Source organism: Ctenopharyngodon idella, chromosome 22, assembly GCF_019924925.1.
Source record: "Ctenopharyngodon idella isolate HZGC_01 chromosome 22, HZGC01, whole genome shotgun sequence".
Lineage (NCBI taxonomy): Eukaryota > Metazoa > Chordata > Actinopteri > Cypriniformes > Xenocyprididae > Ctenopharyngodon > Ctenopharyngodon idella.
Genome location: NC_067241.1, coordinates 6,167,501 through 6,370,978, shown reverse-complemented (window position 1 = coordinate 6,370,978; position 203,478 = coordinate 6,167,501). Strand labels below are relative to the sequence as shown.

At 38.2% G+C, this 203,478-nt stretch overlaps 5 protein-coding genes and 2 long non-coding RNA genes across 15 annotated transcripts; 3 read left to right on the top strand and 4 right to left on the bottom strand.

The window, feature by feature from the left end:
* Positions 1-12,441: 12,441 nt before the first annotated feature.
* On the top strand, positions 12,442-88,883 carry samd11 (sterile alpha motif domain containing 11). Of its 3 annotated transcripts, XM_051880349.1 has the most exons (14): positions 12,442-12,721; positions 22,657-22,728; positions 30,172-30,263; positions 44,091-44,263; positions 56,081-56,190; positions 66,086-66,178; positions 71,159-71,314; positions 76,255-76,399; positions 82,547-82,662; positions 83,311-83,389; positions 83,500-84,224; positions 85,511-85,635; positions 86,073-86,183; positions 87,121-88,883. In XM_051880349.1, exons 3-14 carry the CDS (start codon positions 30,192-30,194, stop codon positions 87,361-87,363), a joined length of 2,148 nt encoding a protein of 715 aa, XP_051736309.1. In that variant the 5' UTR covers positions 12,442-12,721; positions 22,657-22,728; positions 30,172-30,191; the 3' UTR covers positions 87,364-88,883. The 3 variants fall into 3 exon arrangements, with proteins under 3 accessions (XP_051736309.1, XP_051736308.1, XP_051736307.1); XM_051880348.1 differs by lacking the exons at positions 12,442-12,721; positions 22,657-22,728 and adding an exon at positions 27,668-28,835 and having other exon boundaries at positions 85,511-85,587; XM_051880347.1 differs by lacking the exons at positions 12,442-12,721; positions 22,657-22,728 and adding an exon at positions 27,670-28,835.
* Positions 15,337-17,792, bottom strand: LOC127505074 (uncharacterized). Its single transcript, XR_007927555.1, has 2 exons — positions 15,690-17,792; positions 15,337-15,590 (listed from the first exon to the last, which is right to left on the bottom strand). It is a non-coding gene; the product is annotated as an uncharacterized LOC127505074 (long non-coding RNA).
* Positions 88,884-91,913: 3,030 nt separating the features above from the next.
* Positions 91,914-122,322, bottom strand: noc2l (NOC2-like nucleolar associated transcriptional repressor). Of its 2 annotated transcripts, none has more exons than XM_051880352.1 (19): positions 122,112-122,322; positions 120,528-120,656; positions 119,223-119,427; positions 118,949-119,062; positions 118,386-118,500; positions 118,206-118,299; positions 118,039-118,117; positions 117,830-117,940; positions 117,593-117,706; positions 115,736-115,924; positions 115,303-115,442; positions 114,516-114,627; positions 109,119-109,232; positions 105,670-105,771; positions 104,821-104,964; positions 98,286-98,399; positions 97,139-97,265; positions 92,335-92,433; positions 91,914-92,213 (listed from the first exon to the last, which is right to left on the bottom strand). In XM_051880352.1, exons 1-19 carry the CDS (start codon positions 122,120-122,122, stop codon positions 92,083-92,085), a joined length of 2,244 nt encoding a protein of 747 aa, XP_051736312.1. In that variant the 5' UTR covers positions 122,123-122,322; the 3' UTR covers positions 91,914-92,082. The 2 variants fall into 2 exon arrangements, with proteins under 2 accessions (XP_051736312.1, XP_051736310.1); XM_051880350.1 differs by lacking the exon at positions 122,112-122,322 and adding an exon at positions 121,646-121,786.
* Positions 122,323-122,602: 280 nt separating this feature from the next.
* Positions 122,603-142,361, top strand: klhl17 (kelch-like family member 17). Of its 4 annotated transcripts, none has more exons than XM_051880391.1 (13): positions 122,603-122,859; positions 126,993-127,254; positions 128,638-128,703; positions 129,937-130,058; positions 131,906-132,127; positions 137,611-137,727; positions 137,915-138,128; positions 138,214-138,358; positions 139,931-140,098; positions 140,456-140,544; positions 140,703-140,776; positions 140,884-141,065; positions 142,112-142,361. In XM_051880391.1, exons 1-13 carry the CDS (start codon positions 122,854-122,856, stop codon positions 142,338-142,340), a joined length of 1,896 nt encoding a protein of 631 aa, XP_051736351.1. In that variant the 5' UTR covers positions 122,603-122,853; the 3' UTR covers positions 142,341-142,361. The 4 variants fall into 4 exon arrangements, with proteins under 4 accessions (XP_051736351.1, XP_051736354.1, XP_051736353.1 ...); XM_051880393.1 differs by lacking the exon at positions 122,603-122,859 and adding an exon at positions 122,971-123,160; XM_051880392.1 differs by lacking the exon at positions 122,603-122,859 and adding an exon at positions 124,292-124,459.
* A 10,279-nt stretch (positions 142,362-152,640) lies between these two features.
* Positions 152,641-168,912, top strand: plekhn1 (pleckstrin homology domain containing, family N member 1). Its single transcript, XM_051880366.1, has 16 exons — positions 152,641-152,890; positions 154,952-155,042; positions 155,783-155,944; positions 156,914-156,994; positions 158,269-158,359; positions 159,586-159,719; positions 160,077-160,229; positions 162,056-162,136; positions 162,243-162,318; positions 162,492-162,637; positions 162,731-162,877; positions 163,756-164,004; positions 164,714-164,875; positions 165,248-165,469; positions 166,663-166,723; positions 168,011-168,912. Exons 1-16 carry the CDS (start codon positions 152,817-152,819, stop codon positions 168,190-168,192), a joined length of 2,112 nt encoding a protein of 703 aa, XP_051736326.1. The 5' UTR covers positions 152,641-152,816; the 3' UTR covers positions 168,193-168,912.
* LOC127505080 (uncharacterized) lies at positions 158,366-162,045 on the bottom strand. Its single transcript, XR_007927556.1, has 3 exons — positions 160,396-162,045; positions 160,194-160,263; positions 158,366-158,829 (listed from the first exon to the last, which is right to left on the bottom strand). It is a non-coding gene; the product is annotated as an uncharacterized LOC127505080 (long non-coding RNA).
* Positions 168,913-169,727: 815 nt separating the features above from the next.
* LOC127505078 (PPARGC1 and ESRR induced regulator, muscle 1) lies at positions 169,728-183,654 on the bottom strand. Of its 3 annotated transcripts, none has more exons than XM_051880362.1 (5): positions 183,449-183,654; positions 176,845-176,971; positions 171,506-174,911; positions 170,833-170,946; positions 169,728-170,583 (listed from the first exon to the last, which is right to left on the bottom strand). In XM_051880362.1, exons 1-5 carry the CDS (start codon positions 183,529-183,531, stop codon positions 170,477-170,479), a joined length of 3,837 nt encoding a protein of 1,278 aa, XP_051736322.1. In that variant the 5' UTR covers positions 183,532-183,654; the 3' UTR covers positions 169,728-170,476. The 3 variants fall into 3 exon arrangements, with proteins under 3 accessions (XP_051736322.1, XP_051736325.1, XP_051736323.1); XM_051880365.1 differs by lacking the exon at positions 183,449-183,654 and adding an exon at positions 179,268-179,563 and having other exon boundaries at positions 171,506-175,003; XM_051880363.1 differs by lacking the exon at positions 183,449-183,654 and adding an exon at positions 179,268-179,563.
* Between the last annotated feature and the right edge of the window lie 19,824 nt (positions 183,655-203,478).

Sequence of the window (203,478 nt, the reverse complement as noted above, 5' to 3'; positions counted from 1 at the left end):
CAAAACTGTTTTGGCTATCAACATTCTTCAAAATATCATCTTTTGTGTTCCGAAGAAAGATGGTGATGACTATGATTCTTTTGGTGAACTATTAATTTAAAACATGAAATCAAACTTAAAACATGAAATAAGCTGGTTTTTAGTGACCACTCATGGTTAAATTAAATAAAAATATAATCTCTATATCTGTCATTATTGTAGTTATTATATTTGAAGCAATGTAAAACCATGCATAAACTTAATGAGACTTTGTTTTGACTTAGTTTGTAATAAACAATAGACTAAAAAACCCAAATTCCAAGCTTTTCCTCTTCACCAGTTAGTTCTGGTCTTGGTAGCAGAATTAGAGGCCTGAATAAATACAGAAATAACACACTTTCTATTATATCAGGTGAATTGAAGGCCTCCTCCTGAAGTCAGGCACTGAATCTGTGAGGAGCCGGCAGCTCCTGGGTGGCTGTGCTGACGTGTTGGTTAATTAAAGATAGGGTAATTAGAGACAGTTCTTACAGCAGCTTTTAGGAGCTTGATAAGAGGCTAATCCTCTGAAGTAAGGCTGAGATCGAACTGGTCCCTGGTGAGGCTGTTCTCCATACGCTCAGCTGGAAGTACAATCTCTCCTCCAAAAGAGCAGGATTTAGAGAAATGGCACAGAGGCAGTCTTTACCAAACTGTGATAATATGAGAGGAGGGAGGCTGTATCCTTAAAGGTTTACTCTGTATTTTTTGTCCACATTAAAGGGTTAGTTCACCCAAAAATGAAATTTCTGTCATTATTTACTCACACTCATGTCGTTCCACACCCACGTAAGACCTTCGTTCATCTTCAGAACACAAATTAAGATATTTTTTGATAAAATCTGATGGCTCAGTGAGGCCTGCATCGCCAGCAATAACACTCCCTTTTTCAATGCCCAGAAAGCTACTAAAAACATATTTAAAACAGTTCATGTGACTACGGTGGTTTAACTTTAATATTATAAAGCGATGAGAATACTTTTTGTACGCCAAAAATAACAAAATAGTGACTTTATTCCAAAATATCTAGTGATGGGCGATTTCATGAAGCTTTGAAGCTTAACGAATCTTTTGTTTCGAATCATGGTTCGCGTATCAAACTGCCAAAGTCACGTGAACTATTGAAGTTTCAAAACACTTACGACGGAACGAAGCCTCGTTTACTGAAATCATGTGATTTTTGGCACTCTAAACCACTGTTTCGAAACAAATGATTTGTAAGCTTCGAAGCTTCATGAAGCAGTGTTTTGAAATCCCCCATCACTAGATATTGTTAAATAAAGTCGCTATTTTGTTATTTTTGGTGCACAAAAAGTATTCTCGTCGCTTTATAATATTAAATCCCTGTAGTCACATGAACTGTTTTAAATATGTTTTTAGTGGCTTTCTGGACATTGAAAAAGGGAGTGTCATTGCTGGCGATGCAGGCCTCACTGAGCCGTCAGATTTTATCAAAAATATCTTAATTTGTGTTCCGAAGATGAACGAAGGTCTTACGGGTGTGGAACGTCATGAGGGTGAGTAATTAATGACACTAAAGGGTTAGTGAACTAACCCTTTAACCGTTAACAAAAAGTTTTACACATAATGAAATGTGTAAAACTAACTATGAAAACTATAAACATAAGAATATGTTCAAAATCATGTACACTCACAACAAGAGAGGCAAACGCAGAAACCAAACAATAAAGATGGCTCCGAAGACAACAAGACGCTGTGCAGTGCCAAGTTGTGGAAAAACACAGTCTTTGCATTGCCTTCCTTCTGATCCCAACATTAGTAAAGAGTGGATGAACTTTGTTTTTAATGAAGTTCCAGACCGCGTCATTAAGAACTTGGCCGTTTGTTCACTTCATTTTACCGTGGATTCGTTTACAAACAAGGCACGATTCAACACAAGATTTTCAGAAAGACTGAAACTAAAATACGTTGCTATGCCGACTATATTGGATCCTACAGTAATGTCACACCACGTAAATGTGAGGTCACTATTGCTTTGTTTGATATGTACTGAGTATATATGTGTTTTTAAATTGTGATTAAATTATATACAGAAAGCGATCAAAGAACGCTCCCTTTATAATGGCTGAAGCTGTCGAAAATACAGCATGAGTTTATACTTGCCAAAACTCTCATTATAATCAGTGACACTTACACTGCACAATGAACAACTTGATGTATTTACATCATGTTTGCATTGTCAGTTATGGTGAAAGCATTCGTGAGAGTGCAGAAATCGCGTTGCAATGATGAGATCACTGCATTCATGCGATCAATAGACTGTCATCGGCTTCGGTGCTCATCAATGCAACCTTTCATGTGATGGGATGGGAACAGATCTACATATAATGCAATAATCAATACTTTTTTTTTTACGATTTGACAGCTGTAATAGTAATAAAGTATTATAAGTCTTTGAGAGGGTTCCACATAAAATACTTATTTCATATGCAAAGATGTTAGCTAATCACAGCAGTGAGTGTTTACACTGAAGTCTCACAGCAGACACGCCCTTTAAAATAGGCCGTTCAAATCAGAGAGCTAAAATCAGGGTAGGAAATGGCCATTTATTTCTAAATTATGACAATTTTTGATGATCATATTAACATTATAAGTGTACCTCAGGAAACATAAAATAATAAAAAAAATGCAGTTCATGACCCCTTTAATATCACACATTAACTAAATGTAATGTAACTTATTACATATTCTGATAGCCATAACCATATTTTGCCAATATTTCAGTTTCTAGAAATATCAACAAGACATGCTTGTATTAGTCAGAATTTTGGGTTATGTTTGGAATATCCACTGTAACAGAAGATTCTTTCTGTGACCATTTTCTAACCCTCATGTCATTCCAAACTTGTTCGACTGGCTTTCTTCTGTGGAACACATAAGAAGTCATTTTAAAGAATTTGTCAGTTTTTCATCTATTTATTGTAAGTCAGTGGGATTCTGTGTAGTTGACTTCTGTTGTATGCACAAAATCAACTGACATATTCTTTAAAATATATTTCTTGGTATTCTTCAAATGGAAAAGTCATTCAGGTTTGGAACAACATGACGATGAGTAAATAATGACAGAATTTTTATTTTTGAGTGAGCTAAAAGAAACATGATCTTTAATTGTAAGAATTTCATGACCTATATGTTTTAATTAATGGCACCCTTATCTTTTTCAGATTAAAGCCTTAACCAGAATATGGACCTTATTTGGAAAATATGCATGTAAACATGGTCACTGAGTTTTCAGTTAATGCCATATCAAGAAGCATTTTGTACCTCTAACACATGGGAGTCTGTGCCCATATGTTTGACTTAGGCCGATCTATAATTCAGTAGTGGCAGATGTCTCTGTTAATCATTCATACATGTATGTTATGAGCCAGTCTTTGCCACCATTTGTTGTTTTTCTGTCACCTATCTGCGGGGGCGCTCATCTGTCAATGACCCCAACCCTGACTGTACATCAAATGTAATTCGGCTGTACACCCAATAGGCTACTACAAAATTGGTACTAATAATGACTGTTAATGTGAATTTAGTAGTAATTTTACATCCTAACTGTAGCCCTAAATTTAAACTACAACTTTTCTTGCCTCTAGGACAACATTTTTTCCACAAAAAGGCTAATTTTGTTTGTAAAATCTGAGGTGAGATTGCAATGTGGACTCAAACACATAACCAGTACTCTTTATTCTTCTTCTTTTTTTTTTTTTTTCACATGAGAAGTGGAAGTACAATTTCAGGTGTGAAAATAGACCAAAGTAACACAATGTGGTGTATATACAACAATATGTCACAGGATGTTGACATAGCTTGAACATTTACGGAGTGAGAAATGAGCAGGCCCGTAATAAGTTGTAATTGCCCTAGAGGTGTGTCGCAGGTGGTTCTGCACCTCACAGGTTTTTTAAATGCTGCTGTACCTGAAGTTGCTGGGAATGGTGGGGGTCAAGACATTCCTCTGCATGCGGATAATGCCGCCACTCCTCACCACCAGTCTGCTCCGGCACCAGCTATAAAGCGGCAGCCGCAACATGACACCTTCGCTGTGAGAGGGATTTAATATAGTCTGCCACACACGCACACACGGGCGAAACCAGAGATATAAGTATATGCTGCCAGCGTCTCGCAGTAAGGGGATCTGTGCTGCTGTGCCTGTACATGTTCACCCTTACACGTATCATTTAAGACAAGAAATCATCACTACAGCATGCACAGTACCATACACTACCGTTCAAAAGTTTAGGGTCGGTACAATTTTAAAAAAAATGTTTTTGAAAGACTTTTATGCTGTCCAAGGCTGCATTTATTTGATCAAACATACAGTAAAAACAGTAATATTGTGAAATATTATAATTTAAATAAACTGTTTTCCAGTTGAATGTTTAAAAATATCGTTTATTCTTGTGATGTCAAAGCTGAATTTTCTGCAGCAGTTACTGCATCCTTCGGTGTCACATGATCATTCTAATATGCTGATTTGGTGCTCAAGAAACGTTTCTTATCGTCAATGTTGAAAATATTTGTGCTGCTTAATATGCTTGTGGAAACCGTGATACATTTCTGGATTCTTTGATGAATAGAAAGTTCAAAAGATCAGCATATATTTTAAACAGAAATCTTTTGTAGTGTTATAAATGGCTTTACTGTCACTTTTGATCAGTTTAATGCATCCTTGTTAAATAAAAGTGTAAAGCAACAACTTAGTAACCCCAAACTTTTGAACGATAGTGTATGTAACCAAATATTTATGACTGTTTTGGACCAAATGTTAAGTTTGAGAATTAATTAGTTGACTGATGATGACTACTAATCTGAATTTTGGAGGGTACATGTCTATTGTGGCTCTAGTCGCCATTCCTCACTGTGATATCAAAAACAGTGTGTGTTATTGTGCGTTCAAAGTCATGTCGGAAAGCTTGTATTTACGAGCTGAACACACATAAACGCCACCACAATGTTGTAAATACGAGTGGGAAGCTAGGGATTTTCTTTAAGCCCCAGTCTGTACGAGTTGGGGGGCGTGTCACTGAGAAACATGGCAGAATAGCACAATATTATAGGTATTTAGCAGTGACATTGTCAGGCTTTTCTATTTACAGTAAAGTAAGCTAATTGCCTGCACAAAATATGATAGCATTATGATATAACAATATAATATGTAATGAAAAAGTTTACAGTGGCTTCATAAATTAATTAAAAACATAAAAAGCAAAACGCACCGGATGCACATTCTTTGTTCTTCATTTTCTAGAAGTAGAAGTGCTGTATTTTTGTGAAATTAAGAGAAGGTACACCACTTCCCAGGAGGACTTGAACCCACCATTATACTGACATTATGTTATAGCTAATTAAGAGCTTTTCTATTCAGTTATCACAATGCTAAGCTAGTAGCCTAAACTGTTAGCTTGCTAACTGAAGGCTGATCGAAAATGTAAAAGGAAATATTTCATTTGACTATTTTTAGCTTCAATAACGTAATGTCCTTTAAAAGACATTTAATAATCATTTTCACAATTTATTTAAAAAAATTCTAATTAGGCACCAAATAGAGTACCCGTTACAAAAAGTGAAGTTTTAGGCAATGGATTAACTTTGGGGTCCAAGGGAAATAGAATATTGTGACAAGACCTTTTGAGGCAAGTCAGTTCACTCAGCGATCTCTTGAATTGGGAAAGGCCGGAAATAATTGTAAGTATTTTAATAAATAATAATAAATAAATTAATATTAATAATTATTAATAATTTCATTTCAATAACATATTACTATAACAATTCTGACAACTATTCTATCTGAACTTTTAATTTTTAGCTCAAACAACAACAAAAATATATATATATATTTTTCAGGCCTGGTCATGTTATAAGGTGAGATTTTCATTCCCATAGCTTCAGTGTTCAGCACTTATGCAAGTGTTTCTTGCATTAGTTTTTCTATGAGTGTGCTGTTTCCTCCCTACACGGTCTCTGACTCTACATAACGCCTTATCAGATCATGAAGTGGCTAAATAAACATAATTAAAAGCATTCTAATTAATATGTATTCAGAGAGTGCATTAAGCCGTGTCTCTGATACTGTGCTGAAGGTCATGTGCGTGTGGAGCAGGATCTGCAGTGCTGTCCCAGCCAGTGAGGAAGTTAACTGATCCGCTGAGGGGAGGAGAGCCGCCATGCCACATCGCACGATATTGACAGGTTAGAACCCGAGGGCTCCTGCAGGATATGAACATCGCTGGAGGGGGGTTACTACCTTGCGCCAATCCTGCGTGTGTGTGCGCGCATGTGTAAGTGTCTGAGGAAGAAGAGATAGAGAAGCAGCACAGAGGAAAGTAAGGCTTATGCTGTTAACTTGATGGCTGACACGTCATATTTAGGTTACTAGATGTTAATGTGTTGGAGCAGAATGCGTGGCAGAGAGTGGTGGTACTACAGCCGGAGATCAGACAGAGCGCCGTAAGGCTGCAGGTTGGGTGAGGATTGGCGCTACGGAGCTGCTTGCAGCGTTCTGCTTGTTGATGTTCAGATGGGGTTGACCTTTCCCTGACTCCCCCCACCAATCAATAACCGTAGCTTAAATTTTCATGGGTCCCTGTTTGGCTGTTTTCTGCCTTCTTTCTGGAGAAGGAGGAAAGCAAAAGTGCAGGGAGGCTTGATTTATTTTCATTATTGAAACTGATAACGGCAAAAACATTAACAAAAAGACAGATTATTTGTTGATGCTAAGTTGTACATGTGCTGTAACTTGTACTACAACAAAAAAACATTTTTGAAAGAGTCACTTGTTGCACTGGCACATAAAATGTATATTTTTGTGCATAACATTTTGATATATATTTATATATGTATGTATCTCATAAATCTATATCATATACATTTTCTTCCCTACTGTGACATATCTGAGTGAAATGGCTTCTCGAACAAGAAGAAATGTAGGGCGGGGCTTGACTTTGTCTATTGGGAATTGATTGGATCATTGTGGTTTGCTATCGCTGTGATCTCATGTGAGTGACAGGCTCCAGTAACCACGTCATCAGTGAAGAGAACAGATGTTGTTGCAGGAGGGAAGGGAAGTTATTTTAATTAAAGATTATGAAGGCACATGAATTTTGCCAAAAACGGTGTAAATACTCTTGTTGGCAAAGGCTATTTACACTAACTCCACCCACCGATGACTGCTTGGGCCACACAAAATTAAAAAAGACAAGCACCATTCAATGTCTGCAGTGGCGTAGGCAGGGGCGGATTAAGGTGGTCAGGGGCCCCTAGGATGCTCTTTGTGTGAGGCCCCCCCACCTTAATCATTATGCTTTCTTGAAAAAATGTATTTAATGCCATACATGGTCCACACGCAAATATCAAGGTTAACTGGCACACGCTCATCAAGACAGCCAATACTACAGTTTTTCTTCTATGTCCCTTCAACTGGTGGACCACCACAGTAAGACAATTACCACCACATTGCATAGGTAAAATGTGAAATTGAAAATCATAAATCATATAAACCAATATATAACATAGCATAGGCGGAGGGTGAACCAACTCTAGAGTAAGGCTAGATGCGATTCCTCCATGAAAACATAGAGTCTATGTCATGAAATAGTTACGTGTCGCCTATCAGCAACCTATACACATCCCAATATAAATGCAAAAAAAATGTGATCTTCAAATTCTGAATGAATTAGGCCTATTATGGAAGCCCGTTTCCACCATTAAATAAAAAATTAAAAACCGTAATTGCGACTTTTTATCTCAACATTGTGACTTTTTATCTTGCAATTCTGAATTTTTTTTTCTCACAATTGCGAGTTATAAAGTCACAATTCTGAGATATAAACTCGCAATTGCATGAAAAAAAGTCGGAATTGTTATATTGCGAGTTAATATCTAGCAATTCTGAATTTATAACTCGCAATAGTGAGAAAAAAAGTCAGAATTCTGAGATTAAGTCGCAATTACTGTTTTTTTTTAATTAAGTGGCGAAAACGAGCTTCCATACTATAAAGCCTAGAAAGAGCATAAAAGCGCTCCCTTTATAACCACTAAGCTGTCACTCATCTTAATTCATTGCGATCTCACAAAGTTTTACTAATCGATTAAGCTGACTGAACAATGAATATCTTATTTGGCCTACATAATAACTATATTTTTTTGTTAAAAGGTAAATTATAACGAGAGGATTTGAGTGTGCAGATCTCAGCACTGGACAAAAACTCATGCGTTCAAGAAATCATCAAGTAAGTTGATGATTGGCTACATTGCTCAAAAATACGTTGTAAATAGAAAACCTGTTTATTAGTTTCGACGCTCTCAAGAGCACAATCACCAAATCTGTTTATGATGAGACTGAGAGCATTAGCGAGAGTGCAGAATTCAGTTAGAATTCCGAGTTCAGCTCGCGCACTGAACAAAACTCCGGCGTTTCAGCGACTAATCTGAACACCTCTGATTGGCCATTGCAGTTGTAAGCTCAACAGAACCGTGTGTGATTGGTTATAGGGCGCAAGATCTATATTAAATGCCGCAACCAACACTTTTCATTTAATTTTTATTTTCACTTTATTACTAGATTTAGTTTAAATGTGCAGACGCATTTTTGGCTAAAGCCCCCGTTAATTTTTGACCCATTGTCAGGGGAAGGCTAAGCCTTCCCCAGCTCCGCCTATGATACATAGCCTAATCAGCATAAAACTTGCCACAGCGCACCAGTAAACGTATTTATTATGAGTGTGTAGTGAAAAAACAGCAAGCAGACTTTCTAAACATTTTAATAATTTATTGTTTCAAGCTTTCTACAGATATATTTCTCGTGTCTGTGAGGGAAGTACGGTTCATGTTTGTTACGTGCTCAAGTTCACAGAGATGACAGAACGCGCATCCTGGTTGATTTCATTTCACAAAAGCACACCGTTTTCTGTTATTGTTTACAGAAATAAAAGTAGACCCTTTACAGTTTGTATTACTCTTATCTGTATGACCAAAATGACGGAGTATTTTAAGTTATCGCACCTCCGCCTCCATGTCATGCAGGGAGCGCGCTCTACACACAAACGGATATGCACCAAATAATAGTGCACATTTATCTAGGACTACCAGGCTAACATTAGCGGACTTGTAAAGTTGCTACTGCTTACATGTTTCAAGTGATAAGCCGTATTTGAGGTCGATGAATGATAGGCGAATGTTTGTATTTCCTGCATTAACGATCTCTCCCTCACGAACTGCGTGACTTCGCCACGTCTTGATGTATCCAATGCCTTGAAGTATTATGTCAATTTAGGTATTTTTTCAGTATATCTTGTTCACGTTGTTGTTTTAACCTTTGTATTTTCCGATTTTTTGTGCTTCACTATAGTAATTTCTTTCGGACATTTTGCTGCTATGCTGCCTAGCAATAGCAGTGACGTAATGAAAATGATTGACATGATTTGATCAGCAGCTGATTGGACAGATGTGACCCAAATGTCACATCTATCCAATCACCTGATTTTTTTAATGTTTCTTATGGGCCAATGAGGGTCTTTTTTTGTTCGCGCTGTAAATTAAAAAAAAAAAAAAAAAAAAAAAATAGCCTGGCCAATCCGGGGCCCCTGCACACGTGGGGCCCCTAGGCTGCAGCCTAGGTAAGCCTGTGCGTTAATCTGCGCCTGGGTGTAGGCCTTGGGAGTATGACGCGTGGGAGTAGCTTTTGACGCGATCGACCCGAGTTCGAGCCCTCCTTTTGCCGAACTTGCTTTTCTCCCTTTTCCCATCACATCAGATCGAAAAGGCATTTATTTTCAATAATAATGAAGAAAATGTTTGAAAAGTGGAAATAAAGGGCCTAAGGAGTGTTTAATAATAAAGTGGCCTATTTATCGGGTAGGGAAGGCAGCATCCATTTAATTATTTCGATAAATATAATCATTTACACTATTATTATGTTATTATTGCATCCTGTTAATGTACAACAAATAATGTAAATAGTAGGCCTGTCTGCCACTATTTATAAGTATAAATAGCATCCAACACCTACAATTAGCATATCGCTAAGAAAATGCTATTTTCTCTTAGTGTAAATAGAATATATCGCCATTTTCACTTAGTGTAATTAGCATATCGCTAAGAAAATGCTATCGTTTCTTAGTGTAGAATATATCGCCATTTTCACTCAGTGTAATTAGCATATCGCTAAGAAAATGCTATGTCTCTTGCTATTGCTATTAAATTGCTATTAAATGCTATTGTCTCTTAGTGTAAATAGAATATATCGCCAGTTTCACTTAGTGTAATTAGCATATCGCTAAGAAAATGCTATTGTCTCTTAGTGCAAATAGAATATATTGCCATTTTCACTTAGTGTAATTAGTATATCGCTAAGAAAATGCTATCTTTTCTTAGTGTAGAATATATTGCCATTTTCACTTAATGTAATTAATATATCGCTAAGAAAATGCTATCGTCTCTTAGTGTAGAATATTTCGCCATTTCACTTAGTGTAATTAGCATATCACTAAGAAAATGCTATTGTCTCTTAGTGTAAATAGAATATATCGCCATTTTCACTTAGTGTAATTAGCATATCACTAAGAAAATGCTATTGTCTCTTAGTGTAAATAGAATATATCGCCATTTTCACTTAGTGTAATTAGCATATCACTAAGAAAATGCTATTGTCTCTTAGTGTAAATAGAATATATAGGCATTTACACTTAGTGTAATTAGCATATTGTTAAGAAAATGCTATTGTCACTTAGTGTAAATAGAATATGTCACCATTTTAACTTAGTGTAAATAGCATCTATCGCTATTTGCACTTAGTGTAAATAGCCACTGCCTTTTAAAAAAATAATCATGCGCACGGATAAATCATTTATAATAAGTACTGCAATATTAAAAATAAAAATGATCCATTTTGAATTCATGGTGACTTTAAAATAGAAAACAGTTCTTTGAAATTGTAACATTGCAATATTACTGTTTTAACTGTATTTTTGATCAAATAAATGCAGCCTTTGTGAGTATAAGAGACTTCTTTCAAAAAAAATAAAAAACCTTACCAACTTTTGAACAACTCAGCCATGCTAAAATTTAAAACTTGTCTTTAGTAAAGTCTCTTTGGCAACATCATCTTCATCTGTGGGAGTCTGTATAGGAGTTTGTATTGCTTAGCACTACTCAATTTGGATTATGATTACTCAGGATTTAAATTATGCTGGTGAGATCAATCCATTGTTGTGTGTGACTGTACATATGTGTGCTAATATTCTGTACTGTAAGCAGCATAGCAGAATCTCTACCGGTTGATTAAAATTATTACATTATACCATGCTTCTTATAAAAATGGTAAGAAGACATAATTGTGTTTTTTGCAGTTTCTATTTCTAGTATATTGATTGTGGAAATCATGTGGATCTGTGGGAGGAGGGGTCTGTGTGGCCATTGAGTCATTTCTGAGTGTTTGTTTTCTTTGTTTTGTCCTTTACGATGTAGGTGTGGGTTGCAACCTGATTTTTCCATGCACCGATGAAGATCTCTGTGTGTATGATAAAACGAGTCCTCGCTTCAGCAGCAGGCCTCAGTGAGCTGTGGGGCAGAAAACTGGCTCCTGAGCGATCAAAGCCGAGTGCAGCACATACACGGGGGCGTTTAACGTCGCCACCGACGCAGGCAAGCCCTTCTGTGGTCGGCTCGTGTTCTATATCTACACTCCTGACATTTTCACTTTTACGCTCATCGCTCCTCCTCATTCTCACTTTCGTTACCCACAAGCCCCAGTCATGGTGCATGTATGTGTGTGTGTGTGTGTGTGTATGGATGTTTTTGTGTCTGTAAACGCACCCACTGACTGTAGGGTTTCCCTCCAGAGTTTGTGTAGGTGCAGCGCACATTTTGCATTCCACGCCCCACGTTCTCGAGGGTCACACTTTTCCATTGCTTATCGCTCGGGTACCTCTTCAGCACTGAAGAGTGATTGCTCAATGACGACAACTGTAGTTGCAACATCCACAGTGCAAATGCACTTGCAAATGCATTCAGATAAGAAGAGGGATATGAAGAGTGGCTTCACATTCACTACTATTGTAATACATATAATAAAAGCCATTTTGCTTCAGTATGAAACATTTGAAATGCTCATAGTATGTAAAATGTAATTCCATAACATAATTGGAAGGAGATTTACTAACTACAGCATTTATTTATTTTTTTAAATATATATGTAAATAGTTATATTAATGTCCTATAATATGTATACATATTAGATATGTATATTTATAGAAAATATTTAAATATATAATAATACAAAAAATAAAATATAGTTAATACATTTAAGAGAATAAACAAAAAGAATCTTCACAGGTGGTTCAGGACTTCCACACACATGCAGATAATATTGGAGTAACCGTGCGTGTCTGTTTTTCTCCTCAATCTTCAGTGTGGCGTTTGACTTGTGAACCGTGGCCCAGGCAGGGCAGGAAACGCGTCATGGTGCTAACTGGAACCAGATGTCAGAGGCTGCTGGGGATTCTCACAATGGAACATGCTCGTCAAAAGGAAACTTTTCTCTCCTCCTCTCTCTCGCTCTCTATTTCTTTTCTTTTTTTCTCTCTGCAAGCATCAAAGACCCTGCTTGTTTGGGTGCTGATTGATCACTAGAAGATGACAGACACCACCACATCTAGATTCAGCAAGAAGGAGAGAGATAAAGCAAGATGGGGTAAGGGAGAACCAAACCAGGAACAGACTGTTAAAGTACCTTAACTTTGTTGCCTAGGAAACTAGGGAACTTGGGAGGGAAAAATGTGCCTGGCTCCTCATGGACCATGGGCACCAAGCACCTGACACTTGATTTTAATTATTTACTTGTATAATTTGTAGACACACCAGGCAGGAGAAGGTGAGAGGGGACATGATTTATTATTTTTTTTAAACAGGGACAGAGCAATCATTAAACTCATACCTGTATAAATTCCTCCCTTCAAATTTTTAAGCATTAATCATTACATTTAATAAGTGTTTTTGTGGGAGAGAGAAAAGTTTGAAGAAACAATGTAGTCGGCTGTGTCAAACAACATTTTTAGGGCCAAGCAAAAGCTTCTTCCAACATGTCAATAGAATTCAGTTGACAGAATTCTAAACCTTATCAACCTAGCTTATGAATATTAATTAGGGGATGTAGAGTTTATTTAATTGGCAAACAGTAATTCTAAAATGGCTACACCCACTTAACCATAAATGGATCCTAATTAATATTCAAGCCATGCACTGATAATGTTTATAGTGTGCCCCTCCCCCACTTTTGAGAGTGTTTCTGATTTTTAATGATTATTCAGTTTGCTCAACACTGCCATTTCCCTTTCCGTCATTTTTGGATGTTTCTACATATTCTTCAAGTTTTAATTTCTCTATCGCTTTCTCTCTCTGTGGGCCCGGCTAGTTGAGCAGTGAATTGGCCTCTTCTCAATGCCCCAAGGCATGGCCTGCCTCCACTCCGCCTGACTGCATACACAGCCGAGCACAGGCATGCTGCCAACTGTGTCCTTGGTTTCAGCCTCTCCATGCTGCCAACCTCCCTTAGCTTCTCTAATGTCCTGCAATGCAGTTTCTCAGAATTAAGGCCACCAGGAAGCTTTGCATTTTGGCACAGCGATGATTAAATGTTGAGGGAATATGTGAAATTCTACCTTAGACAACAGGCATCTCAGACAAGTTTTGATACAATATTACTATAAAATCTTAAATTAAGCTAATCTTACAAGAATTTACCATGGTGACCATAGTTAACAACAAGATAGTATAGTTACTACATTTGTTTAAACACTGAAAAATATGAGTCTTTCCCACTAATACCACCTTTTTAAAAATTGCATTTCAATAAACTTTTTACAGATTAGCAAGTAGCAAATCAAGCTTCATGGCTGTGATATAAATAGACTGTTTGCCACTAAAAAAGACGTTTATGTTTTGTTCCAACTTCCTATTTAGATATTGTCAACACAGGACAGAAAATGTGATTTCATGGGGATTTTAATGGTAATTTGGTGTTAGCCACCATCAAAATATTTTATTATTTAAGGAAATCCAATATTATCTTTAACAGAAACTGCAATTAACTATTTCATATTTTGTTGTAGAATATGGTAATATGTATTATATTTATTTATTTTTAAAAACTTTATTTAAAAATATTTATTTTTTCATGTGTTTTTTTTAAGGGTATTCCTATAGGATTACCTACCATCAAAAAAAGTTTTATAAGTAATTATTTAGTTTTTTAATATTTTTTCTTTTTTCTTTTTAAGGGTATTTCTAAAGACTCCTCTACTGTAAATAATTATACTGACATTTGTGCATTGTGGGCAGGTGTGTACAGCTTTACTGTATTCTAGTTAGTGTATAGTATAATTTTGGTCAGCGAGTGGCTAACCCTATAGAGTTTCTTGAGGTGTTAAAAGTTCAGTGTGTATGAACTGTGCTCGCTCTAGCCCATGACCTCTATTTCCTCTGCCCAAGGCTGATCTGTGGGCTGCCTGCCCTGTGAACAGTCCCTGTTCCCTCTAGATCGATATTCATCTGCCTACCATGAGCTATGCTTGACCTGTAAGTGACCTTACCGTGTGTTGAAGCTGTATATATTACATGGATGGCGCAGAACAGTATTTGCTGGCTGAGGTCAGTGTACAAATACATGTTTGTGTGGGTAAAAGTGCACTAATTCTGACTGGTGGAGTATGGTGAGTGTGCTTGCCCACAGAACGCTGCATGTTATGGTGCTAAACCAAACAATTGGAGGGAAAAAAATCAGCGTTTTGGCAGTTCAAGGACATTTGATAGGACCGAGCACCAATGATGTGAGCGGATGAGTGTTTTGTCATGTTTGCGTGTCTGCAGTAGGCCTCTCTAGTGTGGTGTGGTGATTTAGACTCACCCTGTTTCCTGCTACAGGCTCATGGTGCGAGCTGCTGTCACCGCTAATTGAACCCCGTAGGTGAAGTAAGGATGGAGGGAAGTAGTCGAAGGAAAGAAAAAGTGGGGGGAAAAGCTGAGGCTGTAGTGCCCCTGGGGTTTTGGTCCCTGCAAGCCTGTTTCCCTTGGTCTAAATATCTGGCTTGACGCTCCGGGGCTTCCCTCCGTCTTATCTGCTGATAATTGGGTGCTGTAGCTACACAGCACACTTATGAAATATAGATTTCTTCTATATCTGTGCAGAAAGTGCACATGAAAACCTCCCGGAACTATTAGTCTGAGGTTTACGTTAGAAACCAAGCGCCCCTGCATTATGCACTTTGCTTGCTCTTAATTCTGCTAAACAAAAGGGCAAGATTTCAAAACTGAAACAATACAGACTTTATTGTAAAGTAGCGTCAGAGTTGTAAAGTGGTACAATTAGCTCATAGCCGATCCCACATTGTGTTCAGCTGGGTGTTCTTCCTGCACGGGCCCCTCCAGCCGAGATATTCCTCTGAGCCTCTCTGTAGATCTGGGATCTGAATCGCCACTGGCTCTGTTCAAATTACAGTATGCCAATGCAATGTGCTGGTAAAGCAAACCATCCAAAAGCCAACGTAGTTTGGCTACAAAGGCTCCTGCAGGATACCAAACACTTTCATTACAGTATATTCAGTACAGTCATTGTTAAAGGGTTAGTCCACCCAAAAATGAAAATTATTCCATGATTTACTCACCCTCAAGCAATCCTTGGTGTATATGACTATCTTCTTTCATACAAACAAATAACTAGCTTCCGGCGGACGACCTTACTCATACTGCGCAAATCGACTTGCGCCAAATGAGTAACCCCCTGACGCGATGTAGGACGTAGGATGTAGTAGTATCGTGAGCTTAGACGCCTCTCACGGTTCAAACAAATGTGGCTGGGCAACAAACTCAAGCTTCTCTCCTCTTCTATCGAAATCCTCCGACATTTCTCTTTAAAAATGATCATTTTAGGCTTCTAATTCATGGCTGGTGTTTTGTTTTGCTCTATCCTCTGCACTTCCGCGTTCATCATTACGTCATGCGTCGGGTCAGAGGTTATTTCCCCCCCCTTCACAACTATTATAAAGATTGGAGGACTAAGGATATTTTTAAATATATCTCTGATTGTGTTTGTCTGAAAGAAGATAGTCATATACACCTAGAATGGCTTGAGGGTGAGTAAATCATGGGATAATTTTCATTTTTGGGTGAACTGTCCCTTTAAAGAGAGTGGTTTCATTTACAGTACGTGTGATTTTTTTTTTTTTTTTTTTTTTTTTTTTTTTCTTTCTGAAATCTTAATCTTGGCCAGTGATCATAAAAAAAGTACAAATTATACACATCAATTTAAAGCTTTTTGAAAAAAGTGCAAAGTTTTTTTTATACATATAATATAGAGGGAAAGCATAGAGAAGTTTCATTCAATTTAAAGTGCCCCTATTATGCTTGTTCGGATATTGCCTTTTATGTAGTGCGTATTGCTGTTTTTGAATGTAAAATATCTGCAAAGCTTCAAAGATAAAAATGCATGATGAATGTTATTGTCTCCCAAAAGAAAGAACCAATTCTGAACTGCTTGAAATGAGTCATTCTAGTATTACTACCTGCTCAAACCTACTAGGTTTGTAACAATTTTGTATAATGGTCGCCTATGTTCTTCATTGGCTGCCCACAACATTGTCTACTTTGAGCCGCTCTCAAACACTGTAGTTGTAGGTGAGACCTGGAAGACTGGGCCATCTGACCAATCAGAGCAGAGTAGGCTTGCAGAAAGGACGGGCTTAGAGAGACCAAACCATTTCAGACACTGTGAGAAAAGAGGTGATGTTGCGATTGTATATTATGAGAAAATTTGTTTTTGACCATGGATGCATGTAAACCTATTGTAAGAGAATTCCAAATCAAAACGAGGAACCTTAAAATGACATAATAGGGGCAGTTTAACATTTCAACATTTCAAAAATTAAGAAAAAGTATTTATGAGACTTAGTAAACAAAAAGTTTAAGGCTATATAATACTTTTTCTTATTTTTCCATTCCAAAGGGGTCAGAAAAACAGCTGAATGGTATTTTTCATTGACATCACCTTCAAGTTGATTTTAATGTGGCTCTTTTCTCATAAATCTACAACATTAGCCACCTATGAGCATACGATAGCTCAGTAGCATCCGACACGCACACCGGGCTTAGCTTTTCTCCCCCTTCTTATTGGCCCACAGTGGTTGTTTCATACAGTGATGTATAGATCTTACAGTGGATACTCTGAATACATTTTCTCAATTTCATTTTCTATGGACCACCAGGGCTTTGGTCAATATCAATTGCAATGCCTGGCTCCGGGCAGACAAATTCATTTCAATTACAATTACCATCGTCGCAACGTTGATTTATAGCGTTGTTTTCTTTCCAGCGCCTTCCCGCTCCCATTAATCACCACTTGCCGGCCCGTATGATCTGCAGTTCATCTACCTGCCAAGCGGGATTGCTCCGCCGAGCATTCCTCCGCCTCACCCCCCGCCAGAGACCACAGGGAATATTAGTGTCCTTAATTCACACTCCATCTTTCCACATTTACTCTCAACAATGCTAACTTACGGGAATGCTAACGTGACGTGGTTCTTTGCTTCTCTTGTTGCTCACTTAGTAGATCTTGTTGGACTCATTCTTATAAATGAGTTAGTGACATATAAGATGATAAAGAAAAGTAATCTTTTAAAAATATAGTTTAAAACCTGCACATAAGTTCTTAGTATGTGCTCTTTGTTTTCATGTTGGTTTCATATGGTTTTGAAAAACTTTTATACTATTTACAAAAGATTACATTTAAGACTTTAAAAATGTCATGTGGTGTGACCATCATTCACACTTCCTAATTTTTAAGTTTTGAATTTATTATAATAATAATAATATAATATAATAAATAATTCCACATGGCATTTTACAACTGGATTGTATCTTGACATAAAAAGGTTGAATTTTTTTATATTTTAAGAGACTTATTGACCTTGACACACAATCATGAGTATCTGCAAGGATACTTCCTATGATATAATTTCCAGTTTTATGAATGAATTGCATTTTTAAATATATTTTTAAATATGTTAAAAAAATAGTTATTGTTATTGACCCAAACAAAATGTATTGCTTCAAATGGTTTATGTTACATGTACATTCGCTGTTCATTTAATGAGACACACACACAAAATTCCCATTCCCAATTCAACAGCCATCCAGTAAACAACCTCATTGCATATTTATGAGGTTTGGCCATTTTCGTTGCCTCATAAATACTAAATAGATCATGTTATTTTAGAGACACAAGACTGAAAGTGGTCTGCGAAGTGCTACCCTCTCTCAATTCACCATTTGGTTACAATCAGTCTGGTAAAAGCTGTACCTATTTTGGATTTTCTGGAAATGTTGAAGACGCTGTCTCTCGTTTTGTTGGTGCTTCCTCCTCTGTATTTCAGGGTGAGTCATAGGCTCAGACGTCGTCTAAATATGTGAATGGGTGCCATTCCAGGGCAAGCGTAGCTGGGCTGCCGCTGACATGACTGTGTTTGCAGAGTTCAAATTTGTCCCCGTGGCTTGGCAGCTGCCGCCGGATCCTGCCGTGCTCTCCCGCGGTCATCCTGTCTCAAACGTCACGTGAAGAGTGGAAACTGCGTACACATTTGCCGGCGCCCCGACAGTTTCCAGAAAAGGCTGTGATTCAGGGCTCCAATAAAACGAAATGCTGTGGTTCAGCTTGGACAGATTGAAAGTCTGTTTGGACAACATTTTGATTGTCCTGTTTTGGGTGTTGTGGGAAACGGACTGGGTTTCAACCAACACTGGAAACTAAACATTAAAAGCGTAACCGGAGTAATTTATCACTGGACAGATTTACTCCGGATAAAGTTATGAAAATCCTTAAAGGTTAATTCTAGCGTGCTAATGTTTGCCTATTCGCAGGCAGGAGAAAGAGAGGCTCGTTCAATTTATGGTCACAAAGACCTTGGATCATCTTCCAAAATTAAGTTAAATGGTAAATACTCAAAAGAATTTGTTCCTGGAAGGCACTGTTAACTAACTTGCCAAACTGCCTCTTCTTTTCCGATATATTACTTCCTTGTCATCTTAAATCAACAAAATAAATTCCAGTGAACTTTTAGCTATGGACACCTGGTTTTTCTTACTTTGGCTAAAGATGATGTAAAATGTACAGTTGGATCAGGTGTCACCTGAGCGAGGGGTTTAGAAATGAATAAGATATGTCTAAATCTGAGCTGAACGTCCCTGTCTTTCTGTATGTTATAAGGTAAAGATTATCATCCAGTATTTTAGGACGTTATATGATCATGTCTCTTCATCCTTGATGATGGTCTCTCTCAGACTCCTGTGCTTTTTTAGTTTCACGTGAGAAGCTAATGCAGGTTTAAATGAAGCTTTAAATTCATGTTATGCCTGATAAACAATAAATAACCAATATTACAATTGTCTATATACACCGATCAGGCATAACATTATGACCACCTTCCTAATATTGTGTTGGTCCCACTTTTGCTGCCAGAACAGCTCTGACCCATCGAGGCATGGACTCCACTAGACCCCTGAAGGTGTGCTGTGGTATCTGGCACCAAGATGTTAGCAGAAGATCCTTTTAAGTCCTGTAAGTTGTGAGGTGGGGCCTCCATAGATCAGACTTGTTTATTCAGCACATCCCACAGATGCTCGATTGGATTGAGATCTGGGGAATTTGGAGGCCAAGTCAACACCTCAAACTCATTGTTGTGCTCCTCAAACCATTCCTGAAGCATTTTTGCTTTGTGGCAGGGCGCATTATCCTGCTGAAAGAGGCTATAGCCACCAGGGAATACCGTTGAAAGGGTGTACATGGTCTGCACCAATGCTTACATGTCAAAGTAACATCCACATGGATGGCAGGACCCAAGGTTTCCCAGAAGAACACTGCCTAAAGCATCACACTGCCTCCGCCGGCTTGCCTTTTTCCCATTGTGCATGTGTTCCCGTGGTATGCGTCGCACACGTACCCGGCCATCCACGTGATGTAAAAGAAAACGTGATTCATCAGACCAGGCCACCTTCTTCCATTGCTCCGTGGTCCAGTTCTGATGCTCACGTGCCCACTGTTGGTGATTTTGGCAGTGGACAGGGGTCAGCATGGGCACCCTGACTGGTCCCATACGCAACAAACTGCGATGCACTGTGTATTCTGACACCTTTCTATCAGAACCAGCATTAACTTCTTGAGCCATTTGAGCTACAGTAGCTCGTCTGTTGCATCGGACCAGCCTTCGCTCCCCACGTGCATCAGTGAGCCTTGGCCACCCATGACCCTGTCGCCGGTTCACCACTGTTGGACCACTTTTGATAGATACTGACCACTGCAGACCAGGAACACCCCAACAAGTGCTGCAGTTTTGGAGATATATACATATATATATATATATATATATATATATATATATATATATATATATATATATATAAGAAAATGCGCATGCACAATTAAATAGTTCATATTGATCGATACCGATAAATTCTCTAACACATGGAGCTGTGCTGTTCACATAGGCAACCCAAGTTCAAATAAGTGACATATCCTCATTTTGTGTCATTCACTACCTGCATCTATTGAAGCAGCCAAAAAAGCAGACTGCCTCTAATGAGTGAAGTCTGGCGGGCAGTCAGCCTGTCTGTGAGAGAACCGTACGCAGCTCACTCAAGGCTGGATTGGTGTTTCTTCAGGAAGTGCAGCTTCTCCACAATGCTGGTCCGATGAAAGCAGAAGAGCGCTATCGATCGGGTTCTGGGGGGAGGATGGCCTGCGGTGCAAGTGAGGCAGAGCTGCTAAAGAGTGAGAAGAGAACTGGAGGGGTTCTTAGGACCTCTAAGGGCAGATGAGGAGGGATCTGGGGTGCGTTATAGCCCCCTCTTCTCTCCCTACCACTCTAGTCTACCTCCACAGGGCTTCAGAGTGTGCAGTGTAGTGTTGCTGATGAGAACTGTTGGAGCGGAGCTTAGCGGCGGAAGGTCAGAGAAACGGCTGACTTTAGGGATGCTGTGCCCATATACTCAAAACACACACTAGAACTCAGCTTGGGTAAAAGTCTTGAAATATAACTCACTTTATTTCCTACATTCACAAGCAAGAGTAGTTAAATGGGCCAAAATATGTGACGGACCATTGAGCAGAAGCTAAAGCTATTATCCATTGGGCTAATGTTTGTTTTGAAGAATTTCACCTCTCTCCACAGGTCAATGATACTGTCCTAGAGGGTGAATTGTAATATAATGACTTAAACTTAAATCAAAAACATTATAACATATTTTGACATGTTTTACATTTTAGAAGAGTCATTAAAGTTAGTATAGGTGTTAGTTTGCATTTAAGGCTATAAAGATTGGGGCTCACAATCGTCTTGTACAACTACGTATAAAATGCCACAGGTGAATTTAGGCACTACAACATCATAGTGTACAGTATGAAAATGGATATCCATTTTGAGAGCTAAAGATTACATTAATTCAACAGTGTTATTACATGATTAGTGTTTTTAAGTTTTCAAGTAATTGAGCATTAGATAATGCCAATCTTAATGTAAAAATAAAGGAAATGAACATGTACAATTAACTGCCGATTGAGACGATAAATTTAAAAAAAAACTCTAATATTGTCCAATGACCGATATAGTACTGTTATATTGTGCATCCCTTTGTTTGTGCCGATGCTCTAACACATTGAGCATTGCATTAAAATGATAGATATGCAGTTATGAAGTCACTATGTGTGATAGACCTTATGTCCAGACTCTGCAGACCTTACGAGTCTGTGTTGTGGAGTCTGCTATTTCTCCATTAGCCTCTTCGGCAATTTAATTAAAGAGGGAGAAGTGATTGAGTTGACTAGAAACCGAATTATCTCACTGTCATCTGTGTGGCAAGACCAAAACATCTCGCACACATTCAGTTAATGCACAGATTTACCTGCATTGCCCTTTCTGATGTTTCCCAATATCACGTAACTCTATGGAACATCTCTCCTGGCGTGACCAGCCTGTGGAGCCAATGTGCCCCGGGGGACAAATCGGCCTGGGCGGCGCGCTAATTGAAACGTGTCGGCGACTCATTGACGTCTTGGCTCTTGTTTCAGGGCTATTTCAAACCACAATGCTGATTGCTGGTTTCAGATCATGGAGGGAAAAATCAATATGGCCTGAGAGATCAGGAACTACTCTTTGCAGGTTTAACTCTTGCTGTATACAGCATACAGATAGGCTGACCAGCACAATCATAGTCCTATTTGAACAATACAGAGACTTTTTAGTTCTTTATTCTTTTTTTTCCCCAGCACATGTTTCTTGTCTGATGATTTCCTCTTAGATACTTGGAAAGCAGCAGCAGACTTATCTTAAGTCTTATTTTACTGGTTATCTCAAAATAATTCCACACATTTCAGCTGTTGGTGTGGCCTAAATAAATGGCCTATAAATGCAATTTTGTGGAGGGCTAACTGTTAGCTTTCTTTGATACCCTCTATATATTGTTGGACCTTTTGTAAAATGGATTGCAGATGAGATAAGGAATAATTTATGTTCCTTTCACAGCTTGGCACAAACATAGTATGACACTGTTGTCAATAACACAGACTTTTTTTCTTTCTATTTACAGCATGTATTCAAGCTATGCAGGCGAGTTTGTGGCTGATCTACTAGCTTTGGAATCAAAGTCATGACATTATCTGTGAGTATTTCCAGTTTGAATAAGTCACAAGACCATGTGCATAACGTGATGTCAATGTCTTGGCCTACAGTAATGGTAGAATTAGTCCCAGTGTCCTTGAGAACAAAGCTGGTGTTTTGTATGTGTGTACAGTACAATACCGTTCAAAAGTCAGAAAGATATTTTATCTTTGAAAGTAATTAATACTTTCATTCAGCAAGGATGCATTACATTTATTAAAAGTGACAGTAAAGACATTTATAATGCTACAAAAGGTTTCTATTTAAAATAAATGTTTTTTTCAGGATTCTTTGATAAATAGAAAGTTCAAAGGATCAGTATTTAATCATGATTTTCAGCAGCACAACTGTTTTCAACAGTGAAGATAAGGAATTTTTCTTGAGCAGCAAATCAGCATATTAGAATGATTTCTGAAGGATCATGTGACACTGAAGACTGGAGTAATGATGCCGAAAATTCACCATCACAGGAATAAATTGCATTTTAAAATAGTTATTTTAAATTGTAATAATTGTTACTGTTTTACTGTATTTCAATCATACTGTATTTCTTCCAAAAACATTTAAAATATCTTACAGATCCCAAACTAGCCTAGCCATTAGGAATGGTAAAGTGAAGTGTTTAGGGAAGAAAAAGGGAAGAGGTTTCGTTGCTTCTGATGGTGTTGACAGCTTCAGACACTGGGCTAAAACCAGTATCCTCCCTGGCCGCCCACCTGTCCAGCAAGGAAATAAATCCCATGAGGTAGCTTGGGCTGCCGGTTGGGATCACAGACTGCCTCCACGGCCTCTAGATCTCCAGAGAGCAGTGGAGGGCGCCGACACGACAGCACAAACCTGAGGAGACGCGCAGGGTTTTATATTACACAGCATCACTTTACCGGCGCTGCATGAGCTGGCAACTGTGATCCCGAAAGTCCCTTTGGAGAGTCCATTTAAAATCCAATAGAAGTCTTCTTTTATGAGAACCTGTAGAAAATGCAGATGAAGGAAAAACATTAGGCTATATATTAGTTGACAGACTACATACTATTTTGACAGACTATGAAATAAACTTGGCATAATAATAATAATAATAAAATTATTATTATTATTATTATGTAAAATGTGTATAACTGATAAAATGTGTAATTTATTAATCATAACTTGCATTTAAGGAGTTGCAAGGACAAGCTTTCATGTTTAGCTCTTATTTGAATCAATAGTACCAGTTATTTCAGATTTTATTCTGACACCTGTTGGCCTGGATGTATGAAATGTATTTAATAACTGCTGTAGCTTCACAAAAACTTTTTTAATCCCCCCTTTTAGTTTTCTCATTTTCTCATCTAACTCTTTAGTTTTTTTTATTTATTTGTAGTAACTCAGCCAATTGCATGAAACAGCTAGTCATGTGATGCAAACATGGACACGTCCATGAGTGGGCGACCTGCTGTATGTAGAATACAGTAAGATAGCTTTTTTAAAATAATACTTCATTTTAATGATATTTCTCAAAAGCAGTTATTTCTTTATTTGTAATAATTTTTTTTTTTTTTTTTTTAAATGAGAATTACATTACTGAGTAAACTTTTAATTAATCTCACAGCATTTCTCACTGTTTTAATGTTGATAGGGGAGAGAGACGCTGTTTTTTGTTTTTTTTTTTCTCCCCAAAATGGGCAGGCCTATATATTTTTCTGCTCATGTCTGAAAGGCTGGCTCCAAGCATTAGGGGTGGGCTCTCACTCTCTGATGGCTTTCCAGTGAGTATTTGTCAGGTCAGACTGTGCACCGCCCGGCGGTCTCCGCTCCTCTCCCCGGGTTATTTATTACCTCTCTCCCCCGCCGGCAGCGCTGTGGCTCCGGGGCCGCTGCCAACAACGGCGCGGAGGCGGGGACGACTGCAAGGGGGTTCTCTACAGCCGACAGGTCTCTGGGCATCGACCACAGTCACTGAGAGAATATGGAGAAAAGTTATTGACATTTCTTACACTGAGGAATCGGTTTAATAATAGGTAGACCAACAGGAAACTTTAAAAGCAACATTTTAAGTGAAACAACTTTTAAATATTTTTAGATTTCACAAGTATATGCTTTATTGTTATTTTTTTCATGTACCAAACATCTACTTCATATACTTTAGTTTCGAACAGTGTTCAGGTCAGACCTGTGTTAAAGATAGGCCTACTGTATATATGGGTGTATGTATGTTGTCATTTATAAAATGTGAAATGCTTTGAGAAAGTATTAAAAAATAATCTGATAGCAATAATAAGGCCTCCTAAATATTACTTGGAGTTTTATGTCTGAAAAGCTTTAGATACCAAAGAATAGAAAGATGATGAACAGAAAAGTTATTAATTAGTTGGTTTCCAATATTTGTAATATCAACTAGATAAACAACTCCTTCCTGCTGTGTTATAGATATTCATAACTATAGCTATTTTTGAGCATTGTTTACATATAAAGCACTGTTTATAAATCACAATGTGCATAGGCCATAAATCAAAGCAAAATATTGTCACATATTAGATCACTCGTTGAATATGTATTAATTTTACACATTTACTTTTTTCAGCTTGTAAATTTTAAGTAGCTTTTAGTTTGGCTATGTAGTTATGAGCATGTGTGAGATTTTATTTAAACTTTATATAATAAGAAAACAGAAGTTGCTTGATGCGTGTTATGAAATGTGAAACCATTTCATGCGCTGTGAGTGGGTGGCACTTTCATTTTGATGAGCAAGAAGAGGATGCCACAGGACTTGTTCTGCTGAACTGTCGATAATGTGGGGGCTGAAAGTTCAGGGGAAGCCGTCCTGAACCTAAACTGTGGGCTGATTGCTACGTTGTCATCTGTAAATTTAGGGGAACCCCTCCTTCATAAATAGTGCACTTTGAGTCCCTCATGAGTCACCAGCGGTTATAATGTAGAAGAGTGTGGGGGTGAGGGGGCAGGGTATCCCCGTGGGGGATCCTCACACTTGGGCTTTCAGGGATCTCCTGAGGTCTCTGAGAACCTTTGACCTTTAGATTGTTTCCAGTTTTCTTGTGATATGTCTTTGTGGGGGCGATTTTGACTTCTCGATCTAAATGGTGCATAGAAAGTCTTAAGTTTCACTGGCTATAGTTAAACAACAGGTTCTATGAGACACACTTTGTGATTAGTAATCAAGCTTCTTATAATCCACAAAATTTGCTTTCACGAAGACTGAGCAGATATATCAACAATAACAATATCTTTACCTTAAATACAATTACCTTATAATATTTAGGCAGTTTAAAATATATAGAAATAATATTTTGAAATGTATTTTTATTGTAGTTTCTAACACACTGAAACCATTATCTGCTTGTGCACCTCCAGACTGGAGAGTACAGTATTCAACAACACCAAGAAAATCATTTTGTTTGAGAGGTTAGAGGATTCTTATTTTTTTTTAATTATTTTTAATATTTCTGCCAAAACATTCAGTATATATATATATATATATATGCATGTGTGTGTGTGTGTATATATATATATATATATATATATATATATATATAAGTGACTATAATTTGATTGTATAGAATACTATTAAATAATTAGGCCAAAATCAAATTATAGTGCTGATAAAACTCATTAAAGAAATAGAACTGAAAGTAAAATATGTGTTGTAATTGTGTAATAAAAGGCAATGTTGTATGTAAATAGTTAATAGCTATACGATTAGTTTATATATATATATATATATATATATAGACTAATCTTACAGTTATTAACTATTTACAGTAATCTTATTGTCATTTATCAAACTGAAACAACTAAATAATCTTTATTCACACATAATAACAAAATAAAAAAAATCTATATTTAATTTTTTATTTTGTATGGCCTCCTTTGGCCTTGATAACAGTTTGCATTCTTGCTGGCATTGTTTTTATGTACTTTTTCACAGTATCTGTTGTTACTGACTTCCAAATAGTTTCTAGTTGTTCCCAAAGACTTGCTTTTGATAAAACTTTTTTGCGATCTATCTTTGAATCCATTAAATCCCAACAACTATTATATTTTAGCATTATAAACACTACTGTGACTATAGAGCTTACACATGGTGTGGATTAACCATTACAGAAACATTAAAAATGATTTTGGTAGTCACCAGTACTGTTAGTTTAGGGCAGCTGGCACAAACCTTACAATGGGTGGTGGTCTAATAAATTTGTTAAGCACTGTACTACCTTTACATCTGAAGTTTTCTATTTTATTTGAGAGATTCAGCTTTCAGTGGCAGTTTATTTTTGTTAAATTTACATTAGAATAAAAATACACTGACTGTTCCAGCATTTTATAGCCACTCTGTTACTTTTGTAACTTTGCCAATGTATTTTTCTGTAGAGTTCTGGCAACCACTGCCTACATTATCTTGTAACATGAACTGATGACTTAGAAAGTTCAAGATTATATCAGATTAAAGACTCAAAATTGGCATTTCCAGCAATAGTCACCAATAAAACAAAATGTCACCCAGAGAAAAACAAGTTAACACACAAGACTGAAATTAAACAGTAAATAACATGCAACATGCCACAAAACACTCCACTGTAGGCTATATACTGACAACAAAAATAAGAAACGTATTAAAATGTTGTTTCTTTTAAAATATAATGTACTTTTTAAAGCGATTTTTACTGAATACTGCATGTTAGATAACTTACAGTGCTATTTTTTCCTTTGCATATTACTTTGTAGGCTATATTTATAATCCACAATTCGTCTTTTGATTAAACAAAAATTCACCGTAACTGATTAAAGGTAACTACATAACTGTGTAACAATGGAAAATAAAACATAAATCAAATGTTTTCTGTGAACTGTATGCAGTGACTGGAAATAGTGACGCAACCTCGGCCGTCGCGGACCCCCTTCAGCGCGCTCGCGCTCGCTCTGCCTCCGCTGTTTAAATGGGCCAAGTTTGAGAAGCGGCGGAGAGTGCAAATCTTGTTTGGTCTGGGTCTGTGAACTAAAGCGTGACTTCAGCGACGTATTAGGGGTTAAAAGGAAGAACGAGGGAGAGAGAAAAACAAAAAACAAAGTCCCATTAGCGCCAGGCATCATTTGCAATCGAAAAGGCTCACATAGATAGCATAATTATTTCTATCCTCGTCAGTTATGAAAAAATGCTCCGAGCCAGTCTGGCTCACTACCCACTGTGCATGTACTACTGAACTTTTACGTGATCTACACTACATACTCACGGTTTATAATGCGTTAAAACATCCTGGTTGTATGGTGTCCTCATTACATTCTGGACAAAAATAAACTTAGCACTGGAGCTGATATAGGAAATAAACACAGCGAAGTTGCCATAGTGATTATTTTAAAGGAAACGTGGGATAAACAATCATTAAGCATTGAGCACGCTCAGCGTTAATATCTGGCGGAGATGTCAGGCATTAGTCCGATTAGATGTGGTGGGCAGGAGCGCGGGGAGACCCGTCATGCGAGCAGTGCACTGAGGAGAAGAGTGAAGTGGTGAATGGCTGAACTTAAGCGCTCTGCTGTCAGCCAGCGACGCGGGAGTCGTGCGTAAACACACCGGTGCGCCTGGAACTCCGCGAAGAGGGACACAAGTTGGGACGCATGAACTGCTAATCACACGTTACCGGCGCTCCGCTTCGGGTAACATGCCTGCCATCAAAAAGGAGAGACTGGATGGAGAAGACATGGCATTAGCCGCCTTCAACCAGCCTGAATACCTGGCCCCTTTAAATGCCACCGCTATCCCCGTGGTGACCCCTCATCCGCCGCCGTACGATCACATTTTCGCCCATCATCAGCGCGCGTACTTGGGCTTTCGCGATACCGCGCTGCATCAGCAGCACCTTCACCACCACCCGGACGACTTCATGCTGGAGAGCTTCTCGTCTATCCCGGACTTTCAGCCGTTTTTCGACAACGGGGAGCCTTGTATCGAAGTGGAATGCGGGGAAAACAAAGCACTACTGTACATTAACAAACTGTGCCAGGGCAGCAAAGGGCCCTCCATCAAATACCGGGCTGAGTGGCTCACCCCAAACGAGTTCCAGTTCGTGAGTGGAAGGGAGACAGCCAAAGACTGGAAACGGAGTATTAGGCACAAAGGTAAGTCAATGGCGTGTGTAACCGAATGGATATTACTTTTGAAATAAGGGTTCATTTCGCCTCCATCGTGTTCTTGAATTGACACAACAGCTTTTTTGGGGGATAAAAATATCGGTTACTTAACGTTTACTACTTTATTGCAATGAGAAGAGCTCACTCTGTGTTTTGAGTCCAACGGCTTTGGATTCGCACTGTTGGGAAAAAAGGAGAAAAGTCGTTATTACGCACGTGGATTGTACAGGTATTGAAGGAGTCGATTTTTACTTGAATTTTACAACTTTTCAGACTGTACTGCATGTGTACATAAAGTTGTTTTGTTTTTGTAATGAAGTAGAGTGGATCAGGATTATGACACCGTGGCACATTATCAAGCAGTTATGGATTAAGCAACTTACGTTTACTAAGATTTTAACCGGTAGACTTTTCTGAGGTATAAAACACTAAACTTGACGATGTTATATATGTGGAGTACTCTGTACTGATATACATGCTCATCTAAAGTGTTTTGGTTCGTGTTTTTTCCCCATTTTATCGTAATAACATGCTTAATTCAGTTTATCACGACCATTTGTCATTTCTATTTAACTTGACGTTTGAGTGTTTCAGCTCATTTTTTCTTTATCAGTTCGTGGTCGAAAAGTGCAATGAACTTATATCTGTAGGTTATCACTGATTTTACTTTACTACTTTTAAGGCTGAAATGACACTTTTCAGTTTTAATCGGTTGCTCTATTATAGTTTTATTTTAAAATTATAGTATATATATTGTTCAGGTAGTGAAATAGGCTACATGTCTATATTGAGTTGTTTTTATAATGAAGTGCAGTACATCAGGATTACGATACAGCGGCACATTATCATATGAAGCAGCTTGTGTTTACAAAGATTTAAAGTGGAAAAACGCCATATTTTGATATGTTACAGTATGTGGAAAAACTTTGATGATGTACCAGCTCATCTGATGTATTTTATAGGGTTACTTGAGTTTATTTTCAGAGGTTTCAGGTCTCCTTTCGGACAACAGTTTATTTTGGTTTACAGACTAATTTTATACATGTACCTCTCTGGGTATCACTCTTGGTTATTTACTGTAAATAAAATGAATGTCCTTTTAAGACACTTTGGGTGCACAGCGATGGTGTCGCAGATGAGTTTGACAGATGGATGTGTGTGAAAGCTGTTAAAATAGTCACTAAAGGGGTGCATTTGATACACTTTTGAGTGATGAGATGCAGGTCCATTTCTGTATAACGATTTGAGTGAGTGAATTGTTTTGTACTCCATGCGTGCATATACAGTAATCTAATAGGTTACTGATTGTGTTTTTATTTTTTAGGGAAAAGTCTGAAGACACTTATGTCCAAAGGAATCTTACAGGTACATCCTCCAATCTGTGACTGCCCTGGCTGTAGAATTTCATCTCCTGTGGTAAGTGTGCAATTCAGTTTGGTCCAGTTTGGGTTTAATGTGTATTTTAAACATATTGATAACTTGTTATATCACTTTAAAGGTATAGTTCACTCAAAAATGAAAATTCACTCTCATGTTGTTTCAAATCTCTATGACTTTAAGGAGATGTTAGCGACTCAGTCACCATTCACTTTCATTGCTTCATTTTTCCATACAGTGAAAGTCAGTGGTAACTGAGACTATGTCTAATATCTAACAAGAAAGACTAAATTATACTAAAATTATCACTTTTTGATGAACTATCTCTTTAAAGGTTTCATTAACATTACACATTACAGTTTTGTGCATTGTATGTTATTGTATGTTGAAATTGTTCCGCATACAAAGCATACGTTATTCAGTGAAAAGTTAAGCAGTGGATGACACTGCTGCTGATGAATTACACAGTTTGATGCATTTTTCTCTGAATTACATTAGAGATGTTAAGAAAGACAGTGACTTGCTGTTAGTGCTGTCACGGTTGTTTCTCAGAAAGTAAATAAAGACCAAGTACAAGGAAATGTGAATTGGTTGGAATTGATTGTTTTGGTTTGTTGAACTCCGAGCGGCAATGTAAGGTCACAGATCGTCTGTGCAGATGTTTGAGCAAAATATGCCACACTCTCCTTATTTTCACTTTTCCAGGATGCTTCATCGATCATGTAGATGACAAAACTAGCTCAGTGTCCATGAACGTCAGAAAGAAATTGGGAGTAGTTGAAAGATTCATCTCTCCAGAAGGCATTTTTACAGATTTTTTTTTTTTTTTGCTCTGTTTCTGTGACATGGCAATGTCACGGACAGGGATCATATCCTGAAGTTAATCAGTAATATTAATAGCTGATGTATGGACTTTCATATCTCTTTATTCTCACCCTGTGATATCTCCCACCTCTGTAAGAACAATCAGCTTTGTGCATTGTGTGTGTGAGCGTGTGTGTGCATGCACCAAGCTGGCTAGTGGTTGGCTGCTTGCAGTATTTGTCCACACAGGTGCTGTGTTTTATCTGAACTGAGCGCGTCTGTTGCCGCCTCTAACGGTTAATCTGGAGGGGAAGGGCATAAGAAGCTTACTGAGCTACTGAACGTAGCTACCGGTGATTACTGAGGCAGCGGCACGCAAAGCGAAGGCGCTTCAGATAAGCTGGAGGTGTTTGAGTGATGCAGGTAAACTACTGAGGAGGGCCTGAGCCAGAGCCAGAGGAGATAAAAACTTAATGGCTTAGTTGTTTGGGGCCCTTATATTACCTCTCACTGAGGGCGTTAGAATCTCATGGAGGCTGATTTTGAAGATGAAGTCGAGTAGGCTTGTCACTGGCTCTGTCTGATTGTTGTCTTATCATTCCCCAAGTGAAAGGGTTCTGTGGTGCCGTATCATTTGATAGTGTTCGTATGAATCAAACCCTGACTGAAATTGTCTTGCTTTAATTGGTTTAACCAGCTTCCATCTGATTATTTTGAATCACACGTATACTTCTTTTGAAGTTTGAACATTTACTTTGAAACATTAAAATTTCTTTTAAGTGCTGTGACTTCATCTGCAGCTTTTCTTGATCTGACTACTTGGAAGATGATTGTTGTAATTGATTTGGTGTGCACTATTTACTAGACTTTTTTTGATACACCATCTATGTGATGATGAATTGTCACAGTTATCTTCAAATCTGGTATGTTCTGTTTGAGTAATATCCGGGTTTGCAGTTCATTCATTCATTTATGGTTGAAGCTGTTAAAATGTTTCATGTCCATTCAATTCCCCATTTTGCTCTATGCTACTGTTTTTTGAAGGTGTAGACATTCTGTGTCTTTGACCTCCCTTCTGTTTTTCACTTATAGGGTTAGTTCACCCAAAAATGAAATTTCTGTCATTAATTACTCACCCTCATGTTGTTCCAAACCTGTAAGACCTTCGTTCATCTTCAGAATACAAATTAAGATATTTTTGATGAAATCCAAGAGGTTTTTTTATCCCCCATAGAAAGCAACTTAACTACCACATTCAAGGTCAGGATAGAAAAGAAATTGTTGAATAAAGTATTTTTGTTTTTGCGCACAAAAAGTATTCTTGTCGCTTCATAACATTAAGGTTAAACCACTGTAGTCACATTGACTATTTTAACGATGTCTTTACTACTTTTCTGGACCTTGAATATGGTAATAACATTGCTTTCTATTGGGGATAAAAAAAAAAAACAGATTTCTCAGATTTCATCAAAAATATCTTAATTTGTGTTCTGAAGATGAATGAAGGTCTTACAGGTGTAGAAAGACATGAGGGTGAGTAATTAATTACAAAAATTTCATTTTTTTTGGTGAACTAATGCTTTAAAGGTGTAATGTGTAAAATTTGGGAGGATTTATTGACAGAAATGCAATATAATATACATAACTATGTTTTCAGTGGTGCATAAAGACCTTACATAATGAACCGTTATGTTTTTATTACCTTAGAATGAGCCATTTCTATCTCATACACCGTGGGTCCCCCCTCCATGTCAAGTCGCCATTATGCGCCAACATGTTTCTACAGTAACCCTAAATGGACAAACTGCTTTACAGATCGCGTTTCGTCACTATGTTTGTTGGTGTTTTTAGAGGCAGCTTACATCGTCACCACGTTGGATACGCACAAAGTAGTAGTAGTAGTAGTAGTAGTAGTAGTAGTAGTAGTAGTCTGATTTATTAGAAGCAGAGACCGTTCTTTGTTGGAAGTAAGAAGAAACCCCATTGCTTCACTAGCTAATGTACTCTCTGCTGTCTCAGACAATCTTTGTCGTGTTGGCCAGATGGCCACCGTAGCTTCTCCGAAAGGGAGAGGTGCGAGGGGTGTGCGCCGTTAGTTGCAGTTCGCAACCTCACAGCTAAATGCCGCTAAAATTTACACATTGCACCTTTAAAGGTGAAATGTGCAAGTTTAGCACCACTAGTGGCACCAAACGAAATTGCAAAATTCTGTTTAGCAGCACCAGATTCAGTTTGGTGCCATTAGTGGTGCAAAAATTACACACTTCAGCTTTAAGGAAAAAATAGTTTACTAACAGCTTTCCTAAACACTTTACTCATCTGCCATTGGTCTGCCAAATACGTAGCCATGCCCCAAACTCAGCCCATTGGTTGGAGTCAATGCTGCTGTGTTGAATCACTCAAATAAACAGAGTAACATTAAAAGAACAACAGTATTTACACTTTTCAAGGGAATCAAACTACAGATGGCATAGTAGTTGGGATATGAGAAAGTAGCCAGGGCAACTCCTTCACTCTACAACCAGTCAAACAGTGACAGTACATACACACTTATCATAAAACACTCACTTTCACACATGATATAAATCTTCACACGTTAATGCTTCCGTATGAAAGAAATACTAAATGTTGAATACAGTTATCACCTCTGTATTAATTTTGTTCACTCTCGCTTGTGCACACACTTTCCCTTTCGCTGTACACAAAATCTGTCAAGAATTCGTCATGCTTTGTAACAGCAGTTGCATTACTTCTAAAGTGCGCTCAAATGGTTGACATGTTTCTTATGTTGTTTTTTTGATTGCAACAAATTAGTACAATAGGAAATTAATTTGCAGGAAGAGCTACAGGAAGAGAGTGAACAATAAACCATACTCTTTGCTTTTTAGTGCCTCTGTATCAACATTTGATATTGATATTGATAACTATATATGCTAACATGGTGGCTTTCAGTTGACAGAAAAGAATAAGTCTTGTGAAGCTCATGCCTCATGCCGTACATGTATCAATAATCGATGACATTGCTGCTGTTGCACACATCAACCAAACTCGTCCTCAATTCGGTCACTTTGGATAGAATGCAGTCACTTTCTTAACTGAACTGTGTATGAACTGTATTTAGCACATAAGTGCTTCTGTTTGAAAGAAGCTTTTGTGAATTGGCATCCGCAGGTCACGCAAGATTAAATGTAAAGACAAGAACATGTACAAAACAACAGGTCCTGTCACGCTCTATGCAAATGAATATGGCAACATGCTCTGTGCTGGTGTTTGTAGTCTCTGAGGGGATGACAGTTTTCTTCTTACTTTTTTTTTTTTATGACCAATCTAGACTTTGAATCATGGTAAAGTCATTCTAAACAGCTCAGTTCCGTTCATTACTCCAATTACTCAGTAACCGCATCTTTAACAGTTTTTTCTACCCTCAGCGGCCATATCAGAGGCAAGACCTGCACTACGGTGAAAGTTTTCTCTTCAAGTTCACAAGTTTATCATAGCAGTTAGCTTAGGTGCTATACGTAGGTCATAGACCTTTGAGCTGTTGTGGTTTATTGTCCTCCTGCTAATAAATTATATGTAGATTCGTCCCAATGAAATGTGCTTGATGACATAGAACCATTGTTTGCATGTTTCTGTGCAGACGGATGAATGATCACGCGTTGTTGTTTCTTTAAGAGTCAGAGTCATTCAGTTGGCCTGGCTGTTGTCTCCCAGGAGAAATGTGCTTCCTTTCCCCTGTTTTTTTCAGCGGAACTAGTGGATGCTGGCAGGAAATTACACTCCGCTCCGTCTCGTAAATATCTCTTAGAATCTGGGCTTCTCCCCGCTGCGTCCCGGGTCAAAAAAAAGTTGTCACTGGGGGGTTGGGAACAATGCTGGTTAAAAAAACAAGGAGGATGGTGATGTCGCAGTTGAAACATTTCGGTGTTGGTCCTTCAAAGAGAACAATCTCAGCATTTGTTGATGTATTCATTGCATTCCTAGTACACAGCCTTCTGAGGCAAGAAGTAACTGAACGTGAAAGGAATAGTTCACCCAAAAATGAAAATTCTGTCATTAGTTAATCACCCTCATGCTGTTCCAAACTGGCATGCTGTTATTTTTTTAAGATCTTGCAGCACTAGTGACCACATTTGCCAAAAAACAAACAAACAACAAAAAAAACACCTAAAAACACCTAAAAAGCACTATAAAAGTTTTATAAATGTGGAAAACCTTCATGTTGTTCCAAATGAGTATGACGTATTTTCTTCTGTGAACCACAAAAGAAGAAGATTTGAAGAATGTTGGTAACCAAAAAGCTTTGGCTACCATTGACATCCATTGTAAAAAAGTCATGCAGGTTTAGAACAACATGAGAGTGAGTAAATAATGACTGAATTTAGTGAACTAACCCTTTATTTAAAAGGGACCTATAATACCCCTTTTACAAGATGTAATATAAGTCTCTGGTGTCCCCAGAATGTGTCTGTGAAGTTTCAGCTCAAAATACCTCACAGATCATTTTTTATAGCTTGTCAAATTTGCCCCTATTTGAGTATGAACAAAACCAAAAACACGCACATGTGTGTGTCCCTTTAAATGCAAATGAGCTGCTGCTCCCAGCCCCCTTTCCAGAAGGGGGTGGAGCTTTAACAGCTTGCGCTTCAGTTGCTCAACAACAACAACAAAGCTGGAGAATCTCAAGCTGCCAAAATGACGATTGTCAGTAACAATGTTCAGCCTTACATTGTTCAAACCACAGTCGGACACTGATAGAGAGACTCTTACTCTTAAAAAGAAATTACTTTTTTTTAACTTTTTTTTTTTAAAGTTAACTTTTAGAATGCATCTGGACATCTCTGAATGGTTAGTGGATAAATTTATGTAGTTGCTGTGGAGTTGATTCAACTCCTCGACTAGCATGTGCCGTCATGTTAATCATTTGTGCAAATCTAGCGTTGAATTGACCCTCGTTTGTGAAGCAGTCGCCGTAAAATGACAGCATGGTAACAACATTCTACTACAACAACCCTTCCTCTTCTCTAAAGCAGCCCAACATGGCCTCACCTCCTTTGTTGCGTGTTCCCGGGGGTAAGGTTTATGTAAATTTTGGGGTTTGTGATGTCACCATCCCAGGAAGAAGCTCGTTGTAGTCCCTACCAGCCGTTTGATTTCTGTAATAAAAAAAAAAAAAAATCTCCTTTTGCATTGAACTTTGAGCGTCGTAACTTTGCAGATGTTGTTTATGCTCAAACAGCAACATTACACACTAACTAAAGTTAAAAAAGTGAAATCATAATCAAGGACCCCTTTAAGTATCACTGTATTCCAGATCTTCCGCTCTACTGTTGTATGACGTGGTTAAAATGGCTTAAGTAATTCAGTTGTCGACTGTGCGATTCAAATTCACTAGAGCTGCGTTAACAGCAGCATAATTAGACAGTGATATTTTTGCTGTGAAGCTTGTGGTATTAGGTGAGGTTTGTTAGCGTAGACCAACGCTCATTTGGCAGAGCGTTGCTGGAGGGCTGGGTACAGGCAGGAATGGGGGCTGACGCCACACAGTCTCACAACAGCTCCCTCGCTGTGGGGGGTTAGACTCGATGTGTGCGCGTGTCTGTGCGTCGTACGAGGGTTTGTGTAGCGGTGTGTTTGTATCCCTCACATGGAGCCGAGGCTATGCTGCTATGGCAACGGCAGGATCCCTCCTCAGGACAGCAGCAAGCAGCCAGGCAGTCTCTGCAGTGTGTTGCATTCATGAATTAAAGCAAATTAGAGCCCACTAGTAAACCGCACCAAACTCACAACAGGCTTTTTCCGTTTATTTTTATTAGCCATTTTTGCTTCAAATCGTGATTGTGCTGCCGCAGAGATGAGTGTTGTGAAGCGCACTAACCTCTTCCCCTAGTGACAAACAGGTGAGACATTAGTTTCAACTAATTTAGTTTGTGCACATCTCAAACTGTCACATATTTTTCAGATCATTTGGAGATATTATTCAGGAAATGCTGTCACTGAAGTTGGAGGAGTCGGTTATAGGAAAACAGTGCAGGGAAGGTTTACAGGCAGGTGGGGGACGACTCACTGTGTGTACTGGTATCAGAGCTGGACGTGTCTATGTGGGTGTTGGTGGGAAAGGTACAGGGCTTATCTATCAGCTCATGCAGCTGATCATTACAAAGCCACTGCGGTTACATATGGACGCACTTGTCCAAATGTCAGTTTTTACATACGGCTGACCCAGTTCTACTCTCAACTGTTCAAATACAGTTTGATACCATCCAACATGGTTTTCACAGAAAGTGCAGTGTCATGCTATACTTCATCTAAATTCTTGTATAATTATTTTTGAATGATTATTTTATTTATTTATTGAAAATAATAGAAATAAATATATGCATTTTTTTTCATTATTATAACTTTATTTTACACAACATTTGTTTACGGTCCTGAAATCTGAATGCCAAGCAGCATTACAAGAGTTTGTCCATCAGCACAGGGGCTTTTCACTCTTTGCGTCACTGTGCTTGTTTGTATTTGCTGCATCTTGGATCAATTTTCGGTCTTTGCAGATGATCCGGCTTTGGCATCGTTTTGCATTTTAGTCAGTGCATCAGAATTTGTCTAAATGATATCTAAAATGTAAGTTACTCAATATTAACTTTGCATGCATTAAATTGCTTAAAAACCGAAGACATTTGTAATTTTACAAAATCAATGTTGTTCTTTGAACTTTCTATTCATCAAAAAACCCTGGAAAAAAAATCTATCACTGATTCCACAAAAATACTAAGCTACACGACTGTTTACAACATTGATAATAAGACATGTTTCTTGAGCACCAAATCAACATATTATAATGATTTCTGAAAGACCATGTGACATGAAGACTGGAGTAATGGCTGCTGAAAATTCAGCTTTGACATAAGTATATAAAAAATTGAAAAGAGTTATTTTAAATTCTAATAATATTTTACAATATTACTATTTTTACTGTATTTTTTATCAAATAAATGCAGCCTTTGTGAGCATAAGAGACTGCTTTCACTATTTAAGTGATTTGCCAATGTTTTTTTTTTTTTTTTTTTAATTATGACCACTTACACCACAGATGACCACAGCACCTAAAATAAATACTTTATTTACACTTATATGCATTTAAACCTAAAATCTTAATATTAAAAAAATAATAATTCATGTCCAGGTAGGGTCACCTACCTAAATATTAGAAAAGCAGTAAAGCTGGTCTGGAACAGAATATATGTTATATTGACTGTGTTGTGTTTATGTTTAGTCTATATTGTAAGCTGTGGCTTGCTTTATCTTAAATGTGGCCCATAAATTTCTCTTCTCCACATTTCACTCATATATTCTCAGTTCCAGCTTCTACATTTTGGTCTCTTGGGAGTGTGTTGGAGTCAGTACCTATCCATAAAGGTCTCCTGTGGCTGTCTTTTTTGAAGGGAGGGGGGATCCAAATGCAGGCAGAGAAATCTTGGCACGCATGGCTGGACTGCCACTGACCTCCCCGCGCTGGGGAACGCTTCACTGGGCTGACATAGCCCGCTCACCCTATGGGTCAGGGGGAGGTTGGCGGGGGGGTTGTTCTGGGTGAGGATGGGAAGCGCACTGCCCTTCAGCTCTCTCTTACTCACCATATATACTCCCATACATAAGCTACACTGACTAATATTAATAGTCAAAATGTTCAAAACAGTCAAAATTAAATGTTGACTAATATTAATAAAGGCTTTAGAAGTATTGTTCATTGCTAGTTATGTTAACTAATGTAGTTAACTAATGTTAACAAATGAAACCTTATTGTAAAGTGTTCATTTGGATTGGTAAAAGGAAGTTGTTTGGCATTGTTTTCCAACTGTGTACTTGAAAAAAGTTGATTAGATCTTGTCACGTGGCAAATTTGTGTCAAGGCTTCCACAGAAGTGTGCATGTTAAGTATATAGCATTTCTTTCTCTGTGTTATCGAATGTGCCAATAGATTTAAGTAGGCACATTAAACCCCGCCACACCGACCCACATGCCCCCACCCCCAGCTTGTGCCAAGTCTGCCCAGCGTCCCGCCTCCACACTTACGCTCAGCATGGTTGCGGCGCACACACACAAAGATACACACACACACACATACACACACACAGAGGTTAGAGCAGACAGACGCGTGACTCATTAGGCATTCGTCCCCCGGGGACAGTGCTGGGGGAGCACGCCACAGCTGCAGGAATGTCATGAGCTGCTACTGCTGTGTGCAAATGTGTGTGTGTGTACCTTAGCAGAAGGCCAGCGCACCTTTCAGAAAATACAGCGCCAAGAAAACGTCTCTCTGCTTTTCCATATCATCCTTACTGTCTGAGCCAACAATAAAAAATGTGAGGATGCCTTCAGAACTCAGAAGTAGACTGAAACACATTATACGGCAGATTATACACCGGATAGATCTGGTCCCGCCTCCTGATCAGTCACTACAGCGTTCTGGTTTAAAATGCACGATATGGTAACGGCTATGACGTGAAACACCTGTTCACTATATCACTGCCCTTCACCATAGAGACCAACTATTAAACTTAGTGTACTTGAAAGGAACTGTGTCTTCTAGCAGTTATGAAGTTGCTTAAGAAAATAATGTTTAATAAAAAATTGTGTCTTTTAATATTTTTATTATTTAGTAGCTCTCAAACCTTATTACGGCCACATTAGACTTTGGGCATGTAAAATTGGATGCAAACAGGGTGAGATGTCACACTCTTGGCTTCTGTTGTTAATAATAAAAAACAAACAATACAAATAATAATAAATTCATAATGTGAAAACATAGCATTTACTGAATTAGCCAATAACATTTGAATTCAGCCAGGAGGTCAATCTGTGATGTTTAGGCCCTAGATCCTCTATTGGTCAAGCATATTCTTGCTGTATGAATTTGCAGGTCAGAGTTCACCAAACTTTTGTACTGAACTTTTGTATGCAGCGGAACACAAAATATTTTCGCAATTAGCTTGTGTTTGTGTTTTGAAAGAAGTCTCTTATGCTCACCAAGGCTGCATATATTTGATCAAAAATACAGTAAAAAAAAAAGGAATATTGTAAAATATTATTACAATATAAAATAACTGTTTTCTATTTTAATATATTTTAAAATGAAATTAATTTTCAGCAGCTATTATTGAATTTTCAGCATCATTACTCCAGTCTTCAGTGTCACATGATCCTTCAGAAATCATTCTAATATGCTGATTTACTGCTCAAGAAACATTTCTTATTATTATTATTATCAATGTTGAAAACAGTGCTGCTAAATATTTTTTGTGGAAACCTTGATACGTTTTTTTTTTTCAGGGCTCTTTGATGAATAGAAAGTTCAAATGAGCAGAATTTGTAATCTTTTGTAACAATGTAAATGTCTTTACTGTTACTTTAATGCATATTTGCTGAATAAAAGTATTAATTTCTTTCCAAAAGAAAAAAAATCTTACCGACCCCAAACTTTTGAACAGTAGTATACATATTCATCATCTTCAACCAAAGGTCATAGTGTGTGTGTTTGTGTGTGTGTGTGTGTGTGTGTGTGTGTGTGTTTGCTTGTTACAACCCAGCTTAACTTTGAGCAAAGTTTTTGTCTTGCTTGTTATGGCTTACAACTTTACTGTGCTGTAATTCTGCTCTTTTCTTACTCCCTCTTGTGAGGTATTTTCTACAAGAACTTCCCTCACAACTAAGTTCGAAACATCTCAGCTCAAGAGTTTTATGGGGTTTAAGACCGATACACCATCCGGGCTGATTACTCACTTCGAGTTTACATGTGTGGTTTTATATTTATGTGTGTGTGTTTTGTACAAATTTATATATAGCTTGTGTCATTGAAGGGCAGACATCAAGTGTGGGAGGGCTTATTCATAGAAATGCTGCTTAGAGGAAATTCATATTCAATATTTTTTCCATGCCTGAGTGACAGAGTGTGTGTGAGGGTGTGAATGTGTATGTATGTACATGTAGGCGGGAATTGAAGCCCAGGTTTTTTATGTTTTTGTTTTGAAGCACCCTCCCTGACTCCCTCTGTGCGGAAGTGTTACCGGAAATAGTGCGCAGCCGCCCCCGGTTCTGCGTCAGTTACGCCGAATAAAGTGAGGGGGCTGGACGGGGGCTTTCCGGGAGGACGTTGAGAAGGGTGGGGGTTGGAGAGGAGGAATGGGGGCAGGGAAGTGTGTTTGTGTGTGTGTGTGTGGAGGCCTGTCTCCGCTGAGGCCATGTGGGTAACAGCCGTCTCTCAACGCTAACTTTTATCAGATAAAGCATCACTAGTGCTGGCACACTTCATACATGGCTTCCAGTGGCTGTTAACAGCTCCATAACGCACTTGCCGCACGAATCAAATGTCACCAAAAAAGCAGTGTTTGTTTATGTGTTCGCGGTTCTGTGTTGATATCATTTCACATGAGTTTATACAAGATTCATCTTAGTTTAAACAACTTGGACGGTTAAATAAATCCGTCACTTGTTGTGTTCAAACTAAATAGATCTAATTTTATATGTTAAACTGAGAATATATACAAAAATCTGCTTCCTCTGCAAAAAGGGAACAGAAAAAAAGAAAAAACAGTCGCTCTGGAAAAAAGTGTGTTCAGCTTGCCCATCCTCAGGGATGTTTTCATCTTTTTCGTCTTTTTTCCCCTCTTCTTTTTAATGTATGCCACTTGAGAGAATCCAGAGGGGCTGCACCTGTTTGCCTCTTGGCTAGTCTCTCCACCTCCTGCCCCAGCCTGCCACTCACGCCTTGGCTCCTGTGGGATGCTCTGCATATGTGTATGTGCGCGTGCGAGCTTTGGGTGTGGAGGAAGGATAGCTGCAGGGCTCTGCAAAGTTTGACAGAGCCCGAGATGCAGGCATGCTCACACACACATACACACACACACACACACACACACACACACACACACACACATACACCACCCATTCACACAAACAGACTTTTCAGTTGAAGTTTTTCAAAGCCATATTCATTTTTCTGGATCTCTGAACACTACTATAGGGGAGATTGGGGTAAGCTGTGCCAATTTTTACTTTTTTTTTGCTGTGAACTGAAATGAGAAGAAAGTGTCTATCGGATATAGCAAAATAAATACGACTTCTGATAAAATTGGGGTACAGTAGCACAAATTTAGTGGTAAGCTGTGTCATGTCAAGGAGTAAATGGAACCCTTTGGGGAATATGTAAACAATTTAAAATTTAGGCACAAATGAAAAAAATCTAATGTAATAATGCACAAAATTATGCACAAAATAACTTTCATAAACCAGACAGAAGGTTTATTATTTGTAATATCTTATTGTTGGATTTTCAACATTTTGTAGTCATGTTCATAATAGTATTATCTGCATTTGGAGCCACAGCATACCCACACTGTTAATTGAGACACTGACACAGCTTACCTCAACACATTTGGCACCCCCCATGGTATTACAAATAATTCAGACACACACACACACACACACGCATATAAACAGCATTTGTTAATAAGAATGGAATGTACATAGGCTTAGTCTTGGCGGACAAGATCTGCTACGTTGCTGCTGCATGAGTGAAGGCTACTGCTGAAACATGCACATAAATACAGTGAATAGAATGCAAGCTGCTGCAACGAAAGAAGGGAGAATCCCTTAGCAGATCTAGGCAGGTGGTGCTGGGGAGGGTGGAGGGCTAGGAACAGTCCCATGCCGTGCTGCACTGCACCGGTTCGAGATGAAATTAAATGTTCTTTTACATAAGTTTTATGTCATTTTTTAGCAATTTTCCCATGTGTACCTCTTGGTCACAAGTAGCATGATGGGTGTTGAATAAATATATGGTCACATGGCAAAAATTGTGTACTTTTACTTAGATTATTGGGCAACATATTGCACACCACTCTTCCATTCTGTTTTTGCAACCAGTTTTTTCCTCTTTCTTCTTTTTCTTCTTCTTCTCTTTCCCTTCAAATCCTCTCTCCCTTTCTGCTCACTCATGGATAGAGATAGACGCACAGAAATCTGCACTGACCCCTTCAGGTCACATTAAAGGTCGCCCAGCTTCACACACTAAACCCTGAGGGCCTCTCATCCCCTTCATCCTTCGCTGTCTTTAGATGTCTGATACGGATAGAGGGAAAAGGAAGAGAACGAATCACTATCACGTCCCGTTTACTCACCCATCCTCCATCACTGGTCTCGTGGATCAATGGTCTCTCTCTCTCTGCATGGATCTCTCTGACTGAATTTTGCTGTTATTTAGGGAGTGCATTTCCACCCTTCATTCTGTCATAACTTCATGATTTGTGACCTGTGATTCATGATTCATGACCTATTTAGGTCATATTACATCGGGAGAATTTGGAATGACTATTTGCTGGAATTTGCTGGAATAACTTTAACTGCAACTTTAGATTGTCATTGTTTACAACTATAGAATATAAGAAGGTGTTAATATCAGGAGTGATGTAGCTTAGTGGTTAGATAAATGACTAACGAACTAAAAGGTTGCATGTTTGCAAGTTCCTTGAACTATCACCATTGTGTCATTTATCCGATATTGCTTTGAATAAAAGTGTCAGCTAAATCAGGGATTTTCAAACTTTTTGGTGCCATGTGATGATCCCTATTATTGAGTTAGAATATTATGATTTAAGATTAAACATTAACAATTTGGTCCTATTTATTTATTTATATTTAGCTATTTTTTTTCATTTATTTATTTACTTTTGCGGCATCCTGGGGTTCTCCAGATTCAAAACCCCTGTGCTAAATGACAAAATAGAGTAGTGTATCTGCTTGGGAAAATTATGAATTCACATTGCTTTAAGTTTTTTATGTGTGTACCAAAAACTCTAGCCTTTGATGAATCAGTTTTAGTGAAACAAACATAACAAACACAACAGTAATACATTCAGAATGTGTTTTATCAGCCTAAAGAGAATTGAAAGTGTGACGGATCGGGAACATTAGCCATTTCTCTGTACCGCAGCTCAAGCCAGTAAAATCAGAGAAGGCTGTTCCCAGAGTCTCAGTCTGTCTGTCCCCTCTGTGCTCCTGCAGAACCGTGGGCGACTGGCAGAGAAACGCACCATCCCCTTGCCGCCAACACGGGTGCCCAAAAAGGAGCTGGCCTCCGTTTTCAGCAGTGACGACAGCGAGGGCAGCGAGCGGGCCAGTGGAGATCATGCAGACATCAAACAAGAAGAGCTGCATTACACTATCATGAGAAAGAGGTGAGAATTTGTGTGTGTGTGTGTCTATGTGTGTGAGAGTGTGGGTGGGCATAAAGTAGAGTGCCAATCCCAGTGCCAGGGATTGATACATCAACCATCATCTGCCGGAAAGGGGTTAGCCATATCAGACATCGGTATACCACCAAAGATCTTTAAAGAACCCTTAGGTCTTTACCCTCATAGTCCCCTATTTTGACACACACATACCCTCTAACACACACAAATACACTCATTTACTCTTTTGGCAGACACTACAGGCACACACAGGATGTGCCAACTCTAAATACCCATGCTTGGGAGCCCACAGGATACATACACAGAAATAAACATGGGGTCTTCTCATGAACTATATGAAAAGTGATATTGTTGATGAGGTATTTACAGCCATGTGGCAACTTTCTTGATGCCATAGATCTCAGAATGGTTTGAAAGTTTTCACCTGATGTTTCCTGGTGTGAGTTAGTTAAATTTCACACCTTTAATATTTCTGTTTGTGCCCTTAACCGCATGTTATTCTATTTTGGTCATAGCACTTGCTAAAGAATGTCGGAAGCAAGAGAGTACTTGGTCACCAACGACTAAAGGGCAGTTCACATCAAGCACAATATCTGTAACTATAAAGTTTTAATAATCATTCTAATTCTATGAGAATAATGCAGTCCATACCACAGCTATAACAATAACAACAGAGGAAAGACATCATTGGAATCACTTTCAGAATTATTTTTATAGCTGATGAACGATAAAAACATTGACAGCCAATCAAAATCCAGGGGCAGATGACATAACCCTAAAATTTGACCCTAAAGTAGTTATTGCTATAGTTATCTTCATAGTTGGCGTTCTTGGTTGACATTACCATGATGTTTAACTTAGTTTGCTGTTTACCACAGCATTTTATGTCAGTGTTTCTGCACATGTACTATGGTGGGACCTTGGTGGTATTTTTGGTTAGTACCTGAAAGTACCATATAAATGTTGTAGTGATCATTGAGTACCATGGTATACCATGATATACCATGGTATGTTTGTCATGCCATGCCATTTATGCTATAACAATCTGGCTAGAGCAGTTTAATATTGATAAACTAGATTAATTTAAAAGAAGTGAACGTCTACTACTGAGTTACTCCACTCACTCTAAGCACAAATATTGATACTTTTTAGTGTTAAGTTTGTTTTATTGAGTCCATTGCAATGCATTCTGGGATTGCGGTCTCTGTGAAGTATGTATGAAATGTTGCCTTAAAATTTGGCCCAAATGAGGGAGCATGATTAAGTTTCCCAGTTTTTAGAACAGTCATAATTTCTTCTTTCCACAAAAAGTAAAATTCATCCAGTGATGTGCTACAAGTTCCACATCTCCGTCTTCAATCAGTGCGAGGGAATTCAGTGTTCATTAAATCTTCATGAGCTGTGTTTGGCCTCCCTCCTCTCTGGCACACAAACCTGAAGAAGCTTATGAGCCTGCGGTCAGTGCAGCATTGAGCTAAGAGCAGTGGCTAAAGCAAACGGTTTTTCCGCCAGTGTTTTCGCTCTGCCTAAATGCATTACAGGTGATAACTAGCCAGCAGATGTCAGCCCTGGCAGGTGAGTCTGGGGAACCACGTTTTTGTCAGACCATCTCCGCTTGTACTAAAGAACTTGTTGAAAAACCCGGCCTTGAGGTTCTGATCTATTATTAAGTTTCCTTTAATCATTAGAGCATGCCTTTCAAAGCTAGCTGTTGCTTCGAGACTGCAGGCTTTCTGGCTTTCGAGGGTCTTTAGGTGATTTTATACTCACGTTTTTTGAATGGAAGTGTCAGCAGCAGTTTCGATGGTGTTTGCAGTGAGAGTTTGTGTTGGCGGTGTCTGTTGCGCTATGCTGGATAGTTAAATCTCCAGAAAGCTTCAGTGCTTCTAATGAGAGGAGTAAGAGAAGACAATGTTCTCCTTTTCTCATTAGCCACTCGGCTCTTGCTAAAAATGTCTTGGTTAGCCCTAGCTCCTGTCAGGTTTTCTTAAAGCAACCGCCAATGCTTATAGCGATAATTTTATTTATTTAGGGTGCACTTATAGACTTTTTTGCTGCAGTAAATGGCGAATGAATTCCTATGGTTGAGTCAGTTGAGTGTAAGAGGCTTGGGTTTATGCCCATTGGTGTTAATCGGTACATTTGGGTCATTACACAGCACTGTTAGGATATCATTCTCAAGGCAGCCTATACATATGTATGAGGACATGCCCTCTTCCAGCATAGGCAGGTCATAGCTGGATCAGTCCTTTTTGTTGAGCCCTACAAGCTAACACAGTATGCTAGCTAGCTGTCATATTCATTAAAGACATCATTGGCCAAAACTGAGTGATGTGAGGTTGCATATACTGTGCTGTGCATTGAAAACACCACGTGTTCAAGCGTAACTTGAATATGATTATGTTGTGGAATAAAGAAGGGCTCCGAGTTCTTACCTTGGAGCGGATCAGCCCTGAATGCCCAGGTACAAATATAAGCCCTCATCTGCAAGACTTTCTTGGTCACTTCTTTCACTCAACCCCGAGCCGCTGGCTCCTAGCAGCCACTTACCCTGTGACATCGAGGACGGCGCAGGAACCAGAACCGGCCAGCTAAACTCATTACAGTGATCTCCCCCCAACACTTCAGACGCCCGCGTGTGAAGATGCTAATGAATTTAAAGAACACTTATGACTAATATCTAGGGCTTTTACCCTGTTAAAGGCGGCGGACTGCGAGGAGCCACGTCTCTCCTCTGTTCCGGGGCCGCTCACCTCACCCCTACTTTACTCAGATGAGGATCTGACCGAAAGAGATAATGGGATGTTCAATCTATGAAATTCAATTTCCATTGAGCTGGACTGGGTAAGTGAGTTGTGGAGGGGTCTTAACAAATTGGATTTAGTCAATGGATGGTGAAGGATGGGGAATTCTTTTTTGCGTTTGATCGTATTTACGCCTCATCATTTGCAGTTTATATTAGTGTTGTGGTAGAGTGTGCTTAGTGTTTCTTCAGTCCAAATGTATCTGCTTATACTGTGTATATATATACATATATATATATATATATATATACATACACATTTTTTTAATTTAATGCAATGTTTTCATTGCAAACTATATTATCAGCTTAACATTTTGAATGAAAAGTAGCATTTAAATGAATTTCAGAATGTCTTCGTATTTGTTTTTCTCTTTTGCTTTAATGACAGCAGCACTTTAGCTGCATGCACTACACAAGTTTGCCAAACCTGATGATCATGTTCTCCTGCATGATTTGAAATGAACATCTTGAGCGTCAGTGGAAGAAGAACATCTGACCATCTGTATAAAGTAGTTCACATGATCAGTGCCACAAATTTACTTGGATTGGTGATGTAGAAATGGGGAGGAATCTGAAATATTTGTTATTCATTTTATGCCAATGTTTCTTTGTTTTAAATTTTTTAAATCCTAAAACTTTGTTTATTCTCAGGTTTAAATAATATTTTCTCAGATTTTCTATGTGGACTCCACATAGACTTTTGGACCCCACTGTACTTTAACATTCTGCTTAAAGGTATTTTAAACCAAAATTTGTGCAATTTCGGATGAGGCCGACGAATACTTTTCCGCAATAGTGTGCATTCAGTTTTCAAGGGATTTCCAGCCACTGCCGTGAGAAAAGCTGGTACACATTGACACCTTAAAGAAGACTCCCTATATCTTTTAACCAGATTAATGTTAATGGCCAGCAGGTTTATGGGTGATTAGTCCTCAGTCCTCCTGTATCCTGCAGGGAAACAGACCTTTCTCTCTTCGAAAACATGCTGTGCTTAGGCTGAAGTGTACCGCCTTAGCTTCGTCTTTTATATTCCTTTATTTTAGTGATTTCACATGTGGAGGTTGAGGGTCTTCGGGTCATGATGCACTAGAATATCTGCATAAATACCATACTGAATAACAGAATAACAGGCTTGGTTTTATAATCTTTGAAATGTAAGTAAAATCAACTGATAAAGACGACGGCATGCATCGACTGCCATCCTATCTAAAAAACGAACACTTTCGCGATATGCTTTATCAATAAAATTTGCAGGTGTGAGATGTTTGTCATAGTATTAGTCTTCAAGGTCATGCCAATCATTTCCTGAAGCCTACCTGTGCACAGTCAGGTGTGTCAACACCAGGGCTTTGAGAAGTGCTGACTGCTTGTCTGGGTCATTACTGAGTAACCATCATGGATTATATAAGATAGTATACTTACTCAGAGGACAACCTGCTAAGAAAAGCCTCCAAAAAAGATTGCCCATCACATATTTTCTATTATAATAATGCTAATGTAATTATAAAGCCAATTTCATCTCTTGTGTAAAACTACCTGGCATTTAACTGCTGATTAACTTAGGATACTCTCATGATTTTTGTTGATTTTTTTCTTATTTACAACCTATGGAAAAAACTAAGTGCAGAAACATAAGTGGATTAGATGAAGGAGGGGAGGAGGAGGCAGGTTGATTCCAGAATGGTGGACCCTCCCCTTGAGCACGAGGGACAGGGAAAGGAAATAAATCAGACAACTGTTGCACCTGTCTGGATAGAAATACTGTCTGTCTTCCCCCGGGTTTCTGCGGCCTCTTCAGAGAAGGGCCTGACCTGTCTGTGTTTAGCATTAGAAGCGTTTGTCCAGCAAGGCTTGCCGTCCTCTTCCCTGGTGGCTGTCTGGACCTGAATGTAAGCACTCGGCTAGCCAGAAGTGGAAATCAGCTGGTCCAAACCTCAGGACTGAAGCCAACCCAAACCGGCGTCTTTAGCGCACTGTAACTGGCCAGGCTCTTAAAATGCTGGTATGTACAGTCAAGGGCATTTTCATCTGACGCTTAAACTGTTTTTTAAATTATAGTGATATTGTTGAGTGTCTCGACACCAGTGTTTTTGGTATTTTTGGAAATTTTATTCTAATGTACAACAGACAAAACAATAGACCCACATGCTATACGTTTACAAGGGATGGCTAGTAGCCTGGTTGTGAATAATTTTCCTTTAAAGGTTTTTTTTGCACTCGCAAAGACATTCGGCTGATGATTACGTTTTCTTTTTACAAAAGGGCTGTTTTTTGGTTTGTTTGGCTTAGTAGGTTTAGTAGAATCGTTCATATTCAGTCATTTGTGTGGTCCACCGGAGGAAATGATGTGTACTCAAAAGTTTACTTTAAATGATGTGACCATGTGCTCCATTCATTCATCTGTTTTGTTAAGGCATTTCCCTGTACAGTTCTGGAGCGTTGCACGACACACTGCTGGGAAGGGGACGTGATGCTGTAGGATTCCTGGAAAGAACCTTCTTTTAAGGCAATAATTAGTGGTTGGGTTCCAGTTCTGGAACTTTTTGAATGTCCAGGGCTCTCCCTAAGAAACAGCTGTAGACTTAACGTTCTACAGTTTACTATTTACAGGAAAACTAGTGCCGTTTAAAACCCTGTTTTTAGAAATGGACAAATGCATCCCGCTACATACGGTACAACTGTTTTGTTTATTTATATCCGCAACTTCTAAATTCATAGGGCTGGAAATCCAAATTTTTAGTACAAGAACACGCATCGCAAAATGCGCCTCTGTGAACTTTTTACTTTTTTGAAGCTATAAAATTTTTTTTTAACTCATTGCTATCATTCAAGGAATCATAGAATAATTTAGACTCTTAGACTCTTTTCCCTCAGACTTTGAATACTTTTGGCGTGAAATATATTTTGTACTTTCATTTTATGTCTTTGTCAGAGTTTGGGTGAACCAAGCTTTTGTTTGTGATTCCGCTAATTCTACAAAGGTTTTCAGTCATTCAGGTCATCGTAGTTTATTAAAACAATAAAACTGCTTTGAATGTAACTGTAGACCACTTGTTGCTTTAAAATCCCTCTGCATTGTAAATCACTTTGTTATAAGCAATGCGATACATTTACGCTCCTAGGAAATGAACACACATCCCTACTCACTACGTTTCCCTTGCCTGTCAAGAGAGAGTAAGTAGTTAAACCAGTAAAGATGTTTTAATCAGGTGTTGTTTTCCTGTTAGCATCTCCTTTGATTGGTTTTGCTTCAGCCACATGAGTTAATCAATGTCATTAATGTCACATCTACTGAGAGCAGCTGTCTTTTAAAAGACGTTGCACCACATCTCACAGCTCTCAGACTTTTTCCGCTGTTCACATTTCAAATTATCCAACACCGCAACGTTCAATGTGGCGAAATAATGTTTCGTTCCACTTCTACTTTTCTGGGTTCCCGCATGCTTATCGACCTCTCATCAGCTTTTATAAGGCAGGAACAACAGGAAAGCTCAGGAGAACGCACTGCACTCTCATTTATTTATGTATCTGTTTCGATATTTATTTATTGCTCTCCTCGCTAGCTGAGGCCTGGCTACTTGGTCTGAATGTGAGCAGAATAACAACAAATGGTTTTTTTTGTTGTTTAAAAAAAATACTGAGAAATATTGATCCCCCCCTCAAAGTTTTGATTTTTCTTGCCATTCTAGCATTTTTTTTTTTTTTTTTTTTTACTGTACTGGTTTCAGTGGGCAGTATGTATGTGGACATGGAATGAGTGTTCAGCACAATTGTTTAGTAAAAGTAAAAGTAAAATTTTCAATTTTGTAGCATTTTCTGCTTTTTTTGTACAGCGCTAGTTCATAGTGCAAAACGTCTGTCACTTTCTGTAAAACGGAGGCATCCTCTCCACATGCCTTGCCACTTTCTGCTTGGCACCGCTTTGTGTGTGTGTGTGTCAGGGTGAGACTATCAACGCTGTGTTCAGTAATGGTGTAAGCCCTGGCGTCAGGATGCCCAGTCTGCCAACTCTCCGTGTGACCTCTATATCTGGCGCCAGCTCTCGTCTCATGTCACTGCAGGGGCACTTGCGCTGGCACTATTTCCCTCCCTGACGCTCCCGCTACCATGAGGAACACCATGTCTGTCCAATGGCCTTCCGTGTTGCCTTAAACTCAAGTCAGTTCTTGGATACCTGCCATTCATCAGATGCCTTTCATCCAGATGTTGCCCCTGTCATATTTGAATGCCCAGCCATTTGTGAACAAAACAAGCATTTTCTTAGAGGAACAGTTCAGTCAAAAATGAAAATTGTGTCATCTACTCACCATCATGTTTTTACCTTGGAGCAATATCAATTATTTTACTTTTCATTTGCAGTTACAATGAATGAGGACTAGAGCTTTCAAGCTTCAAGAAAAAGTGCAAAATCACCATAAAATTCTCATAAAAGTAGTCCATTTGATATTTATTAAACATCTATAGTCTGTATCACTGATTAGTGAGCAAATCATTCTTTTTGAGTTGCATCTGTTCAATGAATCTATTCAGTTCACAAAACAAATTTGAATGATTCGTTCACTGATCCGGTTCTTGAGTTATTGAATGAGTGATTCGGTTGTAGCGGGTCTTGAGCAGAGCTCACTGGAGGGGAAGATTATCAGTGAATCATTTTCATTTTTGGGTGAACTATTCCTTTAAACCCACTGAACAGGTACCTATAGCAGGACTTTATCCCTTTAGCAGCATTTGAATCACAGTTCAGAGTTAAGCAAAGCTTTGTGCAGGTGTGCAGCTGGTTTTCTCCACATTCAACCACAAACCCTACTCCTAGGCCTAGTGCTCCTATATCAGATGCACGTCAAGAACAGATGGAAGTGCTTTCAGCTCTGCATGAGAGTGCTGTGGTGAGGAAATGTGTCTGCTACCAGCAACAACACAGTTGATGCAAAAACCCATATCTTTCTGGCATCGGAAAGATGTTTTGCTGTTCGTTGTGGTGTCACGGATTTTCATTTTGTTGTAAAGCACTGACTCTGAAGCTGCATTGAATGCCTCTGATTCATTTTTTGGCACCTTCCAAATATGGTATTTTACTCAAAAAATCTCTGCCATAACATTTGCTTTCCTCATGCACCAGCCACAGGGGGTGAGCAGTGTTTCCAAAATGTTATATCATGGTAATGGTACATTTTTTTTCATAGTATATTCAATTTAGCTGGGAATTCAGCAAAAGAAATGTTATACATTAAATAAACATGTACAATAGTAATGCCAAGCTCACTACACATTAGTTAAATTCTATGTTAATGCTTATTAAATTAAGTCACAACATTCCTTGGCAACCACTGTGTGGCTGTTATGTCAAAACATGTATTAAATTGTGTCACAGACATATTGCGGTGTTATAGTATAGCATATTTTCTGCTCATTGACACATTTCTTCGCTTAGACTGTATATATCATTATAATGACCAGCCGACCATTTTTTTTTTACATGATATAGCTGCTAAATAGGTCACAACTTAATTTAAAAAGTTAAAGATGTTAGATATAAACAGGAAACGTCCTCTCACAGTGGATCATATCTGGGGCAAAGTGTCTGTGCGGTTGACGGGGAAGTGTAAGAGATATTGACCAGTTTAGGTGGAGATTATGCTGATCGTCTTCACTGCGCGATAAGCCGCAGCTCATGTCCTAAGCGGAGTTGTCAGGTCCGCCCTGTGCTCCCCTGTGTGGGATCGCTGACTCAGGCGGCCGGGTCTTAGCTCCAGCCCTGACGCAGATTATGACCTTGGCCGCCAGTCGTGGGAGGCCTCATTAGCGGCGCACACCGGGACAGCCCAGAAAAAGTGTGCTAATTAACCTGCTAACAATGTCCTTGCTTAGTGAGCTCACTGCAGAGCCTCCGTCTGAGGATAATAGCCTTCCTTAGCTGCCAGAGCGGGAGCTGGAAGATGGAGCTGTTGTTTGGACTGATGCCCTGTTAAGGGGATGGATGGTGGAACTTGGATGACCTATAGAGAACGGCAGAGTTGTTTCCTAGATAAAGGTTAAATGGATCTTTGCGTTACACAGAGTAGCATAGTTTCATGCAAGTTTTTCATATTCTGTAGCACTGTTGCCAAATTAGAATAGACAAATGTGAATTTTTGAATAATACTTAAATCTAAACGCTATTTCAAAAGTTTCTACTAGAGTTTGTTAAAGCTGTTTGGGTGTTTTCTATGGTGTAACTTGTATAAATGTAGCATATTCTGTGAAATCACTTTGCAGGGAATTTGTTTCTTCTATTGATTTATTTCAGTCTAATTTATCTTTTATTTTTCTGGGAGTTGCCAGCCTCAAATGAAATATGACATTTTCAATCATAGATTTTTATTCTTGTACTATTCTTGAAAGTGATTGTGCTTTCGCTGTATTGTCTGTATTCATTCTCTATATTAGTAAAAAAAAAAAGGTCTATATTTATGTATAATATATAATGTATAATATATATATTGTATAATTATATTTATTGTATTTAATAGTGTTTATAGTATTAATAGTATTTAAATAGTATTTAATTTAAAACAGTATTTTTATATTAGTAAAAAAGTATATATTTATGTTTATATTTGTATATATATATATATATATGTATATATTATATACAATAATATTTTGTCCCCCTTATATATATATATATATATATATATATATATATATATATATACACACACACACACACTCTCACACACACACACACACACACACACACACACACACACACACACACACACATATTGTTTTTAAATTAAATAGTATTTTTAAATGACAGTATTTTCATTATATATATATATATATAATTTTGTTTAATATTTTATGTATGTATTGTAATTGACAAGTTTTTTTGTAATAATTTTTCAAATTATTTTTAATAATTTGCATTTAAAAATGCTCGTTTAACTCCTGACATTACAATATTGTCAGAACTTAAGATAATATCATAATTTGTTTAACATAATATTGCTCAGTGAATGCTGTCATTATGTATAAGTATCGCGCATCAGATCTTGTGTCGTACAGTTGACCAATGGCATTTCTGTCAGTCTTTTGGATTCTCGGAATGACAAGTGAATTTGCAGCCCAGTTCGGTCATGGAGAATAAATTCCTGTACGTGCTGTGTTGTTTGTAGCCGAACTGAAAGCGTGGCAGGCTGACATTACTGAAACCCAGCCTGTAATCTATGGACTGTAAAACTAGCATTTGGACTGCCACACACAGCAGGGATATGCTCACGCATTTGGACTGCCCTGTGACAGCCCATAAAAATATCCCTCAGAACTCTGTTGACATTAGTGCGCCCCACAGACCGCCAGGCACTGTGAGATATGCATCTGATATTTGCTAAATGCTAATCGGGTATTTGAAATCATTATGCGTTATAATGCGATCACAGCTGTAATCAGATTGCATTAAAATACCTCAATGACACACTTCTTCTATCACTCTCTATAGAGACAACATGGCCCAAGCAGGACTAACAAGGGTTAATGAAGGATGAGTGAGGAAAGGATGAGAGGGGGAAGGAGGGAGGAAGGGAGGTTGAGGGAATGGCCTTGTCCAATCCTAATCTGTAAACCCTTCAGTTGGCCTTGAAGAGACGACCTGAGCGAGGAAGACAAGTGTGTGGCGTGTACGCCGGTACTGGCCTGGGATCAGTTTATCAGTCTGCAAAGAACTCTGTACTTTAACCCTCTTTTTTCATGTTTAATGTGTGTATATGATTCATGTGTAGAAACATTAATGTAAAAGATAATAAAATGTAGTATTATATAAAAAAAAGTCTATTTAAAGGGTGAATATGAATCATGTTTAAACAATTATAAAAGATAATAAAATATAGGTTTAAAAAGATTTAAAAATATATATTTTTTTCAAAATAACCTTATATTGTCCATTCAAATTGTTTTAATATGTTCCTCTGACCAAATTAAATCCCATTTTACAGATATTGTTGTTAAATATTAGTAAGGGGTCAATTTTACTTAACTTTGAAATATATAATAAAACCATTCCATATGACATATATGACATATATAGTGTGTATAACTGGGGTCCCTGAGACCCTAAACAAATCATATAATATTTTTCATAAAATTTGAAACATTTTATTAAGTTTAGGCTTTGGGTTCTCTCAAGCTAAGCATTCATCGGTTTCTTCACCCATCCAAAACAGCTGACAAGATCAGTTCTCTGTTTGCAGTCATACAATACAAGGCTGCGTATAAAGCCTTTTTGACACCAGGGCATAAATACTTTCTTAAATATCTTTGGAATTACATACAGATTTTATTATCCATTCTAATGTCTAAATCCACACGCACATGTTAAATGCTAAAACCAGCCCCTTTTATTCGGCACTTATCGGGTTCCTTTATGAAATGGCAGATCTCTAGAGATTACACTCATCCCCCGCGCCTCCAGAGACCCAAACGATTTCAGCAGAGCGATCATAAAAACCATAATCACCTGGTTTTAAGCTCATAAACTGCTTATGAGTTGAATGTGTTGATTAGAACATCTTAAGGTTGAAGATGAGACTGGATGAAACTCAAAATTGCTTGACACAGGAATCTGTCAGCGCTCATTATACGCTTAAAATCCAAAAGACAATGAATGCAGAAGCAAAGCAAAAGAGCCAAAGGCAGAGAGCGTTTCAGCTTCAAGGGACCAGACCGGAGTGCAGCAGGTCGGCCGTGTTTGATTCAGTCGAGATTGTTTGTGGTGGAATTACAGTACATTTCTGTATTTAATTTATGCTGTTGCATCATTCTTGTTGTGTTCAATGGGTAAGTTTGATCATTTCAGTTTAAATGGACAGAATTGGTAGTTTTTTTATTGAAAGGGTGTGTGTACGTGCGCTGTTTCTTTGAGTTTGAGATTAGGAATTCCTAGGAATATTTACTTCCTCTCACTTCTTCTTGTTATCTCTCTCTCTCCTTTTCTTTCTCCTTCTTTCTCTTTCCTTTTTCAGTCGTGACAGTGACCTCTCAACGATCATCTCCAACCTGCACCACACCCGACAGCACGGCATGCCCGAGGGCCAGCCCTGCTCTGACCTCAGCCTCGCCTCCGCACACTCAGGTAGGACACACCTAGAGACAGCACACCTGAGACACATTTACACAAAATGGGAGATGAATGTTCTGGTATGTTATTATCCATGTGTTTGTGGCCCTTATGAAGTGAAAACATACTTATGGAGCAAAAGCAGACACATGGACATGAATAGGAAGTGTTCTGGATGAACATGAGTTGAAAAACGCTTTTATGATTATGATACACACTTCTCAAATCTGTGAAATGTGCAGTATTTGACCTATAGACTTGGATTGTTGCTATACTTGTTTCTATGGCTTTCTCTGTCTCTACATTAGTCAGTTTTATTGCCGTCATATTCTGTTTTTTACAGGATTTATCCTTTGATTGATGTAGAACAATTACACTGGCTGCGTGTTAGTATTTTAATTCGGTTTAATTTGCATGATTGAGGGCTGTAAGCTCATTACTCGCTCCATTGTGGCCATCTTCATTCCATTACTTAATGCTCTTGTCTTCGCCTCTCTTAGCACACAACTTAAACCACCGTTAAAACTACTCTCAGTAAATAGCTTTATTTGTCATTAATCTCGGACCAAACAGAAGGACTACCGGACATACTGTGCGTTAATCTCGTTGGTAATCTGAACCACATGGTCACTCAAGGGTTAAGTAATTTTGATCAGTCTGGTTTTACAGCTATGCTTTAATGTATTGTTTGAGGATTTATGTTGCATTTTAATATTTTTAAAAAGTTTATTTATTAATTTTTACTATTTTAATGTAATTTATTTTAATAACAATAGCAATATATACAAAATGGTATTTAAATATATTTATACTTATTATAGTCTTAATTAGAGTTTATATACAAGTCTGAACCACATGGTCACCCACATTATATATTATATAATATATAATATATGGGTCAATGACGTGATGGGTCATTTTTTTGTCCAAAGGCCTTAATAATAATAAAAAACAAAGATATGACATCCAAAGTATGTAAGGTAGTACAACTAGATCACTTTTACATATAAAGGTATTTCAAAGATTTTGAAGTGTCAAAAGGTCATTTGGTTTAACCATCCAAAGGCTAATACAGCCATTTCATTTGTGATTAAAATATCTTAAAATTTAATAAATGTATATTTTTTTAATCTGGCATGATTTTATAACATCATATATCAACATAGTGCAAAATGGTATTAAAATTATGTGTAGAAGTCGTTGCTTTGTTATGAGAAAGAACGTCCGGAAAAATTAATTTCATTGATGTCATTTGGAGTAACCAAAATAAAGGGACCATTTTGGATCAAGTCATGCGGTCAATATCATTCAAAAACCTGCAAAGGACCACATGGTCATGAAGCAATGTTACTAACTCTCTCTTAACTATTTGAAAAATTCATGTTTTCACTTGCTCATACGCATGTCCCGAAACATCAGGTCATTCGGTATAACCGCCATAAAACATGGAAAATGTTGTAATATTTTTACAACTTGTACTAAATATAAAATGTTTAATTTTCCTTTTGCTAGCTAGCTAGATATCAGCCTGCTAGCATTGCTTGAAAATATTGTCATTCAGTATAACCAAAAATTTTGGTTAAACCGAATGAATTTTTTGGTGACAAATTTTGTCCATCTAGTAAAAAATGACCAAAACAGTGTTAATTGATTATAAAAACCACATAATCTCATTGTTAACACTTAAAACATAACACAAAAACTTAACACTTAAAACATGTTAACACATAAAACTTCAAAATTAATTTCCATTAGTTTTTTTTACACTTTTAAAAACCTTATTCATCAATGACCTATATATATATAAAAATATTGAAAAAAAAAAAAAAAAAAAAAAAAAAAATATATATATATATATATATTTTTTTTTTAAATGTTAATTAATCAATGGATTAAATTGTTTATTTATTGTTATTTATTTAATTAAATATTTAAAAAATTCTTAATTCATAACAAGTCTCAAATGACTATTACCAACGATAAGTGTTTACAGTTAGACAGCTTCTGATTTCAAATGTTAACTAAGTTTAGTCATTTTCTAGTTTGCACTATGTATTTATTTATTTATAGAATTTATTATTAAAATGATTTAGCTCTTTAGGTTGTAGTAAATACTACATAGTTAATTCATACTATGGAGGATCCTATTATTGGTTTGTGGACAAATGGCCATATGTGAATATACGTGACTAAATCCTATTACAGTGGCATTGGCCCAGAATTAAACAGTCCCAGTCCAGATCTAATGGCTCTGAAGATGGATCAAACCACCTTTACTGGACTGGAGGTTATACTAGACTAGAGATCTAAGGGTTGGGTTAAAAACATGACTAGTATAATTCTCCCATAACTTAAATGGAAGATGCTCAGTTAATCTTAATCTTAATTGAAGACGACACAAAGGAATAAGAGCGGAAGCCACCTGCAGCGTGGCTGATGACCAAAATCTGTCAGTTTGAGCATTTAAAAGAGGTTTAACGGGTGCTGTAAGCAGCTAGACTCATGTCTGTAAACAAGTCCAATCCGATCACCCAGCGCATCTAATTCTGTCTGCCAGTGAAATTAGAGAGCCTCCGTCCCTGGGCCAGGTTAATGGTCGAACGGATAGAACAGACCCATTTGGACGTGCATATTTTTTTTCTTTTTGCATGATCAGAATAATTCACATTTATTGCATTTTGCATTTTACCACAGCGTGGCAATAAGTTGCAAAGCAGAGCATGTTGGATGCATCAATATGTTAAAGGTTGACCTTATATAAGCTTAAATCAATGCAAACATAAGTGTACATTTTTCCATGTTCAGCTGTGAGACTCCCAACAGCTTTTTTTTTCTCCGTCACACAGTCTCTTTTACTTCCTTTCAAGTCTGACTTCTTCTGTGGGTATGTGGTTGAGCGAGAGAGAGAGAAGAAAAGGTTGGAAAAGTGCAGAACAAATGAATGAGCAGAGCGTCGTATGGTATCAAGGGAGGGTGGACTGCAGTGTGGAGTCGCGAGACAGGCGGAGGAAGAGGAAGCCAGCCGACTGCCGCGCTGGGGTTGCTTTGCACCGGAGAGGCCCGTTAATTAAATCTGAGGGACAGACATGAGAGCTGACCCAGGCGTCAGCCGCAGCCAGTCAGCGGCGGAGGAGAGGCGGCTCCCGCTCCCCCTCCCTCACCACCCCCCACCCCCTCCGTCCGGCCGGCCGGCCTGCTGGCCCCAGCGAGGGATGGGGGGAGGGCAGGGCGCCGGCAGCTCGTCTGGCTCTCTGTGTAGACTCCTAAACGTGGCTTTGCGGTCAGACCAGAGACTCTTAATAGGCGTATAAGGTGTTTTTGCTTTTTTTCCCCTCCCTCTCTGCCGCTCTCATGCTTTCCTAAAAGCAGACAAGAGCGTCTGCGGGAGTCTGTTGTGTATCTGGACCAGCGAATAAACGTAGATTCCCTGAATTTGTATGTTATAATCTTAATCTTCTTTCTGAAGACGCAGCATTTGCATGTTTATACTGCAATTGAAGTGTCCAGTCAATGATGTTTATGTTTTTTCCTCCCACAAATCTACTTGTCCTGTGCACGACAATTATTGTACTTAAGGATGGGCCTTAACCGAATACACTGTAAATCACTTACATAAAACAGCCTAAAAAATACATAAAAATATACATGCATATTATATAAAAATATTAAATAAAATTACTTCAGTAGTATGCTGATTTTAATATGCTGATTTGGTGTTCAACAGACATTTCTTAATATTATTAATGTTGAAAACAATCAGTGTTGCTTGTGCTGCTTAAGATTTTTGTGGAAACCATGATACACTACCATTCAAAAGTTTTTTTTAAAACACTTTAATTCAGCAAGGATGCATTAAATTGATCAAAAGTGACAGTGAAGACATTTATAATGTTACAAAAAGTTTCTGTTTCAAACAAATGCTGTTCTTTTGAACTTTCTATTCATGAAAGAATCCTGCAAAAATATATATCCTGGTTCCCACAGAAATATTAAGCAGCACAACTGTTTTCAACATTGATAATGTTTCTTGAACAGCAAATCAGAATATTAGATTTCTGAAGGATCATGTGACACTGAAGACTGCAGTAATGATGCTAAAATTTTAGCTTTGACATCACTGTAATAAATTAGGCTACATTTTAAAATATTTTAAAATAGAAAACAGTTATTTTAAATTTTAACAATATTTCACAATAGTATGTGTGTGTGTGTGTGTATATATATATATATATATATATATAAATAATATAAAATATTAAATAAAACATTATATAAAATCTATTAAAATATAATATAAAATTATAGTATATTTATTAAATAAAATATAATAAAATATAGTAAAATATTTTTTAAATAACTATATATTTTATTTGAAATTATATATAAGTGAAAAAACAGCTTGACATTATGTACCACTTAAGTTAAAAATAGTATATTCCAAACAGTAAAACAAATTTTATGAAACTGAAAGTTCCAGCTCAAAATTTTGATTGGATGAGCTACATTAGAAGCTGTGGTAATGTGCTGAATCAATAGCCACTTTTCCACAGTCAGGCCGAACGGTTTTTTAGAAATGTAAGGAACGGTTCCAGTTGTTTCCACTTGACCCTGGTACGGCACGGCACGATTACAAACCGTTTTCAGCCCAGAATTCTCGGCACGGTTGTCTAAGTCACATGTTACTCAACAACTGCAAACAAGTAAACTCTATTTCTAGAGTCTAGTGTCTAACAATCCCTTAAAAATAAGTTTTTTTTTTTATCTAGACTTGTTTGGGATACGTTCAACTCTGAATTTTCACATTTCTCCATGTTTTTTCATCATTCTGATTCTGTAAAGCAGTCTGGCCTAGTAAATGCTACTGTCATACAGTGCAGCCATAATTATACTTTTTTTAAAAAAATTTTTTTTTACTTTTTCTATATCTGTTGATTTTCTGCCGATTCTCTGCCTGCTTTTTTTGCATCTTCCTGCATTTTCCTCAAACACCTTTTGTCTCCCTGTCTTTATTTTTCCCTCAATTGCGGCATTTTTTTTTTTTTTGCCTTATTCTTGCCTTATTATATTGTTTTCTTTCCCATGATTTTGATCTCTTTCTTTTTTCTCTGCTCGTTTCCCTCCCTCATTTTCTGTCTCTCTCTCTTTCTGTCTGTCTCTCCCCTAAGGCTCTCAGTGGGGGAGCGGCAGTAGAGGGGGGCGGTTCTGAATCCTCTGGGCTGGCGGAAGCGCCGTGCTGCTCCCAGCCCCCCCCCATAGCCAATCAATGCCATCCTTTCAGTTCTGGCCGAGCCCCGCAAACAGGGGGATCAATAAGTTATTAGCACCATTCTGTCAGCTGTAATGTGGAGATTGATTGGAGGTTGGGGCTCCGCCGCGCCGCCCGCCACTTCCCCTGTCTGATAAAGATGACAGATTAAGGGAATAAGAAAAGGGAATTAAGGAGTGTGGCCTGTCCAACTTGTCAGTAGCTGGAGAGAGACGGAAGGAGCAAAGGGAGAAGGAGGAGAAAACCAAGAGCCTCCCGCTCTCCCTCTCATTTAGTCGTTTTGCTATTTCTCCATCCATCTAGCCTTCTCTTTTCTCCTCTCCTCCCTTTATTAAAGTTCTGCCCTTGTTTTGGCCCAGCTCCGCACCGCCCAGGCTGGAGTTTAAAGGAATTAGCAGCAGTGCTGGCGACAGGAGCCGTTCCGTGAGTTGGGTAACATGGCTGAGGCACGAGGCAGCTCCGAGCCTCCCTGTTTGGTGTTAAATGTGAGCATCACAGCTTTAAGAGGCAACATTTAATTGGTATTAAAGGCTTTCCGCCTTAAAATCTCTGACCCTGAGGCAGACAGGCGCTGTTGAAACCCTGCCTCTCCCTTGAGCGCACTGTGAGACAGAGAGAGCGCAGTATTCTTGCTGCTGCTGTGGATTTTTGAAGCTCTTTGAAGCTGTATTTTGCATTTATTTTTTGAATGAGCACTAAATTTCAGGGTAGAGAAGTACATAAAGTATGTATAGCTAATTTTTACTAAAAAAGTTTGTATAAAAAGACTAAGCATACTATTACTATTTCTTCCTTATGAGTAGTAGGCTGATATGCTATTCCAAATTTAGCTTAATCTTATATGTGGAAAAGCAACAGAAAATACTGTGAGAAATACTCTCACATTGTGAGTGATCTCAACTTGACGTTCCGTTTCCAGTGAAAGCAAATTACCTGTAATTCTGCGTTTTTTAATCCATTTTTGAATTGGGACTTTCAAATATATGACATTTTTCCTCAAAATTGTGTAAAAATGCAAAATTACCTTTTATTTTCTGACTTTTGCTGGATTAGAACAGTTAACATGGAGGTTTATAAGGAGAAAAGAAATTGCGAGTGAGTCAGTGTCACTTCCCGCCTCCAGCTCCTCCTTGCAGAATAACTGCTTCCTCCTCACAGTCCCAAACTCTCTTCTCTTGTTGAGTGCATTACTTCAGCTAGAGACCAAAGTGCTAAGAGCAGACAGAGAGTACGGTCCGGAGCCAGGTTTCCTCTCCGCCTGCGACGACGCCATGGGCACACTGCCCTGCTCAAAAACTTCCCCCTCTCACTTACGAAAGCATTTCGTACTGCAAATCACTCTGTCCCGCACTGTCAAATCATATCATGAGACTTTAAAGGTTCTAAAGTTTGTGTTTAATCACTTGGGGGGTTTGATTCGGGGGACAGCGCTGTGTGAGTTTGAGCTGTAGGTCTGAGTGACAGTTCAGGACCGTTGATTTCGAAGAGATGGAGATGGAGGTTGAGATGAAGAGGAACTGGACTCAGCCCAGGGCTTTGGGAGTCTTGGCAGGCAGGAGGTTGCCTGATAAGACGTGATGGAGCTTGGAGAACAGTCTGGGCTGGAGATAGCAGCACTAGGGTGGCTGAGCCCTGTGGGAAAGACACTACTAAGAGATTAGGGTCAAAGAGAGACATACAGGGAGGAAGAGAGAGCAGATCAACATAGCTGGTACAGAAACCAGAGGGTCCTGTGGTTTGTAGAAGTGTTTCCCAACCCTTTTTGTCTTGGGTACCTTCACAACCCTATTTGTAAGTTCTTCTTCATCCACACCGAATCAGAAATCTGCTCCTTTTAACTCATATTATATCATTTAACACCTTTTAAACCAAAACTTTACTGGCTTATCTGAAGTTTTTGCACATTACTTGAGAAGCAAAAGAGACAGGAGCAGCCGATTGCTATAGTTTTACACTTATGCAGTGATCGTATCAGTTCTACGTGAAGATAGAGAGCGGAAAATAATTGAATACGCCAAGGGAGATTCTTCACCTCAAAGGCCGGCGAAGGGAGAAGTGGAGTGAGAGACAGACGGAGGGAGTGTTGTTGTTGTCTTTGGGCGGAGGTTAGGAGAGGATATGGGGGCCCATTAGAGAGGCCCCTTTTTCTCTTTGGAGTGGGATAGACAGCCTTCCCCCCCTGATGAGAAGACATCAAACAGCGTCATTAGTAAAGCTCGCTCCCCACAAAGAATCCCAGACCGAGCTCTGCCACTCCAAAAGCCCTTTCAAGCGCAGGCTTGCTTTTCTTTCTCTCTATGTGTCTCTCTCCAGCACTCTTATCTGAGAGAGGGATGAACCGTACGCTTGGTGTCGAGAGGCAGGGGTGCGAGAGAGTAGTTTGTACTTTTGTGTCGGACATATACGAAGGTGCAGCCTCTCTCGGTTTTGTTGCCATGCAAGAATCTCCCCCTTCACTCTTCTTTGATGTGTAGAGCTTTATTCATGGCTTACATGTAAGGGTTATCTGTAATAATGGCTTCCTTTAAAGACCCTGTGAAATAAAAATGAGAGTTTTGTGGCTTTTTAGTTCATATCTTTTAGCTGTGAGGCTAATGCTACTATACTCCTTAAAGGGTTAGTTCATCCCAAAATGAAAATTTTGTCATTAATTACTCACCCTCATGTCGTTCCGAACTCGTAAGACTTTGGTTCATCTTCGGAACACAAATAAAGATCTTTTTGATGAAATCTGAGAGATGTCCGTTCCTCCGTTGACCACCTTTGCAACGACCACTTTGATGCTTCAAAAAGTTCATAAAGAGATCGGAAAACTAATCCATATGAATCGAGCAGTTTAGTCCAAATTAGTCAAATTTAGACCACCTCTTCCGGAAGCTCAAACGTGCTGCACAGAAGAATGAACCTAATTGGTTACGCAGCACATTTGAGCTTCCGGAAGAGGTTTGTTCTTGTGCGTCATTCAGGTTCGGTTGAGCTTCTGCTTATGTTCACTGATCAATGTTTACATTTGAGTAAAAGCCTAAATTAAATCTGTTCATCATAAAAAGCGATGGAGTCTTTGGACTAAACGGCTTGATTCATTTGGATTTGTTTTCCGATCTCTTTATGGACTTTTTGAAGCGTCAAAGTGGTCAGCCTCCACTTTTCTAGAGAGAGAGAGAGAGATAAAGAGAGATTTCAGATTTCATCAAAAAGATCTTTATTTGTGTTCCGAAGATGAACGAAAGTCTTACGAGTTTGGAACGACATGAGGGTGAGTAAATAATGACAGACTTAATGGCTTCATCAAAAGCATATACCATTGATTAATAACCTCGTAGCTCACAGTAGATCTGTCTTTAACGGTTTATAAGTTGTTAAAAATCAATTCCCCAATGGATAAAATGAATAGGATATTTCATCCGTAACCCAACTGTTGCACTTTATACCACCTGCAACTGTCTAGAAAATAACAAATCAAATTGGCTATTTAAAAAGGAAAAAGATGATATGTCAATATGTTGCATTCAAATATTATGTTTCAATAGGAAATACGTCAGCATAAGAAAGAAAACTGCGCTTGTTGAGCAATATTATGTGGTCTTTAAAATGATGCCCCCACAGGGCACCATAAATGTTTTTAAAATAACTTTTTATGATATCTATAGACAATAAAACACAATAAATACAATAAAAGTTCAAATACAAGCAACATGTATAATCCATTTTGTCTCAATTTATTGCACGATCCCATTAGATAAAGAATCAGACAGCAACAAAAGACAAAAGGAAGAGCATAACTCTGTGGCTTTGACTTTTTTACTTCATGTGGCGCATGAGGGCAGAAAGAGAGAGAGAGAGAGTGAGAGAGGGAGAGGAGAGTGCAATGACAAACGGTCTCTTCCTTCCTGCATGCATGCACCACCATGCTCTCAGCAGCACCCCTCCCAGCATGATTAGCAGGATATTGATTTGAGATGTGTTTGGGGGGAGGAGGGTGCTGTAATCGTACACTAGACACCAGCGGCTCACTAGAGCGCTGCATTAGGCTAGTGCAGACAGCCTCCACTTTTCTAGAGAGAGAGAGAGATAAAGAGAAAAGGGGGAGGGAGAGAAAGAGTGATAGAAAGGAAGGAAGAGATTAGCAAAAGGTGTGAGCTCTATATTCACTGAAAACAGAGAGTGAGAGTGAGTGAAAAAAGCAAAAAGGCATAATAGCGCGACAACAGGAGTTTGATAGAAGCCAAGACCGCTTACTTTTTTCCATTTTTTTTCTCGCTCGCCTTGTCATTTCTTGTCATTTTACTCCGTATTAGGCCGGTGTGAAGACCAAGAGCGTTTGTATGCACAGATAGAGAGATAGATAGTCAGAAGACAAGAAACAACGGTAGAGAGTGAGGGTGAGTGCAAAAGAGAGGGAGCGTGTTTGTTCGAGATAGGAGAAAGAGAGAGAGCGGGCAAAAGAATCTCTCGTTTGGCTGAGTAAGAACCAGATCTGTCATTCACGCTGGCGCAGGGCCCTCTCATCTCTTCGTATCTTTAGTCGCTCTCACAGCTCTATCATGTATGCAGGTACAGAGCCAGGCGGTGAACTGCATGCTAAGGGGTTTAGGGGCCGTCTGACCGCATCTGAACCCCCCAACCTCTTTTTTTTTTCCACAGATGACATTCTAGGCAAGAGGAGAGCCTACTCCCCCAACAGCAGCAGCGAGTGCCCATCTGACAGCAAGAAGTCCCGCAGTGTGTCACCTAAAGGTAGGGGGCCCCTCTTGTGCATGTGTGTGCATGTGCGTGTGTGCTGGAGATGAAAATGTGCTACAATCAGAGCTGTTTAACCTTAGTGCGTAAGATGGAGTAGGTGGGAATAGATGGGGTGAGATTGAGCGAGAGTGGAGAGAAGGGGTGGACAGATAGTAAGAGGAGGGAGGAGAGAACAATGCTCAGTGGACGACAGGCATCTCCTCCCCCCTCCTGTTAACTTTTGTGCACACTCTGTGTGGCGAGTTCACAAGTGCAGCGTTGCTAATTCATAGGATATATATAGAGAGAGTTTGGTTCCGAAAAGTTTAGTTTAAATTGAGAAATTAACATAAATCTAAATGTCACTTCAGTGGAAGGACTGAGTCACATGATCAGTGTCACAAATTTGATTAATTGATTAGTGACCTAGAATACCTGAAATATTGATTCAAAATTCTTAAACTTGTAATATGTATTCTCAGAAATGTACTTCCAAATTTAAATTAGATCTTGAATGCCAGGTTTTCAATGTGTTCTCAGACTTTCAGACATTTATAGCAGAATCTAGATGGATTCTCTTTTTTTTCTTTATTTCCTGCCATTCTAACTAACACACCTCCATGCTTGGGTGCCGACGCTTAGAAAGGGTGAGTTTTTGTTGTTGAGAGCGTGTTGTAGGAGTTGAAAATCAATAAAGTAAGAGTGTTGCTGAAGCTGGATTTGCTGTTTTGCATAAATGTGTGCTGGATCACTGAGGCTCTGGACACAGTCATTAACCAAACACACTCACCTTCAGACCTGCTAAAAGAGCCTCTTGTATTCATAGGGTCAAAGCAGCGGGGATCTAGATCTAGTAGAGGTGAATGGGATGAGTTCTGTATGAACTGTTTGGTCTGATTACTCTGATGGTGCTTGTAGAGACAAAAAGTTCAGAAAACAGTATTTGATTTGAAGTTGTGACACTCTTTGCTGAAAATCAGGTTATTAATGTTGCAGTCTCTATTGTAGGATGGGCAACTTCAGTCCTGGAGGGCCACTGTCCTGCAGAGTTTAGTTCCAAACCTAATCAAACACACCTGAACAAGCTAATCTATGTCTTCAGGATTACTAATGCTGCCTTCACATGCTCTCGGGATTATCGGAAATACGAGTTTCCTAGGTAAAAATTGCACATGAACGCCCTCCCATTTTGAATGCGATGAGCTCGTAATCACGACTTCAGAAGAGGGAATTATCAAATTTCAGATAGCACGTGAAGGCAGCATAAGATACAGGCAGGTGAGTTTTTATTAGGATTGGAGCTAAACTTTGCAGGACAGCGGTAATCCAGGTTGCCCATCCTTGTTCTATTGTAAAACAGGCTCTCTCAGGTTCTTCTTTGGGTTGGAACATACTGCATGCATGTCCCACATCCATACTACCATCATAACTAAACTAGGTATTAAAGAAGGCTCAAATCCAAGAAGTCCAGTTTAGGATTATTCTAATATATTTTGCAGTGGTCTGTTGGAGAGAAAAAGAGCAAGTGAGTGAGGGACACAGTAAGGAGGATTGGGTGATGTTTGACTTTCTCCTGCTAGGAAAAGAAATTGTGGTTTCTTTTTCCTTTCATGAATGTGTTTGAGTTTGTGCGATAAGCCCATGGTTTTGAGGTTACTGTGTTTTTTGGACATCATTTGTACATATAATGTTCATCTGGGTGAAGTAATCAAATCTAAAATTTAGCTCAAAATCAATATCTTCATGCTAACATTTAAATCTTAATATTTAACTAAAATGTAAATCGGTGATGCTCCTGGGTATTGTCAGCCAGCTGAGCTAATGAGGTGAAACAGCATAACAGGCAGGCAGCAGAAACATCAGGCAGACTCAGTGACACCAAGTCAAATATAATCAAACATCCAGCAGGAAGAGTTGAGCAGGCAGTGATCTGGATCTGTTCCCCAGACCAGTGAGGTGACCAGTCCTGCAAATTGTAACATATTTTTTGTTTAATTTGTTAATTAACCCCCAAGTTTTTAGCAAGGCATTTACACAGGTCCTAAAATTAACACTCGTCAAGAGCCAAATGCGAGTAAAAATCGGTGTTGGTGATTATGTAAAAGGGTGTCAATCGCCAGTTGGCCAGTAACATTTTTATGAATTCTAACAATGCAAAATTGTGAGAACATTCACGTGAACAAATGTGAACAATGCTCAGGACAGATGACAATCCAGCTGTGTGGGAAGTTTCCTGCGCGCAAACGCACGCACCCAGGAATCAGTGTGCGAATACTGAATTGAAACTCTTTTTTACGTCTTCTTCTTGCACTTGTGAAGACATATTCAAACAAAATTACGTCAAAACATTTGGCAAGTATCCTCGTAAACATAGTCAGTTATGTCTTAAGTGCACTTAAACAGTTGAGAAATAAAACGCATGTGTAACAGTATGTTGGTTCTATGCATTAACTTTTAAAGTGACAGCAGCTAATATTCATTCTGCTGTCTTTGTTTTTAATGTTAATCAAACAACAAAAGACAAAGAACAATCACTCATTGCTCTTGTAACTTTAATAAGGATTAATCTATGTTTCATTGCTGGTAAAAATATTTATGGCCGGTAAATTTTCTTAAGTCACTGGCCTTTGGCAGGTGTGGCAAAAAGTTAGTTATCTGTGGCAGTGAGATCATTAATAATTTTTCTAAATACTGTATATAAGAAATAAGCTGTCATTCTGCAAATCCAATTTGACCTTGGGTTAACCCTCTGTCCACACGGAGACGCGTTTAGCTGTATACGCAAAAATTTTGTGTTTTGTCCAGACGGATCTGGCCGGATCTGGCTTTTGTGAATCGATAATGTCATGACCCCACGTCTCGACCCTAGTCAGATACCGCTACGTCATGTAACAGCAACAACAACGACAATAGCAGACTACATGCTTGTGTTCATGCTGCAGAAGCTACGAGCCTATTAGCTTTACTAAAGTAAAGCTTTATTTCTAAGCTTTTAAGTTTGTATACAGCGCGCAAGGTTTATGCGCACGCTCCAAGTCTTCTCCATTTTTAGTGTATGTCTGTAGCAAAATTACAGCACCACATACTGGTCTGGCATGTATACTACATCAGTTTGAGTCGGTTTCAGTGGTTTCGTGTGTACGCAGATATTTCTTGAGACGAGGAAAAAAAAAAAAGATCGGATAGGGAAAGCTCTGGCTTCGTGTGGATGTGGCCAAAGTTTCATGAAATGTATCTGCCACACTAAAACTGAAAATACTATGCAAATCACAGCCAATCAGAACATATTTCATGTGATAGTATTTTGGGCCAGTGAGATTTTACTCGAAGATTTTTTTTTTTTTTTTTCACTTTGTGTTACATCTCATGTATGCTATAAAAAGTTCAATATGTTATCTAAAACAAAATATATATATATATATATAGCTCGCATAAAAGTGACATTCTGAAATACAAATAATGATGGTAATTAAATATAATTTCAGTATTCTAATAATAGAGTTTCACATAACTGCATCTAGTATGTGACATCTGTATATATGTGTCATAACACATCGACGCCCAATAATCAGTGGTCTGAGATCTCTTGTGTTTAGACAGCATTTTATTTTGAGGCATTACCTGCTCACTCGTCACCGTGTAGCCAATCAGCACGGCTGCTGCAGTGAGAATGATAAATGGGTGTTATGTGTGTTTTAGTCCTGTGAATTACAGTTGGCTTGCGTCGGTCACCCGCTGTGGATTAGCATGGCTTTGGAATGCCGCTGATCTAATGTCTTGTGTCTGTGATCCATCACCACACCCAAACAACATAGCAATGTGTATGCCTTTGTGTGCACATGTGTGTGTAGATTGAGAGCATAGCAGCTGCTGTTGTCTAAGGTCCTACCTCCCAAACACACACACACACACACACACACACACACACACACACACACACACACACACACACACACACACACACACACACACACACACAGCTGGAGGGTAGCACTGATCTCAGTGCAGCAGATAATGACTAAAGCAGACAGAAAAGCTGCAAAGGCTGGACTTAACACAAACTGTTCACTGACACAGACCACCTTTTTCACGTCAGATCCAGAACGTCATGTCTCATGTTATTCCTTTCATAAATTGAATGAACATTTTCTGAGTATATGTTATATACGTTATATATATATTATATATATATATAGTATTGAATTGATAAAAAGTGATAGTAAGAACTTTTATAATACAAAAGATTTCTAGTTCAAATAAATGCTATTCTTTTTAACTTTCTATTCATCAAAGCATCCTGAAAAAAATGTATCATGCTTCCACAAAAATATTAAGCAGCGCAACTTTTAAGTTGTAAATATATTTCATATTATTACTGTTTTTATTGTATTTTTGATCAATTTGATACTATATATATATATATATATATATATATATATATGTACACACACACACACACACGTATGTACATACAATTGCGCACATACAATTTTAATACTATATATATATCCATTTCTTTTTCTTGTCCAGAAATTCTTAAAATATCTCGCACACACACACGCACACACACACACACACACACACACACGCACACACGCACATACACCCACAGCAGAACTGTTCATACTCACAATGCCTCAAAACATCATCCACATGAGCACGCTCACACACACACCTGAAGCCTCTCGGGTGGATTATCTGGCGCTTGGCAGAACACACTCCCCCCAGTCTCCTGCGCTGGGCCACACTGCTTCTGTTCGCCTGCCCGGGGCCAAGCTCCAGTTTCAATGAGGAGGGTAAAATATCCCCCCTTCCACCTCTCTTCCTCCTCCCCATCTCTCCCCCAAGAGTCTCTCCCCATGCGCTGGCTTGAGTTACTGCCGCCCAGCGTACCGAGGAGAACCACACATCATCTCACTCAAATACTCAAACATCTCACATAAGATCGCACAGTTTGGAACAGCTGATTCAATTTTGCTTCTTCTCATCCCACAGAGAACTCTCACACGCCTGCGCTGGAGCCGGGCAGTCACATGACCCCCGAGGAGCACTACAGGCGCATGATGTCAGCTCTGAACGAGCATGGCTCTTATGAGGAGCAGCAGCAGCGCCTGTACCAGCTGGCAAACAACATGGGCATCCCGAGCCACGGTGAGTGTGCGTCACCTGTGTATATGTGTGTGAGCTTGTCTCTGTATCCGCTCTAATTACCCATGTAGTCTTATTCCTGGATACCACACAAACAGCTAGGGCTTGACTTTGGAGATTACTGACAATTCTATTTGTGGTCTCAGCCCACCCAACGGTAGGATGTCAGAGTGGGTGATCTGTGACTACTGCCACACACAGTAGTAAATAACACTGCCATTGGGCCCTGAGGTCGACTGGATCGATTTGGCCCTTTGATTGGCTGCAAGCCAACCCTCTAAATTACCAACACCATGAAAACGGCTCCTTTGCTCTTTTTTTTTCTCATGCCTTTTCAAATTTACGATCACTGACGAGGTACCAGGGTTAACGGATGCGGATTTGTAAGATTTGTAAACCGAAATTTAGTGAGCATCATTTTGTTTTATTTGTTTGGTTACATCTTAACTGCGTTTTAGAGCCTTGTTGACGTTTTTCTCTGAGAAACCGTTAATTGCCTCCAGCTTTTATGGCCTTTTTTCAGTAGCATAAATTTAATCAATCTCACATTCTTGCTAAATCTGAGAGCATACGACTTTAAATTTTATTTGATCAGTAATGATTCTTAATTACTGCTTGCAAATCCAAAGGGGGGAAACGCTATAAAGGGTTTAATTGCCTCTCTCATACATCTGTAAGAAATTAGTGCCACTGTATGTGCCGTTCGTGTCTGGGATTTTATGACAGAGGTGCTGCGCTCTCCTGTCACCTCCACCTAAATGTTCCTCTGTATTTCTACCATCACACCAAGGCACGTTGTGGACAAATTCACACACAGTTCCCTTCCCAATTCTGTCATTTCTTCTCTCCTTGCTTTCACTTTCCGAGCTGAACTTCCTTCTGCTCTCCATCTCTCATCCACCGCAACCACCTAAAAAAAGGTGTGGTTATTTGTAGAAAGGAATCTGAATCCGAGAAGAAAAGGCAGGGCGTTTACCCGTCTGTGGGTAATCCAGCGAGAGAAAGCAGCCGCGTGATTTGCGGGGTCACCGTCGGTCCCTCCCCTAGATTTCTGGAAAAATGTCAGGTGTATGGTTTCATAATGGTTGCCATTGAAAACAGACTCACCAGGCCAAGATGCTGTTCCTCCCCTTAGGAATGTGAGCGTGCTGGCTTGCCCCTGCATGCTGAGCTCATAAGCCTACGATAAGGCCGTGCCAGTCAACCACTGCCAACATGCCTGGCTGCCAAGACTTTGATGAGTGAGATACCCATTCTCACCTTTTCACCTAATGGTCTACTGTATACATCTATGATGTTTCTTCAGTTTTTTCAAGGTATTCGTTCACCCAAAATGTAAATTACGTCATCATTTACTCACCCACGCCGTTCCAGATCTGTATGACTTGTATGACACAAAATGTGAAATACCGTGTGTGTGCACTGATCGTTTTTTTCATGCAGTTACAATGAACAGGGTCTGAGGTTTCAAAGTTTCAAAAAGCCCCTTAAAACTATCATTTAAGTATCATTCAAGGCAAAAATGTAAGTCATTTGCATGGTTGCGCTTCGGGTGACCCGAGTCCCGGGTTCAACTCATTGACTCAATCTGGTCACAGCTGTTAACAGCTCACTGGAGGGAAAGTTTACCAGTAAATATAAACTTCAATTTTGGTGTTTTTCTTAGTTGTATGGCTTAAAAAATCGTTGAATATATTGAATATATAGTCATATGGGCCACTATTATCATGGTTTTGTGGTGATCATGTTTTTTTGTTTTTTTTAAGTCAGAACAACCATTTTATAGTATCTGCACTCTCCATTTATTGAAGTCCATTTTTTTGCCTGTTTTTAATACAGGTTTGAAACTTCACAAAGGTGACTCAATAATGACAATTTTTTTGTCAATTTTTTATTATTTTTATAAAATTTGAAGCTTTTATAAGTTTTCACCTTCAATATTTTTTTTTATGTTTAGATTTGCACTTTTGACAAATTTGGTTCTTCTAGCCGGCTGTCAGCCCCAAGCATTCCCTTCCCACTCCTTCATATTTTACTCGTTTTTCCCCCTTTGTCCTCAAGTCGCTTTTAATTTATGTTCTTGTTTGGGTTTTTTTGTTGTTTCTCCAGCGCCATAGCTCACACAGAGCTGCTTTTGACTTTTCGGGAGTGAGTTTTCAGAGAAACCTCTCTGGCGCAGGGAAGCGTCAACCCCAGCTGTGTTTCTGTGTGTTTTCCCCTCTCTTCTTTACCTCCACGTGCCTCCATCTCCCTGCTCTCTCCTTTGAGATGCCTTCTTTCTATCTGGCTCCTTTCCTTTCCTTCATATCTCTGCACCTTCCTTATGGCTCCGTCTTTATACCCCTCCACTCAACCCACCCCCTCGTGTGTGCCTCTGAAGTGTGTCGGGAAGTGTTGATGCAGTGTGGGGATCTATACAGTAGGCTCCAAAGAGCCCTTGACATAGGCAGAGAGTAGGGCCAGGCCCTTCTGACCATTCCCCCCAGACAAACGCACACACTCCCCAAGAACTCTCTACGCACAGCCCTGCTTTTATATTCTCTCTTTCTTTTCTCCCTCGTTCTTTCTCGCCTGGATCCCCGCAGAGCATCCTTTCATGTGTTTGAAGTGGAGGCCCTGAAATGAAAGGCCGTGAAGGAGGCACGGATAGGTTTGTGTGAGTGTTGGAGTTGGGGCGGGCGGGGTGGGGGGGATTATATGGATATGGTGTTGTGCACCTTTAGCTTTGGCTATGATGAGGTTGCTACAGGTACTCAAACGTGGCCATTCAAATTGATGGGGCCCATGTTCGAATTTTGCTGTGAATTTAAATGCAAAATATCTCTCTGATAATTAACCTTGATGATATCTATCTGTTTTTCTTTTAATATATATAATATACACTTTTTATACACACATACTACCATTTGAAAGTTTGAGGTCAGTAAGAGAAAAAGGCACGGGCTGCTCTCAGTTTTCTTTGGATCTGTCGTCCCCCTGAAAGAATTGCAGATGAGTGCTGTGTCTGTCAGCTCCTCCTGGCAATACAGAAGCTCTCAAAGGCTTGCCAGTGCTTTGCCACAGAAGCCCTGCGTGTACGTGGTGCAGAGGAAACCAGATCGCGATAGGTAAAGATTCCACAGTAACACTGACTCAGAAGATGCAAATTTGGGGTGTGACAGAGGACGCAGAGTGAATGTGGGTGGGAGATGGTTGCATGGGTATCAGGATGTCACTATTTGGATGACTGGTGTGCTTGTACATGCAGCCCCAGATGACCCTGTGCTGACTCTGTTGCAGGTTAAAGGGAATAATTCATCGCTGGGCAACCAAGGAAAAGGGCTTCAGAGCAGCTTTGAGTTTAGTGGATTTTGGGGCTGTTTTACCATACTGGAAAGCTGATAGGTGTGTATTGGAACATGGTTGCTGGTTATTAGAAGGTTTGTTACCAGTCCAAGATGGTCTAAGAGCATCAATGATGTGCTGGGAACCAGCTACCATTTTCCAAAACATATCTACAAGCTTTAGCCAGATTATTCCAGCTGTTAATAATGTGTGTGGACAGACTACTAATTATTTTGGTCATCTGGAATGTGTATGTGACCAAATGACGAGCATTGCTTCTTTTCCTTGAAAGTAGATTCTTCTGTTTTTATTTTTTTTTTCATTCTCTTTTATTCCCTCTCACGGGCTGTTAGAGGTTTGTCCGCTGTCAGTCTGGGCCCCCGCGGGGCAGTGCAATAAACAGATCAATACAGCGGGCCTGCACACATTAATATCTGTCGTGGTGCCTCCGACCCGATCACTCAGGCCCACACGCCAGCCTCGGAAATGGCCGCCAGCTCCCGAGGGAACCGTCTAATTAAAAAAGGGCCAGAGGAGAGAGGGAGCGAGAGATGAGAGCGAGGGAGAGGAAGAGAGGGAGGCAAGCAGGATGGATTTTCTATTTAACACTCTTTCATTAGAGAGTGTGCTTCCTGTTGTGACCCTGTTAGTTTGGTAATGTTGGGAGATGGGTCTGGGATGGTCTAATATCACAGATTCAGTAGGGAGACCAGCAGCTCAATTACATTTCAGTCATGTTACCTCAAACAGTTTGTCATTATTATTCATATGTAGTTTGTTTTGTTTTATTGACTTTTGTTAGTGGTGTTTGCTAAGGATTAGCTATATGAACTAACTCCTAATCTTAAGTATTACATTTCAGCATGTCCCACACTGTTTTACGTACATGGACATGAATGATACATGACTTGTCAAGGTGTGGAATTACTTTTATAAGCAAACAAGATTTAAGCACAACACCCTAGAAATTTGCCAGCAACTGTTCTGGGGGCAAACATCACAATTTTCTTCAAAAAATATTGATATTACTCTAATGTGCTTGTAAAACCAGTGACAAATTGTTTTCAGTATATAATGGATGTTTTTTTTCATATTATAATTTTTGGGGGCTCCCAGGGGTCTGCAAGACACACCAAATTTGACATTAATACTGTTTCATTCTGCTTTCTAAAGACTTGTCAGAAATCATGAGATTGATTAATCATTTATTTTATTCTATTGACAGTCCTCATTTTGTTTTTGTTAAGTTTTATTAGTTTTAACGGTGGGTAGAAAAAAAAGATGTTTTTATTAATAAACAATATGCTTCATATGCAATTACACTTATATTTGTCCCATAATGCTCATCGCTTCATTGGGAGCCCAATGTTGAACAGTGAAGTGACTCTGAAATAGATCACCTCGGTTTTTCTTTAACTGATTAAAAGGATTCATTTTTGTGGTGGAGTGTGAAGCCTTGCCTGTGTTGCAGTTAACATATCCTGCTGTGGGACTCTTGGGCTGACTGTCTTACTGTGTATCTTACTGTGTTGGTTCAGAGCTAGACTGACAGATTTGGCACTGACAGCACAGACCGGACGAGTTTCTCGATTTAAATGGTCTGTTCGTTCCATTCACAGAGCTGCTGCGTGTGCGTCAGGAAGCCATGGCTGCCGTTAGAAATCCGGGAGGAATGGAAGCCCACGTCCCCACTGCAGGCAGCTCCTCCAGCCAGCGGCGCAAACAGGGCCTTCCCCAGCACAGAGACGCACAGTTTCCTGAGCGGTAATACACATTCACAACATCGTACTCTCTGGAATATCCCTTTTGCACACTTTTTCAGCACACTCTAATCTAAAATGTTTAGATTAAATGTATGTTCAGTCTTTCACATTAGTCTCTACTCCTCTTGCTCTGTGATGGGCGTATTACAACCTGACATGGCGTCCTAACCAGACAAGATGCGACAAGTTTTAGCGACAAGCAATCTATCACTATCACAACTAATAAGAAGATATTTGATGTTCACTGTAAAATTATGTGGCAAAGGTTTTGGGCCAGCGAGATTTCACTCTGCTACCCAGCGTGATGCAGAAACAGAGACCAGATGACCGACAAAATATCTCACAGTGTCATCTCGTTTAGGAAAGTCTGATAAGGACAGTGGCTAAAACCACACATATGCTTTGTTGACTATATTGTCGTGTAAAAGTGGATGAGGTGTATATGTGCATTCCTGTGCGCGTGTGGTTGATAAATGCCCCTCTGCTGAGTGGAAACCTCTGAGGCGCACTTTAAGAACACGGATACAGGAGAAAATGCTAAGCTTTAAAATAACATGAATATTTTACATTAATAATGAAGCCAACATCCGACTCTAATGAATACTGCATGCATGTTGGAGTGGCTGACTGCCTGCTGAAGAGAAAAGAGGGAAAAATTGAATTATGCACCAAAGAAACGGAAGGAAAAAAGGGAGGGAAAAATAGAAGTTGCCGTTAAGGCCACGGAAAAAATAGAAAATCCACTTAATGGGATGTGCCAGTGGGTATGACCTCTGCGATGACCTCTTCGCAACACTGTTCGATTTGATCTTGTCAGGAGGCATTTATAGGGCTCAGGACCGAACGGGTCACTAGGACAACACACGCCGTTCTCCTCCCTGCAACGTTTCTCCCCCCGAATCGTTCTCCTCCTCCCTCTCTCCTCATCTCAGCAAGGCCACTGTGCTTGCGGCGCTTCCCTCTGCCTCCAAACAAAGCCCAGGCAGCGGGAGTAGGCAGGTAATTGCTTGTCGATTATTTATGTGGCGCGGGAAGCTGGAGGATCGATAATGGGCCGGCGAGGCGAGGCGGTAGGGAGGAAGTGAATTGGGAGGGGTCGCCCAGCGTGGGTGGGGGAACTCTGTTCGGTTCCTGGCCCAGCGCAGCATCATGTCAGGAGCTCAGCGTGCAGCTTTGACCAGCCAGCCGCCGCAGCTCCGCCAGCTCACGGTAATTAGCCACACAGGACCGCTGATGTTAACGAGGCCTGCACACTTCCTAGGTTGTGGGTGAAAGAAGGGAGGGAGGAAAGTGTTTTTTTTCTTTTCTTGCTCCTACACACTCAATTTTTTTGTTCATTGGTTATTTAACCCTTTATTTTACCGTTTAGTTTGAGCTCAGAAAATTGTGAAACTGCTAAGATGCACATTTATGGGTTAAATCACCCAAAATTCTGTCATTGTTTACGCTTACTCACCATCGTGTTGATACAAACCCATATAACTTTCTTTCTTTTGAGGAACACATAAGGGGAATTTTTTTTCCCATGCAGTTACAATGAACAGGGATTTCAAGCTTCAAAAATCATATAACGCACCATAAAAGTATTATAAAAGTGGTCTATATGTATGTCTATATGTGCTTGGCATGTTCTTAAGAATTCATGAGAATGAATCATTTGATTTGATTCACAAAATCATTCTGAATGATTCATTAACAGAGAAACACTTTTGAATACTTAATTGGTGCTTTTATGTCCTTTCTGAAGCTTTAAAGCTTCAGTCTGTATTCATTAAAATTGTATGTAAAAGAATGACAATGCAGTCTTCCAAATTTCTCCTTTTGTTCTCCATAGAAGAACAAAAGTCATATGAGAATATGACAGTGGAGAAATGATGACAGAATACTGGCCTGGACGTTTGGGTGGGCTACAAGCTTTTAGCACAGATTGTGTGACATTGCTAACCCCTCTAAAGTATCGACAGAGAGTCCGCCAGGCTAAAATGGTGTGCCGGAAACCATTCCTCAAGCTCACCTTTCTATCGACTCTCCATAATTGATTATCTGACGCCCATTAGTGGCTATTGTTAAAAACAAATCATTACCAAGATCAATAGTCCTGCAGCCATGGCTGGCCATTTGTCTGGGTTTAAATGGCAGATTGCATTTAGGGAATCTGCAAGGCAAATCCTAATGTGTTTGGCATGTGGGGCAGCACAAGCAACAGACAGTGGTCTGGGGTGGGGGGCGTTGGGTGAGCAAGAGCCTTATGCATTTTAATGTGCTTCCTGTGCAAATGTGTTCCCGCCTCGAGTCAAGGCGAGGCGGGCACGGTGTGGCGAGCGGCTAATCCCCCGCGCTCCTCTCATTAAGGGCCATCCTGTCAGCTCCGCTCCACTTTTCTCTCTCTCTCTTTTTCTCGTCTGGCCAGTTTGGTGCTCTGCCTCTGCCTTCACACACACAAACACACACACACACACATAGACAACACTCCACACTGCCGTTGCTTTCAGGCAGGGAGCGTCGCCGCTGCCACTCTGACAGGTCATCACACATGAGCGAACACAAGTGGCGTGTACTTGCCCTACCGCTAGCTAGGTTGCGAGAGAGCTAGAGAGATCGACAGATAGAGAAAAGGAGAGACGGGGCAGGGTGGAGGAATGGAGGCAGTCCTCAAAAGATGTAGAGGTAATTAAGCCAGTAAACTGAACAGCAGTCAGTGTGCTGGAAATAAATGTAACACATTTTTAAATCTGCCTTGTGCAATTTTTTAAAATGTACTTTTATCTCTACTTAAAGGGATAGTTCACCCAAAAATGAAAATAGTCATCATTGACTTTTTTTTATATATCTGTGAAACACAAAAGAAGATATTCTGAAGAATGTTTCAGATGCTTTTATCCATACAATGAAAGTCAGTGGGGGTCATTGTATGGGTTAAAAAATATATCTTCTCGTTTGAAAGAGTGTTCATATTAGGGCTGGACAACTATGGCCTAAAATCAAAACCTTGATTAATTGAACATTTTACCTCGATTACGATTAATGAATGTTTTTTTTTTTTTTTTTTTTTGCCCTCATAGTTCACTGACAAGGTTTGTACTGTAAATATGATTGACTATTAAAGGTGGGATATTTTTTCCTATTGAAAGAGTGATCTGACATAACAGCTCACTATCAGCAGTTATTTTATCTATGGTTCGTAACATTTCTTACAGATTTCTGCTCGTTGTAAATCAGATAAAGATAAATTAGTACAGTACCAGTACGAGTGATTATGTGTGTGAATTAGTCATACCGTCTCTCTATTAATTGTGAAGCTGTGGGTTGTAAATAGTTCCTTCAAAAGTAGAAAAAATATATGCTACAATAAGTTGAGTTTCTAAGCTACTTTAGTGATAAATCACAGGACAGCTCTGATAACTAGTTTCTGCATTCCTCTCTGTGCGCGCGATCTTCACGTTTTGCGCAGCTACTGGTTGTATGAGTGTTCGTGCCACAATGCAGCTGCGCGAGCACGGTAGCTCGAAATAGTATACATCCAATCGTCTAAAATCGCTTGAATGTTCAAACTGGCAAACCTTAAAACATATACAACTGACAAAGTTTAGTGAAGACGCAAGGCTCACGGCTCGCGCGCCACTATGTGTTGAACCGGCGTTTACCGCCGTGTTGCTTTTATGCCACTGACTGGACGGGGCAGAGTCATGTGGCTACACACGCGGTAGTATGTTTTTAAGGGGGAAGTATTAACAGGATTGAAAAAACGAAATAACAGACATGGGAGAATTTCGGTTTCAATTACTTTTCGATAAATCGTCCTGTCCTAGTTCATATCTCTTTAAAGCTCAGAGAAAACTAACAAGCCAACTGGAAAATGAACTGGAAATATTCATTATTTTTGCAATTTCGTCTGGTGTAGCTAATGGAACACAAATTACACACTGCAGCTTTAAAATTTGTAACGTTTTGAGTATTTTGTGAGAATGCACATTAAAGTAGAGTCATAAACCCTGCCCTCCAAACATATCACACTGTTTTTTCCTTGTTCTCTTTCAACCCCATTTTTCTTTTTCTGTCGGCCAAAGATCCAGAGTGAAATGGTTAATGCTTGCCTCATTCCAAAATTGCTTCCTATAAAAGGAGAAGCACGTCTGCCGGGCACGTCTCCCCATGATTACAGCTAATTACTATCGAGCGGACGCCTCGCGGCCCCAGTCATGCAGCTTTAATTGACCGTTATTCATCTGTGGGCCGCGCAGGGCGGCGCAGAGTTTGGCAGGCCTGGCCAGCGCCGCCCGGGCTAATTGTGAGGCCTGAGGGATTAGGCCAGGTGATTACACACTTCACAGTGTAATTACATAAGCATGGCTGGGCTGCCGGCCCGACTCCCGGCCCCAAGGTCACGCGCTGCCTTCTTCCAGATTAATTGGAGCTGCCACAGAAGTGCGAGGCACCGGCGGAAAGCGGTTATACGATTAGCATTAACATTTCAACAGCCGCCCAATCGATCGATGATTTCCCCCCTTTGTGTCTCTCCACACCTTTCTCAACCCCTCAACCAACCTGTGTTTTTTAGAATTCTTCTTTGTTTTTGCTCAAGGAAGACACGCAAGGGCTATTTAGCTTAGAAATTACATAAAACCTAAGTAGAGCACAGCAAAATATGGCTTCTCCCCTCATTTCAGATGGTTTTTTTTTGTTTTTCGTCTCTTCTGTTTGGATGTTTATGTGTTGTGGTGCGTTGCTCAGTCTCTCTCCCCCTGGAGCAAGCGTTACTCAGTCACAAGTACAAAGCAACCGCGCTGTTCTTTCCCTTGCTTTAGGTGTGTTGGGTTTCATTTATATTTATGCATGTGTGAGCGCGTGTGTTGGGGGGCTCAGTGAAGAGTTGCAGTAAATGGAGGGGCTTGCATTGGCAAAGGAGCAGTAAAAAGCTTTAAAAAGACACTGCAGGATTTGCCTGTATTTCAGCACCTTGCCACTAGTACACTTCTTCATATTTTTTCTCTCCCTCCTTTTCTCTCCTTACCCCGCCTCTCATTTTCCTTCTTCCCCGCTGGGGCTCTATAAAAGCGGCCGCTGTATTGTATATGAACAGCCTGTGTTCTCCGCCTGTACAAAAGGAGAAAAATATAATTGAGGCTACGCAACACGCCACCTTTTTATTGGCTGAATACGGCGGAGAGAGACAGGAAGAGGAGGGGGATGTGTGCGTGTGTGTTGGGGTGGAAGAGGAAGAACTGTGTTAATTAGTGGGTGCTTCAGCCTGTAGCCCGGGCGAGGCTGGGGGGCCGCCCCAGCTGTCGGAGTATGACATGCTCTTATTGTGCATTCAGGCCTCATTACCAGAGTGGCAGGGCCGCAGAGCGCGGCAGAGCAAGAGGGAGGGAGCGAGAGCGAGGAGATGATGGAGGTTGTGGTGGTGGGGTGGGGGGCAAGGATACAAACAGTGCCGCTGTCCGCAGCGTGACAGGACTGATGAGGGGCTACGGTCGCTCGCGTGCACCGGAGGGAGCGATAAAAATAACCGATGGAAGAGAACGCAGCATTTCCATAACACCACACAGCCATATTGTATTCGACTTGTATTGGTAGTATACCACCACACAGCAGTAACAGATTGTTGACAACCTGTTCATTACCATAGAACCGTACAACTGTACCAAACTCCTTAAAAAACCTTAAAATGGTAAAAATTACCATAATGCCACACAGACATGTTAGACTGTTGGAAATCTATATTGTTAGCTTTCCATAACACAGTCATACCAGACTGTTAAAAACCTACCTGTTTCAATATCATAATACCACACAGTAAGAAAGCATGTAATGTGTAAGTCAACATGACATATTTACAGACCCCAAAACAGACTCTATTTACTTCATACATAGTCTTAGTCTTATTGTGAATGATTCATGTAAGTACTTTACTCCAAAGAAGAAATCTTCACAGTCTTTGTTTATATTTCATACATTAAATTTATCTTTTTGAATATCCCGTGTATGAAAAATTTATCCTGTAATATGAAATAAAGTGGGTAATAAATGCTGTTTCGTGTTGACTTTAAGCAGTTTGTGAAAGACTTGTATACAGTAGAAATACAGTAGCAGTTTATTAATGATGGTGTGTTTTTGTGTGTGTGTGTGTGTGTGTGTGTGTACACAGAGACATATCGCACCCTCCTCCATTGCTGTCCCCGCAGAATGCTCCTCACATTGCTCTGGGGCCTCACCTGCGTCCCCCGTTCCTGGGCATGCCTTCTGCCCTCTGCCAAGCCCCAGGTGAGCATTACCTCTGCCAGATGTAACACACACTCACATTAACTCCTAACTCATTTAACCTGGGAGTTTCTTTAATATGGGTATGGGTTGTTTTCCACCCATATACACATCTAGGAATGGTCCCTGGTAAATCTACTAATATTTAAATTTGTATTAAAGTTGCCTTAAAAAAAGAATATAGCATTATTTAATAAAATATCAAATACAATAGCATTTATTTAAAATTAATATAGCACAAGTGGACTTTTAAAAACAAAAGGTTAGAAAATACAATATATGTTGATTACAACATTAAGGCAAAAGTATTTGGACACTTTCTGGTGATCAAACATAAGTGTAACATCCATAGTTAATGTGATGAACTACACCTATGTTACTCTGCTAGGACACCTGTGTGAACTTGAGAACTGACTTCGTACATCCACTAAAAATGGCCTTGAGACCAGTTGGTTAAAAGTAATTGCAAAAATGACTAATTTATTTGGTGCCACTGTATATATCTCTATGTTGAATGTGTATAATCTGTGAACACTTGATGTATATTGTATACAAATAGATGTATACTTTATTTTTAAATAGCTGTACAATGTGGGATGAATATGTTTCCCTACCCTGTAAAATTAATGTTCTCTTGCTGTTGTTCTGTAGGTTATGGTTTCCTGCAGCCTGCTCAGGCAGAGATGTTCGCCCGTCAACAAGAGATTCTTCGTAAACAGAACCTTGCTAGGTAACGTTATAGCTGCACAGAGAAATGTGTTTCAATAGTTATAAGATTTTATCAGGAAAGTTTATTTCCAAGTTGCAGTGTGCATCTCTGATTGTGGGTTGTTGCTCCAGGTTGGAAATGTCTGCTGAGTTATTGAGACAGAAGGAGTTAGAGAGCCTCCACAGGCAGCGACTGCTGGCGGACCCATTGGGCCTGCATCCCGGGCTCCCTGCAGAACACCCTGCCTTGCGCAGCCTGCAAGAAATCCCAGAGGGCCACCCACTCCGAGAAGAGCTCAATCGCCGCAACGCCATGCTGGTTTTGCGGCACAACAACACCCCATTACTCTCCCTCAACCACCAGGGGGCAGCAGCAGGCACTTCCTCTAAAGACCTCAGCAACAGGAAGAGCTTGAGGAAAGGAGGACACCTCAGAGGGGACCAACAAGGGGGTTCGTCTGAGACTAAAGAGATGCTCAGTGAGGGTTCTGGTCGGGATGGAGAAACAGAGGGACAGGATGAAGACATGAAAGACTCAGAGATTGATGCAGAGGTTGGGGAAGACAGGCCTGAGAGGCTTTCCAAAGCGGACGGACATGGTCTCGGTTCGGAGGTGTGCCAAGGCAAGGATGTGACCAAGTCTAGTGAAACAGTGAAAGAGCTGGGGGAGGGGTCAGGAAGGCTCAGTGCCCCTTGTAGCTCCATTGGCCAAGAGTCACCGACCCACCACCTCTTCACATCAGGACTGAGCAAGAGTGAGGCCAAATACCTGCCACCAGGAATCCCACCCTTACCCACTTTGCCTGGACAAACGCTGCCCTTTACCTTTCCATACACCAGCCCTTACTTTCACACCGGTGAGTTCACAGCTGTTTAAACAAAATCTAATCACATTCAATGAGACATACTGTATTTTAGAGATTTCCATATTCCAAAATTCCTCCAATTCCAGTTCAGCAACATGCACTCCTCATTTAAAACGAACATACAGAGCACTAGTGTTAGTGACACCATATGCCTGCTCCTCAACTTTAACAATCTGTAAAATCTGGAGTTCACATAGTATTCCTTGTCCTCAAAGAGACAGAAAGAGCGAGCAAGAGAGTTAGAGAGAGAAACTGAGCCCAGAGTGCAAGCAAGCCCAGAGCAAGTTTTAATGGAAAATGAGTCTCCTAATGAGGAAGTGACCAATTCAGAGAGAGGCTGAGCTAACCCACCTCAGGCATTCTAGTAAATACTGAACATGCAATATACAAAAAGATTTTGGCTCACATACCAAAATGCACCAAAATACCAACAAACAAACAAGTCTCATCTTACCAATGATATGAGACAGAGAGAGAGAGAGAGAGAGAGAGAGAGAGAGAGAGAGCAAGACAGGTATGCTCACAAACATGAAAAAATAGTTTAAAAGATAGTTTTAAAAAAAAACTAAAATTCTGTTATTGCTTACTTGCAAAATGAATTATTTAACATAATATGCTGGTTTCTCTTGTCCCTATAAGTGTAAGTGTATGGCAATCGCCGCTTTCAAGATTAAAAAAAAAAGAAAGACAATAAATACTAATACTAAAAAGTACTATAAAATACCATGATAAGTCAGGAATTTTGTGTTGTTCCTGGGACAAAGCTATAGTACTTTCACTGGTAAATTTTTGAGCTTGACAGTCACAATCATCATCCACTTTTGTTGTATGGAAAAGAGTAACCTGGACAATGTGCTTTCTTTCATGAGTTTCAATGAGTTTCTTTCATGTTCCACAAAAAAAAAAAAAAAAGGATTTTGAATAACATGAAGGTGAGAAAATGATAGAATTATGTGGTGAAATATTCTTTTAAAAGATATCAACGAAGCATACAAGGTTAAACCCCACATTAATATCTAGTTAAAGGCGAGTAGCTTAAGTGTTTGTCCCCACCTAACTTGAATGAGTGCAGAGCAACTTTGGCCATCTGAAATGCATTACCTGCTCCAGCTGAGAGACCTCCCCCAGGAAGGGGCCCTGCCGCTGACCTTTACTAAACTCTGTAATATGCAGGGTCAATAACAGAGCGGTGTGTAGGCGCAAGCGTGTGTGTAAGGGGACAGGGGGCCTTCTGTCTCTAATGATTTCTGCTTCCTCTCGGCCCGCCGGGCCCACAGGCGCCATGGGAGGTCTTTTCGTGGACGGAGAAGAGGCGGGAGCAGCCGAGGACATCAGCAAGTGGAGTGTGGAGGAGGTGTGCAGCTTCATCAACAGCCTAGCAGGCTGTGGGGAGTACACACAGGTGAGGACAAGAGCAGGAGCAGAGCGTTGGACACCTCCTCTCCTGCCCCTGCCTTTAACAGGGGCTACTGGAGACATACAGTACAGCACAGAATGAAGATCATGTGCTGCAATTTATAGACAAGAACATTAGACCAGAATAGCTTGATTTAGTTGTTTCTTCAGCGTTCTTTAAAAAGTTAGAAGGCCGCTCTGCGCTGCTCTTATCTTTCTCACTCACAGCTCTGTCTCACACATCTCACCACACTGAATGTCAATCTGTCGCATGTTCAACGCATCACCAAAACCCCACCGTTGACCGCAGCGCACCACATTTCACTGCAGATGCTGAGTATGCATGTGCTTCCCCGTGGAATGAGAGTCACGTGTATTGTGTGCATGTTGAGTGAATTGGTCAATGTTCATCAACGTCAGCTGAAGTTAGGTCATCTGTTTCAGGTCTTCAGAGAGCAGGCCATTGATGGCGAGACTCTGCCACTGCTAACTGAGGACCACTTGCTCAACAACATGGGACTGAAACTGGGTCCTGCCCTCAAGATTCGCTCTCAGGTAAAGAAAAGACCTGCTGTACCAGGGGTGTCAAATCCTGCTCCTGGAGGGCCAACATCCTGCAAGTTTAATGCAGACCTTACTCCAACTTTATTAAGAAATCCTGAGACCTTGAATAGCTTATTCAGGTGTTTAAATGGGGTTGTAACTAAACTTTGCAGGAAGATAGCTCTCCAGAACAAGAAGCTGCAATAATAGTAGATGGATATACAATAGGGAAAGGGTGGGCAACTCTGTCTCCACTGTCCTTAGCTCCAACCCTAATCAAACACACCTGAACAAGCTCATCGAGGTCTTCTGAATCACTAGAAAGTTAGTGGTGAGTTTTATCAGGGTTGGAGCTAAACTCTGCAGGCCAGTAGACTTAGAGGGCCAAAGTTGTCCACAACTGCCATAGGAAGGTGGCTCTCCAGAAGCAGGATAGTACACCCTTGCTCTGAGTTTTAATCCTCAAAAACCTACTAAAACACAGCTGAACAAACTAATACAAGGTCTTCAAGATCACTCAAAACTTCTGATCAGGTGTGTTGGCAAGGGATGGATCTAAACTGCAGGAAAGTTTCCCTTCAGGAGCAGGAGTGCATACTCCTGTCATGGGGTCTCCAAATTTGGTTTTCCCAAAATAATTGGTTTTCCATACAGTGCCTGGGGGGCCCTACAGAGATGGTCCGTAATAAATGAACATATTAGAACTAGATATTTGCAATTTTTACACCTGTGGGGCCCACATTCATGATTTTGCCCAGGGCCTCACAAACCTATAGATAGGCCCACGTTTTTGTCTTGTTTCTTCATGTGTAATCACATTTCTTCGTTCATTATTCTGAGCAGACATGAAAGCAATCGTCTTGTATCACTGTCTTATACACATCCTTATGCACTTCCTGTTGGGTGTATGGTGTGAGAAATAACGCTGGCATGTGGCTGCTTTCCTCAGGTGGCGCGACGTATTGGCAGAATATTCTACATGACCAGCTTCCCGCTGGCCCTCCCGCTGCCGCCATCTGTTCTGCGCCCCACAGACAGAGACCCCCTGCCCACCGAGACCCGTCCTCCTTCTACCGGCAGCACTTCCTCTCCATTCAGCGTGCCCCCTCCCGCCTGCCGCGCCTCCCCCAAACAGGAGAACGGAAACCCCTCCTCAGCGGGAGCCTACGACTCCACTAAACCTCCCTCGTAGAATTGGCCATTAAAACTCTTGACTGCTTCTCCATATGGCAGAGGCAGTGCTTCAGGGAGGAGGTAAAGACGGAAAGAGGGCATGAAGGGGGCCCTCTTTGAACTATTCTTTCCTTCCTCTTACCCCCTCTACCCCCCCTCCCGAAATAAAAAGCAAACTTGAGGACCTTTATGCAGAGGCACTTAATCTTTTTAGGAAAAGTGTGGAGAAATGTGCAGAAAGAAGAGAGACACTGATGAAATGACGCGGGCTGAAACAGCTCCACCCTTCGCAGCGGCTGTAAGGAAGCCAAAATCCAAAGATGTGCAAATAGGGACTTGGGGACGAGACAGGAAGGGTTAGAGTGTGCGAGAGATGAACGTGAGCAGACAGCTGCTTCTAAACAGCATGCCAGAAGGAAGAGAGAGGCATCCAGCGAGCGCACAAGGTATACATGCAACATTCTTTTGTGTCAGACGTTGTAGGAAAGCATCATTCGCTGCGATGAACTCTTGTGGTAACCAACATTCTCGGGGAGTGGTGAACTTCGAAAAAAGAAACTTTCTTTTCTTGCTTTCACGTCACCACCTCCTCCAACTTCCAGCCATTTCAAATTCTCTGGAGTTGGTTTAGCTTTGAAAGACTAAATTCTCCGAAGAGGAGTAAATATAAGAACAGGATGGAACTCATTTGCAGACTTGACCAGTGCAACTATGCATTCCACAGTCCAAAACCAAAGATGGATGGATGTGGAATTTTCAAACGAGATCTAGCGTTGATCTCTCTGGTGACGAAACAAGGTACATATACAGGGCCGTACTGAAGGAAGAGAACCTCAAAAAGAGAGATGTGTAAAGCACTTAAGACTTCCTGTGACCAAAAGCCATCAGCCAAAGCAATGGCCCAACCTCTCACCCGACAAACATCTGGGCCCGTTTTAGTTTCATGACCCCGCGAAAAAAGAGCATTAGGGAAGGATATACGTCCCACCCTATGCCAGTCCATAGATGGATTAATGCCATTGTGAGGTCACACTTACTGCTGTGGGAAAGACATGTTATCCTGAATTGTACAGAAACATGCTCAAGATGAGAATATACTGAAGATGAAATAAGTGGTACGTTTTGTTAAATGTAGTTGCACGAGTTAAAAATCTTTATTACTGAACGAAATGTGACTGGTGTTACTTTTGTTCATTTTTCTGTTTGCTGTGTATTCCAGTTGTAATAATCATGAGCCCCAATCTTAAATGCCACTTCAGCATATAAATGAGGAAAAAAATATTTATAGAAATTTGTTTGCTGTAGTTAGAGCAACGAGATATTAAATTGTCCTTAAATTGATCCCAAAGAACAATACTTTTCTCTTTGTTGCAGGGAAATGGACGGCACAAAGCTCTTTATGCAAATCTTTGAAATTTTTTCTTTTTAAATATGTAAGCAATTAATTAAAATCGTCTCTAGATTTCCCATCAATGTTTTGTCTTCATCCTATTTTTCTATTCTCCGCTGGGTGAAATAAATCCTATTGAAAACTTAAAAGATGCTTGTTTCTCTTTTGTTTCTCAGAGTAATGTTTATTTCCAAACTCCTCCACAGTAAGGCAGGGAGTGGCGGCCCCAGTGGATGGTAAATCCCCTGGTTAGGGGAGGGAGCAAGTGTGTGTGTGTGTGTAGGGTTCAGGTCAACAACAGCTGTCAGAGCGTCAGGTTCAGTCACAGGCCAGGGCCCCTGTGGTCCCCGCCTAACCCAAAGAACAAATGACTCTCAGGGACGTCCGCCATCCGCCTCTTAAAAAAATCTTTTTACTGCAACCGTGACTGTCAGCACCAGGTGCTGCGTGTGATAGACCGTGCTCCGGATGATAGATGAGTAAACCTGTTACTCAGACTCACGCAAATGAGTGCTGCAGCTCTAGTGAAAACTGAATTTTCTGTAATGAAGCCCAGCTGAAGTTTAGTCATGGTGGCCTGAATTTAACGTTGCCTGACGTTCTCAACAGCACCTTAAGCTGGGAGCGATGATGCAACAGGAAAGATGCTTCATCCATAACAGCTGTCACACATAACAGAGGATGATTTAAAGTTAAAGGAATAAAATGTTATTGTTTACTGACCCTAAATTTGTTCCAAACCTATGAGTCATGAAACACAAAAAAATTGAATTTTCAGGACACTTTTCCATGCAATTACATTGAATGTGGACTTAGTATGCAAATACACCATACAAGCTGTCAATATGACTAGCGTGCTATCAACCTTATTCCTGAAGAGGCTACTGCGTTTTGAATTATGGGTGGTACTTCTGGTTTGGGGGACTTCCATTCAAAAAGACTGAAATTAATCATTTCAAATCACAAGGTTGCCCTACAACTAAATCTTATCTGTCAGTTTGACTGAATGTCAATTTTGCTTCATGTTTTATTTTCAGACATGAGAATAACGTAATGCTTGGTATTTTAACGTGACATGTTATAACAAGAATATCTATGGCAAGAGCGCTTTTCAGTTGCTGCATTTTTTTCCTCATTGTTTTCTTTTTTCCTTTTGCATTCCGCTGTAATAGTATGAAAAAGGACAACATGATTTAATTTATAATTCACTGGAATAAACGAAGAATCTCTCATTTTTCTCAAATCCTCGTATCGTTCCAGGTTTGTTTTCAATTTATTATCTGTCAAAATGACGGAAATCACTTTGAAATAGTACCACGCAGTGCTGAAGTTAATGAACATTTTTGATTAAGGCAACCCATGTTACATAATTCAGTGGCGTGCAGTGGTGTTCTGAAATGAGGCAAACAATGTCCTCACAGTTTATCTATTTTTATTTTTTATAAATCAAATGTAAATTTATGTCCGTTACTCGACGTTGTCACATTTTCCTCGTTAAATGAACATTACATCAACAAAGAAAAAAAAGAAACCAAATACAATTCTATTTTGTATTTTTACATTTACAATGTAATTAATGTAAATTTATTAAAACCAAATGTCCTGTTTGTCATGATGACGTCTAAAGTCCCCGCCAAAGGAAGTAGCCCCTTTTAGCACTTTGTTAGCAACCGCCGTTTTTAAGACACAATAAAGGTTTAAAAAAAATCACAAGTGGGTTATAACTGGTGTGTTTTATGTCATAGAACAAAACGTGAAAATATTTAGAGGCTTTATTAACCGCAGACCTTATTTCAGGCGATTTAGCAAAAACCCATTCAAAAAACCCATTGACTTCGGGGCGATGGAACCGGAAGTCCTAAAATGCTAACTCGGTTCCGGGTTTTGCCTACAAAAACACGTCATCCCTGAGGTACTCTATTACCCCCACAAAACCCACCGCACACTTTAGGGGCTCTGTTGATGAGCTATGAGCTCAAAGGAGGCACGAGAGACACAGACTCCCACTGTAACTTTACCTGCGGGTGTCGCTATTGGACACTGTTCCTTTAAAAAAACGAGTAACTTGTACAATTTTTTCATTGTCACATTTTGTAGTATTTTATTTTTGTAATATGGATTATTTTCTAATCCTAATTTTTTGAGGAGGCACTGCCTCACTTGCCTCCTCAGAGGAAACGCTCCTAGAGATATTTAACCCGTCCGTTATTGCTGTGGAAAGAATCGCGCTTTTGTGGTTATTCACGGTTTGTTGAAAGTACGTTGTTGATGCTTTTACACTTTTAAATGTCCTTTTAATGTTCAGTGTTTGAAGGGTGAGTAGAATAATGTCATCTCATTTTGCCAAGTTTAAAAAAAAAAAAAAAAAAATTATTGCATTCATAGAGCCAGCCTTTCACTGATTGTTTACAGCTTAGCAGAAGTTACACTCATAATTCCCGCAAAGCGTCATGGGGCGTAGGAATAGGGTGGATATTCTTCTTCTATCATCACACATTGGGTTTGAGACAGACTAAAACTAGTCATCAGTGAATAATCTTCCTCTCCAGACTGAACTGTTTAAAGCTGCTACTAGATGATAGTTAACTGAACTCAAGAACCAGATCAGGCCAATTCCTAAACTCACTCACAAACTGGATAAAACAGCTCTTTGAATTGCACTTGCAAAAGAATGATTTAGCAAATAAGTTAAATAAGAATGGTTGTAATTTTTTTTGGTTGCACTATTCTAATAGTTAACTTTTTTTTAACCAATTTCCTACAGCACTACTAGAGCTGCGTAGAGTTCTGACAGCTTAAACGCTGCTTTAAAACATTTAGAAAAAGCCAAACGATTTCAGAAAGTGATGTGAAAGCACTGAAGGGGAGAGATGTTTTGGCGAGAGAACAGGCTGCTCTCTGTTTTCTTCTCTTCCTCTCTCCCCACCTGGGCAGCACAGCCTGGCAGTGGATGATACGAGCGTTTGGCAGCCTGGTGCTCAGGGCTGACCTCGTGCCTCCACCTCCGCCTCTGGTTTACCCATTCGCCACCTCTAAACACGAGCAGTGCCCTCGGCACAACAATGCAGCATCTCTAAACACAGATGTGAAAGAGACAGCTTTATGTGGTTTTAAAACAAAGTTCAGGTCATCTTTAATTTGACAACATTATAAAGCATTAGATGAAAAAGTAGAGTCCATTTGTTTTGTTTCACACTTTATAAAATACAATGGTGCAAATGTACATGGCTCTTAAAGGAACAGTTCATCCTTAAAAGTTTCATGTCTTGGTGAGCTGTTCATTTAATAACAGTATCAATCATGTTTGGATGTGAAATAGAAATGTCCCTCTGATGTAACACTGTATTTTTAGTCCTGATCAGAGAGCTCTAGGTCCTCAACCATATCTTCATCTCCCTCAGCGACCTCCTTCAGCTCTGTGCTCAACATCTTCTTTGGTGCTTTGCCTTTAGAAGACGAGGGCTTTTTCTGGTCGCCATCTGAGACAAAGGCAAAAATGGAAAACAGATAAATGGTATGGGAGTGGTCCTGAAGTGAATATATTGAATATCTAGCCCTAAACAGGGCCAACCGTAGCTCATTTCAGAAACATATAATCACCAGAATCATCCTCCTCCAAGTCATCTACATCCTCTTCATCGCTCAGGTCTGAGAGGTCCTCTAGGCCTTCATCAACCTCATCAGAGTCACCTTGTTCATCTGTAAAGAATATTAGAAAATGTCTTCAGAACAATAATCGTTTACATTTTAATCATTCAGTACAATTCCTAATTCAAATGGACTTACTGAAAAAGTAAGGTGAACAGGATGATTACATTTTCATTTTAAAGTCAACATCAAATCAAAACAGACCGCTCCTGGTTGTTCGGTGCATGTCACTTCAAAGAAATAGGTTTATCTTCATAACTTTTATCAAAAGTAGTAGTGATGCACCAAAACTTTGTAAACTGAAAATATTCAAACAAACATTTGAGGGCCAAAATCATTGACCAAAACAGTGACGTTTAATTTACATTTATCTCAAAAATGCCATTCAGTATCCATAGCTTGTTAGTCAGCTAGAAAACAATTAATATATGATATAACATATATTTTACCTGTTAGAAATGTCTTCATTATTTAATATATATTTGAATGGATCTGTCATAAAAAGTTATTACAGCCACCTCTTAAATGTATTTCAACAACGAATTGGAGTAGAAACATAATTATATAATTAAGAAGTTGATAAAAAACTGCCTTGCGTACAATTTAAATGTTTATATACAATGTATACATTTTTTATTTGACTAATTATTAAATGCATGTTATTTTTGGTTTTGGTTTGCTGCTAAATTTAAACTAACTTCAGTTTTTGGTGTTTCTGTAAAAAATTATTTTTGGTGCTTCAGACTTTATCTGCCTCTGAATTTTTTTTTTTTTTTTGACAGATTTCAAAAATGTCTTTTACTTTTTGCTCTGCAAGTGAATACTAAGTGTTATAATATAACAACATTTAACGTTTTCAAGAACTTCTGCGCACGTGGATTCCCATTAAACACTCAACTGAAAGAGATTGTATAATTATAATTTTAGTGGAAGCATTCATCTAGAGACAAGACTACACCACTGACCTACCCATGCTGCTCACGCACAAGTTAGCATTTACATGACAAAAATAGAGGCTAGCTTCTGACGGCAATTTAGCCTCGCTAATCCAGAGGTGTGTGTGGGAGTGTCTCGTGCTCTCTGAAGAGGACGGGGTTGAAATCCCTGAGCTTTGAAGTGGGATTTGATTAGATGCTGCCTGGGAGGTGAATGGCAGCACAGACACCACCCCAGCCAGGCACCCTCCACCCTAATTACCCAGAACACACTGGAGCCAGCCAGAGGGGGGAGCCGAGCTTAACACCATGTGCACACCTTGCTGCTGAGAGCGGGCTCATGCATCTTAATATAACCGGTGGACGGCTGACCGTAGAGTTCAGAGAGGGTACGGAAAGTCCACCAGGAGCACGAGGCAAAGACTTTAATGACTGCCTGTGGACTGATCAATACAGGGAAAATGTAGGAGGGGGAAACAAATCAAAGACACAATCTACATGTTGCTCTCAGCACTGAAAACAGCCTTGACACAGGAACACTGAAGATCAGGGTGTTTACTAGGGGTGCAACGGTTCTCGGTAAAAAATCGAACCGTACCGTTCTCCACACATGGTTCGGCACACTTGAATCACGGTTCATGTAATATCTGACGACACATACACATCTATAATATGGTTTGTTGAAAATAAATAAAACCGAGACAGAGAGTTAGGCTAATACATGTTTCTGTCGATGGATACGCATTCTGGCTTCCCCTAAACTTTGTTCAATGCGAGTGCCGTATGCTCTATATATGACCGGTCATTTACGCAGTCATCACCCGGGTGTTGATAGCGTGCGAGCGCAGGTGAGACCTGAACAGCACACGTTGCTATCTGTCATTTAAGCCTTGCTAATTTAAATATTCGAGCGCAAGACGCGAAAGAGAACTCTTGAGAAGATTTGTGCACTCATCCGAAGCACGCACATGGAAGCGCGTGAACAGCACGCAAATATTGAGTTCTCTTCCAAGTCTTGCGCTTGAACAGACAAATTCACACAAAAATTATGTCAACATGCCCATCTTGGCGAGTATCCTAGCAAACATAGTAGGTTATGTCTTAAGCGAACTTAAAACACTTGAGAAAGAATGCATGTGTACAGTATCAGTGTACTGTATCCGTTCATTGTCTTAAAGTAACAGCAGCCTAATATTCCTGCTGTCTGTATGTTTTTAATGTTAATCAAACAACAAAAGACAAGGAAATCACTCACTGCTCTTGACTGAATAGCTTTTGTAACTTAATTTATATAAGATTAATCTTTATTTAATTTATAATGTGAAGATTATATGCAATATTGTTTCACATTTGATTAGCTACTTCAATTTCTGTGCCTGAAAACTATTGATAGATACCTGAAAAACCTGGAAAGCACTGTTTATTTTATTTCTATCTTTGCTCTACTGTATTTATTTGTGCTGTTGCTTGTAGTTTTTCTTATTTTCTTTATTTTTATTTGATAGTAGTCCTTGTTTCCCTGAATATAGCACATACCAAACCGTACCAAAACTAATTTGACTTGTAAACAAGCTTAGTATGATTTTTTTTTTAATGACAGCCATTCAATTATTATAGGTAAAAAGAAGAGAAACAGTGTGCATTTACAGAAAGTTTCTCTCTTTTCAAGAGTGGATGAATTATTAATATGAATTATTATTATTATTACAATTTAAAAGAACTGTTTTCTTTTGTAATATATTTTAAAATGTTATTTAAATGTTAATTTTCAGCATCATTACTCCAGTCTTCAATGTCACATGATCCTTCAGAAATTATTCTAATATGCTGATTTGGTGAAACATTTCTTGTATTGAAAACAGTTTTACTTCTTAATATATTTGTGGAAAATTTTTTTTGTAGGACTCTTTGATGGAAAGAAATGTCAAAAGAACAATTTTTTTTTAATGCGTGAATTTAAATGTGCATCAGGGTTTATAAAACTAACCTGTAGGATATAAAAATATTACTAAAGGGGGATAATACTACTATAAAAAAATACCTAAAAGATAATGGACGTTCTGTTATGTTTTTAAGTAAATATTGTACACATTAAGCTATCTGTCAGTAAATTTGATTTATATGTGTATTATACTATCCATTAGCAACTGATTGACTACTAAAGTTACCTGCTTTAAAACAAGCTCCAGCAAAACCAGTCATGTACAGTCAGAAGTTGTATTATCCTAGAATCCGGGGTACGGACATGTAAATATTGGTATGCCATACGAATGTAAAATGACATTATAAATAACAGCCTCTTCCTTCCACCTCCACTCTAGTCCTTTCCTGCCATCTTCTACTTCTACAGCCGCTTATACTGAAGCTCTGCCTTGTGACTGCTATAAAACAAACTGCAGAAGTGAAAATGTCTTAATCAAAAGTGTGGAAAAGTGAAATATATTTGTTGGTTTGGTAAAAGAGTAGAACAGAACAACAAATCAACAACAAAAAAGGGCTTTTTGTTTGTCAATATGCAACCGAGACCACAAATTAATATATTAGAGGTCATGTGACTCTGTTCTCCGGGTCTAAGCGCTGGAGGTATGGGGCCGGTTAAGCCGTGTGGTGAAGGAGCGGCCACTAACATCTTTCCAAGTGAATGTTTTGAATTACAAACCCCCACTGGGATCCAAGTATGCAAAAAAAGCTTCCTGTAAGAGGGAACAGAGTAAGAGAGAGCGAGAGACAGACAGAATGAGAGAGAGATTTGTAGGGACTCCACACAATGAGCACCAGATGTAAAAAAAAGAAAGAAAAAAAAGCCCTTCCTCTTGCCTCCAACCTCCATGGGACTTTTTCTGCGGCTGTCGGCTCATGGGCGGGAGGAGTGGGAGAGTGTGGCATGTGTCCGACACATGACCCAGCACACAACTCCAGATATAGAGTTAAAGAGGAGAGGCAAGTGCACGTCTGACAGCTGACCTGCCCTCCACTGAGATCCATTCACACACAGACAGAGCGAGAGAGAGAGAGAGAGAGAGAGAGAGAGAGAGAGAGAGAGAGAGAGAGAGGGCTCATAAAACTGAAATGGAAAGGATATATTTTGTGTCCATCTTTGTGCACGTTTGTGTTGTTATATTATTGTATATTGTTTTTGAATTATTATAGATGTAATAGTTTCCTACTGGAAACATTTCTAAATATTTAATGTCAACTGTTAAGATTATTAATCAAATTTTCAAAGCCAAACCACAATTTGTACCAGGCTGTAAACATGTTTTTTTCTGGTGTAATGTTGGGCATTTTAACATGGGGGTCAATTAAATCAAAATTGAGTTTGATTTCTTAATATACATTCCTTATCTTTCTGTACATGATTCATCTGCACATATTAAAAGAATACAGAAAGAATATTTATCTTTATAATATTTCATAAAAATGTTAACTTGTACCACCTCTAAAACAACTTTCCCCTTCAGCTGACAGCTTTCCCCTCTAATCTTGACATAAAGAGACAATGAAGAAAATCAAGACCCATCTTACATTTTTTTTCTTGCTAAACATCCCATTTCACGCAGAAATGCTGCTATAGAGAAGCATAATACAATATTTAATCTGAGTCAGAGTAAAATAAAGTTCAATAGATCTGTTAGGTTCACACTTTCTGTATTTCTCTGAGATGAGAATCTTCTGACAGCGCAGTGCAATGGACTACAGCCTCCCAGTGACAAAGAAAGGCATTACAGGAAAACAAAAATCCTTCCCATTGCACATGTTAGTATGGTATATACATTAGTTGCAATGTGGGAACAGAGTAATATATTAACCTGAAGTCGTACCTTTGGATTGGAACAGGTCGTCATTATCGTCACTATCTGAATCAAAAAGACCCTTGAACTCCTTTTTGTCTTCTTTTTTCTCTTCAGCCTTCTTGCGCTTGATTTCAGGGAGATTCAAATCCTCCATCTAAATTAAAAAACGATGGAAAAGAGAAAAATATTATCTTTAAATACTGTCATTAATCAAAACTGGCAAAAACGTGAACAAAAACTGCAGATATGACATTAATGAGAATATAATGCTAATGAAATGCTTGTTTTTTTTTTTTTTTTTTAAGATTTAGTTTAAGGCCAAATCTGTTTGAGACATCTAGCCCCCCACCACCCCACCCAAAAAACACAACAAAAAAACACAACAAACAGTGGAAGTGTTTTTTTCTAGCTGTACAATGAGCTATTCTGCGAGTTTCCTTCCATCACGTTAACATCAGATGTCACAAATCAGTCACTGCTGAGAGTATTCGTTAGAAATCTAAATACTAAGGATTCAAATTATAAAATATTATAATTTAATATAATATAATAATAGTATTGGGGAAACAAAGTTTAGAATTTAGAAACCAAGAAGTTATATTCTCCCCTAAAAACATAATAGGATATAAGTATGTGTGTGTATTGATGGAGGAAGTGGCAGAGGCAGTAGAGGCAGGAGGGAGGCAGTGGTAATCAGATCTGAGCGTGGGGACTCGGTGGATCAAAGCCTGGGACGCAGCCCTGAGCGCTATAATACTCTTCCTGTAGCACTAGCCCTGCCGCCTCCTCCGCCAATCTGCCGCTTCCTAGACGCCAACACTCCGCCTGGTGTCATCTCCATTATCTCCCTATGGACACGCTCCAACTCCACACACATACAAGAACACACACAGTAGGTGCTTTCACAGAAACCAGCACTACAGTTTTCACAAAGATGATCACAACTGTGTTTCATATAAGACTAGCATTAAAATAGCACTGGGATAAACAGCCGTCTCAATACATATAAACACAATAATTTGATTCTTTCTGAAGATCAAACTAAAGCATTGTACTGCGGCTCCCACTGGTGAAAGATGAGTGTACAGCTCCAATCTATCTAAATCCAGCTTCCTCTGAAAGGTGTGGTTTGGATTATTTTGGTCTAATGGTAATAGTTGCTGTGGATTTTTACCCTTTCTTTTCCAGAGATCTCTAACTGAATCTCCTTTTCGCGAAGTTTCTTCCACTGGCTGTAATATTTAGTGATAGGGGTGCCTTCCTCTGCCACTTGCTTCTCCCAGGCCGCCTGTAAACACACCAAAATAAAAACACACAATGAATGTTATTGCATGTTCACCCATAGGAGAGCTAAACAAAAGAGATCTCAATACACATTCAAAACAAAATAAAGCCATAAAGTTACTCAAAGAGTACAATTGTAAGACATGGCTAGTGTACACAGGCCTCTTTTGTTATTGTGGATCAATAACCCCCTAAAAAACAGAGCAGGCCAGTATCATCTTAGAAAATAGAAAGTTTGTAGGGCCCATCTCTACACCCTGAAGTAATATTAATGAAGTATCAAGCCGATCATAGCAATTTTCAAAAACTGAAATGGACCAGGTAGCGACCCTAGGTGCACACCTTTTCTCTCAAACAGCAAAAATAAGTGGCTCGCAGAAGGATAAAGGTGCAGGGGAGGGTATAAGAGAGTGAATCTCTGCCAACCTTTCCTTAAAGGTCTTTGTGGATGATATTGATCAGGTAAAATGAGATTAGTTGACCTCCAAATCCAATAGGCCGTAATAAATCTCAACTTCAGTCTACAGTTAGCTAAACTTATTTATAACAATTTGCAGTGGTTTGTAGAATAGTGAAAATGATCAAAGCAATAAAAAGGCGCAATATGCTCCTTCCTTGATGCAACAGACCCAAACAAAGCTAACAGATGTGTACATGACCAGTGAGGCTAAGCTCCCTGGCAAACTGGAAGCATCTGTTCAATGACTGCTGCGCACATTCTAGAAAGAAATCCTGATGTGATCACTTTATGTTTAAGCTATTGCAATGGTTAGTATACCAACACATTGAGCCTTGCTGCTCAAGAGGGTGACAGAGTTTCAAGTTTAATAGTGTTGATATTTCATATAAGCATAATAACAATAATAATAAATAAAATAGCTGGGCATATAGTGTCTATGCTCAATATTAACTTAAGTACTGGTAAAATAATTATGTAAATATTAGTACGTATCATGATAGATGAAAAAAATGGAAATAAATATAAATGAAAACTATTTAGACAAATATTTAAAAAAAAAAAAAGACAAAAGCACATTAGAAAATCAATAAAAACAATTTAAATTAAAAATATAAAGATAAAAGCTAATTATATAAAGATAAAAGCTAATAATAAATATTAATAAAAACTAATAGCAGTATATAAATAATATTAACATAATATTATGTAGGCAGGGTGGTATGTGTGTAGGTAGGTAGATATTTAACCTCTGTGTGAAGTGTGTCATAGTGTGGTAGTACTAGCACTGTTGAAGGCACTGGTACGACCCACAGGGACAGATATTTGTTTGCTGGACTGATCCGTGGGGCATGCGGCTTTATGCAGCTGTGCTGGCGGCAGTGCCTGGGTGAGAAGTTTGCCATGCCACCCTCGTTACTAAAGGACATCTTTCCTGCTGGCCCGAGCCCGGCGACAGACGCACCCCGGCGTGGTGCCATGCTGTCTGCATGCTCTGCCCTACTGCATCTCTCCCTACGGCTCAACATTACAGAGGAGAGAGACAGACCCGTCCACCCCTCCTTCATTTCAGTCTTAAACGGCCTTAAATATTTATCAGAAGCACGAGTCGTTCCAGAGACAGCGAGGGGCGGGGAGGAGAGATGAACGGGCTGTGCGTCGGCAGGGGTGACAAATGAGAGCGGAGATGGAGATGAATGGAGCAGAGATCTCGCCCCAGAGAGGAAGCAACTTCTCACCTTCTCCCACAACCTTCACCCCTGCCGTCCCCTCATTTTTTTCTCCCCACCAACTTCATCATTATCATCCCAGTCAGCACCAGGGTTTTATTGTTAACAAACTGTTATGAAGACAAAAACTAGCAATAAAAAAAAGAAAAAGTAAAAAATGTGTACCACAATATAAAGAAAATCTAAATAGAACTACAAAGGAAAGTAATTTTATATTTTTAATTTAATTTATATTTTTAATTCTAATCAATGTCAGATGGTATGATCCAGCTTATTTCGCTAAAGAGACAGGAAGGGGGGGGCCATCTGATTGATTTATAAAAACCAAAACAGTTCACTTTCTATATGCGATGTTTAGCACAAGATGGTGCATGTGAGCTTCGGCGGTGTGAGTGTGTGCATGTTTATTTCCGCTCATAGCGACGTTCGCATTTACTGTAAGGAGAAACTTATATATAACTTGGCTAGATATAATGAATATTTTTTTTTTTTTTTTAATTAAAGAAAAGATGGTGGTCTATTAGAGACGAAAGAAAATATTCTTATATTATTGTGTAATTCATCGAGATACACTGAGATTATCTTTCATTCTTTCTCCTGTTGATTTTGCGATTCAGGCACAGTGGTTATTGAAAACCCACAGGGATCTCTTAAAGGGTTAGTTCACCCAAAAATGAAATTTCTGTCATTAATTACTCACACTCATGCCGTCCCAAACCCGTAAGACCTTTGTTTGTCTTTGAAACACAAAATTAAGATATTTTTGATGAAATCCGAGGGTATTTGATCCACACATAGGGAGAAACGTCAATGCACATTTTGAGGTCCAGAAAGGTACTAAAGACATTGTTAAAATAGTCAACATGACTCTAGTGATTCAACCTTAATATTATGAAGCGACGAGAATACTTTGTGCGTAAAAACAAAACAAAAATAACTTACTTTATTCAACAAATTCGTCTGTCCCGTCATACTGCTATGCTATTTTCATTGCAGAGCTTCCATGTTTATGTTCGAACGCGGGCTCAGTATTGACACTTTTGTTTTGTTTTTGCACACAAAAAGTATTCTCGTCGCTTCATAATATTAAGGTTGAATCACTGTAGTCACGTTGACTATTTTATCGATGTCTTTAGTACCTTTCTAGACCTCAAAAGGTGCAATGACTTTGCTGCCTATGTGTGGATCAGATACCCTCGGATTTTATCAAAAATATCTTAATTTGTGTTCCGAAGACAAACGAAGGTCTTATGTGGGTGTGGAACGACATGAGTGTGAGTAATTAATGACAGAAATTTCATTTTTGGGTGAACTAACCCTTTAATTCATACAAAACACTCCAGTGTGTAATATACATTTGCTGATTTTTTCTGACTGCTGGGGGACTAGATGGCTCAAATCCACCCTCTCTTTCTGCATGGAACATCACTACTCTCATCAAGATCTAATGTTTACTATTGTCAACAGAAATATCGATACACAGACATATTTAAGCAATAATATGATATGGACTCAGTGTATGTTTTAGTAACTTTATTTGGTAACATTATTTTTGCTGTTTGTATTATTTCATATGTAATTTAATTATTATAGGTTTGCATATAATGTTCAGTGTTTGAAAGTCTGTTCTCAGGGAAGCACAAAACATTTTTCTGACCCAGGTAGGTAACAAGTTTCCAGTATATGGGTATAACCATTTTAAGATATTTTTATACTTATTTTTCAGTTAAAATGTTACACAACAAGTGCATGTAATATTAATATTTTCGAGAAATAAATTATTTCTTGATGGGTGTGTAGCTAACTAATGTTTTTACACATTGTTTCGCTATTTTTTTTAAAAAATTTTATTTAGTTATATTTACATATTTGTATATTTACAATAGGGATAATTGGTCATGGAATAAGACATTATGCATATAGTATGCACCATGAGTCCAAGTCAGTTTAAGTCATTCACCTGACTTTTACATGCGTGCGTTTCCAAAAACCATTGGTGTAATAGTAATAGTAACTCATGTAATAGTAATACAGATCTTAGTTTTATTTTAAGTGATATGATAGATTCTATAAACTACTATAAAAGATCATTTTAACCTTTCTCTGGCTCTCTGCACTGGTGTCAGGCAAAACTGGAAGTGTCTATGCACACACTCACTAGATCGGAAATCAAATATGGCAGCCATATGCAACTAACCCATTCATATATGAAACTAAAATTACAATTTATTTCAAAAAATAAATGATAAAATAAAAAATATAGGATTTATGCACCATGAAAACTAACTAAAATTGGAAAAAAATAAATAAGAAAATTGTGACACTCTCAAAACTACAATAATCCTGGACAGCAAGCACAAAGTCTTCTTCAATATGCTACTGGATTGACGATACCAGACGCTCACAAACAAAGCACTTAATGTCTGCTCGTCCTCCTCAGAGTCTCTCGCTGAGAGAAATGGCATTAGAAAGCTTTCCGCTCCATTACTTTCATCTGCTCTCATATCCGCCACCGACCCAGCATCAGGCTACGGTCGTAATAGTATTCCGTGCCACGGTGGCCGTGTGTGTCTGTCTGAGGACCTGTGACTGCACTTCCTGACCTGCAGGTGGTGTGGTCAACTAGGCCTCAGGCCAACCGCCACATGCTGTTTTCAACTGGCCACAGCAACACACATTCAGATGTGTTCACACGTAAACACGCAGGGCTCTGAACATGCAAACACAGACGAAGACTGTGGGTGACCAGCAGTCACCTGCGAGGGGACGGAAGGCAGGGTGGTGTTTGAGGTGGGTGGAAAGAGGAGGAACTACAGGGATAAAAGTCTGCTTTTACAACTAAAATAAACATCTGACTGCCGTGTCTGGTCCCAAAGCTCACAAATGTCTGACTAGAAGTGCTGTTATGGTCACCGTGTAAATGGAAAAAACTTAGAAAGGAGAAAAAAACTTCCTTGGCTTGAAGTCGTAAGTCAAAACAAATGTATAAAGATGTTAAAACTCATTCAATGAAAGCTAAAGCAGTTAAAGGGATAGTTCAAACAAAAATGAAAAATCTGTCATCATTTACTCACCCTCGAGTTGCTCCAAACCTATTTGTTTTGCTGAACACAGAAGAAGATATTTTGAAGAATGTGGGTAGCCAAACAATTGCTATTGATTTCCATAGTATGGAAAAAAAAATACTATGGAAGTGAATGACTACTGTCAACATTCTTCAAAATATCTTCTGTGTTCAGCAGAAGAAAGAAAAACATATAGGTTTGGAACAACTTGAGGGTGATAAATGCTGAACTTTGCAGGGAGGTAGATCTCCAGAAACAGGATTGGGCACCAATGGATTAAAGTTTTAAATATGAAAATGATTTGAATCAAAACTATGAATTATATTAAATAAACTTTGAAATATAATTATATAATATACATGCTATATTATAATAATAAATATAAAAAATATTTCATTGTTATACAGTATATATAAAATTTAGGTAGAATAATCTGTCTGCAAAGGTTTAGGCTAAGACACAAAGCACTCATCTACAGTGATGTGATGAATTTTCAAGTGAATAAAAATCTGTGAAAAATAATGTAGGGCTGATCATTCAAAACTTATATTAATGGGTAATATTATTTTTTTCCCCATCTGTGCGGTCTTTCTGATACAAGGCCTACATTTCTAAAGGAATATGTGATAATTATAGATTAAATCATAGCTGTATCGAGAATAATAAGACCAGGTACATGTATTAAGAAGGCAAATGAATCCATTTTGAATTCATGTTGACTTCAACAACCATTCCTGCTATAAAAATACATACAATCCAGAGGTGTAAAGTATTTGAGTAAATGTAATTAGTTACTGTACTTAAGCATCTTTTTGGCTACTTTGTAGTAGTACTGAGTATCAAAGATATTAGCAACTTTTACTCTCTACTTGACTACATTTTTGAGCAAGTAAATGTACTTTTTACTCCAGTAGATTTGTGATGAGTTATGCAATTACACATTACATTTTGCATGGCACCTAACTTTTTCTGCAGCAGTTTGTTTCTGATATAAAGAAGTGATATCGCCATCTAAGGGCATTGACGGTACTATATCTTGTGCGTTTTGCCTTAACTCATCTAAACTTGTCAGCAAGGCTTCTTTACGTGAATACGAGTGCATTAGCAGGTAGTTTCTGAATCACAGTTGTTTGATTTAGGATATGAGGTCATGACCGCAGCCGGTAATGAGGCCGAAACCAGCACATCTAGTGCAAGTAGACATTGACTATTTAATTTTACTTAACATTATTTTATTTATCTGCTATATTGACGAGACCTTTTTGACGGATATTGGTTTACGTATGGCATTTTTGTGCACTTAAGCTTAACTGAGACTTGAGAGTTTGTAGACGTTTGAAAGGTTGTTGCGTCGACCTTGATTTATTGCAATATTGAGGTGTTCAAAATAAACATGATTTCTCATCTTACAAATCAATTGCTTCTTATTTTCACTGGCATGTCTCTCAGGTGTTGAGGACTAGTGCATCTTTGAGCCTACATTTAGTATGAGTAAAATACTTAAGTACTGTTAGAATCAGATACTTAAAAGACTTCTACTCAAGTCGTACTGGAATTGGTTACTTCTAACTTGTAATGGAGTCATTTTCGATGTAAGGTATCTGTACTTTTACTCAAGTACGGTTTTCTACACCGGGTACTCTCTATACCTCTGATACAATCTCATGTACTCACCACAGCTGTGAGATCAGCCACGCCAAACGCAGCTTTCTGCCTTCGTGCTGTGATGTAGCTGCAGTTCTCCTGTATCTTCTCCAACAGCTGCCGCATCTGCTTGCAGTAATTGGCCACTTTGCATTCCTTCAAGAATGCTTTCAGCTGAGGAGACCAACAAGAGAGAGAGACGGAGGGAGAAAGAGCAAACAAATGAAATATCATAAAAACCACGTGAATATGGAGCCACATGCAGAAAGAATTTCTAACTATAATTAAAAAAAGAGAAACATTAATACAGCTCTAATAACTCTCTGTATGGATTCATATGTCCAATTTTTAACTTAAATCTGTTATTCAAATTCTGCCAATGAAAAGTACGGAAGAACCGGGACTGGATATTATAAATAAACTCAACTGGGCCAAAAGAATAAATACTCAAAACCGGATTTTTAAACAGCTCGGTTTTGGCCAGAGCAGAGGATGTGGCCAGAGTGTGTGTGAGAGAGGGCTGAAAGAAGTAATGGTGAAAGAAGTGTGTTTGCGTGCCATGTTAGTGTTAACACTGCGGTGTATGTGTATGCTGTGTTGCTGGTGTATCAGGATGTGTATGTTGGGGTGTGAGAACTAAAGAAGCTGGACTACAGCCTGTGGGTTTGTATGTGAGATCTGGACTAATTGGGCATCCCCTCTCAATGAGAATGTGGGCCCAGTATTTGCTACAACCATATTTCAGAGAATATGAAAGCAAAAAATGGAAATGAGAACCAACCATTAAATACAACTGGTGTACATGCTCCATAACTTTCACTTATTATGACTTGAAGAAAAGTGAATGAGTAAAAGCATTTGTTCAGTGAGGAACAGTACCTGAACGATGGTGGGCAGAGCCAGCTCAGGAAAGCCAATGGCGCAGGCCTGAGTGTGGAAGTACTCCAAAATGAGGTCATACAACTGCTCCACTAGACCATCCTGGAAGAGTGAAAACACATAGACATTCAAAACTCAACACACAGGACGCATTCTCAGGCAAGAAACTAGATAGAGCTACCTTTAATGTCTACACCATAAAACATAAAACCAGACATCGTCGCTTTCGGGTGGAATTAGGTTGAATTAGTTACATGTTTGTGACGGTAGGGAACTGGGGGGTTTCAAAATGCATTTTTGAGTCTTTGGTACACTTCAGTTTTAAGAAGAAAATACTCAGCAGTGGTGCTGACTGATGAATTTGTAAACGGTTTGTCTTAAAGCATATTAAAAACACCACATAGACATATAAACAACATTAAAATTGACTTTCACCACAGGAGGTCTTTGATTATCTTGGTTGAGGGTTGATTATGATTTCACTTTTTTAACTTTAGTTAGTGTTATGTTGCTGTTAGAGTATAAACAATGTCTGCAAAGTTACAACGCTCAAAGTTCAATGCAAGAGATATTTTCTTTTAAAGAATTCTCTGGACTATAACAAACGGCTGGTAGGGACTACAATGAGCTTCTTCCTGGGTTAGTGACATCACTAACCATAAAATTTACATAAACCCCGCCCCAGAGAACATGCAACAAAGGGGTTGAGGCCATGTTGTTGTTGAGTATGTGAAGGCCAGGAGCAGCAGCTCATTTGCATTTAAAGTTTTTGCTCACATCCAAATAGGGGCAAATTTGACAAGCTATAATAAATGATCTGTGGGATATTTTGAGCTGAAACTTCACAGACACATTCTGGGGACACCAGAGACTTATAGTACATCTTGTAAAAGGGGCATTATAGGTCCCCCTTAAAAACACAGAGTTTTTTCCATTTCCTGAAAAGTAGCATTTTTGGAGATACAAGGTTACTGCCCGACAGCGACGTAACTCAGGGTTGCAATTAACATCCCGACTTTAGCTAACTTGCTTAGCAAGACTGTCTGTTAAGTATTAATTTCTTTAAAAAAAAAAAAAAAATCTTACTGTCTCCCAATTTCTAAATGTAGTGTAAATGTAACTATTTTAATGGATAACTTAAAAGTCAAAATGACAAAAAAAGACCAAAAATAAATTAAAAATGAAAACAAAGTCATAGTTGCAGTAGCCTAGTGTCCCTGAGGTGGTTACATACATGGGGAAAAAAAAAAGTTTTCCCTACACAGAAATGGCTGCCATGCCGCCCCACAAAGTATTCACACCTCTACTCAACACCTGGCATAAAAGCATTCACACTAATCCTGACCCGGTTTAGGGCAGGGATCGGACCTAAATCCTTTGCCCTACCTAAAATTCACAGCCGCAGCCTTCACAAACACATTCCTCCGCAATGGAACGGGAAAACCCTTCTCGTAACTGCCTTTACTAGTTGGGAAATATTTAAGATTTAGTAAGTCAGACAGAGATCCCAGACAGCAAGGGTGGAGCGGCGTCTCGGGGGGCCTGTGGCTGCGGTGTCTTGGCCTGGGTGTATGTACTGGAAAGCTTCCCCGTGCCAACCAGGAGAGCAGGATAATCCCTGCAGCTTGTGTGGCAATCCTCTTGGCAGCGACACGACGCGCGGCGCTTTAGCCTGTGTAGCAGCGTGTTCGGGCTTTCATCTCCTAACCTCAATCCAGTTACAGCCAGTCAGCATGAACACATGACAGGCTCCTGGCCCAAGAGGAGGGGCCATCTTTATCTGATGCATTTAAGTGATTGTTTTTAGTTTCATTTTAATGTCTCTTTGCTCATTATTTTGGATTTATGGTACCATTAGGGTTTGAGACTGATTATTTTTTTTAAGAAATTAATGTTTTAATTTAGCAAGAATGCAGTAAACTAATCAAAATAACAGTAAAGACATTTATAATGTTCAAAAAGTTTTCTATTTCAAATAAATGCTGTTCTTTTTAACTTCTATTCATCAAAGAATCCTGAAAAAATCAATCACTGTTTCCACAAAAATATTAAGTGTTTAAGAAGTGGGTACTTCACTACTGGCAAAATGAACTTTCAATAAAATTTGGCTGATTTATACAGTAGAAAGGCAAATTTATTATTGTTTTTTTTTTATATATATATATATATATATATATATATATATGTACTACCTGACTAGATGAAACAAAGAAAAGAGGCTGTTGTCTTCCCTTTTGCCAAATAGGTAGGAAAAATTTCAACACCCATAATGCACTGGGCATGTTCCCATCCAAGGCCACTCCCACCAGTCTGCTATGGTTACGCTTGACCAAAGTCAAATAGTAGGAAATGCTTTAGTAGGAAATGCTTCTTAGCAAACTTTTAGTCATAATGGTGCCAACTTGTAGTGTTCCCAGGTGCAAGAATTCAAAGAAAAGCCCAAAAGTTTTCACGAAAGCCCAGGAGCTGTCAAAAGTCCACCGGATGACTGCGTTTGAGACTTTTACTGACAAATAAATGTGAATTCTCTTTCCAGGTAACACAGAGAATGAGTAAACATTGTTCATTTACATATACTACTGACATTATAACAATACAAAGCGGGTTGAAAATCGGTGAAGTTATATTTTAAGCGTTATATTAAGTGTTATTAATGGTTTTCAACATTGATAATAATAAATGTTTATTGAGCACCAAATCAGCATACTGGAATGATTTATGAAGGATCATGTGATACTGAAGACTGAAGTAATGGCTGCTGAAAATTTAGTTTGCCATAACAGTACTAAATAACTGTGATTAAAATAATATGTATAAAAACAGAAAACAATTATTTTAAAATGTTATATTGTAATACATAATAAATAATGTAATTATTTTACTGGATTTTGATCAAATAAATGCAGCATTTGTGAGCATAGCAGGCTTCTTTCAAAAACATTAAAAAAAGGTAGTGTACCGTATTAAAAATGAGATCAACAATATATTTCCAAAACAATTTATTGGGCACTAAAAAAACCCAAGGAATCTGCATTTATTTTTAAGTTATACAGTGAACGTGTTCACTATGAATTAGGGCTGTTAATCAATTCAAATATTTAAGCTCGTTTAAATTTCGCTTTTTAAATTATTGATTAGCTGATTCATTAATTAACGAATCGTACACTACTACTTCTCATAAACTCACATGAAAGCACCAAGAAATGCAAGGATGAATGTCAAGATTTTCAGTGAAAATGACAAATCTTCAGTCTGTATCTCACATCGCTATCATAAGGCTTCAGAATACTGAAGGAATGGTCCACACATTTTAAGAAAATATACATTTTTGGACAAACTATCCCTGTAAAGAACTAGTCAAATTAAACATTTAGTATAGATAGTTATAAACTGATAGAACATGTATAATGTATGAAGTCTGAAACTCAAAGATGTACAGGATGTGTCACCTTATAAGCCTTCTCTTGGAGATTGGTCTTGCTGAGTTTGAGGATCACTGCAAAATTGATGGGCTTTACACTCATGCGGCCTGGTTTCTTATTGAAGTCTTCCTGCTGGAGGATCTGAGGGGCAGAGTGAACAAACAGATACATCAGAACACTGCATCACAGACATACGTGCACAGAAACACACAAAGAAGACTACAGCAGTAACCCAAACACAAACTAGAGAAAGACTCAAGGGCTTACAGTAACTTAAAGTATACAATCTAACTCAGGTGTACAGACGAGTGTTGGAGAAGCTACTTTGAAACAAACTGCAGCTTCCCGAACAAGTTACTCAAAGTAGTTAAACTTTGCCAACTACACTGAAGCTAACTACCACCTGATACATACAGATGACCTGCTTCTTCATTAACTGATCTATAGGAGTAGGTCAGAAGTAAAAGAAGTATTATGAGGAAATTATACAAATGACTACAAAAAAAATATTGCTAAAAGAAGAACCTGAAATACCTAGAGGAAAAATAAGTAGTGCGAGAAAAGGAAAAAAAAACTCTGTATAACTGAAGCGATTTCAGGCCTTATTTTTTTGGCAGTATTTATATGACACTACTAAAACATTAGAAAATGGTGGCTAACAAAGACATCTCTAGCGTTAATTTTGATCACGGCTTGTCTTGAAAAAATGAAGACAATTTGACGTTTGTCATAGGAGAAGTCACACTGCAGGACTGTGCGCCAAATCTTCTGACACCGCCAGAATTTCGTTGGAGGAAAAATTTGATCGCAACGGTCATTAATCGGCTGTCGGTGAACATGTCAAACTAGCAGTCAAAGACTACAGATTTTAGCCTAGGATTACAGGAATCTTTTAGGATTCTCAAAATTTGTCTCAGACGACCAAATCGTGGCCAAAATCACACATTGTGCACCCGGCTTTAGATAAGTTTACACTAAATACTGAATTTCCACTGAATAAAACTAAGTACATGGTGCGAGAACTGCAAGGACTCAAAATAATCATGAATAATTTTTAAATTTACACCACCATTCAAAGGTTTGCACTATTTTTTTTTTTTTTTTTTTTGAAAGAAATGAATACTTTATTTAGCAAGGACGCATTAAATTGATAAGAAGTCACTTTTATAATATTACAAAAGATTTTTAAAAAGATATCCTAAAATTTCACAGTTTTCACAAACACATTAAGCAGCACAACTGTTTTCAACATTGATAATAATAAGAAATGTTTCTTGAGCAGCAAATCATCATATTAGAATGATTTCTGAAGGATCACGTGACACTGAATACTGGAGTAATGATGATGAAAACTCAGCTTTGACATCACAAGAGTAAATAACTTTTTAAAAATAATAAAATAGAAAATTTCACAATATTACCTGTATTTTTGATCAAATAAATACAGCCTTGTTGAGCATCTGAGACTTATTTTAAAAACATTTACATTTGAACAATAGTGTACATGAACAGTCTGCATGAACGGATTCATTAAAATGTATCCGATTTACCAATTTTATTGTATTAATACTACTTTAACTTGCCCATAAAGCTGGAAGTGCAAAACAATGTTACCAAAATCTGCCATGTAGTAAAAGTAACTTGTTGCCTTTTAATTATTGTAAAATTATTTCCAATATTCAAACAAAAAGAAAAAAGAAAAAAAGTGAATGAACTAGAATGAATACTTTTTACCATACTTATTCCACAACCAATGACTGAAACCTGCTGTCACGCCTGCAAACAGTCAGGCCGCATACTTTGGTACATGGTTGTGACCTCTCACATGACTCTGTGCTTCTGCATTTGAGAGCAGTTGAAAGTGCTTGACGAGGTCATCTAGAATCAGCGAGGTGTGTGTATGCGCTCATGGACGGCTGGTCTGTACAAACAACGGATGTGGTGTCGCCTGCGGGACACAGGAGGAAGCGGTGGCGCATGGTCCCAACCTGATACGCTCAGGGGCTACTGCAACAGGAAGCTCAAAATCATAGAGCTCAGATAAAATGAGAGAGAGAGAGAGAGCGGGAAAAGAGAAAAATAAAGAGAGATGCCCTACTCTACATCGCTGCACGCCTACTTTTAACATGAGTGCGAAAACAGGAAGTGGACTGCATCACAAATAAACACAGGGAGCAAGAAGGGGGTCGGTGGGAGTCGCCACACTGACAGAGGATGTGGTCTGCGCAACACATTTGAGAGCTGAGTGAGAACCACAGACCTCCCTCATACACACACACACATATACGGACACACACACGTACGTTCTTCCCCCCCAGGCTTTATCGCAGTATGGTCAGGACTGGTGGGAGATCGCAGCCAAGCAGTGACCACCCCCCATCCCCCATCCCTCCCTTCCGTTGGTCTCGGCTGCTGTCGCCTCCACGCTTCTATTCTCACAACAGCTGTCACCGCAGGGGCCCACGCCAGCCACACACAAACACACACGTTTTGTCACTCGCCTCACACTGTGGAAAATGTTGACAGTTTGTGACCTCTACTTCTCCCAAAAACGAAGATGCGCAGCGTTCGCACACATTAGGACGCGCGTTCATGCAGACCGCACACTCTGATCTCTCTTGTCTTGTCGTCTTTAATTCAAAGGTTGTCGACCGTTTAGGTAGGCTGTCTTGTCTTGTCTTTTTGGTTTTCGATTTTCCAATAGTGACTAGTCGGTGGGTTTTCTTAATAATTAGTCTCCAGCCAGATGCGATATTAGGGAGAGTCCATATTGTAAAGGTTTTATAACCAGAAAATATAGAAAATGTAAATTCCATTTCCTGTTAACAACCCACCATAGTTCTGTAATCTGACAGATTTAGAAGTTTTAGGCTGGACTTGGTTTGATCCATCAGGAATTGTGAAACAAGGCCAAATGTGAGTTTGTTTATAAATAGCTACAGTAGTGTTCAAAAGTTTGGGGTTGGTAAGATTTTTATGCTCACCAAGGCTGCAATTATTTGATTAAAAATACAGTAAAAACAATATTATTGTGAAACAATACAATTTAAAATAATATTTTAATATATTTTAATATGTAATTTATTCCTATGATGGCAAAGCTGAATTTACAGCACCATTACTCCAGTTTTCAGTGTCACATGATCCTTCAGAAATCAATCTAATATGCTGATTTGCTGCTCAAGAAACATTTGAAGAGTTCAGATGCAAAAACCTCTAAGCCCATATGACATCTTTTCTTTTAAATGAGCATTTTTTTTTTACCATGCTTCTATGTTTAGGTTCAGTAATTTCACTTTAATGGCAATGAAAAGGTTATTAGTCAGTTATTGAAATGCCTTATTTTCAGTCTTTTGCTGCAAAACCAGCTAAGTCCATGTGTGCTTTTTTCTACCTCTTTGGACAACAAGACCAGTGTTGGGTGTAACACGTTACTGTAATTAAATTACTTATCCACTGAAAAAGTAAAGTAAGGGATTACTGTTCATTTTTAGGTCATTTAATTACAGTTACTTATAATGTACTTGCGTTACATACTGTAAATTAGTTCAACAGTTCTGTATAAATCAATATTGAATTTAAAATCTAAATTTGTCGAATAAAGTTAAAAGTGAACGCTGCCTCTTTAAAATCGTTAGCTGTAGTGAGTTGCGCGTGAGTTCGCAGCTTTGCACCAGTTGGCTGTGTAGTCGCTGTCTGAAGATGTTGGCAGAAGCGAGTGGCTGTTTTGCAGAATGGAAATATTCCTGTTACTTCACTTTTGACACAGGTAAGCAAGAACATTACGGTAAAATGTAAGCTATGTCCTAAAGAGAAAAAACTGTGCGCGCTCTCTGAGAGACGGTCTTCAGTCAGTGCACTCTCAACCAAAGCGCACACACGTAGCCGCCTCTCGCGAGTGTCACATTTTCGCGGTTTATTACACATAAACGTTCAAATATACACACAGTTACGTCAAAATGCCCGTCTTATCGTATATTTGCGTTGGTTATGTGAATGTGAACAGCATGTGTAACAGCATATTGTCTTTAAAACATGCTACCATCTACTATTGGCTGTCTGTATTATAAATGATAATCAAACAACAAAAGAAAAGCTTTAATAAGGATTAATATATGTTTAGTTATTTTATATTTGATTATTCAATTTCTGTGGTATTTTTACTATTAGACCTACCTGAAAAAAATATATAGCATTGTTTTATTTGTATCTTTAAATATTTTTTACCGTGGTATCGACTTTGGTATCGAGTATTGTGCACTTCTAGTGGTATTGGTACCGACTACTAGATTTTTGGTATCGTGACATCCCTATTTGTTACTAAAAATTAAGTATTATAGTATGTTTTAATAAAGCTAAAATGTTTTAAAAAGCTATAAAAGACTAAACTATTCCATGTTTGATTCATATTTAAATTATTAGAAGAATTTCCTTTCTATTGTCTATCCGGTCAAGTTTTATAGGTATTTTACTAAGTAATAAGTAATGAGTTGAGTTACTTATTGAATAATTAAATTACTTTTCAGACAGAATAATTAGAAAAGTATTTTAAATACAACATTGATGATGTAATTAGTAATTAATTACTTTTTTGAAATAACTTACCCAACACTGAACAAGACATAGTAAAACGTCAGTTTCTGTTAGTTTTACAGCAGCAAAAAGAACACTGTTGTGTTTACGTGCTACTCACAAAATCCTGTCATTGCCACTAATGACAAAACACGATAAAAACTTTTGGGGAAAAAAAAAATTTTTGAAAAAACAAGGAAAGCCGGCATATGATTTGATTTGCGTCTTCCGGTTCTGTGGACTTAGAGGCTTTTGGTGACAAAGGGAAGTGGTGTTTAGTGGTTTCTGCCAACGAACCGGTATTTCTGAATGAGCTGACGCTGGGATTTAGCGGATTTGAAGCATTCGTATACTATGTGCGGAGAGAATTCTTTGATGAATATAAAGTCCAAAAGAACAGAACTTATTTGAAATAGAAACCTTTTGTAAGATTATAAATGTCTACTCTTTACTGTGACTTTTGGTCAATTTAATGAGTCCATGCTGATTAAAAGTATTAATTCCTTTAAAAAAAATTAACTGACACAACTTATAAATGTTAGTGTATTTGGTTAATGTTCTACAATAGGCAGAACTGCCAAAGTGAACCTCAGTAATTGGCAGATTCTTCATATGAAGAATACTTGTTATGCTTCAGATGTGATGAAAGGTCAGAGTATACTGAAGTTTTATAGTTAACTGTAAAAGCTGAAAAAAAAGCGGGACAACTGTGATGACAATCGCCAAGGGTACAGTTCTCATGTCCAAACCACGTCCACCCACATGGGAACCTGTTTATTCAAGGCAGCCAGGGAGATGCTAGGAAGACATCAGAATAGTGAATGTGATGATGGTATGATATGTCAGTCTCACCTCCAGCAGATAGGGCAAGACAGGCACAAATGTCTTGGTGTTGCCAGACAACAGGATCATCGCTCTGATGCAATGCAGTCGCAGAGGGTAATACCGGGAGATGGGCACAAGCCTACAAATACACACACAAACACATCATGGAGCCATTATTGACCTGAATTTCTGTAAGTAAACAAATAATGTGGATTTTTAGCATATATTTTGAATATACGATTTTATCTTTTGTTAGATCTTCACATTTCAGAGCAAAAACGTAATGTAGTATTCAAAGCTAAAGTTCTGAGCTCAAGTTGACATACTGAAAACTGTAAACTTAAATATGGTAAATGTCGCCACCTGCTGGTAAAAACAGTCAAGTTCGACTGTTCTTCAAGTTCACCTAAAAACGTCATTTAAAGGAGGATTAGTTCAACCAAAAATTAATATGGTCATCTTTGATTCACCTTCATATCATTACAAACATTAATGAATTTCTTCCTGACATTGTCAAGCTCCACAAATGACAAAAACGCACCATAAAATCGATTCATTTACTAAAGTAATACAAAATCTTTGTGCAAGGAACAGATCAAAACTTAAGTTTCTACTAAGTGAAAATATTTATATTCAATACTCAGGGGAACTTGGACTACTTTGTCTTGTTTTTGTGTGTTATATTTGGAGCTTGGCAGAATACGTCCATATTAAATCTTTCATTTGTGGGTGAAAGAGAGAGCGTTTTATGAAAAAAAAAAAAAAAAAAAGGTAAAAAACTAACCAAACAAACAAAAAAAAAAAAACATCATACTTGATGCAGCCGGAGATGACTTGGCACAGTGGGTAGATCAATGGCTCCAAAACCTCACTGGGGTAGATGGTGCTTAACACACGACACCACAGATACAGACAGTGCACATACTGCCAGTTATACACAGATTGAAAAGTCTCCTGAAGATGCACAAAACAGAAAAATACAGACCAATATAAAGCTGACATCAGCAAATCAAGAATTTAACTGTGAAAAGTGGGTAAACAAGAGTTTGCTAGAACAATGCCTAACAAAGTTAAACAGCTATTTAAAAGTGTCAGCAGAAAAGGAAAATAAAAATCTTTGGGATAACAAGCACAGATGAATCATTCACTATAAAATCAAGATTAAGAAAGTAAATATAGTTTTAATGTTAACTTCAAATCGTCATTTTTTCCAACAAAGAAGAAATGTGGTCAAGACTTCAAACTACCTTCTTCTTCAAATTTATGGCATTCCTGAGGTGGATGGCTAGCTGACGGATGTAAATAAAGGCATGCTGGTAGGACACCTGTGTGTCCAGTGAGTACATCTCAGAGAGAGTCCGTTGCATGAAATTAATCATTGGAAGAGTGGTGGGTGACGTGAACTTGCAGTTCTGTACGTAGGCGATGTACAATTGCTGAAAACAGAAATCTCACCATTACTAATGAACCATGTCATCTTCACAAGTATTTCATCATTACTAATCATGTACAAATGTATTAGTTGATACGTTTTTCCCCCCTAATACACAATACTGTTTAAAGTTTGGGGATTTTAAAGAAACTGTTTAATATTTTATTCAACAAGGACACATTCAATTGATCAAAAGTGACATTTATGATGTTGCAAAAGATTTCTATTTCGAATTTATATAATTCTTAATACATAAATCTATATAGAAGTAATGAATTGAATATTGCACTGTTTAAATAGTGTGTTTAAACGTGAATACGTCTATGAACAATTGTATAGCTGTGTACAAAGAGAATCACAAATCTGAACCTGGTGTAAGACACTTCTTTCAAAAAAAAAAAAAAAAAGGGTCACACTTCAGATTGGGGTCCAATTCTCACTATTAAAGGATTTGTTCACTTTAAACTTAAAATTACTGCATGATTTACTCACCCTCAAGCCATCCTAGGCGTGTATGACTTTCTTCATTCAGAAGAATACAATCGGAGTTATATAATCACCCTGATGCTCCAAAGCTTTATAATGGCAGTTTGAAGCTCGAAATACGGAAGTATAAGTTGAATACGGAAGACAGTCTGATGGAAGCTAGTTATTTTACTTTATAAATATGGATCTTTTTTTTACACAAACGCATCGCTTCACTTCAGAAGGCCTTTATTAACCCCCCAGAGCCATGTGGAGTATGTTTATGATGGATGGATGCACTTTTTTGAGCGTCAAACAGATGGTTTCCGTGCACTGCCATTATAAACCTTAATATAACTCCGATTGTATTCGTCTTAAAAAAGAAAGTCATATACACCTAGGATGACTTGAGGGTGAGTAAATCATGGGGTAATTTTCATTTTAAAGTGAACTAATCCTTTAACTATGACTTTTGCCTCAATAAACTCCTAAATACTGCTTATAAATAGTTAGTAAGGTAGTTGTTAAGTTTAGGTATTGGGTAGGAATACCTAAATCAAACCAAAATTTATTCAGACATCTTGAACATTTCATTCATTATTACAGTTTATTCACTATAGTTTAAAAAACTGTGTCAGAAAAAAAAATAATCTTAATTATGTCAGATAACTTGTCTGAATAATTTTTGGTCCCAAATTTTTATCAATTTTGGTAATCAATTCTGGTAGTCCACTGTATGAAGAATTTTTGGGTATAATATGTCACAGTTTACTTTATTTTGCTATCCTCACTCAATTATATCTAGTGTCTAAATAATTTTTGGTTTGACTATATATATATATATATATATATATATATATATATATATATATATATATATATATATACACACGTGTGTGTGTGTGTGTGTTTTATATATATACAGCTGAGGCTCTATAGAGGTCAACCAATTAATCAGTTTGTCATTTAAGACATCAGTCAATAGTTCTACTGTCATAATGTAGATTACTATATTCATCTCAATTTTCATTTTATGAGCATTATTTTTGTTAACTCATATTCTCTAGCTGCTTTTATTTGTTTTTTGAGAAAAAAATATGACAGCACCACTGCAATGCACAATATGGTCATGGACATTTAATGCAAAAGAAAATCTCATAACATGCAATCAATGTGCAATAATCTTACAATGTGCTGTAAAACTTACCTTGAGAACAGTGTTTAGGTGGATTTCCTGTTTGTGCCGGCAGATTTTGTTTAGAGCTAGAAAGGCCAGGACCCTCACAGTCTCCTCTCCTGTGCTCCAATGTTTGATCAGGCTCTAGGGTCACAAATGAAAACACCACATATGCTGAGTTTTTTTGTTTAATTAAAAACTATTTATCTCAGTGCACTGAGCACCATTTTGGTCTTTAAGTTAGTGTCATCGATTTGCAGCGCTTACTTTGAGAAAGAGCCTGCACTGTTTTGGCAGACACAGGTAGTACGGCACCATCTGGATGGCATGACGGAGAACTGCAGATATGACCGTGGCCTGGGTTAAACTGGAGAGTAGCTGAGGAGGAAAAAATGACCACACATCATTTCATGTTAGCACTGAGATTGAAAATTTTTATGAAGATTTTGTGGGGGAAAACGGAAAAGTAAATCTACCTTAACAAGACCAGCAACATACATCTTAATATCAATCTGATTTTTCTGCCACCTAGGACTTGAGGATGGGAGTATTAGTCTGAAAAAACAGATGAAAACAATGTTTTATAAAGACATCTGACAGATTCAAATGTCCATCAATACAGCAGGAGGAACAGGTCTGTTACTTCTTCTGGTCTTTATCTGGAGCTTTGAGCTTCAGCATTTTGTTCAGAGCTGCATGCATGTCCTTTATGCAGAACAGAACGAGGGAATTAAACACTGTAAATGAGAAACAGAGGCTGTCAGTGAGCACATTAAACATGTTGGTTCTGTAAGCGAGTACCCTAAATAAGACGGTTAGTTACCCGAGCTGTCTGAGATAGTATATCGACACAGCTCATCAGATTCGCCCTTCGTTGTAGCCACAGCAGCCTTGAAGGCTTGTGTGATGTCCCTAATCAAATTTGCCGTGGGCTCTTTCTGAAAACAAAAACATAAAAAGAGCAATGAATCAAACCAGCTCCTAGATGAACAACAACATTACACTTTGATTTGAAGCAAAAAAGCATACACACAAACACTAAAACTTTTGAATGGAACTGATAGTGTCTCTGCTCTTGCCCTAACTTTCATTTCTGATTGGTGATTCTTCACCATAAATAACAATTGCTCCCCCTTGTGTCAGTTCCAAAATATACAGCTAGCCATGATAATGGAACATGTACATTTTAGTTTTTTTTATGTAATTATATACAGGAACTTTCATTTGCTATAAACAAAAATATTTTCCATATATCGACTTTAAGCACTGAAATAAAAGAGAAAAAACCCCACACTGTCTTTTGACAATGAATGAGAGCTCATTCTGATTCATCTAGATGCTCCTAAAAGAAAACATAGTGAATAAAGGATAAGATAAAAATGTTACCCTGAGTCCAGTTCTCCAGTTCTCAATCATTGCTTCTGTGACCCTGGTAGTTTGTTTAGATGATTTTAACTGTTTTGCATCCTTTTCTGATTCCTCCTCATCATCATCAGCTTCCTAGTGTCACATAAAAATTGTGGTTCAAATCCCAAGGAAAACACACACAGTCTTTCTATTTATACACACAATTCACAGCAAAATGTAAAAAAAAAAAAAAAATTAATTTACAACATAAAAAGTAATTAATAACTTGTTTAGGAAGAACTAAATGGCTGACCTCCAGTTGAGAAGGGAGTTTGTGGTACATCCTTTCCTCTTCATCCCCATCCTCATTCTCGTCTTCAAGGTCAGAGTCAGAATCATCAAAATTCAGGAGCTTCTGGTCATTTTGTTCTAAGAATTTATAGAATTCTGGGTCTTTGCTCTTGAGCGCTGATAGCTGGCCCTTGTGCTCAGATGCCTTGCCCTTCTTTTTGACAGACCTGTGACATAGTTGATCAGAGTTAGACCACTGAAACAACATGTTATCTAACTACACTACCAGTCAAAAGTTTGGAAACATTACTATTTTTAATGTTTTTGAACGAAGTCTCTTATGCTCATTAAGGCTGCATTTATTTCATAATAAAGAAAGAAAAAACAATAATTTTGTGAAATATTATTACAATTTAAAATGATGGTTTTCTATTTTAATATATTTTAAAATATAATTTATTTCTGTGATGCAAAGCTGAATTTTCAGCATCATTACTCCAGTCTTCAGTGTCACATGATCCTTCAGAAATCATTCTAATATGATGATTTGATACTCAGTTATTATCAATGTTGAAAACAGTTGTGTTGCTTAATATTTTTTTTGGAACCTGTGATACTTTTTTCAGGATTCATTGATGAATAAAAGGTTAAAAAGAACAGCATTTATTCAAAATATAAATCTTTTCTAACAATATAAATCTTTACTATCACTTTTTTATCAATTTAACACATCCGTGCTGAATAAAAGTATTAATTTCTTTCAAAAAAAAAAAGAAAGAAAAAAATTACTGGCTCCAAACTTTTGAACGGTAGTGTATATTGTTACAAAAGATTTCTATTTTAAATAAATGCTGATATTTTTTTAACTTTTTATTCATCAAAGAATCCTGAAAAAGTATCACAGGTTATAAAATAATATTAAGCAGCACAACTGTTTCCAACATTGATAATAAATCAGCATATTACAATGATTTCTGAAGGATCATGTGACACTGAAGACTGGCGTAATGATGCTGACAATTCAGCTTTGCATCACAGAAATAAATTAGATTTTAAAGTATATTAAAATAGAAAACCATAATTTTAAATTGTAATAATATTTCACAATATTATTGTTTTTTCTGTATTTATTATTAAATAAATGCAGCCTTAATAAGCATAAGAGACTTCATTCAAAAACATTAAAAATAGTAATGTTTCCAAACTTTTGACTGGTAGTGTAGGTTCCTCCCGTTCTGATGGGAGTATATGCTCTTCAAACATCTGAGGCATGTAACAGAGAATGGAAATAAAAACTGAGACACTGGAATTATAAGGCCACACTTACGCCTTCTGAGGTGCAGGTTTCTTATTTTTTCCTTTCTGTTGTGCTGATTCCTCATTCTCACAATCATCTTCCTCATCAGAATCAAACCCAGATAACATGAACTCATCCACACTGAGATCCTCCAACTTCCTGCACAAATTTAGATGAAACATCATTAAAGCATTCAGTACGTTTTTGTTTACAGTATGCTTAGCTAGCTGTATAGAATAATAGCCTAATAAATAAATAAATACAATTGAATTTAAATAAAAATGTGATTAAAATACCAAATAATAAATTAGATTTAAATGAATTTTATGTAATTCATTTAAATGTGATGTAAATAAATAAATAACACATCTAACATCACAGTACTAGAATACTAATTTTTCACAGTATTAATGTGGGCTTTATACATGAAAATATATAGTTGAATTTTAAATTTTAGGTTATGGGTTCCTCACACGAGTATTATGATATTTACGTCCATGAAATCTAAAAGATTGTAAACCCCTACTCTACAAGACTGACATGTCCCGAGAATTAAACTTGACTTTAATATTCAAAAAAGAGCAGTTAATTTCGTAATGCAGTTTTATTAACAATGAAGCATTAGACTACTAACGCTACTATTGCTTAAGTTAAAGCGTCAAGAAAAGTGCATTCAGAAAGTTATTGAATACTGAAGTTACACTGTATTTTTTTTTTTTTTTTTTTTTTTTTATTATTTGTAACAGTAATTCTTATGAAAAAGTTTAGTTTCACAAGATTAACAACGTCCAACCAACTCTTTAGCAAGCACATGTAGCCTTAACACACTAACACATTTTGGAGCTGATTATGGAAGGGAAAGTGTAAAAATCAGTTCAGACTTAACTATTATATAATTACTATCAGGACGACCATGTTCTCTCCATTATTTCTTAATCATATTGCTGATATACTGAGAGACCTGATGCGTTTTAGTGCATCATCTGTGGCTAAAACTAGCTAGCTGTCGTCAAATATCATCAGATAAGTGTCTTATGAAGTGAACTGAGCTCTGACAACTCCATCTACAGTTTAGTTAACTGTACTCGAACTCAAGTAATAATATGCGATTATATATACGAAGTTAAACAGCTAATAATGGGACATACCTCTTGTTTTTCCCTGCCATGCTGGATAAGAAACGTGCACACAGGGACGCAATACCCACAATGCACCGCTTGCGAGAGCTCAGCTGAGTTGATCTTTTGTTTAACGTTGCGTTAAACGCAAAACAATACCGAAAACTCACTTTTTTTTTTTAACTAAATGACAGGACACTAGTCTACGTTTTTGCTTGCTTATGTTTTTGGTCGTATTATTATAAACAGATTATTTGCCTCTTCATAATAGGTGATAGAATTAGGGTGGGATTTATTTTAGCCCAAATGCAGAATGTTTCCAGCCACGACTTTAACAGTCGCAAATACATAAAATAACCAAATATATGCAATCCACCGAGGTCTCCAACCACAGAGGCCGGTAGGCAAAGCACAATTACACACCCCCATAATCATTTAGGACCGTGTTAAAGGATTAGTCCACTTTCAAATTAAAATTTCCTGATAATTTACTCACCCCCATATCATCCAAGATGTTCATGTCTTTCTTTCTTCAGTCGAAAAGAAATTAAGGTTTTTGATGAAAACATTCCAGGATTTTTCTCCTTATAGTGGACTTCAATGGACTCCAAACGGTTGAAGGTCAAAATTACAGTTTCAGTGCAGCTTCAAAGAGCTCTATGCGATCCCAGACAGGTCTTATCTAACGAAACAATCTTATCTAAAAATTTTTTTAAATTATATACGTTTTAACCATAAACGCTTGTCTTGAACTAGCTCTCTTCTTCTTCTCTATTAGAATTCCGGCAGTATAGACACTGCTAAGTGTATTACTGCCCTCCACAGGTCTAAGTTTGAACTAATTGTTATATACTTGCACAAGCATATTGTATTTGAGAATTTAGTTCAAACTTTGACCTGTGGAGGGCAGTAATACACTTAGCAGTGTCTACACTGCCAGAATTCTAATAGAGAAGAAGAAGAAGAGAGTTAGTTCAAGACGAGCGTTTATGGTTAAAACTTATATAATTAAAAAATGTTTTTTAGAAAATGACCGATCGTTTCGCTAGATAAGATCTGTATTCCTCATCTGGGATCGCGTAGAGCTCTTTGAAGCTGCACTGAAACTGTAATTTTCACCTTCAACCGTTTGGAGTCCATTGAAGTCCACTATAAGGAGAAAAATCCTGGAATGTTTTCATCAAAAACCTTAATTTCTTTTCGACTGAAGAAAGAAAGACATAGACATCTTGGATGACATGGGGGTGAGTAAATTATCAGGGAATTTTAGTTTGAAAGTGAACTAATCCTTTAAAACAAAGCCCAGTCACATTTGTGGTGGGCGTGGCATGTTCAACAGAATATTATTTTTTGTTAGTAGTGCAGACCAGAGCTGAGAGACAGACGTCTGTTTTGATGCGACATGTGATGTAGCATGTCAACTCACCACGTACGGCTAAATAAATCAACACATGCATCAAAATTAATCATAATACACGGACAAAACTGGAGAGAGCGCTACACAGAAAGAAACGAGTCTTGTCAATCAGACACAGACGACGGCAGGTGAGCTTAGATTCTGATCTCATCCAGACCGAATTGCAACTTATCTGACAATGACAGCAACGTTTATTTATTGATGACTTTATTTTTTAGTTAATACAAAAACACACGATGTGCAAACGCATGTTCACCGTCTCAGAGCTGCAGTGTTATGAAATAGCATATCGCATTGATGTGCTCTTTGTTCAGGCAGACACGTTTGCCAATTGATTCAAGTAAAAGCTTGTGCATTGAACATTGATCATTTCTTTGTGTCTGATGCTGTCGCTTAAAGCGTTTGAAATGTGTTATGAGGGCTGAATGGTGTTTTTCGTCTGTCAGCTGTCAGTGCTACTGCCTGCACTGTAAAATCCCCTCTGAACAAAGGCAATATGAGATCAGCTACCAAGCGAGTCTAGTTGTACCGTTTAATAAGGCAACACATTATTCTGTTGTATGAGTTCATTTGTTGTTATTGTATGTACATGGACAGCAGGCAGTTATTTCCAATACATGCACACAATGAGTTTTTCCATTTCCAATTCTTGAACGAATCGTTCATTTGAGTCGGATCTTTTCAATGAATCGATTTTCAATGTATGAACTATTTGAATCCTACTGAATCGTTTCTCGCGTCAGAAACTCTGGAAACCCTCTCTTTCGGAGATGTCGGATTAGTAATAACTGCTGATTGAGCTGATAAGAGCATATGAAAGAGTCTATATTAATTATAGTGAAAGAACTGTAAAATATTTAAAATTAGTTTTTTTTTTTTAAGTAATGTATGCCTACATATGTTTTATTGAAATGTAATATGCCCCACTGGGATGTCAGGGACCACGTGGAACGTAATTACGTCATGACGCAAAATAATAGCTGAAATGTTTTGTAACGAACTGTTCGAAGGAACCGATTCGCGGGAATGAGTCGGACTTTCCATCACTAGCGAACTGTTATTAAGGAGGTGTGATTTGAGAATTGTTATGTAGCTTTTAAACAATGTAGAGGGAGTGTTATCAAATTGATAACCTCGACTATATCTTGTTCAGTATTATTTTGGATGTAAGCAGTTTAATCTGAGCCTCGATTAAGAGCCAGACAAATGGAAAAACAAACATCCGGCGCGACCTTAAAATGTGACGTCAGTGACTAGCACTCATGCGGCTTTCATTTACGTCAACAACACACAATCTCCCAAACTGAGGCTTTATGCATTTTTCATATGGACTGTGATGTTTATCCGCTGCTCTCTAGGATTCAGTCCAAAATATTCTTCATAAAGCAGGCAAACGAAACAAAAGGAAAAGGCGTCCATCAGTTCAGGTAGTGCTGGTTATGCTCAGTGTTATTCTGTTGGATGTATTGTATTGAACAGAGGAGGAGGGGTGAGAGATGCTCTGTCTGGATGGCACACAGTGTGCTGAGTCAGATTTAATGATACTGGGGATGTTTGTATGGATTGTCTTTAGCTGTATGACTGTAGTTTGCAAGAGGAAAAATGCTATTTCTATTTACTGAATAACCGGTCCTCGCATTTCTGCCAAATACCACTACAGCTATTGCTAGTACTGTACAGTCCTGAAGCTTTCAGAAACCTTCTGTCAGATTAATATTATTCATTTATTTTATTTTATTTTATTTGAGCAAGTTACAATAATATATTGTCTATAATAGGTGCCTTTCATGACACTCAAGGACACCTTACAAGCATAAAAAAAGCACATATCAACATAAAATATAAAGGCCCTCAGCGTGGCCTAAAAAAACACAACATATACAGTAAGATGGGTACATAAATACAATCACATTAAAGCCTGTCTAAAAAGATGAGTTTTAAGATGAGATTTAAAAACAAGAAAAAAACTTACTTAAAATTTTCGGATATCCTGTGGAAGTGACTTGGTGAGATGAGTAACTAAAAGCTCTCGAACCCATGGAAGTCATGTGGATAAGAGACAGAACAAGAGTGAGTGCAGAAGAAGATCTAAGAGTATATATATAAATTATTGAGTGCCTTATAGGTAAGCAGAAAAACCTTACAATCAATACTGTATTTAACTAAATGCAAGTGCAGATGTTTGAAAACATGTTAATTCGAAGGAGTTCTGGAAATGAAACATGCAGCTGGGTTCTGCACTAACTGAAGTTTGTGAAGAAGCTTACCACAGTCATTGCTTGGAAAAAAACATCATAATACAACTTTTATTCAACAGCAATGCTGGAGTTTCTCAATTTGTTACTGCTTTGAGAGGCAGGCATCTACAGTAACTCTATCCTGAGTGCCTACCAAACTACAAATAACTAGTGTCAACAGTTTCATCTGTTCTGCATGTTTAAACAGTTAGTGACCTCAGGTTTCAGACCACAGCGTTTGCTTTGTATAACTAAAGGATTTATGCATCTGAAACCCCATAGCCATTTTGTGGGCAGCCACACCACTGCTGGCTGTAATACTGAGCCTATGGCTCTTTTCATTCTCTTTCACCTGTCGTCTGTTATTTGGAGTAACATAAGTAATGCTTTAGAGTTGGAGTGGTATTGTTAGGAAAACAACAAAACATCCCATTGCTGAATGCTTTATTTGATTTAAAACTGTATACACCTCAACATCTAATAGAAGAGGTGGCATCTTGTAATCCCACCTTTGTCAACTGGATTGCTATTTATCGCCCTCCTTTAAATTGTCTCTCACAGCTCCATCCAATCTTCCCACTCAAAATGAAGTGTATGACAGATAGCAGCACGTTTCCGTGGGCACCGTGGTTTCTATAGTGATGCTTTTGATGGAGAATTGAATGTGTGCAGCTGGCTGGCCAACGCATCACGACATGTCCTGGTCCAACCTTTCCATACCATTTGTCCTTTCATCTGGAACACAGTTTCATTTTTAAAATCAACCAGCCGGTTTATTTATGCAGCTAGTGTGCCAGAGTCTTTATGTGTGCGAGAGACCAAATTTAAAAAGCTTTTGAGGCCTCGGGCCAGTGAGAGAAGGCCACCGACTATTGAGGAGCAAACCGTATGTAGCTGTAAGCTATAAAATGAGTGGGAATTTGTGAAGGGATCATTTTCATGATATTTAATGCTTGAGCGCTTCGGTCTGGCTCGCTTCTCCCATTATGATTCTGTACTCGTTGTTCAAAATGCCTTAAAGCAACCATTATGCTGTATGGGAAGGAAATGTGAACCAAGAAAGCACAAATTAAAATGGATTTACAGCCTGGTGAATAACGCAGAGATTGTTAGAGGTAATGCACAGACGTTAAACATGACATTAATTAATAATTAGCAATAGTTTTAACGAGAGTTCCTAAATTTCCTGTCTTGTCTCCTCAAACCCTATTTACCTCAATTGTTTTATATTATCTATCATTTCAATTTGATAATATCATTCACAATCCTTCATGAGATTGTAGTTCTTTCCCTCATTGAAGTCGTTAAGTACATTCTTGTACCTTTTTGTATTTTTTTCAGATTTTTAAATCCTTTTTTGCTTCAAATCTAATGTTATGTTGGTTGGTTTGGTTCAAGGCTTATAACTCTTTAACTAAGACTTTTTTTTTATAAAAATCTTATGGGACAAATGAATGGAAAAAATACTTCCAGAATCAAGACCATTGAAAAAGTGGGTGGGCACTGTTGCACTCTATTAGGGGCGGGACATTCTTATTTTAGAGAGCATTTGATTGGACAAAACTCTGTATAGTGCAGGATGAGTCATCAATATTTTTGGACTTTTTTTTCTGAAGAGGAAGAATATAGATTTTAAGTGTGTCTAACTGTTAAAGAGTATTTTGACATTTTGCCACAAAACCCAATTTTTGACTTCATAGGGTGTGTTTCTCTCTTCCTGTAGAGTCCTAGAGTGAGGCCCAGGCTCCAGCAGGCCTTGGAGAGCACCGGCATGATGGAAGGGGGTATGCAGCTGCTGAACCGGGATGGCCACAGCATCTCACACAACTCCAAGCGCCACTACCATGACTCCTTTGTGTCCATGAACCGCATGCGGCAGCGTGGCCTGCTCTGCGACATTGTGCTTCATGTGGCCAACAAGGAGATCAAGGCACACAAGGTGGTGCTGGCCTCCTGCAGTCCATACTTCCACGCCATGTTTACAAGTAGGTCTGCCATTTTACAAATGAAAATGGTGAAAGTGGTTCAATCCAATATGCCTCAAAAGCCTCGTTTTCACTTCAGGAACTTTCCCCAGGAGCTAGGGACTTTGGGGTGGTACGACCACAGGGACCAGTGTCTAAATGAAGTTCCGGGTAAAAATTTCCCCCTGCTTGCGATAGTGTTGTCAAAAGTACCAACTTTGGTACCAGGTCGGTACTGAAATTTTAAAAATGTAACGCTTTGAGCACTGTTGAGCGGATTCGTAAACATCTCTGATTGGCAATTGTGTTCACACGCTTATCAGATATGTCTGTGATTGGCTACAATGATCAACGCTTCAAAAACATGTTGTAAATAGTCATCAATGACGCTCTTCATCGAGCGCTTACTCAGATACACACGAGAGCATTTGAAAACAGGCGTCTATCAGTGGACCGATCCACTGATAGACGCCTGCTTTCAAAACGCTTTCAAATTCAAACACTTCCGTGTGCTTTCAAACGCTCCCCGTGCCTTGATCATTGTAGCCAATCACAGACATATCTGATGAGTGCGTGAACACAAAGGCCAATCAGAGGTGTTTATGAATCTGCTCAACAGCGCTCAAAGCGTCACATTCTTAAAATGTATGTACCAACTTGGTATCACGGTCGGTACTTTTGACAACATTAGCTCACGAGGTAGTACTTTTTCAAAGGTTAGGAATTTTCGGGGGTGGGACTTGGGCGCTGAACATGCTGATTGGTTGAGTTCATGCAGCATGTTGATTGCAGCATTTTATTTCAACCACCATTTTTAAAAGTCTGCTGTGCAATTTGCTATTCGAATCAACAAAAAATACGACCGATGGAACTATGATGAGGTTGAGGCTTTATTAAGCTTATATGCGGAGGATGAAATCCAGCGGGAACCGTAAAGTCGCCCGCAGTCCTACGTCACCAGACTAATTTGCCTAATTTTCACGGTACTTTAGACCACGATGGAAACGCAGACAGCAACAGGTCTGGGGGAAAAAAAGTTCCTGGGACAAATTGTTCCGGGTAATTTCGGTGGAAACTGTTTTTTTTTTTTTTTTTTTTTTTTTTGTCTGGTAATGTTATTTTATTTTTTAAAAGTTTAATTTCTGCGTATATTAACTGTATTTATTTATTTGGGAAATCAAGAGTACGCTACCATATAGATAGTTTCAAAGCTAACACACATGAACTAAAAGGCGCAAAAACACTTTTGACTTCACATGGTCTTTAAGGTGTATTGTGTATTGTGTAGTGTTTATTTCCTATGTACATTACCTCAGCTTCCGTTTCAAGCTTTTCCTTCCTTCCTGCCTTTTGTCATCATCTAATGTTTGCCATGCTTTATTCTCTTCCCTGTCCTGGTCTCAGGTCAGCAGGTGCCTGGTTTTTCCTATTGCTCGTCAGCCCCGCTGCACCTCAGACTAGAGTGTGATGGTATGAGTCAGGACAGTGTGGGCTTTTCAGAGCCATGACTATTCTGAATTTACCATACACTAGATCTACTTACAACACACTGATTTAAACTCCATTACACATATAAAAACTTACAACTAAATTGTACTAACATTGAGTGTGCTGCATTTTTCTTACAGGTAATTCTAATTCAAAATTATTTTTCATATTTTCTCTAAATGTCTGCCAACAGTATGATGAAAATAATGTCCAAATAGAAATAAGTGGTTAAGATTATAGATGTAAAAACACAAAAGAAGATATGATCTTTCCTTTCATAAAATAACACTATGCAAACAGTTTAACTACAGATAGTCAAGAGGAAATGAAAAAGTTATTTGTGTAAACAGAGTACAAAATTTGTGCAAAAAAAAAAAGTTAGAAAATTGAATTTAAATGATCCAGCAATTTATTTTAGTGTGGAATGTTAATTTAACTGTTCAGTGTTGTCATGCGTTTCAAACTTATTTTTATTTTATTTTATTTGTACTTTATTTGTTTTAGTATGTATATTTAGTATAAATACTATTATAATATTTATTAATATTTTATTTTTATATTTTTATTTTTTATATATTTTTTTTTATATTTTAAATATTTCTTTTTATCTTTAATTTATTTTTTATTTCAGTTTTAGTATTTCAGTTAGTTGCCAAGGCGGCATTTCTAATTTTGATTTATGTTTCTATTTATTATTTTTTTTATTTTATTTCAGCTTTATTTTAATTAACAAGAACTATTTTTAATAGTTCTAGTTGACAGTAACTACACTGGTCTCAAGGGTCGTTCATTCATACAGTCATTTCCGGTGTCGTGAATGTCACAGAATGTTGACAATGCAACAAAATCAAGTTTGCAAATTTTATGCAGAAGTTTTAATGCAAATATAGTACAGACAGTGAACCACTGTCTGAGACAGTTAAATACAGCAGTCAAGTAGGAACGTCTGCTAGCATCCAACAGCACAGATACTCTGTGAACTCCAAGCAGATGTTCATCCCATTTGTGATCAGATTTCAAAAGCTATTGCCAGGGGAGCAGCACCGATAACTTTCTAATGGGAACATCCACTTTGACGAACAGTACTACCACCAGAGCTCGCTGTATATGTGAACAGGACATTACGGTATCGCCAAACCCCTTGAAAGCGGCCTAATTCTACCAGCGTTCTTCAAAAGCATCTATTGCACAGCTGTGTATGTTGTGACTGTGCAGATGAGATGTCAGAGAGCCGTCAGACCCACGTGACCCTGCATGACATTGACCCTCAGGCTCTGGAGCAGCTGGTGCAGTATGCCTACACTGCCGAAATCGTAGTAGGAGAAGGAAATGTGCAGGTACGTCGCCTTTAATGTCTTTTGAAGAGCAAACTGTGTATTCATGCTCACAATTACCTTGTATTAGGATGTAATATTGTTTGCTCTGTGAGGTACTGAGCATAGTGGTATGTTCAGATGGTTTGTGCACATACATTTTGCATCTTTGTAAATGCAGGTCTTCTATTTATGCTGTTTCAAAAGAACAAATGTATATGTGGCAGCTAGGTGTGTAACAATATATCGTGTCACAATATATCACAATATAAAAATGCAACAATCTGTATTGTGTATAGTTCACCCAAAATGAAAATTACTGTGTGAGGAAAAAATTCAAGCTTACAGAGTTTTAGTGTCAGTACTACATTAAACTACTATATATAATGTTGAATATAAGTAAGCAAGTAAGATTGAGACGTGACTTATTCACGATACAGCACTAGCCTCGAGTACCTTATTGCTTTTATAAAACGGTTACCACACAATACAGATATTAAAGCCAAAAATATGTATCAATTCAACTTTCATGAAGTAAACTTTCAAAAAAAGCCTTCCTTCCGCCGGAAAAAATAGTCCCTGACAGTGAACAGCAACAGAAGTTAAATTATTACGCTGTTAGATGGTGGCAAAGACTGTCTTTATGAGTGTGTCAGTCAGTAGCGAAGACTTTTACATTGAAAAGAAAAATTGTTGTGAACACGGAACAAGACGCAACTGACAAATGCTTTGACCAGCGCTGTCAGTCACAGGAAAACCCCTTAACTGTTAAAAGGACAAGATATTGCAGCGGACATTTAAACACATTTTTTACTATGAACATAGGACTGACCTGAAGGAAAATGCTAAATCTGAGTGCAGGTAATAAACTCGCTCACTCGATTTTTTTTCTCACAATACTCTTCTACATAATACAGTAAGCTTCAATGAACAATATCAATTGAGAACATATAGTTTACGTTGCTAAGGGTGTTGTGTAGTGATACACAGAACCGTTGGGTGAAGCGGTCATAGCCTTGTTTTATTGTGAATAAAACACAGCTATTGACCAATCAGAATCAAGGACAGGAACTAACCGTTTTATAATGTATAATAATGCAATGGGGGAATATTTGTGGGTTCTGATAATGCCAAATGTCTTATGTTACTAGTAAAAAGTGGCGTACATTATTTTAAATATGTCTAGTCAGTGACAGAGAGCAAGCATATCGTCTAAAATAATTCTGTATATTCAGCTTCAAAATCATTTTTATTCGGGTGTCACCATTGTCCTGTGCATTGAGTTACCAGCACCAAGTCCAAGCCTATTCATTTCCACACCCAATGTAATACCAAATTTAGCATTTTAATTACAAGTACATTTTTTGTTAACCTTTTACCATATGTCTTGGTGTATCACAATAATATCGTATCGTGAGTTCAGTATCGTGATATGTATCGAATCGTGACATGAGGGTATCATTACACCCCTAGTGGCAGCTAATTTACAAGAATTTGGCTCATTAGACTAAAGGTGCGGTCACATTAGCGAAATTTCAGAGCATTTTCAGCAAACTTTTGTCTGAAGAAAAGGTTCATTGTCTGTTGTCAATAGTGTAGCGATGTATAAAGCACCACTTACCCGGAAGTCACTTTCAAACCAAACAGCTTTCTCTTGTTTATCGTGACAATCTTGAACACGAACGAGATCTGCATCAGGAACGTTTTTGGCCTCATGCGAAACTCGTTATTGTGTGGATTCATGTTGAAATGCCTACAACATTTTGAGAGCAAAATTCAGTAAATGTGACCGCACCTTATGATGATGTTAAAGATTAATTTCTGAAAATGATTACTTCTTCATTCTTACTTCTTCTGCTTTACTCGAGCAGACCTTGTTGCCAGCAGCTAGTCTCCTGCAGCTCAACGGAGTGAGAGATGCCTGCTGCAAATTCCTCCTCAGCCAACTGGACCCCTCAAACTGCCTGGGCATCCGTGGTTTTGCAGACACTCACTCCTGCAGCGACCTTCTCAAGTCAGCCCATAAGTACGTCCTACAGCACTTTGTAGAGGTCTCGAAGACTGAGGAGTTTATGCTTCTACCTCTCAAACAGGTGAGTGATCTGCTTTGTAGTTAATGTAGTGAAATAGTAGTAAGGTAGTTAAAGATATAGTTCACACAAACATGAAAATTATTCATTGTTTTCAGTGTTATTTTAGTATTTTGTCATTTTTATTCTATTTAAATTATATATTTTTAAGTTTTAGTAGTTTAGTGATTTAGTACTTTGCCACAGCAACATTTTTCCCTACTTTCTTCTATGAAACACAAAATTTTTTTTTTTTAGGTAAAACACAATGGTGAATGAGAACTGGGGTTGTTAAGCTCCAAAATGACAAAAAAAAACCCACCATGAAAGTACATATGATAGCTTTGTGTGAAGAACAGACTGAATTGCCCGTGGTCATAAAAAATTCAAACTGTAAGAAACTCTGATCTGAGAGGGATTTTAAGAATAGATTTATTCAGGATGTAAAAATAGGGGTGTAAAGTGTACCCGTTAAATGATGCATGGGGTGTGCTGGGGAGTTGAGCCATAACAATCCTTGAGGGGAAAAATGGTTTTGGCTACGGATGTCTAATTATATACATATGTCACTGACACCACTTCCTGTCACATTGGCCTTGAGCTTTTTAAAAACAGAATCTCTTGATCCGGCCTCTTCTCCTCTCTGTCGTCTGGGAAATCTTGATTCTTTTGACTTAGTCTGAGGAAAGAATGTACTATTTCGACCTTCTCTGCAGGAAGGCTGGTCACATCCTGGCTTTTAATTCGTCCCCTCACCCTACTCAAAGAAAAACACAACTTTCCCAAGGTCTGGACAAAGCTGTCCATTAGCATTCCCATTAAAGGCACAATATGTAAGATTTTTTCAGTAAAATATCAAGAAACAACTAGGCCAGTGTTATATATGTTGAGTACTTACAATATCCCAAATGTTTCCAACTATTTGTAAATCGTGAGAAAAATCGCGAATTCAACCAAGGATGTGGGACGTGTCCGGGAGTCGCCTGTCAATGGCGTCATATCCGCGTTACCCTCTGTTTCCGGTTTTATTTTGTAGAAACCATGTAAACACCAAAAACGCTTTAATATATTATATGTTTTATTAGACAAGGGAACAACTGTTTGGTTATGACAGAAAATGAATTATTGTTATATAGCTCAACACATTTAGTCTTATTTTTTAAATCTAGTTTTCTTGATTTTCCGAGAGTACCATGCTTTTACCATGCCTCAGAGAAAAGCACTATTTTGTCAAGTAGCTAACAGCATAATCAGATGCAGCTTTATTTTTAGTAACAGTAATACAGCATTTTCTCCATCATACAATACGTATTAAAAAAAAAAAATTGTCTCAAGTGTCTCACAGCAGCCGCCGAGCAAACGCACAGAGTAACGTTATAACATCATTTTCAACACACTCAAATGTATCTATTAAGATAAAAAGAGCTGCGTTACCTCATACACTTCCCCGGAAGAAGCGAAAGCAGCGACTGTGGCATAATAAAAGTTCCACTGCTCGCGAGGTGTGTGTCGCGTTCGTCTCTCATTAGCAATCGCTCAAGCGGCCTCGTTCAGCTCCAACATCACTCGGCCCTGCGCTGCTTCATACTACAGTAATGTTAATAATCTCATCCATGAACGTGATTTCTGGCCGAGTCCCATCCCTATTCTTTTCCACTGGCTGTGAGGTGAAGACGACATCTCCCATAAATCAGCGCTCAATCTCGGCGTCATCAAGTTACGCTTTTGTTTTGAATAGGCGACCTCTAGCGGAGAAAATCTATATATTGCAGCTTTAATCTCAATGGCAGTTCTCAGCTGGCGCAGAGTTTCTCTGAAGCATGTGGTTCAAATTCTGACATCTTTGCTCATGGGCATTATGGGAACAGAAGTATTTAATCACCAGAGCTATAAAAGCAAAGTGACTAGTAACTACCTTAAACTGTGTCAAAGGAAGCATGCATGGAAATATGCAAATTATGTTTTTAAGATCCCTCTAAAAATGTAATTTTTTAATTTTATATATATATCTTTATATTTAACATACATAATATACTACCATATAAAAGATATAGCCTATATTTTTAAAGTGCCCCTATTTTGCTATTTTAAATGTTCCTAATTTTGCTTTGGAGGTCTCCTACGATATGTATCCAAGGTCAAAAAGCACTTTAATACACATTGCACATCACCTAATTTCTCAAAGAGTCTAAAAACAGTTCAATTAATTTTATTTTATTCAGCAAGGACGCATTAGATTAATAAAAAGTGGCAAAACGGATATTTATAATGTTAGAAAAAATTTCTGTTTCAAATAATAATACAATAAAAAGATAATTATCTTGCAACTTTTGTTTATAACTTTTGTTTTAAATTTGAATAATATTTCATAATATTACTTTTGTAATATTATGTATTTTTTTATTTTTTCAAATAAATGCATTGGTGAGCACAAGAGACTTGAAAATCCTACCGACCCCAAAAATTTTGAATGGTAGTGTACATATTATATATTTTATATATTATTATTATTATTATTATTATATATCCCTAAAAAATATAATTGCAATATTTGCATATTATATATCACTTGAATGGCTGTGAATGGAAAGAGATGTTTTTTTGACCCCCGATGATATAGTTAGAGCATCTATCAGCAGGAGCTAACTGGACCATGCCAATCAGCCAAACTTTGAACTTTTCTTCGACTCACCAAAGCTAAAATGTCAGCATGCATTGCACCGCGGTGACACTGATATAAGTGCTCTCTGCATCAGCACTTCAATACACTGTCAATCATCCGCTCGAATATGTGGTGACAACGGCACGTCAGTGAGAAGCTGAGACAGCTAATCAGCAGAAAGCCCTGCTCTCATACGACACTAATTTCATCAGCTCTAATCCGCTCTCCTCATAGAAGAGCATTCTTTTGAATATTCGGAGTGCTGCTGGTATTAATGTCCCTGTGTTTTGAAAAGTTGCGTGATTCCATGAAATCCCCCTGCTGTTCAGACGCTGATTAGAGAAGACCATTAGCAAGGACTTGCTGATGATATAGACTGCTATTCCCTCTCTGTCTGTGATTCTCTCTCACTCTTAACAGCTGTTGCAGGCTAGAGGCTCCCATTGGCCCCATATTTAACCCACAAGACCTGGGAAATGCTTGTAGTCATGTTAACTGTGCCCTTTGCCCCAAATAAACAAACAATCTGTGACGGGAACACTGCAAAGGCTGTTGTAGTGCCTCTGAGTGTGTAGATTAAAAATGATGGTGTGATGGTATTACATTTGTCCTTAGCAGCTGGTCATTTGGGTTGTAATTCTTAAAACCTGTGTCCATGTATGAGCTGGTGTTTGGGCATTAGCTAAAGTCTCTATATCACGTATCACATCACACACAAACACACACAAAAATGTAATGTGTGCAGTTTCTTTATCACTAACAGCAGCTAATGGAATTGCAAAAATAATGGTTATGGTTTCCCAGACACTGTTATCACTTCTTCCACCCCCACCTCCCCATCTGCCATTGTTCAATCTGAAACTCACTCAGCACTATTGGTTGACCCAGAAGTTGAAATGTTTACATGAAGTTGGCAAACACAGCAATGTTTTGAACACAAGTCAATTGCCACTATAACTAGTCTCTTGTTTACTTTTTTTTTTTTTTTTTTTTTTTTTTTTTTTTTTTGTAAAAAAATAAAATAAAAAGATTTAGAATCTGCAGAATGGATTTAAACCAGGTAAGATGTGTTAAATGGAGTAGTATACTACACTGCCCGGCCAAAAGAAAAGTTGCTGTTTGGATTTTAATAGGCAAATACTTAAGAGTCTATGGATGGATCATTATTACAGTGATTATTATGTTTCTAGCATGTTATATGTTTGGCAACGGTACTTTTAACCCTAAAAGATGGAGTGTGTAGCTTTTCATTTCTTAAACAACCATGTATTAAAGGATTAGTTCACTTTCAAATAAAATTTTCCTGATAATTTACTCACCCCCATGTCATCCAAGATGTTCATGTCTTTCTTTCTTCAGTCGAAAAGAAATTAAGGTTTTTTATGAAAACATTCCAGGATTATTCTCCTTATAATGGACGTCAGTGGCCTCCAAACAGCTGAAGGTCACAATTATAGTTTCAGTGCAGCTTCAAAGGGCTTTAAACGATACCAGACGAGGAATAAGGGTCTTATCTAGCGAAACGATTGGTCATTTTCGAAAAAAATGTAAATGTATATGCTTTATATAAACAAATGGTCGCCTTCCAAGTGCTTCCGCCAAAACCGTACTTTCGTATTCTTCAAAAAGCTTACGCTGTATGTCCTATGCCTTCCCTATTCTACTTAAGGAACAAACGCAGCTCCAGTTACATTTTTTTCATAAGTAGAATAGGGAAGGCGTAGGTAATAAATGTTATTTCCATCAAGAGGTGCATCAATTTTTGGACAAGATCTTGTATTGACAATGCAAGAGGTGAGCACTCTGTAAAGTCTACTCCAGCACATCCCAAAGACTTTCAATGAAATTAAGGTCTGGACTCTGAGGTGACAATTCATGTGTGAAAATGATTCTTCATGCTCTCTGAACCATTCTTTCACAATTTTAACCCTGGTGAATCTTGACATTGTCATCCTGGAATATGGCCATGATGTGTCTTCCTACATGTTTGTTTAAGAAATGAAAAGCTACACACTCCATCTTTAAGGTTTAAAAGAACCGTTGCCAAACATAAAACATGCAAGAAACATAATAATCACTATAATAATGATCCATTCATAGACTCTGTTTAGTATTTGCCTATTAAAATCCAAACAGTGACTTTTTTTTTGGCCGGGCAGTGTATTGTTATTATTAAGTATTAATAATTATAATATTAAAATACAATTTTTATGTTTGTATTGCAGTTCAAATGTTTGGGGTCAGTAAGATTATTATTACTATTTTTTTTTTTAAGAAAATAATACTTTGATTCAGAAAGAATTCATCAAAGAATAATGAAAAAATGCCACGGTTTCCACAAAAATATTAAGCAGCACAACTGTTTTCTGCATTTAATATTAAGAAGAAATGTTTAATGTTGAGCACCAAATCAGTATATTAGAATGATTTTTGAAGGATCATGTAACACTGAAGACTGAAGTAATATTTAACATAATATTTCATAATATTACTGTTTTGACTGTATTTTTGATCAAATAAATGCTGCATTGGTGAGCCTAAGAAACGTTTGTATGGTAGTATATACATGTATTTATAAAATATATTTTCAATTTATTTTTTATGAATACACCAACAGAGATCTGTTTTTGACATTATAATGTGTCACAACTGAGCACATCTGTACCGTGCAATATATTACATAAGATTGTTGCACAATCTCTCAACAATTGCATTTAAATGCACTTCCTTCAGACTAAAACAAATTTGTCTTTTCAAAATGTTATGTAGACACTTTAGTCTGACTGAAACCATAATCCTTTAGTTTTAAAGATCAGTTATGAACCCTTTCTTGTGATTTCTGCAGGTGCTGGATCTGATCTCCAGTGATAACCTGAATGTCCCATCAGAGGAGGAGGTGTACAGGGCTGTGTTGAGCTGGGTCAAGCATGACATTGACGGGCGGAGGCAACACGTGCCCCGGGTGGGTGTGATTCCTCCTGTCAAACTGCGCTTTTAGCAACATCAGAGTAAATTACAGGATTAGGGTTTATAAAGGATTATGTCTCTGCAACTCGATACTTGTTTCTCTATTCCCTTCCTTTGTATTCTCTGATCCTTTTTACACACACACGTCTTACCTCTCGCTCTCCGTCCATTTCTCTCTTCAGCTGATGAAGTGTGTACGTCTGCCCCTGCTGACACGAGACTTCCTGATGAGTAATGTGGATACAGAGCTGCTGGTGCGTCACCACTCCGAGTGCAAAGACCTGCTGATCGAGGCACTGAAGTATCATCTGATGCCTGAGCAGAGGGGTGTGCTCAGTAACAGCCGCACCCGACCGCGTCGCTGCGAGGGAGCCAGTCCGGTCCTCTTCGCCGTAGGTCTGTAAATGAGGGCCAGAGCATGTAGAAACACGTGCACAAATGTCTATGTGATGTTGGATTGATTTAAATGTATGTCTTTCAGGTGGGGGCAGTCTTTTTGCTATTCATGGAGACTGCGAGGCCTATGACACCAGGACTGACCGCTGGCACATGGTTGCTTCTATGTCAACGCGGCGGGCACGAGTCGGAGTGGCTGCTATCGGAAACAAGCTCTATGCTGTGGGCGGGTATGCAGACCCTAAAGCCTCATCTTTGTCAAAGATCAGCTGCTTTTTTCTTTTATAACACCAAACTAAAGTGACCGAGACCCTTGTGTTTTAGGCACCTTTTGAAAATTCAGAGTTTTGTGGCACCAATGTGAACGTCTCAGCTGCTTTAGAATAAAAATGGTCAAACTTGAGATTTACTAGTTTTTTTTTTTTGTTTTGTTTTTTTTTTAAACCCTGGAATAATTTTGCCCAATTTTCTCAATTTTGAATTTTATTTCATAATTTTGTATTTTTATCTTATAATAATCTCATAATCATGACTTTTTATATATAATTATATCTTAATATCTTGTAATTTTGACTTTTGTCATGATTACTTTTTATCATATAATTTTGACTTTGTCATAATTTCAATGTTTTATCTCTTAAATATAACCTTGTTTGCAAAAAAAATTTGTCATAATTGCTTTCCATAGAAACTAGATTTTTTTTTTTTTTTTTTAGCTAGCCAATAAAATCAAAAACATCCTGAAAAGTTGAAAGTTGAACAGTCTTTAACTTTATACAGCATATTAAAAATGTGGTGCTCATGACGCAAGATGCTGAAAAAACAGCAAGATGTCACAGCAACCAAAGACACATAAATGTAAATATATATGATTAAAAAAATAGTAGAGGTGTAACAATACACTCACGTCATGATACTATCGTGATTCTGAACTCACGGTACAATACTATCGCGATACTTTAAGCCAAAATAAAGAAGCGTTTTTTTTAATTATTATTATTATTACTTCTAAAACAAATGGTAAAAAGTTAACAAAAATGCACTGTTGATGAAAGTGCTAAATTTGGTATTACGGGGTGGACTTAAATAGGCTTGGACACAGGGCAATGGTGACACCAGAATATGGCATTATCAGGACCCACAAATATTCCCCCATTACATTATTATACATTATATTCAACATTATATAGTAGTTTCTCACACAGTACAATTGCACTTTCAATGCACTTGCATGAAAAGAATAAACCATTTAAAATGCTTTGAATTGTCATACTACTAAAACAACAACAACAACTCAATATGGTGATTTAAATGTTTGAGCTTTCACTTTGAGGAGTGCCGCTGCAGCGCGTGCGCTTCAGATCAATGCAGTCAATCACAGTTCTAATCACAAAGCATGTCAAAATGACTATTTCCAAACTTTAAAGGGTTAGTTCATCCAAAAATTAAAAATAAGAAAAGAAATCTCTCAAGTGTCATAAAAAATATCTTCATTTGTGTTTGGAATAATATCGTTGCATTTTACATCGCAATATTTTGATATAATGACATATCGTTAAACACCTAAAAAAAAATAGCACAGATTTGATTTATTACATTACAAAGGGTACAGAATGTACAGAAAGCTATATTGTTTCCTTTAGATTACCCTACTGAGGCAATCAAGAAGTTACCTAAGATTAGTTAGGAAATGTGTCATAAATTTCTGTGAATGATGACGGTCTTGTCTTTGTATTAATTGCATCTTTATCATGCAAGTAAAGACATGCATGAAAGATCTTTTTTGTCTTTTCCCAAACCAGGTATGATGGCACCTCTGATTTGGCTACTGTAGAGTCATATGATCCAGTAACCAATGTGTGGCAACCTGAAGTGTCAATGGGAACGAGGAGGAGCTGTTTAGGTGTGGCGGTTCTGCATGGGTTGCTATATGCAGCAGGAGGATATGATGGTGCTTCCTGTCTCAACAGGTATACTGTTCGTTCAAATAAATATGAAAAGCCTAAAAAATAATGATTAAAAAAAAATATATAAAACAGCAATGATTGTTAATCTAAGATCAGTTAAAGCTCTGGAAATTTATGTGAAATTATCTATAATTTAATATTTAGAAAGTAATATAAATATATTTGTAATAATACAAAAAAAAAAAATTTAATATACACATTTTAAAATATATATATATATATAACTGCATTAATAGCATAATACTTTGGAAGTAAGTTGATGATATGCAAGAAGAATTTCTCTTTTTTTAATTTTTTTTTTATTACGTAATCGTCAAATAATCTGAAAATTCTCTCTCTCTCTTTGTTTTTTGTCTTCAGTGCAGAGAGGTATGACCCTCTGACCAGTACCTGGACCTCCATTGCTGCCATGAGCACCAGGAGGAGATATGTTAGAGTGGCCACATTAGGTAAAAAATATATAATTCTGATGTAATAATATGACTTAATGTAATGTAAATGTAAACTATTGTCCTCACATACATCTTAGCCAGTTGAAATGGTTAATGTCCTCCGTGGTTGCTCTAAACTGCAAACATGAACTTGTTTCACATATTCCTTCTATTAGATGGCAGTTTGTATGCTGTCGGTGGGTACGACAGCTCCTCACACTTAGCCACAGTAGAAAAATACGACCCTCAGGTATGTGACACATTTCTATCTGACATGTTGAAAACGTTTCCAAAGTGTGTTTTATGTTTTCTCTCCATGGATAAATAAATGACTGAAGATGTCATTATATTTTTCAGAGTAATGCCTGGACTGCCATTGCCAACATGCTGAGCAGGAGGAGCAGTGCAGGGGTGGCTGTACTGGAAGGCATGCTTTATGTTGCGGGGGGCAATGACGGTACCAGCTGCCTAAATTCAGTGGAACGGTACAATCCAAAAACCAACACCTGGGAGGGAGTGGCTCCCATGAACATCCGCAGGTTCGAAAATGAAAGTTCACCCAAAAATTTTAATTCTGCCATCATTTACTCACCATCATGTATGAATTTCTCTCTTCTGCAGATCACAAAAGGAGATATTTTGGAAGTGGGTTTTTTTTTTTTTTTTTTTGGTCCATGCAATGAAAGTCACTGGGGTCCATTGGGCTTGTTTTGGACCCCATTGACTTTCATTAGCTATGTTTCCATTCAAGTTGCAAATTTAACTTATGCAACAAAATGGGAATATCGCATAAAACATTTGCGAATAAAGCACCATTTCCATTCCATGTGTTTTAGAGAACAAAATTGCCACTTCCTGGCACAAAATATTTGTAATAAAAATGGAAGTTTCCGCAATCATGGAAGAAACTATGGCTCTTTTTTCCTCCATCATAAATGACTTGTGTCTCAGATCGCTCAGACGAAACACAGTAAACGCTGTCATGTTATCTTGCGTTTGGATGCCTGGTGTTTAGGAACGCAATCGCGCAATACTCTTCTGGGAGGGAATTAAAACAAATCATTCTGATGTCAGACTTTGGCTCATGCATTTCAGAATGATCAAACCAACATTTGAGATGCTGTGCAATAAAATTGGTCCGCTGGTTAGTCCGGTTATCCAATCACATCCACTGTTGAGGCAAAGTCACGTGAGGTTTTTGTTGCACATCGAGGGATTTATTCGGTAAATGTGTTTCCATCGTATTTTATTCGCATATCGTCTTAAAGGATTAAAAAATTATCCATCTCGATTGAGTGCACGAGTTATGTACATTTTTAGAATTCATGCGCATCTTTGTCAGTTCCATCCAGCATTTTTTTTAATACGATATCCTAAAATGCATATAAAATAGGTGGATGGAAGCATAGCCATTGTATGAACAAAAACAGCTGAAACATTATTCAAAATATTTCCTTTTGTGTTTCACAGAAGAAAGTCTCACAGGTTTGAAATGACAAAAAAAGTTATTTTTTGGTAAACTATCCAAGTCCAAAGAAATAATTCAGTTCCTAATAGACATTTTTTTTCTTCTCTTGATCTTCAGGAGCACCCATGACTTGGTCGCCATGGATGGCTGGTTATATGCGGTTGGAGGCAATGATGGCAGCTCTAGTCTCAATTCTATAGAAAAATACAACCCTCGTAGCAACAAGTGGGTGGCGGCGTCTTGCATGTTCACACGCCGTAGCAGCGTGGGAGTCGCTGTCCTGGAGCTCCTCAACTTTCCACCTCCGTCCTCTCCTACACTTTCCGTCTCCTCCACCAGTCTTTGACAAAGGGTAAAAACCCGGCTTAGCTCCAGCGGCCTGCCCTGCGTGGCAAAGAGGCGCAACTGCTCTGTTTGAGCACCAGATGAGGAGTGTTTCGTGGGCCACAGCGGCCTCCCTCTGCCTGGAGGAATACTGCAGCATTCCACAGCTCACGAGGGTAAAAAAGGATGAAAAGAAAAATCACACACTCTCATACACTCTAGGCCTCCACAACTCTCACCCTATAAATCCCAGTGCTTGAAAGTGCAAAATAATGTTGCTCTGCCATTTTGCGGTCACTTTGTGTATGATGTATATCTAAATGTATATTTAATTTATGTTTACGATTCTTTTTTCAAATATTAAGAAATAATATATTTAAAAAAAAGTATGAACAACTTTAGGAATGTAGCTCTTGACAGGTTCTGCCATGCATGTTTACAGAAATTTCGTCTTGGCAGAACATAATAATGTAGTGCTGCTGTGCCACACTAGGTGGTAGTAACGTGCAATGCTGCCCTGTCTCACCACAGATGCGCATGGACATTTAGAAGCAGAAAAATTCTCACAAAGCGGGGGCTGGACTCTACACTACATACAACTGAGTGTGGTCAGATCATGTTGATAACATAATATATGTTTTATGTATTTTCCTATTTATTTATCAAATGTAATATAAACATGACACTATTTCAGAGATGTTTGAAGGACCACCTCTGACTTAAGAGCAGAGATATAGTTTTAACATACTAATGGACATACTTATTGCATATCAGAGAAGCACTGGTGTTTGGTATGAAATGTGAGTGTAAGGGAGAACAGGTATTTAGTGTTTTATCTAACGGACATGTTCGGTTTGGTTTTTACAGTCATGTATTACAAGCTTTCGAGAGTTTGAGCTCTACATGAGTACAAACTCGACACTAATGACACGTCTATATCACTAACCAGGAGAAATGTCTTTCTAATAAGACTATAGCCATACCTAAAAACTAGCTGTGACGTTAAAGCTGCACTTTCTCATTTCTCATGTTTTCGAAAGGGTGATCGGTGCTCAGAACTAATCCTGATTAACTAACGGGTAATCAGTAATACTGACACTTCAATATCAAGCCCTTCAATGTGAGTAACTCGGCTATTATAAGCTCCTATATGTTGTATGTCACATTTATTAGTATTTTGTCGTAAGTCTTTAGTTAGTTTCCAATGTTGATAACATTGAACCATGTCATTGTATATTGCATTTTCTAAATTTTGTTTATTCGCCAGGATTGTCAGCTTTGATCGGATCTAGATAGTATGTGTTGTGCTGTGATGTCATTGGTAACAGCCACTACCAGTGCATCTTACCTCAGATGGGCGGATGAGTGAACAGTGGGTTTTGTAATTAGTTTAACTGATGAGAGCACAGATCACCCCAAAGCAGGGGATAGTTTCCACAAAAATGAACATTTATGACTTTCCAAATCTGTATGACGCTCCTTTCTATGTAGAACACACAAAAAGGAGATATTTAGAAGAATGTCTAAGCTTTTTTTCCTGTACAATGGAAGTAATGTGGAAAAGGGACAGTCGTATGGAAAAAGAGCAGCTTGGACATTCTGCTAAATATTTTCTTTTATGTTACACATAAGAAATAAATGCATACGGTTTGGAACGATATAAAGGTGAGTATATGATTAACATTTTTGTGTGAACTATCCTTTAAGTAAATCCTGCTCTCTGCCATTGTTGCACTCAATACTTGATCGGCAGGACATATTACAGCAAATGACTTGCTCCTAGCCCAAATTACTGCATCAGTGAAGTGTGGCATGGAAGTGATCAGCCTGTGGCACTGCTGAGGCACTATTGAGCCTTCAGATCATCTGTATATTGTTGGATCGACTGTTTCTCATCTTTCTCTTGAAAATATCCCATAGATTCAGGTCAGGCATGTTGGCTGGCCAATAAAGCACAGTAATATCATGGTCAGCAAACCACTTGGAAGTGGTTTTTGCACTGTGGGCAGGTGCTAAAGTCCTGCTGGAAAAGGAAATCAGCATCTCCATAAAGCTTGTCAGCAGATGGAAGCATAAAGTGCTCCAAAATCTCCTGGAAGATGGCTGCATTGACTTTGCACTTGATAAAACACAATGGACCAACACCAGCAGACGTCACGGCCCCCCCAAATCATTATTGACTTCAGAAACTTCACACTAGACTTCAAGCAGCTTGGATTCTGTGCCTCTCCAGTCTTCCTTCAGACTCTGGGACCATGATTTCAACATGAAATGCTAAATTTACTTTTATCTGAAAAGAGGACTTTCGACCACTGTTCACTGTCCAGTTCTTTTTCTCCTTAGCCCAGGTAAGATGCTTCTGACGTTGTCTCTGGTTCAGAAGTGGCTTGGTAGTCCTTTTCCTGAAGATGTCTGAGTGTGGTGACTCTTGATGCGCTGACTCCGGCTTCATTCTACTCATTGTGAAGCTCTCCCAAGTGTTTGAATTGGCTTTACTTGACAGTATTCTCAAGCTTGCGGTCATCCCTGTTGCTTGTGCACCTTTGCCTACCCAATTTCTTCCTTCCAGTCAACTTTGCATTTAATATGCTTTGATATACACTCTGTAAACAGCCACCCCATTCAGTAATGACCTTCTGTGACTTACTCTCTTTGTGGAGGGTGTCAATGATTGTCTCCTGGACCATTGCCAAGTCAGCAGTCTTCCCCATTAGTGTGGTTTCAAAGAACAAAAGATACCCAGAATTTATACAGGTTTTAAAATGTAGCGTAGTATTATATGATTTCAAAACTTCTGAGAAGTTAGAATTTTATTTCCTTTTTTTAAGGACTTTAATTCAGAGAAACGTGTTTAAGGTCAGTATAAGTTTATGTCCAGGGACATCAGAGTGCTGCGTATGTGCATTTCTGTAGAGGTGAAGCATCCTGCACTGATAATACATAACACCACAGGACCACAACCCCACAGAAAGGAATTACAGTATGTATATAACCAAATATCCTGAAACTTTGTGCAATGTCAATGTAACTGGCTGTCTTTTCTTTTGTCTTTTTTTTTTTTTTTTTTTTTATTGTAATGTTGTTGAATGTGTTATATTGTGCCGGTTATGTTTTGCTATATTTAAGAACAAACATGAATTTTTTGCACTAATGTCAAATGGAGCAATATACTGCTGTATAAAATCAAAACACTACTGTAAATGAAATAAAGCTGTTTTCAGGTGGAACGTGAGTTTAATCTCATTTGAACAAATAGATTGACACATTATTAAAGGGACGTTCACCCAAAAATTGTCATCTTCTTTCTAAACCTGTATGACTTAAAGGGTTAGTTCACCCTAAAAATAAAAATTCTGTCGTTTATTACTCCCCCCTCATGCCGTTCCACACCCGTAAGACCTTTGTAAATCTTCGGAACGCAAATTGAGATATTTTTGTTGAAATCCGATGGCTCCGTGAGGCCTGCATAGGGAGCAATGACATTTCCTCTCTCAAGATCCATAAAGGTACTAAAAACATATTTAAATCAGTTCATGTGAGTACAGTGGTTCAATATTAATATTATTAAGCGACGAGAATATTTTTGAAAAAACAAAACTTATATAGTGATGGGCGATTTCAAAACACTGCTTGAGCAAGCTTCGAAGAATAATGAATCAGCATGTTGAATCAGCGGTTCGGAGCGCCAAAGTCACGTGATTTCAGTAGTTTGGCAGTTTGACACGTGATCCTGAAGCAGTGTTTTGAAATCGGCCATCACTAAATAAGTCATTATTTTGTTTTTTTGGCGCACCAAAAATATTCTCGTCGCTTTATAATATTAATATTGAACCACTGTACTCACATGAACTGATTTAAATGTTTTTAGTACATTAATGGATCTTGAGAGAGGAAATGTCATTGCTGGCAATGGAGGCCTCACTGAGTCATCGGATTTCAACAAAAATATCTTAATTTGTGTTCCGAAGATTAACGATTAACCCATAAGAAGGTCTTATGGGTGTGGAACGGCATGAGGGTGAGTAATTAATGACAGAATTTTCATTTTTGGGTGAACTAACCCTTTAATGTCTTCTGCAGAACACAAAAGACATTTGAAGAATGTTGTAACCAAACAGTTATGGTGAACATTGACTTCCATTGTATGAAGAAAAGAAAGACATTCCTCAAAACAAGTCTTACAGTTTGGAACAATGTGAAGAGTGAGTAAAATTATAACAATTTTCATTTTTGGGTGAACTATCCTTTTAATTTGAGGATGGAACTGTTACTGTACATGTTAAAGAGTTAGTTCACCCAAAAATGAAAATTGTCATTTATTACTCACCCTCATGTCGTTCCACACCCGTAAGACCTTCGTTCATCTTCGGAACACGAATTAAGATATTTTTGATCAAATCCGAGAGCTCAGTAAGGCCTGCATCAGCAGCGATAACACTCCCTTTTGCAATGCCCAGAAACATATTTAAAACAGTTCATCTGACTACAGTGGTTCATCCTTCATATTATAAAGTGACGAGAATACTTTTTGTGTGCCAAAAATAACAAAATAGCGACTTTATTCAACAATATCTAGTGATGCGCGATTTCAAAACACTGTTTCATGAAGCTTTGAAGCTTTACGAATCATTTGTTTTGAATCAGTGCTTTGGAGCGCATATCAAACTGCCAAAGTCACGTGAACTATTGAAGTTCCAAAACACTTATGATGTAACGAAGCCTCGTTTACTGAAATCATGTGATTTTGTGTGCTCTGAACCACTGATTCGAAACAAATGATTTGTAAAGCTCCGAAGCTTCATGAAGCAGTGTTTTGAAATCATCACTAGTTATAGTGGAATAAAGTCGCTATTTTGTTATTTTTGCCGCACAAAAAGTATTCTCATCGCTTTATAATATTAAGGTTGAATCACTGTAGTCAAATGAACTGTTTTAAATGTGTTTCTGGGCATTGAAAAAGGGAGTGTTATTGCTGGTGATGCAGGCCTCACTGAGCCATCGGATTTGATCAAAAACATCTTAATTTGTGTTCTGAAGATGAACGAAGGTCTTACAGGTGTGGAACGACATGAGGGTGAGCAATTAATGACAGAATTTGCATTTTTAGGTGAACTAACCCTTTAAAATACTTCAAGTAATGGTACAAAGAGTTAAAAGAATTAAATTCTGTCATTGTCTACTCGCCCTCATGTGTTTACTTTATCTGAAGAGAACAGAAGGATTCATAGCAGAATGTCCAAGCCATTGATTCAGTGAAAGTGAATGGTGACCAAAGCTGTCAAGCATTTGATTTGAAACCTCAGTTTATTCTCACAAATGGCTTCAGAAGACAGCACATTTATTGCATTTCAGTTTAATCATGCTTTGTGTTGCTTATTGTCTTGACACCCCCTGGTCACCATCCACTTACACTGTATTGAAAACAGCAGCGTGGACATTGTACTAATTTTTTGTCCTTTTGAGCTTCAACATCATACATGTTTGGAACAACATGAGGTTGAGTAAATAATGACAGAATTAAATCTGTCCCTTTAATAAACCAAATGATTTTTGGATTAAAGGAGCGACCCTTCAAAGCTCAGCCCATTAGAGTATCATTTGATTTTTGTCCCAGCAGGTTTTGCTCTCTGACTGATGTAAGCAGACAGCTGAGCACTCTCGCTTTACCCACCATGACCTCAGCTTCACGACATGAACACCTGTGCTGTGCGCTTACGCACACATACAGACACATTTGGGCAGTACATCTGATACGAGCAGGACGTACATTAGCGTGTGCTTTAAGGAGAAGATTCATTTCAGGACTATGCAGTATTGTCCTCTGTTATTTTAGCATCGGTGTGTTTGCATATTACCCCTTGTAGCCGTCTGTCGTTAGGCAGCTCTGTTAATGAGGGTAAAGGGCTGGGGGGGGTTCTGACACATGCCACTGCGCATGTCTCAAGCCCTGCAGCGTACTGATATGAGGGCCTATGATGAGTTTACAGCCTGGAAAGGCAGCTGCAGGCATAGCTATATAGCAGAGAGGAGACATCAACACAGCCCCGTCTCTGTCCAGTGGATAACCAGTCACCATAAACAATCCTCAGCTAGCTTTATTCACCTGAGCTCTGTCTACATAAACATGAATCCAAGCTCATTTGAAGTTCTGTATTATATTAGATATAGATAGATATATAGAAAGACTGTTCACTTGTACTTCCATTCAAATGTTTTTTTTTTTTTTTTTTTTAAAGTAATGAATACTTTTATTTACCAAGGATGCATTAAATTGTTCAAAAGTGGCAGTAAAGACAATTTAAACATTTTAAATAATTGCTCAAAGAATCCTCAAAAAATAATAAATATTAGTGTGAATAATATTATTAATATTAGTTGTGCTGCTTAATGGAATGCTTTTTGATTTTTTTTTTTTTTTTTCAGTAATCTTTTGATGAATATGGTTATAAGCCATACAGCAATACATTTATTTGAAATAAAAATCTTTTGTTAAAAATGATAAATGCCTTTACTCTCACTTTTGAACAATTTAATACACCCCTGTTAAATGAAAGTATTCCTTTCCTTAAAATGGTAGTATATATAAAAGTCTTAAATTGTCTTCCTTAGAACTGATATATTGATTGCCAAAAAAAAAAAAAAAAATCCTTTAGAAATGGATTACTCAGCACCTGCGTTTATTCCAGGGAACAAGGAATGATTTTTTTCAGTTCTACTTTTTTCCAATTACACCACCTCTGACGTTTACATCTGTCAGTCATTTCTGTTGAGCAAGTTAAAAAAAAAGGATTCCACTAAGGTATTCTACAAAAAAAATCTTTCTCCTGTTTGATGTGTCCCTTCAAAGCCTGGTTTATTCCACCTCTTACACCATGTTTTTTTTGTACTGTGAGAGCTCTGACACCCATGGTTCTCTGTTGCACACGTGGTCCATTGAAAACATCCAGAGGTGTGAACTTAGCACCCCTAATGCACCCGGTAAGTCTGAAAAAACATTACAGAGGGACTTCCCAGACAGGGCCGTGCCGATAGCTTTGCTCAATGCACAGCTCTGATATGTGTGTGTGAGATTCTGACTCGATTCTGACTGAAGTATTTATGACTTTGAAAGAACACTGGGAAGTAAAATCTAATTTGTCTTGTAATTTTGTGGGATCTTTTTTCACTTTTTCTGTACACTTATTTTAAAAACATATTTGTTACAAATAGTGAATTTATGTAATAGATACTGTCATATTAAATTAGATTAAGACGCAGGTCAAAATATGGTCAAAATGACTATTAGGGATATGAATCATAAGTGAATGTTGACTGAGAATTAGATATTTTTCCTCCATTTATGTAGGAAAACAGTCCATTCAAAGGCTAAGCATTTGGCCCCACAGGATCCAAACAGAAAATCTCTTTCAGATGAGGAAGCAAGTCATTGTTTTGAGTAAGATCGGAAGAAGAGCTGCTCACATAAAATGTTGTGGGCAGTCAGATACACTGTTGTGTTTGGCTTGATTTCCCACCTCCTTCCGTATCCGTTCCTTCTCCTTTGTGACAACTTTCAAAAACATTTTCTATAGCCTACTATAAACCTTCTGTTTTCACAGAATATTTCAATTGTCAATAGAATGCTGTTGTTGTTACTAGACAACAATTATTCATACTGAACATTAATGAATTTCTACAATTTAACCTCATAACAACAGAAAAAAAAAAAAAACATTGATAAATCTTGTGTACAAAAATAAAGTGGTTTATCAAAAATGCAGTAAAAACATTAATATTTTTTACAATTTACAATTTTTACAATTTAAAATAGCATATATATATATATATATATATATATATATATGTGCTATTTTAAATTGTAAAAATATCTTACAGTATTAATGTTTGTAACATTTTACAATATAAAGTGTGGTAACATGATCCTTGAGAAATCATTCTAATATGCTGATTTAGTGCACAAGAAACATTTCTTATTATTATCAGTGTTGAAAACCATTGTGCTGCTTAATATTTTTGTGGAAACTGCATGGTAACAATGTAAAACCTCTTAAAGGGGTTTATTTTGTTAAAAGTTTGAAGTCAGTAAGATTTGTTTAATGTTATTGAAAGAAGTCTCTTTTGCTCACCAGGACTGCATCTATTTGATCAAAAATGCAGTAAAATTTCTTTTGAATACAGTAATGATAATGCGGCCATGATGCGAAGCGGAATGGCCATTACACCTCGGGTGTGCATTATTTTCTGAGAATTCAACAGCCAGGAGTCAGTTATTCTGCTTATACTACGATTACCACACCTCAAGACACTGTTCCGATGTATTTCAAGACATTTGTCAGGTTTTTGTATACATATATATATATACATATATATATATTATATATATATATATATATATATATAGCCACATGATCCTTGTGGAAACATAAAAGTCTTTTTCACTTTTGATCAATTTATTGGAAGAATAAAGAAGAAAATCTTATTTCATTAATATTTTGGGAGTCTCTAGGTTGGCCAAAGGTCAGAGTTTGTAAATATTGAAAATCCCTGATCTTATCCTTTCCTAACTGCATGTGAGGGATTATCAGACCTGTATTCCAACAAGTAATCGAAACTTTGCATCAAGAGCAGACAGAAACCCGTATGACTGGAAGTGAGATTTTCCCAGACTCTGTCAGATGTTTCCCTGATTTCTTCTAACACTGTAATTTCCTTTAGGAGCTTGATACACAGTGAGCAGCTTGTGACTCATGGTGTAGTTCTGCGCTCAGAGAGAGAACGGGGGAATAATACATCATCACTGTTTTTCCATGACAGTTATATACTGATACAATGTAAGAGCTCTTTCAAGAATATATTTATTTTATCACCAAGTGCCTTTGCCATATTATTATAAAAAAAAAAAAATAGATAGAGGACCTTTGAGAGCTAATAAAACAGGAATGCTATGCTCATATTTTGGCAATACTTCTTTTTAGTGCTTAAGCTATTATTAGTCTGAACCAAGGAGCTTCTCAATAAGCACCATCACACTTCTTGATAAGAGTATAAATGAGCTGTAGCTTATTTCAGTCAATTTAGGAATGTGAGAGTTGGAATGTGACAGTTTAGTGCCTCCGGCATGGCCTCACTTACATTTCCTGGTTTCGCTGGTTTGGATAAGCAGCCGCCCACACTAGAACAATACCTCTAAAAATTTATTTTCTGAGGGTTTGTTTTGAAAATATGCTGTGGGAATGAAACCATAAATGGTAAGAGCTGAAATGCATAGAGTTTACGTACCCATACATTTACACGTCATTAGACCCGCAGAACCATTCAGAGAATGCATTCCTCATACAATAGCTAATCATCATTAAGACACACAAAGAGGAAGGCTAGAACTTGTAATTGCATTTGTTATAATGTAATATTCTTGAGGCAATCTGCATGTCTGACAGCTGGAAGACTGGGATATCAGGGATACAAACCCTCACCAGGACGAGATTACATTCACTTGTATTTTCTTGAATGCATACAGGGAGTGTTGCTCTTTTAATTTGATTAGATCATATCTCACACCTTTGCAAACACTAGTCACAAGTGACAGGTTCACAGCAAATACAAATAAGTGTAATACTGCTCCCTGCTCAGAAATACAGATCCTTAAATGCCCTGTACATATTAATGCTCCTAAATTATATCACATTTTTGTGGAAGATTTTATATAGTTGATTTTGGAATCAACTTTTTTTCCCCCATTGTCAAACTGTTTTTACCTCACAAATCTTTAATATTCTATTATTATTACTATTATTATTATTCTAAAAAATGCTGCTGTTAAAAGTAAAATCATATTAATAACAAACAAAAATACAAGAAAATAATAAAATAAACTAATAATAAACTGTTTGTGAATGTCTTTTTTTTTTTTTTTTTTAGTGTTCTAGAACTTAATTACACAGACATTAATTTACAGACATCTTAAGTATATTAATTATTTAGGTGGCTGAATAATATAATCAGCCTGTGGTATTCAAAGCATGGCCATGTCCAGACATGTTTTGCATGACCTCTTAAGTGACACCAGCAGGCTCCATTCAGACTTTAATACTCTTTCATCAGTGTTCAAACATTCAAATCAGTGCCATTTGCCCACTATAAGGTGTGAAAAACTACACGTTCCCCTTTGTCATTTAGGGTTTATTTAGTGAGGGGATCTCACGCAGAAGGTGTGAACTTCATTCCTCCGGTCCCCCATCCTCGTCTCCCTCCCTCCCCTTTGCCCACACACACACCTCACTTTATCTCCACCCACTGACACACTCCCTCTCTCATACATTCCCCTCTCGCCTGTCTGCTGCTTCAGTATCAGTCTCGTCTCTCCGGTGAACAGACACTCACTCACTCACTCCAGGGAGGTTGGATTACAACAGGGATCACTGAATTATTAGTCTTGCAGACAGATACACCAGCTCTCTCTCTCTCATCGAGGAGATACACACACTATCCCAGGATCAACATGGGGAGTAGTATGTCATGCGTCCCCCAGCACAACTTCAGGTTCTCCAGCAAGAGTTTCATACGGAGGAACAGGTAAGAACCATGAGAAACTACCTTAAAACTATGATATTTTGAAAGTATGAAGGCAAGTCATGCAAACTAGAGGGAAGTCATGTAAATGTTCTAATGCACCGTGATTTCATGCTCAGTTTGATATCGGATTGAAATGCCAGGAGTCGCAGGAATTTGGAAAATAAATCATATTACTGCTCAAACATTGCAAAAAATAATTTCGGAAATCATTATTTTTGCCTCGTTTTGCAGTAAAAATGTCTTTAAAACAAGATAAATTCACTTGAAAAGCAAACTTTTCAGAGCATATATTTTGAATTAAGTTTATCTTATCCCATTTGCAAACATTTTTTACTTAACTATATTTTATATGATTATTATTAATACTATTATTTTTTTTATATTTATATTTAAAAGAAGGAAAAATTGCTAATAGGCTAAAAATATATTTAATTCAACTATAATCTGTGAAAAGACTTGGTATCTTTTGCCATTTTACTTCTTAAATAAAATGTTTTAAGACAAAAATACACAAAAATATTTTTGTAGTATAGACCTACTGTAGAACAATGAAGAGGTGAACACGGATTGGCAATTTGAATTTAGCGGTGTAATGATGCCGTCTGTAAATCTCATTAGCTCAATGTCTGGATCTCACTTCACACTGACTGATACACTCATCTGCTAATAGAATTCACTAGTGTAATGAAGTTAGATCTATTTCTGTTTCCAGAGTTGCCTTCAGGGCAGGGAAGAGTTCTCAGGTTTCGTGGGTTTTTGAGAGAATTGGGTTTATCCTACACAGAAAGTAATACTATTGTGCTTGGACTGCTAGTGACAGCGATCCGTATAATTTACTGCTGTCCAATTTGGACAACTCTTCTGACTGTCAGTCAGCAAAATAGGCAGTCGGTCTACTTTAAATCAGAATGTTTGTCTGTTGTGTCTGGTTTGCATGTGCTCTGAATGTAAGTTAGTGGGTTCAGTTAGGGTTCAGAGTCCTAGACCATAAAAAAGCCTTTGTATTTTTACTGCGAATATCAGATCAGAGTTCAGTGCAGCGGGACGCGGTCCCTTTAAAACCCAGGACCCCTATCAGGTTCAAAATAAGTCCAATGAATGATTGTATTTTTAATGAAAACAATAGGTGAAAAGGTTATGCACTGTAAAAAATTATTTTCATGATTTGTTACCACAACATTTTTTCTTTTGTCCAATCAACTTCAATAATTAATGTGGTTCAGATAACATAATATTTTGAGTTTCTGTTGATTAGACCAATCGCCTTCATTGTATTAACTCAAATTTTTAATTTCAATGAACTCAAAATTTTAAGGCAACCAGGTAACTTACTTTTTTAAGTTAAACCAACTTTTTTGTTGTGTCTCTTACACACAGTTGCAAACTTGTCGCTGTCAAACTTTCATCACTTTTACGAGCATGTTCTGTGTACTGCCTGCAACCTGCATTCTTCTCCCGAATGAATTCTCCGGATGCCAAACACGTCCATCACTGAGCCCTAGTAAATCAACGATACTTCCCATTATTGTCTGCATGAATGAGCCCAGTGTTGTTATGCTAATTGCATTCAAAGCAGAGACAGATTGACAAAGAGAGAAAAGAAAAACACGGGAGTCACTGAGGACATCTCTCTCACTGAGGATGACTTCCTCGCTGACACCGACTTCCTTGGCTTATCGTGGGGCAGGAAGAAGTTCATTATACAGATCTGACACTAATGATTATAAATGGGGGTCATGGGCAACAAAAGGCATTTCATGAGCGGGGCATTGTGGCTTGTAACATAAGCTTTATTGTTTTTTCCCTTTAAATGGTGCAGACAGAGATGTAAAACTGATATGTTGACTAGTGCAAGCTAAGGAAGAATAGACATGTGTAATGGTGATGTAATCTTTTGTGTGGGACACTGAGCACCAGAATCTATACAGACAGCTTGACTCAGACTCAGTGTGATTAACTGCTCATCCTGAGTCAAGATAACCCCTATGTGGGGTCGCGTCCATCTTTTCTTATCCCACAACCCCACACTTGACTAACTAGGGTCTCTTGTTTTCTGAGCAGCAGCCGTTTGTTCCGGAAAAAGTACCCACAGGAGGGACAGGAGAAGTCCAATAGCATCATCAACATTCTCTGCACCGTCACCCCAAGAAAGGTGAGGAACTTCCCAGCTAATGTTTTCCTAACATTCCGATTAAGCTGAAAACGTAATTCCAAAAGTTATTTGAACATTCAAAATGTCAATTTATGTTTTTAAAAAGTTTTTCTTTGGTCTTACTAATGTTTTAAAAATGTTAGCAGAATGTTTCCAGAAAACAAGTTTATGTTCTAAAAACATTTTCCTAACATTCGATTCAGTTATAAAAACGTTATTTCCAAACATTTTCTGAACAATTCAAACGTCCATTTTTTGGTTTTAAGAATGTTTTTCTTTGATTAGGCTAACTTTTTGAAAAACATTAGCAGAATGTTACCAGAAAACAAGTTTATGTTCTAAGAATGTTTTACATTATGTTTTGAAAACTTTATTTTTGAAAGTTCATTCAAAATGTCAGTTTTAGGAACGTTAAAGAATGTTTTTCAAAATTGGAAGCTTTGAATGTTCTTTCCAAACATTTGGAAATAACATTGTCATAACTTAGGGCAACAATCTTAGATTGTAAACATGTATAAATAATATTTTGCTAATGTTTTTTAAGCTGTTAATGTAAGAACATTCTATTAATATTACTGCAAGAATATTTTGTTTGTAACTTTAAGAAAACCTTTGCAGAATGTTAGCCAAAGTTGTTGGCATGTCCCCTATTAGCTGGGCTTTCACATGTAAAGAGTACATATTTGCATATCTGATATTATTGAGAAAAAGAACTAACTTTTATCACTGTGTTGACATAGGAAATGTCCCCCAAAGATCTCCAGACAATTGAGAACATCAAATGGGACCCTCCATTCCCCTACGACCCAGCTAGTGGATGGAAGAAGAGCAGCATTAATGTGAAGAACTATGGCAGAATGATCCACAGCTCCAAAGTCCGCTTCCGCTTCCTGCACTGCCAGGTAAGACACACCAACTCGCATCCAAAACATATTCAATCAAATTCCACGCAAACACACTGTTGTCAAGAATAATCATTCAATAAAATACTCAAAACAGACTTTCATAAGATGATTAAGGTGGTCTAAGCACCCATGACAGTCACTTACTCACTCTCTATGAGCTAACACACAACAAACAGGTGGAAGATACAAGATGTCACATTGTGGTTGTATGAAGCGCTGTGGGAATGACGTACACGCATTTGCTGATTAATTGATGCAACTCGGTTTGGGGATTTTAGTCCATGTCGGAACATGCAGGCATGTGAAGTGTTGTGAAACGCAGAGATTATCTGGGGCAGAGCGCACTGATCAAACCACTGATATATTACACATTGGCTCTGAAGCGTGGGAATCTCTTTGGTTTGATAACATGTAGTCATACTGGGAAAAAAAGTGTGAAGGTGAAAGAAGGAGAAATAACCCAACACAGGGTGAGGTCAAATGGGGAACATACTGTACAGTGGTGATATTACAGTTGAAAGGAAATGTTACCTAACAGTATTTGTGATAATGGCATATTCTGTAACATGTGGTAAAGTACAAGCCTAGATCAGATGAAAGGAAATGAGCTGTCCATGATAAATCAATGTCTTTAGTGCAAACAAACACTTCTTGGAAATTATTCACAAAGAGACTTGATTTACACAGGATTATTTATCCATTCATACCAGGGATTGCGAATACGATTGCTACATTTAGCTTAGCACATATTAATGCTCTGTCTCTGGGTGAAATTCTGCATCTCGTTTTGAGTTTGCCTTCAACGTGACCTTTGAAAATCTTGCTATTCAGGCTAAGATTTAAAAAAAAAAAATAATCATTTAATCCTCTAATGTTATTGAATTCAAGCCTATAAAACAGCATTACCCAGAATGATCCCTCTGATTGTGTTGATCCTGAGCTGATGGAATGTGTCTGTTCTTTCAGGATGTGCATGACTGCTACCTGGACCTGTTCCAAACCCACCTCCATTTTGTCTCCAACAACACAACTGGACTCACATACCAGGTAAAAGATGCACCTATTCTTTTTGTTACACACAATAAACAATGCATACCACAGGCCGAAATATAAAGCAGCTCCATAAATGGCCATGCTTGTGTCATCACCCTAGGCACGAACCATCATTTGAGTCATGTGGTAACGAAGACGGAAATGACAGAATTTCTATGCTTTATGATGAAATGAAATGTGTCACCTCTCCATGCCAAAAATGCCACACTAAGTTGTATTCAATCATAAAAGTCTCTTTTTCTATTGTCACCTGCATTAATCAGGTTTTATTATGTCTGTATTTATTGACCTGAGTCACTGGGAGGCGGCCTGGTAATAAATGTTTATCAACGAAGGAGTGTTGTGCAATACTGAATGTGTCAGTGACAGACATCTAAAATATTATAAATTTCATAATATTTCTTTGTTTTTAAATATCTTAAAACATTCAATTCATTCCCAGGTTTAGTTATAGTTACACTCTAAAAAATGCTGGGTTAAAAACAACCCAAGTTGGGTTTAAAATGGACAAATCCAGCAATTGGGTTGTTTTAACCCAGCAGTTGGGCTAAATGTTTGCCCAACGTGCTTGGCAGTTTTATTTAACCCAACTATTGTTAAAAATGACTATATGGCTAGCTTAAAATGAATGCAAAATAGGTTAGAAATTAAAAATCAGACACATAATTACTAAAGGCAACAATAATAATCAAAAGATGAATATTTATTAATAAGCAATTTAATAAATGTTTATCGTTTAATCATTATTCATTAAACATATTAATAAAATGTTAATTTCCAACATACTTTGGGTTCATTTTAAGCAAGCAATACAGTAATTTATAAACAATAGCTGAGTTAAATAAAAACTACCCAGCAAGTTGGGTGAACATTTAACCCTGGGTTAAAACAACCCAATTGCTGGGTTTGTCCATTTTCAACCCAAGGCCTTAATTGAACTAAGGCCTAATCCTGGCTTAGTCTAAGCCCTGTCTGTGAAACCAGGCTTAGATACTATAAAAATATACTATAAACAAAAAAAAACAAAAAAAATTATATAATATATATATATATATATATATATATATATATATATATATATATACATTTTATTTTCCAATTAAAAAATTAGCAAAATCTATTTATGCTGTTTAAATACATAAATACAAAAATAATTTTGAATCTCAGTTTTTCAATGTCGATTTTTTTAATGGCTCTGTATATAAAAATGTTTATTTAAATCACTATAAAGGCAGATTACTAAACTTTCATTTGTTTTTGTTAAAAAGGGAACACTTCCTCTTAAAGAGCTCACGATTTGCAAGGTGCAGAACAGGAACAGCTTTGGTGATCTGCAGGAATTTGCATTCCAGATAAACGGTGAGTGTGCTTGATAATCCAGGGTTGAACAAACAGGAAAAGGTAGACAAGAAACACAAGATAAAGCAACAGTAAAAAGACAGTTACATACATATAAAGATTTGTACTAATACAATCCTACAGGGTTTTTTTTCCCAATCCCTGTTGTTCTCAGTGTTATTTGAGGGTGGAATTTGTGACTCTCAACTAACCAGAAAACAAAAGATTGTTGAGGCGTTTGTCTTAAAGCCACACTATGTAGGTCCAAAACCACTTCCCATGTTCGGACATTCCAGAGGTTCAAAAGCACTAAGACTAACTGAACCCTCCTCCATTTGCTACTAGTCAGAAGAGAGATAAATTGTCTTTCAAGGCCCCCCTTGTTATACGACAGGTGCGCCTGAACTCGCTCAGCTGCGGAGCAACGAAGGCCCTTTTCCTCTTCACCTCTCCGTCACAGTTAAAGTACTTCACATTCCAGGGCGCTGGACCTGAACACACAAGTTTGCTTATAAAATATTTATGAGAATTTACCACATAGGAAAACATTGACTTTATTGCTTTGTCACCCTGAGCAAAATGCTTTAAACTATGCCTAATGTTCTCGGAAGATGAGTCAATGTGGCCGTGATTGAATGAAAAAGTATTAAAGCTTAACCGTTATGTGCTGTTAAGTCCCATTCTCCAAATTACTAAATAAATCTCTTTATTTGGACTCACTATTTTAGATTGGAAAAAGATGATGTCTTAGATTGCTGGGAGTGAGATTTGGGAATCTATCAGGCACATCACAGAATTTTCAGTCCTGACTAAAAGTCTATGTATTCAGGGGGAAATTTTTTCCCCCTGATGTCTTGCACACGCCTTCACACTTTACTGGAAATGACTGTACAGAGCAGGTCAGAGTTGGTGATATCTATGCTGATAAAGGCTGGAATGCAGGTCAGATAAAATGGAGAATCCAGGTTTGATGCATTCTTTCAGAATAGCTGTTGTTAAGAAGGCATGGCATGTTGTAATGACAAGAGCTCTTGAAACAGATTGTTTGCTCTCAGGGTCAGAAGTGTCAACATTGACATTTTGACATGAAGCAGAGCAACGGTATCCAGACAAATGCATCTATACTTAAAAACAAGAGATTCACCAAAATATTCAGCAACCTGTTGCGGGCTCTTAAAGAGATCCAGATGGCTGTTGGTCATAGTCATCTGACCTAACCTCTGACCCCTTGTCTTTGACCTTTGTAGGGGTCAGCCTGAACCCTATCATCGTGTACTGCTCGACAGAGGAGGAGATGAACAACTGGTTTGGGCTTATGAAAGAACAAATCGAGGCCAATGGCGGCAATGCAATCGAACCGGAGACATATACAAGAATTAAGGTATGGTATCAGAATTACTGTATTTGCTGGATGCTAAAGCAAAGTAACAACAATGAACATGTAAAAAAAAAAGAAGGTGTTAATTCAAGTCAGAGTGACTAATGTTGGCCATTATCCTCTGGGAATTCATAAAGGAGTGGTTTCTTTTGTGGTCACCTTGACTGGATTTGAAAAAGACATGTTTTATTTTCTGTTCTGACACATGCTATTGCGGCAAGTGAAGTCACTGAGCAAAACATCTGCATCCCATAATTAGCAGAGACATGTAATTGAGCAATTCCCAATACTGATGATGACACTATCTCATGCCTGTTGTTTCTTTTAAACATTGATTTAAAGCCAATATTGCCTCCAAAGGTACAGTGCTCAGAAGAAACCACAGTGGGAAAGGAGGAGTTGAGGAACTCCATCAGTAAAGAGCCTATCAATGAGTGGGAGGGCTCGCAACGAGAGAGTCTAGGGACCATCACTTACGTCACGAAAGTCAGGCTGCAACACATGCCATGTCAGGTAAGAGCTCTCCAGGATTGATTATTTATATAACCTAAAAAAGATGAAAATAAAAAATATATAAATATATTTGCATGAATATAATGGCATAAAAACAATAACATGATAACAACAACAATATTTATTAAAAAATGTATTGTCTAATGAGGGAAGAAAATAAAATTACAGTAAAATGCCAGCCCCCCTTTCTGTATTCATCCGTGCAGAGTGCCATCGCGCCACTGAGAATGACGTTGACTCAGATAAGTCTTCGAATAAATTGTTTGGTCTTAGCATAAGGAGGGTCTAAATTCACTTCCATGCTTTCTTGAGAGGAGCAAAGCAGGCTCAGTTTACACTCAGGGTATGGTCACATTCACACCACCCTCATTAGTCAAAGTCTGCCTGGTATCAGCAGGTCTTCTTGAACAGACTGCATACAAACACACGGGCACGCTAGTTCATACTACTGGACTGTAGTGTGTAACCAAATATCCGGTGTACGTGTGGCCAAATATCTAAACCTTTTCCCGGACAGCAAGGGAGGGTGAGCAACTGATAGTCCTTCTGAAGTGTACTGTGAGAGCGGAGAGGATTTGCTTGTGAAAAGGGTGTGTAAACCAGTTGCTTGCCTCACGCACTTGACTTGACTCACCCAACAGCTGTCTCTGAACACACCCCGAGGAGCCGAGCTAAGACACACACTCGTGGTTGGTGCAAGACCTAACCAGTGTTTAACCAGTGCAAAAAATGTTTACAACAGTTAGTTTCGGTCCTCGAATTCCGCGCCAACAGCACTAGGATTTTTACTGTTTGCGTCACACCGTTTGTTGTCCGTATTTACGAGCTGCACACAGAACGTGTTTCAGAGCGCGAATTAAATTGTCCAAGTCACATGATTTCAACAAACGCGGCTTCGTTAAGTCCAGAGCCAAAAAAAAAAAAAAAAAAAAAAAGTCAGAGCCGTCAAGGGCTGGTTATGTCATTGTGTATCGACGCTGGTATCCAAACTGTTTATATTTTGTTATATTACATTGGCAATATATATATATATATATATATATATATATATATATATATATATATATATATAAAAATATTCGGAAGCAAAAAAACTGAACGTTTGACCTCATTTCACGTCGCATTTACACGTTTTGACCAACAGTTGCGCGGTGTTTCAAGCGCTTCTAGACAGTGAATCGTTTTGCAAAGCAAATGGTTCAATTGATTCACAGTTTCGAAAAGCTTTGACATTGAATCATTCACTCAATCGATTCGTTCAAACACACTAGGTGCGTCCCAATTTGCGCACTATTCTATTTGAGTATAAATAGTGCAAGTAGTGTGTTCACACTGAAAATTCCAAAAAGAAAAAGTGCACTTTAAATACCCGGATGATGCACTAAATTAACAGAAAAAACGAAGCGTGGAATATTGTACACTTCATTGCCTCAACTGTCGCAGCTTTAATTAGCCTACATTACGGAGGGGGTATCAGACTCCGATGTTTAATGACAAAATAAACATATAAAATTCATACACTACATGGATGAGTACATAGTGCATAAGTAGGCTACATAGTGTATAAGTGCATAGGAATGAATCAAGTTAATGACTGAGTCAATGAATCATTCTTTCAACCGATTCGTTTAAAAACACAGATTCATTTAGGAATGAAAGAAATGTGTAGAGATGGCTATGGAAATATTTTTGTTGGTGGGGCAAAAATAGAAAAGTATTTGCAATAATGTGTCTAAAATAAGTTACTCAATATTAGATTCTTGTCTGTTGAACTGTAGTGTAAAAGTAATAATAAATGTGATTCAATTTCTCTGTTTGGCACACAGGAGCAGTATGACCGTCTGCTGGTGCTGTACCCCAACTATCTCATAATTCTGTCAGAAGAGAGTGATGGCCTCTTTTACAAGGTATCTCAAAATAATTTCATTTGCACAAATGAATACATCAGCAACTCTGCATAAATAATTTAGTGATGCACTCTGAAAATAATCTTGCATGTATTTGCAATTGCAGGGCAAACTTCCTCTCAACATGATCACAGTTACAACTCCCTGCCAGGACATCAAACCTAACACGTTTATGATCGAGGGTGAGTTATAACTCAAGTCTTCAATTGCCGGATGTTATTGTCCTTGGCACAGATCTGATATGTGCCTATCAAGATGAGTGTAATTTATGATGGTTTTCCTGTCATGCTGTGCCCTGTTTCTGCACAGAATCTGATGCATATCTGACTCTAACACTTGTGGGTTTCGTTGTTAGGGAAGTTGATAAACCCCATCATCGTGTCCTGTCTGAACAAGAGCGCGTTCCATGACTGGATCCAGTTTTTTAAAAGTGCTGACGTCCCCATCCTCAGCCCTCCTCCCCCTGTGTATGACATCATTTACACTCCAACACAGAAACAGGTGAGCGGTTGCTTCCATCTTGGACATGGTGTTGAATATCTTAGATATTGCCTGTAAATGCTGCGAGATATTCACTTTCTCTGTTATTCTCAGGCTGTAGAGTTTGACAGGTGGAGCGGCAGCAGCCACGGAGTTACTGACCCACTAAGGCAGTCTCAGGACAAACGCAGATCCCATGAGCTCCAGCTGCCTAGTGCCGATGACAACCCTGTGTCCCCTGGTTACGCTGAGCCTCTCTGCGTAAGTGTCTATCTCACCAGCCCAAACCTATTAACATCAAGCTGTGAACATGATATTTGTCCAGCTGCAATGTGTTATAGGGAACAAGTTTACCTGTGAATTGTTCTTAGTATTTTACAGTTTGATTTTATATCTAGTGTGAAATTGGGTTAGGCAGGGTTATCTACAGATTTAATATATGGGGCATTATTCATCAGATTAACTTGTCTTGCATGTTTATTTTGGAGGAGCAGCACATGTGCTTGTGAAAAAAGATCAGCAGTGTTTCAGTTGAACTGTTAATAATTAACTTGTGTGCAATCAATTTCCGTTGTGTTACAAGACTCTTGGGATTAGTACTTAACACTAATCCTCAAAAAGTATCCATATTACATTCTTTATTCTATTTATTCCAGTTTTCAACTCTTAAAGCCCCATTTTCACAGACGAGGCTTAAGCCTAGTCCCGGACTAAAATGCATGTTTGTGCTGTTTTAACTGAAAGTAACTTGCCCTGACATATCTTAAAATTTGTCAATGCCATTGTTTTGTCTCAAGATGCACACCAGTAATGTTTTTTTTCTAAAGCATGTTTATAAAAAGCTACTTAATTATCCTAATTGAACTAAGGCCTAATCCTGGCTTAATCTAAGCCCTGTTTGTAAAACCAGGCCAAAATGTTCATATTTGAGATTTAATCCTTCATGACTTGCATGTATTGATGTTCAGCCACAATATTACATGGTGTTACGGCATTTTAAACTTATTTTATTTCAGTTAGTTGCCAAGGCAACATTTCTATTTTTTATATTTTTTTGTTTGTGTAAAGTTATTGGTAGTCTGGTAAATTAATGTGAATACAGTGCAGTTAATCAGTTTTTGTGTTGTGTGTTGTTACAGTTCATTTCCAGCAGGCCGACCTCCTCAGACACACAGTACTCGGCTCACCTGGGCAGCAGGAGCAGCAGCTTCTCCTCTCGTGTCAGACCCACCACGGACCACCACCCCGTTTCTCTCCACTACTCCTCCCCGCCACAGTCATCCTATCTCGCCTCTGAAGGGCCCATGTCACCGGTTTACAACATGCCGTACAGTTCTGTGCACTGCAACGGCCCTGTTCAACGAATCGAGAAAGCACCACTAGTTAAGGTAACAGAATATGCCTTACCAGATGCCCAGCTTAATGCCTAGTTCTATTTTTTGTTCTTAAAAGATCAGTGATATTTGCATTGCAAATTACTATTTGAATGATTTGATTATAATTTCACTTCATAGTTCACTTAAAGGGTTAGTTCACCCAAAAATGAAAATTCTGTCATTAATTACTCACCCTCAAGTCATTCCACACCTGTAAGACCTTCGTTCATCTTCGGAACACAAATTAAGATATTTTTGATGAAATCCGAGAAGTTTCTGTTTCCCAAGAGAAAGCAATGTAATTACAACATTCAAGGTCCAGAAAAGTAGTAAACACATGCAAAAACAAAACAAAAAAGACAAATTTGTTGAATAAAGTCATTATTTTTATTTTGTTTTTGCGCACAAAAAGTATTCTCCTCACTTCATAATATTAAGGTTGAACCACTGCAGTGACGTGGACTATTTTAAAGATGTCTTTAGTACCTTTCTGGACCTTGAAAGTGGTGGTTAAATTGCTGTCGATGGAAGAGTCATATACCTCTTGGATTTCATCAAAAATATCTTAATTTGAGTTCCGAAGATGAACTAAGGTCTTACGGGTGTGGAACGACATGAGGGTGAGTAATTAATGAGAAAATTTTCATTTTTGGGTGAACTAACCCTTTAAAAAATTGGATGGCTAAAAACATGCATAACTTTTTCATCTGTCTTTCTTTAGTCAAACAGCTGGAGCACACCACAGACAAATGTCAAACACCAGTTCTTAGTTCCTCACCGCCACTCGGATTTGGTCTCCCACCGCAAACCTCTCTCGCCCCTTTATGATGACCCCAGCACCCCTAGTATGTACCCTCTGGAGGAGAGCTCTGCACAAGCGTCGGTAAGTGGGTCAGGATATCAGATCCGCTCTCTCACTTGACACCGCTGCCTTCGGTGACCAAACACCCAGGGGCTCTGATTTGATGAGTTAAAGCCATGGAAAGTCCCCATAGCCTACATTACTAATTGATCCATTCAGATGCATAATGGAAAAGGCTGCTGAGCGAACAAGACAAACTGTTATCCTTCGTAACATGCACATTTGAGACAATATTTCTGCATGGAATGCAGGTTTACACTTGTCTGGGTTTTTTTTTCAACATGGGTTTAGGTCTAAATCCTTTAATCAGCTGACTACATCAGGTTTAATTCACTATGCTATCATCTTGAATACAGACAAATCTCATAAAGTGCATGTTTTTCTTCTTTACAGCACTCTTCTCGGGGCTCCATAGAGCAGTCGTACCCTCCTCTCCTTCCTCCCTCCTTCCGGCTGTGCACTCCTCCTCTTGGGCGGAAAAACAGACATGGCAAGGCCCAGGAGCCCGAGGTGGTCAGCAGCCAGTGGTCTGATGAGCTGCGAGCCGAGGCCGTTTCCAGACTGAAGATACTGCCTGCTCCAAACAGACAGCCACAACACAACCACATCTCTCAGGTAATGGGACAATAGTAGTTTTTAAAACAAGTCATTTATGCTTAACAAGGCTGGATTCATTTGATCAAAAACACAGTATTACAGTATATATACACAGTATATATACAGCATTACAATTTAAAATGTTTTCTACTTAAAGGGTTAGTTCACCCAAAAATGAAATTCTGTCATTTATTACTCACCCTTATGTCGTTCCACACCCGTAAGACCTTTGTTCATCTTCGGAACACAAATTAAGATATTTTTGATAAAATCGGATGGCTCAGTGAGGCCTCCATTGACAGCAAGTTAAGATATTTTTGATGAAATCCAAAGGTATGACTCCTGCATAGATTTGTTTTTCGAATCAGTGGTTCGGAGCGTGTATCAAACTGCCAAAGTCACATGATTTCAGTAAACGAGGCTTCTTTATGTCATAAGTTTTTCGAAACGTTTTGAAATTTCAATGGTTCACTTGACTTTGGCAGTTTGATACACGCTCAATGATTCGAAATGAAAGATTCGTAAAGCTTCGAAGCTTCATAAAGCAGTGTTTTGAAATCACCCATCACTAGATATTGTGGAATAAAGTCGTTATTTTGTTTTTTTGCTGCACAAAAAGTATTCTCGTCGCTTCATAACATTAAGGTTGAACCACTGTAGTCACATGAACTGTTTTAAATATGTCCTTAGTAGCTTTCTGGGCATTTGAAAGTGTTAATTATCTTGCTGTCAATGGAGGCCCCATGTGATTTTAATGACAAAATTGTCATTTTTGGGTGAACTAACCCTTTAATATATTGAAATATAATTTATTCCTGTAACTCCAGTCTTCGATGCCACATGAAGTCACTTTAAAAATCATTCTAATATGCTGAATTGGTGCCCAAGAAACATTTCTCATTATTATCAATGTTGAAAACAGTTGGGTTGCTTAATATTTGTGTGGAAACTGTGATACAGTTTTTCAGGATTCTTTGATAATTATGGTAGAAAGTTAAAAAGAACAGCATTTATTTGAAATAGAAATCTTTTGTAACATTATAAATGTCTTTAGTATCACTTTATGTCAACTTTGTGTCCTTTCTGAATAAAATTATTAATTTCCTTCCCAAAAAATCTGACCTCAAACTTTTGAATAATAATAATAAAAAGCAGCATGAAAAAATGATTGGTATGAAAAAAATGATCTCTTATTCTTCTGTCTTTTACAGAGAGGTTTCTCAGGTCACACTGTCATGGAGGCACAGCAGATATCTTACGGTTACTCGCCAGGTAAGAATTTTTGGCATGCAAATCTTAGCAGGCAGTTACAGTATCACAAAGACGCACTGATAGTTATGTTTCACAGACGTATATACGGAACTAGATAGGCAAGATATGCACGGCAACGTGCATGACCAGTTTTGTGACCACAAGTTTTGTTTAGAGTGTGAAATGTTGACTTAGATCATAAATATATTTTATAGGCAGGTTAAAATAATCAAAATTAATTTTGATTCATTGTTTCATTGAATTGTTTCGTTGTCTAATTAGGCCACACCATATAAACTCTCACTTGTCAAGTTTAAACACAACACCATAGGGAGGAAATAATCCATGTTGACACGTGCATAAACCAGACTCTCACGGCACAGTTAGGATGGTTTTAGAATGACTTTTCCAGCACACACACACACACACTGTTTGATGGGGCGTGGTGGCCCAGGCAGGACATGTCAGTGGAAACAAGAGTGCAGATGAAGGGGTGTGTGTGTGTGTGTGTGAGTGTGTAATATGGCTCAGGTCCAGGGTATTTTAAATGACAGCACTGCAGGTGGCACATGAAGGAAAGACCAGTTAAAGGACAGAATTACCACTGAGGGTGATTTAAAGCTCACAAGTGGGAGATCCTGCAAGACATCTCAGAGCCTCTCTGCGAAAAGAACACAACAAACGACACGTTAGATCTTAAATTAGGGCATGAAGTATCTCGATGGTTCAGTTTACTGACTTCTAAACCTTGGCGCCTTTGATTTAAATACTACATTTTTACATATTGAATCCCAGTATTGTAAGACAATTGTCGAGCTCAGTGATAGAAGACCAGGAAATTTTACCATGACGCAAACTGGCGCCAACTCACATGACATGAGATCACAGCAATAGCAAACCACAATGATCCAATCAATTCCCGATAAAAAAAACCTACATTTTTTCTTGTTCAAGAAGCCATTTCACTCGGATATGCGTCACAATAGAGAAGAAAAGACTATCGTAACTTCTGTTTCATGCTAACTTTAAAGTTGTAGATATTTTTATAGTGATTTGCTGCTTTTCTAGGTATGCTGATACTCAATTCTAAATTATTTTATTGGCTAAAAATTGCAGTTTGTAAGTGCAATTTATATAAATTGAAAAAATCTATTAATTGTGAATTATTAAAAAAAAAGAGTAGAAATCCATTATTCAAAATTCTGGGGAACTCTGTAACTTAGTAGAAATAGTATTCATTAAAATATTTCAAGCTTTTGAAAAAAAAAAAAAAAAAAAAAAACTTAATTAATGTTTTTCTTCTCACAGATGACTCGTACCTTCAACCAGTGGAGCCAGATGACCAGGAAATGGACTATGATAACATATGGGAGTTTGACCCGGATAATAGGATGATTCAGGCCCTGCCTGGAACTTCACCACACCGGACACAGGCTTACTTTGGAGCTCAAGGCCTGGGCGCTATGACAACACAGCAGAGATGGTCATAAAAGAGAACAATGGGCTTATGCCCGTCCGGACTTGCACACATAGCAGACTAATCAAAGCCACACATGCACAATGGGCATGTCTTTACCAGGGGCCGGCATGCCCGAGTATCAGGATATTCACAGTTTGTTTATTCAATGGCTCTATGACACATTTTGCACATGTAATATACTTTAATTCTGTGGTGATGGTTTCACACTGCTGTATGTATTCGGTACGAACAAGTGTGCTGTATTTATGTATATATGAATATAAGGAAAAAGTACTCCATTTTTTCAAAGGTAGCATTTGGGAGTTTTTGCATTTAGTTTAGTTTGTGTCCTTTGTGAGTCCTACACACTACTGGAAATTGTTTGTATATGGATATTTTTAAATACATACCAAATGTAAATATATTCTTTTTTCTATTTAAGTGTTAAATGTAAGTTTTTTATTATTATTGATTATTATTATTGTTATAATATTTATATTTCTTTCATTATGGCTTTCTACTATCTGTTCAAAAGATCTATTTTTTTCTGTGGAGGTCAAAGGTATTCATTCAAAGAAAAAGTTTTGTACTGTTTTCACTGTTTATGACAAACAAACAGTGATAAAACATAGCTGTAACACTGCTTTAGCTGTTCACTTTAAATATGAACGTGTGGTTTATTTTTTACATTTTTGAGTGATTTAAAATGTATTTTTAAAATAAAACAAGTTCTCTGAACTCCTTTACTCTGTCATGTTGTGTAGAACGTTTAATTTAGTATGGCTAAACAGCACAAATGCTTTAAAAACGTCCTTCAACTCTGTGTTGGAAATTCAGAATTTGAATTATGAAAGTCCGTCCGCGTGGCCTATATAGGGGTTATGCGCAATCTAACTTCCGTATTCTGTAAAACAGAATGTCTGTCAGCGTGGCCTATATTAGTGTCCTCAAAGACTATGGAAAGGGACTTAGGTGACCTTTACCTCAGGGTTCTGGTGCCATCTGCTGGTAACATTTAGAAGTACTTAACTTAAATGTCTCGATAGCAAATTTTCTTAACTTTCTCCAGAAACTTTAGAACACATCTCAGTTTCTATCCGCTGGATAAGTCTTGACGTAAGGAACGCCGTTTCTGGGTCCAAGCCCCGGCTCGTTTCACTTGAGAATGCCATCTCGACGGACGTTTATGAGCGTTATTTATTCATATTAAACATTTTAACATTTAAAATACTTACAATCTACACAACAGTCTCTGTGCTCACAGCGTCACAGAAATTTGGATTTTGGTGTGGAGATAAGGTTATGATTATAATTTTTTGGTAGTATTACACCACATCATGTGTGTATATTAGCACCGTTTGTTGTTTTCTTGTGGTATGAGATTGAGCGTTTGGACCCGGAAGCACTGCCGCGTGACGTCAGACTTAACGTTAATTCCCCTCAGTTATAACAAATTTAACATTTATCAGGTTTTCTGGTAGGCTACAATCATAGTACAATTGGTTGTTCATTCCCCTCTTGTGGCCAAAATAAGTATTACTAACATAAAAGTGTACTGACAAATAAAACCATTTAACCTTTTTTAAATGCTTTCAAATAAACATAATATTTATTTTAGATACAACAGACATAAAACGAATTTCCTACATTACATTTAAAATGGGTGACATTTAAAAAAAAAAAATGTTTTCAGATCTGAAGTGACATCATCACATGGGTATATGACTTAATGTTAATATGGTCTATAAGTACACCAAAATAATTTGGCCCAGCAAAAATACCAGTATCTCAGTAGCATCACAATATATAAACTGACTATTTGTGAATAGACATTAGCTCTTCCATTGAAAACTCTCCACATGTAGACTTACTTAGACACACGTCCATCTTCATCATAACATTTCCATAAGCATCTCAATATCAAATATTAATCAACATCCCGCTGCTCTCATCACAACGCACAACAGCATTCACTGCGAACAGTGAATCCACGATATCTCTGATAAAGGGCTTTGGTCATTTCATTAACAATCTACTTTTTTTTTTTTTTAATGGATATGCAGATTACTGAAATGTTTAAACACGAAAGATACATATTATAAACACTACTGTCACTGGTCTGAAGTCACAGTCATCTATTGTGTATCAAGTTTATCAACTGAGTTTATCAGCAATAAAGGCACAGGAGAGTATTAATCATAATAATATATACTGAGAATGATGGAAAATGTCCTGCATGCACGTTTGACATTCATCATCACCCTTTTGGATTACATGGAAAAAGGGTGATGTGATTGAAATCAGATCTGGAGGAGTTATGCTGACTCTATCTGACGCAAAGAAGTTTTTCCAGAGACCTCCTCCCTCTTGTGTCTGCGCAGGTATCGTATTGCCGAGAGTGCACTGACGTTCGCAAGAAGAGCTGAACAATAAAAAAAGCAGATATGTGTCATTATGGACGCATTCCTTAATTAACTTTTTTTTCCTCAGTTTGTTGTGATGCAAAGCTTTCTACCAAGGAAAGCGGCTTAACTTTTTCATCTGTTAAGAGCAAAAAATTCTAAGTAAAAACTGTCAAAATACAACTGAACGACTGAAGTAATGGCTCACTCGAAAGACTTTAAGCAATTTATGTCATAAGTATATTCATGAAACAAATATATATATATACCAGCTTTCCAGGTGTCTGCTCCTGAACCTGTCGATTTCAGCACCCACGAGGCAAAAGCAATACACACCAAGCACATGTCTGCCTGTTTAAGAGGCAAGAATGGGGCATCCAACCCTAGAAAAGAAGCATTACAATTCAGAACAGCAGGACAGCATCACTTAATGATCTTTTTTTAACAATGTAAAAGTCCTACTTTTGTTCAATTTAATGTATCTTTGCTGAGTATAGGCAGAATTGACATTGAATAGCAATCAATGACTATATCTCAAATGACTGTATAAGTGGCCTGGTGTTCCTGGAGTTTTCTCTATTTTTACTTGCACTTCAAAGTGAAACATGTTCATAAATTCTGGCACACAGCAGATTTGAGAAGCTGCCAAGCAGGAGTGTAGAAAGATTCGCACGTACAACCATTCCACCGGCCCGGGCATGGCTCTACATGTGACTAGAAACTCTCAGTCAGCACATATTGACAGAAAAGGGATGAGAGTTGACTAACATATGACTAACATAAATTATTTCCAGAAAATGTAGAGATACCAATGTATTCTCTCATTTTAGGGTCTCTTATGGCTGATAAAGTTTAAAGGGAACAAATAAACCCTTTGAGAACAAGTACTACTGTTCAATTTCCAGTTTCAGTGTATGAATAATGTGTGGTAGAAGTTCTTACTTGGATCAGCAACAACTGTCTGCATCTCCATACACTTCTTCTGTTGCTCAGCCAGTTGCTGGAAGATGCTGTTCTCCAGGTTGAGGAGCAAGGAATCTGGGAAAGTGCTCCCATTAGGGCCCAGAGCATTAATAGGCTGAATGATTCCTTTGGGAAATGTTTTTACAGGGACGAGTTCCCCAGAACATGTATTCTCTTCAGGGATGGTAAAACCTGTGCGCCGAACTCTTCTAAGTGAAAGAGGGTTCGTCCAGAGGAAGTCACTCTGATCTTCAGAAAAGAAGTGCTCATACATGTCAACAGGATCATGGTTGGGAGACTTATGGTCATACCGTGTCACTACCTTGATAACCGTGTTCTCGTTCTCCTCATCTTCGTCAGGGGAATCTGGGAAGAAATAGTCATATGCCTCTGGGAACTGAAGGTTTCTGTTAGCTGTGCGGGAGCAGGAGAAAATGGGAACTATTTTATCTCCACTTGACTCTTCCACAATTGGATAAACAAAGCTTCCAGCATCAAACTCTGAGAAGAAATGGTCATACATCTCAGGCAGAGAAGTGCCTGTTCCATCAAGGTGCAAAGCAGCTATGTTGTCTGCACGAGACGCACAATGCTCAGGTTCATCCTCACCGAAGAGATACTGGATTATTTCAGAAAACGTGATGCCACTGGTTTCTACTTCCTCTTCATCATCAGACAAGCTCTTTGAGCCTGAAGTGTTCACATGGTAAAAAGGATCTATGAAATCATCTACCTCTGAATAGATTGAATGCATAGAGGCATTTCTGAGTATTTTCCTGATTGGTTGAGCATCTAGAGCTTGCAGGTTCTGCACACTAATGTTCTTACACATTCTTCTGAAACACTGTTGAGCATTAGCCGTGTAGAGATGTTCAGGAAGAGTGGTTTCCGAACTTATGATCACCATTTCGTCACCCGCAACTACTGGATCTGAATCATTCTCCCACATCACACCACAAGAGCTAGGGATCTCACACGACTCGTCCTCTTGCTTTGAAGAAAATGGGGTTTGAAGCTGTGCAAGGTCTTCGTCCAGATCAGATATGTAAGACATATCTCCACTTAAGCGGTCCGGCTTGGAGTCGTCAGGTTGTGTAAAGTAACCAGAGTCTCCAGCATCTGTAGTGTCCGCAATGCTACCATCCTCCAGCTGGGTCAAAACGCTGGTTTGCTGGGTGTTACCAATTTGCCGTATACGCAATATGTCATTGATGGTTAGCTTCTCCATTTCATTCCAGAAGGATGAGATGGCATACACAGGGCATGGAAGATGATCTGCAGCATCAAGAGAAACACTCTCCAGATCTTTGGCTCCACTTTTCGACTCAGCTGAGGAAGTGTACTTCATTTCAGCAAGTGTATTATGAGGCAACTCTGAAACATCTTGTGTAGGACCACTTATGTGTTCACTAGATCTGGTGGACTTGCCACAAAATAGTTGTTCACCACTGGCTGAAACAGCAACCTCATTAGCACTGATGTCTCTCTTATCGTCTGATTCATATGAATTCCCTGGCTTTATGGGTGAGGCATTCACAATTAATGCTTCACTAGTCTCATTTCTGCTTTGGATATGACTTTCATCTGTTCTATGATAAATATTATCAGACATAGGTCTCTCCGTCTTTGCATCTGTCTCGTTTATAGGTATATTCATGTTTATTTCAATGATTTGAGGGGTCGAATTGCTTTGATATTCTGAAATGTTCATTTGAATACATAATTTTTGTTTTTGAGGGGCATCCTGTGAACAAGTAAATGTTTCTGGACCATCCAAGCAAGTTTCTACTCCATCCATTTTCTCAGTTAAAGACAAGCTGCTTTCTTTGGAGTCTGAAATTTCTACGAAATTCCTTTTGCTTGTCATGGTTTGTTCATTTTTAAATACTGAACAGTCAGTCTCATTTCCTAAACAGGATATATCTTTGTCTTTAGTCAATTTAAAAGAGACTATGGAGGAAGGAGGTTCTGTTGAATCAGCAGCAATGGAAATGTTAGGAGATAATAAGGATTTCCTCTGATATCCTGCATCAGAATTATCATTTAGAGGTGCTGATAAGGTCTCTCTAATACCGGTCCAAGTCTCTAAGTGTAAAGCAGGATCAAATTTAACCATATTTAATCCACTTTCTTGTAAATTCAGAACTTTATCTATCCTGGGTAATGGGGGAATCTCTGTTTTCAATTGTCCTTTGTTTACAAGAGACATGTCATGCATGCTTTTGGACATAGTATTAAAGCTTGTGTGTACAGCTTCAGGCTTTAAAGGTATGGTGCCGAAATTACTGGTAAAAGATACTGGCAAGCTTTTTGAAGACTTCAAATCAGCGGAAGCCTCAAAGTCAAACATGTTTCTAGGCTGTAAAAGATCAGTATTTTGTGTTGTTTTACTTCTTTGAAGTGATATGTGCTCTGTCTTCCAGACATTTGAAGGAAGGTTATTCATCTCTTCCCTCTGAATGAATCTCTCTTCCTCTGATTCACTTTGATGGATGTGGATCTGAGCCTCACATCCTGGTTCTACTGGTTCGATACCAATTCTCTTCTTTTTCCTCCTCTTTCTCCTGAGATTGGAAGGTGACACTGGGATCTGACTGACTGCAGAATCTTTTGAGTCAAAACTGTTTCTGGTATCCAGTTGAGCAATATTTTGTCTTGCTGGAATTGGGTCTGCCATATCTTTCCTATTAACCGTTACCATTTTCTCTTTGTCAGGTGGCTTTGTTTCAGGTTTCAAGTCTTTGCTGATATCACCACATCTTCCCTGGTGCTTATCTTTCATTCTTACTGTAATTAGGGGAGTTGACAATGCCTTCCCTCCAATAAGTAGCTCAGTGTTAGACTTTGATGCATCTTCTTGTGCATTAGCGGATTCAGGCTTTCTAGCTTTTTCTGAGGCTATATCACCCCAGGTATTAACCACACCCTGCTTAGCAATTTTACCTATAAGACTGGCCTCATTTCTGCCAGATGGACCAGTATCTACAGACAGAATATCCTGCTTATCAATCAAACCCTCCAGATGGCCTGTCTCCTCACTTCCCCAATTGAAAACGTGGCTTTGTTCCAATTGCTGTTCGTTTTCTGTGACACTTTTTAACTGCTCAAAGAACAGATTGACAGTCTGAAGGTGCAAGTCTTCCTCACTGCCAGAGAGAACCTGCTCTGGACTACGTATTCCGTACTTGCTGAGGTAATTATACACAGGTGATCCCTCACAGTCTGGCGGGCCATCAATCTGAAGGTCTGGATCAGGCTCTGTGGATGCTGTGTCCACAGCCAGGGTCCTGTCTAGAAAGTGGCAGCCCATCTCATCAATGTCACTCATACCAGAGTCCTCTCGGCTGGCAAGCACTGGAGAGAGCAGGTCACAGTCCTCGCACTCCTGAAAAAAACAGTCCCAATCTTGGTCCGAGATGTGCACGCTGTATTCAAAGTCATCCATCGTGAATGAATGATACACAGACGGTTCTGAATCTACAATTGAAACATTAACTAATCAATCAGTGACATGAATAAATAGTCTGTCAAAGCAATTACACAAAAATATGGATATATTTGAAAATGCAAAAAGTGGATGTTTTTATCGCCATCATGGGGATGGCACAACCAGTATGAAGTGACAGGTAATTAAAGGCACACTATGTAAATTTTCACCATTAGAGGTAGCTTATTCAAAACAAAGGCATAGTTTGATGACGCCTTGATTTCGTGGAATCATGGGAGGTGTTGTCTTTACATCTACAGCCGGTGGAAAATAATCGTGACGGGACCCGGGCAGATATCATGTTCATGGATGAGATTATTAATGTACTGTAGTATTAAGCAGAGCAGGGCTAAGTGACATGCGAGCAGAAACGAGGCCGCTGGAGTGATTGCTAACGAGAGATGAGCACAACACACGTCTCGAAAGCAGCAGAACTTTTATTATGCCACAGTCGCCGCTTCCGCTTCTTCCGGTCAAGCGTATGTGGGGTAAAGCAGCGCTGTTTTATCATATTAGATACATTTGTGTGTTGAAAGTTGTAATAGTGCTACTCTGCGTTCGCTCGGCGGCTACTATGAGACACTTGTTGCACACTGCAGTAAACTAGATCGATATTAGGCATGGTAAAACATGGTACTCGCTGTAAATCAAGAAAACGAGATTTACACAATAAGAATTACTGTGTTGAGCTATATAACATGATTAGTTTTCTGTCGATTAATGTATTCATCCAAACAGTTGCTCACTGGTCTAATAAAACACATAATATATTAAAGCGTCTTTGGTGTTTCCATGGTTTCTACAAAATAAAACCGGAAACTGAGGGTAACGCGGGTATGATGTCCTTGATAGGCGACGCACGGACATAGTCCGTGTCCTGGTTAAAATTGCTCATTTCTCTGGATTTAAACATTCTTGGAAACATTTGGGATAATGTAAGTACACAAGTCAACAAAATATATAACATTGTTCTAGTGTTTTTTTATATATATATTTTAATCCAAAAATATTACATATTGTGCCTTTAATGTAAACATCTATGCTAGTCTTCTGATTAACTAGGACTATACGTGCTGCAACCACAAATTGTGATACAAAATCTTTTAAATCAAATTTACACAATACAGTTGCATGCCATATAAATGCTATTATTTCAAGCTTTAAATAAAGCTTAAAGTAAAGTTATTTATTAAACCAACTTTCAATAAATAACATACATTCAAAATGGTACACAACAACTAAATATATAGATTTTGTATACCTAAGATTATTTCGTTTTCGTTATTTACCGTTTACCTTTTTTTTGATATTGGTATATCAAAAAAACTAACTTCAAGCTGTCAAAATTGTCAAGGGACCATGGTAATTAATTACTATCTAATTAATATATATGGGAAGCTGCATCAATGCATTACAAGAATCTGCATAGGTTTGCATCAGGTAAAAAAAAAAAAAAAAAAAAAAATCTACATCTCATTATAGTCAAATTAAAGAAATGAAATGAAATTCAATCTGTTATCTGCATAGGCTCAGATGAAATCAGAACTGATTCATTGGAAATCAGAAAATACAAACTCAAACAAAAGAAAATGTAGAAACTATACAGGGTAAATTAATGTTAATTAATCACTATCAATCATTTATGTACTCAAGCTCTTCGAAAAAAAAACTGCTTTTCCTTTTTTTGTTTTTGTTTATTCTATCATTGGTAAAACTGCATGGGGAACCAAGTATGCAGAGTCCACTTTATTCCTTCACATTTAGATTTTTCTTTGGTGTGCACACTATTATCAAACTAATACTAAACTTAAAGCAGAAATGTGTACAGTACCTGTTCAATGGTGTGAAAGTACAGATGTCCCAGAGCAGTTAGCCTTTCACACCACTTCAGTAGTTTGAGGCATAGTGAATGCCCTTTGAAGTGTGTCCTTCTGAGTAAGAGAGGTACACCACAGGCCCTATGATTTGTTATAAATAGAACAGCGTTACACATCACGTAATACACGCAGTACGCTCTCTCTCTCTCTCTTTGACACCTTCCACCAGGCCCCCAAACAAATATGTCCACCATGAACACCATAGCTTCTTGGCTGGCTCTGATAGAAAATCTACAGTATATATTACTATTGTATTCAGCCCTGAAGAAGTCACAACAGAATCCTCCAGAAGAATAACTGGTCATGAAAACCATGCCTCAGTCGCAGAAAAAAATTACACATTAGCAACAAAATATTAATGTGAGGTTTGGCAGCTTTAGGTTGAATAAGAGTTTATTTTAGAGTTTGTATTATATTAAAATTAAATATTAAAATTTGTTTTTGTAATTTGTACACATTTTTTCACAATATATTTTAATAATTGTAATTATATTGCAATAATGCAATAAAATATATGTATATAAAATGTAAAGTTTGGTTCCACTTTATATTAAGTAGCCTTACTATGTACTTACATTTAAATTAATAATTTGATACAATGCACTTATTGTGTACATACATTTTTACATTGTAAATACCTGCATGTAATTACATCTGTAATTAATTTCTGTAATTGCATTCATAATTACACTGTTGACCCATCCCTTACACCTTAACCCAACCTTAAACCTACCCATACCACCAAACCTGTCCCTAACCGTACCCGTATCCACCTCAATAGCAGCAAAAGTGTTTTGCAATACAACATGAACACAATAAATACATTGTACTTATTTTGATGCAAGTACATAGTACTTAAATGGTTAGTTCACCCAAAAATGAAAATTCTGTCATTTATTACTCACCCTCATGTCGTTCCACACCCGCAAGACCGTCGTTCATCTTCAGAGCACAAATTAAGATATTTTTGATGAAATACAAGAGCTCTCTGACTCCTCAATAGACAGCACTTTCAAGGTCCAGAAAGGTACTAAAGACATCGTTAAACTAATCGATGTGACTGTAGTGGTTCAACCTTAAATTTATGAAGCGACGAGAATACTTTTTGTGCGCAAACATAACGACTTTATTCAACAATATCTTCTCTTCTGTGTCATTCTTGTACGCTGTTTACGTCCAGTGCTTCCAGGTTCTACGTCAGAACGCTGACTCATTGGCCGGTTCCTGCGTTAGCATCACACGCATGTGTTGTGCTGCGCACGTGAACAGTGTTGGCCAATACTGAGTCCGCGTTCTGACGTAGAACATGGAAAGAACTGGATGTAAACAGTGTACAAGAATGACACAGAAGAGAAGATATTGTTGAATAAAGTCATTATTTTGGTTCTGTTTTCGCACACAAAAAAGTATTCTCGTCGCTTCATAAAATTAAGGTTGAACCACTGCAGTCAAGTCGATTATTTTAACGATGTCTTTAGTACCTTTCTGGACCTTTCTGGTTAAAGTGCTGTCTATTGAGGAGTCAGAGAGCTCTCAGATTTCATCAAAAATATCTTAATTCATGTTTCGAAGATGAATGAAGGTCTTATGGTTTTGGAACAACATGAGGGTGAGTAATTAATGACAGAAATTTCATTTTTGGGTGAACTAACACTTTAAGGCCACCTAATATAAAGTGGGACCTATAAATAAAATTAGAATACTGTATGTATAGGTTATTATTTCATGTTAGTTTCCAACGACATCCAATTTGGTAACTACATTTTTGGTACAGGTTTAGTGAGGAAGCCAAAGGATTGTATTGCCTGCAGTCATAAAGATTCCATCAGCTGACAGACACTGTGGAGGACTCTCAAACTGGAGGTCATATGATTGTGTCTGTTGCCAGCTTTCTGCTGTGATATCATGTGTGTATGCAGGGTCTTCTTTCCCACTGCTTAGAAACAAGTAATGGCAAATGCCACTCAAGGTATTAATGTCATAGTCAGAACACATTCACATTTTGATCATATGACCCTGCCGTGATGGTCTGACTCCTCACCAGTGCTTAAAACATGTGCTGCATATTTTAAGTACAGTACAGCAAAGGACACTAGGAGACCAGATCATGCTTTTGAACAAATCCATCAAGAAGTAACATTTTACACTGACTTCTATTTGAGCAAATAACGTGAATACATGCATCATCTGTACAAAATTGCTCACACTGGCTCCTGTGCAGCCCAAGGCTGTATATGGCAAATGGGGTCCGAGGTCATGTTTAGAGACATCAAGATTATAAATGTAGACAGTAGGATTAACTAATCTGCCCAATTTGCAAAGTGCTATTAAAGGATTAGTTCACTTTCAAATTAAAATTTCCTGATAATTTACTCACCCCCCTGTCATCCAATATGTTTATGTCTTTCTTTCTTCAGTCGAAAAGACATTAAGGTTTTTGATGAAAACATTCCAGAATTTTTCTCCTTATAGTGGACTTCAATGGCCTCCAAACGCCTCCAAACGGTTGAAGGTCAAAATTACAGTTTCACTGCAGCTTCAAAGAGCTCTACATGATCCCAGACGAGGAACAAGGGTCTTATCTTTTATCAAAAGATCGGTCATTTTCTAAAAAAACCTTTTAAATTATATATGTTTTAACCATAAACGCTCGTCTTGAACTAGCTCTCTTCTTCTTCTCTATTAGAATTCCGGCAATGTAGACACTGCTAAGTGTATTACTGCCCTCTACAGGTCAAAGTTTGAACTAAATTCTCATATACAATATGCTTGTGCAAGTATATAACAGTTAGTTCAAACTTTGACCTGTGGAGGGCAGTAATACACTTAGCAGCGTCTACACTGCCGGAATTCTAATAGAGAAGAAGAAGAAGAGAGCTAGTTCAAGACGAGCGTTTATGGTTAAAACGTATATAATTTTAAATTTTTTTTAGAAAATGACCGATCGTTTCGCTAGATAAGACCCTTATTCCTCGTCTGGGATCGCATAGAGCTCTTTGAAGCTGCACTGAAACTGCAATTTTGACCTTCAACCGTTTGGAGTCCATTGAAGTCCACTATAAGAAGAATATTCCTGGAATGTTTGCACCAAAAACCTTAATTTCTTTTCGACTGAAGAAAGAAAGACATGAACATCTTGGATGACATGGGGGTGAGTAAATTATCAGGAAATTTTAATTTGAAAGTGGACTAATCTTTTAAGTCATTATGATATTAAGATAACGGATCTCTCATTATCCCATTATCTACACAGATCCAAGCGGTGTCTCATGCCTTCTGCTCTTCCTTCCTTCACAAAAAGTCTGCACAAACTCCATAGACAATCAACAGACAAATTGAAGCACAGTTTTATCAATATTTTACATGTTATATTGCAAAAATTAAATGTGAGAACCAAAGACAATGCTTCAAATAACAAGTTAGTAGTGCTCGAAGTCCCTTTTCTTTCACAGAAGGAATGTTATTTAAGTCTTTTTTTTTTTTTTTTTTTTAAGTGAGAAGTTTGCTTGACATTCAGACCAACAAAACCCACTTTGCATTCACTCTTTTAATTATTCATGACCTTTATACATTTGATTCTGGCTTCTGTGGGAAAACATTCCCCCCACCAATTAACCAACCACAGACTGGGCATGCTGCCCAGCGAGGTCCTACACTATCAATTCATCAGAGCTTTACTGAGACAGAGGGGGGAAAGCCTTGTCTTGTGAGTTTACTGCACCTGGGGCGGTGGGCTGTCTGAACGCGGGTGGGATTCTGTTTTCATCAACAGGATTAAGCCCAATAAATCCGTTTCTGGGATTAAGATTGGGATCTGTTTGGACTACTTAGCAGTGGCTAATACAGTGGTGTTTCTTCTCTAATTGTACTGCTGTTTCAGCTGCAACTATTCATCGCCTGACTTTTCAATCCCTTGTAAATAGAAACACCCAGGTCAAGTGACAGTTTTTCAACAAAGCATAGCATGGCATCTCCTCTTCAGTTACGCATGTGACAAAAGACAGTGTTACGGTATTTCTTAAAAAAAATAAATAAATAAAAATGAAAAAAAAAAAAAAATCATTAAATTCAAGCTTATCTGTTCTGGAAGCTTTGTCAATTGTGTCATTGTTGCAACAAATGTTAAGAATCTTGAGTTTAAATGAAGTAGCTTTACATGGGCATCAACTTGGACTGTGTCTCCGATACCTACAGTTTCCTGAAAAACTACAAATCCTCATCTGGGATTTGAACACAGGACCCCTTCAAGTTATGCCATTTTTCAGTGGTACCTTCGCAATGTAAAATGGCTATTTAAGACACTTAAATATTGTTAAAATCAGTAAAACTAAGCATTACATCTCTGCATACAAGGTCTAAATCAGTGCCTCTCAGGCTTTTTTACTCATTTGTCCAATTAACATTCGAAGGCCCTGATATCAAGGGTTAGACAATGAAACTGAAACACTGGTCAATATAGTGTTAGAGGTTTCACGCCTATATATTCTTGCCTAATCTTCACTGATTTTACATTCCATCAGTAAGAGCAGAGTGTAAAGGTTGAATTGGCTGAGTAATAGCACAGCTGTACATAAAATATTGCAATCCACACAACATAATGGGAGACATCTCAGAGATCAAAAGAGGACGAATGTTGGTGTGTGTCTCGCTGGCTCATCTGTGACCAGGACAGCAAGTCTTTGTGGTGTATCGAGAGCTATGGTATCCAGGGTAACGTTGGCCTAACTCCACGCAGGACGAACCACATCCAACAGGAGTAACTGTCAATGCAAGAGGAAGCTGTCTGAAAGGGATGTCCAGATACTAACCCGGATTGTATCCAAAAAACATAAAACCACAGCTGCCCAACTCATTGCACACTTCAACTCTCCTGTTTCCACCAAAACTGTTGGTCGGTAACTCCGCAGAGTCAATATTCATCGTCAGGCTGCTAAAGCCAAACCTTTGGTCACTCGCTCCAATGCCAAATGTCAATTTCATTGGTGCCAACAGAGCAAATCTTGGGTTGTGGACAATGTAAAACATGTCTTATTCTCCGATGAGTCCACCTTCACTGTCTTAACCACATCCGTGGAGTTACGATGTGGAGAAGCCCCAAAGAAGCTTAACACCTGGACTGTTGCGTGCCCAAAGTGAAACACGAGGGCCAATCAGTGATGGTTTGGGCTGCAATATCATGGCATTCCCTACTGTGCTTGATGGGTGCGTCACTGCCAAGGACTAATGAACCATTCTGGAGGACCATGTGCACCTAATGGTTCAAACATTGTACCCTGAAGGGGGTGCCGTGTATCAGCATGATAATGCACCAATACACACAGCAAGACTTGTGAGAGAATGGTTTGATAAACATAAAGGTAAAATTGAACATTTTACCTTTATGAAGGTGGCTCAAAATCCTTCTGGATGCTGTGAAGGACATGTATCTGTCATTCCCAAGACAAACTGATGCTCTATTGGCCACAAAAGGAGGCCCTACATCATACTAATAAATTATTGTGGTCTAAAACCAGGTGATTCAGTATTATTGTCCAACCCCTGTATATGTACATAAGCTAATATCTCTGCTATTTCTGTTGTAATAAGAATAAGCTCAAAAATATGATGTGAGTTTAATGTTGTCATCAAGTGTTTTTAGCATTTTAATTGAGATTATGTTAATATAACTAAATTTAAATATTTTTAAGAATTGGGTCCTCCTGGAAGTTAGCCGAGGCCCCCTGGTTGAGAACCACTGGTCTAAAATGAACCTTTTGTCCTACCTGCCAAAAGTGGAAGAATTGTAATCGGTAGATCTTACAAATCATATCAGTCTATTTTAATAATTTCTATTAAAAAAACTTATACTTTTGTCTCTGTGATAATAGAATTGGCACATGGAATTTAGAATTAGTTTCACCATGTAAACTGTACGCATGAAAAGTCAATTGTTCAAATGATCTCAAATTGTTTGATAACAAAATTGTATACTTTGACATTTGACAGAGAAGAAAAAGAAGAAGAAGATCATATATGTATCATATAACTGACGATATGACTGAATATTGGACAAGTCAACTAACGTAGTAGTAAATTATACTGGTCATCACAAAGACATTAATGATACCAATGAGCCAATATTATTCTGGGGTCCTTGAGGATGGTTCTAAATATGACAGGAGTCCATTAATCAAAAAAGGTTGAGATTCACTGTTCTAGGAGACCCTGCACCAGCTGAGCAACTGCCACTGGAACTTCCTCCAGGTGTTATCCTTTTATTTAAACCATAATGTTGCAGTTCAAAGTCACCAAACAACTTACCTGCCAAAAAACAAATGTGCTTGCACTGCCTGCATAATGTATATCTTCAAATAAAATTGTTTTTGTGGGTAAAACTTAACTTACGCTACCAACAAGCACATTCTTCTCTAGAAATACGAGACAAGTTACCTCAGGTGGGCCTGCTCGTCATTCCCAGTTAGGTGACCTAAAAACGTTAGCGTACATGTCGACAGATTCTGTCAACATAGGTACTGTATTGTGAGAATGTGCCCCACTTTGTCCTGTCGTTATCTTTACCTGTGAGCCGGAGGCACTAGAAAGCATTTACTGACTGCAGACAATGAGGGAATTTGACGGGCCGGTGCTCGGAACTCATCCATGCACGCGGGAGCAGATGACAACAAATGCGCATTGTCTCGTGAAAGCACCTGAGCTCGCTGTGATAGCGGTCACCAGGCACAATGAATACTACCTCAGCCGTGCTTTACTCAATCCCATTATTTACAGAAGGTTGAATGCCCTTTAAGGAGGATAGAAACTGCTCATTTCAGCTTCTCAGTTATAGGTTTACTTGTTGATTGACTGGATTTGCGACACGAGTGTCAGGTTCCAAATAAGCGCACACACATAGGCTGCTCAACATAAAATTACTTAATAATAAAAGATTGAAATTATCTTATTTAATATTATTAATCGTGTTCGTATTTTTTCATGTTAGGCTATTGCAGAAGAACTTCAAAAAAAAAAAAAAAAAAAAAAAACAGGCTAAAACACATTTTAGATTTTCTTTATTTATTTATTTTTGTGGGAAATGTGTCTTTTCCCCCGACTAATTAAACTTTTTTTTTTTTTTTTTTTTTTAACGTAACCTTAATTTCCATTTGAAACATAGGACTGATTTTTGTAGCCATGTAATCGCCCGGCAAATACTGTTCACTGTTGGCCACAAGGTGGCAGCCGAGAATAATCTTACAGCAGAGGTCAAATAAGATCGCTTAGTGTTTACCATATTTCGCTTTTCCCAGATAACATTTATCATGTAACTTTTATTTGTAAGGCATGTAAATAATACCACCTTGTACCACCTTCATTTCTTGTTATTATCACCAGCTATGCATTTTATGTATGAATTTATGCCTTTTAGTTCATTTAGCCTACTTTTATTTAAATTACACAGAATTGCATTATTTATTTTTACATAAAATAAACGAGTTTTATATTTTATTATCACTCCAGTAGGTCTTATTTAATGACAGCTGAATGAAGGCAGTCTGCAAGACACATAGTTATTATCATTAATGTTTTTACACAAAGCTCTGTGTCTTTACATTAAGTACAGAATACAAAAGATAAATACAGCCGACTTTCTCTGACTCATAAGTTTGGCTGTGATCCACAATGAGCAGTGTCTCACTCAGCAGAGGGCAGGCTGTGCTCCCTTCTTCCAGGCCTGGGAGGGAGGCTTCAGGGAAGGGTCTCAGACCACAGCCTTCCTCTTCATGATGAGTCATTTCTGAAACATTAAAGGTCATACAGGCAGGAATAGGATGAGTGTTATTTTTAGTTTAATAACCCACCTCCATTGTCCTATCCTGTTACAAAGATTTTGGATGACTGTGTAATATAATCCCCAATAATCTTATCAAGGACTCCGCTTTTAGTACAAATTATGCTTTTGGATAAAGTACAAAAATTTCACCGCAGTTTGGATAAGAGTGTCAATTAATACTAAATTATGTCTGACTGAAAATTTATCTCTTGTTTTTTTGCTAGTCATCAGGCTCACACATCAGTTCAGTTGCGTATCAGCTTTTCAGACAGACATGTGGCCTCCATATGTCACAAGATGTGGGGAAGCTGGCCAATTAGCAAAGTTAACAACACACCATAGATTACGTGATAATGTGCAATTGTTTCCTTAAAGAACAACTTTTATTTGATTTAACCCTTCAAATTACTTTGGTGTAAAGTTAGGTTGATCCTGTCAAGTTTGATAATATTTTTGGCTTGAATAAAACCAGGTAATGTAGATGTTACTGCATGAAGAGAACTGACAAAACATTTTTACAGAACATTTACATTTTAAATTTATTCATTTAGCAGATGCTTTTATCCAGAGCGACTTACAAATGAGGAATACGTCAAGAGATTCATCTAAAAGAGGCAGTAAATACAAAGTTTCAAACATCGTTCAGAATAGTATAGAAGCTAGAACAGGCAGGGGTTAAGAATTAATGAGACCATAGATGAAGGAATAGTGAAAGCACAGAAGAAGAGTTATAGTAAGATATGGATGCATTAATATTAGGCAAGCCCAGTTGGGGGGGGAGCTGACAGGAAATGTGATTAAAATCTTTCCAGACAGACGCACTGCATCCTCTCAACCTCCTTCACGGCCTGTGTGTTTGCTCTGAGTTAAACATACCAGGACTGATCACAGATCCATTCTCCGCTGGTGGAAGTGTTTGTTAATGAGTGATCTGATGACAAAGGTCTGACAGGCCCTTCTACCACACACAGACTGATGGCTCAACCTGCTTCCCAGAGGTCGCCTGGGTTATCAGCGCCCACAAAACAATGGGAACCGGCGGGGCCAGGCACTGGCCAGCTCTAGCATTGACATGCTGCATGCCTACAGATCTATACAAACCAGCACTGGACCCACAGCCCTCTTCACTCACCCCGTCACTCATCATGGCTGATAACAAGAGCAGGGCTGTCACTACTCATTCATTTAGCCACACTGTGAATGGACTGAGAGTTGCCCTCTGACCTCTCAGGTCTGTAGCTATTACTCCTCACAGTCCAATCAGCCCTGGACAGAGAAACAATGACCTCTGTAAGTGTTGAATAGCACTGATGAAAGATATTGCTTGGTATACAAATAGCAAAAAGTAATTCAAGATTGGTAAAGCATGTACTTATTACTGGGCCCGGATGTTTCATCAGTGGACAGTTTCTTTGTAATGGCTTAACTTATTTATGTCAGGTTCAAGACTTTCTAGTGGTATAGGCTGATTATTGAATGAAAACGTTAAAGGATTAGTTCACTTTAAAATGAAAATTACCCCAAGATTTACTCACCCTCAAGCCATCCTAAGTGTATATGACTTTCTTCTTTCTGATGAACACAGTCTGAGTTATATTAATAAAAATCCTCCTGACACATTCAAACTTTATAATGGCAGTGAACGGGACCAACGAGTATGAAGAAAGTGCATCCATTCATTATAAACATACTCCACACGGCTCCGGGGGGGTTAATAAAGGCCTTCTGAAGCGAAGTGGTGTGTTTGTGTAAGAAAAATATACATATTTAACAAGTTATAAAGTAAAATATCTAGCTTCCACCAGACCGCCTTCCGTATTCAACTTATGAAGAAAGTGTAACGCCTCTCGCAGTTCAAAACGTTTACACTACATCCTACATCTTCAGCATTCAACTTACGAAAAAAGCGTAACTGACGCGACATGGATATTTTTCTTACACAAAGCATCACTTCACTTCAGGAGGCCTTTATTAACACCCCGGAGCCATGTGGAGTACGTTTATAATGGATGGATGCACTTTCTTGAGCTTCATACTCGTTGGACCCGTTCACTGCCATTATAAAGCTTTGATGCGTCAGGATATTTATAAATATAACTCCAACTGTGTTCATCAGAAAGAAGAAAGTCATATACACCTAGGATGGCTTGAGGGTGAGTAAATCTTGGGGTAATTTTTGGGGTAATTGTCCAGGTACTAACCTGGATTGTATTAAAAAAAAAAAAAAAAAAAAAAAAAAAGCTGCCCAACTCACTGCAGAATTAAATAGGCACGTCAACTCTTTGTTTGCTTTGGTCATTCGTGCCAATGCCAAATGTTGTTTTCAATGGTGCCAACAGAGCAAATCTTGGGTTGTGGACAATGTGAAACATGCATTGTTCTCTAATGAATCAACCTTCACTGTCTTTCCCACATCCGTGAGAGTTATGGAGAAGCCCCAAAGAAGCTTAACACCTGGACTGTTGCGTGCTCAGTGTGAAGCACGGGGGTGGATCAGTGATGGTTTGGGCTGTAATATCATGGCATTCCCTACTGTGCTTGATGGGTGCGTCACTGCCAAGGACTAATGAACCATTCTGGAGGACCATGTGCACCTAATGGTTCAAACATTGTACCCTGAAGTGGGTGCCGTGTATCAGCATGATAATGCACCAATACACACAGCAAGAATTGTTTGATGAACATGACAGTGAAGTTGAACATCTCCCATGGCCTGCACAGTCACCGGATCTAAATATTTTTGAGCCACTTTGGGGTATTTTAGAGGAGCAATTCAGAAAACATTCTCCTCCAGCAGCATCACATAGTGACCTGCCACTGATCTGGAAGAGGAATGGCTCAAAATCCTTCTGGCCACTGTGAAGCACTTGTATCTGTCAATCCCAATGTGAATTGATGCTCTATTGGCCGCAAAAGAAGGCCTACACCATACTAATAAATTATTGTGGTCTAAAACCAGGTGTTTCAGTTTCATTGTCCAACCCCTGTATGCCATGAATAATTAAGGCAGTGTGTCTGTGTTTGTATACATTTTTTTCTCTGTGATTGATGTGCATACAAAATCACTGATGTGTTTCACTGTTGTTGAGATGAAACGGTTAGAAGTAGCCCCCCACACACACAGCCTTTAGATGGTTAAATCCCATTCTCAGACTCATCTGGGTGTGTCTTCAGCCCACGCTCCATGGCTCATACACTGCTTCTTCTGTTCTCTCCAGGCCACTGAGCGTGTACAGTAGAGCCGAGTCCTGGCAGAGCAGCAAGGCGAGCAGAAGTTTGAGACATTACTGCTTTAGGGAGTGTTTCGTGCGCCTGTGTACTCGGCTCTGCAGGAGTAGAGAGGGGATGACGTCAAGGCTGGAGTGCAGTCAGGATCAGACAGTAAATCACAGGGCATCCGCTCTCTTACCACTAACACACCCAGCTCGGCCTGGGGAGGATGCGTCTGGACTGATTCCTACTCCCTTTTGGTACACTCCCTTACTATGTGGCTCACGGATTGGCTGGACAGACAGAGTAATAGCTTGCTGCTGAGAGGAGTGAGGTCCGGTGCTTTCCCTGGACTTCCCCCTGCAGATGCCAGGCTTCAGGCTGGGGACTGAATAGCAACTGAGATGCTATTTGTGCTAGTGGGCTTTACAATAAATCATACTAGACACGCCTTTTATCATTTATATAGCTTGAAATGTTTTTGGCGGCTGATGCTGTTTGAAAAATGTGTCTCTGCTGGAGCCTGACCATGGGAGAAGTTAGAGGGTAGAACTTTCCAAACTTGTAATTGCTATGACGGGATCATTACAGAAGGTAGAGTGTTTAACGTCCAATTAAATCGCTGAATTACCAGCACTCACCCTTCTCACTTCGGTCCTTAGAATGGGACCTACAGGAGTGCAGTGTCTCGGAGGAGTTAGGGCTAAATCTTATCTTATTTGTCAGGTAAATGGCCCCAGAGCGTACAAACGTTTCCTTCTCTAGAGGAGTCTGTTTGTGCCCTTCTGATTTGGATCAGCAATTAAGACATCAGCTTAACCCAGTGGAAAGTTTTATTGCTCTTTTTAAGGAGAATTAATTGAGTTCTCAGTTACGTTTCATTGGATTTTTGACGTTGTCTTAGATGTTTCCACTAAAATTCCTTAGGAAAAATAAAAATAGGCACAAATCTTTATTTGGTCAAGGAAAAATTGAATGAGAAATGGAAGTGTTACAGAACTGTAGTGAACTGTATTAGGCCCTGTTTACACTAGTGCATTTTCGTTTTAAAATGCACAAGTTTTGCCATGGTTACGCCTGTTGTTTCTACGCCGGCGTTTTCGAACCTCGAAAACGAAGACTTTCGAAAACACTTCAGACCCCGTTTTATTTTAAAAACTCCAGGGTTGCGTTTCAGTATAAATAAACCAAAACGGAGACTTCTGAAAATGATGGCGTGGCTGCCCACGTTCGCTCTGCGAATCCTTGACAACCATGTAAACAATATCATGGAGACTGAACTGCAATCTTTGCTGGCTTTGTTGTCATTTTTAGCAGCCATTGTGCAGTTAAACTCTGCATTTTTTTTTTAATACTGCAGCTACCTACATGGGCAAGAGGCAACTGTTTATGCACATGCATGCCTAGTGTGCATGAATGGTCATGTGACATGCATTTTCGGTCACGTAGTATAGACGGAGATCGTTTCCGAAATGCTGTGGAAATGCCAGTGTAGACGAGGATCGTTTTCATTATAAAACGCTGTTTTAAAACGAAAACACACCAGTGTAAATGGGGCCTTAGGGGCCGTTTACACAACACCATTTTCAACTAAAAACGTAAAACTTTTAATGCGTTTTGGCCGTTCATTTACACGACAACGGCGTTTTGGGTGCCTGAAAACACAAACTTTTGAAAACGGGTTTCAAAGTGCAAGTTTTTGAAAACAGTCTCTGTGTAAACAACAAAAATGCAAATCTGTGGAAAGGATGACGTCATGCACATATGTATTACATGCTTAGTCTATAGTGTTTCATCGCCATCTAATGGCCTGGCAGCAGAATACAGCATTTTTAGTCGTTTTCGCAGATCCGTGTGAATGGGGATCGTTTTGACAATGGTGTCGTATGTACGCAGAAAAAACTTCTCGGTTTTAAGCATATTGTTGTCGTGTAAACATACCCTAAGTTCAACTGTACGTAGAACTATATTTTAGAACTGTTGTTAATGTACGCCTTTAAGTACATAGTTCATTTTGATTCAGACATAACCACAGTTTAGTCAATTGTATCCCAGTAATGGCTCTGGATGATTTGCTGACTGACTTATTTATCATTTATCTAAAATCATTTATTATAAATACTTCAATATTCCAAGAAATGAAAGCTCTAGCGTAAGTTCTGCCGGGAAGACTTTAATGTTACGTCACTTATTAGTTTAGATCTAACCAATCATTATCTAACACTTGGAGTATAAAAGATTGGTACTCACACATGTCTGAGTTCACAGATGTTGACGCCAACCTTCACCTCCATCCTCCCCACCACCACCAGGATGGTCCCTGTCCATACCTCCCAGGGGGTCGGCTACACCCCTGCCTTCATCTCCAGGCAGGAAATGCAGAGTCTGCAACCCTCAGGATGTGTGTTACGGACGGGGCCTACGCCAAAGAACTTTATCTTAAAATATTTTGCTTGCTGATTGTTAATAAATAACATTGTTACGTTATCTTGCCTCCCGAGTCTTTCTGGTAGAACTGTCGATTTTGATTGTGTGGTGACTTGAGAGACCCTATAAAATGCTTGTATGTAGCTATTGAAAGATTTTTTTTTTAAATACCCTCTGTACACTTTATATGTTCTATTAGCAGTAATTTGTTTCTATTGTGAGTTTGTTTGTATGTGTAAATGAAGTTTTTGAAGAGTCCTGATGTTTAGTTCTCTAGTTGAATGGCAACATTCTTCACCAGTGCTGTCAAATTACTCAGAGCTAAATGAGACCAGCGAGGCTATAGATAAGATTTGGAGGTGAAAACAACTACATTAACATAACCAATGAGTCAATTCTTTCTTTCTCATTAAGAGCATAGAAGAATTTGTGTCCGGGCAGCCCCATTCTCTGGACAATAAGGTGGATTCCAAGCAAGTGCTGCTGACGGGACCCCGTTCTGGAGGAGTGCTGCTCTCTGAAGGGTAATAGCCCTTATGTAGATGACGACACGGTCTGAGGCAAGAGGTTGGAGCTTATTTGCTTGAATGTTGCCATAACAGTAGGATAACAAGTAGTTGCAACCGATGTGTTGCTTTGTTTAATGAGGCACAAGAAAAGGGGACAGGTCAAAGGTCAGACAGGGCTTTAAGCATTTTTTAGCCCTTTAAAGGCCACGAACATCACACTGATCGACTTTAATATACTTCAATACATGTCTCGAAACTTCTCAAGGTTATCACACTGCGGTGTTCCAGACTTATGATGGTGAATAAAAGCCGACACAGCCTTCTGAGCCGTTAATCTATGGTGTACCTTGCCAACAAGAGACAAGAACTTTTTTATACCTCTCCGCAGGAGCTCCCTGCCCCTCTCTCTCTCAGCTCAATGTGGAGCTGCCCTGCTCTTTGAAGTGATATTTACTCTCTCATTCATCGCATGAGAAGAAAAAAATAAAAAAGAGGTAAAATAAAGAGAAAGAAACACCTGCCAGACAGCAAACAGCTCCCAAGGTCCACAGCTCCTCAACAGCGATCCCCATGATGTCATCGCAGTCACATGAAACACTGCAAGTTCTCAGTCTCAGCTTTGTGATTGGCAGGCGCATTTAGAGCAGTATGGCCTTTGTGTAAAACGTCCAACGGCTGTCTGTAGCTCTCAGAAGTTCTCTTCGGACAGTCATTAAGGATTAGAGTTGCCAATAATGATTTTTGATGAAGTACAAACCTACTTTTCATCATCCAGTTCTTCTCAGTTCAGACTATCTTGGATTTCAGACTATATTAGATAGATTTTGATCTTTTCAGAAGCAGCGTGATCAAATAATGTCATGCGCTGATATAACACGTGCAAAATATGACTTTGCTTAAGCTTCAAAGACATGAGAGCGACAGTCGGTTGAAAACACAAGCTGTTAGCTTTCCATGATAGTCTCAGTTTTAATCAAACAGGGTGAGCTGCATGCTGGGAATGAAGTTTCACTCTTAGCCACCAAGAACAACACGGGCCTGCCTAAACAATGGGAAACTCAAAATAAACCTCGGCTCCTTCACTCCCTCTCCAAGCTCCCACTGAGGCCAATATGATAAGAGAGGCAGGAGCAGGACTTCAAGACATTTAGGCCTTTAATGCATTATGAGGTTCACACAGCGAAATCACATTAAGTACTTTAATTCTTACTGTTGGGGTGGGGTTGCTGAGGTGAACACTTAGAGGGGGGGTTGGTACCTTCGTACACTCCATTTGATTAAAAAACCCCTTCATGGGTGCATGTGCTATACTTTTATTACTCTCAAGCAGCACTTCATAGCCGCTCCTGTCTGGTGTCCATGAGGAGTTTTTGCAGTGTGATGCCCCACAATATCATTCATCACTCTGAAAATGACTCTTTTCAAAGGCTTATGCTAGGTTTTTTTGAGATGATGAGGAAGATATGAGATACACCTGTGGTGAATCCAAAAGACTAGTACATATCCACTTTGAGGACAACAGAGAATATTGAATACTGAATGATGTTGCTGATTTGATAAAGATTTTATAAGACAAGTGATTTGGGAAATGGATGGATGGTAATTGTTTTAATGTTTGATGACTTAAAGGATTAGTTCACTTTCAAATAAACTTTTCCTGATAATTTACTCACCCCCATGTCATCCAAGATGTTCATGTCTTTCTTTCTTCAGTCAAAAAGAAAGTAAGGTTTTTGATGAAAACATTCCAGGATTATTCTCCTTATAGTGGACTTCAATGGCCTCCAAACGGTTGAAGGTCAAAATTACAGTTTCAGTGCAGCTTCAAAGGGCTTTAAACGATACCAGACGATGAATAAGGGTCTTATCTAGCGAAACGATCGGTCATTTTCGAGAAAAATGTAAATGTATATACTTTATATAAACAAATGTTTGCCTTCTAAGTGCTTCCACCAAAACCGCATTTCCGTATTCTCCAAAAAGTTTACGCTGTATGTCCTACGCCTTCCCTATTCTACTTACGGAAAAAATGTAACTGATGCAGCGTTCTTTCCGTAAGTTGAATAGGGAAGGCGTAGGACATACAGTGTAAGCGTTTTGAAGAATGCGGACAGCGGAAGCACGCACAAGGCGATCATCTGCGCAGCGTCTCTCACAAATGTCTCCATGGTTGCAAGGCACGCTCCCTGTGTAAGCAGGGGGTCACAGGCGCTGCGTAATATCATTGCGCCTGCTGCACCCATGGTACGGCAGCAAAGTTCATTGATAATTATGCCAGAATGAGAGTATAGTTCCTAGCCATATCGGCCTAGAAAATTGCAACTTTTCATTTTCTGTTGGTCTTAGTACACGATGTAACTACAGAAGAGTCAAGTTTTAAATAGGAAAAATATCGAAACTCTTTGGTCATTTTTGAGCGAGATGCTAACGGTCTAATCAGATTCAATGAACTATGCTAAGCTATGCTAAAAGTGGTACCGCCAGACCCGGAGATCGGCTGAATGGATTCGAAAACGGTAAAACTCAACTGTTTAACTCTAGGGGAGTTGGAAAATGAGCCTATTTTCAAAAAAGTGGAGTGTTCCTTTAATATTAACATGTTAAATGGTCTATTTCTTGTTCAATAACTTTAAACATATTATTTTTACAAGATGTTTTTTTCTTTTAGAGGTAAATAAATGAATTAAGATGTTCTTCTCACTCTAGTAAAAATATACAAAAAATATATAAAACATTTCATGATATAGTTAAAAGGTGGCAAATCAAAGCTTGCCGCGGTGAAGATAATTGATACTAAGAATTTTTAAATACTGCTTTAAATATTGTTAATTGTTCACTGATGTGCTCTTTGAGCTGTGGTGCTCATGCAGTAGAGGTCTGTGAGAGATGGATTTTTTTAGTCCCGTTTCTGCCAAAAATATGTTATATTTTGTCCCGCTCCTGCTCGCAAAAGCCCTCTTGTAGAGGTCTAAGCTGACTTTTAGTACCTCTCCTGTAAGATTCTGTCTCTCTCCAGTGCAATAGGATGCCAGCAACGTTTTAGGTTTTACAGATTTAACCTAAATTTACAGTAAAATACTGTATTTCATTAACTGATATAATGTTAATTTACCATCCTATTGAAGAATCTGTTTTGTACCTTTATAATACACTGACAACCACCAAACACAGGGGTGATGAGAGTCACATGATGAATAAAAGTTCATCACAAACAGTTTTTCAACAAGCTGAGCAGGTTAATACTAATATATAGAAGGTGCACACAGTGTCATTCACACAAACACTAAACACCATCATGGTAACACACATGAAATTAAAAAATGCAAAAAACATTAAACAACATGTAACAACATTAGACGTAACATAAAATCCTAATGTACATAACTGATTAGAAAAAACTAAGGAAAACTAAGAAGAAACATAGTTATAACTATGTAGTTATGTAGTTATAGTTATGTATAACAAAATCAATTGTGAAGTGTTGCGCAGGGAATTCTGGGAATGTCAATTGACATTTTTTTACTGTAAATTACACGACTGTAAATTCTTTTTCACTTCCAAAAACTGCAAATGTAACAATATTTTATTGTAACAGTACATTAACTGTACGGTTAGATCTATTAGGCCTACAGGTATTCACTGTATAAAGTACGAAAACTTTCTGTTCTCAATTAACATTTTTTCACCATAGCATTTTTACAGTCTTTTACCGTTAAAAACACAATCATTTTTTTACAGCGTAACCCTGTGCCTGTAAACTATTTATTTTTGTTGTGTTTTTTTTTTTTGCAGACATCATGCAGTCAATGTGAGTTTAATTCTCACTCTTTCCTGATCCCATTCCCACATCATTTCCTGCCCATCTCGTCAATGAGTGTGTTTACATGTACAACAAATAGCTGATAACTATCAAACATCAGCTCATTATAATAACCTGACAATGCAAAAAAGCTGGTGATTAAGATTTTTATATGATGAGATTTTGAAAATCTTTTTTTTGTTTCAGCTTTGATATCAAAATGTAAACAGGAATGTACACACTGAATAAGTTGTCAGAATAGCATTAAAAGTTGACCCAGGGCAGAATTATCTGTTAGTTATGTATAACCATGTATAACCTTTAGCTGTAATGTTGGGTTGTTAAGCATAATCTGTGGTACATGTAATCGCAAAAGGCCACCTTTATTGAAAAAACAATCAAGTTCTCTGAATTTATCCTCCTCCTTTTGCCCTCACCCCCCTGCTGACGATAGGGGGAGATGTCCCTCCCCCTCAGATGTGGAGGACCTTGCGATTTGAGAGCCCTCCTGTGCAGTCATACTGTGGGGGCCCTGGGGCCACGTTACCCCCAAATACACAACACTCTCTCTGTCGGACCCCCTGTGAGCTCAGACCTGTTGAAACGGCTGCTGGCCATGCATGTAAATGTTATAAACTCACGGCCTCGAGGCTCTCTGCTTGCTCTCTTCACATTACCCATGTGTCACCTCGCTGCCTGTGACATCTAGTACATTCATCCAGAGCTGTGCTAAATTAATGGATTTTATTGAGTGAGATTTGCTCCTTTTGTTCTCCTTACCATTAGTGTCTTCTCCATTTAGAGGAGAGAGTCTACGTGTTTGTGTGTTTTCCTGAGCAGAAGCAGACTCCTCCACGCACGCCGCACTTCCCTGCCGCGTCACTCTTCCTGTCTGAAGCTATTTCTGAGCATATTGACGCGTCGTCCAGCTGTGCCGCTGAGATTCTGCTAAATACTGACCCTAAGCCACAGGTTACAAGTCCAAATCCTGCTCATTAGGTCCCTAATTGATTGTAATGTGGCCTTTGAGAAGCACTCCCTGCTACGGGGTGGTACTACACTTACGGGTTCCCCCGCTGTCCCTTTCCTGTTGTCTGCATCGGGCACCAGCGGGGTCTACGGTTCGGCTACAATCAGCCTTCGCAGACGGAATCATTAAAGCGGGGGGGTGGCACGGAGCCTTTCATTGTGGCTGTTTCTGTGTACCAGCTTGAGCCCAGGACAGTGTCCACTCTGCCTTCCCAGCAGGAGAACCCCATCCTGGGCAGGACATTGTTGGGCTCTCCCCTTGACTTGCTGCCTGCTGCTTGAGATGCATGGGTTTGATTTTAATGCCAAGTCCTTGGACTAAAGCCCACCTTGCAGGGGAGCTAGGTCAATATTGGTTTTGAGAGCATGTGGAAAAATGTCAAAATGTTAAGTTCTATTCACTTTCCCCAGCGCTGTTTGTTTCTGCAGTGAAAGGCCTAGTGGGCCATTAGTGTAAACAGCGCTTTGTCTCACAGCTCAGTCTCCAGCAGGAGGGGACAGAACAAAACATAGATATAGAGATTAAAGTCTGGCCTTAAAATGGCAAAACAGCAGGACTTACAGAGACCTTAAAATGACAAAAAAATGGAGAGATAAAGAAAACAAACTGTAATCATCCTGCTTTCAGGAGAATAAAATGCAACGCATCCTTAGAATCACTCTCCCTGTCTGAGGTCGGAGAGCATTATAGGATAAAATGGAGGGAAAGTGAAGGGCTTTGTTTGAAATGCAGGATGAATTTACATTTAAGACATTAGCAACAAACAGTAGGTTAGCTATGGGCACTTTTGAACCTGAGAAAAAAACTCTCTTAAAATGCACTTTTGACACTCTCACTGGTTTATTTCATTTGTCCACTAACAGTGTGGACATACAAGAATGAAATGTGGTGGAAATATTTATATATTTTTAAATAAATATTTGAATTTTTAATAAATGTATTTATTTTATTTATAAATGTTTTATATACATTTCAAATGAAGTATTTTGGATTTCACTTTGTTTAACCGCATTGTGTGGTGCACATGAAAGTGATAATATTTGAATATAATAATATTTGAAAAACATAACCAACTCTTTTGTCCTACTAGGCAAACATAGCTAGCATTTTATTTATCCAATACACACACATTAATTATATTTTCACACATTTTGTCACACAAGTTGACAGTGATATTTACCTTGATAAAACACATTTTGCATAAGTTGACAGTGATATTTACTTTGATAAAACACATTTTGCATAAGTTGACAGTATTTACCTTGAGCATTTTTTCTTCTATACACTCATAACCAAGGTGGACGTAATTTACAATTAATTTTTTATAATGGATTTTCATATTTTAAGATTGAAAGTCTGGGTCTGGGGACAAGGATTAAAAAAAGTTTCCAAGACCCATGTATGTCTAATAAGGTTTCTGTGGGAAAAGTCATTCAGTGGATAAGACAGATTTCCAGACACAACAGTTTGGAGATCATTTAAATCTTGATGTGAAGATCTGAATGACTAATGCCAAATTTCTCTACAGTGAAAGACCAATGGACTAAAACTGATGATCAGGCAGGTTATGGTTAAGACACTACAGAGACTGTAAATAATGCCAACCACAATGTTGTATAGACAATGTAATTTGTAATTCGTTATATTCTGAGTACTCTTCCCACATACTGAGTGGACAAATGACCAAACGGTGCCACCAGCACTTCTTCACAATGACAGTTTTAAACACTAAATTTGCTTCCATTCAATCCAAATGACATGTTTAAGTACAAAAATCCAACATAAACAACAGCTCACGAACTAGCCAGAGTTTCCATTTATCACATTATTTCACTCATTTATTCATCATCTTCTTCATAAGAGGTATTTTGACTTATTTAACCAACAGCTTCAATCTATTTATGATAGGAGTTGGATTGGCAGAAGGATCCTGTTTTCCATGATTTGGTAAAAACCTTCCAGGGTTCATTTGAAATAAAAAATATCTAGATCTCCTGTTGATTTTAACCATTTGTGGTGTGGTTCATCTTTATCTGTACATCTGCTTGTCTTTTGAAATCAACTGGTGTTTTCTTGGACATCAGGGCTGAAAAATGCCCTTTATTACCATGAAAATCTGACTCTACAATATAACTTTCTACTGGAAATGGATGACATTGTGAAAAAGCAGCTGTTTTACAGCAGTCCAGCCCCTTCCTCTCGCTTTGAGCTGTCCTTTCTCCTCATGACCCCGAGGGAACGTGCCACTCTCCCGTCAATTACTTCAATTAAACACGCTGCAGTAAAACTGTTCCCGCTCCACCTCCTCCTTTATTTGCTTTCACCACATTCTGCTCTTTTATTTGTCTGCTCTGCTCTTTTATGGCACAGGTAGCCTTTGTCACATCTAGATTACTTTTTCTTAAAGAAGGAGGAAAAAAACGTTACATTTTGATGAGAAGTGAGATGGAAAACTCTTGATATACAAAGGACTCAAATTTCTTTGGTACTTCAATAATTTTCAGGCATATATCCTCAAATTTATTGAGACCACATGAATTTTTTTTTATGACAAACACAGTTTTCATTTTGTGTCAGTGTTTACATATTTCCTATTAAAACAGTCTGGCTGTGACAGCCATGAGTTGCTAGTTGGTTGCAGGTGGTCTCAGGGGGCGTGGCATTCTAATCCTAGAGAGCATTTGATTGGACAAAATTCTGTGTAGTGCAGGATGAGTCATCAATATATTTGCTTCATTTTACTGTAAGAAAAAGATTGTACATTTTTAAAGGGTTAGTTCACCCAAAAATGAAAATTCTGTCATTAATTACTCACCCTCATGTCGTTCCACATTCATAAGACTTTCGTTCATCTTTGGAACACAAATGAAGATCTTTTTGATGAACTCTGACAGCATTCTGTCTCTCCATAGACTTCCTTCACAACTGGAACTTTGATGCTTCAAAAAGTTCATAAAGAGATTGTAAAACTAATCCATATGAATTATGATGAACAGATTGAATTTAGGCTTTTACTCACATATAAACATTGATCAGCGAACAGAGAAGCTTAACCAAACCTGAATGACACGTGAGAATAAACCTTTTCCAGAAGCTCAAACATGCTGCGTAACCAATGAGGTTCATTCTTGTGTGTTACACAGCACGTATGAGCTTCTGGAAGAGGTTTGTTCTCATGCGTCATTCAGGTTTGGTTGGTATATGGAATAGTTTTATGATCTCTTTATGAACTCTTTATTTTCCAGTTGTGAAGGCAGTCTATGGAGAAACAGAATGCTTTCAGATTTCATCAAAAAGTCATTTACAGTGATAAGTATTAGCTTTGTAGGTTGTAGACAGACATTAACTTAGCCAAATACAACATTAGCTGCCTCATCTCCACGCTTCACAGCTGCTAATGGGATAATTGAGGACCCTCACACCTTGAGGGAAACATCTCAGAGTCCGTTCACATGTTGTTGTTATTTATAGCTGTATGCAATTAGGTCTCCCACACTTCAGGTGTCGGGCAAGGGCCGAGTTAACGCCTTTGTATAAACTGCACCATACATCAGCATTACAAGGTTTACTCACACTGGCCTCCACAAACAAATAACATTTACATGGGCAGCCGTTCCACTGAGGTCATCTTAACCATAACATACTCCCTTCAGTAGTCTGTGCCGATTCTTAAAGCAAAATCTCTGCATCTGTTTCAGTCAGGCTGTTTTATATATATATATATATATATATAAATTAGGGGTGTAACAGTAGCCTACACAAAAATTTTGGTAAATACCTCGGTATTGAAGTCACGGTTTGGTACGGATTCGGTACAGCAGGAGGGAGAAAACTAAACATACATTTTTTTTTTTTTTTTTTATTAAACAGTGGTTTTCTGAACAAATTGTGTCTCTGTCTTTAAATAAATTCAATTATAATTAAAATTTTCTTAAGGATAAAAAAATCTATCTCTGCTAATGCTATAAACTATATACAGGGAGCCCTTTCTTTCACATTACTATAATATTAAAGGTTACAAATAACAACAGAGCCCAAATTATTAAACTAAGTTGCTATTTATTCTTAGACATAATAATTAACACTCACCGAAAAATTGTATGCAAAATTGCATATAAGGCAGTTTTTGCATAAACTTCTAAATATGTTTCTACTCCAATTCGATGTTAAAATATATTCATTTACACAGGCCATCATAACTTGTTTTCATGACAGATTAAACATACATTAAACATGCACATTAAATAATCAAGACAGGTTAAGTAAAATATAATGAATATATAGGCCTAGACTAATATAGTGCATATATCTAGCAAAAGAGTTCATTTCTTTTGCAAACTAACAAGCTGAATGGCATTTGTGAGGTAAATGCTACGTGACATAGCCTATATTGTTTACAAGCTGTTTCACTGATGTCTTTCCGCGGTTGAAACACTAATTGAGCGATTACACAAGATATGTTTCAGTAAGTTGTACATACCTTCAGATGTTCATTTATGTTTATTCTGTAACTAGTATTAAAGAGCAAGAGATGATCGCATTTACTCGCGCTCCGCGCTGGCGGTTAAACTATCTGTCACGCCACATCAAAGAGCGACAAAACGGCATTTGTTGTTTGAATTTCGTGATAAAATGGACAAAATTTGAGGGATGAGACTGTTTCTTATCGAAAGTAACAAAACACAGAGTTTTGCGATTATTGGTGGTTAATAGTGGTTAGAACTCTGTATTCACCGGTACACGTATACCAAACCTAAAGACGTGTACTGAAATTTTCGGTACGAATACATATACCGTTACACCCCTAATATATATATATATATATATATATATGTAAGCAATAAGGTACGAGAGGCTGTGCTGTATCATGAATAAGTCACCGCTGAAGTGCGTTGTTAAGCACGATGAGAAGCGGAGTGCCTGCAACCCCTTCAGCTGTGATTTATTCACGATACAGCACTAGCCTCGAGTACCTTATTGCTTTTATAAAACGGTTACCACACAATACAAATATTAAAGCCAAAAAAATATGTATCAATGCAACTTTCATGAAGTAAAATCACTAAAAACCTTCCTTCCGCCGGAAAAAATAGTCCCTGACCGTGAGCAACAGAAGTTACATTATTACACCATTAGATGGCGGCAAAGACTGTCTTTATGGGTGTGTCAGTCAGTAGCGAAGACTTTTACGTTGAAAAGACTTAATTGTTGTGAACACGGAACAAGAAGCAACTGACAAATGCTTTGACTAGTGCTGTCAGTCACGGGAAAACCCCTTAACTGTTAAAAGGACAAGATATTGCAGCGGACATTTAAACAGATTTTTTATTATGAACATAGGACTGACCTGAAGGAAAATGCTAAATCTGAATGCAGGTAATAAACTCGCTCAATCAATCTCTTTCTCACAATACTCTTCTACATAATACAGTAAGCTTCAATGAACAATATAAATTGAGAACAGTTTACGTTGCTATGAGTGGTTGCTAAAGATGTTGTGTAGTGATACACAGAACCGTTGGGTGAAGCGGTCATAGCCGTGTTTTATCATGAATAAAACACAGCTACTGACCAATCAGAAACAAGGACAGGAACTAAACGTTCTATATATATATATATATATATATATATATATTAGGGATATCTATCTATCGAGATATCTATCTATCTATACACAAACACATATCAGCTATGGTCAGACTATCATTCCCCTAGTTCGATTTAAACCATGTGTTCTCAAAAGTTACTGTCCAACTGGCTTTGCCATTTTATTTTCTCGCCAAAGATCATTTTTACATTTGGTGCTTGGCAAGTGTTAATGTTGGACCCTCATTTGGAGCCTTTCGTTCAAACTACAAATCCAGACAGCACACATTGTATTGCAAAGACATACAGAACACTAAAGCGTACATTACTTTGATCTCTGCTGCTCTGGCTACAGGTTTGGGTTCAGTAACCTCAGACACAGAGTCGGGCTTGGCACCACCTGCTCTCTCACGTCGGTTCTGCTCTCTCCTTGCCTTCCTCTCTCACCTTTGTCCATGGTTCATGGGAAATAAGGCCTCACAATGGGACGCAGGGTCTGTGTCTCATGTTGGTTTTGTGTGTGCTGTAGAAGCGATCAGATTACGTTGCAGACGGTGGACAATAACAACATGTAAATGAGTCTGGATGGAGAGAGAAGAGAGCTGCCCAGTGGTGTGGAGAGAACAGATCCGTATTGGCGGAATTGATCCTGGGTTGCACTCTGGGGACAGGGCTCAGTGACTGGACACTGTTCATTCAGCTCTGCTTTGGTTTCCCACCCTGGTCAAGAATGACAGATTTTGGTAACTAACGTTTGAGAGAAAGTCCCGATCAGGATGTGTCTTGAAGGTTTGTCTCCATTTAGTAGCTGAACAGTGGAAGACTGTTTCACCGGTCAGACTGCTGCTGTGCTGACTGGACAGTTTGTTTTGGTACTGAATTTGTCCCGCATAAGTGTCTTTGAAAAACGTCTTTGAACTATAATCGTAAGATTACATCACTCTAATTTTTACTATTAGCATGTCTGTCAAAGGCAGACACACCTTTGTGTAGGTAGTGCTTTTCAAGAGAGACTTACAAGTGACATGAGTCAGCCAAATCCAGTTTAACAAGTGTCTGGGTGTTCGTACAGTGACCACACAAAGATTTGACCTGGTCAGTGAACTACACTAGTATGTGCGCATTTATAATCAACCCATATCGGGTTTTTGCATAATCTCCGTCTCTCTGATAAAGTATACATGACACTATGAGTAATCAAATATTGTAACGATGCGCTCACCAAAATTTAAAATATATATCTATCCAAATTTCTATTTCAATATATTTTGAAGTGTTTATAAATATGATGACAAAGCTGAACTTTCAGCATCATTACTCCGGTCTTCAGTCACATGATCCTTTAGAAATCATTCTAATATGCTGATTTGGTGTTCAAGGAACCTTTTTTTTTTTATTATTATCAGTATTGAAAATGGTTGTGCTGCTTAATATTTTTGTGGATTTTTTTTTCAGGTTTCTGAACAGAGCATTCAAAATCACAGCATATATTTGAAATAGAAATATTTTGTAACATTATAAATGTCTTTACTTTCACTTTTGGTCAGTTTAATACGTATATACGCTTGGGTTAAAAACAACCCAAGTTGGGTTGAAAATGGACAAACCCAGCGGTTGGGTTAAATGTTTGCCCAATGTGCTGAGCAGTTTTTATTTAATCCAACTATTGTTTAAAAATTACTATATGGCTGGCTTAAAATAAACCCAAAATAGGTTGGAAATTAAAAATCAGACACTTAATTACTAGAGGCAACAACAATAATCAAACGGTGAACATTTATTAATAAGCAATTTAATAAATGTTTATTGTTTAATTATTATTCATTAAACTTATTAATAAATGTTAATTTCCAACATAATTTGGGTTCATTTTAAGCAAGCAATACAGTAATTTTTAAATAATAGTTGAGTTAAAGTGTGTGTGTATGTATATATATACACATACACACACTGTAAGAAAACTATAAGAATAAGAAAAAAGAAAGAAAGAAAAAAAAAAAAGAAAAGAAAAAAAGCTGGAAGTGTTCTACCAGGACATTATCCGTTAAGTTTACGGTCATTTCCTTTAACACTAAAGCACAATAAAACACAATGCAATGCGTAATTCAAAATATGGGTAAAACACCTGTGAAAAATCAATATAGAAAATACCTTCATATTATCACAGTATATTGGGTGATATATAATATGTATCTTATATGCTTTGCATATGTATAG

Coding starts and splice junctions, on each gene's coding strand:
- noc2l (XM_051880350.1), bottom strand. CDS start 121,665: ATGGCAGGGAAAAACAAGAG. Junction 118,118..118,205: donor CCAGATAAAGACCAGAAGAA/GTAACAGACCTG, acceptor CTGTTTTTTCAG/ACTAATACTCCCATCCTCAA. Junction 117,707..117,829: donor AGTGCAGGCTCTTTCTCAAA/GTAAGCGCTGCA, acceptor TTGTGACCCTAG/AGCCTGATCAAACATTGGAG.
- klhl17 (XM_051880391.1), top strand. Junction 127,255..128,637: donor CTTCCACGCCATGTTTACAA/GTAGGTCTGCCA, acceptor TCCTGGTCTCAG/GTCAGCAGGTGCCTGGTTTT. Junction 141,066..142,111: donor GCTCCCATGAACATCCGCAG/GTTCGAAAATGA, acceptor CTTGATCTTCAG/GAGCACCCATGACTTGGTCG.
- plekhn1 (XM_051880366.1), top strand. CDS start 152,817: ATGGGGAGTAGTATGTCATGCGTCCCCCAGCACAACTTCAGGTTCTCC. Junction 155,043..155,782: donor GCACCGTCACCCCAAGAAAG/GTGAGGAACTTC, acceptor GTGTTGACATAG/GAAATGTCCCCCAAAGATCT. Junction 159,720..160,076: donor AGACATATACAAGAATTAAG/GTATGGTATCAG, acceptor TTGCCTCCAAAG/GTACAGTGCTCAGAAGAAAC.
- samd11 (XM_051880347.1), top strand. CDS start 28,379: ATGCCTGCCATCAAAAAGGAGAGACTGGATGGAGAAGACATGGCATTA. Junction 28,836..30,171: donor ACGGAGTATTAGGCACAAAG/GTAAGTCAATGG, acceptor TTTATTTTTTAG/GGAAAAGTCTGAAGACACTT. Junction 82,663..83,310: donor TGCCCTCTGCCAAGCCCCAG/GTGAGCATTACC, acceptor GTTGTTCTGTAG/GTTATGGTTTCCTGCAGCCT.
- LOC127505078 (XM_051880362.1), bottom strand. CDS start 183,531: ATGGATGAGTTCCGAGCACCGGCCCGTCAAATTCCCTCATTGTCTGCA. Junction 176,972..183,448: donor CTAGTGCCTCCGGCTCACAG/GTAAAGATAACG, acceptor AACAAATCATAG/GGCCTGTGGTGTACCTCTCT. Junction 170,947..171,505: donor GACAGTTGTTGCTGATCCAA/GTAAGAACTTCT, acceptor CTTCTTTTCTAG/GGTTGGATGCCCCATTCTTG.